This window comes from Biomphalaria glabrata, chromosome 1 (genome assembly GCF_947242115.1).
Source record: "Biomphalaria glabrata chromosome 1, xgBioGlab47.1, whole genome shotgun sequence".
NCBI classification, from domain to species: domain Eukaryota; kingdom Metazoa; phylum Mollusca; class Gastropoda; family Planorbidae; genus Biomphalaria; species Biomphalaria glabrata.
This window is the reverse complement of record NC_074711.1, coordinates 71,160,176-71,448,533: the sequence shown is the minus strand read 5'-3', so window position 1 is coordinate 71,448,533 and position 288,358 is coordinate 71,160,176. Positions and strand designations below refer to the sequence as shown.

Here is a 288,358-nt window from a genome sequence, read left to right as displayed (position 1 = left end):
TATGTTAATTAGGAAGATATTTGTTTGTTGATGTAGGCCCTGACCTAAGGCGTAAAGACGAAGGTCGAATTTTTATGCACCTAATATTTTAAGAGATTTTACACAATGAACTTCGTAAACTGTATTGTAGCCTATGTGTACGAGTATAAAAGCCTGCATCTAGGTTAACCCTTTAGACACGTGTGTTAGTTTAACCTCTAAACACTAGAATTGTAATTCCCCTTTGTATGCACTCTTATAAAAAGCTCAGCACTTTAAGGGTTAAATATTTATTCCATGACGTAATAAAATCATAATCTAAAAAGTGAAATCTTAATTTTAAGAAATATCATATGATGGATTGATTAAAGGTATTGCTACTTCCTAACTTTGTTTGAATGAGTCATGTTATATATATATATATATACCTATTCTTCCGACTTCTAGTCGAAATCTAAAACATTTGGATTTAAGAAGTCAAGTTATCGTGCAAATGTTGAATTACAATTCAAAACTGGTACTTCTAGAAGGTAGACAACTCCACATCAACACTTTCAGTTTCAAACAGCCAGGCGGGGCAACTCGATCACGTCAAGACATTTATCAATAATCATGTGACAAGCAGGAGCTTGTTTTAATCTAATCTAATCTTTTGTTTAACTGCAAGACTACTTCTATCAATTCAAGCTGTTTAAAAAAATCAATAATAAATGGAAACAGTTTTTAGTATTATCTTTTTATTTATGAAATCGCACATTTGTGTATAATCTAGACATCATTACATATAATCATGGCATAATTATTTCAATTATCTACTTCGATATGTATATATATTTATTGTATTTCATTTTTTATTTTTAAATAATCTTTTCTATTTAATTTTGCAAATGTAACAATGTCCTCCCTTTAAGACAAGATTTAGCTAAGGCCCTAAGCTATTTGAGACATATAGTCCCTTATATAATATACATACTCCCGTATCTCCTACTGGCTACGCCAATGTAATCAACATCAGGTAATATTCTATCGCTTTCTTCTAAATGCCTCATCTGCCTCTTCTAAATGACTGAAAATCACTGGAACCTCTCTCAACTCCCGAGCCCCCACCCCTAAAAAAAGTGGGCGCCCTAAGCTATAGCTTGCGCTGTCTAGAGATAAATCCAGCAATGATACCATTGGTTCAAAATGATTTGAAAGTTGAAAATGAGTGTTTTAATAAATCTATCACTTTCAATTATCATCATAATCTGTCCCTTGACTTCCGTCCTAGAGGTGCTGTGACAGCTCGCGTCACCAAATCCCTTCACTTTTCCCGGTCAGCAGCTGTTCCTAGCAGGATACCAAGAGATAGGCCGGTCCATTGTTTTACATTGTTCAGTCAGCTTCCCGGTCAGCAGCTGTTCCTAGCAGGATACCAAGAGATAGGCCAGTCCATTGTTTTACATTGTTCAGTCAGCATTTCTTTGGACGACTCTTTCTTCGTGCTCCCTCCCAGGGGCGGACTGGGTATCAAAATCGGCCCGGGCATTACCATATAAACCGGCCCACAAATGGCATGTCATATATTTTCTGGGGGGGGGGGGGGGGATTTTTACCCCACTCGCAATATATATTGCGAGTGGGGTAAAAATCCCCCCCCCCCCATATATTGCGAGTGGGGTAAAAATCCCCCCCCCACACACACACAGAAAATATATGACATGCCATTTGTGGGCCGGTTTATATATATATTAGTGTGTGTATATGTAATTAATCTTCATTACATTCTGATCTTTCATTCTTTCAAACGTTTTTTCTACCCTAGAATAATTTATTCCTATAATTAGTGGAAAGACAGTACACACCACGAAAGGGCAGCTAGAAAGTCCGGGGAGCGCTGTGAGCTCCCCTCTGTGGGGTTCGGGGCGAAGCCCCGGAACCAAGCATTATTTCTGTTATTTTAAGCTTTAAAAATGCATATTCTGAGGTATCTACAGTGCAATTAGCATGCTACTCTTCCGCTAAAAAAATTCATAAACCAAATCTGCTATTCAATGGAGTCCAGCGACTGATAGAAAATGGTAAAATGCTTTAGTTTTTGTATTGGAGGGGGAAGGGAAACCACAAAGCCCGTTTTGGCTACGCTCATGAAATTTGGAAACTGTAGTTTGCTTACGTTGGCTGCTGGGGCAGTAAGTAAAGTTTCCCTTTCAGACAATGAGGTCTGAGGCAAGTGATGGTTTGAAGACCCTCCCCTCCCAGCTACGCGCATGTGTTATATTATAGGTGTAAGCCTAATTCTCTACAAAATATATAAAGTTTGATAACGCATCAAAAACTGGATGTATGCATTCGTAGGATTACATAATGTATTCTATTTATACATGTATTTAGTCTGAAAACTATAAACAATACAATAGCAGCCTAAGGAGTTTGAAGCTTTTTGGTATTACTGGTACTTATAGATTACAGACGTTTCTTCAAAAAATAAGATTGTTACGTCTTACGCATTTCATGTGTCAATCTAGTCATGCATGTTGATCTGTGACTTAAAATATGCTAAATCATTGGTTTTCCTGGCTGACTCAGGCAACCTATTCCATAAGATAAGAGAAAGCAAAACGGTTAGAGAGGTACTTAATGTGAAAAGCTCTTGCTTCCTCCTAGTACATTCTCAAAAACGCGATTTGTATATGAATATACCATGACCCATTATTTAAAATATAAATCTCCTTTCATTAAATATCCGATGTGACGGCGCTATATAAATTATTGTAATTATTGTAATAATTTTCATCATTAATGACTTCATACTAAGCATAAGTTTGCCATTTATTATAATAGTATAAAAATTGATTTAGATCTACATTTATTAAATACTTTTTTTAAGCCTTAAGTGTAGTATTTTTAGAAACTTTTTCTTTTCAAATCGCAGAAAGTAGAGCTTTATATCCATATTGAGCTGTGAATAAGTTGGGTGGTTTGCAATTTCGCGGCTGTGTGTATGTATTAAAGTTAATTTCTATTACGTATTGTTAAAGAGCTAATTGTCGCGCCTATCTTTTTATTTCTGCGTTATATCAATGTTTTCTAACTTAACCTCTCTCATCCCTCTGTTTGGTTAAATTTCATTGGAACCTTTAAAAGACGGGGGAGGGAAGGAGCAAAATAAATGGTAGTGCCATCAAAGGCCCATGCCGACCAGCAAAATGATAAGGCCAAACACAACTTCGAAGACATCAATGCAGTCCATGCCGCTCGTGCATAGCAGAAAGTACGGTCTAACGTTTTGCAAATGATAATACGTACAGTGTATAGTGTTGTTTTCTTTTCTTTTTCTATTCTTGTTGAATTTCAAACAAAATTAATTGTAATAAGAATAAAAAAAAAAACATAAGAAAACGTGTTCGGGCCTTTATGTCTTGCTGCTGTCTATTTTTTTTAAAGTTGTCTTCATTTTATTTTTTTTTCTTTGGTCGCGACCAGACCGGCCCATTTGGTACCGGCCCACCGGGCATTTGCCCGTTTGCCCATATAGCCAGTCCGCCCCTTCTCCCTCCACTGTACCTTGAAGGATGACTTTTGACAATTTTCAATACTGAAGCGTAAAGGGAACTATTGAAACTAGCGGGTACATTTGTCTAGTATAATTTCCTGTGATAATTGATAAGCAACATATTATAAAGTGTAATATTATCCAAAAAATCTAAAAGATCATCAGGCAGAAGTAGGAATATGTAATGAAATAAAGGATCATTACAAGAAAGATATTTTATATGTTCCCCCGTAGAATGATAATAATAATAATATGGTTGTCAAAGGTTTTATTGTCATCCATTTGTTCTCCTTTAATCCAGGAGATCGCGTTCGGTCACAATACTAAGTAAGAAAAAGAAAAGAATAATGTTGCACACAGTTTTGCTTCTATTTCATTTAGTATCGCTATCTTTCTTCTAAAATAATTTAATGTGGCGATTAAGCATCACACTATTATGATAAAAAATGATAGAAATTTCAGAGCATGAGTTTTTAAGATATAATTACTTACTCCTAAGTTATTACTTATTTTCCTATAAATAACAGACAAATATAATAAGATAATGTCTTCCGAAGATTAGGGATGTGTGCAAAAGTTCACGTGATCACGCAAACCAGGTTGCGATTAGCATATTTGCAACATTTCCTGCAGACAAAACCATAGTTCTTCAGGTGTCTATGCAAGTTTTCTTTTCTTCTTCTGCGTCTGTCTTCGAAAAAGACTTTTCTTTTAGGCCAGCTGTCATCACCTCTACGGGATATGTGTCGAGCCAGCTCAGATGTCGAATTGAAGATAGTGCTTCTACACTGTTCACATTGGCCTCTAGCAGAAAGTGATTATTTGCAAGATAGTCTATCTAGCGTATGCCTATTATGATGGGCATACATCTTTGATGGAAGCGTTCTAGGGGATTTAGATGCATTCTATAGAGAACCCAGGTATCAGTGTCTCAGTGACCCCCGGGCTTGCTGCAATCCCTCATCGTGGCGCCCGGGTGCAAACGGTCGTGAGAGGGGACCACTAGGCCAAATGGGCGGCGAAACAAGTTTCCCCCGGGAGTGCCTAAGAGGGTGCGAAAGCATCCTCATTGCACTGTGCGGGGATGATAAAAAAGAGCTCCCGCAGCGACCAGTCAACGTCAAGGCGCCGTCCCTCAAGGTGCCGTTACATAAATGGCGTGTCCCTCACGGTTTGCCTGGTATATTATATGAATACAACGGGGGGTCCCAGTGGTGCAGCCTTTGGCCGCGTCTCTAGTGCGAGAGTCCGGAGTGTCCGTGTCCATTGGAAGTGAACGTAAAACCCAACTCTAAGTTTAACCCCGAGTCTCACCCCCCCCCTCCGTCGGACAGGGTGGCGGGAAGGAGGAACTCGCCGCCCACTTCAGGCTGATGGAAGGGAGCTTTTGTTCGCTTTTGCTGGCCTTAGAGTTCGAAGTGCGACGCACAGCTCTTCTAGACAATTTCAAATGGTCTCAGTGACCTACAGAAAAGTGGTGTACCGTGTTCCGCCTTTTAGGTTGCGAACAAGAATTGAGTGCGTTGAAGTTTGGATTTGTTTTGTTATTTATTTTTGGGTTTAGATTTTATAGCGTAGCGACATAAACGTCACATTACAAAACAGGAGGCTGGGGTTAGGTATGAAAAACATACCTACATAGATTTTTATATAGGCTTGTGGTATGAAATGAAAGAAACTTGATAGCGACTTGATAGGCATCAAGTTTGGCCATTCAGAAGTTTTGGACTTCATTTTCTAGTGTGGTAACGACGACAGTAGACGGATTCCTTTCTTTAGTGAATTAAATATTCAGCAGTATCAACACTCTTGACTACATTATTTCCTTATTTATTTCCTGTTCTTCTTGTTATGTGGATTTTATTTGCTTACTCCGATTTGACGTGTTCAACTCTCTAGACAAGACAACGAAGAGCTCCAACAAACCATACTCTCATTAACGTCATTGTGGCCTTAGCCATACAGTCGTCTATTTCTCTAGACAGTGATGCAACGAACAAACATAACTAACATAACAAACATAACAAACATAATCAACACACAAAATATGAAGATTTATGTTTCTATTTGACAGACGTTTACAGTTGAAAGGGATGGAAAGTCCAAATCTGTGTTGCGTCGGTAGTGCAGTTTTTAAGCATTGGACCTTTCGTGCCAACATCCAGACACAGATTGGATTTGATGTGCAATAATCTCTGGTCCTTTGAAATGCATGGAAAAAAAGAGTAATATTTTACAATTAATTTGTTTCAACATAAAGACCTTGACATTTAATGGCATTACAACAGTGTTTCTAAAACATTTATTAATGGCTCCCCTAGATAATAATAATAATAATTTTATTTATAAAGTGCTGTTAACAAACAAAATGTAGGCTCAAGGCGCTGTAATAACATTACAAACAAAAACACGAGAGCTAAAATAACAAACTAATCTAAACAGGTTTTAAACAGGTAGGTCTTAATGTTCTTCTTAAAAGTGGTGTAGCATGGTGTCTGTCTGAGATCAATGGGGAGTGAGTTTCATACTTTTGGTCCGTGCACTGAAAAAGTCCGCAGACCGTAGCTTTTGAGGGAGAAACATGGCACCGCTAAAAGCGTTGAGTCCATTAAGCGCAGGGCTCTCTGGGGGACACATGGAGTAATCAGTTCGCTAAGGTATAAGGGCATCTCATTGTTTTATATACACTGATGACAAAGTGTGGCGACCTTGTAATCGATAACAAGAGATTACGTGCCCCGAACCAAGCTTTTACCTGTAGTCTGAGCTTTAGAAAGTCATTCACCTCGCGTCAATATTCACTAATTTCTCCTAGTAAGAAAAGCGCAGGTCAAATCAAACTAGAATACCAATGAATATAACATTAAAATTGTGATGCAGTTGAGCAGAAGCGATTGTAATGGCCTTGTGCTCAGCAAGACGTCTTGTAGCGGGCCAGATTTATTTTGATTGTGCTTTTGTTTTGCTTTTTTTTTTTTCACTAAAAAAAAGTGAAATATCTAAAAGGTAAAGATGAAACGAAGCCATTTAATAATTTTATATTTTAAATATTACTAGATTATTACTCTAATATGGATATAGTCTTACAGCCTTGATGCAAATAAAACAGAATTGTTGTCCTTGATAAAAAAAAACAGCTTCGCGCCTTGCATTTCTATCACTTCACACACACCGCAACCCACAGTTTGAGAAACACTGTAATACAAAACTATTCTACTAACACTACCTTTTATAAAAAAAAAATGTTATTACACATATTAGAAAAAGTTATTTAAAAAAACATTAAAATAAATTTGTTGAATTATATTTTAAATGAAATGTCAAAATTTGAGTAATAAAATTGAACCAAATTTAGTTTGAGATACATTCCACTCCGGTGACCCAACAAAATAGCGCGGACAAAAAAATAGCACAATAAAATAGCGTAGTCGACAAAATAGCGCCGACAAAATAGCGCGAAAGTAAAGCCATACAAAATACACAGTCGCAACCCAACTTTAGTGGTCCCACCTTCATAAGTAACTTACTACATATAGTTAATAATAGGTACTAAAAGATAAGATAAGATAATTTTATTGGTCCAAACTAATGGAAATTCAGTTTAACTACAATGAAAGGAATGACGAAAATACTTCGAGGGAATAAGTTTCAATAAATGTAAAAGTTGAAATCTTATATCATAAACATTTTTAGCAGATTTTCTGATTTTATAAGTTCCTTTAACAAGACGAACAAAAGACGATGACTGGTTAGATTGAATTAAACAGCAGGGTGTATTACTTGGCTAGATTAAAAAAAAGTTTATATTGACTTAAGGAAATGGAGAAGCTCAATAATAAAATACGAAGCTTATCAAAAATGTTTATCTGTAATTACAATCCCGGCGAATGGCGGCGAATATAAAGAACAATCCCGAAAGGTATTTAGCAAACTCTAATTAACTGTACTTATTCTAGTTAGGCGAAAATGGTGTCCCTTTCATCCATACCATCAACAGTTCAAAGAACAGGAAATTAAAGTTGTTGTAACAGATATAGGTAGCATTGAAAACTTCACACCGGATGTTACAACATAGTTTTGGTTCATAGCATTCTACTCTTCTGTCTTCGCAATTATTGCAATGTCTGCTTTTAAAAATTTTTTTTACCCCCTGAAAACAGGTTGTATTTGAGGGCCCATATAAATCGGTAAAATAGCGGGTATTTAAACAGACTCGCTGAAGGAATCCAGGCAACATTTATTAGCCTGCTGTTGTAAAAGTTACTTTCAAACTTTTAATTCTTTCATTTCAACTTTAAAGCCTCGTTTTCATTTTCATTCAAAGTTGAATGCTGGGAGATAAACTAGGAGCTCATTTTCTTTTAGTCACCTTTGTATAATCCCATTTGTCACGTGTTCCTATGATGCAGTCTTCCAGTTTAATATCCGGGTTTTCGGACGGATCGTGGCAGACGACACATTGAAGCGATGTTTGCAGAAGATTATCATTGGTTAGAGAGAAGCCCTGGAAATGGAGAAGAAACCAAAAGATACATTTAGCAATAAGTCAACTTATGGGAAAAAAAAATTCTATTAGATCCTGGCTTTAGGATCTATCAAATTTCTAGCAGAAAATAAAGTCGGTTTCAATGTAGGTGTAAACAAAATCTAGATTACGACAAAAATAGTTTTTTTTAAACGCTTTATTTTAATGACGCTTACCTCCAAAGGTTTGTTCTTTAAAAATTCGTCAAAAGATCTACTTTAAGTAATGCATTCTTTATAATGCAGTTAATATTATTAGTAGAGAACATTTGATACTCTCTTCGAGGCATTCTCAAAATGGCTACCATGACCATATATTATATGGGGTTCATTTATTTAAAAAAAAGGTTGTTGAAAAACTCTAAAAATATCGTGAATTAATTTGCTACAGTAAGGAAAAGCTGTTTATTTATTATTATTTATTTTGCTCATGAGAGTTTTGACAAATAAATGAGTCAACAAAGTAAAAGATTTCATGTACGATGTCCTCCACCATGCATTTATACGCGAATTTCTTTTTGTCTTTCGAGACTATCCAACAATTATTCATACGCACAAAATACAAATGATTGTTTATCTCTTACTACTAGAAATTAAGTCTAACCCCTAACCAATGTAGTTCTAATCCTAACCAATGTAGTTCTAATCCAAACCAATGTAGTTCTAATCCTAACCAATGTAGTTCTAATCCTAACCAATGTAGTTCTAATCCTAGTTCTAATCCTAACCAATGTAGTTCTAATCCTAACCAATGTAGTTCTAATCCTAACCAATGTAGTTCTAATCCTAACCAATGTAATACTAACCCTAACCAATGTAGTTCCAACCCTAACCAATGTAGTTCTAACCCTAACCAATGTAGTTCTAATCCTAACCAATGTAGTTCTAACACTAACCAATGTAGTTCTGACCCTAACCAATGTAGTTCTAACCGAAACTAAATAGTTTGTACCATACCCTACAAAAGCAGGCCTACCTGTTTATCTATGGTACGATCACAGGGAGTAAAGTGAAGGTCAGCTTCGTACTGAAACAGGTGACCGTCGTTGTCTAGGCACTTGTTATGAATCTTGTTTCTAACCTGGCACAGACGTGTACAACTTTACAATTAGCAGCTGAAACGCACATCTCTCTTTTCTGATCCTGTACTATTAATGTACATGATATCAACAGCGTTGATTATTTTAAAAAAATGTTGTAATTAACAACTATTTAGTCACAGTGTGCATTTGAAGAGGGTCAAGTAAGATGGCCTTAGAAATTATGGAGTCATTAGCTGTACGTGAACGGAGCAGCATGTTCAACATTTTTTTTTGCCAAAAGCTTCTATGCAATATTGTGAATGGGGTTGCTCAGAATTTTGTTTTTTGAGTCACGTGGTGGTGTTTAATTTCTGTCTATAGCAGGGATTTGATAAACGTGTTAGGTCAATATTTAGAGATTTTTATCAATTCATTTGCGGTAACCAATAATTTATTAACTGCAGGAACATCAAGTAAACTTTTTATAGCTTAAACCTTAGATGAAGCATAAACGTAGAATTGATAATAGTTTTTATTAGAACTTTTATTGAGATCTAGGCCTAAATTTAAAGTAGGACTATGTAGATAAGTGCATTAGAATAACCAACTCCAGAAAAAAATAATCCACATCCCTGCCTAAAAAGTAATAGACTGTATGTCCGACCGACTTAAACAGCCTGGTCAGATAGACGTACACATGTAGGCCTAGTGTTCTGTAGTGTGTAGTCGATGATCACAAGACAAACAGCGTTTTTTCCTTGCGCGTAATGCAATAGTGCTTGTTGTATGTTGAGTGGTCAGACAAGAAAATAACACATTGGTCTAGTTAGTCAAGAATGTACGTAGATCTACCTTTACAGTAAAATAGTTACACTGGTCTAATGTTTCTAAAAACTCAAGAAATTTCGTTTTTATTTCTTTGATTAGGATCTAGAAATATAGGCCTATCTCTTTTATGAGATTTTGCACTTTCCGGTACTGTAAAATTTTCCGTAACATAAGTCTTTAATAAGTCAATATAATTTTTTTAAAAGTTCTCTTCTCTTCTAAAGGTTTTAATTCAAGACAAAAATACAAACACACATATTTATTTAGACATCTTTTTTTTTTCGAATTTTATAATGCGTTTGTAAAGAAACATCTTCCTTAACTGACTTTTTTTTGGAGAAAAATTTCTACAATGTTAGATGCTTAGCTAGGTCTAGATTCTAGGTAAAGCACCCCCCCCCCCTTTCCAAAAAAAAAAGTTATGAAACGTTGTTAAAGTTTAATTAATTTTACTTAGTTTAGTTCCACTATCTTTTGAAATAGATGATAAACTGTTAGCTTAACTACTTTATTTTAGTTGAAACTTAGTTTTAGTTTTTTAAATGAATTGAGTTCCCATCACTACATTCGTATTATGTTTGATAATGACATTCTCTACTCTTTGAATGGGATTTTCAAGAGCTCTTTTTTCTTGATTTTTATAATTATACAAAGTTTATATTTTTTTTACTGGCTTCGGTCTTTCGATACCCTGGCCTTTATATCGAGAATTTTTTTATTTGAATAAAACACTACAAAGAGGTGACGTGCTACTGCGAGGTAGTGTACTGTACGTGTATGCATTTACAATTTGTCATACGTTCATCGAATTGGTAGAGCTACAAAAGGTTATCAAAGTGATTCATCAAACTCTGAAATTAAAACTTACATAGACATTATAGGCCATATCATTGAAGAATTTAGCACAGAGTGAGAGCCATTGTATGAATTGATATTATGCCGTTATTCAATGGTAGTGTGTAATAGAATCTAATCTCTTAGTTCACTAAACCGGTGAGATTATCTCCCATTGCAATCTTATCACGAATGAAACATGGAGATGTTGGTATTTCTCTACTGTTGCATCAATCAATCATGAATGAAACATGGAGATGTTGGTATTTCTCTACTGTTGCATCAATCAATCATGAATGAAACATGGATATGTTGGTATTTCTCTACTGTTGCATCAATCAATCATGAATGAAACATGGAGATGTTGGTATTTCTCTACTGTTGCACCAATCAATCATGAATGAAACATGGAGATGTTGGTATTTCTCTACTGTTGCATCAATCAATCATGAATGAAACATGGAGATGTTGGTATTTCTCTACTGTTGCACCAATCAATCATGAATGAAACATGGAGGTGTTGGTATTTCTCTACTGTTACATCAATCAATCATGAATGAAACATAGAGATGTTGGTATTTCTCTACTGTTGCATCAATCAATCATGAATGAAACATGGAGATGTTGGTATTTCTCTACTGTTGCATCAATCAATCATGAATGAAACATGGAGATGTTGGTATTTCTCTACTGTTGCATCAATCAATCATGAATGAAACATGGAGATATTGGTATTTCTCTGCTGTTGCATCAATCAATCAGGAATGAAACATGGAGATGTTGGTATTTCTCTACTGTTGCATCAATAAATCATGAATGAAACATGGAGATGTTGGTATTTCTCTACTGTTGCATCAATCAATCATGAATGAAACATGGAGATGTTGGTATTTCTCTATTGTTGCATCAATCAATCACGAATGAAACATGGAGATGTTGGTATTTCTCTACTGTTGCATCAATCAATCATGAATGAAAAATGGAGATGTTGGTATTTCTCTACTGTTGCATCAATCAATCACGAATGAAACATGGAGATGTTGGTATTTCTCTACTGTTGTATCAATCAATCATGAATGAAACATGGAGATGTTGGTATTTCTCTACTGTTGCATCAATCAATCATGAATGAAACATGGAGATGTTGGTATTTCTCTACTGTTGCATCAATCAATCACGAATGAAACATGGAGATGTTGGTATTTCTCTACTGTTGCATCAATCAATCACGAATGAAACATGGAGATGTTGGTATTTCTCTACTGTTGCATCAATCAATCATGAATGAAAAATGGAGATGTTGGTATTTCTCTACTGTTGCATCAATCAATCACGAATGAAACATGGAGATGTTGGTATTTCTCTACTGTTGCATCAATCAATCATGAATGAAACATGGAGATGTTGGTATTTCTCTACTGTTGCATCAATCAAGCATGAATGAAACATGGAGATGTTGGTATTTCTCTACTGTTACATCAATCAATCATGAATGAAACATAGAGATGTTGGTATTTCTCTACTGTTGCATCAATCAATCATGAATGAAACATGGAGATGTTGGTATTTCTCTACTGTTGCATCAATCAATCATGAATGAAACATGGAGATGTTGGTATTTCTCTACTGTTGCATCAATCAATCATGAATGAAACATGGAGATATTGGTATTTCTCTACTGTTGCATCAATCAATCAGGAATGAAACATGGAGATGTTGGTATTTCTCTACTGTTGCATCAATAAATCATGAATGAAACATGGAGATGTTGGTATTTCTCTACTGTTGCATCAATCAATCATGAATGAAACATGGAGATGTTGGTATTTCTCTATTGTTGCATCAATCAATCACGAATGAAACATGGAGATGTTGGTATTTCTCTACTGTTGCATCAATCAATCATGAATGAAAAATGGAGATGTTGGTATTTCTCTACTGTTGCATCAATTAATCACGAATGAAACATGGAGATGTTGGTATTTCTCTACTGTTGCATCAATCAATCATGAATGAAACATGGAGATGTTGGTATTTCTCTACTGTTGCATCAATCAATCATGAATGAAACATGGAGATGTTGGTATTTCTCTACTGTTGCATCAATCAATCACGAATGAAACATGGAGATGTTGGTATTTCTCTACTGTTGCATCAATCAATCATGAATGAAAAATGGAGATGTTGGTATTTCTCTACTGTTGCATCAATCAATCATGAATGAAACATGGAGATGTTGGTATTTCTCTACTGTTGCATCAATCAATCACGAATGAAACATGGAGATGTTGGTATTTCTCTACTGTTGCATCAATCAATCATGAATGAAAAATGGAGATGTTGGTATTTCTCTACTGTTGCATCAATCAATCACGAATGAAACATGGAGATGTTGGTATTTCTCTACTGTTGTATCAATCAATCATGAATGAAACATGGAGATGTTGGTATTTCTCTACTGTTGCATCAATCAATCATGAATGAAACATGGAGATGTTGGTATTTCTCTACTGTTGCATCAATCAATCACGAATGAAACACGGATATGTTGGTATTTCTCTACTGTTGCATCAATCAATCACGAATGAAACATGGAGATGTTGGTATTTCTCTACTGTTGCATCAATCAATCATGAATGAAAAATGGAGATGTTGGTATTTCTCTACTGTTGCATCAATCAATCACGAATGAAACATGGAGATGTTGGTATTTCTCTACTGTTGCATCAATCAATCATGAATGAAACATGGGGATGTTGGTATTTCTCTACTGTTGCATCAATCAAGCATGAATGAAACATGGAGATGTTGGTATTTCTCTACTGTTGCACCAATCAATCATGAATGAAACATGGAGATGTTGGTATTTCTCTACTGTTACATCAATCAATCATGAATGAAACATAGAGATGTTGGTATTTCTCTACTGTTGCATCAATCAATCATGAATGAAACATGGAGATGTTGGTATTTCTCTACTGTTGCATCAATCAATCATGAATGAAACATGGAGATGTTGGTATTTCTCTACTGTTGCATCAATCAATCATGAATGAAACATGGAGATATTGGTATTTCTCTACTGTTGCATCAATCAATCAGGAATGAAACATGGAGATGTTGGTATTTCTCTACTGTTGCATCAATAAATCATGAATGAAACATGGAGATGTTGGTATTTCTCTACTGTTGCATCAATCAATCATGAATGAAACATGGAGATGTTGGTATTTCTCTATTGTTGCATCAATCAATCACGAATGAAGCATGGAGATGTTGGTATTTCTCTACTGTTGCATCAATCAATCATGAATGAAAAATGGAGATGTTGGTATTTCTCTACTGTTGCATCAATCAATCACGAATGAAACATGGAGATGTTGGTATTTCTCTACTGTTGCATCAATCAATCATGAATGAAACATGGAGATGTTGGTATTTCTCTACTGTTGCATCAATCAATCATGAATGAAACATGGAGATGTTGGTATTTCTCTACTGTTGCATCAATCAATCACGAATGAAACATGGAGATGTTGGTATTTCTCTACTGTTGCATCAATCAATCACGAATGAAACATGGAGATGTTGGTATTTCTCTACTGTTGCATCAATCAATCATGAATGAAAAATGGAGATGTTGGTATTTCTCTACTGTTGCATCAATCAATCACGAATGAAACATGGAGATGTTGGTATTTCTCTACTGTTGCATCAATCAATCATGAATGAAACATGGAGATGTTGGTATTTCTCTACTGTTGCACCAATCAATCATGAATGAAACATGGAGATGTTGGTATTTCTCTAATTTTGCATCAATCAATCATGAATGAAACATGGATATGTTGGTATTTCTTCACTGTTGCATCAATCAATCATGAATCATCAATCCCATTGGTTGAGAACTTGGGTAGGTTAACCATATTTTTACATTCCCGTCAGGCTGACAAATTCTTCTCCCAGAGTATTACGACATAAAAAAACAGGATGCTCATACTAAGAAATCAATGCACGGGATGTGTTTAAACTGTGAGCTCGCCGTTTAAAAGGTAAACATTTCAGTCTACGGGAACAACACTGTAAACACTTTAGTCTGTATACACTTTAGTCTGTAACAACTACAGTCTCTAAGCACTATATTCTGTAAACACCTAGGTCTGTAAACACTTTAGTCTGTAACAACTACAGTCTCTAAGCACTATATTCTGTAAACACCTAGGTCTGTAAACACTTTATCCTGCAAATGTTTAATTCTGTAAACACTTTATCCTGCAAATGTTTAATTCTGTAAACACTTTATCCTGCAAATGTTTAATTCTGTAAACACTTTAGTCTGTATACACTTTAGTCTGTAAACACTTTAGTCTGTATACACTTTAGTCTGTAAACACTTTAGTCTGTATACACTTTAGTCTGTATACACTTTAGTCTGTATACACTATATTCTGTAAACACTTAGGTCTGTAAACACTTTATCCTGCAAATGTTTAATTCTGTAAACACTTTAGTCTGTATACACTTTAGTCTGTAAACACTTTAGTCTGTATACACTTTAGTCTGTAAACACTTTAGTCTGTATACACTTTAGTCTGTATACACTTTAGTCTGTATACACTATATTCTGTAAACACTTAGGTCTGTAAACACTTTATCCTGCAAATGTTTAATTCTGTAAACACTTTAGTCTGTATACACTTTAGTCTGTAAACACTTTAGTCTGTATACACTTTAGTCTGTATACACTTTAGTCTGTAAACACTTTAGTCTGTATACACTTTAGTCTGTATACACTTTAGTCTGTAAACACTTTAGTCTGTATACACTTTAGTCTGTATACACTTTAGTCTGTAAACACTTTAGTGTGTAAACACTTTAGTCTGTAAACACTTTAGTCTGTATACACTTTAGCCTGTATACACTTTAGTCTGTAAACACTTTAGTCTGTATACACTTTAGTCTGTATACACTTTAGTCTGTAAACACTTTAGTCTGTAAACACTTTAGTCTGTATACACTTTAGTCTGTAAACACTTTAGTCTGTATACACTTTAGTCTGTAAACACTTTAGTCTGTAAACACTTTAGTCTGTAAACACTTTAGTCTGTAAACACTTTAGTCTGTAAACACTTTAGTCTGTAAACACTTTAGTCTGTAAACACTTTAGTCAGTAAACACTTTAGTCTGTAAACACTTTAGGGAATGATGAATGACCTCATAGAGCAAAACATTTGAGTCTACGTGTGACACTTAAAGGTATACAAACCTTCATGGGCGTAGCCAGGGGGGGGTTCTTGGGGTTCAAACCCCCTCCCGAAATGAAATCCCCCCGGGGGGGGGGGGAGTCGGAATTTAGTAACTGATTTTTTGCTTTGATTTTGTTTATTTTAGGTGAGATTTTAATACTAAACCATCACTTGCCCTAGCACAACAAAGGGGTTTTGAGTTTAAAACCCCCTACCAGGGGGGTTCGAGTTTAAAAACCCCTACCAGGGGGGTTCGAGTTTAAAAAACCCCTACCAAGTCGGTTCGAGTTTAAAACGCCTACCAGAGCGGTTCGAGTTTAAAAACCCCTACTAGGGGTTTTGAGTTTTAAACCCCCTACCAGGGGTTTTGAGTTTTAAACCCCCTACCTGGGGTTTTTGCAGTTAATTCCCCCTCTTCTATAAAACAAAACAAAAAAAATGCAAACGAAAATCCCCTAATTCCAAGAGCACAGTTAAGGAAGATTTTGATTTTAAAACCCCGTCTAAAATTTATGATAAACCCCCTCTTTAATATAAAAAAAAAGCTAATTACGCACTCAAAATGTTATGAGCGTAGCTAAATGGGTTTTGACTCAGTTTTGAGTTTAAACCCCACTTCATTGGGGTTTGAAGGTAAAAAATACATCTTTTTAATAATAATAAAAAAGCAAATTATACACTAACAATGTTATGAGTGTAGTCTATGGGGTTTTGAGTTTAAACTCCCTTCCAGTGGAGTTTGAAGCTAAAAAGTACCTCTTCAATATAAATAAAAGAAAATTACTCACTCTAAAATCTATGAGCGTAGTCAAAGGGGTTTTGAGTTTAAACCCCCCGCCATCTTCAGTGTAAGAAAAAAAGCAAATTACGCACTCAAAATGCTATGAGCGTTGCCGAAAGGGGTTTTGAGTTTAAACCCCCATTCAGAGGGGATTGGTGCTAAAAATACATCTTCCATATAAAAAAAAAAAGCAAATTACACACTAAAATTTTTTGAGCGTAGCCAAGCCAATCGGGGGTTTTGAGTTTCTTCTATAGATGGCTTTTTTTTTAAAGTTTAAAACCCCTCCAGATGGTTTTGAGTCTAAGATCCCCCTACAGAGCATTTTGAGGTGGAAAACCCCCAACAGAAGATTTTGACGATCAAACTTCTCTTTTCGATATAAAATCTAAAGCAAACTACAGTCACTTAATTCCAAGAGCGTATTCAAGAGAGGTTACAAATTTTTACCAGTGGCAGGGCTCCATTAATAAACTGCAGTGAATAGTCATCTACCGAAATCGAAAAACACTAAATGTAGCTCAACAAAGATGGCTAAGACAGATTTCAGGAGTTAGTTTTAGAGATTGGATCTAAATCAAGGAAATCCTATGCCGAACTGGGAGTCGACCCCTTAGTAAGATTGTGAGAGAACGACGCATGAGGTTTTCGGGACATGTTCTCCGACAAAATGAATTACGCATAGGAAGAGTTGCAACGATATCCTAGTACAACTTGACGCCACTCATTCATGGAGGTCCTCATGGTAGGTGGGAAGAGGCTTCAGACATTACCAGTGACAGATTTTTATGGAAACTGCTTGACGTCAAATGCTCCGAACGGCGTGGGAGGGTCTAAGTCAGTAAGAATAGCACATTAGGTTTTTGAAATAAAACTTTTTAATAGCATTAAAATGCACTGTAGATACCTCAGAATATGCATTTTATTGGTTTTCAATATCAGAAATAGTGCTTGGCGGTGGGGCTTCGCCCCGCGCTGGGGGAGCTCCTAGCGCTCCCCCAGACCCCTTTGCTAGTAATGTCGGGGAATCTACAATTTTTTCATTAACTCATGGAAGAACCTATTCTAGGGCACAATAAACGTCTTCCGAAAGAATGAAGGGTCAGAATGTAATAAAGATTATGTACACACACACACACACACATAAATACATATATTTTTTTTTCCCGGGGGGGGGGTCGAGGGGGGAGAAAAAAATTCACCCCCCCCCCAAAACCCCCCCCCCCCCATGCAAACCTTCATTATGCAACATTCCAGACCGTGAGCTGCTTAATGGGAACAACACTTTAAACAAGGGGAACAACCGCTTCAGGCTTTGGTCTACATCAAGATTACGATATACAAACTAATCAATCAAAATTCTTAGGGGTAGTACACTTCTATTATATTTGTTTAAAATTCAAGAGATTACTAACCTGACCCCATACTTTAACATTTTCGTCAAAAATGGCAAGCTCTGGCCAAACGTGATCTATATACCATTTGAAATCATGGCATCCCAACCTGGCCTTGAGATCTAGCCGTGCACTGATGTCTCCTACATTTAAATCCTATAGAGAAAACAATTTATATTACATGAGACATTACTCTGCTTAAATTTAATAAACAAATTACAATGAATTGGTTGAATTAAATTTTTTAAATGTGGTAATGTGATTCTAGGGTAATTGTGTTGAGTAGACAGACTTTTGGAAAGAAAAGGATCATCCAATAGAAACGTCCACTCGAAGATGTTCAGGGGTAGACTCAACTCAAAAAAGAATGTACATACGACTTAAAAAGATGTTTATGACACTCAAAAGGATGTACATTTGACTCAAAAAAGGATGCACGTAAGACTCTACAGGATGTACATAAGACTCAAAAGAATGTACATAAGACTTAAAAGAATGTACTGTTAGACACCTTATTTATATAGGTTAGTTATTTTAGTTATTTAGCGACGCACCATAGTAGACGCATATTGAACGGGACTAGTGACGTTTGGGATATGTTGGGTTAGAGACCGGAAAATCGGTTAGCGTTAGAACACTCCAGGGTAACGACGTGTTTAGTGACAGAGACTTCTACTGTGGCCTTTTATCATAATAAATATATATTAACTTGTTCATCATCGTTGACTACATCTCTTCACCTGTTACAATCGATGTGCCAGTTCTTGTTTGTGTTGTTGGTCAACTACACGTAATACACCCGAACAATTACACCCAAACGATTGCAGAGTAATTGGTTGACTTCAAGACAGCCTGAACTAGCAACATCACAGTGGCGACCCCGAACCTCGAAGCCGGACCCTGATGAAGACGAACATCGAACCGGACCTCGAAGCAGAACGTTTACTCAGGTGAGGGTCGTGCACTCGAAGTTATAAGATTTCATCGGAGTACGGCTGAACACAGCAGCATCACAGAGTGACTTTGTTCTAGATCTACATACAGTCATCGCCTGTTTGATCGCACGTTCGACGAGCCGTTAACTCAGGGTGACCTTCGTCAGGACAGTAATCATCGCAACGTCTGGTCTGCTTAACCAGTATATTATCAAAGCCTGATCTTCATATGCTGAATCGACCTACAACCAGAGAAACCGTTCGTTCATAACGGGTGAGAGATCGTTAGTGAACCTGTTGGACATATTTTTTCTTCGTCATAGGAGCCACATTGAGTATCAAGTTTTACCTCGTCAGTTTCGAGAAGGACAGTTTGCCCGCTGTCAGAAGTATTGTGAGTACTACAAGTTTGGTAGCTAATTAAATCGAAATCGCTCTGTCGTCTTACCCTTGGAGAGATTCTTGTGGAGCAGTTTGCTCATTGAACCGGTTGCTTGCCACGTTTATAACGGTCACTGTGTTTAACCTTTGGAAGGTTAGTGAAGTAATCTTTATCATTACTGAACATTGATATATCTAGTATTCGTCGGTCTAGACCATACCTAGACTTGTTAGCAGTGAAGTTGTGGAAACAGCTACATCCACTTAATTTCGTTGAAAACCGTTAATCGTCTAACGGAACGTCGTCGGAGGTGACCTTGGTTTCACCTAGTCTACATTGGACAGTTTGGTCTATTGAAGCAGAGTACAACAGCAAACTTCGTCGTACTACCAGAGTAGCAGCAGAAGCAGTGAACTATTTTAGAGAACCGTTATTCGTCAGCCCAGATCAAGCCATCGTCAAGAAAGCCGTTATTCGTCAGCCCAGATCAAGTCATCGTCAAGAAATTCGTTATTCGTCAGTCGTCCAGATCAAGTTGCCGTCAAGAGAATGTTATTTGTCAGTAATCATCTACACAAGTCAAGTCATCGCTAGAAGAACCGTTAACCTATTCGTCAGTAACTGTGTATACAAAGTCGTCGGAACTACACATACGGTCATCAACAGTCGTCAAAGAAACTGGAACATTTTGCTGTGGCATATCAGGACATCTGTGGCATTACGTGGGATACTGGTAGCACCGGAGAACAGAGTCAGAACTGGAAGAGAGGCAGTGGAATTTGTTGTGATCTAGCATATTCGGGAGTCCGAACAAAGGGATCTTTCTTATCAAAAGCTAAGTGCCATTTTTCTTATTAGTATATGTTTAGATTGCCCTTAGAAATAGATTTTGTCTAAATTTGGTACGTTAGCCTGAGTAAAATCAGGTGGTGCGCCTTAAAACCCGTCGGGGTAGAAGACGTAATTTAGATGAAAAGCTATATTATACGTTTAGGATTGTAATTTGTTTTGTTTGTGTAAACGTCATATCCGTTGTTGCCTGGTTACTTCGTGACGTTATCATTGTGTGCCATATTGTCACATCCCAACCCATAGCGATAGTCTCATTTTAATTATTTCATTTGTTTATATTATTTTAAATTATTTATTTTTATTAATTTAATTAGATCTGTATTTTTTTTTCACTTAATGATAGAAAGTGCGGGTAGGATTCTTTTACTGTGAATCAGACTAAAATAATTTTAGTTTGAGCGGTTAAAATCAATTATGATTTTGCCATGAGAATAATGCCGAAACTGGCTATGTAGTCAAACACTATCGTCTGGCTAAATTTAGATCTGCAAATTGTTGTACATCTCTTTGGTACAATTTAATTATCTAGACTCTACTTTGAAATATTATTAAGTTGAAGATGAATGAAGGTAGTACATTCTAGATATATGTATCTTGTTGAAGATATATTTGACATTGTATACACATATTTGTTTCGTATGGTTAAATAGAACCATAATCTACTCTAGATCTAGACTCTAGACAGTCTTTGAATTTACTCTAAACACTTCACTGTGACTTCAGTCATACCAGATTTTGAAATTGATCATAGTTATTCATACTAGATCTAAAAGTCATAGTGCTCTTGATAACTATAGATCTAAATGGTAATATTATACATACTATAATATACTAGATTTAAATTTGTGTGTAATACTGGACCTAATATACAGATTTGAATATAACCATAATAACTCAGACTAGATTTATACATTTACTAAATCTATAGATAGAGACATATCATTTAAAATTTGTATAAAAGTGTGGAAAAACTTAAATATAAAATAAGTTTAAAGTATAGCCATAACTAATATAGGCTAAGTAAAAATATATATAAAATATAAAACACAATGGCTACATCATCATATGTGGACCTTAAGGAGGTTAAGGAAACAGCTATGCAGGATGGAAAGGCCATGGAGTTAAAAGGAAAGGACTTAGCAGCTTATGTACAGCAAGTTGTGAAGGAGGAAACAGAACGTCAAAGACAAGAGATAGAAAGACAAGAAGAACGTCAAAGACAAGAGATAGAAAGACAAGAAGAACGTCAAAGACAAGAGATAGAGAGACAAGATAGGATCAGAAAGGAAGAATATGAGAAGCAAAAAGAGGACCGAGAACATGAAGCTAAAATGGAGAAGATGAGATTGGATGCAGCACAAGCCAGAGCCCAAACTGAACAAGGAAATAACACTAATAACTCAAATAATTATACCACTCAAAGAGACAACCCTAATTCACAAACATGGCTAAAGAGAAAAATACAAAGTTTTGATGAACAGAAGGATGACATTGGTGATTTTCTGAAAAGATATGAGGCAAAAATGTCTACATTTAATATGCCTGAAGAAGAATGGTCTGAAATACTGATAGACTTCGTTCATGGTCAAGCTCTAACAATATGCCAAAATCATGACCATCATATTGATGATAGCTATCAAGTTTTAAAAAGAGAATTATTGAATGCATATGGTCATAATGCTACAACTTTTAGAAAGAAATATTTTGACAATATACCATCATTAGGAATAGAACCCCAAACCACCATTAATATGGAAAAGGATTTCTTCAATAAGTGGGTAAAATTAGAAAAAGTGACAAACTCTTATGAAGGATTAAAAAATTTTATTCTAGTGGACAACTTTGTAAATAAATGTGATCCTCAATTACAATCTTTTATTAGAGAAAGAAATCCAAAAACTATAGATGAAATAACAGAAATAATGAGAATATATAAAAATGCCTATCCAAATAAACCATTTTCTGATAGGGATAAGAGCAAAGTAGATTTAATAGGATACACCAAAGAAAATGTTGATAGAAGTAGAAATAGAAACAGATCAAATAGTGGAAATAGAAAATATAGTGAAATAACCTGTTTTAAATGTCAAGGAAAAGGTCATATAGCAGCTAACTGTAGAAGAGGGAATAGTAGGTCTGGAAGTAGAAATAGATACAATGAACAAAATAACAGTAGATATAGGAGTAGAGATAGGAATGACAGGGGAAATTATAGAAATAGGAGTTACAGTAGGGAATACAAAAATAAAGGTACAGATAGGGTATATTTCATGGAAGGAAATAGGAACAATTTTGCAGTGTACCCAGGGTTTGTAGATAGAATTCCGGTGGAATTAATCAGGGATTCAGGTTGTAACACTTTGGCAGTAAAAACTAAATTTGTCAAACCTCATTGGTATAAAGGGTTTACTAAGAAAGTAGAATTAGCAGATGGCACTGTAAGGGAATTTAAAGCTATAAGGGTGTACATTGAAACTCCATTTTTCACTGGTTATTGTGATGGCATTGCAATACCAGAAATGAGATATGATATGTTAGTAGGAAACATAAAAGGAGTTAAAGAATGTTCAAGAAAAGAATTAGAAGACTGGCAAAACAAATACAAAACCATAAGACAAAATCATGAAAACATAGAAACACAAAATATAACAAGTATGATTATAACAAGATCAATGGATAAAAAAGATGAGAAACAGGAAAATACAATAAATGTAATAAGTAATGATAAAGAAGAAGAAACCAGTAATGTAATACAAATAGAAAATACAGATGTTAAGGAAAGAGAGATAGAAAAGGAAACACAAAATAGTCTTGAAACACAAATATCTCAAAGTGAAAAAGAAACAACACCCACATTTGCATTAGAACAAATGAATGATAATATTATTGGGAAAATTTATTCAAGAATATCAGATAAAAACAATAATAATCCAATGGAGAAATTTTGTATAGAGAATAAAATATTGTTTAGACAAACAAGTAATGATAATAAGAAAATAAAACAACTTGTCTTACCACAGAAATATTGGAAAGATGTTTTAATCATGACACATGATAATAATTTAGCAGCACATAGGGGAGTAAAGAAATGTTATAGGAATTTGTCAAAACAAGTATTTTGGCCCAAAATGAAAGCAACAATCAACAAATACATAAACTCATGTGACATATGTCAAAAGAGATCTAACAAAAGTCTAATGAATAAAGCACCTATTCAAGAAATGGATGAACCTACAGCACCATTTCAGAAAGTATCTATTGATTTAATAGGTCCTTTAATTCAAACTGAAAATAATAACAAATACATTCTAACAGTAATAGACATGTTTAGTAGATACCCAGAGGCAATCCCATTATCAAATACAAGTGCAGAAAATATCATTAATGCCATAACTCAAAAAGTAATTACAAGACATGGTATACCTAAAATTATATTGAGTGATCAGGGATCTCAGTTTAAGTCAGAACAATTTAAGAAATGGACTAAACAATACAATATACAACACATATACTCTTCGGTTTACCACCCAGAGAGTGGTTCATTAAAAAGATCACTAACAAAAATAATTCAGAATAATCAGAACAAGTGGGATCATTACATTAACTATGTACTATTTGCTCATAGAAACAACATCCATGAAGCAACACAATTTTCACCATATGAAATAATACATGGAAGAAAACCCAGAGATGAATTAGATGTTTTTAAAGAAAATCTAATAGACAATGAGAATAAATTAAATAATGACAGTGAAACAACAATCACAACAGAATTGAAAGAAATATGGACTCAAGCATATAACAACAATAAGAAGTACAAACAAAGTGCTCATGAGAATCTAAATAAGAAAAGACAATTGAAAACACTAGAAGTAGGAAACAATGTATTAATATTGATAAATGACCTGAAAAATAAAATTGGTAAACAATGGAAAGGTCCATTTAAGGTGATAAAACAAATTAATGATGTGAATTATCAAATTGAAATAAATGGGAAAATTAAAACATATCACATAAATAATTTGAAACTGTATCATGATAGAGAAGATGAGTTAATACAAAACATTCAGGAGGAAATAGAAAATAAATTTTCAGAAAGAGAAGAATGCTTGATGATAATAACAAATGAAAATCACAATGAAAATGATATTAAGGAAATACCTGTAATAGAAACAAAAGAGAATCAAACTTGGCAAAAGATTAATCTTAATAATCTAACTAAGGAAAAGTCAAAAGACATAACTAAAATAATACAGGAATACAAAGAAATTTTTTCCAGCATACCAGGAAAAACAAATATTATTAAACATGACATTAAAGTAACAGACACAAAACCTATCAAGCTTAAGCCATATAGAATACCGTTACATTTACAAGACAAAGTAAAGAAAGAAATAGACAATTTACTAGAATCAGGTATAATTGAGCCATCAACATCTCCTTATGCTTCACCAATTGTGATAGCCAAAAAGAAGAATGGAGATATAAGGTTATGTATTGATTATAGGAAACTTAACAACATCACAGAATTTGACCCATATCCAATGCCAAATATAGAGGATATTTTACATAAATTAAATGGAGCAAAATTTTTTACTAAATTGGATTTAACTAAAGGTTATTGGCAAATACCTTTAACAGAAAATGCAAAACCTTACACAGCATTTGTAACACCATATGGTATTTTTCAATGGAATTATATGAGTTTTGGATTAGTAAATGCACCTGCCACATTTAATAGAATGATGAACATGATAATTGGAAACAAAGAAAATGTTATTTGCTATTTGGATGACATATGTATTTTTAATAATAGTTGGGAGGAACATTTGGTAGATGTAAAAGAAGTATTCAAAATAATAAAAGAAAGTGGACTTACAATTCAAGCAGAAAAAGTAGAAATAGGATTGGAGGAAATAATTTTCTTAGGACATAAAATAAATAACAACATGATTAGCCCTATTGAAGATAACATAAAGAAAGTACTTAATATTGAAATACCTACAACAAAAAGACAAATTAAAAGCATATTGGGAATAGTAAATTATTACAGAAAGTTTATAAAAAACTTAGCAGAAATAGTGAATCCACTAAATGACTTACTTAAAAAAGGAAAACCTCAAAAAGTAGTTTGTAATGAGGAATGTGTGAAAGCTATTGACAGAATTAAAGATGTTTTTAGTCATGAACTAATATTAAGACTACCTGATAAAGACAAAATATTTTATGTCACAACTGATGCATCTGGTAATGCTATTGGTGGTTGTTTAATGCAGAACTATGATAACTTACATCCTATATTATATGTAAGCAGAAAATTGTCAGAGGCAGAAAAAAAATATAGTGTCATTGAAAGAGAAGCCTTAGCTGTAATATGGGTAATTACTAAGCTAGAGAGCTATTTAATAGGAAGGAAATTCATATTATTAACTGATCATAAACCTATTCAGTATATACAGCAAAAGAGCATGAAAAACAGTCGTGTTTATAGATGGTTCTTAGCACTACAGGAATATAAATTTGAAGTGAAAGCTATTAGTGGATCTGTGAATATTGTAGCTGATCTATTGTCTAGAATGACATTGAAGTGAAACAATTTTGTAAATAAACTATGATTATATTGAGTATGTAATATATATTAATATATTGACACCATTTATATGTTATGGAAAAGGGAGATAAGTAAATTTGATGTTAAGCATTTAAAAGTAAGTATGGATATTTTTTTTTATGTGAATCATTTCATATATCATTGACGAAAGTTAGTTCTATGGAAAAGGGTGAGTATAAAAGAAAAATGGACAAAAGCGTATAAAAGGGTGGTAAGAAAAAAAATTTATTGAATGTGTAAATAAAATTTATAATTGTTTTTTTGAAATATTGTATTTTATCAGATTACTGCCAGTGAAGAACATTTGTGACGTGTGACGTGCCCATATGATGCCACATTTTCCTCCATGATGAACTGTGTACTAATGAAGATGATTTTGGAATGTTATGAACTGTTATGAACATTGACGTGAATATGAGGAACTGTCAAGATGAAGATGTCAAGATGAAGATGTCAAGATTTTATGTTTGTGGTCTTCCCCTTAAATTGAAAATGCCCTTGTAAGACTTGACAGTAGTGGAAAAATATTGACATATTTTTTTTTCAAGGGGGGGAGGAATCTGTTAGACACCTTATTTATATAGGTTAGTTATTTTAGTTATTTAGCGACGCACCATAGTAGACGCATATTGAACGGGACTAGTGACGTTTGGGATATGTTGGGTTAGAGACCGGAAAATCGGTTAGCGTTAGAACACTCCAGGGTAACGACGTGTTTAGTGACAGAGACTTCTACTGTGGCCTTTTATCATAATAAATATATATTAACTTGTTCATCATCGTTGACTACATCTCTTCACCTGTTACAATCGATGTGCCAGTTCTTGTTTGTGTTGTTGGTCAACTACACGTAATACACCCGAACAATTACACCCAAACGATTGCAGAGTAATTGGTTGACTTCAAGACAGCCTGAACTAGCAACATCACAGTACATAAGACTTAAAAGGATGTACATAAATATTTTACTTGAAGGTTTAGACATTTAAAAAAAACTGAGACTCATCAAATTTAAATTATTGTCAATATCTCCTGCATGCTGAACGTGGGGTCCTGGTCAGTATTCATAACAAGGAATTATCCCAAATCCAAAAACCATTTGGGCTGCTGCTTTGATCTTTGCCACAGTTCCTCATTCGAGATCTTGTCTGGCCAGCGGATTATAAGAATCTTCATCAGGCAGGTATTGATGACTATCCTTCAGAGATGGTGGAGATGGATAGGTCAAACCCTTCGCAAGCCTGCATCCAACAAAACAAGGCAAGCCCCAACCTGGAACCCCCAAGGAAAGAGGAAGAGGGGACGGCCCAGTAATACATGGCGCCGCGATTTGGAAGCAGATGCCAAGCAGATGGGCAAGACATGGGGACAGTTGGAGAGACTCGCCCAGAACCGAGATGCCTGGAGGAAGCTGGTTGATGACCTAGAAGGGACAACTGGTAGAGATGGGAGATAAGATGAAAAACCATTTCCAGCTTTAAACTAAAACCTAACTGATATAGGCCTATTACTTCACGGTTTTGTATGGCATAGAACCTAATTGTGAAGTAAAATAATATTATTTAATATTATTGATTTGCATACCAACTGTGTTAACCAAGTATAAAATTAATTATTTTATGATATGACTGGCCTCGACATTTACTAAGATCTATACTACATTCCTTTGTAATTTTAGTTTATCATCTGGAAGTTCTGGTGAAATATACTTTCCAATAACATTGAGCTGATCGATGGGAGACCGGTCTGGAGTGGACTCAATAGATAAACTTAGTAGCCTGCAGTTCTTAAATCATCCATGACAGAGTCGCTTACTTTATTTGGTTACATTCATCACATATTGTTCATATTGTTTTAAAAACACAATAGATGACACTGACCCTTCTTCCCAAATTTGTGTACATGACACTGACCCTTCTTCCCAAATTTGTGTACATGACACTGCCCCTTCTTCCCATATTGGTGCCTATGGCTTGCTAGAAAAGGATCACATTATACAACAAATCTTAGCGACTCAAGGAAGCTGCCATCGTGAGAAGTACCAAATGTTTCCTTTCCTTCTATAAAAGGAAACCACACTCTGCCAGAAGTTTAATGACTACCACAAGAACATGTTCCCAGTACTATCACCAGTAACCAGCTGGTAGTAAATTTATGAGAGATAATTTGTAAGATATCTTACGTTAGCTGTTCTATAATCCCCAGAGTTCTTATGAGTTTGAATCAAGTAGGTTTTACACCAATCACCAAAACCACCGAATAATATTTTTGTAGAAGAATTTGAAAATTTGACATTTCTACAGTCTTTTACGGTGAATAGAGAGACCTGATTGCAAGAAAACATTGGCTCGTCCCAACTGAAGAAAAACGTTTGACGCCTAAACTCAAGACCCACAGATCTACTTGCAGGATGGAAGGGGGGGGGGGGGAACCCGCTGCATTTCCAATAATAACTCCAACAAGAAATTTTTTTATAGTCTACAAAACTTTTTACAATTATTTAAGGAACCTACAACACCCCCTCATCCAGTGGCTAAGCGAGCGCGAAAAGCTTGTTTAGGGGAGGGGACGCAACCAGTAAAATTTGGAGAAACACTGATCAAAACGTTTAGAGGCTAACCTTCATATCAGGGAAGATGCTATACACATATCTGGAGTAGTTCCCCATCCAAACACTGATGGCTCTCTTGTAATTAAAATGTTCCACTTGTTTACGCCCACCAGGAAAGCTGTACGGTTGACTCCTGGGCACGTGACCTATTCTGGAACAAGGTACATGCATAAGGCGACCTCCGCACTGCCAGACCTGAGTGAGAAATGTAGTACAGATACTTCTTTTTTTTAAAAAAAAGATATTTTAAATCAACAAATAAATCGATCTGTGCAGAACTACGTCAACTGACTAATCTCTGTTGCTACACGCAATAACACAAGCAGCTATGTTATTACACATCATCACTCATAACAAGCATAATATTGCACACCATAACACATAAACTGTCATAAATATCAATACTCACCCGCCAACCCATTTCTAAGTTTTCCCCTCCCCATACAGTCATAGACTCATCATAACCCCCCAGATGTAGAAAGTACTGCTTGTCTATTGCGAAGGCGGCTCCAACCATAGTTGCACCTCTGAGAAAGACAAACAAGTTAAATTATAAAATGTAAATTTAGAAATGACAAAATGAAACAATATTAAAGTCTCTCAAATTATTAAATTAAAGTAGATGTACATTAACTTCACTAACATACAGATAATGTTTAGAACTGACGAGCAGCACTGAACTAAGTATGGATAGGGTGTTTGTGTTAAACTGTACGTTATAACCCTGGAAAGTTAAGAAATGAATTATGGGTGAAACATTAATTACACTTCCAAAACTTTAAGGAAACACACACACAAAAAATCTGATGTTTCTGCTCTCAGCCGAGTTAATTTTCTGCATTTTAAAAAATTCCAGTCAATTAAGGAATTATCTATCCCTCGCTACCCAAAAAGAGAGCGTATAATAAACGAGAAACGGACCAGCTCACTTCCTAATTTGAAGAACAACGATGCCTCTTACAAGCTATCCCGACATGAATTTACAATTGAAACACTGAAATTGTGTCCCATTTTCATAGCGCTCATAACATTGTTTCACTTCGTACTATTAGCTAACACTCTCTTCATGGCTGGGTAGAAAGACAAAGTTGGCATCGCAAGACCGCAGCATTGGTGTCAACGTGGAATTGTGTCACGTATTTTGGAGATATTTTTGTTGTGTAATTTAACATTGAAGATCTCCTTTGAAGAATGTCACACAAGTGGCAGCGCGCTGTCTATTCCAAAAGGTCACCAGGTCACAATTTTACTACCGGAAGTTGTAATGAAAATTTTAGACGGACAAGATTTGGAACTAAAGCGAATGTCGTGGGTTCGATTCCGATACTGGCAAATTATAACAATTCCTTAATGACAAATGAACTATGAACTTTCAGTTTACTATGTTGTTTAAAAATATAGCAAGAATAGATTAAAATAAATATTATTTTATTATACTGTTTTTTTTTACTGTTTACGTTTAATTTTTTTTTAAATCTATGGAATTGGTGTTAAATAACTACTTATATCAAGCAGACCTATATACACCGTTTACCATAAAAGAAAGATTGACAAGTTGCCGATAGAAAGTTTGTCTCGTTGGTTGCTTTACAAGCATGCCATACACTTAGATTTGACGAGATTGTCACTAGATCAATACTTTGACTGAGAAGTTGCTAACATACTCACTCTCGTGGATTCCTGGGATCAGGTCCGATTTGGTCTTCTCTGAACAAGGTTTCAAAGAAGACCATCCTCCAGTCCCAGCCGTATCTGGTCAAGTAGTTGTGGTTGTACTTGTACTCCAGGCTGTCCCTCTGGACGTAATCTAAGGTTGACATAGCAACGACAGTTTTGTTCTTGGCTATCTCTGTTAGCAGCGGCTCAAGCCTGAAACCGGATGTGGCGCAGTGAATTGTAAATTCTAATCCACAAGTTACTCTCAGCGCATCACGTGATATACTCCCAACAAACCAATTGCCGCATTCGGTGGGTACACAAATGAACAAGCAGCTCCCTATATTTTTTTTGCCTTTTTCTTATACATATATATTTTCCCACATAGGTAACTCACATTGCCGATTCTCTTTTGTTGCTTTTGTTTTTCATTTTTTATGCTAAACAAAAAATAAAATACAAAATAAAGTAGCCTACCCATTTCAGACCTAGCGGTCTATGGTCTATTGGTCATATGTTTGTGTGGCCCACGGTTAACGAAGGCGTCAGAGGCCATCACAACTTTTCCTAACTAATGTGAGGTATCCTTAAGAGTTGTTTGGGCTCAGGGGCCCCACGAAAAATCCTGGAATTGAAAATCCCAGTCTTCGCCGAGACTTTCGGAATTTTGAGAGGCATAAACCGTTTGGCTACCTATCGAGATGGCTCGAGATCAAATCGCGATACGAGTTACGTTGTCAATACTAGGTACCTTAAAGCAGAACGGAAAACTTCTCCCAGATACACCCCTCTCCCCACGCGTGCACAAATAAGTTTGGGCCAGAGCAGATTGAACACTGACCTTAACATCATCTGTCCCATAGATTGTTAGGTCTGAAAGGGGAACTTTATTTTTTTGTTTTGTTACAGTGAGCATGCTTATAGCATGAAAGATGCGCTATCCTTCACCTTTCTGTTGTTGGGGGACCAAGTCCACCGTCCTTCTCCATTTCTCCCTGTCTTGAATAGAACCTCTTTCACTGGCAGGCCCGACCATTGTTTTATGTTGTTCTCCCATCGCTTTCTCTCTCTGCCTCTTCTTCTTTTTCCTGGTACTGTTCCCTGAAGAAAGGTCTTTGCAAGCCCCGAAGACCTTGTAATATGACCATAGAGTTTTAATTAGCGTTTATAATTACTATTTTTAAAATAGTTAGCAGGTCATCATCGGATCCAATCGCTGCAGCAACCCTGTCTCTAGTCTCCTCGTTTTTGACGCGGTCTTTACGTTTGATGCCTTATGCGTATAGCCTGACAGATGCGCTAGACAAAAGCAATAATAAAAATATTTCTACATCATATCTTAAATATATCTTAAATATATGTGCATGTGTCATTTACCAGTCGATGTTGACTTCCATGTGACTATCAAAGAAGATCAAAACATCGCCTTTAGCTTCATGGCAACCTCGCATGCGGGCTTGAATCAGACCGGACCGAACTGGAATTCGGACAAGTCGAACAAGGCCTTGTGGGAAATGTTCATCAATGTATTCCTCCAAAGAATTTTTCAACTGTTCTAGGGACAAAATGTAACAGATTTTAAGTGTTCTAGAAACAAAATGTAACATAGATTTTATAATAGTTTTAGAAACAAAATGTAACATTGATTTTAAGTGTTCTAGAAACAAAATGTAACATTGATTTTATAATAGTTTTAGAAACAAAATGTAACTTTGATTTTAAGTGTTCTAGAAACAAAATGTAACATAGATTTTAAGTTTTTTATAGACAAATTGTAACTTTGACTTTAAGTGTTCTAGGAACAAAATGTAACTTTGACTTAAAGTGTTCTTGAAACACATTTGATGCAGCTAAGTAAAAATAAATTGTTGGATACAAAACGTGATATTAAGTAAAAATGTTTGATTTAAAAATGTTCAAGGGACTAGTATGATGAAGATGACAATGGTAATTCTAGCTATTAACTAGAGATTGGTGATATATGTAAGGAAAGTTCATTTGCATAATTCCAGGTGGAGGCTACCTTGTAAACTCGTATGTTATGAGTGCAAATATCTTATCTTCTTATCTTATAAAATACAGACGTTACTTCAAAAAAGATGATTACGTCCTACGCGTGTTCCTATGTCAATCTTAGTCATGCATGTTAACCAATGACTTAAATTCTGCCAAGTTACTGGTTTTCCTGGCTAGCTCAGACAACCCATTCCATGCCTAATAGCACTAGGAAAGAAGGAGTATTTGTACAAATTTGTCCTAGTATATGGAACGAGAAATGTGCCTTTCTCTTTGTTTCTTTCTGAGTATTTTATTAAATTCTGTTTTTGCATTTGAAGATTATGGTTCAGTGTTTTGTGGATTATTGATACTTTATATTTAGCTTCTATCCTGAAGGCTTTCAAATTTTAGTGATTTTACCAAAGGTGTTACTCTAGTCAGATATGAATATTCGTTTGTTATGAATCTCACTGCTTTATTTTGTGTCTGTTCCAGTTTCTTAATGTTTTCTTGAATTGAGGGGTCCCAAGCCGAGGATGCATATTCTATTAATTGCCTAACCAAGGTTAAATTTCATCAAATATCAATAGTATTCGATAGTAAGCTTTGTGGGGCTTCCAGTAAATCTCTTCCTACAGACCTTCCAGTAAATCTCTTCCTACAGACCTTCCAGTAAATCTCTTCCTACAGACCTTCCAGTAAATCTCTTCCTACAGACCTTCCAGTAAATCTCTTCCTACAGACCTTCCAGTAAATCTCTTCCTACAGACCTTCCAGTCAGAATGTACAGCTATAATACGACAAGATTTATACTTTCGCTTATCAGGATTCTTTGTCGGGGGAAAGGGTGGATGGGGTGTGGTATAAAAAAAATGTTTTATTGTTTTTAAATCTTTAGTTATCAGGAGAAAACAATCGCTCTATAAGCGAAAGGAGCTATTGTCTGTTTAGAAAAGTATTTTAAAACGTTTTTATTGTTTAATGTTGTCTTGTTTCTCCAACTTCCCATTCATTAAGTTGAAATTCTGCACAATTATTCATTGTAGATTGACAACACAGGAATCGAACAGAAAGTAAGCAATCAGTAAATCAATTAATCGTAAATAATTAATTCTGTTTTAAATAGAAAAGGTACTATGTGCAGATAAACCATGCAAGAGGTATGGCAGCGATTACCTTCACTTCGATTCACTTTAATTTAATTTATTTTTTAAAAAGAATTATCTATATTTTGCATGTCTATAAATAAAGCCAACACTATTCAAATTAAAACATCGCACGTGAATTCATCAACCTCCGTCTCATGATTATCCCTCGCTCGTAGGTATTCACACGTCACTTCCGTTTTTATTGTCCACTTCTTATCTCACAGACCTATATAATACATAAATATAGGTCTGTGTCTTATCCCTTAACGTTAAGAACACAGACCTATAATATATAAGTCCGTAGGTAAGAATGCTAATAATCTTACTTCAAATTTCAAATATAAAGATTAAAATGTAAAATATTAAATTTACAATATAGGTATAAAAATTGAAATATAAAGATTAGGCTTGAGATAAAAAGATATATAAATAACAGAGCCTCTTCACAATGGACATTTCTGCTACCTGGGCAGACCTAAATTAAATATACTGTTGAAGAGTTATGAAAAGGAAAAAATATTTTGTATTGTAAAAATAGAACGCCATACCTAAAGTGCTTGCGTCGTCAATCAAAATAATTTCTTTGACCAGGTGCCTGGGGCTTCTGTTAATGACACTGTAGATGGTTCTCAGCAGAAGTGAAGGCCACTCGTCGTAAAACGGTATAATGATGGAAGCAGTAGGTAGATGGCTTGTATCATACTTCAACTGGTCACACCTGCGTTATTTGAAACAAGCCGAAATCACTATAAATGTCCTTATATTCTTATCTTATAAAATACAGACGTTACTTCAAAAAAGATGATTACGTTCTACGCGTCATGCATCTAGTCATGCATGATAATCAATGACTTAAATTCTGCCAAGTCATTGGTTTTCCTGGCTGACTTAGGCAACCCATTCCATGCTCTAAGAGCACTAGTGAAGAAAGAGAATATTTAGCCTATGGAACGAGGAATATGCCTTTATCTTTGTGTCTTTCTGATGGTCATATTCGATACCATTTCTGCGTATTGGAACAATGAACAGTTTAAGATTGTTGTGGTGATATGAAAGGCTCGTATACAAGGTTTCCCTTGTCTTTCATAGACTTACTAGTGAAGGCTTTGTGCTAAATTTATTATTATTATTATTATTATTATTCTCAACCTAGCTTTTAAAAATTGAATTGACTTATCTCCCCTCAAAACCTCCCCCCCCCCCTTCCTTTGTTGAATAGAAGCCACGGCATTCGCATTATCAGTGGGACGCTCTAACAATTTATCCAACCAAAAATTCTACCGTGCGAGACATTGCAGCTTGAAATAAATGATATTTTTTTGGTTTTGTTTTCGACGCGTGACTTGGCATTTTGACATGTTTTTGTGATTTTGAGCATGTGACTTGAGATTTTGACTATGTTTTCCTAAGAAATAGAAAATCCACTGCGTCTTCATAATGTCGTGAGGGAAGAGGCTTCAATGTCCTGAAAGCAACGAGTCAGGGCCGGATGTGGTTTGAAGGTCGTAGTTTGGGGTTCAATGTTTCAGGAGATGCCAGATTAACTAAAATAAACATATTTTCATCTTTAATTTGCTGTATACATAATAATTAAAAAAAAAAAGTCTTACTTGTTGAGCCTTGAGTCTGGCACTAGTCTGTTCAAAGGTGTCACATCACTTGCCACTATGTTCACATTAAACTCCGACATGGCCTCTTGGGCCCGAGCCTCTTCCTCTGGTGTCAGTACCACCGGCTTGCCCATCTCTCCCCTGTCACTCAGGTTATTCTTCCCGTAGTTATCGATAAGAGGATTGCCTGTGTGCATCCCTGCCTTGTAATCTTCTAGACTAATCGACACTCTCCTGATCCCAGAATCCCTTTCGTTAGGTATTGGCATTTTCCTCGCATCCAGAAGAGATACTGTCTTTAAGTTTTCATTCAATAAATTACTATGCCCATTTATTAGACCAGCGTCTGGCCGATGTTTAAGGTCTGGAAGGTTGTCCGAATGTTGCTTATTCCCATTTTGGATGTCTCTGCTTTGAGCTATTAAAACGTTGTTTGTGAAATTGAAATGAGGTGCATTTTGAATGGTAGCAATCACTTCCAAACTTTGACGGTTTCCTTCATACATGGGCAAATGATATTGATTTTCAGAATCAGGGCGTAGTGTCTTGTCTAGAGAGAAGGGATTTTCAAGCGATCTGTTTTGTAACTGGCGTAGAAACTCTTGATCTGTACCTGACATTAGTTTCCTACGAGTGGATTTGTGATGTAGAACAAAAGCAAAGAGCAAATTGAAAACCACTATAAATGAGGCAATAGTTACTATAGACATTACTAAGGGTGTTTTGCTGGTCCTCCTGAACAGACGACACATAGCCATCCTGTTTGTTCAATGCGTCAGAAAAGTGTTCGGGTGAACTTTTACTTGGTCACAATCTGTCGAACATTAAAAAGATTACCACTATATAAAAGTAGAGGATAAGCAATCTATGTTGGCATTCATAGTCGACTTTAATAGATACGTACGTTATTGACTATATTCTAAATAAGCCATAAATCTGCCTCGTTATCAAATCAGTCTAAATTCTAGCCGGATATTACCCGCCGCCTGCGGGCCTTGGTTTGGGTAGTTCTAATTTAGTGAATTGAATTTAGATCTCTGTCAAACTTGGAGAATGTTCCTTTTAATTTTTTGTTCTTTCGCCATGAAAATAAAAGTAGATTGTGAAAATGGGTTTACCCGTTAAGCCGACATATTCATAACTAGACACTGTAAACGGGTTTACCCGATTCGTTGAAAAATTTCGTTCTTTAATGGGGATAAATTTAAGTTGTTTTTCTTTATTTTTAGGCCCCTCGGTTGTGGGGGGGGGGCATTGTACATACACTAGTCTCCGCTGAGATCTTAGGAACATTTATGCCAAGTTTTATTAAGATTGATCAAATGGTCTTGATTTCAATGCGGGACATACATACATACAGAATATGCATCCTCTGTTTGGGACCCCTCAACTCAAGAAAACATTAAGAAACTGGAACAGACACAAAATAGAGCAGTGAGATTCATAACAAACAAATATTTTCATTTGACTAGAGTAACACCTTTAGTAAAATCACTAAATTTAGACTGCCTTCAGGATAGAAGACTTAAAAGTAAAGTAGCAATTATACACAAAACACTGAGCCATAATCTTCAAATACAAAAACAAAATTTAATAAAATATTCAGAAAGACACAAAGATAAAGGCACATTCCTCGTTCCAAATGCTAGGACAAATTTTACAAATACTCCTTCTTCCCTAGCGCTATTAGAGCATGGAATGGGTTGCCTAAGCTAGTCAGGAAAACCAGTGAATTGGCAAAATTTAGGCCATTGGTTAATATGCATGACTAAATGCATGACGCGTAAAACGTAATCATCTTCTTTTTTGAAGTAACATCTGTATTATATAAGATAAGAAGATATGATACATACATACATACATCCATACATCCATACATCCATACATCCATACATACATACGCCTTCCTTTATGCTTTTTAGTATAGATAATAATAAGTTCAACAGTTCTCAATCCCAGTATTTCTGTTTGATTGACATACGTGAGACCCCACAAAAAATGTGTTTTATAAAGAAGTAAACAAGAAATAGTCTGTTCAATTTTGTCTTTTTGATTTAACCCAAAAGCGTATTTAAAATAAACGGCTTAGATCTACAATGTTTAAAAATTGTTTCGACTTAAAATTAAAAAAAAATGTTAACCTTGACAGACGTCAGATTTAAGCGCGTGATATTGTCACAGATGCCATCCCACTGCCTAAGTGTTTCTTAATGAGGTCGACATATCATAGAGTTATTCTTTAGATCTTTAGACTAGCAGTCCTTTTTTCTTTTTGATTCTGTATTTTGTTGTTGTTTAGTTAAGAAACATACATACATAAGAGAATACATTTTTGTTTGCTTTAATTAGTGTACGTCTTAAAAAACAAACTAAAGGGGGATATGCTCAATATATAAATACACTGAAATTAATATAACTTAATGGGCTACGCATATGACACCAATTGTGTACATAGACAAATTCTTGATACGTTGATGGCTTTATTGTAATTAGCTGTGGTTTCAACAGTTTTGCTTCCTAAGCTCCAATGACCCAATAACAAGCAATTGGCATCAAAATCATTACAGTTTGGCTCACTAAGCATCAATGACCGAATACCCAACAATCGGCATCAAACTTGAGGACCATCTTAGAATAAGGACAAATCTTTTCCCAAAAGATCTTATATTCTTTCATAGGATAGTCATTAGCCAGTACTATACATTAACCGCAGCAAATGTTAGCAATGAAGTGAATATACTTGACACTGCCATTGTTCTAGTTCATTTACCACCTCAATCAAACTAAATAATGGACATTTATTTCATTCCTTCTTAATAACCTAAACAAAAATGTCAGCAATAATGTCTTCAACGGTACGTCTGTACGTCTGTCGTCTGATACGGAGAGTGCACTAAGTTTTGTCAAATTCGTTTTCAATAATAGCTTGAATAATGTGTATGTTCTATGGCTAAGATAGATCTGAATTTTCAGCACTGGTGTGAGGGTCAATAGATCAGAATCTTCAACACAAGTGAAGGGTCGATAGATTTAAATCTTCAGCACTAGTTATGGGTCGATAGATTTGAATATTCAGCACTAGTGAAGGGTCGATATATTTAAATCTTCAGCACTAGTGTGAAGTTTGATAGATTTGATGACTCAATTTGAAAGAATTTCTTAACTTCTAATGATCAGGTTTGTTTCTAAACTAGCAGTGCTGCAGCTCAAATCTTGAAGAATACAACAACGGAAACCTGATTGCCAATTCCTGCTGCAGGTCAAAGAATAGAGCAGATCCTGTTGTTTCAACCTGACCTATTCTTATAGCATAATGGCATAGTGTAACAGATACAAGTCTAGTGTTCAATGCAATGCCGTTACCTTTGTGTTGTGTTTTGTTTTCTAACACCTGTTGCTATCACATGAGGCCAGTACTATATTAACCACAGCCAAATAGAGATAGCAAGAACAGCATCCAAAAATACATACAGACTGTGTCATTTTTATATCGAGCACTTATTACACAAGTGTTATGGAGTGTGTGTGTGTTTCCATGGTGACGGTGGGCAGAGGTTAGCGATTGGTTGTGAATGATGCAAGATAGGCGGCTTTGTCGTCCGCGGCCTTGGCTAAACAGACCACTCTAGATCGTGAGACTATAACGAAATCTTATTGTAATGAGTTAGATTCGTTCAGAATGCCATTTTATATTATTGACAAAGTCTACTACATTGATTTCATTTTAACTCTAGTTGAATTTGTTTATGTTGTAATAAAAGTTATATTATTATTGTTTACAAAGAAGTTATTCAAGTTATTTAAAGTTTTATAAGTTGAGATATAATGTCTACAGCGGTTTGGTAGTTTACCGGCAGTTTAGTGCTACAAAGTTAACGACCGTTTACAACACACCCACCAGGTGCTAGCTACACTGAAACGGCTCTGAACAAATTAGCGGCTTTCACGTTTGACTGGCTTGCATTAGTACGTTTTAACTCCAACATTGAGACAAACACCAGTATCAGTAAGGCGTTGTGTTTGATAGGGTCACATTGCTGTTGCCGTTACCCCAGTTATGCCTAGTATGTAGTCTGTTACAATGGACAGAAGATCACGTCTGATATTTAGTCTTGTCAATCTTCTCCCCATGTAACAATGGTGAAGTCTTTGCAATACTTTTTCTTTCCATGTGTCCAAATGTGAGTCACGCGAGTCAGGTCTACCAAACAAACATCCGAATTAGTTATTTTCAGATTTAATTGGATTGGGTCTTAAAGAGTATTCCCTAAAGAAAGAAGCTCAATTATTGCTAGAGGTTTAATTGCAGTTTAATGTTTTGTTGTTAATTTTTTAATTAAGGAATAGTAATTTAAATTTAGACTTGCGAGGAGACCACGGCATTCTTACCACTAGCTTGTTAGACAAGTTGGTGAAATTACCATGAATTCTGTTTAACATTGTTTTAGCTAATCCATCATTGTCAATTCACTAATTAAAATCAAAAGTGAAATCTGTACAACAATTTTCTTTTTTTTTATTATTTTTTGTTTATTTTTTTGTTGCAAAGTTTTTAGCCCACGCTATTTCTCCCTCACGCATTCGCGGATCGAGTTGAAACTTTACACAATTATTTTTGTATTTAACAAAACATGAATCAATAAAAAAAAAACCCAGTTAGTTATTTAATTGTTGGTAATTAACTATTTTGTTTGGTATCGAAAAATAAAATGAAATACTACTTATTGAGAGATGTGGCTGTATATGTAAAGTTATTGCCCTTATTATGTTTTGTACACGTATTTTCTCTCATTTCCCATTCTCGGATCAAGTTAAATTAATTCAGGATTATTCATAGTCAATGATAAATAATGAATCAATAAAAAATAACCAATTAATTAATCAATTAGTGGTATTTATTAATATGGTTTTATATTTTTGAAAATGGGAAGTATTCCTGCAGTATTGAGATAAATGGCAGTCATTTTTTGGTTCTTCCTTAAATAAGTTTTATTTTTAATTAAACAAATATTTTTCCTGCTTTGTTTTCAAAAAAATTATACGCAATGTGTGCTGTATTGCAACAGTCTTCGCTCGTCTATCATTTGATCATTCAATGCTATTTAAACAACTTTCAGTAATTTTAATTATTATTTACTTATATTTAATGCGTAAATTTAAATAATAAGATATCACGTGATCTGACCAATGATCTTTGTATTGTATAGTGCTATACCCGCATTTATTGCTAGTGACCTAAACAGAGATTAAACCTTTGAGTTACGGCACTATTTAGTGTAATAGCTAAGAATAGCTATATGTCTATTGTTGTGACTTAATTGCTATTTTTTCTTAAATTTCTCTCCTCTCTCTTTCTCTCTCTCTCTCACTCTGTGTGTGTGTGTGTGTCACAGAGTTTTAAGAACCATTGGGCATTAAGATCAATATTTGAATTAGAAAATTCATACATTCATTCAACAGTTTGTCTAAAGACCACGGTTATCTCCCTTGATAATAATTTGATCGTGTATAAAGGCTTTTGATATGTCTTTAAGTTCGTATCGTCACGAATGTCCTTTCACTAGCTGTCTCTATACGAACAAAGTTTCTTGAACGGTGTTTGTGAAAAGCTGCATATGTCTACCAGTGGGAAACACCGTTTACCTGTCCCTGTTGGTCTGTCAACTAAATATATTTGGTCTTGTTCTGTTTGTATTCAAATAGATACTAAAAACTGATCAGATGAATAGTGGACTACCGGCCTACTACCCATTCAGTAGACGACTTTGAAAGATATTCTTGAAAATATTTGATAAATTTGCTAGCAGCATACATGCTTTGAATTTTTTTTAAAGTCAAATGACAGCATAATACTTTGAAGCTATTTTCATATTAATAATAAAAGTAAAGTAGTACTATTCATATTAATAGCAACTTTTTAAAAACTTTTTAAAATATTCAATAAAATTAAGCTTACATGCATCGACACATGCAATATACGGCATGGGTGTTTTATATCAAAGAAATTTATAATTTATTAGTTAGGAACCATTTTATAAATATGCAAACAACCAATAACGTAAGTCAGTAAGTCAATTCGATCTATTATAATTATTAGATCAATCTATTATCTGTGACTCATATAATAGAAATAATAAGGCTTGTCTTTGAGTCCGATGATTAATGAGGAACGCATATTTCCAGTGGCTACGCGACCCCAGCTGTGACCTACATATTTTGCCACATCCAATATAGATTTTCTTTTCGCCGTCTACGTCTGTCCTTGGCAGGTATAAATAATATATGAGCGTTAAAGCTCGAAATCTTTCTTAAAGACTATTGTTGTGGCTCTTCCGCCGTGTCAGATACAAACAATGAAATAAACAGGAGGTAACCTTCAAAGACGGGCGAAATGCCAGAACAATCAAGATAGGTAGTCGACATTAGTGTTAAAATAGGAAACACTTTTAATCCTCAAGAAGGGACCCGTCTAATGTCCTCTGTTACTAGATAAGATAGAACTGGATATAACTTCTTATTTTCACTGCCCTAATGAAAGCGTCTTGTTTATAGAGTAACTTAGCAAACGTTACGTCATCGTCGCTAAGTAAAACTTTCCCCCATTCCCGAAACAAATAACTAAATTCTAATCATGTCATAACAATATCTAGTGAGTTAGTAACTTAAATAGCTAACTTAAATAGCATGCTGGACTTTTGTCAAGAGATTAACTAAACCTAAAGTAAGTAAAATTCATTAGACCATTACATACTTTGCTACTCCTCCCATCCCGGCTACACCTTCCCCTCTATCTCCCTCTCCATTCACGTTTAACGTTCTTTCATGTTGGATTTTATTCCTCCCCCCCCCCTTCACTCTCTCTCTCTCTCCCTCTGTTTTTGTATTCATGTCTCAACTTTTTAAATTCCTCTATGGGGCTCCGGAGGGTCTAAGTAAGTCTATAGGGCTCCGGAGGGTCTAAATCTAAGTAAGTCTATAGGGCGCCGGAGGGTCTAAATCTAAGTAAGTCTATAGGGCGCCGGAGGGTCTAAGTCGAAGTAAGTCGAGACTCACAGCGCTTGTTCTACCGACCGACGGATCTCGAGTTCTTGTACAGGTGAAGATTTGGATTCTGAACTTAGGGACGTTTAGAACGCTCTCACTCTTCTAATGGGTCTAGGGCATATGTTGAGAGAGTAAGGTCGTTGTGCTGGTCAAATTATCCCCTCGTAAACCTTAGGCCATAGAAGCAGATGACCTTGACATCATCTGCCCCCATTGTTGATAAGATCAGAAAGAATTGCTTTACCTTTTTTTTTATTTATCTAATTCATTATCAACAAAAACTTTGTGATACGGTTAGACTACCAGACATACAAACATCATTCTATGGCAATTCATTTCAACAAAACTGAAAACCAGTTAAGACTATTTACCTAACGAGACTCCATAATCCCTCGAGCCATCCTCGTGTTCCGTCACACCTGAGGCTTAATTAGACATTGATCCGAGCTTTCCCTGAAATGTCATCATGCACAACTGAACTCGAAACAACAACTGGCCTGTATTTAGTCACGACCTGGACTAGGTCTAGTAGCAAGTGTTGGCGGCCACAACTCGACTTGCTTATCTTCGAACACCTCTTAATGTTTTTATCAATACGCAACATTTTTACATTAGATTTTGGTGTCTAGCTACCAATGGCTGAGTAATGACTGCGTCCTTTTCTGATACGTTAGCGTAGATAGAGAGTAAATAGCGCCATGAAAGAGACGGCGTAATGTGGGCGCCATGAAAGAGACGGCGTAAAAGATCGCGTGAGAATGGGAAGCGTGAAGTTCTGTCATTATCCATATACACACTAATGCACGTCTTCTAGTGGCTTGTTGCTGAGGCCTGTTGCTGAGGCTTATTGCTGAGGCCTGTTGTATGAGCCTGTTATAGCGATCCTAATTGTTTGCATTCCTAGCGTCACAATGCAAACTAATGGAAATAGCAAGCAATATTACATACATGTATTCAAACATAGGTACACAATCATATTTTTTACAAAGCTTTTATAAACTCTCTCCGTCTGTCTGGTAAAAGGATTGTACACGTCATTTCTCCCACACCCAGTTTCGGATCGTTGAAATTTTACAAAATTATTTCTTTTATCTGACAAGACAAGAATCAATATAAAAAAATTACCAATTAGTTTTTACTACAAGTAATTAGTTATTTAATTTGGTATGTCGAACAAGGGAAAGAAATTATACTCGACTGAAGTGGTGGAATAAGCTGAATTAGTCCCCTTTTATATGTCGCTCTAAATTGATACATACAATATATAACTATACAATCTTCTCTAGTTATAAGTACCTCACTGACAAAGGAGGCCTGAGACATGAGTTGGAATTCAGGTCGCCCCCCCCCCCGTTATTTTTTTAGTAAATGCTTTTAAGAACCAATTACGGTATAAATCCACCCAGATATCTCTTTCTTTCTCACCCCCCCCCTCCTTCTCATTTCCCCAACTGTTCCATATAAGTGATAAAAGCTAAACACATGAAATAGCGTGAAACAAAAACGATTGGTAAAAATATTATTAATCGCACAGATTAATTGTTGATCTATAAAAATTTAATTACATGACTGATCCAAGCTAATTAATACACTAAAGCTTAATATAAGCTTTGTTTTTAAGTATTTTTAAAAAATGTTTTCTTGTTTTCCACTAGAAACTTGTGGAATTGTTTGTTTTTTTTCAACCAGAAACTGATGAATTGGAGTGAATTCCAATATTTCGTAGCCCACTTTTAAGGGTATGTGAGCAGACGCAATATGAAGCTCTACAAAATTAGCACCAACAGTTGGGAAAATGAGGCACTGGATAGATCCACTAGGGGTTGGATAGATCTACGAGGCACTGGATAGATCCACTAAGCACTGGATAGATCCACCAGGGGTTGGATAGATCTACGAGGCACTGAATAGATCTACGAGGCACTGGATAGATCTACGAGGTACTGGATAGATCTACGAGGCACTGGATAGATCTACGAGGCACTGGATAGATCTACGAGGCACTGGATAGATCTACGAGGCACTGGATAGATCTACGAGGCACTGGATAGATCTACGAGGTACTGGATAGATCTACGAGGCAGTGGATAGATCTACGAGGCACTGGATAGATCTACGAGGCACTGGATAAAGGAAGGGCCCTGTATTGCAGACGGCGTGCAAACCAAAAGTAGAAAGAAGGGTGAAAGTGTTGCAGCGTCAGGTGATTACAGATGCCCAAATTGTGACCGCAGACAAATAACAGCAGGTTGATGTTAGTTTATGTTAAAGAAGGTAACATACTTACATATAGAAGTATATACATTGTTCTAGTTGACACAGGTAGAAGTTTTAAACTATTATTGTATAACAAGCGAACATATTTACCTTAAAAGTGTAAACATTTAATCATCTCTATAGACTTAATGATGATATAATGTCATTCACCAGATGGTGCGCTTTTTAAGTGAACAGCTTGTTGCAATTAATGATACATTTTTATAAGCACTCCAGTCATTAGCATTTAGATCGTTTTGGTATTAAAATATTGTTGGGGAGAGAAAGATGAGGGTGGGGGGGGGGAGAGCAAGAGAAGGAAAGAGAAAAATGATGGTAGAGAAATCTGAGGGGGAGAGCAAGAGAACGAAACAGAAAAATGATGGTAGAGAAATCTGAGGGGGAGAGCAAGAGAACGAAAGAGAAAAATGATGGTAGAGAAATCTGAGGGGGAGAGCAAGAGAACGAAAGAGAAAAATGATGGTAGAGAAATCTGAGGGGGAGAGCAAGAGAACGAAAGAGAAAAATGATGGTATAGAAATCTGAGGGGGAGAGCAAGAGAACGAAAGAGAAAAATGATGGTAGAGAAATCTGAGGGGGAGAGCAAGAGAACGAAAGAGAAAAATGATGGTAGAGAAATCTGAGGGGGAGAGCAAGAGAACGAAAGAGAAAAATGATGGTAGAGAAATCTGAGGGGGAGAGCAAGAGAACGAAAGAGAAAAATGATGGTAGAGAAATCTGATGGGGAGAGCAAGAGAACGAAAGAGAAAAATGATGGTAGAGAAATCTGAGGGGGAGAGCAAGAGAACGAAAGAGAAAAATGATGGTAAAGAAATCTGAGGGGGAGAGCAAGAGATGGAAAGAGAAAAATGATGGTAGAGAAATCTGAGGGGGAGAGCATGATGTGAAAATGAAACTAAACAAAGAGAATGGGGTATAAAAATGATAAAAACCAACGATAAGTGGAAAAAAGGATGATTGAAGTGAAACAAAAAAAAGGATGATTGAAGTGAAACAAAAAAAAGGATGATTGAAGTGAAACAAAAAAGGATGATTGAAGTGAAACAACAAAAGGATGATTGAAGTGAAACAAAAAAAGACGATTGAAGTGAAACAAAAAAGGATGATTGAAGTGAAACAAAAAAGGATGATTGAAGCGAAACAAAAAAAAAGATGATTGAAGTGAAACAAAAAAAGACGATTGAAGTGAAACAAAAAAGGATGATTGAAGTGAAACAAAAAAGGATGATTGAAGTGAAACAACAAAAGGATGATTGAAGTGAAACAAAAAAAGACGATTGAAGTGAAACAAAAAAAGGATGATTGAAGTGAAACAAAAAAAGGATGATTGAAGTGAAACAAAAAAAGGATGATTGAAGTGAAACAAAAAAAGGATGATTGAAGTGAAACAAAAAAAAAGGATGATTGAAGTGAAACAAAAAAGACGATTGAAGTGAAACAAAAAAGGATGATTGAAGTGAAACAAAAAAAAGGATGATTGAAGTGAAACAAAAAAGATGATTGAAGTGAAACAAAGAAAGGATGATTGAAATGAAACAAAAAAGGATGATTGAAGTGAAACAAAAAAGATGATTGAAGTGAAACAAAAAAGGATGATTGAAGTGAAACAAAAAAGGACGATTGAAGTAAAACAAAAAAAGACGATTGAAGTGAAACAAAAAAAGACGATTGAAGTGAAACAAAAAAGGATGATTGAAGTGAAACAAAAAATGATGATTGAAGTGAAACAAAGAAAGGATGATTGAAGTGAAACAAAGAAAGGATGATTGAAGTGAAAATTAAAAAAAGGATGATTGAAGTGAAACAAAAAAGACGATTGAAGTGAAACAAAAAGGATGATTGGAGTGAAACAAAAAAGATGATTGAAGTGAAACAAAAAAGGATGATTGAAGTGAAACAAAAAAGGATGATTGAAGTGAAACAAAAAAAGACGATTGAAGTGAAACAAAAAAAAGTCGATTGAAGTGAAACAAAAAAAGACGATTGAAGTGAAACAAAAAAGGATGATTGGAGTGAAACAAAAAAGGATGATTGAAGTGAAACAAAAAAGGATGATTGAAGTGAAACAAAAAAGGCGATTGGAGTGAAACAAAAAAGGATGATTGAAGTGAAACAAAAAAGGATGATTGAAGTGAAACAAAAAAGGCGATTGGAGTGAAACAAAAAAGGATGATTGAAGTGAAACAAAAAAGGATGATTGAAGTGAAACAAAAAAGGATGATTGAAGTGAAACAAAAAAGATGATTGAAGTGAAACAAAAAAGGATGATTGAAGTGAAACAAAAAAAGACGATTGAAGTGAAACAAAAAAAAAGTCGATTGAAGTGAAACAAAAAAAGACGATTGAAGTGAAACAAAAAAGACGATTGAAGTGAAGAAAAAAAAGGATGATTGGAGTGAAACAAAAAAGGATGATTGAAGTGAAACAAAAAAAGGATGATTGAAGTGAAACAAAAAAGGCGATTGGAGTGAAACAAAAAAGGATGATTGAAGTGAAACAAAAAAGGATGATTGAAGTGAAACAAAAAAGGATGATTGAAGTGAAACAAAAAGATGATTGAAGTGAAACAAAAATATGATTGAATTGAAACAAAAAAGGATGATTGAAGTGAAACAAAAAAAGACGATTGAAGTGAAAAAAAAAGTCGATTGAAGTGAAACAAAAAAGTCGATTGAAGTGAAACAAAAAAGACGATTGAAGTGAAACAAAAAGGATGATTGAAGTGAAACAAAAAAAGATGATTGAAGTGAAAAAAAAAGTCGATTGAAGTGAAACAAAAAAGTCGATTGAAGTGAAACAAAAAAGACGATTGAAGTGAAACAAAAAGGATGATTGAAGTGAAACAAAAAAAGATGATTGAAGTGAAACAAAAAAGGATGATTGAAGTGAAACAAAAAAGGATGATTGAAGTGAAACAAAAAAGGCGATTGGAGTGAAACAAAAAAGGATGATTGAAGTGAAACAAAAAAAGATGATTGAAGTGAAACAAAAAAGGATGATTGAAGTGAAACAAAAAAGGATGATTGAAGTGAAACAAAAAAGGCGATTGGAGTGAAAGAAAAAAGGATGATTGAAGTGAACCAAAAAAGATGATTGAAGTGAAACAAAAAAGGATGATTGAAGTGAAACAAAAAAGGCGATTGCAGTGAAACAAAAAAGGATGATTGAAGTGAAACAAAAAAGGATGATTGAAGTGAAACAAAAAAGGATGATTGAAGTGAAACAAAAAAGATGATTGAAGTGAAACAAAAAAGGATGATTGAAGTGAAACAAAAAAAGACGATTGAAGTGAAACAAAAAAAAAATGTCGATTGAAGTGAAACAAAAAAAGACGATTGAAGTGAAACAAAAAAAAGTCGATTGAAGTGAAACAAAAAAGACGATTGAAGTGAAACAAAAAAGGATGATTGGAGTGAAACAAAAAAGGATGATTGGAGTGAAACAAAAAAAGGATGATTGAAGTGAAACAAAAAAGGCGATTGGAGTGAAACAAAAAAGGATGATTGAAGTGAAACAAAAAAAGATGATTGAAGTGAAACAAAAAAGGATGATTGAAGTGAAACAAAAAGATGATTGAAGTGAAACAAAAAAGATGATTGAAGTGAAACAAAAAAGGATGATTGAAGTGAAACAAAAAAAGACGATTGAAGTGAAAAAAAAAAGTCGATTGAAGTGAAACAAAAAAAGACGATTAAAGTGAAACAAAAAAGGATGATTGGAGTGAAAGAAAAAAGGATGATTGAAGTGAAACAAAAAAAGGATGATTGAAGTGAAACAAAAAAGACGATTGGAGTGAAACAAAAAAGGATGATTGAAGTGAAACAAAAAAGGATGATTGAATTGAAACAAAAAAGGATGATTGAAGTGAAACAAAAAAGATGATTGAAGTGAAACAAAAAAGGATGATTGAAGTGAAACAAAAAAGACGATTGAAGTGAAACAAAAAAGGATGATTGAAGTGAAACAAAAAAGTTGATTGAATTGAAACAAAAAAGACGATTGAAGTGAAACAAAAAAGATGATTGAAGTGAAACAAAAAAGATGATTGAAGTGAAACAAAAAAAAGATGATGGAAGTGAAACAAAGGATAAGAGGAAAAGAGAATGTTTTTGTGTTTCAAAACGTTCACATGACCCACTTACTCTTCTTTATTCTTTTCTGTAGATATTGTTACGTAACTCGGCTTACACAGCCATTTGGGTTACCAGACGTCCGGAAAAATAAGGATATGTCCTCCTTTCTGGTGTCTTGTCCTTCGTCCGGCGGACGTTGGCCTAGAGCAGCGGTTCTCAACCTTTTAAGCTCGGCGACCCCTTTTTACAATCCCCCCACTCTGCCGCGACCCCCCCCACACACACACACATACAGCAATAGAAGAGTAGACAATACCAATCCATATTTTCGATGGTCTTAGGCGACCCCTGGCAAATGGTCAATCGACCCCCAAGGGGGTCGCGACCCACAGGTTGAGAACCCCTGGCCTAGAGTGTGAAAATGCCCGGCGTTTACTCGGTTGGTTAATGCAATGTCAAATTATCCACCAATGGAATTCTATCTAGCTTCTGGTTTAAAGACTCATACTCTGAAATGATGTATTGTCTTGCTTAATAAACCTAAAAGAATGGCATATTATATGTGAATTATGTACAATAATGTAACTTGAAATCTGGTTGGCACCCCAGTGTTTAGTTCAAAGATCGAGTAAATCCATTTAATTGCAAGAGAGAAATTAGAAAACATTTTTTGCTGGGCTTAACGACAATCATATTGTGTTTCTACATGTCACTTTCAAGTTGAATCTGTGTAAATATGTAAATAAAAGTTAGATTCAGTTTTGTTTTAAAAGAAACTTTCTCTGTTTAGTTCAAGCTCTACCATTACACTTTAATACAGCTACCTCGCTGTAGTCGTACTATCTGCTTGGAGCTACAAAGCAAAGACCGAGTACCAAAAGTATGAATATTGGTTTAAGTCAAGAGCAAGACAAAATTAGGCAGGTGTTGGTTTGCTAGTATTTTCAGACTGATAAGATACTTCATATTACTTCTGTGCTGTTTAGTTCATTTAGTGTAACATAGTTACCATACTGTGTGTGTGTGTATTAAGTGTGCTGAAATTGGAAATTTAGCTCTTTATATGGCTAGAGAATTGTTTATACGAGAACAGTGTAAGTATTTATAAGGAAACGCTTAAATCCTTAATGTGTCTATAGTGCAGCACTGCAGTATAGACTTCAAACAATGATACACTGTTTCTAGATCTAGAACGAGGGCCTCACGTCTATCCCACCTATGTAGGTCTCGTGGAACACAAGTGTTTGAAACACAGACTTTGGCAAATCTGTCAAGAGTAACATTTTAGAGTGAAAGCTTAACATTTTATGAAACAAAAAGTAGTGAAAAACTTTGGTCAATATACTATATTAAAATCTACATATGTCCTTCTCTGAGACAATAAATGCACCCAGAGTTGTCTCTTAAGAATACAGTGATCATAAAAGGCGCATTTTTTTCATGGTCTTGTGACGAACCGTTTTAGCTCACTCAAGATATCACTCAGGTCTAAGCATTTAATTAATTTATTTACTCACTATTAATCATCAATTTTATTAATTTAGCCAATCAAGCGCTAAAAACACAGCCACCACCCCTCCAATCCAACCCCACCCCTTTGGCATCGATGTCACATTTTACTATCCCCACTTTGACACGTGTCACACTAGACTCTTGACAAGAGTACACTCCCTCCATCTATCGTGGCAAACATCCGTTGACCCCCCCCCCTTCCGGGAGCGGCTGGTCACTTCAAAGTACCCATTCAACTTAACGCCTCGGGCAACGCTGTTCGTCTAGCACTAGCCATTATCAAGGTATAATCCCCCTTGATTTTGGCCGAGCTCCGATAATCTCCCCTTCATAATCCACCTGGCCACCTGGGCTGATTTCCTGGACTTTCAACTCGCGCCTTCGCGCAATGTCTATCTCCCGGAAACTCTCGTCACGGTCAAGCGTGGACCCCCATTGTCAAAGACGTCAGATAGTCTAGACCACCTTTGCACCTATCTCCCGCCACTCACCCCCCCCCTTTCTATCCACGTGTATATGGACAAACTTCATCGTCCGATCTCATTCACGCTGGAGAGCCCACAGGGAGCACATCTAACTCTTGCTTGAGCTCTAGACTATTTTCATTCCCTTATTTCACTTTGGATTGGTGGTATGTAACTTAGTAAAGTGCTTGAGAACCATTTTACTTAGTAATGTATATATATATATATTTGTGCATTTATTACTACATTATTTGTGTATATATTTGTGCATTCTTATCATGGATAATGTAAGTAGATTACTGTATACTTATATTTTATATCATGACTTTTGTGGCTAAATGTTCAAACCATCTGGACTAGAATTTATTAACAATTCTTACCAGATGTATTTAGCTCTTTAACTATTATTAATTTAACTCTGATATATTAGCGCTCAGCACGAGCCTTTATTATATTATCATTGATTAACTCCTTGGCAGGGAGTTATCAAAGCATTTCTGTAAACATGTCTTATTACTGAGTATGTATTTACTTATGCTCTATGTTTACTTATGTGAGAGCATGGGCGAGTATCAGACGTTGATCTCCCCTTCCCCTTTCATCTCATTTATCTAAGCGATATAGGTACTTGCTACTCACCGTGATTGGTGAACGACACTTGTATTACTTATCATATATCACTTATTACTGTTTGTTATTTCCCTTTATGGGAGTCCCCATTATTATTGTTATCTCCCTTGATGGGACACTATATTCGTTTGTTAGGTCCCCTTGATAATTATGAAACTAGCTTATAGTTTCTATACATCATTCTGAAGATGTCCTTCACGGAAAGGCATCTACCTCCCAGAGTTATCGTTATGGCTAAACCGACGCATACATCATATCGTTGCAGCTTTTATCTATAGGCTACATCCGCCTGAAATCTTAGCAACCTAAAGCTGATAGCAGATTTGCTGGCACCAGATCTGTAGACGTCAGACCTACTTATCCTTCAAGAGTCCAAGTAACAACGCTAGCCACAGACTCGTCACTGGCTTGACTGATTGGTAGACGCAGCTTAGCTCTGCAACCATACAAGTTGGACTGCACACGGAGCCTGGATCCACTACGCCAGCCCACCAGCAGACAGCATCAGTACCAGCCACACCCGTCTCACCAGTGCGGCACAGGACCAAAAGCTAAGCAACCAGCCTGATGACACTCAGACCACTTGGTTCTAATATCTGATGATGATAGTCTCCTAATGTAAATACGCTAGATCCCATTCTAGCATCTGTACAGCATTTCACCTTTCATTATCTTATGTTGTATAATAAACTGTACATAAGTTTACATCTAAATATAGTATTTGTTGCCTGCATTATAACGCTGTGCTTATAGTTTATATGTGCAAGTAAGGATTCTCAAACTATAAAATCCCCTAGACACCCAAAACGGCCAATACTTTAATCCGACTTGTCACAGGTCTCTCGCTTGACCTTGCTGGTGTGATAGAAATGAAAACTATGCTTTGACCTTGCTGGTGTGATAGAAATGAATGCTATGCAATTCGTTTGACACCAACTCAGAGATGTCTGAGAAAGTGTATCGTAGTTGGTAGTCCCTAAACCTCGAGGGGCAATCAGGAAGCAAAGTTTCGTGTATTTTTTCCCCTCGAAGTTATCTTCTTGAAGACCCACTCCTGCAAGGCAGCTGACGTTTAAAACCACTATACCCCTCTCCCCCATGAAAAGTGTTACTTGAATATCGAGCTCCACCTTCTGGAAATTTCCGTTGATATATGAGCTAGGTATCACTCCTTCACCAGCCAGAGGAAGCAATGTCAAGCAGATCAGCTGCTGGACTTAGTTGTCAGAGACTATTTGAGATGGAGCATTTTACAGACAACGGATGCTCATTGTCATTAACATTCTTGACTATAAAAACGTTTGAGACCCTTATAACAGGCAGTGGAACGCGGTAGTTCAGCTGTTACTCTAGCTGGAGTCCTGGAAGTTTAGATTGGTATTGACATTGCCGCCTAGACCGCATCGTATATGACTGATAGAATGTCGTGTTAACACTGACTATTCGATAAATGTTAAAACTATTTACATATCTTTTTGTAGGATTATCATCAAACCTTTCATGTAGACAAGATCCAAACTATCAAGTGGACAATGAATAAGATATTCAAACATTCAACCTACGTCATTTTATTGTTTGTCTTGGTGATGTCCTTGGCGCTGAATATTTGTTTGATGCTCTTAGTCCATTCAAATCCTGACCAGCAAATACATGAGAAGCTTCAAGGTATTATCAAAAGATCCCCGGAGAGCGGTGGCCAGAACGTTGATCGACTAACCAATGTGGAGTACAAATCAGATTTTGGTGACTTGAAGAGCACTGCTAAATCCAACGCTAGTGAGCTGCCAGAGTTTCAGTTTCTGTGGGAGATATACCGTGACGAGCCGGAGGAAGACTATCACAGCTATGAAAACGAACATTTTCAAGAGTTGAATGAATATTCAGAAGAGCAAGACGAATACTCAAGGGAGCTAGATAAACACTCGTATGAGCTTAATGCTGATTTGCAAGAGCTTAACGAGGACGAAGATGATATCAACAAATTTGAGAATGAAGGCAGCTTTGAAAAAGACGCCAAAAGTGAAAACCTTTCTAATGGCAACGATGGCGAGAATGGTGATGATGCTGGCTATAGAAATGAAGATGGTGATGATGCTGGCTATAGAAATGAAGATGGTGATGATGCTGGCTATAGAAATGAAGATGGTGATGATGCTGGCTATAGAAATGAAGATGGTGATGATTCTGGCTATATAAATGAAGATGGTGATGATGCTGGCTATAGAAATGAATTTGGTGATGATTCTGGCTATAGAAATGAAGATGGTGGAAATGAGGAGGACAATTTTGTGGATGAAAACGAAACCTACGACCAGGACACTGACATTATTGATTCTAATTCACAAGAGTCTTACGACTATGTAGAGGAGATAGACAAGAGTGAGGATGGTAATAGCTTCGAAGAAGAGGCCGAAATTGTAAATGACTATGATAATTCTGACGAGATAGTTGATAGTAAGGTGGAAACAAATAAAGATAGTAGAAAGTGGACACAGGAAGACGGCTTTGTTTTCGGCATTGATGGCAAGCGAAAAGAAAATGTTGGCTTAGTTAAAACCACTGAAGCTGATCTCGACAATGTCAATGAGGAAAAAGTCAACAATAAAGAAAGTGACGATGAAGAAATGAAAAGAGAATCAATGACCAATCTCTTACTAAAATTTGGAACTTTTCAGCCTATGCCGACTTTTAAGCATAGACTGAATGTAACTCTGGAGCAATACAAATCTGGGATGTCCACTGGTAATCCACTGATTGACAACTACGGCGAGAACAACCTGAGTGACAGAGGAGAGATGGGAAATGCAGTGGTTCTCACCTCCGAGGAAGAGACACAGGCCGAGCAGATGATTGAGATGAATTTGAACACTGTGGCAAGTGACGTGGCAGCATTGAACAGACTGGTGCCAGACTCAAGGTTACAGAAGTAAGTCTTAAAACTGTTGTGTTTGTGCTGTTCAAATGGCTCTTTTAAAACAGAACAGTATATGTTTGAATTGTTGAAAGTTACTAAGAAATCGCTATATATGCATTGGGTTTTAAATAAAGAGCAACAAAATTCATTAATTGAATGTGTTCTTGTTGATATTTCAGCTGTGATAAGCTTGTGTATAACTTGCAGAGCCTACCAACAGCTTCTATAATAATTCCATTCCATAATGAGTGGCCGTCTCTCCTACTGAGGACGGTGTATAGCGTGGTGAACAGATCGCCCAGGCCACTGATACAGGAAATCATTCTAGTGGACGATGCCAGTACGTTAGGTAGGTACAGATTTAATAACATACAATTTCATTTATTTATTGATAAATGAAAGCGTTGAAGAATAGTCCATATATAATACTATGGGCTAATGAATTTTTGAGAGACCTCAGAGGGTTAGGGTAAACAACGTATAGTTAACACAGGGGCGCCCCTCATGATTTTCAATCCGATAGTCCTTTTTGCTCCTTCACAAAATTCGCTGATGATGCGGCTCTTCTAGCCCTGCTCTTAGAAAGCTCATACGTAAATTATTATTTCAGAGAAATAGAACACATTGAAATATACCATAAAGATAATTTTTAATATTAAAAGTAAAAAAGAAATGATAATCAATTTTGCTTGGGAAAAGAAGGTACATGATATTGTTTCTGTAGCTGGAGAGACCATTGAAATGCAAACTTTTCATTACCTATCTATCACTATCTTAGACAATAAATTAAATTTTAATGCAAAAAAGGGCAGCAAAAATTACGATCACTTAGAAAAATGTCCTCATTTAATGTTATCGAAAAGGCCTTGGCGATGTTTTATCAAGCTCACATCTGCAATATTTTAAGTGTTAATATCACTGCCTGGTATGGCAATCTGAACATTAAATATAAAACTAAACTTCATAGAATCCTAAATGCTGCTGGTAAAGTTATTGGCAAAAAAAAACAACAAAAAAAAAAAACAATAGGGCAACTGTTAGAAAGCTAAATTAGAAAGCTAAAAAGATTCTAGAACTTAAAAAAAATCAGCCTTTGGGTCAGGATTCTGTAATTATACCATCACAAAAGAGATACAAGACACCCATGACAAGACAAACTGACACAAAAACTTTTTTGTCCTCCCGGCAATCAAATCATTGGATATAATTCAACTATCTAATATAAACTTTTCACATGTAAATTATGAGTGAGTATGGTATGAATGGGTATTTTGTTTTTCTATAGTTATCATGTTTTGTTTGGTGTAATGCACAAATTGTAAGACAAATTTTCTTATGGATAATAAAGATTATTATTACAGCGTCAGTGAAGTACAATGCTACACTACAGCACAGATTCTATCATGTGTTACAGCATAAACAAACGAGAGATATCTTTACCACTGAACACGTCGAAACTCATACAGATAGAATAATTTCAATCATTTCCAAAAGTCTCAACATCCCTTTGTCAGGAGAGGGAAGAATAGTGCAGAGTTTGACTTGGCATACAGACCTACATATTTGTCACATTTGACGCATGTGTTTAAGTGACGCATGTGTTTAAATGTACACAATATCTATAACATGAATAGTTCAAATTTTTAATCATGTCAAGTCTTTCTTATCATAACAATAGCTAAAGGCAAATATGTAGTGTTATGAACATAAAGATAAGAGAGCCGAGAACCATGTCTGTATAGTATAGCTTTAATACACTGAATGACTACACAACACACATTTCGTGAACACATTCTCACGGACGAGTTAGAAGCACATGTAAACATAAGAACGACGTTTTCATAACATTCACCCCCGGTTCAAATAATGCTAATTAGTATTATAAACAATGAAAGAATTAAATAAGTGCAGACTAATAATAGAGATTCAAGTAAACAAACAATGTAGAATAGCATGACATAATGTAACATGTTGATATAAGTAAGTGTAGAGTAATAATAGAGATTCAAGTAAACAAACAATGTAGAATAGCATGGCATAATGTAACATATTGATATAACATGGTAAATCAAATAGCTTATTTACACATACATACAATCTTAGAGTAAGGAGTCGCCTGTTTTCAGCGTACGATTGGCAAAATCATCGAAGACGAACGACTCAGTGACACTTTTGCTTATGTGGACAATGTGACCATCTGTGGTATGGACTCTGAATCACACGACCGAAACCTACAGCGATTTCTTGATAGTGCTCAAAAGTATGGAATCACTCTTAATGAAACAAAAAGTGAAATTAGCACTGCTAAAGTGAGACTGTTAGGATACGAGATTTCCAGAGGACAACTTAAGCCGGATCCTGGGAGATTTCGCGCTCTAAGGGAATTACCCGTGCCAGTGAACATGCGTGAACAGAAACGAGCAGTGGGTCTTCTGGCTTACTACTCACAGTGGATACCTAACTTCTCAACAAAAATAAGCCTGTTAACAAGAAATCAACAATTTCCTGTCTCCGAAGAAGTCAAAAGAACATTTGAAAGTTTGAAAAATGAGCTTAAAAAAGCCGCCGTATATACTATTGATCCAAATCGCCCTTTAACCGTTGAGACGGATGCTTCTGATATAGCCATTGCAGCTACCCTCAACCAAGATGGCCGGTCCGTTGCTTTCTTCTCTCGCTCATTAACAAAAAGTGAAAGAAAACATTCTTCCGTTGAGAAAGAAGCATATGCCATTGGTGAGTCGCTGAGAAAATGGAAACATTTCTTAGTTGGTAAAGCGTTCACACTGACAGGGGAACTTAGCTAGCAAGTGTTATTTTTGCGGCAGGGTTAAGCATCCCCGCTCTCAATGCCCTGCAAGGGAAGTGACATGCAATCAGTGCTTCAAAAAGGGTCACTTCCATTGCAGAGCATCATTTAGTACTAGTTCCCATGTCCAATTCCTTAGAATGTAGAGCCAAGGTGATGGCTTTCCATAAAATCCCGTTAAGTTTCTCTATTTGTCCGTTTCCTCTTGGGCTGTAAGGGGTCGTTCTACTGGTTGCAATTCTTCTCTCGTGGAGGAAATGCTGCACCTCTGTAGACATAAACGAAGTTCCCCTGTCAGTGTGGACGTACGTTGGAAATCCAAATAGGGCGAATAGTTCATTGAGACATTTAACAACCGTAGAGGAAGACATATCGGGACATGCAAATGCAAATGGGAATCTAGAGAATTCATCTATAATGGTAAGTAGATATCTATTTCTTGAAACAGTAGGGAGAGGTCCCTTGAAATCCATACTAATTCTCTCAAAAGGTTGAGTTGCTTTAATCAGTTCTCCGGTCGGCTGTCGAAAAAAAAAGGGGCTTTAGTTCTGCACAAGCTTGACATTGTTCTATTACAGTTCTGACGTCATCACAGGAAAATGGAAGATTTTTAGTCCTTACGTAGTGCAATAGTCTAGTAACGCCCGGATGGCAAAGACTAGTGTGCAGCAATTTAAGGTCATTGCGAGTGATGGCAGATAGATAGTTTCTGGTAAATTTATCAGCTATAGTGTTCTGCTTGCCAGGGCGATAGATGACGTCATAGTGGAAACACAAGAGTTCAAGTTTCCACCTTTGGATTTTTTCATTTTTATTTTTTCCTTTGTTTGACCTGTTATACATGAAAGGACAGATCGCTGATCCGAAACAGTTCTGAGAACCGCATGCTAACTGTTAACATAAGATATTCATGGGCTTATGGAGTTGTCTGCTTAAAAAAACTTATATGTCGAACAACTAAAACAAGGTTAGAAAGACTGTGTGGAAACACAAACTCAAAATTGGCCCCCCAAAAGGTCCGCTCAGGCAGGTATAAGGCAGGCTTCAATATTTTTAGAAAGAATATCAGAAACTATGAACTACAAACTATCAACAACTACAAAAAAATACTGAAAGAAGAGACGGGCTCGTGTCTAAAATGTTAGCGATACAGTTGTATTGTTCGACTACAGACTTCATACCACCGTCAACGGAGGTTTATAAATGTAATTATTATTTCATTGTTAATATTCATATGTATTAAAAAACTAATGGTTATGAAGATATAGTTAAATCCAAGGTGTCACTTATAAGGATCGCGTCAGGAATGAAGAGATTAGAAACAGGATTAATACAGCAAGTGGACCCCACGATGACCTGCTAACCACTGTCAAAAAAACGTAAACTCAAACTCTATGGCCACATCACAAGGTCCTCAGGGCTCGCAGAGATCTTCCTTTAGGGAACAGTACCAGGAAGAAGATGAAGAGGAAGTCAGAGAAAGCGATGGAATACAACATCAAAAAATGGATACGCCTGTCAGTGAATGCGATTCTATCTAATTCAAAGGACAGAGAGGAATTGAGAAAGACGGTTGACAGATCTTGTGTGGTGCCCCAACGGGGCAACAGATAAAGGGATAGGAGAAGGTGAGAGTGAAGTTAAATGTAAACTTGGCCTAACTGGTGTTATTGAATGATTATCTAATTGAGCTAATTGTTTTGTAAAGGGCCAATGTTTCATTTTAAGTCTCAAAAAAAAAAACTTTCCCCTTTAGTGAATTGTTCCAGATGCATAGGATTATAATTCACTTGTATACTATGAAACACGGCTTATTAATTATTTTAAATTATATTCCACTTATCACCATACAAAATAGATTTATTTCTTTTTTTTAAAAAGTAAACAATTGTATTTAAATGTAGGTAGTTAGTATTACAGAGATTACTTAATTTAGTCATACAATTTTTTTAAAAATTCACAAAAAAAAATAAAAAACGTTTGCATAAATGTGTTAGGAACATAATTAATTGTGGTCTCCGACTACCCCCAGTGTTTGTTACTATTAATCGTGAATAGTTGTAAAAATGGTAATTTTTTTATGAAAAAAACTCCTTGCGTAGTTGATATATTAAAAACTAAATTTTTCTCTTTCCGAAAAGAAAAAAAGTAGCCGTTGCATTAGAACTTTAATAGGTCTCAGATATCCGGATTTTCAATATCTTTACTAGTTTACGAAATCTAAACGGGGCAGACGGACAGACAGACAGACTTCACAAAACTAATAGCGGCTATTCCTTTTTCTGGGGCCGTTAAATAATCTCTCCAACAATAGCACAGTGGATAGTTTTATTTTAATTACAATGTTGATTAACTAATTACTAAGCTATTCTTTTTTTTTTTTTTCAAATTCCAATAATACTTTTCATTAATTGTACAATTTGTGCAGGTCAGTTACAGAAGCCTTTAGAAGACTACATTGAAGCCAACTTTCCCCAAGGATTGGTGCGACTCATACGTCACACTGAACGCCTTGGCTTGATTAAAGCGCGCATGAGCGGGTGCCGGGTATCCAAAGGAGATGTTCTGATCTTCTTTGACAGTCACATGGAAGTCAACATTGATTGGTGAGTTCTGTGAGTAGCGAGATCTTCTTCATTTCGACCTAGTTGAAGTTTAGTTATTATCGTCTCTATAGCCCAGTTGAAAACATTGCTATACAGTTATTTTTCCCTGTTCATTTCATTTCTCTCATACATGGGTGGATAAAACTGCTATAGTAACGTAAGGCAGGGCCGGATCTAAGTAGGTGAAGGCCTGGGGCAAGATTTTTGTGGAGGCCCCTACATTTTTCGAAGTTTAATAAAGATCCACTTATGAATGAAAATGCTTCTATCTAAAAGCAGGCTATATAATAGAATAAATAAATTGGTAAATTTAATGTCACTTTCCCTTTAAAAAAATATTTAAATGCATATTTTAGTTTTAAAACGGGTATATTTTTGAGTTTGTAGAGGGTAAGGTCCTTGGTCGACGCACTGTCGTAAGCTGTATTTACTTATGCTATAAGCATGAAAGTAGCGCTATATAAAAGCCATCATTTATTTTTATTTTATTCTAAGCATGCTACAAGTGTCTACTCATTAATATTTTATTCTAAGCATGCTACAAGTGTCTACTCATTAATATTTTATTCTAAGCATGCTACAAGTGTCTACTCATTAATATTTTATTCTAAGCATGCTACAAGTGTCTACTCATTAATATTTTATTCTAAGCATGCTACAAGTGTCTACTCATTAATATTTTATTCTAAGCATGCTACAAGTGTCTACTCATTAATATTTTATTCTAAGCATGCTACAAGTGTCTACTCATTAATATTTTATTCTAAGCATGCTACAAGTGTCTACTCATTAATATTTTATTCTAAGCATGCTACAAGTGTCTACTCATTAATATTGTATTCTAAGCATGCTACAAGTGTGTACTCATTAATATTTTATTCTAAGCATGCTACAAGTGTCTACTCATTAATATTGTATTCTAAGCATGCTACAAGTGTCTACTCATTAATATTTTATTCTAAGCATGCTACAAGTGTCTACTCATTAATATTGTATTCTAAGCATGCTACAAGTGTCTACTCATTAATATTTTATTCTAAGCATGCTACAAGTGTCTACTCATTAATATTGTATTCTAAGCATGCTACAAGTGTCTACTCATTAATATTTTATTCTAAGCATGCTACAAGTGTCTACTCATTAATATTTTATTCTAAGCATGCTACAAGTGTCTACTCATTAATATTTTATTCTAAGCATGCTACAAGTGTCTACTCATTAATATTGTATTCTAAGCATGCTACAAGTGTCTACTCATTAATATTTTATTCTAAGCATGCTACAAGTGTCTACTCATTAATATTACGACATCTTTGCAAGCCGTAAAAAATGCGAAAACAAAATTAGAAAAAAAACAATTTGAAAGTTTCTGACCCGTCAAAATTCGGATATATCTTTTATCTCTTTTGTGGAGCCCCCTTTCTTGTGGAGGCCTCTCCTGTCCTCCAATAAATCCGTCACTGACCACAAGGGTCCAAAGAAAAGTAAATAAATCTATCTGCTAGGTTACCTATAATTTATTAGTATGAGGCGTGACTATAGCCACGGGAAATACTGCATTCCTCATAAATCTTCGGACACGAAGAAAAAGCAATATTATTATTATTATTATTATTATTATTATTATTATTATTATTATTATTATTATTATATAATTTTCTAAGACCGATCAACCGATCAACGGTTTTACTTACCACTGTTGAAAAGTCCTGCTTTCCTTTGTCAATGAACGTGTATAAATATTTACTTTGAAATGTTAATACTGAGACTACATGTCAACAACACAGTAATAAAAACTGACTGAGTCGTTTAGCAGCAGTTGGCGATTGCTTAAAGCGCTCGTCTGCATTTCAAGGGGCGGGTAAAAAAAATTGATAAGTGACGTCTAGATTCTTGCATATTCAAAAAAATGTCCACTATTTCATTTTTTTAGGCTTTTGTCGAAAGCGTGTGAGTATATTTTATGTGCGCAAGTGTCCAAGTTATTCTTCATGTGAACGCTTAAACTTCAAAGGGCTCTTTCATCTCTGGCCACACTGTTATGTTTCATTGGCTACCTTCTTATATTTTTTTGTCCTAACTACATTGTTATGATTCATTGGGCTCATTGTTATGTTTCACTGGCTACCTGGTTATGTTGCACTAGCTACATTGTTATGATTCATTGGACACATCATGGGCGTAGCCAGAATTTTTTTCGTAGGGGGGGTTGGGGGGGTTATATATAAATATTTAAATATATATTGTTATGACTTTGTCATGCGCACCGCCATCCAAGATAGTGCAGAAAGAAGGTGCACACTATCTGTGACCAAACAAGTCGGATGTTGACATTAGGACTAACGATTTCCGCCCAAGTAGAGAGCCAATATGGAGATGCTGTGCTCAAGGCAGATGTCCTTTGTGTTTGTCATGTCTCCGTGTAAATAAACGTCAATGTCCTCGTTGAGTTGCCTCACTTAAGTTATTACATTGGTCTCAGAAGTGGGATTATAGGCGACTCAACGAGAGGAGGTAGGATTCTAGCACAATGGCATCTTTGAAACAACTAGACCAACTCTTAGTTAAAGAGCTAAGGCAGGAACTTCGTTACAGACGCCTGAAGCTTGGTGGTAGCAAGGAGGCGCTTACAGCTCGTCTCCGGCAAGCCCTAATTGATGAAGACGAAGATCCGGAGACCTACCTATTTGAAATTGAACCGGAGATTTATGAGCTTATTGGCAAGATAAATGAAGGTATTGATGCAATGTGTGAACAAATGAACAGTATGGGGAACAAGGTAGATAAAATGGTGTCTCAGCTGAAAGAAGGAGTTGACTCGTTGGTAAAAGAGCAGTTGCCTGTAGACTCGTTGGTTAAGAAGTTGCGTGGTCAAGACTGTGGTTGCACAAACAGTGGTGACGGAGACGCTGGGGATTTGAGCGCCGTCTGTGTTGTGGGCAAGTCTTGTGGTTGTGACTTTCAAGACGAGAAACGTGATGGCGATTGCTGTGATAATCTCAACGAGATGTACCGAGTCGAACGGAAAGAGACAAATGAAGAAACTGAAGACTGTTACGTGCCTGAAGCGTTTGTTCCTGTTGTACCTGTTACCAGTACCTTAACTGAAGTCTGTTATGTGCCTGAAGTGTTTGTTCCTGTTGTACCTGTTACCAGTACCTCAATGAGCCTTGACAGATCAAGACAACGCTGAGTCTGCGTTCAAGCCTGTTGCTATGGACCTTAAAGACCTCTGCCTATCTTCCGGTGCCTACGAAGGAAATTCGAAGCTCGACAACTGCATCCAGAAGTTTACCATGAATTGAACGTGCGGCGCATCACACATAGAATTTAGATGCCAAGAAAACCACCAACAGGGCATATGTACTTCTACCATCATCATCGACATTGGCATAGACGAATGTCAATCGGACTACTTTAAATCTGAGCCGTCAAGAGGAAGACATTTTCCACTTGAAACTGAAGAGACCTGGATTCTGGACGTGAAACTGTTGTCTGAGGATGACTGCGGTGAATTGGACTTTGTTTGCAACGTGGCTGCATGTGAACCTGCAGCTCCCTTGAGAGGCGTCTGTCGGGAAGATCTGCTGAGACAGCGTGTCCGATCAACGGCTGTGCTGAAGAAAACAGTGCTCGACCCTATCTCTTTGTGTGTCAAACGGCCACGTCATCGTCGCAACAACAGCCTGGTCAACTGGAGAAAGAGAAAGCGGCACTGGAGGAAAACAATGCGGATGGTTTCGTGGGGAACACGCTCCCTGCCGCCTTTGGCTCCCACTGATCGACCTCCACCTGAACTGTCAAACCTCAGCTGCACTGTTTCTTTTCGGGACGAAAAGTGCTAAGACGGGGGCAATGTTATGACTTTGCCATGGGCACCGCCATCCAAGATAGTGCAGAAAGAAGGTGCGCACTATCTGTGACCAAACAAGTCGGATGTTGACATTAGGACTAACGATTTCCGCCCAAGTAGAGAGCCAATATGGAGATGCTGTGCTCAAGGCAGATGCCCTTTGTGTTTGTCATGTCTCCGTGTAAATAAACGTCAATGTTCTCGTTGATTTGCCTCAAGTTATTACAATATATATATATTATGTGTGTGTGTGTGTATGTAATTAATCTTTATTTCATGCCGACCCTTCATTCTTTCGGAAGACGTTTATTGTATCATAGACTGGAGTTAGTGGAAAGAGTGTAGACACCCCCCGCCCATTGCCAGCTAGGGGGTCTGGGGGAGCGCCATTTCCGGTATTAAAAAAAAATGCATATTCTGAGGTATCTACAGTGCATTATCCTGCTAATAAAAATTTTAGTTCAAAAACCAAATCCACTATTCACTGCACTTTATTATTGGAGCTCAGCGACTGGTACAAATTTGTAATCCATCTTGGCTTCGCTCATGGAATTTGGTGACTATAGTTTAATTTAGATTTTATATCAAAAAGGTAAATTTTATCGTCAAAACCATCTGTTGTGGGGTTTAAAACTAAAAATTCTCAGGAGATTTTTGTTTTTTTAATAAAAAATTTTAGTTCAAAAATCAAATCCACTATTCACTGCACTTTATTATTGGAGCCCAGCGATTGGTCTGGTACAAATTTGTAACCCATCTTAGCTACGTTCATGGAATTTGGTGAATGTAGTTTACTTTAGATTTTATATCAAAAAAATTAGTTTTATCGTCAAAACCATCTGTTGTGGGGTTTTAAACTAAAAATTCTCTGGAGATTTTTGTTTTCTTTAAATTCAAAACCCCCTTAGCTATGCTCATAGAATTTGATGACTGTAATTTGCTTAAGAATAATATTGAAGAGGGTTTTTTAACCTTAAAGCTATCTGTGGGGGGGGGGGGTAAACTCAAAACTATCTGGAGGAGAGTTTAAAGCCCTCGGGAGAGGAGTTAAATTCTTGGCTACGCTCATAGAATTTTGTGTGTGTAGTTTGCTTTAATTTTATATTGAAGAGGTGGTTTTTAGCTTCAAACCCCGCTGAAGGGGGTTTTAAGCTTAAAACCCTCGGGGGGGGGGGGGTAACTTAGAGCCTTCTGGAGTTTTTTTTAAAAACAAAACCTCTTTTGGTTACGCTCATAGTATCTGGTGACTGTTGTATGCTTTAGTCTTATATTGAAGAGAAGGTTCGGAGGGGGTTTTAAATTCAAAATCCCAATTGGCTACACTCATGGAATTTTGTGACTGTCATTTGTATTTTTGTTTTATAGAAGAGGGGGTTTTAACCTCATAACCCCCTGGAGGAGGATTTTATACTCAAAACACCTTAGGCTGCGCTGAGACAAATGATGGTTTAACATTAAAATCTCACCTAAAAAAAAAACAAAATCAATGCAAAAATCAGTCATAAAATCCCACCCACCGAATTTCATTTCGGGAGAAGGGTGGGTTGAACCCCCAACACCCTCCCCTTGGCTACACCCATGGCACACATTGTTATCTTTCATTGTTATCTTTCACTAGCTACCTGCTTATGTTGTACTAGCTGCATTGTTTTGATTTTGGACACATTGTTATGATTTACTGGCCATTGTTTTTGTATTTTTTTACGCCAAATAATGGCCTACATAAACGCGCTTCAAGTATCAGACATTTGAACTGCTTAGCAAATTTTGAGGTCTTTTTTTTTTGTCCCCTCTATTGAGGTCGTTCCTGTATGTCAAATTTTAAAACAGCTCAAGGCGGTACAAAACACGTCCATTGTAAGAAACATGTGAATAAAGAATAGCCAGGATTCGTCACAAATCGAAGACTTAAGCAAAACGTTGGGAACTTTTAGTCAATAGGCATGTCTGTTAAAGCTCAGTTTTCTCTGGTCTAACAAAAAAGTTGACACATAATAATTTGGGCCCTCCGGTAGCGGGAACAGAGCCGCCGCGTGTGTTTTGGCCGCCTGCGTGCGAAAACAAAAAAAATGACACCCTTTACCTTTCTTTCTGTAAATAGAACCATCAATGTATATTTCGGAGTCTCTTATTTTGAATATAGATGCAGTGTGTAAACAGTTGAACACTTAACGCTAATGATTTAATTAGTCTAATTATAAGTTTTCACAGTATAAATGTCTTTTTAAAAAAATCTCATTCTCAACATAAGCTCTAACAAAAAATCAACAACAATAACAAACAAAAAAAGAACAATTCTAAGTAAAACAGAGAGCTTTAAACACTTCTAACAGTTTAACACCTTGAACAGTTTAATTTTGAATATGATTGTTCGCTGCTAGTTATTAACACTGGTGTAGTTAGAAAAATTCGCAGTACAATTACTAAATTTGACAAAGCGGAGAATAAATTATTTGTACAAATATATTCCAGTACTTCAATGGGGCTCAGTTCATGTTTCAAATAAATGTGTAATGCTCTTAAGTCTTAATAAAGTCTCTATTCGTTCATTCATTGGATGGCCTTTCAGTGGGACAAGCAAACTCTGTACAATTCGAACAAGTTTCTGCAAATCTTCGTTGCTCATATTTTGAACGCTGCATAGTTTGTATACAATTTCAAAAGTGTCCTTAGGCTATGTTTTAACATCTCAAATCTTTCATCGAATGCATTTATTGTTATAAATAAGGGAAAAAAAGATTTTAAAATTGCTTTTATGGTCATTAAAAGCGATTGTCTTTGATCGGAAGATAGAGGATAAGTGCAGTGACCACGCAAACCCCCCAGCTGAGGCATGCATTCATACCCTCATCTGATGCAGCCAACGCCGTTCTTTTCCTGGGGTCTATTTAAGTTTTAGTATGGTCTTCTGCACCTGTCTTGGGCAACAACTTTCTTTTGGTATCACATGACCTTAGTAAGAGCTCTTCAGGTGTTTCTTTAGAAGTCCAAATACTTTCCTCCGTGTTAGTGAGAGCAAAAGGGTATCTGAGCTGATATGCATAGCGCTTCCTGGAGCACCTCTGTCAAGACTTCTTTGTGTAGACTCGCCCAAAAAAAGATCCCCTCTGCTTGTGGCCATTCCTCATACGCGATATGTGTCCAGCCCAGCACAGCTGAAGAGTAGTAAGTAGTGCTTCTACCTCCTATACCAGCCGCTGGTAGAAACATGGTTATTTGTAATGTAGCGCTGAAGGCATATGTCCATTATGAGGGCGAGGGTACCTTTAATGGCGTGGGAGGAGCCTTAGATGCCTCCTATAGAACATTCAAGCTACATACTTACATAAGTGTCGTTATAATCTCTGGGAATTACGCCAAACGTTCATTTGGAGGCGACCAAAACAACTTTTGATCTTAGCCAGACGGTTGTCTACGGCGTCTGGAGATTCTAGAAAAGATCGCTTCGTTATGCCTACAGCCCAACGAGACACAATGAACTGAGAAATACACATCCGGTTTCAGTCACAACTTGGAGAAGATCTTGGACTGTATGGTGGATCTTAAAATAACGGCTACAAGTGAAACCAGACAAGCTGCACATGTGTAATCAATGCCTGCATCTCATGTGTTACTGATTTGTTTTTTTCATTGTCATCAATTATTCATCTGTTCTTGAACCAGTTTTCCTGCTGTTGCAGTCTGTCCAACCTAACAGCGTGGCCACTCAACAACACGTCAATTAATTGTAAAATAAAAATATACATAAATAAAATAAATTAAAACGTGTTCGGGCATCTGTGTCTCGCTGCTGTCACATTTTTTAAAATCTGCATGGAAAAAAAAATTATTTGGTCACGACCAGACCGACCCATTTGGTGCTGGCCCACCGGGCATGTGCCGGCCCACCGGGCATGTGCCGGTTTGACCTAATAGCCCACTCAAATATCTACACATCTATACATACATTACGCATAACACTTCTACAAATACTATATTTGTTATAGTGCTAAAAAAAAAACACTGAGACTCTGTTATGTTGTAGATTTACATTGTATGCTGTGTTAGAATCGAAGTTTCACAGCTCAATGTAGCTAACAAATTTTTAAAAAAGGCGGAATCTGTTGCAACGAATATTGACCTGCATAAAGTATGTAATTATACAAAATCTTCGTCTACAGTAGCATGAAATACTCCACTTAGGAGATGTAAGGATTTAAATGAACATATCATTCTATTTTTTTAAATATTGGTAATTCTATTGATTTTACTTCATTATAGACAATATAACGACAATGCAAATATAACTGTTTTTTTTTTGTCCGTGAAAAAAAATTTAACCAGCACTGTGATTAGGCCTTCATCGGTTAAAATACTAGGGGAAGTCTCTTGTAGAATTAAAATTAGCATAATGCAGAGGTTCTCAACCTGTGTTTCGCGACCCCTGGGGGGTTGAATAACGATTTGCTGGGGGTCGACTAAGACCATAAAAATATGGACTTTTGTCTATTCCATAGGATATTATTTTTCTGTTTAGTTATTGAGAGACAACAGAATGATTTCCTTCTAATGTTATTGCATTATAATTATTTTTGAAAGTTTGTAAGTTAATGAATAACACTATGTCATGTGGAAACATATATATTGTTTTCTTCGTAATGCTATTGAAAAACTACTTGGTTAAAAATTAATAATACGCCATCTTTTTATAGTCCCTGTTATTGGAAGTAATATTTCCATTATTACACAATCCATGAAAATGTATCTGCACAAAAAAAATGTTTAGAAACTAGAATATAATGTCGATTTTTACGGTATCATTTTACTTAAAGTAGCAATTGCAAAACCCTAGCGCGTCATTTGTATCGAATCTACGAAGCCGAATAAATGGAACGTCATTTTGATAACAAACATCCGATGTTTGCTGACAAGCATGCAAAGTATTTTAGGGTAAGTTTTCTCTTTCGTAAACCTCATGAGAAGACTACAACGAGGTGTTTAAAGAGAATGTTGGTTCAATTTTTGAAAAATATAAGATTTAAAAAAAAAAAATTACTTGTGTCTGCACAGGTGGTGCTCCAAGTTTGCTATTAGATTGAAGTTTGGTACGGAATAAGTCGCCAAAAGTTATTGGAATTTGTCTGAAAAGATCCGACCCTCATCACTGAAACTTTAGATTGGGGACTAATTGGACGAAATAAATATTGACATCTTGCCAACCTTATCAATTTATATGAGCAAAATGACATTGAACATGACAAAACAAATACGATTATAATTTCTGTGAAAAAAAACACATGTACGCATGCGTGCAGAAACAATTTCATCTTACTTTCTACATTGCCAGAACTCCACAATCAAAGTTGAAGATGTTCCGGAGACATGACAGAAAATGTTAATTGAACCCATTCCTAGCGATGCATTGATAAAAGATTGTTTTCAAGGACAGACACATCCGAATAAAGTGTTTGAAGTGTTATACCCATTGGTCTGTGCTTTGCCTTCTTCTTCCATTTCCAATAATATATTTTTGTGAAACATCGTTTCCCAACTGTTAAATATCAATTCTAAATACAGAAGTAATTACTTCAAAGTATTACTCTTGCAAAGACAGTCCTGAGAATTTCTAATCTTGTGTAGAAGTTTTGACGCATTGACGAAATATATAAGACAAAATATTATTACATTTACATTAAACTTAAAACTTTTGCAATAAATAACAAGTACTTACATTAAAACTAGAACTATATAACATTTGCAAAAGTACAGTTATTTATGCTTATGAACGAAAATAATTTTACTGTTGGGGGTCGCCACATCGTGGAGAATTGTAAAATGGGGTCGCCGAGCATTAAGGTTGCGAACCGCTGGCATAAGGTCATTTCGAAGACAGATCTAGAACCATAATAAGTAATTAGGTGTTTGTGACAAATTAAACTACATCTTGTCATCAGACAAGCTGCACATGTGTAACCAATGCCTGCATCTCATGTGTTTCTAATTTGTTGTTTTAATTGTCATCAATTATTCATCTAATCTTGAACCAGTTTTGCTGATGTTGCAATCTGTCCAACCTAACAGTGTGGCCACTCACAACACATTAATGGTCACATTTTTTTTTATTAAAGACCTAATCAAAAACCAACTTGACCATGCTGAGGAACTCATTTTGGGCGGTAGTACAGAACACGGCTTGACTTTCCGTATCTTAATTCGTTAGTTTCTTCATTAACAATAAGCATTCATCGCCAGCTTGTCCATCGCGACGAGAAGCAATTCATTAGTAAAGTTATTGACAGTTTCGGCAGCCCAATTCAAAGTTTGCAGTTTTTGTTTGGTGACGGTAAGGAGGCACAGATCACACGGATAAATTTAACAACGTGTACAGTCAATAGTTTGTTTATATGTTTAATTTGGTTTATTTCATGAATCAAGTATTTATAGTGCACTTAATATTGTATTGATATGGGGGGGGGGCAAGGGGGACCAGTTCATTCTCCGTAATAAGAAAATTGAAGCCTCGACTTTGAGCCATAGGTGACAACTAGCACCCCACAGCAGAAAATCCTGCGAGCGCTCATGTCATTATGGAGTATCTCCAGAGAATTTCGTACACATCCTTCAATGCTAAATATTTAATCAAGAGATCCAAACAAGATACTGAACCAAAAAGTCTTTTGGGAGGCACAATGTAAGAAGAGGTGCCTGATCTGGAAAACATTGGGCGAATCTAGGTCTGGAAAGCATTGGGCGAATCTAGGTCTGGTTTTATCTGAACTCTCCAACATGGACATGAAGTTGCAAAACGAAAACCATATTCTCCAAATAGAAAAACAAAACTTAATGAAATACTCAGAAAGACACAAAGATAAAGGCTCAAATGCTCCTTCTTCCCTAGAGCTATTAGAGCATGGAATGAGTTGCCTGAGCCAGCCACAGGAAAACTAGTGACTTGGCAGAGTTTGTCATTGATTAACACGCATGACTAAATTTGGCTAGAGACAAGCGTACAACGTAATCATCTCCTTTTCGGAAGTAACGTCTGTATTTTTGTGGTTATTTGGTAGCTTGTAGCCCTTAGCATCTGATATTCTTTGTGGTTATTTGGTAGCTTGCAGCCCTTAGCATCTGATATTCTTTGTGGTTATTGGTAGCTTGCAGCCCTTAGCATCTGATATTCTTTGTGGTTATTTGGTAGCTTGCAGCCCTTAGCATCTGATATTCTTTGTGGTTATTTGGTAGCTTGTAGCCCTTAGCATCTGATATTCTTTGTGGTTATTTGGTAGCTTGCAGCCCTTAGCATCTGATATTCTTTGTGGTTATTTGGTAGCTTGTAGCCCTTAGCATCTGATATTCTTTGTGGTTATTTAGTAGCTTGCAGCCCTTAGCATCTGATATTCTTTGTGGTTATTGGTAGCTTGTAGCCCTTAGCATCTGATATTCTTTGTGGTTATTTGGTAGCTTGCAGCCCTTAGCATCTGATATTCTTTGTGGTTATTTGGTAGCTTGCAGCCCTTAGCATCTGATATTCTTTGTGGTTATTGGTAGCTTGCAGCCCTTAGCATCTGATATTCTTTGTGGTTATTTGGTAGCTTGCAGCCCTTAGCATCTGATATTCTTTGTGGTTATTGGTAGCTTGCAGCCCTTAGCATCTGATATTCTTTGTGGTTATTTGGTAGCTTGCAGCCCTTAGCATCTGATATTCTTTGTGGTTATTTGGTAGCTTGCAGCCCTTAGCATCTGATATTCTTTGTGGTGTAGCTTGCAGCCCTTAGCATCTGATATTCTTTGTGGTTATTGGTAGCTTGCAGCCCTTAGCATCTGATATTCTTTGTGGTTATTTGGTAGCTTGCAGCCCTTAGCATCTGATATTCTTTGTGGTTATTTGGTAGCTTGCAGCCCTTAGCATCTGATATTCTTTGTGGTGTAGCTTGCAGCCCTTAGCATCTGATATTCTTTGTGGTTATTTGGTAGCTTGCAGCCCTTAGCATCTGATATTCTTTGTGGTGTAGCTTGCAGCCCTTAGCATCTGATATTCTTTGTGGTTATTTGGTAGCGTGCAGCCCTTAGCATCTGATATTCTTTGTGGTTATTTGGTAGCTTGCAGCCCTTAGCATCTGATATTCTTTGTGGTTAATTGGTAGCTTGCAGCCCTTAGCATCTGATATTCTTTGTGGTTATTTGGTAGCTTGCAGCCCTTAGCATCTGATATTTTTTGTGGTTATTTGGTAGCTTGTAGCCCTTAGCATCTGATATTCTTTGTGGTTATTTGGTAGCTTGCAGCCCTTAGCATCTGATATTCTTTGTGGTTATTTGGTAGCTTGCAGCCCTTAGCATCTGATATTTTTTGTGGTTATTTGGTAGCTTGTAGCCCTTAGCATCTGATATTCTTTGTGGTTATTTGGTAGCTTGTAGCCCTTAGCATCTGATATTTTTTGGAATCTACTCAAATGTTCTTCATTTACTTTAAATACTATGATGTCGCTCCTGCAGGCTGCCGCCATTGCTGTCGGAGATCGCCAGAGATAACACAGTGGTTGCTATGGCAACACTGGACTACATCCAAGCGGACGACCTCTCGTACAAGTTTTACAAGAACTATTTGATACGCTACGGCTGGAACTGGAGACTGGGTTTTTACGAGCTCTATTTCAGAGAGGACCAGATCGGACCTGACCCTAGGAAACCAAGACCGTAAGTAAGATAATAAGTCTCCCCAGAAAAGATTTATTGGCTCCCAGTTTGCCCAGTATATAACAGATAACAGTATATAACAGGTAACAGTATATAACAGGTAACAGTATATAACAGGTAACAGTATATAACAGGTAACAGTATATAACAGGTAACATTATATAACAGGTAACAGTATATAACAGGTAAGTGTGTTTAGTGGGAGTCAGTGAGTCTAGCGCACAAGTGTGCCCCAGTCTGTCCAATGTCCACATATTATGTTGTTTCCAGTATGTCCACTGCACCCAGAGGTTTGCTCACTTTGTCCAGTCTGCGGAATGTGCCTTTGGTTTCCATTCTCTGGCAGTAGGTTTTCTTGATACTCGGTAGTTGGTTTGTAGCTCCAAACAGTTAATACATCTAAATCGGTGTATCAGAGTCTTAATGTAGAGCTTACAATACCCTTTACAAGACTTCTTTTTAACAAGCTTGGATATAATGTTTTGTTTTACAAAGCTTATGTCAAGTCAGTCTGTCTGTCTGGTAAAAATTTTGACCACGTCTTTCTCCCATACCCATTCTCGGATCAAGTTAATACTTTCCAAAATGACTTATTGCACCTAAAAAATTGGATGAATAAAAAATTAAACCATATAAATAAATTAATTATGCATGTAGAAACTAAAGCGAAATGAGTTCCACAAGAAGTAACTCACTAAAACGACATGTCTATCTGAAACAGGTTTCTTTAACTTTCACAGCCGTCTTTATGAACTTGAACTACGAGAGACCACTTGGAGGTTTCATCATAATCTAGTCATCCTACACAACCAAACCATCCGCCCATCTATACTTATGGTCACTTCTTTACATATCCATCTATCCCAGTGGCGCTACAGCTCATGGAGGTCCCTGGCCTGCTATAGCACATCTCTACAATCGGATCTATCCTGGGCTTTATGTCTCCATGCCGGCCTTTGAGTCTCTACGTCAACAAGCCACCGTACTCGTGGTCTGCCTTAGGGGCGCTTGCCTTTGTGACGCTTGCCTTTGTGACGCTTGCCTTTGTGACGCTTGCCTTTGTGACGCTTGCCTTTGTGACGCTTGCCTTTGTGACGCTTGCCTTTTAGGTTTTGCCGGTGAACAATCTGTGCTCCTCTGTTCTCTGACATTTTTTCCAGGTGACCTGCCCAACGCAATCTGTTTCTTTTGATAACCGTCTTCATAAAGTTGGTATAGTTTTGGTTGGTGCGAATCCTTCATCCGATTCCTCATGCATGGCACCATAAATTTGTCTCACACATAGTCCATAACAATGTCCAAGTTTCGAATTAAAACTAGTGTACCCAGTTCAAGTCTGCTCTGTCCGCTACTGAAACATACAATGCACAATAATAAACAAAAACCGATTTGGAGGAGTATTTGTTGCTTTTTTAACAATCTCGTTGAGTCCAAGTAATTGAACCTTCAATTTTGTTGTTTGGTGTGTATGCTTTTTCTTCTTTCTTTTCATATAAGTTGTTGTTTTTTTTGTCAAAAGATCTTAGGGCAGACATCGGAAATAAGAAAATCCCCTCGACAATCAGTGTGCACATATTTGGTGTTTGAGAACAAGTTGGTTAACAAAATAACGTTATCAATAAAACAATAACATTTCAAGTCGAGAGAAGAAAGTGTTTGTCCAAGAACATGTCAGAGTTATACATTTACTTCATCCCAGACGATATTAATAAATCGTTATCTTTTAAAAAAAATTGTTGTAAAATAATAATCATGAATTATTTGCAGGGGGCCCACAATGGTCGGAGCCGCCTTCGCCATTGACAAGAACTACTTTTTCCACCTTGGAGGTTATGACGAATCCATGTCTGTGTGGGGCGGAGAGAACCTGGAGATGGGCTGGAGAGTAGGTATCTTGGGCTGGAGAGTATGTTTCTTGTGTTGGAGAGTAGGTATTTGGTTGAAGAGTACGTATCTTGGGCTGGAGAGTATGTATCTTGTGTTGGAGAGTATGTATCTTGGGCTGGAGAGTATGTATCTTGTGTTGGAGAGTAGGTATTTGGGTTGAAAAGTATGTATCTTGGGCTGGAGAGAATGTATCTTGTGTTGGAGAGTATTATCTTGGGCTGGAGAGTATGTATATTGTGTTGGAGAGTAGGTATTTGGGTTGAAGAGTATGTATCTTGGGCTGGAGAGTAGGTATCTTGATTGTAAACTTGCTATGTGTAAACTTTTCACATGAACACATTCGATGACAATTTTTGACACATTAACACTACGTGATTTCAAACATATAATTAGCTCACCGACAATCTGATTCACTTCCTACTATGACACATTCACTTCAGACAGCACGGCGGTCGGCGGTGGTCGAGAATACATTGTAAATAAAATGCATGTCACTTTTTTAATAATATTTGTAACTTGGTTATATTTATTTTACATTGACTATACTAGGTAACAGGTGTTGCGTTAAAAAAATGCATTAGCTCTGTATTAAGCATTTGTCGGAAAGTTTATCTCGAAATCTGAACCCCACACTAAAAAGTATAAGGCGTGACAGATTCTTAGAACAATCAATTTGATTCGTTTTGAACATATTTTGGACAAATAATGAACTTAATCTATTGCCAATGAACTTAACGAAATGTTCAAAATGTTTCCCAGGTTTGGCAGTGCGGAGGTCGCCTTATGCATGTACCTTGTTCCAGAATAGGTCACGTGCCCAGGAGTCAACCGTACAGCTTTCCTGGTGGGCGTGAACAAGTGGAACATTTTAATTACAAGAGAGCCATCAGTGTTTGGATGGGGAACTACTCCAGATATGTGTATAGCATCTTCCCTGATATGAAGGTTAGCCTATAAACGTTTAGCTTTATAGATATATGGAACGCCATGGCTCGTGTCTGACATCAACACTTAAGTCAATATATAAGGGAGCGAAGCAAGACGTTTTGGCGGCAGCTTTTTAGGGTCTCCAACTAAAAAAAAAAAAACGTATAAAATATCATCCCGCACACCTGGCCTCTAAATGTCTGGGGGACACATGTCCATAGCGTGGTGTCAGGTAAGAATCTGACCTTTCATACTTTGTTATGTTGTACTTATTTCATACTTTGTTATGTTGTACTTATTTCATACTTTGTTATGTTGTACTTATTTCATACTTTGTTATGTTGTACTTATTTCATACTTTGTTATGTTGTACTTATTTCATACTTTGTTATGTTGTACTTATTTCATACTTTGTTATGTTGTACTTATTTCATACTTTGTTATGTTGTACTTATTTCATACTTTGTTATGTTGTACTTATTTCATACTTTGTTATGTTGTACTTATTTCATACTTTGTTATGTTGTACTTATTTCATACTTTGTTATGTTGTACTTATTTCATACTTTGTTATGTTGTACTTATTTCATACTTTGTCATGTTGTACTTATTTCATACTTTGTTATGTTGTACTTATTTCATACTTTGTTATGTTGTACTTATTTCATACTTTGTTATGTTGTACTTATTTCATACTTTGTCATGTTGTACTTATTTCATACTTTGTCATGTTGTACTTATTTCATACTTTGTCATGTTGTACTTATTTCATACTTTGTTATGTTGTACTTATTTCGGATGTTCCTTCACAATTGACGATTATTACTTCCTAGCTGAAACCTCCTCGCAAGATGGCGGGGGATTGCGGCTTCGGTTTGAACCCGGGACCATCGAGGTGACTTGTTCAGAGCACATACCACACTACCGGGCATGGTTTGCAATATGCGTTCATGAAATAGTCAAAATTATTAAACCCTTTTTTTTCGGTTTGGTGTTGGTGTTATAATAAAAAAATGTTGTGTTTTATAAATCATCACCCGAATCTCTAACGCATAAACAGCTTCGTCAAAACAGCTCACACCAAAACGTCGTCTTCACAGAGTCGGGTTTTTGTTAGTTATGTACAATGTCATGAAAGATTGAATGACTTCGTGCATATCAGTCAATAATTACAAAAGATAACAAACCGTCAAGAAAGTCTCAGTTCTTGTAACTGACCAATGACCTAATAACGGCCCTACTTTCTTAAATGTGTAAATCTTCAAAGATGACTTTTGAGGAGGCCAGCTGTTTTTACGTTGTTATTTTTTAAATGCAGTTTTGCATGTACTGTATGAAAAACGATCTTTGACACACTTTGTTTAAGGATGTTTTTACCAAGCTTAAATCAACTCACTCTGTCTGTCTGTCTGGTAAAACATTGTACAGGTTCTTTCTCCCCCTATCCCTTTCCAACTGGTCCAGACAAGTGATAGGAGCATAGTGCATTGAGAAAGATAAAAGCATGACATTACGCTAAAAAAACATTTGGTAAAAATATTTCTAATCGCACAGATTTATTAATGTTAGTCTAGATGTATTACAAATTAAATGACATGACCGATCCATACTAATTAATACAACCACACTTATAAGATTTTTAATTATTTTTTCTAAGTATTTTTTTACATTTTGCTTGTTAAAAGTAAGTGGTGTAATGTGACGAGTTGAATTGTGAAGTGGTGTAATGTAAAGAGTTGAATTGTGAAGTGGTGTAATGTAAAGAGTTGAATTGTGAAGTGGTGTAATGTAAACAGTTGAATTGTGAAGTGGTGTAGTGTAAAGAGTTGAATTGCTAAGTGGTGTAATGTAAAGAGTTGAATTGTGAAGTGGTGTAATGTAAAGAGTTGAATTGTGAAGTGGTGTAATGTAAAGAGTTGAATTGTGAAGTGGTGTAATGTAAAGAGTTAAATTGTGAAGTGGTGTAGTGTAAAGAGTTGAATTGTGAAGTGGTGTAATGTAAAGAGTTGAATTGTGAAGTGGTGTAATGTGACGAGTTGAATTGTGAAGTGGTGTAATGTAAAGAGTTGAATTGTGAAGTGGTGTAATGTAATGAGTTGAAATGTGAAGTGGTGTAGTGTAAAGAGTTGAATTGTGAAGTGGTGTAATGTAAAGAGTTGAATTGTGAAGTGGTGTAATGTAAAGAGTTGAATTGTGAAGTGGTGTAATGTAAAGAGTTGAATTGCTAAGTGGTGTAATGTAAAGAGTTGAATTGTGAAGTGGTGTAATGTAAAGAGTTGAATTGTGAAGTGGTGTAATGTAAAGAGTTGAATTGTGAAGTGGTGTAATGTAAAGAGTTGAATTGTGAAGTGGTGTAATGTGACGAGTTGAATTGTGAAGTGGTGTAGTGTAAAGAGTTGAATTGTGAAATGGTGTAATGTAAAGAGTTGAATTGTGAAGTGGTGTAATGTGAAGAGTTGAATTGTTAAGTGGTGTAATGTAAAGAGTTGAATTGTGAAGTGGTGTAATGTGAAGAGTTGAATTGTTAAGTGGTGTAATGTAAAGAGTTGAATTGTGAAGTGGTGTAGTGTAAAGAGTTGAATTGTGAAGTGGTGTAATGTGAAGAGTTGAATTGTGAAGTGGTGTAATGTAAAGAGTTGAATTGTGAAGTGATGTAATGTAAAGAGTTGAATTGTGAAGAGGATTAGATACAGGAAGTGAATTAGAGAATTTACTTCCAACACACTTCACCTCTAACTTCCTGCAACTGCTTATTAGCAAACCCGTGGAATAATGGGCCCTAACCTGAACTCAGATTTAAAGTTTAAAAGAAAGCAGAAATAAAGGTAAATTTTTATTCATGACAATGCTACATTAACTGTCAATACACATAGATACACAATCTATACTTGATCGGTTCAGTGGCAATGGAAATAGCAATGTTGGACCCTAAGTAAAGACCATGATGTCAAGTGAAAAGAGAAAGTATAAGTGCATATCACTAAACAAAGGAATCATTAAATGTAGTCTATAAAACAATTTAATTTTGACCATGGCCGTATTGAGATTCTTGAATGCATATCTTTTGTTATTGTCTTGACTTCCTAAGACTCTAGACATTGGAGATATAGCTGATAGACTGGAACTCAAATCAAGGCTCAAGTGTAAAGAATTTGGCTGGTATTTAGAAAATATCTGGCCAGAATTGGCAAAATATGACGAGAAGGTGACAACATGGGGCCAGGTAGGACATCTTGAGTGTGTATATATTGTTTTAAAAGATTATATATATATGTGATAATGTTTAGAAAAAAACACAACAGCGGATGTACTGTTTAGCATTGGCTAAGAGTTGATAACTTGATACTAACAAATTACCAACTCGTTAAAAAATTAACTAAATACAACATATTAATGTTTTCTTCGTAAACTAGTATATGAGTATTATTATTATTTCTATCACTTAGGTAAAAAATAAAGGCACTGGTCTATGTATGGACAATAACAATGATCTGTACCAAGACCAGGTTCCACTATACTTAAACACCTGTAATGGTACCTTGGACTATCAGGTTAGTCAGAAGGACAGGTATTTTACGATACCTGTATATTTTGTTAATCGGATACATTTTTGTTATTTTACTTTATTATGGTCATTTTTAACATTATTTTTAAAATGTATTTTTAATTAACAGCTATCTATAAATATCATTTTGAAGAGAGCTTGTAAATAAAAGCTGTCTTGTATCATAAAATATGTAGGTTCAGCTCACCCGGGTAAGCTATTCTGCCTGTATGTGGCACATGGGTGGAAAAGATCACTAGCGGAAGTGATTAGCCCATGGGCGTAGCCATAATTTTTTTCGGGGGGTGGGGGGATTTTTCTCCCCAACCCCGCCAATATATATATATATATATATATATATATATAATTTTGTAATAACTTAAGTGAGGCAACTCAACGAGGACAAAGACGTTTATTTACATAGAGACATGACAAACACAAATGGCATCTGCCTTGAGTACATCATCTCCATATTGGCTCTCTACTTGGGCGGAAATCGTTAGTCTCTTATGTCAACATCCGACTTGTCTGGTCACTGATAGTGCGCACCTTCTTTCTGCACTATCTTGGATGACGGTGCGCATGGCAAAGTCATAACATTATATATATATATATATATATATATGTGTGTGTGTGTGTGTGTGTGTGTACATAATTAATCTTTATTACATTCTATTATTACTAACCCTTCATTCTTTCGGAAAATGTTTATTGTATCCTAGAATAGGCTCTTCCTGGGGCACTATTTCCGGTATGCATATTCTGAGGTATCTACAGTGCATTATCCTTCTTTTAAAAAGTTTTATTTCAAAAACCTAATCTGCTATTCTTACTTACTAAGATCCTCCCGCGCTTCCACAAAAATCTGTCACTGGCAATGTCTGAAGCCTCTTCCTACGTGCTCTGAGGAACTCCATGAAATTGTGGCGCCAAGTTGTACTAGGATGTCGCTGTTTGCGCTTTCCGGCTTTCCTCGTAATGACATCCTTGTCATCGCAACTTTTATGCGTAATTCCTTTTTTGGAGAACATATCCCGCAAACCTCATGTGACGCTCTGTCACAACCTTACTAAGGGGTCGACTCCCAGTTCGGCATAGGATTTCCTTGATTGAGACCCGTTCTCTATAACTGTCTCCTAAAATCTTTCTTAGCCGTTTTTGTTGAGCCACATTTTTTCAAGTTCGGCAGATGACTATTCACAACACATTATTAATGAAGCCCAGCCACTGATAGAAATGTGTAACCTCTCGTCTACGCTCTTGGAATTAGGTGACTGTAGATTTAGATTTTATATCAAAAAGGAAAGTTTTATCTTCAAAATCATCTGTTGGGGGATTTTAAACTAAAAATATCTGGATTTTTTTTTAACAAATTCAAAACCCCCTTAGCTACGCTCATAGAATTATGTGACTGTAGTTTGCTTTAGAATAATATTGAAGAGAGAGGTTTCCAACCTTAAAATTCTCTGTAGGGGGATTTTAAACTCAAAACAACCTGGAGGGGTTTTAAACTTTTAAGAAAGCTCTCTGGAGGAGGTGAACTCTTACTCAAAACTCCCCTTGGCTTGGCTATGCTCATAGAATTTTTAGTGTGAAATTTCTTTTTTTTATATTGAAGAGGTATTTTTTTGCATTAAACGCCACTGAAAGGGGAAGGGGTGTTTAAACTCAAAACCCCTTTGGCTACGGTCGCAGCATTTTTAGTGCGCATTTATTTATTTTTTTTTGTATTAAAGAGGTATTTTTTAGAAACAAACTCGCTGAAGGGGGATTTAAACTCAAAACCCCTTTGGCTACGCTCAAAGAATTTTGTGTGCGTCATTTGCTTTTTTTATATTGAAGAGTTACATTTGAGCTGCAAACCCTGCTGGAGGGGGGGGGGGGCTTTAAACACAAAAAACCTTCTTGGCAACATTCATAGAATCTCCTGAGTGATGAATTTATAGTCTTATATTGAAGAGGGGGTTTTATCGTTAATTTCGGAGGGGGGTTTAAATTCTAATTCCACAGCTTTGCTCTTGTAATATGGGGATTGTCGTTTGCATTATTATTTTTTTGTTTTGTATTATAGGAGAGGGAGATTTAACTGCAAAACCCCATGGTAGTGGGCTTTAAACTCTAAACCCCTTTGGCTGCGCTGGGGCAAGTGATGGTTTAGTATTAAAATCTTACATTAAGAAACAAAATCAAAGCAAGAAATCAGTCACTAAATTCCAATCCCCCCACCCCCTCAAGGGGGGATTTCATTTTGGGGATTGGTGAGGGGGTTTGAACCCCCAACCCCCCCCCCCCTGGCTACGCCCATGGATTAGGCTAAATGAATAGCAAAACAAGACTCCTATGGAAGTGTCTAAGGGAATGCGAGAGCTTTTCCATTGCGCAGTGCGGAGTTGAAAGAGAGCTTCCACGTCCCTGTCGATAATCCATGCCTCGTTCCTCCTCAAGAGTCGTTACACTTATGGCGATTCCTGCACGGTTAGCTTGGTAAAACAAAGGAAGATAATCCTCCCATTTCAAACTAGTTTCCTTTTTTCAGGCTGGTATATCGATTATTATTCATTAATATTGTGTCATGACACTTGCTGCTCTTTGAAAACTTTTCCAATGACGATGTCAGAATTAAGATAGTTTGAAATAGAGTCATACAACAGAGGTCATTCACAATATATATCTCTGTACTTTCATGTACTTTCTGGTAATTTCGTTTGCTTTGTTCAGGCTTTTGCTCTGACTCAAGACAATCTTCTTCAAACTAGTCTAAGTTGTGTCGTCTGCCAAGAAGCCAAAGTGGGCAGCAGAGTCAAGATGGAGGACTGCATTATTGGATCACGCGATCAGTGGATTTACACCAGTGTAAGTTATGGTTCTTTGACATGTTCGTTTTTCCGTTGGCTTCCTGCGTCTGCAAAAGACATTGCTTTACTCTATATCAGTGGTTTCCAAACTTTTTTTGTGTCGTAGACCCCTTGCTATGTTTTCTGGTTTCGGTAGACCCCCTGCTTAACGTATTGCAAATTCAACTCCATTTTTAAACAGGGAGTCGAAGAATGAAAAAGTAATTAAAGTTATAGAGATATATATTTTTTATTGACAAAATCCAAATTTAAACTAATTAAAATAACAATAGGCTACAAATAAATTAAATCACCAAACACGCTGGAATTGTTGTTGTTTTTTTTTGCTGGTTCATGATCCGTTGCTATGGGTATTATGTTTCATTTAGAAATGTCTTGTTCTATGAAGTAGTCCTTGAAACATTAAATATTACTTAATTAATTCATTTCCCTTAAGTATCATTTTTTTTTCTTGCTGCTGCCAGTGCACCGTCGATACAAATCAACGTTTTTACGCAGGCGAAGAACTTTCTTCAATCTCTTCTATCGAAAACTGGTGGACGCGTTCCACCTGCTGTTTTTATCACGTGCTAACACCGTTGATCCAAGGGACTGCACTCTTTATTCTTGTTCAAGAAACATTTCACATTTATAGCCTTGAAAGACAGTTGGCAAATATATTCTGTCCTAAATATAATAATCACTAAATATGTGCAAATGAAAACAAATCGTCATGACTAGAGTGCTTAGAATATTTAATTCCATTTATCGTGCACAGAATTACAAGCCCATGATAAAGTGCACAACGTTTAATGGACCTCATTCACCAATCGTAAACAAACAATATTTAACCATGTGGTCCTCTATCTCTTCTATACAAATTACACAATACACAATGGCTATCACGTGACTTTTTGTTCGTTGTTTTATCAATATTATCACGTGGTTAAATGTTGTTTGTTTACGGTTGGTGAATGAGGTTCATTTGCATATTGAAATTGATTACAATAAAATCTTATCCTCACAACTGCACTACAGTGGAAGCACTAGTTGTTAGATGGCTACTTAGTAGAAGTTAATTCATTTCAAGGTGTAAAAAAATGGCTCAAAATTGGCTACTCAAAATTCTTAGGGGTGCACGTACATGGTTGGCCATCAATTTCTGATAAGCCTAGGCTAGTCTACTTAAAAATTAACTTATCTTTACATCTGTATATCAGTGACCAGTGGAAACACAACTTGTTCAGTTGCTACTTAAATTTTAATCAATTTGATGGGGCGAAAAAGAATGGTTAGAATTTGACAACTCAGAATCCCTGCGGGCGCCCATGGTAGCTGACAACCTTAAGGCACTTTGCTGCACACCCTGTCAGAGCCCACGACGCTGCTGATCCCAAATTGTATATGTCGTTTGCAAAGAATTACATAAGAAGCTTTTAATATTAGAAACTCATATCACTGTTGTTTCCTTACACTGTATTGTTGCTTAAAACGAAATTCGTTTCATAATACCAGATGTATGTTTGTGTACAAAAAATAGTTTAAAAAACGACTTCAACAGCTGGTAAAATCAATGTTTTTTATCTTAAGTGTTTTCCACATTCTCTATATGATGTTCAAGAGAGATTTTGTGGCTCTGAACGTTCAAACGTTATTAGGCCTACAACCTTAGTATTTTTATCTGGGTGCCATCGTCTCAAATGATTCTCCAGCGTAATAAGTTTCAAATCGTCCTAAAAAGTCACTAAGGCAACCAATTGTTTGACAAGGATGGATGAACCCCAATTTAAAATAATCAAAACGTTTTACAATCTTCGTTTCTGTTTGTTAAACATTTTAGTTTTATGTAGATAAAGTTAGGCTATTTAAATAAGTATTAAATTAAATACAATTTTTCATTTGAATAGCAGAATAAATATTGAAAGGGTTAACTAAGGTACAAATCATATATTGGTGTAGGAAATAATTACATTAATGGGATGTGAACATAAAAGTCACGACCTGCTTAAATAAAATCCATTATCGTAGACATCTCAATTTATTTATTTTTCACTTTCGTAGACCACTTGGAAGTCTTCGTAGACCACTTGGGGTCTGTAAAAGATTTGGCTTCTATAATAGCATCTTCGGGAGCCGCTTATCAGTTAAACCCTGAAGTGCTTCGCAGTACGGCACATTGCTCTCATGTTGAATCTTTACAACTCTCCAGCTTTAAATTTTTTATTAATTCAATAGATTTTAGTTGATATTGAGTTTAATTGATATCTTTAGTACAGCAAATGCCCAGACCTAGAGATTTTTTTAATGCTTGACATTCTTTTTTTTTTGTTAAGAAGGGCACGTATTATAAAACTTAATTACGAAAATCACTGAGGGTGCATTCGTTCTACCGTTGTGTGCGCCGATAGACAAACCAGCTTACCTATAGGCATGAATATCATCAGTGCATAAATAAAGATAACGTGTCCTTGACCCTCTTTAAAGTTTCTAAGAAGCCGTCTGAGCTTCTTAAATTGTTTAATGTTTGAGCACCCTTAGTCCAATTTAGTTTTATACCAGATGAGCATCGTCATATACGACTAGAGACATAAACTTAAAATCGAGCATAGACAACACATGCTTCACTGCTTTCAACAAGAGCATAGACAAGACATGCTTCACTGCTTTCAACAAGAGCATAGACAAGACATGCTTCACTGCTTTCAACAAGAGCATAGACAAGACATGCTTCACTGCTTTCAACAAGAGCATAGACAAGACATGCTTCACTGCTTTTAACAAGAGCATAGACAAGACATACTTCACTGCTTTCAACAAGAGCATAGACAAGACTTACTTCACTGCTTTCAACAAGAGCATAGACAAGACATGCTTCACTGCTTTCAACAAGAGCATAGACAAGACATACTTCACTGTTTTAACAAGAGCATAGACAAGACATACTTCACTGCTTTCAACAAGAGCATAGACAAGACATGCTTCACTGCTTTCAACAAGAACATAGTCAAGACATGCTTCACTGCTTTTAACAAGAGCATAGACAAGACATACTTCACTGCTTTCAACAAGAACATAGACAAGACATACTTCACTGCTTTCAACAAGAGCATAGACAAGACATACTTCACTGCTTTCAACAAGAACATAGTCAAGACATGCTTCACTGCTTTTAACAAGAACATAGGCAAGACATACTTCACTGCTTTCAACAAGAGCATAGACAAGACATGCTTCACTGCTTTCAACAAGAGCATATACAAGACTTACTTCACTGCTTTCAACAAGAACATAAACAAGACATGCTTCACTGCTTTCAATAAGAACATAAACAAGACATACTTCACTGCTTTCAACAAGAACATAAACAAGACATGCTTCACTGCTTTCAACAAGAACATAAACAAGACATGCTTCACTGCTTTTAACAAGAGCATAGACAAGACATACTTCACTGCTTTCAACAAGAACATAAACAAGACATACTTCACTGCTTTCAACAAGAACATAAACAAGACATGCTTCACTGCTTTCAACAAGAACATAGACAAGACATACTTCACTGCTTTCAACAAGAACATAAACAAGACATACTTCACTGCTTTCAACAAGAACATAAACAAGACATACTTCACTGCTTTCAACAAGAACATAAACAAGACATGCTTCACTGCTTTCAACAAGAACATAGGCAAGACATACTTCACTGCTTTCAACAAGAACATAAACAAGACATACTTCACTGCTTTCAACAAGAACATAAACAAGACATGCTTCACTGCTTTCAACAAGAACATAGGCAAGACATACTTCACTGCTTTCAACAAGAACATAAACAAGACATACTTCACTGCTTTCAACAAGAACATAAACAAGACATGCTTCACTGTTTCAACAAGAGCATAGACAAGACATACTTCACTGCTTTCAACAAGAGCATAGACAAGACATGCTTCACTGTTTCAACAAGAGCATAGACAAGACATACTTCACTGCTTTCAACAAGAGCATAGACAAGACATGCTTCACTGTTTCAACAAGAGCATAGACAAGACATACTTCACTGCTTTCAACAAGAGCATAGACAAGACATGCTTCACTGTTTCAACAAGAGCATAGACAAGACATACTTCACTGCTTTCAACAAGAGCATAGACAAGACATACTTCACTGCTTTCAACAAGAACATAAACAAGACATACTTCACTGCTTTCAACAAGAACATAAACAAGACATACTTCACTGCTTTCAACAAGAACATAAACAAGACATACTTCACTGCTTTCAACAAGAACATAGGCAAGACATACTTCACTGCTTTCAACAAGAGCATAGACAAGACATACTTCACTGCTTTCAACAAGAACATAAACAAGACATACTTCACTGCTTTCAACAAGAACATAGACAAGACATGCTTCACTGCTTTCAACAAGAACATAAACAAGACATACTTCACTGCTTTCAACAAGAACATAGACAAGACATGCTTCACTGCTTTCAACAAGAACATAAACAAGACATGCTTCACTGCTTTCAACAAGAACATAAACAAGACATGCTTCACTGCTTTCAACAAGAACATAGGCAAGACATACTTCACTGCTTTCAACAAGAACATAGACAAGACATGCTTCACTGCTTTCAACAAGAACATAGACAAGACATACTTCACTGCTTTCAAGAAGAACATAAACAAGACATACTTCACTGCTTTCAACAAGAACATAGGCAAGACATACTTCACTGCTTTCAACAAGAACATAGGCAAGACATACTTCACTGCTTTCAACAAGAACATAAACAAGACATGCTTCACTGTTTCAACAAGAGCATAGACAAGACATACTTCACTGCTTTCAACAAGAGCATAGACAAGACATACTTCACTGCTTTCAACAAGAACATAAACAAGACATACTTCACTGCTTTCAACAAGAACACAAACAAGACATGCTTCACTGCTTTCAACAAGAACATAGGCAAGACATACTTCACTGCTTTCAACAAGAACATAAACAAGACATACTTCACTGCTTTCAACAAGAACATAAACAAGACATACTTCACTGCTTTCAACAAGAACATAAACAAGACATACTTCACTGCTTTCAACAAGAACATAGGCAAGACATACTTCACTGCTTTCAACAAGAGCATAGACAAGACATACTTCACTGCTTTCAACAAGAGCATAGGCAAGACATACTTCACTGCTTTCAACAAGAGCATAGACAAGACATACTTCACTGCTTTCAACAAGAGCATAGACAAGACATACTTCACTGCTTTCAACAAGAGCATAGACAAGACATACTTCACTGCTTTCAACAAGAACATAAACAAGACATACTTCACTGCTTTCAACAAGAACATAGACAAGACATACTTCACTGCTTTCAACAAGAACATAAACAAGACATACTTCACTGCTTTCAACAAGAACATAAACAAGACATGCTTCACTGCTTTCAACAAGAACATAGACAAGACATGCTTCACTGCTTTCAACAAGAACATAAACAAGACATACTTCACTGCTTTCAACAAGAACATAAACAAGACATGCTTCACTGCTTTCAACAAGAACATAGGCAAGACATACTTCACTGCTTTCAACAAGAACATAGACAAGACATACTTCACTGCTTTCAACAAGAACATAAACAAGACATACTTCACTGCTTTCAACAAGAACATAGGCAAGACATACTTCACTGCTTTCAACAAGAACATAGGCAAGACATACTTCACTGCTTTCAACAAGAACATAAACAAGACATGCTTCACTGTTTCAACAAGAGCATAGACAAGACATACTTCACTGCTTTCAACAAGTGCATAGACAAGACATGCTTCACTGTTTCAACAAGAGCATAGACAAGACATGCTTCACTGCTTTCAACAAGAGCATAGACAAGACATGCTTCACTGTTTCAACAAGAGCATAGACAAGACATGCTTCACTGCTTTCAACAAGAGCATAGACAAGACATGCTTCACTGTTTCAACAAGAGCATAGACAAGACATACTTCACTGCTTTCAACAAGAGCATAGACAAGACATGCTTCACTGTTTCAACAAGAGCATAGACAAGACATGCTTCACTGCTTTCAACAAGAGCATAGACAAGACATGCTTCACTGCTTTCAACAAGAGCATAGACAAGACATACTTCACTGCTTTCAACAAGAGCATAGACAAGACATGCTTCACTGTTTCAACAAGAGCATAGACAAGACATACTTCACTGCTTTCAACAAGAGCATAGACAAGACATACTTCACTGCTTTCAACAAGAGCATAGACAAGACATACTTCACTGCTTTCAACAAGAACATAAACAAGACATACTTCACTGTTTCAACAAGAGCATAGACAAGACATACTTCACTGCTTTCAACAAGAGCATAGACAAGACATACTTCACTGCTTTCAACAAGAGCATAGACAAGACATACTTCACTGCTTTCAACAAGAACATAAACAAGACATACTTCACTGCTTTCAACAAGAACATAAACAAGACATACTTCACTGTTTCAACAAGAGCATAGACAAGACATACTTCACTGCTTTCAACAAGAGCATAGACAAGACATACTTCACTGCTTTCAACAAGAACATAAACAAGACATACTTCACTGTTTCAACAAGAGCATAGACAAGACATACTTCACTGCTTTCAACAAGAGCATAGACAAGACATACTTCACTGCTTTCAACAAGAGCATAGACAAGACATACTTCACTGTTTCAACAAGAGCATAGACAAGACATACTTCACTGCTTTCAACAAGAGCATAGACAAGACATACTTCACTGCTTTCAACAAGAACATAAACAAGACATACTTCACTGTTTCAACAAGAGCATAGACAAGACATACTTCACTGCTTTCAACAAGAGCATAGACAAGACATACTTCACTGCTTTCAACAAGAACATAAACAAGACATGCTTCACTGCTTTCAACAAGAACATAGGCAAGACATACTTCACTGCTTTCAACAAGAACATAAACAAGACATACTTCACTGCTTTCAACAAGAACATAAACAAGACATGCTTCACTGTTTCAACAAGAGCATAGACAAGACATACTTCACTGCTTTCAACAAGAGCATAGACAAGACATGCTTCACTGCTTTCAACAAGAGCATAGACAAGACATGCTTCACTGTTTCAACAAGAGCATAGACAAGACATACTTCACTGCTTTCAACAAGAGCATAGACAAGACATGCTTCACTGTTTCAACAAGAGCATAGACAAGACATACTTCACTGCTTTCAACAAGAGCATAGACAAGACATGCTTCACTGCTTTCAACAAGAGCATAGACAAGACATACTTCACTGCTTTCAACAAGAACATAGTCAAGACATGCTTCACTGCTTTTAACAAGAACATAGGCAAGACATGCTTCACTGCTTTCAATAAGAACATAGGCAAGACATACTTCACTGCTTTCAACAAGAACATAGGCAAGACATACTTCACTGCTTTCAACAAGAGCATAGACAAGACATGCTTCACTGCTTTCAACAAAAGCATAGACAAGACATACTTCACTGCTTTCAACAAGAGCATAGACAAGACATACTTCACTGCTTTCAACAAGAGCATAGACAAGACATGCTTCACTGCTTTCAACAAGAACATAGGCAAGACATGCTTCACTGCTTTCAACAAGAACATAGGCAAGACATACTTCACTGCTTTCAACAAGAACATAGTCAAGACATGCTTCACTGCTTTTAACAAGAACATAGGCAAGACATGCTTCACTGCTTTCAACAAGAGCATAGACAAGACATGCTTCACTGCTTTCAACAAGAGCATATACAAGACTTACTTCACTGCTTTCAACAAGAACATAAACAAGACATGCTTCACTGCTTTCAATAAGAACATAAACAAGACATACTTCACTGCTTTCAACAAGAACATAAACAAGACATGCTTCACTGCTTTCAACAAGAACATAAACAAGACATGCTTCACTGCTTTTAACAAGAGCATAGACAAGACATACTTCACTGCTTTCAACAAGAACATAAACAAGACATACTTCACTGCTTTCAACAAGAACATAAACAAGACATGCTTCACTGCTTTCAACAAGAACATAGACAAGACATACTTCACTGCTTTCAACAAGAACATAAACAAGACATACTTCACTGCTTTCAACAAGAACATAAACAAGACATACTTCACTGCTTTCAACAAGAACATAAACAAGACATGCTTCACTGCTTTCAACAAGAACATAGGTAAGACATACTTCACTGCTTTCAACAAGAACATAAACAAGACATACTTCACTGCTTTCAACAAGAACATAAACAAGACATGCTTCACTGCTTTCAACAAGAACATAGGCAAGACATACTTCACTGCTTTCAACAAGAACATAAACAAGACATACTTCACTGCTTTCAACAAGAACATAAACAAGACATGCTTCACTGTTTCAACAAGAGCATAGACAAGACATACTTCACTGCTTTCAACAAGAGCATAGACAAGACATGCTTCACTGTTTCAACAAGAGCATAGACAAGACATACTTCACTGCTTTCAACAAGAGCATAGACAAGACATGCTTCACTGTTTCAACAAGAGCATAGACAAGACATACTTCACTGCTTTCAACAAGAGCATAGACAAGACATGCTTCACTGTTTCAACAAGAGCATAGACAAGACATACTTCACTGCTTTCAACAAGAGCATAGACAAGACATACTTCACTGCTTTCAACAAGAACATAAACAAGACATACTTCACTGCTTTCAACAAGAACATAAACAAGACATACTTCACTGCTTTCAACAAGAACATAAACAAGACATACTTCACTGCTTTCAACAAGAACATAGGCAAGACATACTTCACTGCTTTCAACAAGAGCATAGACAAGACATACTTCACTGCTTTCAACAAGAACATAAACAAGACATACTTCACTGCTTTCAACAAGAACATAGACAAGACATGCTTCACTGCTTTCAACAAGAACATAAACAAGACATACTTCACTGCTTTCAACAAGAACATAGACAAGACATGCTTCACTGCTTTCAACAAGAACATAAACAAGACATGCTTCACTGCTTTCAACAAGAACATAAACAAGACATGCTTCACTGCTTTCAACAAGAACATAGGCAAGACATACTTCACTGCTTTCAACAAGAACATAGACAAGACATGCTTCACTGCTTTCAACAAGAACATAGACAAGACATACTTCACTGCTTTCAAGAAGAACATAAACAAGACATACTTCACTGCTTTCAACAAGAACATAGGCAAGACATACTTCACTGCTTTCAACAAGAACATAGGCAAGACATACTTCACTGCTTTCAACAAGAACATAAACAAGACATGCTTCACTGTTTCAACAAGAGCATAGACAAGACATACTTCACTGCTTTCAACAAGAGCATAGACAAGACATACTTCACTGCTTTCAACAAGAACATAAACAAGACATACTTCACTGCTTTCAACAAGAACACAAACAAGACATGCTTCACTGCTTTCAACAAGAACATAGGCAAGACATACTTCACTGCTTTCAACAAGAACATAAACAAGACATACTTCACTGCTTTCAACAAGAACATAAACAAGACATACTTCACTGCTTTCAACAAGAACATAAACAAGACATACTTCACTGCTTTCAACAAGAACATAGGCAAGACATACTTCACTGCTTTCAACAAGAGCATAGACAAGACATACTTCACTGCTTTCAACAAGAGCATAGGCAAGACATACTTCACTGCTTTCAACAAGAGCATAGACAAGACATACTTCACTGCTTTCAACAAGAGCATAGACAAGACATACTTCACTGCTTTCAACAAGAGCATAGACAAGACATACTTCACTGCTTTCAACAAGAACATAAACAAGACATACTTCACTGCTTTCAACAAGAACATAGACAAGACATACTTCACTGCTTTCAACAAGAACATAAACAAGACATACTTCACTGCTTTCAACAAGAACATAAACAAGACATGCTTCACTGCTTTCAACAAGAACATAGACAAGACATGCTTCACTGCTTTCAACAAGAACATAAACAAGACATACTTCACTGCTTTCAACAAGAACATAAACAAGACATGCTTCACTGCTTTCAACAAGAACATAGGCAAGACATACTTCACTGCTTTCAACAAGAACATAGACAAGACATACTTCACTGCTTTCAACAAGAACATAAACAAGACATACTTCACTGCTTTCAACAAGAACATAGGCAAGACATACTTCACTGCTTTCAACAAGAACATAGGCAAGACATACTTCACTGCTTTCAACAAGAACATAAACAAGACATGCTTCACTGTTTCAACAAGAGCATAGACAAGACATACTTCACTGCTTTCAACAAGTGCATAGACAAGACATGCTTCACTGTTTCAACAAGAGCATAGACAAGACATGCTTCACTGCTTTCAACAAGAGCATAGACAAGACATGCTTCACTGTTTCAACAAGAGCATAGACAAGACATGCTTCACTGCTTTCAACAAGAGCATAGACAAGACATGCTTCACTGTTTCAACAAGAGCATAGACAAGACATACTTCACTGCTTTCAACAAGAGCATAGACAAGACATGCTTCACTGTTTCAACAAGAGCATAGACAAGACATGCTTCACTGCTTTCAACAAGAGCATAGACAAGACATGCTTCACTGCTTTCAACAAGAGCATAGACAAGACATACTTCACTGCTTTCAACAAGAGCATAGACAAGACATGCTTCACTGTTTCAACAAGAGCATAGACAAGACATACTTCACTGCTTTCAACAAGAGCATAGACAAGACATACTTCACTGCTTTCAACAAGAGCATAGACAAGACATACTTCACTGCTTTCAACAAGAACATAAACAAGACATACTTCACTGTTTCAACAAGAGCATAGACAAGACATACTTCACTGCTTTCAACAAGAGCATAGACAAGACATACTTCACTGCTTTCAACAAGAGCATAGACAAGACATACTTCACTGCTTTCAACAAGAACATAAACAAGACATACTTCACTGCTTTCAACAAGAACATAAACAAGACATACTTCACTGTTTCAACAAGAGCATAGACAAGACATACTTCACTGCTTTCAACAAGAGCATAGACAAGACATACTTCACTGCTTTCAACAAGAACATAAACAAGACATACTTCACTGTTTCAACAAGAGCATAGACAAGACATACTTCACTGCTTTCAACAAGAGCATAGACAAGACATACTTCACTGCTTTCAACAAGAGCATAGACAAGACATACTTCACTGTTTCAACAAGAGCATAGACAAGACATACTTCACTGCTTTCAACAAGAGCATAGACAAGACATACTTCACTGCTTTCAACAAGAACATAAACAAGACATACTTCACTGTTTCAACAAGAGCATAGACAAGACATACTTCACTGCTTTCAACAAGAGCATAGACAAGACATACTTCACTGCTTTCAACAAGAACATAAACAAGACATGCTTCACTGCTTTCAACAAGAACATAGGCAAGACATACTTCACTGCTTTCAACAAGAACATAAACAAGACATACTTCACTGCTTTCAACAAGAACATAAACAAGACATGCTTCACTGTTTCAACAAGAGCATAGACAAGACATACTTCACTGCTTTCAACAAGAGCATAGACAAGACATGCTTCACTGCTTTCAACAAGAGCATAGACAAGACATGCTTCACTGTTTCAACAAGAGCATAGACAAGACATACTTCACTGCTTTCAACAAGAGCATAGACAAGACATGCTTCACTGTTTCAACAAGAGCATAGACAAGACATACTTCACTGCTTTCAACAAGAGCATAGACAAGACATGCTTCACTGTTTCAACAAGAGCATAGACAAGACATACTTCACTGCTTTCAACAAGAGCATAGACAAGACATACTTCACTGCTTTCAACAAGAACATAAACAAGACATACTTCACTGCTTTCAACAAGAACATAAACAAGACATACTTCACTGCTTTCAACAAGAACATAAACAAGACATACTTCACTGCTTTCAACAAGAACATAGGCAAGACATACTTCACTGCTTTCAACAAGAGCATAGACAAGACATACTTCACTGCTTTCAACAAGAACATAGACAAGACATGCTTCACTGCTTTCAACAAGAACATAAACAAGACATGCTTCACTGCTTTCAACAAGAACATAAACAAGACATGCTTCACTGCTTTCAACAAGAACATAGGCAAGACATACTTCACTGCTTTCAACAAGAACAAAGACAAGACATGCTTCACTGCTTTCAACAAGAACATAGACAAGACATACTTCACTGCTTTCAAGAAGAACATAAACAAGACATACTTCACTGCTTTCAACAAGAACATAGGCAAGACATACTTCACTGCTTTCAACAAGAACATAAACAAGACATACTTCACTGCTTTCAACAAGAACATAAACAAGACATACTTCACTGCTTTCAACAAGAACATAGGCAAGACATACTTCACTGCTTTCAACAAGAACATAAACAAGACATACTTCACTGCTTTCAACAAGAACATAGGCAAGACATACTTCACTGCTTTCAACAAGAACATAAACAAGACATGCTTCACTGTTTCAACAAGAACATAAACAAGACATACTTCACTGCTTTCAACAAGAACATAGGCAAGACATACTTTTCTGCTTTCAACAAGAACATAAACAAGACATGCTTCACTGTTTCAACAAGAGCATAGACAAGACATACTTCACTGCTTTCAACAAGAGCATAGACAAGACATACTTCACTGCTTTCAACAAGAACATAAACAAGACATACTTCACTGCTTTCAACAAGAACACAAACAAGACATGCTTCACTGCTTTCAACAAGAACATAGGCAAGACATACTTCACTGCTTTCAACAAGAACATAAACAAGACATACTTCACTGCTTTCAACAAGAACATAGGCAAGACATACTTCACTGCTTTCAACAAGAACATAGGCAAGACATACTTCACTGCTTTCAACAAGAACATAAACAAGACATGCTTCACTGCTTTCAACAAGAACATAGGCAAGACATACTTCACTGCTTTCAACAAGAACATAAACAAGACATGCTTCACTGTTTTCAACAAGAGCATAGACAAGACATGCTTCACTGTTTCAACAAGAGCATAGACAAGACATGCTTCACTGCTTTCAACAAGAGCATAGACAAGACATGCTTCACTGTTTCAACAAGAGCATAGACAAGACATGCTTCACTGCTTTCAACAAGAGCATAGACAAGACATACTTCACTGCTTTCAACAAGAGCATAGACAAGACATGCTTCACTGTTTCAACAAGAGCATAGACAAGACATACTTCACTGCTTTCAACAAGAGCATAGACAAGACATACTTCACTGTTTCAACAAGAGCATAGACAAGACATACTTCACTGCTTTCAACAAGAGCATAGACAAGACATACTTCACTGCTTTCAACAAGAGCATAGACAAGACATACTTCACTGTTTCAACAAGAGCATAGACAAGACATACTTCACTGCTTTCAACAAGAGCATAGACAAGACATACTTCACTGCTTTCAACAAGAGCATAGACAAGACATACTTCACTGCTTTCAACAAGAGCATAGACAAGACATACTTCACTGCTTTCAACAAGAACATAAACAAGACATACTTCACTGCTTTCAACAAGAACATAAACAAGACATACTTCACTGCTTTCAACAAGAACATAGGCAAGACATACTTCACTGCTTTCAACAAGAGCATAGACAAGACATACTTCACTGCTTTCAACAAGAGCATAGGCAAGACATACTTCACTGCTTTCAACAAGAGCATAGACAAGACATACTTCACTGCTTTCAACAAGAGCATAGACAAGACATACTTCACTGCTTTCAACAAGAGCATAGACAAGACATACTTCACTGCTTTCAACAAGAGCATAGACAAGACATACTTCACTGCTTTCAACAAGAACATAAACAAGACATACTTCACTGCTTTCAACAAGAACATATACAAGACATACTTCACTGCTTTCAACAAGAACATAAACAAGACATACTTCACTGCTTTCAACAAGAACATAAACAAGACATGCTTCACTGCTTTCAACAAGAACATAGACAAGACATGCTTCACTGCTTTCAACAAGAACATAAACAAGACATACTTCACTGCTTTTAACAAGAGCATAGACAAGACATGCTTCACTGCTTTCAACAAGAACATAAACAAGACATGCTTCACTGCTTTCAACAAGAACATAGGCAAGACATACTTCACTGCTTTCAACAAGAACATAGACAAGACATACTTCACTGCTTTCAACAAGAACATAAACAAGACATACTTCACTGCTTTCAACAAGAACATAGGCAAGACATACTTCACTGCTTTCAACAAGAACATAGGCAAGACATACTTCACTGCTTTCAACAAGAACATAAACAAGACATGCTTCACTGTTTCAACAAGAGCATAGACAAGACATACTTCACTGCTTTCAACAAGAGCATAGACAAGACATGCTTCACTGTTTCAACAAGAGCATAGACAAGACATGCTTCACTGCTTTCAACAAGAGCATAGACAAGACATGCTTCACTGTTTCAACAAGAGCATAGACAAGACATGCTTCACTGCTTTCAACAAGAGCATAGACAAGACATGCTTCACTGTTTCAACAAGAGCATAGACAAGACATACTTCACTGCTTTCAACAAGAGCATAGACAAGACATGCTTCACTGTTTCAACAAGAGCATAGACAAGACATGCTTCACTGCTTTCAACAAGAGCATAGACAAGACATGCTTCACTGTTTCAACAAGAGCATAGACAAGACATACTTCACTGCTTTCAACAAGAGCATAGACAAGACATGCTTCACTGTTTCAACAAGAGCATAGACAAGACATACTTCACTGCTTTCAACAAGAGCATAGACAAGACATACTTCACTGCTTTCAACAAGAGCATAGACAAGACATACTTCACTGCTTTCAACAAGAACATAAACAAGACATACTTCACTGTTTCAACAAGAGCATAGACAAGACATACTTCACTGCTTTCAACAAGAACATAAACAAGACATACTTCACTGCTTTCAACAAGAACATAGGCAAGACATACTTCACTGCTTTCAACAAGAGCATAGACAAGACATACTTCACTGCTTTCAACAAGAACATAAACAAGACATACTTCACTGCTTTCAACAAGAACATAGACAAGACATGCTTCACTGCTTTCAACAAGAACATAAACAAGACATACTTCACTGCTTTCAACAAGAACATAGACAAGACATGCTTCACTGCTTTCAACAAGAACATAAATAAGACATGCTTCACTGCTTTCAACAAGAACATAAACAAGACATGCTTCACTGCTTTCAACAAGAACATAGGCAAGACATGCTTCACTGCTTTCAACAAGAACATAAACAAGACATGCTTCACTGCTTTCAACAAGAACATAAACAAGACATGCTTCACTGCTTTCAACAAGAACATAGGCAAGACATGCTTCACTGTTTTCAACAAGAACATAAACAAGACATGCTTCACTGCTTTCAACAAGAGCATAGACAAGACATGCTTCACTGCTTTCAACAAGAACATAAACAAGACATGCTTCACTGCTTTCAACAAGAACATAGACAAGACATACTTCACTGCTTTCAACAAGAACATAAACAAGACATACTTCACTGATTTCAACAAGAACATAGACAAGACATACTTCACTGCTTTCAACAAGAACATAAACAAGACATGCTTCACTGCTTTCAACAAGAACATAGACAAGCCTTACTTCACTGCTTTCAACAAGAGCATAGACAAGACATACTTCACTGCTTTCAACAAGAACATAGGCAAGACATACTTCACTGCTTTCAACAAGAGCATCTTCTAGTTGACAGACGTTTTTTTTTAATTTTCAAACAAAAATGTAATTGTGCAAATCTATTTCGGAATGCTAATAAGTGACTATAACTCTGTGAAGTCATTAACATAATCCCTCCCCCCACTTGTTGAAAAAAAAAACTTGTATTGGGTACTTCTTGGCTCTGTTTTATGTCTGTCAAGTTTTGATAAACTCCTTAATCTAATTGTTTGTTTTAAAAAAACAACTACAACTATTTCCAGTGCTTTTTCTTCTTTTTTTTTTTTTAAAAAAAATGTGCCGGTACTCAGTGATGGATTGCCTAACTTTTAACTACAAAAAATTAATAATAAACAAGAAAAGTAATATTTTTTCCCGTTATTGAAAAAAGTGCCGGTACACCGGTCACAAAAAAAAGCACTGATTATTTCTATCTGCGTTATTCACAAGCTGTTCCAGAATTATGACTCGTTATGGGATAAAAAAAAATATACGATGTGGCAGGTCTTCCAGTGGCAGGTCTTCCAGTGGCAGGTCCTCCACTGTAACTGTTAACTTATTCACTTGCTTTGTGTATTCAACAATAGTTTGAATCATTATTTTTATAGCATGTATTATTGCTATATTCCTAAATAATCTTTTTTATGTGTTCAGGAACATCAGCTTGTCCATGAGCGCAGTCAACTGTGTATTGACGTCATGGCGAATGAGCCAGTTATGAGAACGTGTCGACCAGGAGCGGCCACACAGCTGTGGACCTTTCATCCTTATCACTTGTAGCATTGAGCTCATTGAATTTGCTTTGAAAGAGAGTAAGAGGAGGGGAGAGGAAGGAAAGAGAGAGAGAAAGAAATCAGAGAGAGAGAAAAGACAAAAGTGAGAATGTAAATATATATATATATATATATATTGTTATAAACCTGGTGGTGGCACAGATGGGGGTAGTGGTGTGTGTGTAGTCAGCCGACGCAAATCGCCCCAGGCCAGCGCTAGACGAGCGGTCAACCGTGACGAGTTATGACGGTCAGCCGAGTCGAGTGTCAACAGGACGGTTCGGGAAGGATCGCCGTCGTGAACAGAGCTCAGGGGCGTCACGAGAGTTGTAGTCATCTGACCACCTAGAAACGTCGAGCGGCGTTCTGTCCGGTTCGAGAAGGCCAGTAGGGACCCTATATAAGAGCGGAAGTGTCGCAGTCAAGACGGTTGAGAAAAGGGGCTCAATACAGCAAGGTTCAGAAAGGAGGTTCACGACAGGGGTTCAGAACACGGTCGACTACAGCACAGTTCAGCGGTGTGGTTCTGTACGGAGCATTACGACGGTTCAGTGCGGACTACTATCAAGTACAGTTGAGACGAACGGAGTCTTGATCTAGGTCTGTGATCGAGTCCGACACAACGAGCCTAGTGTGTGAAGTCAGTCCTGAACTGTTGAACCCAGTGCAAGCCTGGCACGAGACGGAGAAGCCAGTGCTAGAGTTGGTACGTCGGTACGGCTATAAACGGAAAGATATTTGTTATCGGAGAGCTATTTGTACTGTTCTACGTGCTGCCAATTGTACAGTATTGGCTGTTATTTATGGACATTAAACCTTTACGTTATTTTGGAGCCCTGAGTTGTCAAGTTCTTTAAGTTGGTGGTGTATGGTGCAGTTTGCAGAGAGCGTGGATAGTGAGATTCGTAACAATATATATATAGAGAGACAATGTTGGGAAGTGAATGATAGAGAGAGTGATAGAAAAAAATACAAATATGAAGAAAGAGGAAACTGTTGAAGCTGTATAGCAGCAAAAATGGAAGGAGAGAAAGAAAGAAGAGAAAGAAAGATTCCAACACAATTCCCCACAGGTCTACATGTTCGTTTTCGGAATTATTCCCTTTGTTATTATTGTATATCTTTATATTTATAGTAAATAAGCTAGTCTTTTCTTGCTAGTTACAGTAGAGAAGTTGTAATTGAGGAAAGGGGTTTGGGCGCTCAAAGTAATATAAAAAGGGGAGAAAATTTGTTAACAAATTTAATGACATTGAATTCACTTTAAAAAAAAGTTATCTCCCTTGTACAGCTTAAGTATAAATGAAGTAAACGTAATTGAAATTTATTATATTTTTGTTTTGAATCACTAAAAACTAAGTTCAGCTAGACTACAATCTGTCAGAATGTGTTCTCCAAGACTAGTCAAAAGTCACTCTGTACATGTATGGCTGCAACTGTGTCACTTGTTCTTAATGGAATACTTTGACAAAAGAAATGCTAGTGATCTTTCAACAGATCTAGATATTGTAGTGGACTTTAGCAACACGACCTGCAAAGAAACATTAGACTTCTCTAGTTCTTGATGAACTTCGGCAAGTTCTGTGTCTGTGTGTGTTCACATTACACGTTTCACATCTACTTATCATGTCTTTATATGTTAGCCCTCACACATTAAGTCATTTGTAGTATTAGTATATTAAATAGATTATGTTCCATATGACATACATCTGACTGAACGTAGTGTATCCTATAAACTCTATGTTATTTACCCTATCAAATAAACTCTATGTTATTTACCCTATTAAATAAACTGTACACTATTTACCCTATCAAATAAACTGTATACTATTTACCCTATCAAATAAACTGTACACTATTTACCCTATTAAATAAACTGTACACTATTTACCCTATCAAATAAACTGTACACTATTTACCCTATCAAATAAACTGTACACTATTTACCCTATCAAATAAACTGTATACTATTTACCCTATCAAATAAACTCTATATTATTTACCCTATCAAATAAACTCTATATTATTTCCCATATCAAATAGAATCTATATTATTTCCCATATCAAATAGAATCTATACTATTTACCAAATGGAGCATGAGTGTCGCATGAATTGAACTTCTTGGGGCCACATCTGTTACCCCGTCCTCCGATAAGCTCGCCACAAAAAAGATAGCTTTTGGTATACGGTCGTCCCCAGTGTGGGATATCCTACATGCACTGAGGTCAATTTGTAAGTAGGGCTTCTATTATGGCCCACCGACATCTAGGTATTACCAAGGTAATCTTGCCAGCGTATGCCCATTATGGAGCGAAGACACCTTTGATCGAAGCGTCCGAGGAGCCTTGGATGCTTTCTATAGAGCCCCCAGGTCTCAGAGCTATGCCAAGGTGTGGTGAGAGCTATGCCAAGGTGTGGTGAGAGCTATGCCAAGGTATGGTGAGAGCTATGCCAAGGTGTGGTGAGAGCTATGCCAAGGTGTGGTGAGAGCTATGCCAAGGTATGGTGAGAGCTATGCCAAGGTGTGGTGAGAGCTATGCCAAGGTGTGGTGAGAGCTATGCCAAGGTGTGGTGAGAGCCACTGCTTTAGGAACAGTGATATTTTTGTTGTTGGCTAATGAAGAGTTCTATTCCGTCAGTCTCTCAAGGGGAGACGACTAAAAGCGCTGTTGGCCTTAGCGAGACGGTTGTCCATTTCTCTAGACAGTGACGTATCGTTGAACACTGCTCTGTCCAGGTACGTGAAGTGGTCGACTAAATTAAGGCGGTACTGTGTACTAATTATTATATGAAATAAACTGTATACTACTTATTTTATCAATGACTATATAGCCTACTAGATCAAAACAACTATGTAGTTTTTAGTATTATAAAGATTTCAATGAGAAGCTGGTGAGAGCAAAGTCGAGATAAATTGTTTGTAAATGAGCACATTCTACATTCGGTTATAAAGCCGTGTTTAGACTTGATAAGACCCTAAGCTATTTAAAATATGGGGACCCTCGTATTCAACATATGGCAATTTATTCTTTACCTTTTTCTCTTATGCAATATTTGGGTTATACAGGTAAATCCTGGACTTCCCGGAAAATTCATATCACTTTCTGTCCGCGTGCTCCAACTATTGAAATATTTATTTAAATCTTTCTCTCAATTTATCTGATCCTTAAATTCGGTGTCAGATTATGATATAATTTTCTTTTAAAATATTTCCAATCCTGTAAGCTTCAATTGATTTTAGCTTATCCAGGTTCCCAGCTTCAAGTGATCACTGTTACATGGACATGCGTGTTGCAGTGTCATTTTCGTTTGAAATGAATATAGTAAAGTAAATATAGTACAAGTAAATATAGTAAAGTAAATATAGTAAAGTAAATATAGTAAAGTAAATATAGTAAAGTAAATATAGTAAAGTAAATATAGTAAAGTAAATATAGTAAAGTAAATATAGTACAAGTATAGCACAAAATGTGAGATTTAAATGAAAACAAAAATTATGTAATGGTAAAAAAAACTAACACTATAAAAAAAAAAAAGAAATAGAAATTTTTCTTTAATAAAATAGAAGCTTACAAAAACAGATTCGTTTGAAAAAACAAAATCATGCATCAATTGTTGTTCAATTTCTTAATGTGGGAAAAAAAACATTTTTACGACAATAGAAACCAATGTAGCATTGAGAGAAGAAACAGTCAGTCAACATTATGTTTGTAGTCGTAAGTAGAGAATAGATAATAGATAGTCTCTGATTTTGTGCTGTAAAAATAATGTAGAATCTTAGTAATATTGATATTAGCTTTAAATTCTTTGTAAAAGAAAGAAAACTTGTAATACAGTTATATACGCACATAGTTCGGTCCACTCTGTTCTATATATACTAGTACATGATCTGGGCATGTTTGACATTGTTCATCTCATTAATCTCTTGGATAAAGCTTTCACTCTTGTTAGGGTAAACACAAGTTGAACTTAGATTGAGCTGTTTGATAAACTGTCATGACGCTGAGTCAATCTTCAAACAAAACAGATATCTTTGTTTTCTGCAAGTTTATGTCTTTTTTAGAAGGATCTGCAGTTCACTCCACTCAGTTCTCACCCCTTCCCTTTTCTAAAACTCCGGCTTCTCTCCCTTTTCCAACCTTGCTCAGTTTTTCGCTCGACTCTCCAGGATATAAAGTAAGCTACAAACACAAATCAAGACACGTAGGTAGTAAACAAAAAATTAGAATAGCTAATAGAATGTAATGAGTTCACAGATCAGTTGAAAGTCGTTGCTATTTCATGAACCATAATGCATACGAAGAGAGAAGGTTTATAAAATAAATCTATTAATTAGAACATTGTACAACATGGCCTAGAATCTGATTTCAAGTAACTTTTCAAACTCTCCTGATTGTACATGTTGTTTCATCAAACCATCAACTCACTTAAATCATTAAGCAAAACTAAATTCATTGTCAGACGTTTTTCTCTTGTTAACGTGCTAGATCTTCTGGTCATTAAATATCGAATTAAATTTTTTTAAAAATTATAACTCAATATTGATAGAAACTTTTAAAAAATTCTAAATCACTTTTTTTTTATTTAAAAGAATGCGATTTGTGAGAAATTATTTTGTTCTCATTAAGTATTACTTTGTAAACATGGAATAAAAAATGTAGCGCTTTAACATCACAACCGTTTTTTTTTTTTTTAGTTGGTTTCTAAAGTAATCAATTATCAAGAAACCAATATCAACTGAATGAGGGTGTTCTGTATAAATGAAGCTTTGTACTGACCATTGTCCAGCAAAATAATCACTGTCCATCTCAGTGACTAATGACCGAACAATGTATATCTTCATTCTCCAAATAAATGACCACTGGTCAGTTCAGCACTCGTGGGTTTCACCTTTGTCCATGATGTAATGCCAGCGACAGATCTTCCGACCATTGCCCACCATCACCTCCTCCCAGTGTTCGATGACGCTCTCCTCGGTGGCCCCAAGCCCCATGATGACGTGCCCGATCAGCGGGTCCCCCCGGAGTCTATCGCGGTCGTGAACGCTGAATGTAACCCTGGTGTGGCTCAAGGCTTTGGACCGGATGTTGATCTGAAATGGATGACAAAAAAAAACACTTCAATATTTGTTTATTCGCAAACGAAAAACAAATCAACATTTTTGTATTATAATATACACATATCAATTGCAAATTTTAATCAAAACTCATATGTTTAACAATTTAAAATTCTAATGTTTTCTAAACAAAGGCAATAATGAATTAAAAACATTTAGTGAAACAAATAAAAGTTTTGTGCTGACATACAAGACATGAATGCTACAAAATCTCAAATTAGAATGAAACCATGGATGAGTCTGTAACGAGTGCATCTCTAGGTTTCTAGTCCTGGTATATGTCAAGTTGCAATGTTTTAATAGGAGTCTGATGCCCCACAGTAAATTACATTAATTATATATTGTATTTTCAAGCTCAGCAAAAGTGATACTTTGCACGCTGTCATTAAGACACAGATCTACCTGAGATTCAAATGTTTCGTTGAAGGCAGGTGCTGTCGTATTTTTCTTAACACAGGTCTGGAACTGAGTGATAAGCTGACCAAACTGCCACACGGCCACTCGGACATAAGGATCTGTGGAAGACATTGGTCAACATACATTCTCATATTAGAGTTTATACAAAGATCTGTGGAAAGCATTAGTCAACATACATTCTCGTATTAGAGTTTACATGGAAGCCATTAGTCAACATACATTCTCGTATTAGAGTTTACATGGAAGCCATTAGTCAACATACATTCTCGTATTAGAGTTTACATGGAAGCCATTAGTCAACATACATTCTCGTATTAGAGTTTACATGGAAGCCATTAGTCAACATACATTCTCGTATTAGAGTTTACATGGAAGCCATTAGTCAACATACATTCTCGTATTAGAGTTTACATGGAAGCCATTAGTCAACATACATTCTCGTATTAGAGTTTACATGGAAGCCATTAGTCAACATACATTCTCGTATTAGAGTTTACATGGAAGCCATTAGTCAACATACATTCTCGTATTAAAGTTTACATGGAAGCCATTAGTCAACATACATTCTCGTATTAGAGTTTACATGGAAGCCATTAGTCAACATACATTCTCGTATTAAAGTTTACATGGAAGCCATTAGTCAACATACATTCTCGTATTAAAGTTTACATGGAAGGCATTAAAAAGTTGTTCGAAACATTAATTCCTCCTTTATGACGCTGCTGACTCTTTGTACCAACGATTACTTTGCTCTTAATGACACCCGCACACACAAACAATGGCCTGCGATACAATTATTTGATATGCATAAAATACAAGAAAATGGTTCCTTCCATTCATACAACTATCAGCTTAGATCTAAAGGAAGAAAATAGGAAGAAACTTTAGCAACTATAACCTTACAAGCTGAATTTACGGTTATAATTATTTGTTAATAAAAGTGACTTAAGATTTATTTCATCATGTTTATTTAAAGTTCTATAGTTCAAATAGAAGACGCCTGCGTAGGTTTAGTTGTACTAGCTGGTTGGAGCTCCAAGGTAACGCCTCAGCTACTTCCTAGAACTAAAGAGTCTCACTTTCAAAACTGTTATGTCCCAAGTATTACGTCACAAAAGCTTACAAATATGTCTGTTATTATGTCTCTCCAGCTCCATGACCTTACATTTGACTGGAGCTCGCCACTTTCTTCTCAAAGAAATAATCTGTAGTATGCTTCTTCGTTTACTCCTGAAGCCATAGACTAGATGGGATCAGTTTTTGGGTTATTTTGACAAGACTATTCAATTACTTAGACGAATGCAATTTTTTTTTTAAAAGTTAGTCTGATATAGTAACTAAATATAACGAACTGATTGGTTAAATCTATACAGTTTAACTACTTACGTTTTAAAAATCAAGTCTGTGTGTATGTGTTGTGTGTGTGTGTGTTCAAGTGAGCTCTCCTGGCAGCTTTGCAGAAATATGTTTTCCTAAGCGCATTTCTTAGAAAACTATACGGCTTTATATATGGCTTTATAAGTCTGGCAGCAGACGATGACGGAGCCGGTCTGCTAGCTGTGCATTTGTCCGGAAGTAGTTGTATCTTCTGTCAAAATGTCCTTGTCTCGGGGAAGAAAAATTGTTCTTTAAAGAGAAGGAAAAAAAAGGGAGGGGGGGGGGAGTCCATGTGTAGACAGTGTAGGCTTGAATAAGAGCACACACAAAATGGTTTCGCTCCAATCAATGTTTACATATTGAACAAATTTATTATTTTTTATAAACGTTATTTTTAAATATTTCATTTATGTTGCTGGTTAGTTGTATTTTTTCGTTTTGTAAAAAAAAGTATAAACTTCAGAGTAGGTCCAGGTGAATACAAAAGGATTGAAGTTTGGTTCGAAGAGGACAGTTGGCCAAAATTATTCATTAAAGCAGGAAATCTTATTTTGTGGGTCGGTGGGCTCAACGTGGGTGTCACAGAATGTCGTCTGGTCATGACATATGTCACTTTGGCCTAGGGCCTCTCCAACTAGTCTCTGTTCAGTAGTAGAAACACTCTTTCAAAAGCAGTCATTAACAAATGTACAAAGACACGTGCCTGTCGTGTTGTGTTTTGCTTTAGAGTTTATTTAGCAGACCAAGTCCTGTTGCTGTCACTGGCGGATCCAGGGGGGGGGGGGGGCGGTAGGGGCGATCGACCCCCCCCCCAAAGGGGGGGGCGGACGAACTTTAGTATATGATTCACACAATTTGTATACGAATTTATTACTTATGTTAAAAATATATACTAATTATTTATATTTCAACCTATTTTTAGATCATTTCGCCCCCCCCCTCTAGTATGTTGGCCGATTTGGTGGGGTCGGGGGGGGGGCGATGGTATCAATCCCCCCCCCTACACTTTCGAGTGGGGGGCGGTCCAATTTATTGGTAGAAATCACAGCCTGCTAACAAAATCAATTAAATATCTATATCCTTGTAACTTGTTATTGATATTTTAATCGATCTTTATATTATGTCGTTCCCTGTTTGCCGATTGGTGGGGGGGGGGGGGACGAATACCTCTTCTGCCCTTCCCACCTAAACCCTTTGAGTGGGAGGGGGGCGGTCCGTTTTTATGGAGAAATCATAGTTTGTGAACAAAATTAGTTGAATTAATATATACATTTTATATTATGTCGCTCCCTTTCTGGTATTTTGGCCGATTCGGTGGGGTGAGACGGGGGGGCTATTGCATGTACTGCCCTCCCCACTCTAGCCCTCTGAGTGCTGGGGGGGGCGGTCCTATTTTTGTGGAGAATCATAGTTTGTGAATAAAATTAGTTGAATATCTATATAATATAAACTACGTATTGATATGTGACCCATTGTAAATATGTCGTACCACACTCTAATCTCAAATTGTATCATTAGTAAATTTAAATGAAAAAGGGTTGTACCAGGTGGGAGGGGCGATACATGCAATCGCATTTCCCCCATCGGACAAATCAATACTTTTTCTTTTTGTATTATAGTTAAGAAATTACAGAATTAAAAAAAACTGTCACTAATATAATTTATATATACTATAAATTAAATTCTTATATCGAGTCGCCCCATACCTATTCTTTAAAGCCAAATGCAATCTTTAGCAGAAATTAGTAAAGGAGCGAGGATTAATCGTTTTCACTCTACCGCCATTCCCATTTCCAGACAGAGTTTTTGTAATTTCACATGAATTTATCATAAGTATTTTAAGAAAGACTTTGCATTGGAAAAGTTAGAATTCAAACGAAATTTTTCAGTATAAGAGTCATGATTGAGATGAGTTCTAAACTCAAATAACGTTTTCATAGTCGCCTTTTCCCAACCTTTACTCAATCTGATATTTTTCTAGCTAAATAAATTTGGGACTATAACTCACAATTTATACTAGAGTTTTATGAATACTATTTATCGAATAAGTTTTTTTTTCGGCGGCGATCCTCAAAGCAAAAATCTAAATACGTGGGGTATCCTATCTTTTCAAGGAACAAATCGGTTTTATTTGCAATGTATTATGGGCCTATAAATTCAAATTAGAATATTTTTCAATTACAACATTATTCGAAAGGTCGTTTTTTAATAGTATGAATAATGAGCTTCAGGTCAGGAGAATGCGTTTCTGCAGTGAAGAATGAAAGAAAACGCTTTTGGCGTCGGGGCTTCGCCCCGAACTCCATTTATGAGTAATGAGTTGTAGATGTCAGGATAATGCGTTTCTGCAGAGAAAAATGCAAGAAAACGCTTTTGGCGTCGGGGCTTCGCCCGAACTCCATTTATGGGTAATGAGTTGTAGATGTCAGGAAAATGCGTTTCTGCAGTGAAGAATGCAAGAAAACGCTTTTGGCGTCGGGGCTTCGCCCCGAACTTCATTTATGGGTAATGAGTTGTAGATGTCAGGAGAATGCCTTTCTGCAATGAAGAATGCAAGAAAACGCTTTTGGCGTCGAGGCTTCTCCCCGAACTCCATTGATGAATAATGAGCTGTACTTGTCAGGAGAATGCGTTTCTGCAGTCCAAAAAGCAAGAAAACGCTTTTGGCGTCGGGGCTTCTCCCCGAACTCCATTGATGAATAATGAGCTGTACTTGTCAGGAGAATGCGTTTCTGCAGTCCAAAAAGCAAGAAAACGCTTATGGCGTCGGGGCTTCGCCCCGAACTACATTGTGAAGAATGAGCTGTACTTGTCAGGATTATGCGTATCTGCAGTCAAAAAAGCAAGAAAATGCTTATGGCGTCGGGGCTTCGCCCCGAACTCCATTGATGAATAATGAGCTGTACTTGTCAGGAGAATGCGTTTCTGCAGTGAAAAAAGCAAGAAAACGCTTTTGGCGTCGGGGCTTCGCCCCGAACTACATTGTGAAGAATGAGCTGTACTTGTCAGGAGAATGCGTATCTGCAGTCAAAAAAGCAAGAAAACGCTTATGGCGTCGGGGCTTCGCCCCGAACTTCACCAGAGAACCTTATAGCGCTGCCCAAGTTGTTTTGTTTTTCGCCGAAGGTTGAGAAATGCTGCTTTTTTTATTATCATATTTATATATATACATATATGTGTGTGCGTGTGTGTGTGTGCGTGCGTGTGTGTGTGTGTGCGCGCGCGCGCTGTATGCACGTTTATGCGTAAGGTTCGGGTTTACTGGGCGTTAGGGTTAGGGTTTGGAAAAAATTCGCCCCCCCCACTCCAAAGTTCTGGATCCGCTAGTGGTTGCTGTGGGTAGTTCTATGCGTATTTAGAGAGCTTTGAAAACAAAACAGCTTCGAACACAGCACAGGAAACAAACATCGAATAGAAATTTCAATAACTTTTATAACATTAATTCAACATAAATAAGTATGTTAAAATAGTTCTATCGCAGTAAAGTAGGTAGTTACGCTTTTTTAATAAACAGAACATGTGTCTAGGCAAGATGCTGATGTATTACTTTAACAGGCAGGTTCTTGCAAAGCTTGCTATTCGGCCTTTTATTTTATTTCATTACAATTATTATTATTATTATGTTAGAAAAGAATTAGAATTCATTCTCTGGCACTGCCAGGGTCGAGTTTCGCTAAAGAGAAACAAACTTCATCGTAGTCCCTTTAACAGTTTACACTGCGCAATTTTCTGCTGATGTGGCAGGTCTGCAGCAGTACAGTCCTCTGACAGGCAACAAGAATGTTTTTGGGAATATTGAGGGCTTTGAAGGTATCTTTGAGGTCAGTTGTTATTATCCCCTTAGTTGATATAACAATGGGGTATATTGTTACTTTGAAAAACTTCCATAAACGCTAAATCTCTAAGCCTAGGTTATATTTTCGTTGTTTTTCCATTTCAGTTTTTCTTAAATTATGAGTCAGTGGTACTGCGATGTCAATGTTATTATTATTATTATGATTATTATTATTATTATTAGATGAATTTTAGATTCACTCTTTTTTCTTTCATACCTATAGGTCCATGAGACAAATAATTCTAAGTTGACCTGTTACTGTTGTCAGCAGCTACAAATGCCGACAAGCGTAAAGTGGTTAAATAACAAATAACTAACAAACAATTCCTAGACCAGATTAGCCAAGGCCAATCGTTAGAGTGAGCCTGACAACTGATTTGCCACGTCACAGGTTTGACGTCACTATATACATTTTGGCAACTAGCTATTTGTCTAAACGGCCCACAGGCTGCGACGTCGCAGATCAGTTGTCAGGCCTACTCTAACGATTGGCCTCAGATGAGCCGGTACTTCGGAGCGCTACTCGGCTACTTTAACAGATTCTATATTTATAATATGAATACTATTGCAATAACAATCCCAATCCTAACGGAATCAATGTTCTAGATCGTCCTATCCTTATAATGTTCAAATGGTACAGTAAACTTTTCTCTTGCTGCATTGGTAAGTCCACAGTATCAGCACTCTGATGTAAAGAAGCTACACAGAACCACTAGCACTAAGGCAACGATGTGTGTAGCTGTAGCCAATACTGGTCTACAGGGCCAGCCTTAGGCCACTGCAACCTATGCGGCCGCAGTGGATCCGCACTTTCATAGGCCCCGAGCTAATTCTAGGTGTAAATTATTAAATTAAACCATTATAACTCATATATAATAACAGGATTTCCGCGTTCTCCTGATTTTTCAGGGCCTACTGGAAATTGCAAAATGTAGGAAAAATATGTAAATCTCCTGAAATTATTAAAATCTCTTGAAAACTCATAAAAATCCTCTGGAAAAATAGACAAAATTGTCATTTTGGGGTGCCAATCTTACGCACGATTAAAAAAAAAAAGCATTTTCAGTTTTCATTTAATAAAAATTTATTGCAAAGACTAATATTTTTTTCTAACGCAAAATCTTACTTTTGACATGTTTATCCCTAGTCCTGTTTTGCATAGGGCCCCGCAATTGTTAGGGCCGGCCCTTCCTATATATTGATTGGTGTCTTTCGAATAATCTTGTTCGTTGTGTCATCTTGACCTACACTTCCCTCGTCAAGGTAAAGCAACTCCTATCATCTGTGTCAAGGGAAGGCAACTCCTATCATCTGTGTCAAGGGAAGGCAACTCCTATCATCTGTGTCATGAGAAGGCAACTCCTATCATCTGTGATTTTCTTAAAAAGATGCGAGTTCCCTTCCGTTCCACCCCACCCTCACCACGAGGCAAATGCAAATTTGATTTCATTAGCTCTCGTCAATACCTCGAGTGAGTGAACACGCCAAGGTGAGTAGAACTGTTCTGACACGCATGCATAGGTAATATGGCTAGTTAGTATCAAGACTGTTTGGACAGTTCAGACCAGAACAAAAATAAAGGTGTTTGAAGCAGTGTTTTTAAGCAAGAGGGACGCCAGACCCTAAAAGAAAGGGGGCGAAAAAGAAAAGACACAAATCTGGGTTGTTGTTTTTTAATACATGTATTTGAATTTGGATCAAGTAAAAAAAAAAGAAATTGCCAATGCTACAAAAAGAATATTTACATAAAAAGACGATCGAAGTGTTTCATTTAGACATTTATTTTCAGAAATAAAACGGGTGTCATTCCTCCAGGTGTTGTCAACCTTTGCTGGACCAAAACAAAACAAAAACAAGCGTTTTACTTTACTCTGAAATTAATCTTCCACATCACGCCAACTAAAGACGCACAAACGTTATAGTGGCTTCAAATGTTAAGTACATTGCAGTATCTGTTAATGCTCCTTGGCTCTCGATTTCATTGGACCTGCGCTGTTTTATAGAACGAATAGCGCATTGCGTAGACTCCAAAGGAAGTGCATTTCTGTCATTCAGAAATCCAGAAAATTGCTTTGTACTGCAAATTTCTTGGCTAAAAGAAGGGGGGGGGGGATATGGGTGAAGTTATTTTTTTATTTTTTATTATTAAAAAAAAAGTGGGGGGAAGGGCTTTCAAGAAATAAAAAAAGAGAGAAACACTGCAATAAACAAGCAGGAGTAATGTTTTCCTGCCTGGTTGGTATGGATATTAATTCTGTGAACTAGACGTACTCTCTAAAGCCATGACAGACTGTGTGGTATACATTAGAAAAAAGACACTGTTGAAAGGAAGATTATTAAACAATCAAAGGCTTTGACAAAGAGACCTACAATGTGTACGTGACATGTATTTCTTACTTTGATACTGTACAACAGCATACATATTTCTACATTATTTCTCCGCAAAAGTACTCGCGCCCACCCACCCCACAAAAAGAGAGAGAGACGAGTCGTTATGGAGATTGCTAGCCTCTTATCCACCAATCGCTCTTTGGTTAGGTTATGACAGTAATATTAAGGATTTTTGAAACCTGAGTTAATAGGTTTTAAACAATAAAATAAAGAAATTAAATATGTAAGAAAATGTGTACACAATAATAATTTATTGCAATAGTAATGTAAATTACGTTTGGTTTTTATACTTTGAATAAATAAACTTTGTGTAATATCCAATGAAATGTTCGTTAATATTGACCAAAAAAAAAGGTTCCTGGAGATTTTTATACAAGGTGGAACAACCATAAATAGCAGCTTACATGTAATTTCCTGTGTACAAAGTTATGTGTAACATACTTAGTACTGCAGAATCAATATATATATATATATATATATATATATATATATATATATATATATATATCATGGGGGTAGCCAGGGGGCTTTGGGGTTCACCCCCCCCCCGAAATAAAATCCCCGCCGGGGGGGGGGGGGAGACGGATTTAAGTGACTAATTTTTTGTTTTGAGTTTGTTTATTTTAGACGAGATTTTAATACTAAACCATCACTTGCCCCAGCGCAGCCAAGGGGGTTTTGAGGTTAAAAACCCTACCAGGGGGTTCGCAGTTATATTCCCCTCTTCTATAAAATAAAACAAACAAAAAATAAAGCAAACGACAATACCCAAATTCCAAGAGCATAGCTGAGGATGATTTTTATTTTAAAACCCCCTCCGAAATTTACTATAAAACCTCCTCTCAATAAAAAAAAAAGTAAATTACACATTAAAAAATCTTTGAGCGTAACCAAAAGGGTTTTTAATTTAAACCCCCCACCAGTGGGATTTGAAGATAAAAAAAAATATCTCATCAATATAAAAAAAGCAAATTACACACTCAAAAACCTTTGAGAGTAACCAAAGGGGTTTTAAGTTTAAACCCCTCTTCAGCGAGGTTTGAAGCGACAAAATACCTCTTATATTAAAAAAAAAGCAAATTACAAACTCAAAATGCTATGAGCGTAGCCAAAAAGGGTTTTGAGATTAAACCACCCTTCATCGGGTTTAATGCTAAAAAATATCTCTTCGATATATAAACAAAAGTAAATTAAACACTAAAATATTTTGAACTTACCCAAGCCAAAGGTGAGTTTTGAGTTTAAACCCCCTTCTCCAGATGGCTTTTTTTTTAGTTTAACACGACTCCAGATTTACTTTAAAATCCCCCAACAGAGAGTTTTTAAGTTGAAAACCCCCCTCTTCAGTATTATTCTAAAGCAAACTACAGCCAATAAATTCTATGAGCGTAGCTAAATTGGTTTTTGAAGTTGTTAAAAAAAAAACTCTTGAGATTTTTTAGTTTAAAACCCCACAACAGATGATTTTGACGATAAAGCTTCCCTTTTCGAAATAAAACTAAAGCAAACTACAGTCACCTAATTCCAAGAGAGTAGCCAAGAGAGGTTACAAGTGATCTAAGTCTTATGTGAATCTGCTCATCGTTGGATTAATTGTTTTATTGAATTGAGTTTGAGGATATTCAACTCAACAAAATACAAATATCGTACAGTGTGCTTCCTTCATGGTGTGAACAACAACAACTCACAAAACAAATCGAGCCAATATTAACAAACATATTCAAGTTTAAGAGACACGTGACATGGAGATACAAACTTACTGTTAAACAAACACACAAATAATGTAACAGATACCTACGGGGGACTACAAACAAATAATGTAACAGATACCTACGGGGGACTACAAACAACTAACGTAACAGATGCCTACGGGGGACTACAAACAAATAATGTAACAGATGCCTACGGGGGACTACAAACAAATAATGTAACAGATACCTACGGGGGACTACAAACAAATAATGTAACAGATACCTACGGGGGACTACAAACAAATAATGTAACAGATACCTACGGGGGACTACAAACAAATAATGTAACAGATACCTACGGGGGACTACAAATTACTTATCGAAAGTCTACTTATGGTAACTAGGAGGGAAAGCCAAGGTCATTCAACTAAAACAGACCAACAAAAACAGATTCAACATTAAAACAAACAACAATATAGTCACTCGGTACTAACCAGGTGCTCCTGTTAAGTGCTGGCTGGGTAAACCTCTGGCCTGTGCCACGCCAACTAAAAGTCTAGTCATTCTGGAGTCCAGCAATAGTTCCACTTGCAGGTGACCCAGATCCTGGCAGAAGTGAAGAATATCAAGAACAGGCGATTAACGAGTCAGTCCGAAAAAGTCTTAATGATTTATGTCCCCTGAAAACTGAAACAACTATTCTGATTTACAATTATAGCATTATATTTATTTTTGTTATTATTATTATTTTAATATTATTATTATTCGATATACAATGTGTTCCTACTGTTGTAGCCCTGCCTCGCACACCACCATTCAAGTGAGTGCGTTAGGTGCGCTTTAAGTTGTGCACTGTTAGGAACTGAGCTAGCAATGAATGTTGACATTAGAGAGAGAGAACGAAGTTCATTAAAATATGTCTATGTTTAATACTTTGACCATGCTTTGACAGCTTAGACCAGTGATGCCCAAAATACTCCCGCGGGCCACATTCGGACCGCGTCGTGGCTCCATCCGGCCCACCAAAACGTTGGCAAAAAGTGTTGAAAAAACTCCTCTCGTAAAAAAAAAGTTTGAGTAAAAAAATACTATCTTTCTACGATAGGGTAAATGGATTGGTACCGAAAATACTATTTTGGTTTATAAAGATGGACTGGCTCTTTTAAAGGACATAAACAGCTTTGTGAAATCCAACACATCAATAAATAAGGCGGCATTTTGGGTTTCAGACGCGATTGCTAGATTTCACCTAGAAAGGAGGATTGATGAGAATATTTACGAAAACAAAATTCCGACGGCAAATGCATAAAAAAGTGTTTTCTAGTAATGATCTTATCTTATCTTATATAATACAGACGTTACTTCAAAAAAGAAGATGATTACGTCCTACGCGTCATGCATTTAGTCATGCAAGAACTGTGTTCTGAAAAAAAGAATCCTGTTGATGTTGTCAACATTTCTCTTGACAATACAAGGCGAAAGAAAGATATAGGTAGATATCTCAATTCAAATAGTACAGACAATCCAGTTTTCAAAAGAGCTTCATGTCGCGTGTGCATACATCAGTATACCTTAAAAATGGGCATCCAGCGGCTCTCCTGCCTTCTGCTAGATCACCGTACATAATGTCTAGTGGGAGTCAATCTTGTGGCATTCTGTGAAATGACCAATCCAGCCAAAGCAGAGGTGGAAGTTATACACCTTTTTTCCCCTGCAAAAAATATGCTGACCATGTTTTACTACCATATGCAAGAGTCCTCTACTGTGCTCATCTCACAGGTCCACTAGACTATTGCTTTAGTATTGGTAGTCAGCAAGTTATTGTCCCACACTCTTTTCTGGAGCCGTGACATGGAGCCCATTGCCTTGACTATCCTGTTTGTGATGTTTTTATCAGTAGCACATCGTTGGAGATGACGGAGCCAAGATAACCAAAATGGTCAACAATTTCCAGTGGTTGGCCATTAATGGTCACGTGAGGTGCAGTGCTTCTTTTCTGAACTGGTATTTCTTTGACTAATATTTAAGTCAAACTGCTGGCATTGAAAAGTTTTCCAGAGGATGGAGAAATACACCTTCGTTAATGTCGTTTAAAACAATACAGTAGGCAGGAAAAAAATCTGCTAAACAGAAAAGATGCGAGCACACATCCCTGCTAGACACCACTGCTCAACAGAAAAGATGCGAGCACACATCCCTGCTTGACACCACTGCTAAACAGAAAAGATGCGAGCACACATCCCTGCTTGACACCACTGCTAAACAGAAAAGATGCGAGCACACATCCCTGCTTGACACCACTGCTGACCTCAAAGGGTGTTGATTGAGCTCCATTTATTGTACATTTTGTTTCCTCATGAAAACACTCAATGAAATTTTGTTGAATAGATGTATGTAGAAAGAAGATAAAACTCACTACAAAAACATTCCGTCTCAAGTCTCTCAAATAAAAAATATTTTTCAAATAAATTTTGTAACTATTACCCACGTGACTTCTCTTCACATCCATTATGACAAACCAGCCCGTGGTTTCATCAGCCTACACCACTAGAACCAAACGCTCCCTATCCTCGTCGTTACCTTGGAAACACACACACATACACTCCATAACAATTAATGCAATGAAAAGACCTATTTACGAGTCTCTCATCGTGCCTCAAACTAAACCAGTTTGGGAGAGCATTCTATTTTTCTTATCAACAAAAACGGTGTATAAGGACCTGTCTTTTTCTCGGAATTTCTCCTGCTGTAGTCATAGAAAATATCATGTCTATAGTGGATCTACCACTCCTGGATACACAATCGGATTTTCGGTAGACTCTGGGTAGACCATCAATTGCAGCCTCTAGAAATATTGTTGCCAACTATGCTGAGGAAAGAGATACTTTCAATAACTGTTGCAATCCTTCTGATCTCCCTTTTCTGATATATTATGACTATATTTGTGTTAAGAAAAAGATAAAGCATTTAGCATTGTACCATGTAGATGTCGTTAGCATCTCTCACAATACTCGTTATTTCGTTATACAGAAATATATATATATATATATGTATGTATGTGTGTGTGTGTGAGAGAGAGAGAGAGAGAGAGAGAGACCAGGTGTAGAATATTTTACATACGATATACGCCTGAAAAAAAAATAATGTTTTAAAACTTATTTTTATTCTTTTTTAGGTGTTTTTTTTTTTTTTAATCCTGTCTGGGATACTTCTGATCTTTTTCTTAGGTATTGATTAGTACAGCAGATTTACGATTTCGTCGTATTAGTCTTCAATGATTGGTTCTCCATCTTCGTCTACTCTCTCCCTGACACGATCTACTACAAACTCTGGTCCACATGTGGTTCAAGGATGTTTTTGATGGTCAAGAATTTAAGGAGAGGGTGAAGAACAAATGGACGCAGGGCTAGTAAGAATTGAACACGTTTGTAAAACATTTACTTAGGGTCGATGGAAACTTCTTTTTTATTTACTAACTACTTTGTATAAAATGTTTGTTTTGTAAAATGTTTTACATGTTTCGGATGTTCCTTCAGAGTTGAAGATAATTTACTTCCTTGTCCGATTCTCCCGCAGGACGACGGAGGATGGCAGCGGGCAGGGTTTTAACCCGGGACTATCGAGAAGTCCGAACGACAGTCCAGCACGCATTCCGCAACACCAAGCAGCCTAGAGATTCTCACAGTGCTAGACTAAAAATATGAGTCCGTCTTTTGGGTGGGAAATTTTCCTTTCAGTAATTCATGTCAAATAATTTCACTAGAGACTTTTAAACACGTGATAAATCTATCAAGGGCCACCTTTTTGGTGTATCCGGTGTAGAGAATACAGAAGTATTGAGAAGTGTTGATTAAGTATTATAATTAATATAAGAGAAACTGGGCTATGAACGTATATTGTGTGTGCTATCGTACAAATTGTTTGCTGTAAAGCAGACCTCATTCACCAATGGTAAACTAACAACGTTTAGTCACGTTCTTCTCAATCTCTTCTATACAAATTACAATCTAATTTTAATCAACAGTTAGCGCGTGTCAGGTATTTTCATTGTGTTATCAATATTATCACGTGACTGTTCGTTTTGGTGAATGAGGTTCATTATGTGTTGTCTTTTGTAATGCACAACTGTAAAACAAATGTCCTCACGTTTAATAAAGATTATTATTATTACCAGTATCACTACTTGGCATTTGTCTTCAGCACTTTAGAATCCAATGTTTAAGCTCTTTCGTTGGTAGCCCAAAGCCAAGGTTAGTTACGCTTTTCTTTACTCTCCATTATATCGCCACCATATTCTACATATCATTTTGTCTTCTTTTTTCTCTCTTTCTTAATTCAATAGCTTAAAGAATATAAATGGGATCTTGAAAATCAAAGTGTAAACAAAAGAGCAGATTACTGGGATTAACTTTTTGTGTGAAAAATCCCCTATAGCAGACGACTATAGCTTAAGCAACTATTAAAACTATTCGTTATAACGTTTCGATTATATAGTTTAAGTACTATTCTATAACATTATACCCTTTACATATGTCTGTCTGTTTCTACTAACTTACGAGATGTACTAAATAGTGTGGAGTATGTATTTGGTGATCATTTTCGTTGTTCAATGCAACCTAACAAAACGACGACCTTAAAGGGACTAATTCAGCTCATACAATAGCTTCAGTCAATTACAATTTCTTTCCCTTGTTCAAGATACCAAACAAAATAACTTATTACCAATAGTTTTTTAACTAATTGGTTAATTTTTTTATAGTAATTCTTGTGTTGTCAGGTAAAAGAATTAATTGTGCAAAATTTCACATTGATTCGTTATTGGGTGTGGGGGAGATAACGTGTACAAACTTTTTACTAGACAGACAGACAGACAAAAAGAGTTGATAGAAGCTTTGATTTTCAAGATCCCATTTATATTCTTTAAGCTATTGACAAGGCTCGTTGTTAATCCAACAGAATAAAAATTGCTTAAACGCCATCTAAAAATATTCCACTGGCCTGAGTGCATACAAATGACAAAAATGAGATGGCAATTATAAAGAAATATATTTTTTTAATGCTATAATAAATTTTGATCTAACTGATAAGAGTAATTGTCAGGTAGTGACCAGAACATTAACTCTTAATTGTTTTTTTCTTCCCAGATACCCCGGCTTGGAGAATGTGGATGTGAGATAAGGTGGCGTCACTGCTGGTAAACAAACACAAACAGGCGACATTGGCAACGTGAGATCTTGAACAAGTGGTGACATGAACACGTGCCTTGGGTGACTCTTTGTGACACACGAGCCTTCACTGATATTTTGTGGCGCGCTAAACATTTTTGTAAATCCTCAAGTATTATTCCATACTCTCATTTCTTAACGTGTTTTCGTTTTCAGTATTATGGCCTTTAAAAAACAACAACTGCATTTGTATGACTCGTCTATCGTTCTCATTGCAGCACAGAGCGCTCTGGTCCAATGCCTTTGTGGACCTGTTGGGTGTGTGGACCTGTTGGGTGTGTGGACCTTTTTTGTGTGTGGACCTGTTGAGTGTGTGGACCTGTTGGGTGTGTGGACCTGTTGGGTGTGTGGACCTGTTGGGTGTGTGGACCTGTTGGGTGTAGGGATCTGTTGGGTGTGTGGACCTGTTGAGTGTGTGGACATGTTGGGTGTGGGGATCTGTTGGGTGTGTGGACCTGTTGGGTGTGTGGACCCTGTTGGGTGTGGGGATCTGTTGGGTGTGTGGACATGTTGGGTGTGGGGATCTGTTGGGTGTGTGGACCTGTTGGTTGTGTGGACCTGTTGAGTGTGTGGACATGTTGGGTGTGGGGATCTGTTGGGTGTGGGGATCTGTTGGGTGTGTGGACCTGTTGGGTGTGTGGACCCTGTTGGGTGTGTGAACCCTGTTGGGTGTGTGGACCCTGTTGGGTGTGGGGACCCTGTTGGGTGTGGGGACCCTGTTGGGTGTGGGGATCTGTTGGGTGTGTGGACCTGTTGGTGTGTGGACCCTGTTGGGTGTGTGAACCGTGTTGGGTGTGGGGACCCTGTTGGGTGTGGGGACCCTGTTGGGTGTGTGGACCCTGTTGGGTGTGTGGACCCTGTTGGGTGTGGGGATCTGGGGAAGGATTCCTTGCTCAGCAAACACATCTTGGCTCAAGTCGGGATTTGTACGTAACGGTTTATCCCACTCAGCCACACGTAATGTCTTTCATTTCATTAACTAGACATTATCATTGACAAAAATAGAAAGAACTATTTGATCCTTTTCTTTTCGATAGTTTCTAAGTAACTGGTCAATAATCACTTTGGGTTAGTACGACTTTTTCACTTTGTTAAATCCAAAGAACCGTAACTCTAGACATTCACATACACTCACTAGAACACATAGTCAACACTCGACACACACCCACGTCTTATGCCACACTAAATAGACGAAGATTGTTTTCCTGGTGTCACACATTCATTAGTAAGAGTACTGAAGTGAACTTGCCGAGAAAGCCTTCAAGTCAACGCCTTCCTCCTTTTGTCCAATATCAAAGATGAACCACGATCTGTTGGTTTCAAATAGGTGGATGTTTTCAATAGTAGTTTTCAAAGATAGAAAACATTACTTGTTGAATTAGTGTTTTAAGTCTCTGTACTTTTCATGATAGCCTCTCTACATGTCAAAGATCTAATACTGAGTGTCTTGGTCAATACAGTTTGCGTATATCCATATACAAACGGCACAGCCCTAGATGATTCACTAATTCACTCATCATTAATTCTTTTATAAGGGGGCGATTAACAAAAATATGAACATTGGTACCTGTTATTACTTATCATGTACCTCGAAGTAATAAGCGTCTTTCACGTTGCAAACGACCAGTGATCAGTTTTTCCATTTCGATGTTTTCTTCCTTAATTCCTTCTAAGTTTAAATAAAGGCTAAATATGACTTTTTTAAAAAACTTTAATTGATACTTGCTCTCTTAAGTTTAAACAAAACAATCTATTCAGTAGAGTCACTAGGGAGGTGAGGTCCGCACCGGGTAACACCCACCCTAGTGACGCCTCTGAATCTATTGCCTACTTGGGTAGTCGAGAACAACAAGATAATTTTTTTTTTCTTTTTATATTCAGAATAAGAAATGTTTGTATGAATATGTGTATACATAAAGTTCTTCTTTCAGACCTTGCCATCTATAGGACGGATGATGTACAGGTTATTTGTAGCCGATGGTTGACTGAGGGAGTCATGTAGCTAGCACAACGATCATTCGTTCGGGGCGTCGTAAAAATACCGAAATAAAAAATCACAGACTTGGAGTTTCGAGCTCGGGACCCCTCGGGTCGGTAGCCAAGCGCTGTACAACTCATCTACCTCGCCCCCTGTTATTGTATAAGAAAATGGAAGGTTACAAGAGCTAGGTCTACATTTGTTTTGCTTGTTTGTGGTACATACTATTACATCCGAGCCCAACCTCACTAAGGGCGGCGGGTTATGGCGGTGGGCAGAGTTCGAACCCAAACCATCGAGACGACAGTCAAGTGCGCATATCACGTGACCAGGCAGCTATCCATAAAATTAGGAACGTACAGCTTTTTTCATTAATTTTTGTTTCGGGGTGGGGTCGATAATTAATAACTGGAATTCAGTATCGAAAACTATGTGCGGAGAAGGCTCCAGCCAAAATAAAAACCATATTACCTGTTAACTATTTCAATATAGCGTAGAACTATGATCAACGAGTTGATATAAAAGGTAATATTCCAAACTACATGACGCGTCTGTTTTTGCACGCGCTTGCCCTAGTGTGTGCATGTATGTGTGGGTGATATAATGTCCCAGGTCAAATGATCAGATTTATCTTGCCTCTGGTTGCATTCTGTCTGGACATCACGTGATCACCTGACTTCCTGTTTGTTCGCTCAACAGTTGAGCGTTTGTCCGCCTAAATTTGATTTGTTGTACTTGCGCAGACGGTAAATGCTGTGTTGAACAATGAGCAGACTTATTCAACTGACAGCGGTTCGATAACACCAACATGACTCAGATTGGCTTAGTAAAGCTAAGCGATGAGCTATCAGGTAATTCATTAGATTAACAGTATTAGTGTAAAACGTGTGAACCTAGAATGTCTTTTTTTACATACATTTTTTTAACCACAATTAGTAGACTAGTCAAAGTTCTTCACTCAAAAATATTTAAGTTTTAAAAAGTTAAAGTTCCCCTTTCAGACCTTGCAATCTATAGGGCAGATGATGTAAAGGTCATCTGTTTCTGTGGCCCACGGTTAACGAGGATGTCATGTAGCCAGCACAACGACCAACCGCCTTTACTTTTCCACGACTAATGTCAGGTATCCATTAGAGCTGGGTGAACTCGGAGGCGCCCAAAGATCCCGAAATTAAAAATCCCAGGATTTGAACCCGTTCAGAAGCCAAACGTTTTGCCGCTCAGCCTCAGCGTCTCCATTGAAGATAGTACTGTGTGTACACTTACTAACCAAAACAGGTATCGAGCTTTGCATCATGCTGTAACGTGAAACTATTCCATTTTTTAAAACTCCGTTTCCAGTTCTCCTAAATTCTATTTATTTGTAAAGAATGCGTTGGTCTCTGAGTCTGAGCAAGATCACATCTTGCAGAGGTCAATTGTTTGATTACAGGATTACACAAATTGAGTGATGCTTCAAAAGATGCAATATTATGATGTGACCATTTTCAAATAATAGTCTTGAAAGACGTATAGCCCTGTACCCAGGGCCGGATCTAAGGGAGCGCTGGCTGGCTGCTGCCCCATGGACTCCACAAAATGGGTGTTTTCAGAATAGAGATTTAAAAAGATCCGAATTTCAAAGTGTCAGAAACTTATATGTTTCACAAACTTTTACATTTTACGGTTGGCAACACGGTGTCGTGGTTCAGAAATGACCGCTTGGAGCGTGCTCGTAATATTTGAAGGCTGTTCCGAATTTACGGCAACCCAGGGCCTTACCCTCCATAAAAACCAAAATATTTTTTTTTACTAAAATATGCATTTGAAATGTTTTTTAAGAAGGAAAATTAGAAAATTGACGAGTAGGCCTACAATATTTTTTTTAATCCTAAAATATAGCATGCTTTTGATAATAAGTATTATTATTTATACGTGTATTTTTATTAAGCTTTCAAAAAAGTGTTGGGGCTTCCACCAAAATTGTGCCCAAGGCCCTCCACTTACTCCTGTACTCAGAAATAATTAAAGCGTGGAGAATGCTTGAAGTTTGCCCATATTTTAAAACACATTTCTGGAGCAAAATATTTGTTTTAAAGTTTCTTTAAACTAGCCCATTGACCAGCCAGCCAGCTAATATCATGTACACAGACAAGTAGAGTAGTCTACATCCTGAGTGAAACAAAGAAGGATTTGATCTTGGCACTGTCAGGCTGTCAGCTTAGTACTTGAGCTCACAGCCAATACAACACTGCCCTTACTTCTCAGTCAGTTTTCATCGTTATCGAACATCAATCGAGACACGATGCACTCTCTGAAGACGAGTTTTGTATTTCAAGACAATTTATCGCAGTGGCCCTTTAACTGATGAGTAAATAAACAATGTTCCATTTATTTCAACACTAGGGTAGGGAACTCGTGGGATTCAAGGAAGGGTGACAAGAAACAGATCTAGCCAATTGCGTCCCCTTGACATCATTTCAGTTCCTTCTAAAACGTATTATATGTTGCTGTTTTGTATCAAATGTCATAGACAAATGATAGATATCCCGGCGAGTGTGTAGTCTATGATGTGGTACAGAGGTGTCTACGCAATAAGGAAGTCTCAAATTCAAAACCATGAGCATTATAAATAATGTATTGTTTCGTGATTTGATCTAAACACACACACGCAACACGCAAAGCTAAGCCTTCCCATTTTTAAACGTTCCCGTTGTGTTGTAGAGGTCAGTGTGTTCACTAGTTGAATAACCAAGACAGAACACACACACACAAACTTTAGTTCTTAAAAAAGGGGGGGGGTGATGAGGGATGTGGGAAAAGACTGAGGGTCAGGCAGTGACCAGTACGACCATAGATTCTTTGGTTATAGAAACTAAGTCTTATAAACCCTTCACCTTTACTAGCCCTTAGTCTGTTGGACCGTTAGGGCACCACACATGATCTGTGATCCGTCTTCTCCATTCCTCTCTGTTTTTCCCCTTGGCTAGAATTTCTTTTAATGAAAGGCATTTCCATTCTTTAATACTGTCTTCCCATCGCTCTATCTGCCTCCTCTTCTTTTTTTTTCCTTAAACGTTCCCTGCAGGAAGGTCTAAGCGCCTCATGATATGGCCATAGAGTTTGTGCTTTCTGGCTCTTGACAGCAGGCCATCGTATTAAAGGTGTTCAATACGCCTGTTTGTAACTTCGTATTGTTAAAGAACTATAATACAAAGTACTGAGTAAAAAAAATATGGAAGACGAAGTGGAGATCAGGTCGACCAAATAGATTCTAACCTTTTCTTTTAATCGTAGGATTCAAGTATAAAAATGTGAGTTATAGTCCCAAAGTTATTTATGCAATAGAAAAAATTCTGATTGAGTAAAGGTTGGTTTCAGAACTCATCTCAATTATTACTTAAAAATTTGTTATGAATTCTAAATTTGTCAAAGCATTTTCTTTCAATAATAATTAACTAAAATACAAAAGAAAAACTGTTGGTCTGCCCGGTAGGGAGAAGGTGATTACATCTATCGCCCCTGCCACCTGATAAAACTACCTTTCATTTTATATCTGCTAATGATTTAATTTGATTTCAATTGAGATTTCAGTGTGGTGTGACATAAGATACAAATGGGTTCAGATATCAATAAGTAGCTTCTTAGATAATAAAGATTCTCAACTAATTGTGTTCATGCACTATGATTTCTGCTTAAAAATTGGACCGCCCCCCCACTCAAAAGTCTAGAGTGGGGTGGGCGGTAGCTGTAATCGCCCCCCCCGCCCCCCGCTACAGAAGCGGCCAAAATATCAGAAGAGGAACGACATAATATAAAGATTAATTCTAATATATATATATATATATATATATATATATATATATATCAATAAGTAGCTTTTATCAAATAGATATATAACTAATTATGTTAACAGTCTGTGATTTCTGCAAAAAATTTGGACCGCCCCCCCCCACTCGAAAGTTAAGGGTCGGGGGGGGGGGGCGTAATTATGATATAGCCCTCCCCACCCCTCCCCACCCACCAATTCGGCCAACATACCAGAAGGAGAACTTCATAGTATTGAGATTAGATAAAATATCAATAAGTAGCTTTTATCATATAGAAATGTTACTAATTATGTTAAAAAACTGTGATTTCTGAAAAAAAATGGATCGCCCCCCCCCCACTCGAAAGTTAAGGGTGGGGGGGGTGCGGAATCGATGCAATTGTCCCACCACACCCCACCAAATCGTCCAACAACATACTAGAGGTAAGTGGGGGCGATATAATCCAAAAATAGGTTAAAATATAAATAATTTGTCTATATTATTGACATTATAGAATTCGTAAATAAATTGTGTAATTTCTCTACTAAAATTCGTCCGCCCCTACCGACCCCCCCCCCCCCCACTGAATCCGCTAGTGATACTAGTTTAAAACATGAAATAGAAGTAGCAGCCGAAAGGAGAGAAGGAAGATAGAAATCTACCCCGGGGTTAAAGTTTTAAATACAACAGGAAACTACATTTAGTTTCTATTCATAGACATAGATAAATATAGACTGGCCGAAGGAAGTAACTTTATGTAATTTGAAAACATGTACATCTATTGTATTCGGATTTCCGAATTATGAAAAATTGCATGATCTTCATTCTTCTTAGAGATTAAACAAAACTACACTGCCTCCTTATTTACAATATATATAGGTGTGTGGCTGAAATAGATACGAATACTTAACTTTTATACTGCTCATAAATGCTGTATAATAAAGTACACAAAATTGCAAGTTCCAAATTTTCATTTCATGAAACTCTTTTATCGGCCAGTCTATATTTATTTATGTCTATGTTTATATTATATCAACTCTATGCCAGTTTTCATATCAATGCTTAGGTAAAAAAAAAAAGCCAAATATATTATATTAAAGTTTTCTTCCGTATAGAAATGACAAAATTGTTTTGGAAATGATGAAAACATTGATAGAAAAGAATTTGTAAAGACACGAGGTAGGCTGGAAGAGAGATCAGTTTAAATTCAAATACATTGTGTGTATACTCAACAAAATATCCCTGGAGTCAAACCAACAAATAAAACATGACGTCTTCCGGAGTCAATCAATAGAAACATATTTTTAGCTTAACTTAATTAGACTAGTTCTGGGGCAGAAGCATAGCCACACTTTATACTGCATGGGTTTCTTTCTCACTCATTATTTCTCTCTCTCTCTCTCTCTCTCTCTCTCTCTCTCTCTCTCTCTCTCTCTCTCTCCAAATTTGTAGTTCTAAAATTAATTTCTCGATTTAACAATGACTTTTAAAAATTTTTTTTTTTTTCAATATTTCCATGACGTGTATTCCTGGTTTCTCTGTTTCTATCCCCATGCTTCTATTATTTTATGTTTTATGTCTGTCTTTTTTTTTCCATCTCTATGTTTCTATTTATGTTTACCGTGGTCTCTATTACATTGAAAGTACCAATACTTTTCCTACTACTGGTATTGGTAGACCTTCGTGGACCTTCATTGACCTTCGTGGACCTTTATAGACGAGGCAACATGAAAAGAGTTTCCTGTGTGAATGAGAGACCATCCATCCCAAGATACGTTCAACTCCAAGTAGGGGAATGTGAGGACTTCCTTAAGAGTTTCTTATCAGCCGTAACCATTGTATGATATCGCATTCTGCTTTAATCATAGGACTCTTGTGTTTTCTTTCCAATGATGTTGTCATTACCTTCTTTTCTTTTCCGAGGTGATTTCAAGGTCAACGTTTACCTACAGCACGCGGTAAGCACGTGAGGTCCTGTTCCGGTCTATAAAGTCTATATTCTCTTCACAACTGAGATTTGGAAGCTACTATACAGGTGGAGGTCACTTACAAAGTCCGCGGGATACACATTTGAGAACATTAGAAAATCCGCTGCCGAGGACACACGTAGATGACGAAAGGAAAATCTAAATCGACCACCGGCGGACAATGGTTATGTCTGCGTCGGATGTGGCAAAATATGCAGGTCACAGATGGGACTGCGTAATCAAGGAAAATACTGCATTCTTCATTAATCTTTGGACTGTAAGGCAAGCCTTATTCTACAGGCTATATAAGGATAGATAACTTTTTACTATCAGTTGTATGGCATTGTCTCTATTCAATTGTAAGAAAATGTTGTTAGTCTGACACTAGACCTCCACAGCGCCCGGGACGCAATGAATCATGGGAAAAGAAGCACGTGTTTAAAAAGAAAAGTATTTTGTGTATCAACCAGACTGATCTCCTCCAGGCGAACATTGTATTGATCAGCGCTCAAGAATATAAACGTTCTTAATCAAAAATAATTATGAAGACAAAAATATTAATTGAGCATATTTCTTTGCCCGTTGTTTTGTGTTGCAATTTTTTTAAAGAAGATTTCGAACAGGACTGTTATTTAATTTTAGATGAGATTTTACATCAAAGGATCTTTTTTTTTTTCATCTATAAACGGAATCTGGTTGAGCAGTAGTATAAACCAAGGTTTAGATTAAGTTTAAACTCCAAATAATGGACTTATCTTAAACTACTTAACATGTTTATATGGGACATCATTTGAGTTTTGTTTCCATTATTTTATTAGCGGCCCCCGAAAGGGGAAAAGACGCTATTAGTTTTGTGCGAAATGTCTGTCCGTCTGTCCGTCCGTCCCGTTTAGATCTCGTCAACTAGAAAAGATAGGGAAAATCCGACATCACAATATTTTAGTCCATTCAAAGCTCTGATGCAACGGACAGACATTTCACACAAAACTAATAGCGTCTTTTCCCCTTTCGGGGGCCGCTAAAAATTGGTTTCCTAATGATGCATTTTGAGTCACTATTTTGAGAGATTGACGATTGAATTGATAGGACAATCTTGATTCACTATTTTTAGAGGGCAATGATTAAGTAGCTAGATCATTTATTTCTTGATGTCAAAAGACTGATCATGACAATTCAGAATAGCACAGGAGATTACACTAATCCATCTCTAAAGTCGGAACATTTATATCTCTAAAATATTGTCAACGAAGCAGTGATTTAGTTTTCCTTTGTTTCAAAACAAACAACTTCTACAAACACGTCGCGTTGATAGCTATCTCAAATGTTATCCTCACGCGCAGATTTTAATGGCATCGCATTTAAAGTGCTAGTTATCTTAATGGTGCGCTAGATAGGAGGACGGCCTTTCAATAGCCATTGGATACTCAAACAAAAAGAAATTAATTAGTATTTGAGAAAGTCATTAAAAGAATCACCAGGAGCGGATAACTCTTATTTTGAAATTCATTTCGTCAAATGGGAAAAGAAAAAAAAAATTAGTATTAAATTTGTTTGATTTTGAAATACATTAAAAAAAAAAAAAAGGAAATGTCTCCACTCTCAGGGGAAATAGCTAAGGGTTAATATAATGGTCAGTCATTAAGGGTCAATGTAATGGTCAGTCATTCTCATGGGCAGTGGAGGGAAAGCCCAAAGTTACAATTTATGAGCGTTGGACTGTCCTCATGTTGTTGTTTTTTTAAAGAGTTTAATTATAAATAGGGTTACAAATACTGGACCTACTCCATAGATAATTGCTTGGTCATCTGTGTGTTTGTGTCTGAAGGTGTAAAAAGTGATTTGGAGTCATTTTTAACGGCCCCAAAAGGGGCAAAGCCGCTGTTTGTTTGGTGTGGCCTGTCTATCCGTCCCTCCGTCCGTCCGTTCTATTTAGATCTAACAAACAAGAAAATATTTTGAAATCCGATTTTATGACATTTTTCAGCATTCAAAGTTGTGGTGCTGATTGTTTATCTGCTGAAAGCGAAACTTTTTGTTTTAAATCCAATATGGAAGGCGTTTTTATTTTCTCTCAAACAAACACACCATTTTTATAACTATTTACCATTAACACTAAATAACAGGGAGACTATATAATGAAGGGAGCCACTGTTCTATACATTTTTAAAACATTTATGCAGAAGATTTTGTTCTTTTAAAAAAATAATTTCATAACAAAAATAAAATATTTAAAATACTATTTACAAAAAAACAAAGCTTATATTAAGCGTATTTGTATTAATTAGCAGTTTGAATCAGTCATTTAATTAAATTTATAATAGATCTAGACTGATAATGATAAGTTTGTGAGATAAGAAATATTTTAACCAATAGTTTTTGTTTAGCGCAATTTCATGATTTTAGCTTTCTCAGTACGCTATGATTCTATCATTTGTCTAGACCGGGAAGGGGAAAGAGAAAGTAATGGATATCTGGGTGAATTTGCCATGATCGCTTTTGAAAAGAATTCAGTTTTAAAAGAAAGTTAAGCTGTCTTTCCGCCTAAACACAAAGTCACGTGTCATGCTGCAGACGATCCGAGGAAACCTTCTCAAATCCCGTCAACCTTTTATTTAGATTGAGTAAGATTCAGGGAGTGGGTGAAAGAAGGCGCAGTTGAAGGGTGGGGGAGGAGGCACCGTCTCGTTTAGTTTAAGTCAACAGTCTTGAATTGGCAAAAGGTTATCTTGACCTATTAGTGAGCACTCGAGAAGCAAGCTCTAACAGACGCCTGGCTCAATCCAACCCACTTGGAGCCACTACAGCACCAGTTAGTGGCGTGAGGTGTTGCTGAGATGAAGAGTTGATGTCCACATCTGACTATTCCCATGTCACTTTTGATGTCATTCTAAATGTGATGATCTCGACTTGATGTCAATAAGGTCAAAGACAAAGAAAATAGAATTTGGGAGGGGAGATAATTAAATGTAAATAGAGAAAGTGTGTCGTCGTCGAGTTATTTCCCTTAGTTTATAGTGCTTAGTCTATATACATCACCGAAAAATGGAAGCTTTCATTGTTGGACTGTGTACAAGATTGTCATGGTACAATCCAGTTCCGTTTTGTTTACTACACGCAAAATAACAACACAAAAAAAACATAAGACACATTAATGATATATTAAGAATAGGCCTACATTGGAAATACGTTATAGTTACATCGGAAATATATTGGAGGTACTTTACAGTTACATCGAAAACTGTTTTTATTTACATTACTGCTCCACTTAAATATTTTAAACACATTTGTTTCCCTCGCAAAGCCAGTTCTTACTGAGAGTTGTACTTCAATCCAAGTAAATAACACTTGGAACGCCCTGATTCTTTATAATAGAAATGTATTTATAGTTGTGATGTAAATAGACCATGGAGTGTTGGAGGAAAATAAAACTCCAGCCAACTATCTCGAGTCTAAACCTACAGCGTGTTTTTTTAAAGACAAATATCGATCTCTGGGGAGTTCACCAAATTCTTCATTAACAAGCAACATTTTATGTTAGAGCTCTGAAGGGCAAAGCCCGAGGTAGTCTGAGCTAGTCACAGAACACACACAAAAACATGAGTACTGTTGGACAAACACAAGCATGCACACACATTCTAATATTAAATAGTTTATAGTGTGTTAGGGAGAAGTTGTTACACCCAGAAAAATATTCAATGAAGATCAAATAATCATGATCATACAACATCAAATATTATCGATCATACAAGATCAAAGATTATTGATCATACAACATGAAATATTATTGATCGTATACAAGATCCGAGACTATTGATCATACAACACGACATGTTATTCATCATACAAGGTCAAAGATTAATTATCTTAAAAGATCATAGATTAATCATCATACTACATCAAAGATTATTGATCATACAAGATGAAAGATTAATGTTCATCAAAATCAAAGTAGCAAATAAAAAAAAAACAGTATATAATAGAATGTATTTATGAATGAGTAAATGACACTTTATTTTCTATTTCTAGTGTGGTAGAGTAAAGTCTCTCTGTCAGACCTTGAGATTTATATATAGGGCGGATAATGTTAAGACCATCAGTTTCTTCAGCTAACGGTTAACGAGCAGGGTGTCATGTGGCCAGCACAACGACCAACTGAATTACTTTCCCAAACGAAAGTCAGGTACCCATAGCGTTGGGTTGACGCAGGGGTGCCCTAAATATCCTGGAATTCAACATCCCAGTCTTCACCGAGATTCGAACCTAGGAACCCACGTTTTTGAAGCCAAGCGCTGAACTACTCATCCACAGCGTCCCAATGTCTAGTGTTGACTGTACAACTATTGCTAGATCTAGTAGGTCGACAACCAAAAGTCTAACGCGATGTCAAGATGGGGATGAGAACTCAATAGTAAAATATTTTTGTTACAAACTAGTCGCTCGAAGTTAAACTAACAATAAAAAGTTTGTTCTGAGAGTGTCGTTTTGGTTTCAGGCAAAAAGAAACGGCTTAATTAATACCAATGTTCACAGCATCAACACAATCTTTTTTTTTTCAAGCTTTCCAGCATGTTGTATGCTTTAAAAATGTAGGCATTTCAAAGATCTGTCTTTCTACTGACTGTCTGTTAAATTAGAGGATACTCTCCAGCTTTCCTGTCTATCCATTGAAGGCCTACATGAGCTGAAAACCTTGGTTTCTCGTATCTTTACAGCCTAATTCCTAACAACGCAAATTGAGGCTTGTATGATACAAACTTTTTAACTTCAACGAGCAGATGATTTACTTTGTATTTGTTTAATGTCGGCAAATTCTTTTCATAAATTAAAAACACACCCTTTGTTAACTAAGTAGGTCAGTACTATCATACCATCTCTTGCCTCAAGACTGCCTGTCTGGTACAAAGTTTGTACACGTTATTTCTTCCACTTCCCATTCTCGGATCAAGTTGAAACTTTGCATAACTTTTTCATTGTCGAAGATATTACATTATCCAAAAAAAAATACAATTAGTTCACTAATTAGTGTTAATTAATTAATACTTTTTAGCATTGATACATAGAAAAGGGAGATAAATCTTGTAATAATGAGTAGTATAACAGTAATTGAGTGTTTTGTTTTCCTATAAGCTTCCTTTGTTGTTTTTTAATATTTTTAAAAATATTTTGCATGCTTTGCAAGTTTTCTCGGCCTTCTGAAACAATATTACACATCTTTAACCACAGGCTACACCAATGCTCCGGGTTCATATATATAGAGAGACTATATATAACTTTATATTAGCTAATATTGTTTAAAATTGTTTCATTTCGTAAATGTCACGTTGATAGGACTGGATCTACCGTATTCTTAGATTGAAACTTGAATGCTTAACTCCTACACCTACTAGTGACTTAAGAGACTCAAGTGTAATTTATAGTTTCACTTCATTAAGCCGAACACAAGAACAAAACTATTTCTTATCTTAAGACTGTTTTCTTTTTAATAGAAATAGTGTCTCTTCCAATCACTTTGTCTCCAGATCATTGTAGGAAACTAGAGAATTAGAACTTTAAAAGTACGTGTCACTTATAACTTGACACTCATGACGTTGTGCTATAGGCAAACATCAATAAGTCACGTCTGCTGAGGTGCGAAATGGTATCATACAAAGTATATTACAAAATTTAATGTTCAGAGTTGATTAGATAAAATCAACAACAAATTGGTTAATGTCTCTTAGATACTCATATATGGTGGTGTTACGTCTTCATATTGGATGAGACTCTTTAGACATGAAAACGACAAATCACAGTTTTATAAATACTTTAATCGTTATTAATACTGAAAACACTTTTTTGTTTATATTCCTCCATTTTGGTTCCTCTTCTCCTTTCAACACGCATTCGCACCATTTCACATTTACACTAAGATGCGCAAGTAACAGGTGGGAAAATAGCTAGATTATTTGGTGTATCCGGTATCAGGAAAAGTTGATAAGATGTCTTTTAAAAGTCATATGATAAATGTTTTTTTTTAGCACTTTTCACTTTTTAGTACTGCACAATCACATTTCGTAAGTACTTCCGTTTGTAGATCACATTGGTTTTGATGTAGTTGGCAGAATTGAACTTCAAGGTCCTTGACATTGTTTAGTTTATCGTAAATATCCACAATACTACAGTACATCACTAAGAACTGTTTATGTTTTAGAGTTGTATGTCTCTAGATTGAAATTACAATCTATAAGACATTATTGAACAGTTCTTTATGCCTTCAGTCAGGTTTGATGTCAATGTGTCACTATTTCTGTCAGTCTCTACTACCATTCTATAGTTGATGTTTCACTGGTAGACACAGCATTAAGTCTAAATGAGATGTTGAGAACAGACTCAACTGCTTATGTCACTCTAATAATACCCCAAGCTTGTTATTTGAAAAACACGGGTCGATAAAATCGTTGAAAACCACTTGAACCACTAATGAACGCAACGCTACTTGGAAATCGCTCACTATAAAGAATTCTACTTCGGCTAATTGAACACTGGGAACGCTTGGGGAACAAGGAATGCACTGCACTTAGTCAAGGAACTTTGCGCCGAATGGTGTGCTCTGGTAAGGGAAACGATTCAGTGAAGCAACTGTTACGTAGGCAATAGTGCGAAGAAGCTGGTCCATATTTTGGACTAAAATCTTTTTTTAGTCGAAGTTTAGATATCATCGAACAGATTCTAGTTAAGCTTTATGTGCAGAGGTGCAGAGGGGGTGGTTCTAATGTAAAACAGATAATCTAGTAATGCCAAGGTGCCTTAATCCATGCAATACTGCTATGAAGCTACTAATGTCTGATGTGTGGTACACTTAATGCATTCAGGGATGTGATCTGTGTTAGACCATATTACCACGGACCTTTTTATTTTTTTAAGTCACACAAACGTTGTCACAATACTGCTGTGCACCGGTCAGAAGAATGTAACGTCCTTTCTAGCATAAGAGAGTCTGAAGAAACAGGCGAAGACGTTTTGAAATGATTTATTTTAAAAATTTTGAGTCGAGGTTGGTGCAGACGCCTCTCACGAAGGCGATATACATTATCAAAGTTTAAAATATTTAAAATTGTTAAACATTAGCAATAATGTCAATTTACTTAGTTAATCTTCAAACATAGATTAATAACTACAATGAACATAAAAATCTTTTTTACCTTCAAAAAGAAATTTAACGGCCCGCCGAACCCCCTCCTCTTTTGTGAGGACATCTTGCCCTCCAACGAGAGCGTACCCCACAGTTTGAGAAACGCTGATCTTCTTTATCATTTCCCTCTGAGTCCAGATATCCCAGTGTACTCTCACTGTGACCTATGACATCTCCCTGGACAACCAACGCCAAGAGCTACGACTAATTACTTTCACCACTCTCCCCCACCACTCGCCCCAAGGGGACACCCTTTCGAAGCTACCGGTGCTCACCTGCATTTCTCTACCCATTTAATTTAGCCAGACGTCCTACAGTAGAACAAATTAAGCTAGCAGGCTAAACATAGAACAGATTAAGCTAACAAGCTAAACATCGGTCGAGTCTTTATCTTTGAAATTGTTAAATCTACTGATTGTTCCCACCATTTAGTAGGTCAGAAAACATTCCCCCAATTCTCAGGAAGACAAATTGTCATGACATAAAAAATAGACAAAAAAAAAGACCCGCATCAAGTTGACCTGATTACTTCCCTGCCTTCAATAGAGACGATGTCTAGGTCTCTCTTTAAACAAGATTTTTTAAGAGGAAAAAAACTTTTTTTTAAGAATATCTGGTGAACTATGTAAACAGATTATTTTTTTTTTACCCTTTTCTTTATTCAATGAAACCTCTAAAATATTTGTTGTTTTGATAGCTTATTAAACTGAAGAATGAGCGAGTCATAAGCTCGATGTAGAAAGGGACAAGTAGAGCTATATCTTTGATGGCAAACGGGTTACGATGTGATTATATGGCTAGCACAAACGTCCCCAACATTCCCTGTTTTTTTTTTCGGCAGAGGTTTGAAATTTAAATGAAGTCTTCATTTAGGAGTTCTCTCCACGAAAACTCAAATCAGCACCTCCAAATGTGAAGACTAGGATTTACCTCTAACCACCAAATCCCAGATGAGGATAATGTGTCCAGTACTTGTGTGGTCAACAAACATCTCTGGTTATTTTGTTTTTATTTATGTTTCTTCTAACAAGTCCAAAAGTTGCTTTTTTTTATCAAGTCAAAAGAAAACAATTTCAATCTGCTAAAACCACATCCAAAGGCTCAGGTTCAATTCATAAATTCTTGGAGTTTACCATCTCAGCAGTAACCTTGTCTGGCCCCGGAGCCTTTCGGTTCTTACACTTGGCAATCGCTCTGTCCAGCTCAGCACGACAGAAGGGCGAGTTGCACGTTGCTTGGCTTTCAGGCTCATCTGGCTCCCTCTCGAGCCTTTACGTTCTTTATTGAGGGCTTGGGACATGGCTGTCTTCTTTTCGGGCTTGCTAATTTTAGCGAAGAGTCTATTAAACAAGTCGGCCATTTTGGTAGCCGTTGAGGCCGACCCTTCGGGTGTAGATAGATGGGAAGCAGTTCACGCTGAGTCTTTAACCTCAAGGTTTCGAAGAAGACGCAAGGCTTTCGAGGAGTCCCGAAGATCCATCCCTGCACAGGTAGCGTTCTAATGGTCCGACCGGACGCATCGGGCCAGTTCACTCGTGGCTTTACAGAGCCTGTTGTATTCCCGGGAGTACCTTCCTTTCAGCGAGCCTCCAGGCCCGTTTGCGTCTCAGGACCAGCTTGTTCAAATCCTGAGACCTAACGCGTTTCTGCCTACTTCCGGGATAAATCCGTGGGACAAACCTCTTAGCCTCACCCAACATTGCTGACAGACTTTTGTTAAAGCGATTTTTTCTTTCTTAATAATAACAAAACAATGAAAGATTTTTTAAAAAAATGGAACATTTTGTACCCCGTCTTAATCCGCCTCCACTTCAAAAAAATTGCTCGTTAGCGAATGCATAAAGCTATATAGAATTCCAATGATAGGCTTATAGACTCAATGCGCTCTAGTCTAAATGCTACTCGGCACACTCTGGCTTCCATGTTACTTTAGCTCATTTATACTTTTTTTTTAACTTATAGTGCTGTACTAAACATTCACCATTTAGAAGCCCTCGTCGACTGCCTAGTTTACCTATGCCTAAGGCACTCGTCTTAAAAGGTACAAGCAAAGAGACACTGAGTATACAAAAATAGACACTAAGTAAACGTGCCCTCGTACAGTGTATCCAGAGAATGCCGACTATGTCTTTCAAAGCTGCTACTTTATCAGGAGGCTTGTATAAAGGTAGTAGGCCAAGAGTACTCCTCTAGAAGACAAGGTTTCTGAAGATGAAACAACTATCCAGTTCATCGCAGATATTGGAACTTATTCTCAGACCCCTCCAACTTGATAAGGACGAAGAAGAAAGTAAAAGACAGTACAAAATGATAAGGACGAAGAAGAAAGTAAAAGACAGTACAAAATGATAAGGACGAAGAAGAAAGTAAAAGACAGTACAAAATGATAAGGACGAAGAAGAAAGTAAAAGACAGTACAAAATGATAGAGCTTTTTAAAAAACAAAAAAACATTAAACAAAATTTTTTGCAAATATTTTTTTTTAAATAGATTAGAAGCCAAACTTTTTTTCAAGTATTGACTTCAGCTCTCTTCCTCGCCTTCTTGTCAAGCGCCTCAGAGCTTCAATCTCACGCCAAGGATATGAGCAACTACTGTGTGGCTTGTTCAGCCTTAATTACGTCAGGGGATTTCAACCTTTTCCAGGCTAAACACTTAATACATGAGATTATTTCCTAGCGCCACGCTTGAGAGAATGTCTTCTATCCCTGAAGACGAGCCTGTATTGAGAAGCTTATGTTATTAACGAGGCAGAAAGGGTTCAGATTTAGGCATCGATCCAGCGATTTTGTTGTGGATAAATTCAGCATTTGGAGGGATTGTCGCCATTGCACATTAATATTTTATTGCGAGCCTGACGTGAAAATGACGTCTTAAAATGAACTAGGTCTTAAAGAAGAAGAATTCAGTGGCTTAAGAAAATATTTAGAGATAATAATGCAAAACAGCAATGAGTTACAGATGTGCATATAAAGATTCTCTTTCTATCTCTTTCCCTTTTTTTTTCTTTTTCTCCTCTCACCCGTTCGCTCTCTCTCTCTCTCTTTCTCTCTCTCTTTCTCTCCCCATTTCTATCTTTTTTTTTTCTCTATTTTTTTTACATTCGTCTAATTCTTTTCTTTTTTTTCCCCCATCACTTTATTATTTTGAATCCTACTTTACATATATTTTTTTACTTTTTTTTCTGTCCTTAACTCTTGTGGGTCTGTTATTTCCTGGGCCAAAGGTTAAAAGGTTAAATTTGTTGTCGAATTATCTCTACGAATAGCCAAACAGTACGAGCGGATTAAGTAAGCCTTACCTTTTTTATAACTTAAGTATAACATTTACTAGTAATAATTTCTGAACAATGGATAAGTAGAGTTTATTATTTTGTACACTTTACATTACAGGTTGTATTTGGTGCACAAAACTACACATTCTCTTAACCTAATAAGGACTTCAGCAGCCGATAACCTCTATAATCTTAATATGCACCTGACTAAGCTTCAAATTCTGCTAAACATTTGAACTTCCTGATATCGGATAGTCTTATTCAGGTATTCTATGAGTTTTTTTTTACCTGTTCAGAACTCCAGCGACAAAGCAGACGACCATCAAGACTTTAAGAAGATTATTGACCAAGGAAACAGCCCGCCACAACATTGGATTCGTTCCATTCTTTTTTTTAGGTTTAAATATAGAAGATAGAAAACAACGTTCAGTTGAGTCTAAGGCTGGACTTCATGTGGACACTGTGTGAGACATAGGTTACAACTTCTCTATTGATAAGGCTGGACTTCATGTGGACATTGTGTGAGACATAGGTTACAACTTCTCCATTGACATCTAGTAGTTTTAGTCTAGTAGTTTTAGTCTAGTAGTTTTAGTCTAGTAGTTTTAGTCTAGTAGTTTTAGTCTAGTAGTTTTAGTCTAGTAGTTTTAGTCTAGTAGTTTTAGTCTAGTAGTTTTAGTCTAGTAGTTTTAGTCTAGTAGTTTTAGTCTAGTAGTTTTAGTGAGACTTTTAAGGAAACGTTCTATTTAAATGGGGGGGGGGGGTGCATAAATGGGAGTTGCGATATTTTTTGATAATAATGATCTGTATCAAGGGAATATATAAATAGATACTGTCTATGTGAAACAGTTTGTAAGTTATATACACACACATATATATATATATAATCATTGCAATTCTATTAAACTTTTAATTGTCAAACTATTCTATTGCACAGAAACTTGAACGCTAATTAGCAACGTGTGGTTGATGTTAAGCGTTCATAAAATGTATGGAAGTCACTCTATGTTCCTTGCATCATTTTATTACTACAGTAGACATTAGTGAGGTGTAGCATTTCTGTACCTGGCATTAACCATTCAAGTTTGGGACACATGAGCTAAAAGTGCTCACTCTTGAAAGTAAAATACGAAATCTATTTATTTCCTTACTGTCAATAATATTATAAATGTGGTCACGTGATGTTGGCGTTTCTTTAAAGAGAAATAAGAAGTCGGCTTCAAATTGATTGTTAGTACTAAGTTGTTTTTTTCTAATTTGTGTCAAACATTATAATTTTAATTTGAAAACACTTCATCACTTAATGGTCAAGAAGGTATTTGTAAATATTCAAAATTTCTTGAGTCCTAAAATCGATTTGTCTTGCATTTATTTTGGTAACATCAGTTTTTAAACTGTTTCTGTTATACACTAAACAAGCCTACTCTTTTTCTACGCTGTACCTCTAAGTGTGTGTGCGGCCTTACCTTACAGTGCCATAGTCATTGGTTGTTATCGTTAAGTTTACTATTGGTTCTCCCCTCGCAGTGTACACCTTACACCGTTAAACTAAAAGTTAAATAGCGTCTTTGCTTGAAATATTTGTGGTAGTATCTTTAGTCTATAGGTTTGACCCCCCCCCCCCTTCTTTAACATGCTTTCGTTTTTTTCTCATCACTAATAAAACTAGCGGTGAATATCTTTCTCTCTCTCTCTCTTTCTCTCTCTTTTTTTTATCTTTCTTTTCTCTCTCGCTCTTTTCTCTCCAACTCTCTCTTTTTTTATCTTTCTTTTTTCTTTCTCTCTCTCTCTTATTTCTCTTTCTCATTGTATCTCCCACTTTCTTTCGTAATCTTTCTTTTTTCTTTTCCTCGCTCTTCTCTCTCTCTCTCTCTCTCCCTCTTAGACTCTCTTACCCTTTCCAGCTTTGTGAACCCTACACAGTAGCCTTCAGTCTAGTCTTACACAAGAACAGTCTTCACTTCATAAAGTTTCTTTAACCAAATACAATGCAACAAATTTTTATAAATATATAGACATAGATATCTAGAGGTCTAAATATAGAATCATTGTCAGGGACTTTGACGAACTACTGGCTGTATTGGTGTCACGCTCTTCAAGATTTTATCAAATCATTTCCACGGACCCAAATCACAGCTATTATCAAGTCCAAGCCAACACGAACTGATAATTTGATTCTCTGCCAGCTGTCGCTAGAGAACATTGTGGCTTGATTTCATTGATTTCTTTATTAGCCCAAAATCTAATAAGTTAACAGCCTAATAAAGTGACACCCTCCCCCCCCCCCGCACACACCCCCCACCCTGATCCCAGTGTGTGTATCTCCTAACATATGTGTCATGAGCCAGCTCTTTACCAGAAGACAATGTGACACGTCTATCTGTGATGATCACTGCTCGAGAAGCTATCGTCTGTCTTGGGTGAGTAATGGGGCGTGGGGGAGTGGCTATTGGTGGCAGGTGAGGAGGGGGAGGCTTATGTTTCATTGCACGTGATATCATCTACATGTAAGAGAAAAGTGTTAGCGTTTAAAAGTGTTGTTGCTGTCCGAAGGGGACCTGTGTTAGTCACGTGGTCTGACTGCGTGGGTAGGTACAGTTGGTAGCATACACAAGTGTGACGTACACACAAAAATTTATATAATACACACACACAAACACATGATAGATAGATAAATAGATAGACAGACAGACATATAGATATAGATAGATATATATATATATATATATATATATATAGATAGATAGATAGATAGATAGATAGATAGATAGATAGATAGATAGATAGATAGATAGATAGATAGATAGATAGATAGATAGATAGATAGGTGAGTGAATCAAAAAGAAACAAGTTTAATTGTTAATGACAAGTGTATTACAGTATTACTTCATTATTTAGTAATGTTTAGTGGGAAGCATGGTCGAGAGGCTAAGTGCTATGAAGGGGCCTCGAGGTTCGACACCCGTCACGGGCAGAGTTGTGTTTAGTTAGCGCCTAGATATACCCTCCCCCCCCCCCCAACTGGTCCACAACCGAGATTGGACCAAAGCGCTCTGAGCATGCTCTAAGCATGAAAGTAGCGCTATATAAAAGCCATAATTTATTTATTTATGTTTCTCATCTTAGTTGAAGCTATTTAGTCTTCACCGTCTATTCCTTTCTCTCGAGCTTATATTCCACTCCTTGCCTCTGTCTGTCTGGTACACATTATCTCTCCCACTTACCATTCTAGGGTGAAGTTGACACCACGTAATTAGTCATTGTCAATGAATCAATAAAAAAATAACTAATTTAATAATTTTTTATTGTTAGTTAATTATTTTTTTATAGAGAAAAGGCAAATAAATCTTTAAAAAATTGAGTCGCGTATGGACTTAACTCTATGGAGTTCTAGCGTAAAGACTTCTAGTTTATGGACTTCTTGAATATGGACTTCTTGCGTATAGAGTTCTAGAGTATTGACTTCTAGTGTATGGACTTACTAAGTAAACTTACCTTTTTATAAGGCTTGAAATGAAGATCATTCCACATACGGTTCTCCATCAGTAGGTCGTAGTTTGAAAGTGGCACATTGACCTCTCCAAGATACTCTGGCAACTTGAGGTGATGTGCTTTGTGGAAGGCTAGTATCCTCAGCCTTAGATTCTTCATCTCTTCCAGGTTCAGGTCAGTGAAAAAGAATTCCTTATCCAGAACTGGGTTGCACGTCTGCCTGGCCGGCTCACACGTCTGTTTCTGCAGCTTGCCAGGCATCAGGCAGATCTTGAAGAATGGGTTGAGCACGAGATCCGGTTTTTCGGGGAATTTGAGACCTTCTGCTCTGATGATGATAACCTTTAACCTCTTGGTGGCGGGAAAGTACTGAAATGAAAACTTGACATCGCCTCGTTCAGTTTCGGTTTTCACTGCTCGTGAAATTTGAGCCACTGGGTCGGACACCACGTCAGAGATAAAGTTTAAGTCATTTGTCTTGGGCTTTTCGAGAGAGTGAGACCGCTCCACTTTGATGATCTGTCTCTCGGTGACGACAACTTCCGGAGAGGAGTGTCTTTTGTCCTGGAATGGATCGATTGGAGCCAGCTGTTTCCGGTTCCTCCCGTGATGGGGGCTACCTCCGCAAGAGTCACTACCTTCCGGTCCGGCCTGATGATGGCAAAGCAACCTTATGACATCCTTTGTGACTAGCGAAGAGCGTCGCCGGTAATAACGCTTGGACCTGCGAAAAGATTCTTTCATTGGCAGATACTCGTTTTTATCAGTTAAGCCAGAGTAGGTTCCCCTGTAGTCCGCTGTTAAATGGTTTACGTTCGAGAAAGACGAAGAGGGAATCCGCTCCTCGGAAGCATAGAAGTCTTGAAATGATCTGTGCATTCTTCGGGGTCTGGATCGGTATTCCGAAGTGGGGATTGTCAGTGATCCTTTCCTATGGCAACTCATGGAATCCTTGCTGTTTGACCCGCTTCTATTTAGCCCGCAGTTGCCGCTTGAGTTTCGCTTCACCGACGACGACGAAGAATGGCTGGTAAAATTAGGTGCATGGTCAACAGGTAGGTGTGGCAGGTTGGACATAGACCGCACTCCAAAATCTCGTAGGAAACCGTGCGAGTCCCTGCGGGGAGATACGGGTGCCGAGCGTATGCGCACCAAGCTTATTTCTGGAGCGGCGAGCGCTGAAAATGAAGATCTCGGGGAAACTCCGGGGCTGGTGGAGGCCGACCAGGACGTCACGCTGGGCTCTCCGCTGGAGTGACTTACCAGATCATCGTTAGAACCAACACTGGGCTGCCGTGAAGAGTCATTAGATCCAGGAATGATAAATTGCGGAATAGTCCGAGGTGTGACGACATTCGTTACGAACTGCTGCTGCTGTTGTTGTTGCTGAGCAGCGCATCGGTCACTTGACCCATTCTTTCGGGCATTTCCGTCCCGGTTTTGGTCACTCCCGAAGCCGGGCAGACGACATTTGGTAACAAGCCAGTCTCTTAACTCTTTCATTGTGTCCGAACCTTTCTTCTCTTCGGCCATCATTCAGTGTGTAAAAGATTTACAACTCAGCCAAGCCAATTCTTGTTATAAGTATTCGTCTGACGAACGGCCTAGCTCCATAAGTAGTCAGAATAAGTTCTTTTACGATAATCATTTATCTTGTAGTGATTGTACCTTGAAAAAAAAGTCAAAAGTAATATAAAATTATTTGTTAAGTAAATTTATCTAATCTAATTTTTATCTTCAACTATTTTAGTAAACTCTACATTCTGCGTTCCCTAGTGACTTCTGTACGGAGAGTTTTGTGCAGGAAAGCGCTCCCAAGGAGGTCAATACAAGCGCTACAAAGACACTCTCAAGAGCTCCTACAAGGAATGCGATATCGACATTCACGGCTGGGAAGCACTAGCTCTCGATCGCTCCTCATGGCGTGAAACTGTGAGTCTCGGAGTCTCAAGATTTGAAGCAAGAAGAAAAGCCAGGGTGAAAGAGCGCCAAACCAACAAAAAGCTGAGAGAAGAAGCAGGCCTATCTGCAACTGACCAAATCTACCCATGCCACGTATGCGGCCGGCTTTTTAAAACGAACATTGGACTTTACAGCCATCTTCGAGTCCATAGGAAATGACAAATGTGCTCATCTTCGACCACGAAGGAGGAGCTATATCTATGTATAAGACTGTTAAACGGATTCGCATGAAATTTCATACACATGTTCCTTTACCTCGAAGGTGCGCGCTAAAACACGGTTTTGATATATTTGCAGTCTGAATGAAGCTCTTCGCGAAAAAAACGCACGCTTTCTATTAAACTATTGTATTTTAAATTCATTATTTCCACAAAAGCCGCATTCTATATACAAAGCATACGTAGAAATAGCACAATGTTTAAACAATAAATATTTGCCATAATAATCAAAGTCTGGGAAGAAACCAACGGCCAGTGTCTAGTATGAATTACATAATTATAATGAAAAGTGAAGGCAATAATAAACTGTTCATTGAGGCTCAATGGTCCATGTGAGTGGTACTCAACCTATTGTTGGCCTGGGAAGAAATCATTGAAAGACATACGCAAGAAATCGTCGAGGTTTAGTGAAAGTAAGATTGTTTTTGGTTTCCACCATGCAAAGTGGGAAGGAATTTAGAAGGGGCCGGATATGACACACGGTAGTTTATGTTTCACTGGTCTATTAACAAAGATGATATAATGATCATCTGTTGTTTTAGACAACCGTTAACATGGGGATAACGTGTCTGGCACAACGACCGTGAAAATGAATGTAAAAAAAGCTTTTTGTTTCCTATTAGTTTCTATATTTAGCACAAGCTTAGAAACAACCAGCCAATATTTGTTTACAGTCGGTATCTGATTTAGTCTAGTTTAAATTCTTGAGGTTACTGCTAGCTCATGTTGTCCCATAGTGTGAATAGTATTTTATTCATGTGTCTCCATTTCAAAATTTTATCAAAATGTATGAAGTCCTGGGTATTATCAGACTATATATTATTTAACAATAGTATAAAATTCACCAATTATGCATACAGTTAGATCTAGATCTAGATTTAAGAATTAAAAGTAGGCCTACATAAATAAAAAAAAAGTAAAACCGAAAGCAATACGGACATAGAAGAAATGGAAGATTACTATGATCGGCTTAATTAACACGATAGAAATGTAATTTAAAATAAACTGCATGATAGTAATTTTTTTAGAATAAGTAAAACTTTTCTGACCTAATAACTAATGGAGAAATATTTTACATTTAATATTTGTATCAACTAATGGAGATATAGAATACATTAACTATTTATTGAAGAGATATAGGATAGATTTAATATTGACATCAACTAATGGAGATATATATGCATCGAAACGAAGAAGTCGTTAATTAGTACACTGTACAAAAAAAGTTTTTATTACTTTATATTTTTCCAAGCTAGCAACTAATTTTTATTTTTAAAATACTTTAGTTTGTTCTAGTTTTTAAATAACATATAACTTTATGTTTCGAACCTGTACTAAGAATGCGTCTCACTTTGTAAACAGATGAATACATCTAGATGACAGCCGCTCCTGTGACAGGAGAGACTTCCATGGCACAGAGTAACTAACGATGGTATTTTATCCAGCAGACGACAGACTGAGACCGCTACTTTTTATATAAAGCTGTGGAAGCCCTTCCTGACACCACTGGCTAGTAGCCTGAGCAGCACGTGCGGGAGACAGTCACCTGACCTTTTGCTCACAACCGAATCAGCGGGGGTCTCGGGTGAGTGGGGCAATCACTGGGGAGAGGGAGCGGCTTTTATCATGCATGTGTGTGCGTGTGTTTTGTGATTCGGGGGGGGGGAGCTGCTTTAAGGAGATCAATACATTTGTAGGCGGCCTGACCAACTCGACCACTTTCATTCCTTTTTTTTAATCAGTCTGACAGGTGAGCACTCGCGCACAAACACACTCATACACATGTATACAAACACAAGTACAGAAGATTTATCTAAGAAGTAGTGGTATGAAAAAAAGAAATGGATTAACTAAAAAGAAATTCGGCACTAAAATTCAGGGCCGGATTTAAGGGTGGACAGGCGGGGCTACACTGACATCTTGCTCTTTCTGAGGTAAATATACCACCTTGAAGTTTCTATAAAGCGTTTTGCACTTGTGTATTTTAACATCAGTATTCCGAATGTTTTGTTGTATTTAAAAGAATGTTCTGGTATCTTTAGACGAGTGTTCTGGTATCTTTAGACGAGTGTTCTGTGGTATCTAAACGAGTGTTCTATTGTCTTTAGACGAGTGTTCTGTTGTCTTTAGACCAGTGTTCTGTTGTCTTTAGATGAGTGTTCTGTTGGGGTTAGGGTTATAAAGCGTTTTGCACTTGTGTATTTTAACATCAGTATTCCGAATGTTTTGTTGTATTTAAAAGAATGTTCTGGTATCTTTAGACGAGTGTTCCGGTCTCTTTAGACGAGTGTTCTGGTATCTTTAGACGAGTGTTCTGTGGTATCTAAACGAGTGTTCTATTGTCTTTAGACGAGTGTTCTGTTGTCTTTAGACCAGTGTTCTGTTGTCTTTAGATGAGTGTTCTGTTGTCTTTAGATGAGTGTTCTGTTGTCTTTAGACGAGTTTTCTGTTGTCTTTAGACCAGTGTTCTGTTGTCTTTAGATGAGTGTTCTGTTGTCTTTAGACGAGTGTTCTGTTGTCTTTAGACGAGTGTTCTGTGGTATCTAAACGAGTGTTCTGTGGTATCTAAACGAGTGTTCTGTTGTATTTAGACGAGTGTTCTGTGGTATCTAAACGAGTGTTCTATTGTCTTTAGACGAGTGTTCTGTTGTATTTAGATGAGTGTTCTGTTGTCTTTAGACCAGTGTTCTGTTGTCTTTAGACGAGTGTTCTGTTGTCTTTAGATGAGTGTTCTGTTGTCTTTAGACGAGTGTTCTGTTGTCTTTGGACGAGTGTTCTGTTGTCTTTAGACGAGTGTTCTGTTGTCTTTAGACGAGTGTTCTGGTGTCTTTAGACGAGTGTTCTGGTGTCTTTAGACGAGTGTTCTGTTGTCTTTAGACGAGTGTTATGGTGTCTTTAGACGAGTGTTCTGTTGTCTTTAGACGAGTGTTCTGTGGTATCTAAACGAGTGTTCTATTGTCTTTAGACGAGTGTTCTGTGGTATTTAGATGAGTGTTCTGTTGTCTTTAGACCAGTGTTCTGTTGTATTTAGATGAGTGTTCTGTTGTATTTAGATGAGTGTTCTGTTGTATTTAGATGAGTGTTCTGTTGTCTTTAGACGAGTGTTCTGTGGTATCTAAACAAGTGTTCTATTGTCTTTAGACGAGTGTTCTGTTGTCTTTAGACGAGTGTTCTGTTGTCTTTAGATGAGTGTTCTGTTGTATTTAGATGAGTGTTCTGTTGTCTTTAGACGAGTGTTCTGTGGTATCTAAACGAGTGTTCTGTTGTATTTAGACGAGTGTTCTGTTGTCTTTAGACGAGTGTTCTGTTGTCTTTAGATTAGTGTTCTGTTGTCTTTAGACGAGTGTTCTGTGGTATCTAAACGAGTGTTCTGTTGTATTAGACGAGTGTTCTGTTGTCTTTAGATGAGTGTTCTGTTGTCTTTAGACGAGTGTTCTGTGGTATCTAAACGAGTGTTCTGTTGTATTTAGACGAGTGTTCTGTTGTCTTTAGACGAGTGTTCTGTTGTCTTTAGATTAGTGTTCTGTTGTCTTTAGACGAGTGTTCTGTTGTCTTTAGATGAATGTTCTGTTGTATTTAAACGAGTGTTCTGTTGTCTTTAGACGAGTGTTCTGTTGTCTTTAGACGAGTGTTCTGTTGTCTTTAGATGAGTGTTCTGTTGTATTTAGACGAGTGTTCTGTTGTCTTTAGACGAGTGTTCTGTTGTCTTTAGACGAGTGTTCTGTTGTCTTTAGACGAGTGTTCTGTTGTCTTTAGATGAGTGTTCTGTTGTATTTAAACGAGTGTTCTGTTGTATTTAAACGAGTGTTCTGTTGTCTTTAGATGAGTGTTCTGTTGTCTTAATTTGACTATTTCGCTGTTGGATTTAGACTTTGTATGAAATCTGTGATGCAAATGTCAATGAGGCTGACAATGGAAGCGTTTATAGACACGTGACCAGCAAACTAGCGTTCACATTTAGGGTAAGATCATCTCTTGCTCATATTCAGTCAAGTGCTAAAAATCTCCCGTTAAGGAAAGTTACTTGTTCACGCGTTGGCAGTAAATCTAGAGTGACATTTCTTGACGACCTTCAACAATGTCCGAAGTGGGTCGTTGAAGGCATGCAATCTAAATGGATGTCACTTCCAAAAAAAGAAAAGGAAATTAAAGATGAATATTTTCTCCAACGTAACTCGAACACGTGTCAGAACTGATCAAAATGTTGTCTTTATCTGACCAACCCTTTTTTTTTAATCTCGGTTTTAGTTTTCTTCCCCAAACTATCCTTGGTAGTGTCACGCCATCTGTGCCTTTGATGGTCTCTGTGCTCAAAGAGTTGACACCAAATGTCCGTCCACTTAGCCTGGCAACTTTTCTTTCCTTTTCTTCCCTTTCATCCGCCTTGTACTAGAAGAGACCTGTACAACGTTTTAAAATACCTTAATAGAGTAAAAGTATTCCCATTACTCATTAAAAGAATTAATTTCAGTAATACATTTCATAATTTACTTCTGGGTCTGTTGTTGCAGTTAATCAGTGTGCAAGGTTTATCTCTTAGATGATACTTACTTATTAACTTACTTTTTCATGTGAGTCCCCAGGAGAGCACAGGGCCGCAACCACACCTTCCCTAGGTACTGACTTTTGAGCAGCATTCTTCATCTGCTCGGATGGCATTCCAGTATACACAGCTTCGCTGACCCCATTCCAAGTTTGTTTGGGCCTGAACACTTTCTTCTTTCCTTGTGGAGTCCAATCAAGTCCTTACATTGATATATTGGTTTTCTTAGGGTTAGTCCTATCCAGCTACAATTTCACGTTTTAATATCTTGGGCTGTGGTTCTTTCCCACAAGTTGACAGTGGATACTTGCTTGGTTCTCTCCCACAAGTTGACAGTGGATACTTGCTTGGTTCTCTCCCACAAGTTGACAGTGGATACTTGCTTGGTTCTCTCCCACAAGTTGACAGTGGATACTTGGTTGGTTCTCTCCCACAAGTTGACAGTGGTTACTTGCTTGGTTCTCTCCCACAAGTTGACAGTGGATACTTGCTTGGTTCTCTCCCACAAGTTGACAGTGGATACTTGCTTGGTTCTCTCCCACAAGTTGACAGTGGATACTTGCTTGGTTCTCTCCCACAAGTTGACAGTGGATACTTGCTTGGTTCTCTCCCACAAGTTGACAGTGGTTACTTGCTTGGTTCTCTTCCACAAGTTGACAGTGGATACTTGCTTGGTTCTCTCCCACAAGTTGACAGTGGATACTTGCTTGGTTCTCTCCCACAAGTTGACAGTGGATACTTGGTTGGTTCTCTCCCACAAGTTGACAGTGGTTACTTGCTTGGTTCTCTTCCACAAGTTGACAGTGGATACTTGCTTGGTTCTCTCCCTCAAGTTGACAGTGGATACTTGCTTGGTTCTCTCCCACAAGTTGACAGTGGATACTTGGTTGGTTCTCTCCCACAAGTTGACAGTGGTTACTTGCTTGGTTCTCTCCCACAAGTTGACAGTGGATACTTGCTTGGTTCTCTCCCACAAGTTGACAGTGGATACTTGCTTGGTTCTCTCCCACAAGTTGACAGTGGATACTTGCTTGGTTCTCTCCCACAAGTTGACAGTGGATACTTGCTTGGTTCTCTCCCACAAGTTGACAGTGGATACTTGCTTGGTTCTCTCCCACAAGTTGACAGTGGATACTTGCTTGGTTCTCTCCCACAAGTTGACAGTGGATACTTGCTTGGTTCTCTCCCACAAGTTGACAGTGGATACTTGCTTGGTTCTCTCCCACAAGTTGACAGTGGGTATCTGTTCGGACCACGTAATTTCCAACATCAGGTGTAAGCAACTGTTAGCGAAGCTCTGGAGTTGTTGTTTTTGTATATGTTTTTGTAACTGTCCATGTCTCAAAACCTTACAGAAGGATCGCCTGAACCTTAGTGTTAACGATTCGGATCTTGGAACGCCAGATTACTTGAAGAGTGATAAAGGTAAATAATTAGGTAAACCTAGATTTGTTAGTGCGTTTTCTTATACCATCATCAGTTCTTTGCTGCCTCTACTTCCCAGATGAAATGGTCCGTGTCGAGGCTCTCCGTGTATTACTGGAGAGCTCTTTGTTAGTGATCCTCAAAGAACGTAGTCGCTTTTCTTTTTGATGAATAGATAGCCCAATCTTCTTGGCTACTTCCGAGAGTCTGGTCAGTTTGGCCTGAAAGCTTTGTTATAGTATGGAGACGAGGCTGATGTTGTCAATGAGATTTAAGTCTTACAGATGTTGTGTTAAGTATATGGTTTAGAGAACAACAAAAAGCATTTCATTTTGACAACATGATTCCTAGAGAAATATGTGGCATAATAAAAACTACATTACAAAGCCAGACCAAAAAAGCGAGTGCACAGAAAGATGAGTGTGCTTTTGTTTGTGTGTGTGTGTGTGCACGCTTGTGCGTGTTTGCGTGTGCGTGTGTGCGCGTGCGTGTGCGCGCTTTATATTACAGTAAGTGTCGTATTAGAAATTATGGTTGACATTGGCCTTTAGAAATTTAGAAATAAAAAAAAAATTTAAAAAAACAAAAAAAAAACATGGCAACGAAAACAAACTAGCGTGGAACACACCGGAAAGAAACTCTTCAAGGTGTGGGGTTATTTTTAGTTCTCAGAAATTGATCTGTGGGAAAAAAATTTCTAATAATTTTTATGTCCAGTTTTATTTTTCTTCCTCTTCCACAAATGGGAAGTTATTTTTAAAAAAATTGAAAAAAAAATGAATCGGAAGGAATTGAATAAAGGAAAAAATAGGACGTCAAGGAGCAATTGTGCTTGCACTACTATAACTATCCAATGACTAAATGGTCAACAGCCATGCCATAGGGAGACTGCAATTGAATTTATTTGAGTATACCCTGAGATATTCTATCAAATGCTAGTTGACAAGGTTTACGACAGAACGTTTTGTGAGAGAGACAGTTTTCAAGTCTAAAGTGGAGGAGATTCTCCGAATAAAACAAAAACATCGAAATGAAGTAATGGATGGCTGCCTGAGGTCCCCATGGTCCCGGGTTCGAACCTACCCGTTGCCATCCACAGTCTTCTTGCTAGGGGTTTGAGCTAGGAAGTAATTATTTTCAAACCTGAAGGAACATCCAAAACATGTCAAAAAAAAAAAAAAAAGAGTGATCAGAATTGAAGTCGATAACTCTTGATATAATTACAAACCACCTAAAAGCATTAGAGACCGGCAAGTTAGCTTTCTTTCTGACGTCATTCCCTTCGTTTGCTTCATTGCGTTCACGAAAGCATTTGCGCCATAATGCACTATTGAAGCAAAAGAAATATACATCAAAGTGTGAAACTCTGGTGTGAAACTTAAACATTAAATTACAAACTCATGAAACAAATCACATTCACTGCTTTCACCATCAATCACAAAGTAAAAAATCTCTCAATTTGCCCACAGAATATACAGCGAGTCTCACAGTGTTCACAATAACTTCACAAGGACGTAAGATGCTTTTAGACAAAAAATGTTCACAGAGGAATTTGTTTTCCCTATGTGTCGTATTGTAAGACTTATGACCCATTAGAATGTTTAGAAGCAAATTATGTCTTTCAAGTTTGGATATCATTGTACGAGTCAATGTTATCTGAACAGAAGGTGACGTATCAAAATATACAAGTACAGTGCACGATGAGTCAGTCAGTCAGTTTGTCAGTCAGAGATAAAAAAAAAAAAGCAAAAGATCTACGTTGACGAGGAAATGTCAAATTTGATACTTTTTTTTAAAATGTTGAAATTCTAATCAATACTCTGTGTGTACACAGGTGTGTCTGCTAGTCTGTTGACGATGTCTCCTATTTCTGTGTACAATATTTGATTGCACAATAGCTTCAAAAGATCATAGAGCCAGCTTAGTGTTAACAATTTGTCTATGAAAGAATCTATACGCCCCCATCCCCGCTTAACCAACAGAACTAGAGGCTGTAACCTGACATCTAAAATGTCTAAAGAGAAACAAAAGCTTTTCTGGTGAATTTTTAATTTCACGTTTTCACTGTTTATGTTTATTTCGATAGTTTCCAAAGAGATCATGTATTTAAAAAAATATTTATAAAATGTTTGTTTATTTTGTGTACTACTTTTTAATTATTTATTGGTTTAATTTCAGAAAGGAATTCGTATTTTAAAAATCTAATCAGGTTTTGTTTAACATACTGTACAATTGACGTTTTGGCTAAACTTCTGTAAAACACATCAGGATTTGGCTAAACTTCTGTAAAACACATCAGGATTTGGCTAAACTTCTGTAAAACCCATCAAGTTTTGGCTATGTTTTGTTTTGGCTAACATTTCGTTAATATTGGTGGTCGGCAATAAAGTGATGGGCTGTTGAACTGAAGAGTTTGAACCCAAATCCAGTTGAAGGCTTGACATAAATTCAAAACACTCTAAGTCCACCGATCTCTCCTCTGCTCTTAATACTTTCCAAGATCATCAAGCCTTTTTTTTTCTCTCATCAATAATCTATCATCATGTCAAAGCTTACATGTGTACAGTAAAGTAGTTTGGGAGAATACAAAGAAGTTAGGGACAACAAAGCGCTCAATACGCACGACATGATCTAACTATTGACAAAACTGGCAAATGATTTTTTTATTTTCTCTAACAAATAAATATTTTCTTTCTTTTTAATATTTTCATATTGATATTCAATGATAGTGAAGAAAAATATTTTCTTAAGCTCATTCCTTTAGACCGGATCCGGATGTAACCAAAGCAGCAGATCATTGTAAATAGAGAGTTGCTGGACCTTACTGTCCACGTCTCCCGCAGAACCCTAATCCCCATTTAGACCTTTGATGTGTTCAGGGTGGATGTGTTCAGGGGTGGCTGTGTTCAGGGGTGGCTGTGTTCAGTGTGGCTGTGTGAAGAAGAGAGACAGACATCACGAGGCATTTCCTCTTTTGGTCAATCACTTGCAAGGGGATGTAAGCGCGTCACAACTCTCTAAATGAGTTCAAAATCAATTATGACATGGAGGGGGAAGGGGCAATGTTCATGCTTTAGTAAGATCTAGATCTTGGTCAAACTGCTACTTTTGAAAAAGGATATTGTACTTCTGCTGATTCCGGTGTTGTTGTTTTATTTTAGTATGTGTATTTTATTATTTTGGAATAATGACTTACAGCTTTTATTGACATTTTTAAAAGTTGTTGAAGTGCTCGGTTGTAATATGGCTAACATCAGATCAATTTTAAAAAATACAATCAATAGATATAGCACATAAATATTGGTAATTGACTCATTTTTGTATGAAAATAAAAATTAATCTTATAGTATTGAAAGATATGAGGCGCGGTGGCTGAGCGGTAATTCGCTTGGCTTTCGAACCGGAGACCGGGGTTCGAATCCTAGTGAAGACTGGGATTTTTAATTTCGGGATCTTCTGGCGCCTCTGAGTCCACCCAGCTCTAATGGGTACCTGACATTAGTTTGGGAAAAGTAAAAGCGGTTGGTCGTTGTGCTGGCCACATGGCATCCTAGTTAACCGTAGACCACAGAAACAGATGATCTTTACATCATCTGCCCTATAGACCACAAGGTCTGAAAGGGGAACTTTATTTTTTTTATTGAAAGATATAGCGGTAAATATGGAATTCTTCTCCTTAGATAAGCCCTTTTTAATTATTTTTTTTTATATTTGGCTTGTTTCATAATGACTTTTAAATGAAATAAAGGAGGGTAAAAAATGGATTCTTAAGTTGTAGTGTTTTTCAGAAGAGTGTGGTCGTGTCCATTGGCTATTAGGACAGCTGACTTGTCAGTTCCATGTTGTTTATGGGGATCAATACCAGAGATGTTGTTGGAATGCCAGGACACACTGAGCGATAAGAAAGACATTCAGAACAGTGAGGTCGATCACTGCTAATTGACTGTCACGTGTCCACTGTGGAGAGCTGATAACGCTGTTTAGTACACAACACCTCTAAAGCTAATAAAATACTGCCAGACTATGGTTATGGAACCGAACCGCTTACTGGTTGGCTGTACGACACGTTTATGCTTGTAGCACGCTCAGAAAGCTTTGGTCCAATGTCCAATTTCTTTTGTGACCAGTGTGGAGGATGGAGTAAGGTTTTCAGCTGCCTTAAGGCGCTCTGCAAACACAACTCTGCTCGAGATTCGAACTCGATCCCCTTAAGTAAGCCACACACCCCACAGACGAATGCTCGAACATGTTATAAGTAAAAGTGAAAGGGAAAGGTAAAGAAAAGTCAAATTGAAAGATCCCCTTTCAGATCTTTGCGATCTTCTCAAACATTGTAAGTAAGCTATACTCAAAGTTAATAGTGCGTATTGATGTAAATATAAACCTAAATAGAATACAGAAAATAAACCCAGATCAATTGTGGGTTTTCATCTATGGAAGGTAACTATCAGTATCAATAGCTAGCTTTTTTATGTCTCTGGTTTTGTTAATGTTCTTGATAAAATGATCAATGTCACGGACGCTTAATTTGAACTTTAACCTAACCGACTAAAAAAAAATGAGATACAAACAAAAGAGCTTAAAAATGTGATTCTGCATCGCGAACAAAAAGGGCACAAAAATGATGAAATACATTTACAATAATGCATTGCCTATCAACAAAATAATGCATTGCCTATCAACAAAATAATGCATTGCCTATCAACAAAATAATGCATTGCCTATCAACAAAATAATGCATTGCCTATCAACAAAATAATGCATTGCCTATCAACAAAATAATGCATTGCCTATCAACAAAATAATGCATTGCCTATCAACAAAATAATGCATTGCCTATCAACAAAATAATGCATTGCCTATCAACAAAATAATGCATTGCCTATCAACAAAATAATGCATTGCCTATCAACAAAATAATGCATTGCCTATCAACAAAATAATGCATTGCCTGTCAACAAAATAATGCATTGCCTATCAACAAAATAATGCATTGCCTATCAACAAAATAATGCATTGCCTATCAACAAAATAATGCATTGCCTATCAACAAAATAATGCATTGCCTATCAACAAAATAATGCATTGCCTATCAACAAAATAATGCATTGCCTATCAACAAAATAATGCATTGCCTATCAACAAAATAATGCATTGCCTATGAACACCTCCTGAACACCAGATACACCAAAGCTTGCTGATTATAATTTTACGTTGTAAGTTGAAATCTCTCAAAGATAATATTGAACGTATTGATAAGCTGTATAGTTTAGTAGGTATGGAATTATTTTTAGCACATTTTAGCACAGCAGAATCAAAGTTCCAAGCTCTTTCGCTAGTAGCTCAAAATAAAAAGACTTTAGAGGAAGAATTAAGAGGCTTGTTCTAGACCAGTGTTTCCCAAACATTTTCCTTATCGGAACACTTCGCATATTCTGAGTATTTAGCGGAACACTTTGCTTATGTTTTAAATAAGATTAATTCACGTGGTCACCTACTTGTTAAATATTCCAGTAGTTCGTGGAACACCTATTCCGACCTCGCGGATCACTAGGGTTTCCCGGAACACAGTTTGGCAGACACTGTTCTAAAACAATGACACAACCCTAACATAAATTAACTTCTATTCTTGAGATAATTGGTAACAGTGATCTTGCTATTTAGCGTCCTTGACATTGCTTATTTAATGTATTCATTCAAAAATGTCTCCCACTTTTCCTTTTCTTATACTTTTAATTTAGGTTTCCTTATACCGCTCCCACATTCGTCCATATCGTTTTCTCTTCTTTGTCTAACTTATTGCCCTTTGTTGGCTTAAGAATGTACGCAGAATCTAAACAGTCATGGTGTAAACAAAAAACGAAGATGACTCTGTTAAGAACATCTCCTGACAATGTGCAATGACTTGATGGGAGACGTGTACCTCCCTATGTCTACACTGACATTTAATTGTAGAAACACTTTTTTTTTTACATCTTTTTTCTTTTGATAGTGTCACTCAAAGTCTTAAGAATTCACTTTGAACCAAACTGTCCCTGAGACTGGCCTGAGTGCCTAGAAGATCAGGGGCTACTAAGTCAAATGTCCGAAGATTTATTTGAACATCAGACCTCATTTGGTCAATACTACGAAACTGGCCATTATCCGTAACTACATTGGCTAGTGTTGGACTGAGACCAATAGTTTCGATTTGCTACAAATTTGTCTTGGCTTTCCCAGTCTCGTTAGAATAGTCCGGGAGGTAGACAGAATTTATTTTGGTCATCTAGTTCAATGAGTTTGTCTAGTCCCTTAGCACGCTAGAAGCAAAATGATAAATTTATTGCCTATTGGGGTTCGGGGATTGACGAGAGAATAGACGCAGTCACACAGGCTATCGGCACTCGGTCCAAGCTTCTTAATGCTATTCTGTATTTGAAATAAGTAATAGGTTACTTTAACTAAACACGCATATACTTTATTTTTACAAAGCTTATATCAACTCACTCTGTCCGTCTGGTATAATTTTTGTACATGTTATTTCTCCCACACCCATTCTGGGGTCAAGTTGAAACCTTACACAATTATTTGTTGTACCTTACAAAATATAAATCAATTAAAAAAAAAATAACCAATAAGCTAATTAATTATTGGAAATTAATTATTCTGTTTGGTGTCGAACAAGGGATATAAATCCTACAAGTTAAGATACGTGTCTGTATATGTAAAGTTATTCTAAGCTTTGTGCACGTTGTTTTTCATAATTCCCATTCCTAGACACAAATTTGTTCTGTATAGTAGTATGTATGTTAAGTCCCATGGCTGAGGACAATTCATGAATCAATAAAAAAATTAGTTAGTCAATTTGTGCTAATGAATTAATATTTTTTGTAGAAAAAGGAGCTAATTCATGGAAAATTGAGATATATGTGTGTTTTGCAGTTTGTCCACTTAAATAAGCTTTGAAACTCTTTAAAAAGATTTTTTTTTTATTTTGCTTGTTACAGTTGTACTTATCTCCTCTTAGCCGAGAGTTATCTACCTTGGATGATCAGATAAAAATAGAATGTTATGTTGTATAGAGCTACTCTTTCTTTCCTCCTCCAGCACAAGATTTATGTCTCCTTGATGCCACATCAGCGTGATTGGTTCCTATCGGCAGACTGCAATGTTTGGTTTCAATGAGAATCAAGGGTTTAAACACAGCGATAAGGTGAAAACACGTGATTGTGTTGTGTCAATGTCTACTTTCTTATGTAGCAGTACGATTACACTGTTACAACAATGTGTGTACTGTCTTATATAGATATTCCTTCTCAATAGTTATTACTTCAAACTTTCCCTGCTCTTGCCACGCATCCATCTGACTGTCTGTCTATTTCCTCACTAGTATCCATCACGTAGGTAGACTTTTGTTTGAACGACTTGCGAAGATAAGAGTTTTAGAAAACAAACTTGTAACCAATTAACCAAAACTTAAGCCTCCAATTAAAAACGAATTTAAAATAGATACGAAAAACGAAACATTTCACAGGGAAATATTTCCCAGTCTCTCACATTTCTAAACAAAAAGAAAATGTGCTTATAGAAAAAGTTGTCTCTAATTCAGTCTATAAATTGTGATATTGGAGTAGGCAAGGTTTGTGCCAAACGTGGCAGGATAATAATTGGCTAATTGTAGATTTACATTCTGAATCATGGCAGAAATTAGCCTTGAAACATGTTTTATTGTTAATATTTTCGAAACGACTAATACTTAAAATCTAAATGCCATTTATTAACATTTCCTTCCAATCATTCAAGACAACTTCAATATTGTTATGGCATGATTAGACGTTTAGTTATTTGTTTCGTAAAGAGGGAAAGTTTTGACGTAGAGACAATGACGCGACTAGTAAAAACTAGACTAGGTTTTGAGGAAAAATAGCGAAATATCAACCGATGCAAGAAGACTACTTTTGACAGCTTTAGAGAGATGGAGCTTTTTATGAATGTAGAGATTTAGCTTGACAACATTCACTTCGTTATTATTAAACTTCTTGTTCGACATTCTGTATCAGCGTCGATTAACTTATAGTGTTGGGCTTTCGCCTGTGTTGTTGGATTTCGTTATTAGAGTGTCACCTCCGTTTGGTTTCTCTGCATTACACACAGCGCGGAAGCGTCTAACACTGTAGTGAAGAAAATAATTTTATTTAATTCTCTACATGGGTGAATATATGTGTGTGTGTGATTTGAAAACCTAATTGTCACCAGCCTTCATAAACTCTTGCTGCTAACCCGGATGTTGACGGCGTCAATATTGAACAGAATCACGAGCTCGGCCATCCGGTCATGTTAACGTCTGCCAATAATGCATTGACACACAACAGATAAAAAGGATAAGAAAATCATTTCATTTGGCCCCAAGCCCAAAAGTAATTAGAGGATATTCGTTTCAAGGTCGACGTAGACAATATTTATGAAAATCCTTCATGTCAACATAAAGATACAATCTTACTGACATTAGGGACAGTTTCAAGAAATGTAGACAAATCCTGTTCATTTGAAACTTGATAGATTTTTCAATAACCCAAAAATGTTATAGAAACTATTGCGTCCAAAAGAAATGTTTCGTTTTTCTAGAACTGTGGAACAGAGAAATGTGTTTCAATGTAACTTTATTTTGTTTACTGGGGACGACCGCATGCCAAAGGCGAAGTTCTTTGGCGAGATTAATGGAGGACAGCTTAAAAGATTTTGCCCCCCCCCCCCCGGGAGCGCTTGAAAGATCAAATTAGGCGCCATCACTGCATAGAGAAAAGAAGCTGGACACACATATGAGACACCTAAAGAAGAGCTCTCGCGGAAAAAACCCAAAGAGACCCCCAGTAAACGTTTTTCCCCAATTCAGTGTTTTCTTTCTTGTAGTAGACCATTCTCCATAGCAAACAAATTATACATGCTTACACCTGAAGTCTCAAACAAGGGAATCCTTTGCCGAACTGGGAGTTGACCAGTTAGCAAGGTTTTGACAGAGCGTCGCATGAGGTTTGCGGGACATGTTCTCCGACAGAATGAATTACGTATTCCAAGCGTTGCGGAGGCCAATACGAGGAAAGCCCAAACAGAGACTTGAGTCATAGACAAGCCAGGTATTGAACTTTGTGGTCAGGGGATATTTCAGACGCAAGCTATTTATGTGTTTTACATTTCGTTGAGTCTATCCCTACTGACAAGCGCCGCTATAAAAACCTTGAAACTATATTAAATTTTATAAGTACCATAGCATTTGTTTCACTAAGCTTTAATTTTGGTTTAGTTAGTTGAGTGAGTCCATGCACAGGAAACGAGGCTTGAACCATGCATGGAAAATTCTTAAAAAACAGGATAGTCCATCACAAGTGCGGACATGTGTACCATTCAATTACTCAAGATGTTCTTAACACCTATAGCGAACACTATGAAAAAGGATGAAAGCATCTTCAGACTGGCGGATTAAATCACTGCCCAGAACGTGTTGAAAGGATCCCCAGTTTAGGTTGTTTAGGTTTGTTTCTGGTGTCGTTTCAAAACGTTAGAAGTTTCTTTTGACTGAAAAATAAACCGAGATAATTTAAAACCCGTTCATTGAAGCTACAGACAGTTTCGTTCAGTTTAGAACTACTGTCCTCCCCCCCCCCCCCCCCCCGCCCATGTTGATATTTTGTGCTACACTACATGAGATAATAAAATATAAGCATTAGGACTTGTACATTATTAATACGTCTGAGTGAACTGTTCAGGACCCAACAAGTTTTCTTATTCAATTGATTTCTCTCTATTTGTAACCATTTTCTTTCTTTCACTTCATTTAAAAACAACTTTTTTTCTTTCTAGATGTAAAAAAAAACAACCTTGATTTAGATGTACAGCGATTGTTTTCTTTCTTTTGCAATATTTGTAACAATGTTCATAAGTTTGTTTGGGATTGGATTCACTTCTTCGAAAGTTGAGTGATTTGTGTTGGTTTATTGAACGGAAATAGAAAGGTCTGGTATTCAGTCAAATGAAAGGAAATTATTAAACACAATAAGATCCCATAGGAATTTCAAACCTCAAACAAAGATGTGGAAATAACCACATTGTTTGCTTATAGTGAACAAAAACTCAATTGAAAGTTTCCCCAGACAGGCTAAAAAAAGTCATGCCCTAGTAACATGTGACGCCAAAATTACAATATGAAAATGCAACAAAAGAATTTTTTTTAATTAGCTGTCCAATTACCATCATAAAAAGGGCGATGAACAGCTGTTTCGATATTGGAGTCCATTTTTCTGACACTATGCAGCTCTTATAAAGTTATTATCTTTAAATTATTAAATAGTTTCTTGAAAAACTAGTAAATTAAGAAAAAATATCTATAATTGCTGTGTGGACAGATTTTAAGTAGTGTAAGTTTAAAAGGAGGCGGTTTTAAATGATCTCGCTTTTTTTCTCTCTATCAGTAAAAAGAAATTCCAGAAAAAAAATATTTGCAAACTTCCGGAACAGTATAATCTACTGCAAGGCAGCTATTTTTACAGAGTGGGCCCCCTAGGACCCTCTAGGGAAATGAAGATCATTACAATTACATCCCATAGAAATTTAATTCTCAGACACAAAGATGGGAAAATATCAGCATTGTATACATACATTGAATAAAACCTTATTAAAAGCTGTCAGGGGACACAAATGTCAAAAAACATTTCATTGGAAGCAGATATTACACGTGAACTCCAGTGTGATTCTAGACATTCGTCTTTCTTACCAGAGTAGCGTCCCATTTCTCTCAAGAGACATACCATCGTTCTGTGCACATCCTTTGCATGAACCAAAGAACGTGCTCTGGTTATAGTGACCTCAAGTGGAACAGGCTTCATAAGATCTGCATGAACCAAAGAACGTGCTCTGGTCATAGTGACCTCAAGTGGAACAGGCTTCATAAGATCTGCATGAACCAAAGAACGTGCTCTGGTCATAGTGACCTCAAGTGGAACAGACTTCATAAGATCTGCATGAACCAAAGAACGTGATCTGTTCATAGTGACCTCAAGTGGAACAGACTTCATAAGATCTGCACCCGAATTTATAACTCTCCTAGATTGAGGTGAGAAATGAAAGAGAGAGAGAGAGAGAGAGAGAGAGTTCAACTGGAAACATTATCGGACAAGTTTTTGAAATGTTAACGCTGGAGACAAACATTTTTTTCTACTCCTTGCAAGCCGAGACGTTACAATTCTCTGTCTGCTGTCTGGTTTCAATGTCACTCTAGTGTCTACTTTCTATCTACAGTTACAAACATTTCTAGAACCTAATAAATAAAACACAGGAAAGATCCATCGATTGAAACAGGAAGTCTTTGTATTGTGTAAGTTGAATAATTGATAGGATATTAAGACACAGACACACAGTTACACATTCACACATTCACATTGTTTGGTCTAACAATTGACTTATGAAAGGAATCTCCTACTGAAATCCACTCAGCCACCCACAGTTCCCCGTAAATAGCCACTCCCTCAACCTGGTAGGCCATGTTACGTCAACTAGGAATCACGGTATGCAGTGAAGCACATCCCCTTTGAGAGGAGATAACCGTCTGGCTAACGCAGACCGTGCCTTTAGTCGTTTCAAGCGAGATTGCGATGGAATGGCTCATTAATGTTGACCAAGCCGTGGTTCTCTCAACCCTTCTGTAATGAATCTTAGAGCTGGATGCTGGACAGAAAGCAGCTAAGGCTTCTCGAATGTTTTCACCAAGGTGCCTGCACTCCATCATGGACCTACGACGGCTAGACCACATTACAAACAGCGATGTGAATGGCGCTATAGAGGCACTGCTTATTAATCGACAACTACGCTGGGCAGGGCACCTTTCTTGTCTGACGGACGACCATATGCTAAGGGAATCTTTACTACTTTTTTTAAGAGTATAACAGAAGTGCCTCCAGGAAACACTTAAAATACCAGCTCCAGTGTTAGCTTGCTTTAACTGGCACGAAATGGCTTTCGAACTAGAGCTGGAGATCTCTTACAAAGGCAGCGTTGGCCAGGGAAAGTGAAAAATATGACGTCTGTGTGTAGTCACTAAATGAACTCTATGTCCTATGTGTTGTGTCTGTTCTTTTTTTCAATTCTTATTGCTTTCCATTGATAAAAGAGTCTTTGTTATCGCAGTTTTATTCTATGTTGGACGTGGCAAAATATGTAATTCCACATTTATCTTTGAATTCTAGGACATACTCTGACTGAAATCCTCCTGCGCCGTTCTAGGTAGAGCCTTATTATAATACATTTAATTTTGAAAGGAAAATACATGAAAATAGTCCAACTGTTTCATATTGTTCAGCATTTGTTGAATTCGGGTATTCATGTTGTGCCTTGTGTGTCATAATGTAGGTATTTTGAAATAACAATGTTAAAATATAAGATTTGGATATATAATCCAGTTCTCTGAACGGAAACAAAATATTGACTTTAAAATACTTTGTTAATAAACGAATTAATTGTTTAGTTGGTTTCTTTATTCGTAATTTGATTTCTAGTACATGTATTATTTTCTATGAGTTGAAACAAAAAACAAAGTTGTCTGATAACAAAAGAATGCAAATCTGTTCTTGCCTTATAAAGACTGGCAGTGTATTCTACAACTGCTTTTCTTTTTGAGAAAAGTCTTCTAAGACAATGTCAAAGTCAGACATCGACTTAACACAACTCCTGCCTGTTCTGTCCTATACATTTCATTTCAATTCCAACCTTATTTGACTTGACGTAAATTAAATTGGGACTCAACGAGAAGTCTACAACTAGACTCCGGCCATGTTGGACTTGAGCAGACGTTTGCTGGCATCAGAAATGCAAACTAGAGTAAAGTGCACGTGCCACTGTCTGCAGACGATACCACTCAGCACAAAAATAAAAAACGTTGACAATGATTGTTAAATTGTACTGAAAGCCTTTTAGGATAAGAAAGGTCAAGAGTTACTCAACCTTGGGAAGTGCTTTTTCCCAAATTTCTTTTTTTTTTTCCAGACCAAACTTCCGAAAGTTTATATTTATTTCAAATTCGAACGTTTCAAGCGTTTGGTCGTTAGGAAATCTAATTGTTGATATGCAAGTAACTAATGTCTATCTTTTAAATTAGATTCTGGGCGATTGCTTCTAGACATAGTATTACATTGTAGCTTTTATAATCATTTTGATTTTTGACCATTGGATGACTAAACGATGCTGGGGCGCAATAAGGGATGCATATAGTAACACATCTATAGTGGGGGGGGGGGGTTAATGGCCATGTCTCCATATAAGGCTCCATCATTTTAAGATTTTCTTATATTTTTAAATATTTATTTAACAAAAACTAAAATTCTTGGAATAAAAACATGTTGAAGGTCTTTAGGTTATCGGTAATAGTGTAATATTTAGGATTTTATTTATAAATATAGACAATAGCCTACACAAAGTGATTTAGTTTGCGAACTTGAACTGTGAATTATAAGTTATTTTTCGCATAATAGTGATTTGTATTCTTTATGAATTTACTAATCAACTAATTTGATGAAAGATCTCTAACCCCAAAGCCGATCAACTAATTCAATAAAAAAAAAAGCTCTGACCACTGACCAGTTCAACTAAATCAATGAAAGAGATCTGACCCCAGTCCAGTTAAAAAAAATCAATGAAAGAGATCTGACCCCAGCCAAGTTCAACTAAATCAATAAAAGATCTCTGACCACAGCCCTGTTCAACTAAATCAATGAAAGAGATCTGACCACAGCCCTGTTCAACTAAATCAATGAAAGAGATCTGACCCCAGTTCAGTTTAACTAAACCAATGAAATAGATCTGACCCCAATCCTTACAACAGATTTAAAGGAAAGAAGACTATTGAAGGTCACGCTTACGTGACATATATTTCAAGCTTTACGTCTCATGGGAACAGCGCCTATGCCCCAGCGCGTGACAGAACTGAGTTCGTATCATTTAGTTGAACAAGTCAATCTTTGGCCAGCAGCTATAAAACTGAAATACATACACGTAGAGGAAGTAAATCTGGGGTATTTGTAAGTGTAGATCTTGGTTTAAAACACAAACTCATTATTTTGGCATTTTGGGGAGAGGGGGGAATTTCTTTCGATTCTCCAATGATAATGGCGCGACATGAATAGTCATGTGTTCTGAATATTTTAGAGAATATAGACTAACATGGATTAAAGTCTGCAACAGGAAACACATATTTCTAGTGCCTTTGTAGCTGTACTGTTTCATTATTTCTGGTACATGCCTAATTGTAGTTGAGCTTTAGATGGATTTAGTGGGTAGGTAATTATATGAACCACATTGTTGAATTGGTTTTAATTCACTTTATAAAAAAGTTGTTTAGTGTCACTTTCGAGTCAATGTAGTTACGTCCCCTGGTTATTATATCGAGATGCGAGAACAGGAAACCTTTGATTGAGTGATCTAGCTGTAGACCATTTCTTTCCAGTATTATACTATCCGGTTACAATATCTAAAGTTACACAACAAATTTAATTATCTTTTTTTGGGGGGTATACTGATTTTCATTGCTTCTAGAGTCACATGAATGGCAGACAAGCAGTTTTTGTATCGACAGACCAATGTGTTTAGTTCAGATCTTGCAGGAGGAGACAAACATGGATATCGCACAGAGTAAGGTTACATTCTATGATCTCTCTCTCTCTTTCTCTATCACTCTACTTCTTCCAATTCGTCTGTACAACCATTTCTCTTTCTCTCTCTTTGTTTCCACCACTTTCTCTCTCTCTATTATTTTCTCTCTTTCTGTCTTTCTCCCTGTTTTTTCTCACTTCCTCTTTATCTCTCTCACTCTTTGGTTCACTCCTCTCTCTTTCTCTCTCTCTTTTATTTCTTTTTTTTTCTCTTCCTCTACTTTTCTCTTGCTTTCTCTTTCTCTATCTCTCTCCCTTGACCAAGACAGAACCCAGAAAAGTACGAGCGTGTAGTGCGAGGCCCAGCTCGTGTTCCCTGATCAAATCTGAATGTCACATTGTTCTGTTCAACGACTTTAGGTTCAACTGAAACATTCTGTTCAACGACTTTAGGTTCAACTGAAACATTCTGTTCAACGACTTTAGGTTCAACTGAAACATTCTCATGCTCTTAAGTTTTACAATTGGTTTACATCACGAGGACGTCTTAGGATTATTCAAAGCAGATGGAGAACTCAACCAAATAATACTTTTTTTTTCCTTACTGTGTGATTTCTTTGTCATAGGCACAAGTAAAAAATAATAATCTGACTTAGAATTTAATTAGAACAGTAATCGAAAACAAAAGAAATAAATAGATAATTACTAGATAATGGGCCATTATATACTGTAGTGTCTCAAAAATTTTGCGATATGCGCCTGGCTAGTTATAATATTTAACACATGTAAAAACCCGGACAACAAGAAATTAATTACTAAATTCGTTGAAATGTAATAGAATTATATTAACACAAAGATTAGAGCGCAGCTGTTTTGTTGTTTTTTTTGTAAAAGAGTTCTTACGTTCAATCGTGACAAAAAAGTTTAGTTATTTCTATGTCATCAGTCTGCACCGAATGAGGGAAAATATGTAGGTCGCAGGTGGGACTGCTTAGCCACGTGAAATACTCCACATTTCATTAATCTTCGGACTCAAGAAAAGCCTTGTTATAAGTAAATGACTAAATGTACGTTAATTTAACTTAAAGATGTTTACACTGTTAGAATCTTTACAGTATACAAGCTAGAAGGTCTGTGTACGTGTAATCCCGGGTATAATGGTGACCTATCACAAGAATTTAAAAGGATCAGTGTGACCCGAAAAAAAGTATATGTAGCCTGATCTGAATGTACATTTATAAAATGGGATTTCTTTATATGTAGCCTGTCTAATTTATAAAATTACTAGTGTCTTTACACTCAATTCACTAACGAAGTCTTGCACATTGTGTTATGACAAAGCTTAAAGCTTCCACTTCTTGAGTCCTTGACGTCTGGTACAAAGTATTGAACGATTATCTTTCAATGGCTCCTGTGGGCCCTAATAATTCAAGGGCCCTACGCCAGTGGGTATTACTTATTTTACATAGCGTAATATAAACAGACTCCTCTGCTCTTCTTTGGGCATGTCACTATTCCAATTAAGAAGTGGGATTTGGAGATTTGTACAATAAACTAAATAATGTCAAATACGCGAGATTTAAACCTCTTGTTGCAACAACAAAACAAAAAAGCTGGCTATTTATACCTTTTCTACCATGTATGAAAATGTATTTAATTCTCGTATCTGGAATATTTATAAAATAAGTTCTGCAATTCAGAGGACGTTCCCCTTTCAGACCTTGCAGTCTACGGGGCAGTTGGTGTAAAGGTCATCTGTTTCTGCAGCCCAAGGTTTACGGTGATGTCATGTGGCCAGCTTAACGACCGATCGTCCCTACTTTTCCCAAAGTAATGTCAGGTACCCATTAGAGCTAAGTGGACTCAGAAGCGCCCTTAAAGATCCAGAAATTTAAAAAATCCGAGGATTCGAACCCGGGAGTCCCGGTTCCTGAAGCTAAGCGCCCCAGAGACATCTTATATTTATTTCTTTAAATTGACACAAGAGCAATCAACATCTCCGATTATGTATTTTTTAATTATTTTTTTTTTTGACAAATCTAAGTTTTAGAAATTAAAAAAAAATTCTCCAATAATTGCGAGTGTGTCCGAAAGCTAAAATGAGCGATAACATTCAGACCACGTTTTCTAATGCAATCTCAGAAATTGTGTGTTTCTGTTTATCTAATAAACGTTTGTCAGTGTGATCGGACAACTGTCAACATGCCAATACATTAAAAAGCATGTCGCCATTCCTCATTATCAAAACTAAGCCCTTATGTCAGAGCGTAGGGTTTGGATTCGATTTCATGTTTTAATGGAAGTTTAAGTTGTAGAGAAAATTCAATAAATTCAATTCAAGATGAAAATGCATTCCCTCCATGTCTGGCCCGTACTCCAGATGGATGAGCCAAAGACGTTGTCTTAAGAACAGGGCAATCACCTCAAGCCTGGGATACGTCCTGTCTTGTGCTAAGAAAGTAAAGTGTCCTGGTCATTCATACAAGCTTTGTATGAGAGGAAGTGTGATTAAAAGCAAGAGAGAGTGAGATAGTGAGAGAAAGAGGGGGAGAGAGAGAAAGTGAAAGGAGAAAAAAGAGACAAAGAAAAAAAAAGAAAAAAGGAGAAAAAAAGATATGAAAAAAAAAGTACAGAATGAGAGAGGAGAGAAGAAGAAGAAAGAGGTGATTCAGGGACAAAGAATTAAATCTAGAATCAGATAAAACCAAAGAAATAACTTTAATTCTATGAAATTTAAAAATGTTTCTAAAGCTATTGGTAACAATTTTTAGTTCAAAGTGCTGAACATACCCGAGAATATTCTGTATTTACACTCATCATAATAACCTGGCTCATAGACACAAGCAATTCTTCACATTGGCAGCAAAACTTAATGCAACACTTATCAACCGTAGAACCTGAGTCTTACACCCAACGTAAAGTAAGCCTACTATACAGTGATATGAGTGATTCCAGGACCGGACCAAGACTTAATAAGGCCCTAATCTTTTTGAGATATGGTGACCCTTGTAATCAAAACAAAGCATTTTTTCCTTAGCTCTGATTGAAACTATCTCTGGACCCATTTTAGGGGCCCCAAGCTGGCCCCAAGCTATTGGGGGCCCTACACTAACGCTTATGTTGCCTATAGGTAAATCCAGCAATGAGTGATTCAAAGACAAAGAAAGACCTACACATGAGGATAAAAAGCGATGTCGTCTGCTCCAAAAACAATAAAGAAAAAATAAAACGCTGAGAAAAACAGTAAATAAAAAACAAAAACTGGAAACAAAAACTGGAAACAAAAAACAGTTCTGATTTTTCAATTTTGATACAGAGCTCCATTCCAATGATCAAGATGTATGTTACATCGATTGTCTCCCCTCATCTAGAAGACAGTTCGTCTACGTATGTCGACATGCGATTCAATACATGTACTTAGTACTTAAGATTCGCTTTGGAGGCTCGTTGGCTGAGTGGTAAAGCGCTTGGCTTTCGAACCGAGGGTGGTGGGTTCGAATCCTGGTGAAGACTGGAATTTTTAATTTTGGGATCCTTGGGCGCCTAGGTTTCCACCCAACTCTAATGGGTACCTGGCTTTAGTTGGGGAAAAGTAAAGACAATTGGTCGTTGTGCTGGCCACATGACACCCTCGTAAACCGCAGGCCACAGAAACAGATGACCTTTACATCATCTGCCCTATAGACCACAAGGTCTGAAAGGGAATTTTTTTTTACTTTTAAGCTTCGTTTTATAGACGTCTAAATATTTCAATATATATATACAATATAATATCCATCTTGAATCCAGCCTGATTCATAATTCACAACTAATCTAGAAGTTGTTATAGTGTTGTTTTAGTGCCATGCACTATATGACTTTGTTCTAATACATAGATACACATATCTACAAAGAAAGAGAGAAAAGGAGAGACAGAAAACTGTTCAGTTTGAACATACAAATTGATCAAATCGATCAAAACACAAACAAAAAGATGAAACTTCACTTAAGTGTTTGGTTGAACGCTGGGAATGTCCTTCGAGCGATAGGCGTTGGTTTTTACAGTAATTATGATGCATGCTGGGACAATATGTTCGCGACACATTCGTTGTAAGTACATCGTGACATAACAAATAAACAAAAAGCTCCGTGTCTTACTAGACACATTTCAAGACTTGATTCTACGTCACTGACATCCCAGATTCATTTGGTTATCAACAAGAACTAGGGAAAAATGGTCACGGTTTTAAAAACTGAATTTTCAGAAAAAAAAAAAAGCGATAATGGTGTATTATAATTATGTTTGTTGTAATAATGCAAATGTTCCTATAAACAAATTAAGCTACAGTATGAATAAATGTACGTCCGTGGAATATTCGCGAATGGAGAAATTGTAAAACATTCGAGACGAATTCATAAAGAGTTTTGGTCTAACCGGTGTAGAGAATACTTTGAGTATTGGTCAACGATATGTCTTCAATACAGCATTGAAGTCTGAACTTAGTTTTAGAACTGTGGGTGGACAAAAGGTTTGTGCCCGCTAGGCAAGGAGCAGGGAGGGGATAGCCTGCTGACAGAGTATCGGTATTAATTGCTCCGGAAAGTCGGTGTTGTCCCGTGCCAGAGATATTGTAATGAATGGTCCGGCTGTTGGACAAATTGCTCGCTGAATTGATTGAGCATTGGCATGCACACTGAGTGCGTTCACATTCGTAAGTTCTAGTCATTAAACCTGACTATTTAAATATCAAACTAAGTTACACCTGACTTCAGATAACAAACTAAGTTACACTTGACTTCAGATAACAAACTAAGTTACACTTGACTTCAGATAACAAACTAAGTTACACTTGACTTCAGATAACAAACTAAGTTACACTTGACTTCAGATAACAAACTAAGTTACACCTGACTTCAGATAACAAACTAAGTTACACCTGACTTCAGATAACAAACTAAGTTACACCTGACTTCAGATAACAAACTAAGTTACACCTGACTTCAGATAACAAACTAAGTTACACCTGACTTCAGATAACAAACTAAGTTACACCTGACTTCAGATAACAAACTAAGTTACACCTGACTTCAGATAACAAACTAAGTTACACTTGACTTCAGATAACAAACTAAGTTACACTTGACTTCAGATAACAAACTAAGTTACACTTGACTTCAGATAACAAACTAAGTTACACCTGACTTCAGATAACAAACTAAGTTACACCTGACTTCAGATAACAAACTAAGTTACACCTGACTTCAGATAACAAACTAAGTTACACCTGACTTCAGATAACAAACTAAGTTACACCTGACTTCAGATAACAAACTAAGTTACACCTGACTTCAGATAACAAACTAAGTTACACCTGACTTCAGATAACAAACTAAGTTACACCTGACTTCAGATAACAAACTAAGTTACACTTGACTTCAGATAACAAACTAAGTTACACCTGACTTCAGATAACAAACTAAGTTACACCTGACTTCAAATAACAAACTAAGTTACACATGACTTCAGATAACAAACTAAGTTACACCTGAGTTCAGATAACAAACTAAGTTACACCTGACTTCAGATAACAAACTAAATCTAGTTATAGTCTACATGACCTTTGAAACAACCAACATGGCTATACCTGACATTTTAGGCAATAAAATCAGTTATGCCTGACATTTAAAGGTCTTTGACTTTGTAATACCTGACCAATTGATAATTGATACAATGAATTACATTAATAAAATAATACACATTTCAGATCGAGAAAATTCTGTTGAAAGAAAATTTTACTTTTTTCTCTATAAAAGAAACATAAAAATAAATCTGTCTCTACAAATCTAAATATTTTTTTTAATAAAAAGAAAACTCCGCATCGCAATGTAAAAAGTTGACATCAATTATAATTTCTTCTTTATGTGGATGCATGAACAAAAACATTGAGAAATAGCAGAGAATGACTACACAAAAAGACACTTCAGCATGTGTTACGTCTGGCAAGAACATAGTGGAACATCGGGATGGAAGGTGTGTGTGTGTCTTATGCTAGTTGATTGTGTGTGTCTTGATGTTTTTAAATCTAAATCTGTACTCAAGTCGTTCGTGCGATAAAAATTTAACATCACGTGCCTGAACAGCTTTTGGCCTCGAATGGCAAGTTTTCCCTGGTCATGATGGAGAATTTTTAACTGCATGCCTTATTGGCTATCGAGTCATGTACAAGTCTCAGAATTGGCTTTTTTTTTTCTACAGCTCAAGTGTCCATAGTTTTTACTGTCCATATTTTACGCTGCAATCAATAGTTGCACACCTTCGTGTTCCATTCCAGTATTTTGTTCTCCGACTGTATCTCGTAACTGCAGTGTTGTGAATAAGATTGTGTTGCGAACCTTGTGGCTGAGTTAACCCTTAACATTTTTCCCTTGTGTACATACCCAGTGGTTAAAGTAGGTCAGTGTTAGTGTGTGTGGATGAGGGGGTAGAGACGAAGAGGTCAAGAGAGAAACATGCGAGTTATGTCGAAAGGAGACTCTGTGATGGTTGACTAAATGAATACATGAGCAAAGAACAAGAAGCGTCGTCATCGTTACTTACTCGTAGTGGTTATATCTTCTGAAAGGGGCGCGGTTGGAGTGTCCCGGGTTCGAATCCTGGTGAAGACTGGAATCTTTGGGGCGCCTTTGAGTTCAACTAGCTCTAATGGGTACCTGACAGTTGGGGAAAAGTAAAGACGATTGGTCGTTGTGCTAGCCACGTGATACCCTCATTAACCATGGGCCACAGAAACAGATGACCTTTAGGTCCATAGCTATAGTTTATTTCTATTACGAAAATACAACACTGCAGTAACAAAGTTGTAGTAAGCTAAGACAGTTGAAGTAAATAAACACAGTCGACGTAAGCTAACACAGTTGCAATTAAAGTTGTATGATTATTTCTTGTGATGAACGTTGTCTTATTCTATCATTGGCCTCCTTCAGTCGTAGAACGACTATGGTTCATCTCGCACACTTCCTCTTGGAGCCCTATTTTGGAGAGACACTCCCGTCCACAAATATCGCAGGTTAAGGTGGCTTTTGTTTCGGTGGTAGAGAAGCTGGCCATTTTTTGTATTGTCCGTTTTCTTGGTCACTGTCTCTCTCCATCCGGTGCGGTCTAGAGCTATGTCTTCCCAATGGTCAGTATTGATGTTCACTATTTTGAGGTCCCTTTTTATTACATCTATGTAACGGAGGTGGGGGCGACCAGTTTTTCTTGAGCCAGTCACGAGTTGTCCGTAGAGGATGACTTTCGGGATGCTTTTGACCTCCATCCGGCGAACATGTCCAAGCCAGCGCAAGCGGCGTTGTCTGAGGGCTGTAAAGATGCTGGGAATACCTGCTCGAGCAAGGATCTCAGTATAGCACACTTTTTCTTTCCAGGTGATTTTCAAGATCCTACGGAGACATCGCAAATGGAATGAGTTCAGTTTTCTCTCTTGCTTTGCGTAGGCGGTCCACGATTCACTACCATAAAGTAGTGTACTCATAACGCATGCCTTGCAGACTTCCATTTTGGTCACTGTAGTGAGCTTCTGGTTTTCCCAAACTCTTGACCTGAGTCTAGCGAAGGTCAAGGCAGCCTTCCCTATGCGATTTTTTATCTCCTCTTCTAGAGACAGGTCATCTTGAATTGTGGATCCCAGATAGCAGAATTCGTTTAGGGCGTCCAGCTTGTTATCGTCTATGAGGATCGAGGGTGGTGCTGTAGCAGATGGTCCCATAACATTTGTCTTATTCTAGTACATCACAAAAGCTGAGAGCTATACTTGCAGACTTTTAGTCATTGATTTTCAAACTAAACTTTAATCAGAGTAATCTTCTCTTTGTATGTTATATTAAGATCCCGTTTACTTTTTTTGTCAGTAAAATACGGTAAGAGAGATAAAGAAGGGAAGGCGATATAAAGAAGTTGCGCTATAATGAAACCTAAAGAAAAAAGTAAGAAAATTAAAAGGAAGTTAGGGAGAGAAGTCAGCAGACGAGATAAACAACGTCAATGACGCCAAATATAAAGATCATTGTTGCCTTTGTGATGACCTTGTGCTACAATCTAAAGTGTTTAGAAAATATTACTACCTGATTTATTAAAATACTTCTTGTATCCATACTTCTTGTATCCATACTTCTTGTATCCATACTTCTTGTATCCATACTTCAGGATTCTGTACACAGGAGACACTAAAAAGTCAGATATTTATAGAGTTGCCTCCCCACGTAAGGAAATCTTCATAACATTTCACTTTAAGCTTTAATATAAAAACAAACTCCAACGAGAAATGAAAAAATGTAAACGAAACAATGTATCTTGTTGAAATTCAATTTTGTTTTTTTTTTTTAAAGTGCTTCAACAAATTTATACCTTAGATTTTGTAGTGACTATAAATGGGTCACTTTAGTATTCCACGCTTCCCCTAATAAATGCTTTATGTACTTATATTGGGAATCTGTCTTGAAGTCAATGTGACCCCAGAGACAAGAACTACAAAAACATTCGATATGACTTGGTCACGTGATACTTGGGTTTTTATTTTCCCTCCGTTCCGAAACGAAGTTAGTTCTTTAAAACATTCTGAGAGTCTCTCATTGAAGTAGACAGGCGTACTTCAGCACACGTCTCGCAACTCGTTCAAAATCTAATTTTCTAGTTATAAATATTGAATGGATATTAAGAAGATCTTCACACCCTGAGGTGATGTCGTCGTTCAGTAAAGGGAAGTTACTCGTCTTTTTGTCTTAGCAATTATGTCCTCTTGTTTTGTGTGTTGAACTTGAGATCAAGAGAGATAACCATGAGGTTAGTTGAATCCTTTTCTAGACACACCTTCTGGTACGAATGTTTATTATTTTATGCAATATCATTGAATATGGATTTAAGGACTGTTCATATGTAAACCAAAAAAGAAAGGATGTTTCAAGATCTGTCAGCTAGAGATAGTGAGATTTATAGACATTGACCTTTTTGTCAATTCGCAATATACTCTACATACCACAGGAATTCACTAGGAAATGGTTCAGGTCTATTGGTAGTAAAATCCAATCAACGTATTGATAATGAGAGACATATTTGCAAATGGTTGAAGACTACCACAGTGGCGTAGCAAGAATTTGGGGGCCTGGGGCTTGACCTCCTTAAGTGCCCCTGCATGTTGACATTCAACACTTTCAGATGAGATAACAGAGTAATATTTAATGTACAAACAAATGTCGAACATTCATTTGGGGCCGCCCTCTATTGGGGGAACAGGGGGGATTTTCTAATTTGGAGTTTCTTCTTCCCCCACCCTAGCTACGCCACTGGCATACCAGTCGATCTACGTAAGATAATTTTCTACCTCGGCATCCTTTCATTTACTTCTTTACATTTAGTTCACCTTCACCTTGAGCTTTCTGGCGTGCTTCATGTCAATATAAACACAATAGAACTAGATGTAGAAAACTGTTTAAAGTGTTTAAACCCAGAACGAATGGAGGGATATTGTGAACATTCTCTGAAATGACATCTCGAGAGTTAACCATTCGAGAATTCTTTAGGAGTCAATTTCTTTTTAATCACAAGACGCATAAAACCAGTCCGGTTATCCCAAAGTACATTTAAAGCTTTAACATCCATTGATTTACCGGGAGGACTGTCAGAATCCTAGACTATAAAAAGTCAATATCTTGGCTTTATCTAATAATAAGATGTCAAAGCATTAAATTATGGTGTCAGCTCAGCAGGTTCATGTATGGCTCTCTATCACCTATCTAGTGAGTCCAGTCCTAATATAATCTTCAGGGTGTTATTGCACTGATGTATTGTACTCTGGGAATGCATGAAAGCTCAATGTCCCACCTTCAACAGACTGGAGATCTTAAAGCCAGGACACTGATGTATTGTACTCTGGGAATGCATGAAAGCTCAATGTCCCACCTTCAACAGACAGGAGATCTTAAAGCCAGGACACTGATGAATTCATCAATATTTTTTTTAAGTTTCAAGGATATGATATTTATTCCAAAAGTTGTGTACCATCAGAGAATCTAGCAACTCTCCATCTTGACGGCAGACAGGTTAATACCATATTTTCTAAGTACTATGAAGAAACCGGATTCAAGTGTGAAATTATTATAAGTATTATGCGTATTATTTTATTAAGTTATGACGCTTTATTCAGCACAATTATGTTAGGAAAATATTGAGTTGTATAATTCCTTCTATCAGCTTACACTTTCTTGATAGTTAGAAACTTAAGGCTGGAAGTTGGTCGGAAACTAAAGTAAAAAATGGAATCATTAAGTTCAAGCTAAAATTTGGCACACATAGTGTGGCTGGTTGGTTCATTCGCTAATAACGCGAATGTCGTGGGTTCGATCCACATGCTGGCCAATTTTTTTTCTCTTTATTTTTCAACTTGAATGTCTAGTTTACTAGTTTACTATGTTATTGAAACAAAAGCAGGAATTATTGTTAAAAAAAATTGTATAATGCTTGTTTCAATTTATATGTACCTACTTTTAGTAATTGTTGGAATTTCTTTTATGTTCCAAAGTACCACATTGTTCTTAGGGTTGATGTGTTGAAGTATTCTTCTATTTCTCCCACACACAATCTCGGATTAAGTCGAAATAGTGCACAATTCTATTTTGTACCTGACAACACACGAATAAATGTAAAAAAAAAAAAACACAACCGATTACTTAAAAAATTATTGGTAATTAATTATTTTGTTTGGTATCTCCGAAGAAGGGAAAGAAATAGTATTTGACAGATTTGGTGGTATAAGCTGGATTAGTCCCCTTTATAGCTCGCCGCTTTAAGTTTGAAGCTAACAATAGATACAATTCTTTTTTCCTAAGCACTTCGCTAGCACAGTGGTAGAATGTCGGATTGGCCTGGCTTGACCCAGATACCTTCTCCACCATCTCGTTCCCAACTGGTCGAGACAAGTGATAGGATCATAGCGTAGTGAGACAAGTGATAGGATCATAGAGTAGTGAGACAAGTGATAGGATCATAGCGTAGTGAGACAAGTGATAGGATCATAGAGTAGTGAGAAAGTGATAGGATCATAGAGTAGTGAGACAAGTGATAGGATCATAGAGTAGTGAGACAAGTGATAGGATCATAGAGTAGTGAGACAAGTGATAGGATCATAGAGTAGTGAGACAAGTGATAGGATCATAGAGTAGTGAGACAAGTGATAGGATCATAGAGTAGTGAGACAAGTGATAGGATCATATAGTAGTGAGACATGTGATAGGATCATAGAGTAGTAAGAAAGTGATAGGATCATAGAGTAGTGAGACAAGTGATAGGATCATAGCGTAGTGAGACAAGTGATAGGATCATAGAGTAGTGAGACAAGTGATAGGATCATAGCGTAGTGAGACAAGTGATAGGATCATAGAGTAGTGAGACAAGTGATAGGACCATAGAGTAGTGAGACAAGTGATAGGATCATAGAGTAGTGAGACAAGTGATAGGACCATAGAGTAGTGAGACAAGTGATAGGATCATAGAGTAGTGAGACAAGTGATAGGATCATAGAGTAGTGAGACAAGTGATAGGATCATAGAGTAGTGAGACAAGTGATAGGATCATATAGTAGTGAGACATGTGATAGGATCATAGAGTAGTAAGAAAGTGATAGGATCATAGCGTAGTGAGACAAGTGATAGGATCATAGAGTAGTGAGACAAGTGATAGGATCATAGCGTAGTGAGACAAGTGATAGGATCATAGAGTAGTGAGAAAGTGATAGGATCATAGAGTAGTGAGACAAGTGATAGGATCATAGAGTAGTGAGACAAGTGATAGGATCATAGAGTAGTGAGACAAGTGATAGGATCATAGAGTAGTGAGACAAGTGATAGGATCATATAGTAGTGAGACATGTGATAGGATCATAGAGTAGTAAGAAAGTGATAGGATCATAGAGTAGTGAGACAAGTGATAGGATCATAGAGTAGTGAGACAAGTGATAGGACCATAGAGTAGTGAGACAAGTGATAGGATCATAGAGTAGTGAGACAAGTGATAGGATCATAGAGTAGTGAGACAAGTGATAGGATCATAGAGTAGTGAGACAAGTGATAGGATCATATAGTAGTGAGACATGTGATAGGATCATAGAGTAGTAAGAAAGTGATAGTATCATAGAGTAGTGAGACAAGTGATCGGATCATAGAGTAGTGAGACAAGTGATAGGATCATAGAGTAGTGAGACAAGTGATAGGATCATAGCGTAGTGAGACAAGTGATAGGATCATAGAGTAGTGAGACAAGTGATAGGATCATAGAGTAGTGAGACAAGTGATAGGATCATAGAGTAGTGAGACAAGTGATAGGATCATATAGTAGTGAGACATGTGATAGGATCATAGAGTAGTGAGACAAGTGATAGGATCATAGAGTAGTGAGACAAGTGATAGGATCATAGAGTAGTGAGACAAGTGATAGGATCATAGAGTAGTGAGACAAGTGATAGGATCATATAGTAGTGAGACATGTGATAGGATCATAGAGTAGTAAGAAAGTGATAGGATCATAGAGTAGTGAGACAAGTGATAGGATCATAGAGTAGTGAGACAAGTGATAGGATCATAGAGTAGTGAGACAAGTGATAGGATCATAGAGTAGTGAGACAAGTGATAGGATCATAGAGTAGTGAGACAAGTGATAGGATCATATAGTAGTGAGACATGTGATAGGATCATAGAGTAGTAAGAAAGTGATAGGATCATAGAGTAGTGAGACAAGTGATCGGATCATAGAGTAGTGAGACAAGTGATAGGATCATAGAGTAGTGAGACAAGTGATAGGATCATAGAGTAGTGAGACAAGTGATAGGATCATAGCGTAGTGAGACAAGTGATAGGATCATAGAGTAGTGAGACAAGTGATAGGATCATAGAGTAGTGAGACAAGTGATAGGATCATAGAGTAGTGAGACAAGTGATAGGACCATAGAGTAGTGAGACAAGTGATAGGATCATAGAGTAGTGAGACAAGTGATAGGATCATAGAGTAGTGAGACAAGTGATAGGATCATAGAGTAGTGAGACAAGTGATAGGATCATATAGTAGTGAGACATGTGATAGGATCATAGAGTAGTAAGAAAGTGATAGGATCATAGAGTAGTGAGACAAGTGATAGGATCATAGAGTAGTGAGACAAGTGATAGGATCATAGAGTAGCGAGACAAGTGATAGGATCATAGAGTAGTGAGACAAGTGATAGGATCATAGAGTAGTGAGACAAGTGATAGGATCATAAAGTAGTAAGAAAGTGATAGGATCATAGAGTAGTGAGACAAGTGATAGGATCATAGAGTAGTGAGACAAGTGATAGGACCATAGAGTAGTGAGACAAGTGATAGGATCATAGAGTAGAGAGTCAAGTGATAGGATCATAGAGTAGTGAGACAAGTGATAGGATCATAGAGTAGTGAGACAAGTGATAGGATCATAGAGTAGTGAGACAAGTGATAGGATCATAGAGTAGTGAGACTAGTGATAGGATCATAGAGTAGTGAGACAAGTGATAGGATCATAGCGTAGTGAGACATGTGATAGGATCATAGAGTAGTAAGAAAGTGATAGGATCATAGAGTAGTGAGACAAGTGATAGGATCATAGAGTAGTGAGACAAGTGATAGGATCATAGAGTAGCGAGACAAGTGATAGGATCATAGAGTAGTGAGACAAGTGATAGGATCATAGAGTAGCGAGACAAGTGATAGGATCATAGAGTAGTGAGACAAGTGATAGGATCATAGAGTAGTGAGACAAGTGATAGGATCATATAGTAGTGAGACAAGTGATAGGATCATAAAGTAGTGAGAAAGCTAAAAGCATGAAATAGCGCTAAACAAAAGACAACTGGTAAATATATTTGTAATCGCCCATATTTATTGTTGTTGGTCTAGATCTACTACAAATTTAATTACATGACTGATCCAAACTAATTTATACAGTACGCTAAGTATAAGTTTTGTTTTAAAAAAGCATTTTGTTTATATTGTTCTTGTTATATTGTATTCTGGGGTTGGCTTCAATCTCAGCAAATAAAATGAAAACAGACGAAGACTGAGGAAATGTTTATGACACCAGCTATGCACCAAGACCTTACAATGAAGATAGCATACAAGGCAATGAAGGCGAAGATTTCACTCTATAGAATTCATTGAACCGCAAACAGATGTGACATCAGGTCTTCGTGTCATTGTCATCGCTGGCCAGGGCATCGGCAAATCTGATAAGAAAGTAACGTGCCAGAATGGCTGAGTCACACGAAAGAGATTTTTTTGCCGGAGGTGATAAGAGTGGTGTTAGAATGGGGGGAGGGGGGAGTTGATGTTCAGAAGTCTGGATTCTGCTCGTGAATGTTTTATGTGTTTTATTTTCTATAACTTTTATTTTACTACAAACATTATTGTATATCATCTTTTATATCAAATGGGGAAACTATGAAATAATAAATCTATTTGGGATTTGGACGATATGAACAACACATAATAATGTCTTCTTTGTTTGATTTTATTCTTTTAAGATCTGGCTTACGTTCTTTAACCAGTTAAATTAAGAGGAATAGAAAAAAAAAGAGAAAGCGATATTGAAAAAGGGGGAAGGCGATATGGTAACGTAAAGAAAAGCTTCAGCAAATAAAAATAGATAGATGGGAGAGATTTCACAGTGAAAAGATAAACAATGTCAAGGACACTAAATTGAAAGGTCATTGTTGCCAACAGTAACATTAAAAATTACGTAGTACTTCAAGCAAAAAACAACGTGAAATCGGATTATGCTGTGCTAAAAGTATTATTTATCTTTTATAATGCATAATCAACATCTTATGATCTGTCCATTAAAAACACGTGAATGTCTAGATATTCATAGATATTCGTGATATGGAATCCCCATAGTGATGAAACTATCATAAAAATCAAACAAAGTATTAGGGTTTATTAGAAGAAATTTCTATAAATAAGAACATAAAACTTAAAATTTAACCTTGATTAGGCCAATTATAGAAAATGCATCCTCTGTTTGGGACCCCTCAGCTCAAGAAAACATTAAGAAACTGGAACAGACACAAAATAGAGCAGTGAGATTCATAACAAACGAATATTCACATTTGGCTAGAGTAACACCTTTAGTAAAATCACTAAATTTAGAAAGCCTTCAGGAGAGAAGACTCAAAAGTAAAGTAGCAATTATACATAAAACACTGAACCATAATCTTCAAATACAAAAACAAAATCTAATAAAATACTCTGAAAGACACAAAGATAACGACACATTCCTCGTTCCATATGCTAGGACAAATTTGTACAAATGCTCCTTCTTCTCTAGTGCTATTAGAGCGTGGAATGGGTTGCCTGAGCTAGCCAGGAACACCAGTGACTTAGCAGAATTTAGGTCATTGATTAATATGCATGACTAAATGCATGACACGTAGGACGTAATCATCTTCTTTTTTGAAGTAACGTCTGTATGATATAAGATAAGATGCCAAATCTCCAATAGATCCAATCCAAAGTAAAGAAATCGACAAATAACTAAATAGAGAATTAACCGATGACAGAATTCAAAATTAACTGAAGAGAATATGATAACAGCAGGACGACTGCAGGTTTGTGTGATGTGCACTTCGAACTGTCGTCCAGATGTTTTCATGTTCAAAACCGGCCCACAGTCATCCCGCCTCCTTTTGGCGGAATTTCGATAAATGACGATCTACGACGTTATAATCTTTAACTCTGAAGGAACATTCAAAACTTTGAAATGACATTCATTTTAACTCAACACTTAATCATAACGTATAGTCATAACATATAACCATAGATATTTTCAAAACATAGAACATGTAAACCAAACATTTCACACATTTGTATAAGCGATGGAATGTAATTCCATTCATAAAGTGAAGACAAAAGTGGCGCTATTAACTTTTGTTTCAACAGTTTGCTCAAAGTTTGATTAAAGTACAGTATTACTGAAAAGTATTTTGTCTACCCCAACCCAAACATCAGAGTACATCAGAGATTCATGTAGCACAGCTTGAGGAACGCTGCTCTACAATGAACAGACATATCGCTCTAAACTTATTTCTGGAGCTGAAGCATCTGGCCCCAATCACGACAGACTATTGAATTAGAGAGTTCCAGAAAGGGTGACGTACAATATGTAAATTATTGCCGAGTAAGCCGTCTGGAAGAGAAGTGGATCTTGTAAAGTTTAGATGATAGACTTGGGAGCTAGAGTGCTGGACATGGGTTGGAAAGGTTTGTTAAGCACGGGTTGGAAAGGTTGGTCAATATTTGTACATGCAGTAGTGATGAGAGAATCATAGCTGTCAGAGGCGTTGTCCTCACGAGATTCTTTGCAAGTGGGCAGCAGACAAATACAGAGAAATAAAAATACGCCACTTAATCATCAGGAAAATATATACGGGCAGGGATGCTTATGTTGTTGTTTTCGATACGATACATGATTCTGAAAAAAACACATTTGTAGAAGTTAATGTCATTGAACTCTAAATGAGATGTAACATTCCTTCTTGATCTTCTACCATTTCGTTGAACATTTCAAAAAAAAACTTAATTTTAAAAACACAAGTCTACAAATATACTGTCGATTTTGTCAGGGCGAGTACTCAATTTCTTCACAATTGCCATGGCAGGCATCCTTTGGAAGTTTCTGACTCCAAGAGTCAAATTCAAATTTAAATATCTCTGGCACAACAGAATAAAAAGTTTGAGGCTTTCTTTCCGGTTGGGAAGTTTAATACTTACAACGTGGCCACCCAGGCTGTCACATAATACCAGAGGAGAAGGGAAGAGGAAGCCTGAGAAAAAAAATTGCAAGCCAAAAATATTTTGAAACTTAGTCAATAAAATGTCGACATGAACTAACAATTCAGAGAAACACTTCTAAGAGCAGGTGAAATTGTATTTCTTTAGTTTCACCGCATCAACACATGTTGCTAGTGCCAGGTTGGACATCTATGTCACCAGTGTTCAGAAATATAAACTGCCTTTTTTCTCTAAAAATCCTTTCCAAAGAACAACTCTTCATAAAATTGTATTTTTTTTTTTTAATAATTATAAAAACTAAGTCTTATAAAAGTCGACAAGACTGTGTAGGACCTGGCAACAAGGATAGAGATACATACCAACTATATGAAAAAAAAAATACCCAACACGCCCCTCGGCTATGTTGAACTAATTACCAAGATGGACTATTGACCGTAAAAGGTTTTGGCATACGCCCCATCAAGATCTCAAAATATAACAAAATAAAAACTTTGAGCTCTAAAATGTGATTCTGCGTCTAAAACAATGTGTACCAAATAGAATGCTTTGTATCTGTCGACAAGAACTAACATACTTATAAGAGCTAGTGAATTGTATTTCTTTAGTTTCGCCGCATCAACACATGTTGTTGGTGCCAGGTTGGACATCACCAGTGAACAGAAATAGATTACTTATTCTTATTGTTTAACATGGTTTAAATACTGGTTTAAATTCATATTGATTCCACTAGCAGTGTTGAAAGGCGCACGTGTTTGAAGTGCCACTTCGTCTAATTTCAAAGCATTAACAAGATGTCTCTACTTGCTTCTACTTGCCTCTATTAGCCTCGCTTGACAGAGAAAGGAACAGTCACTCGTCCTTGAAATTTCTTCAATAGGCTAATTTCACATATTTATAAGCCTACATTCATTTATGCAACTATGTCAGTAACTTCGGATACTAGTCATAAGCTACTTAAGTTCAGAGCCAATAAAAATACACACATCTAGTGTAAAATACATGATAGAGAAATTACTGCTAATTACATATTGCCGTCATTTTTTTTTTTGGGGGGGGGGGGGGGTCAAGGGAAGACAAGCGAGTAAAAAAACTTGAGCATTGGTTATTAATCTAAATAATTTTCTAAGAGACTTATTCTTTGATTTTTAAAATGGTCTTGTATTGGGTTTCACTTTTAACAGCAAGAATGAAAGAAATGTTCATTGAAATAATTCTTTATAACGTTAATATCAAGACTTTCGTTAAGTTTCTTGGCTGTTCAGTCGTCAAGTCTAAAAGGGGGGATAACGCTTGTTCCGCACGTAAGAATGAACTTTAATTAAGTCTTATGTATCTAGGCAAGGGACCAATTTTAATTAGGTCAAAGGTATATTGACAGGTGACTCATTTAAATTAAGTCATAGATCTGTTGATTAAAAGGTGAGGTGACCAAAATAGGACTAGTTCAGAGCTCCGAGGACAAGTGATTCACTGGAATTAGTTCAGAGCTATGACCACAGAAGGACACGTGATTTACTGGAATTAGTTCAGAGCTATGGCCACAGAAGAACACGTGATTCACAGGAATTAGTTCAGAGCTATGAACACAGAAGGACACGTGATTCACAGGAATTAGTTCAGAGCTATGACCACAGAAGGACACGTGATTCACAGGAATTAGTTCAGAGCTATGACCACAGAAGGACACGTGATTCACAGGAATTAGTTCAGAGCTATGACCACAGAAGGACAAGTGATTCACTGGAATTAATTCCGAGTTGTGACCACACAATGATAGGCGGATAGGTCAAAATTGTGTAGACACCCGAACAGGCGTTTCAATTAAACAAGTTCAAATGTGTATAAACATGATGACTGTATAATGATAATAATAATTCAACCATGACTCGAGTCTTTACCGAAGATAATTCGCAACCTTATGACCAAACACCAAAAGTCAATCTACTCCTAGACTCGCACCCCACACAATTAACTGGTGCTGTTAGTTGCAGAACAAAAGGAGCCAAGAGGATCATATGGACGAGAGAAATGAATAGTAACATTATTAAATCATTCTTCCGTATAAATAAACGTGATGATAAACCTCTCCCAGATTAAGACAAAAAATCATTGAGGAATTCAACAAAATCTATCCCAACAGATACCTTCAAGGCCCCTAAGAAGATTCTATTTACCTATCAGAGGGCGGTATTGCTGCACACCTGCTACGTCATCATAACATTTTTCAGTGGACGCTGTTAAAGGGAGACTACAATGAATTTTGTTTCTCTAACGAAGCTCGACCTGGCAGTGCCAGAGAATGAATATTAGTTCGTTTTTCACACTGGGAGGCGAGGTGGCTGAGCAGTAAAGCGCTTGACTTCCGAACCGGGGATCCGGGGTTCGAATCCTGGTGAAGACTGGGATTTTTAATTTCAGGTTCTTTGGGCGTCTCTGAGTCCACCAAGCTCTAATGGGTACTTGACATTAGTTGGGGAGAAGTAAAGGCGGTTGGTCGTCGTGGTGGCCACGTGACACCCTTGTTAACCAGGGGCCACAAAATCAGATGCCCTTTACATCATCTGCCCTATAGACCACAAGGTCTGAAAGGGGAACTTTACTTTTTTTTTTACTTTTTATCACACAATCAATCTGCGTCTGTCCTCGGCAATAGATTTCCTTTTGGTCTCAAATGTGTATCCCGCGGCCTTTATGAGAAAACTCCAACTGTAATTGCTTTAAAAATGTAAGAATCAAAATGTATGCAGCAGACCACTGTGAATATCGTTAACAAAAAAATCTCAAATAGCACAGATGTTTTATTTCAAAATGATCAAAGTGTCGGTTTTTAGCAGACGACAACAAGCAAATGTAGTAGAAATTACAAGTACAAATATAAACAAATACTTTTTAAAAAATTATATAAGAGAAAGAACTGCATATTTTCAGCCATGTAACTCAATACTGTAAGATTTATTTTCCTTTTCTATATCAAAATATAGTTAATTAATTTAGGTTAATTTTTTAATTGATTCGTATTTTGTTAGGAACAATGAACAATTGTGTATAGTTTTAACTATCCGAGAATAAGAAATCTGAGAAATAATCTGTACAAAATGTGTACCAGACAGTGTGAGTCTATACGCCGGGACGAACACTTTGAAAAAGTTCTCAATACACCTTCCATTATAAATGAAGCGGTCATAGAGAAGCTACAGCAATTACCAATAAATGAGAAAATGGATTACCCCCACCCCCGCTAAAGGGAAACGATTTTGCTGACTCCATTCACGCAGATGTGTACAAAATAGGTGGTGACCGAAAGACTTCATGAAATGTTCTTAAGCCACAAGAGGGGGCACAAAACCCCAGTGCAAAGCCATCAGCCCCCTGGATGATAAAAGTGGACGAACTATATATATATGTAACAATTACTTGTCAATCCCCAGGTTTTCTTTCTCTGTGACAACTACTAATAATGTGTAATGTGAATTTGTTTCCTTTTTTATGTTTTTTGCTTTTTTTTTTTTTATAAATAACTCTTCAGAAAAAAAAAGATATACTTTATTTAGAGAGAGACCATAGACATAAAATATCTCTGAGAGAGACCATCTTAAGATAAAGAATAAAGGAGAGGGAGAATCTTCTGCTACACAACACATGCAACTAGACAATCTATCTCATAGGCTTACACGACTGGATTGAATACCAAGGCTTTTTAATCTATAGTTTTAAAGCTATACCTTATGCTATCTGGGTGGAGGAATATCATAGGGGCTGCTATTATTATAAGGAGGCTTAAAAAAGAGACTCATTGTTAGTATTCTAGAGGGAAAAGTCTATCCCTATATTAACCTATAAAGTTGCAAATAGTTGCTTTTCATCTGGAGTCTGGACTATACTTGTGTAAACAATATGGGTCTATTAGATATAGGTCTCTACTATTGGTCCAAGAATCCTTACTGTAGAAGGCCACGCTTTATGAAACACTACTACCGGGGGCACTACTATATGGCCTCCCTCTGTCTTTCTGTATAAGTTATTTAGGGAATTTTCATATATGTCTTCTGTATGTTATGTATTGGGACTTTCTATATAGATTCTTTCTTTATGGGATATTTCTATATAGTATTATCAGTTTACCCATATTCTTTTTTTTCCTACGATCTATTACTTGTCTACTATTCACTTCAAGACACCTATCTATAACTTGTCTACTATTCACTTCAAGACACCTATCTATTACTTGTCTACTATTCACTTCAAGACACCTATCTATAACTTGTCTACTATTCACTTCAAGACACCTATCTATAACTTGTCTACTATTCACTTCAAGACACCTATCTATAACTTGTCTACTATTCACTTCAAGACACCTATCTATAACTTGTCTACTATTCACTTCAAGACACCTATCTATAACTTGTCTACTATTCACTTCAAGACACCTATCTATTACTTGTCTACTATTCACTTCAAGACACCTATCTATAACTTGTCTACTATTCACTTCAAGACACCTATCTATTACTTGTCTACTATTCACTTCAAGACACCTATCTATTACTTGTCTACTATTCACTTCAAGACACCTATCTATTACTTGTCTACTATTCACTTCAAGACACCTATCTATTACTTGTCTACTATTCACTTCAAGACACCTATCTATTACTTGTCTACTATTCACTTCAAGACACCTATCTATTACTTGTCTACTATTCACTTCAAGACACCTATCTATTACTTGTCTACTATTCACTTCAAGACACCTATCTATTACTTGTCTACTATTCACTTGAAGACACCTATCTATTACTTGTCTACTATTCACTTCAAGACACCTCATCTATAACTTGCAAACAATCGTGTTTTAACCTATCATGCCTACTTGCCTATTTCTTGCTTTCCATCAATTTCTTGTCTACTTTCTTTTTCTTTCCTTTTATCTATTTTCTGTTTTTAGCATCTTTATCGATACATGCAGTTTCTTAAACCTTATTTCAACTATTTGACTAATACTTAGGAGCATTTTTTTTTAACTCCCAAAGTGACACTGTCTCAAGTGCATCACATCCCAGTATTTATGTCAACAGAACATAACGCTCGACCAAACAGTTGGATAGTAACGTAACGTACCCCCTGAGACCTCTCAGCTTGTCCTGCTCTAAAATTCTCAGAGCGCCCCCTGGGGAATGTTCTTAACGAAACCCTCGTTAAACTTTGATGACATTTTTTTTAAAGCTTATAATAGCAGACGAGATTTGTTGAAGTACATCATCTTGGGGTCACCAAAATGGATACCAGAACATGAGCCCGGAAAACGATGTCTGAAACCTGTATAAACAATAATAATCATAGTCTGAAGTGATATTGGGTGAAGTAGTGACACAATACTTTCTCAGTTATGATTCTGTATTTTTATTACTTTTTTTTTAATCTCTCGTTCCGGTTCGTACTGAGTATAAATAGATATTCGAAAATAACTCTCAGTGCACTAAGACTTGAGGTGCTCTCGCTGTCCCACAAAACCTTATAACGAGATTTCGATGAGAGTTGATTGGATCACTTCCTGAAGTGTTGATGGATGATCATAAAGTAAGAAAGATCTAGTAGCAGCGAAGACAAAAATAGTATTTAAAAAATTGTGAATAGGTTAAAATAAAAAAAAGCTGCTATCTAGATCTATGTGGAATTTTGAATCTAATGGTTTATTTCTTGTAAATCAGATGAAATACGCTTTAAAATAAAGTGGCTCATCAGTCTATACACAGTCATTTTATCGATACAAACGTTGCTTTTGTTCCAGCCTGCCTTTAGTCAAAGTGATAATTGGCTTGTGCAGGCCTGTACAAAATCTTTACTCATAACTCTTTTCCGAAACCTCTCAGACCAGCCTGAACGCCTGCTGGCTGAACTGACATAGAAGAGATCACCTGGCAGAACGCGGCTCCTACGATCGAGACAGTAAGATCGAAAAAGACGAAAAAGAGAGATGTAGTGGTCATATAAGGGAAAATAAAAAAAAATGTAAACAAAAAAAATGAAAGGAGTAAAATTGTGAGACGTCATAAGTAAGATTGTGAGACGCCATAAGTAAGATTGTGAGACGTCATAAGTAAGATTGTGAGACGTCATAAGTAAGATTGTGAGACGTCATAAGTAAGGTACACAACATCTTGGACGCTGTATGTGGCCAACTGATACAAAATGTGTTGTACTACAAGCAGAAGATATTTGAAACTTGAACTTAAGCCACACTAATTATAGGCACTTTTAATTAAAGCTTATCAATACCTCCGTATTTTGCTCACAGGATACACAGGAGACTCCTTTATAAAAATCCTCAATAAAACAATGGAAAGAAGTTTAGCGCCTCTAGACCTCACACGTGGCCATAGACGCCCCTGGACTTACCTGTAACAGCTTGAAAGCGCTGGAAAAGTCATGTATGACATAAGTTTGTCAAACTAGAGGCAAGGACATGAACTCGTGTCAAACAAATCTCAGTTGTCTCCCTTTGATGGCTCTGCGCTCAGACCAGTACGTATAGCCAATCCAGAAACGTCACATGATGGTTTATAATTAGCCTCGAGTCGCGTGCACAGACTGCGACAATAAACAGTAACACGTAATGGCTTGTAGCTATGCAAGAATATTAAACATTGTCAGCGTCAGATCAAGGCACTTTGTCAGACCCGCGCTCTGCTGAACAGTGGTGGCCAACATTTTTTGACCTTTAGTGCCGCCACGCGTGTCAAGTGCCACCACAACATACACACACAGATGCACACACACACACACACAATATGAGCCCAACGGAAATAAGCTTCTGCCTCTTTATTGTGAATGCTGTTAGGTGCTTCCGCTCTTTGTCATGGATAAGTCAGATAACGAACTAACACCTGCAACACTACAAAGGTACTGGACGCTGAGGAACTAGGTCAATGAAGTTTAATAATAGTTAAGGAACCGTCGAATGTCGTCAAGCTAAATCTCTACTTCCATAAAACCTCCCTCATTCTAAAGGCGTAAAAATAGTCAGCTTACTTAATGCTGCCATTCCTAAAACTCTAGCCTTGTTTTTAATATTCAGGTCAGTTTCTAAGCGAAACTTTCCCTAGCAATGAAACTTGTCGAGCCCAATTCCTAATCGTGCCATAGCACTACAAGAGAAGAAGTTTCTAGAGAGCGGATAGAACTGCTTGTTGTTTACGACCCGCGGGTTGTAATTTTGGCATTACTAAATAATCATTTTTATTAAAAAAAGGTAACGTCTTCGGTTTCGAAGATTAAGGATGAGTACAGTGTTTTAAACATCTTCTAGAAGGGCTTTTCTTTGGACCTCACATGTGTATCCCGCGGCCTTGGTAAGAACTCTCCAACAGTCTCTTTCAGTGGCCATCTGCAGCCAGCTACTTTCCTCTATGCTAGTGAGAGCAAAATGGCGCCTGAGTTGATCTTTCTAGCGTTGGCACCTCTGTTACGCTGTCCACCTTTAAGCTCGCCAAAACAAAAAGATCGCCTTTGGTATGCTGTTACTTTTTATGCGGGATAAGCGTCCGACCCAGCGCAACTGTCGAATGGTAAGTAATGCTTCTGTACTGTCCACACCGGCTTCCAGCAGAACATGGTTATGTGACCTGTCAGCTCATTTCGCTATAGAGAATGGTGTGAAGCAGGATTATGTGCTTTCTCCAACACTCTTTGCATATATAAACTGAGTTGAAGGCATTTACATCAAGTTCCGCAGGGTTTTAACATACGCCGCTTGCTCTCCCGTACTAAAATTAAATTGCTACTGAGCTGCTCTTTGCGGTGATTGCGTCCTTCTTGCACACACCGAGCAGAAGCTTCAACTTGTGAGTTTGCTGAGGCTGCTTCTTCGTTTGGTCTGTCCATCAACCTAAAAAAAACGTAGGTCATGCTTCAGAAGTCACCAAACGGAATTAACCCAGCTCCAGTAATCAATGTCCTTAATGTTGTCGACCACTTCACATACCTGGGCAACACAGTGTCTAACGATACGTCACTGTCTAGGGAAATAGATATCCGTCTTCCATATGCCAACAGCGCTTTGGGTCGTCTCCGATGAAGAGTATTATGCGGATAAATTGTCTTAACCTAACAACAAAAATCAATCACTGTGTAAGAACAAGAAGGTAAGAACTTTCATTTAGGAAGATTCACTGGAAACTGCGTCCATCAGGCCTTGAAATAAAAACTTTGCTAGAAGTAGGTTAACTTTTACCCTAATCTAAAATTCTAAATAAATCATTCAACTGTGCGACCGTTTTTTCTTTAAAGCGGGAGATTCTCATTTAAAATTCTTTGCTATCTCTACGAAGATACGTTTATATGTTCTACTATTTAGAAAACTTTCATTTTAATATTTCTCCGTTTCCTAGTAAGCCTAGATGATAAAATCTTCTCTTTGTAGAATCGAATTAAAAATCAAATTTGCAAGCGAAGAGCAGATTACTGTGAATGGATAACCTTTACTAGGAAAATCTGATATTTAAAAGTGCTAAATGGCGTGGTTCGTTTCGGAAAAAGTTTATTTTTGAAATTTCATGTTTAGTTCAGTCCTAGCTAAAGTAGACCAGTCGGACCAGAACTGATTAGATTCCTGTGTATTTGGAATTTATTGTAGTGTACAATTAGGGAACCACTTCAAGAAGTAAGAAATAGCTTACAGGATAACTGAAACTTATTGATAGTAACCTATTTATAGAAATACCTTACAGGATAACTGAAACTTATTGATAATAGCCTATTTATAGAGATACCTTACAGGATAACTGAAACTTATTGATAGTAGCCTATTTATAGAAATACCTTACAGGAGAACTGAAACTTATTGATAGTAGCCTATTTATAGAGATACCTTACAGGATAACTGAAATTTAATGATAGTAGCCTATTTATAGAAATAACTTACAGGATAACTGAAACTTATTGATAGTAGCCTATTTATAGAGATACCTTGCAGGATAACTGAAACTTAATGATTGTAGCCTATTGTATCTCGAGAATTTGTTTTCTGTAGAAACAAATTTCTGTTCTGCTTTACAACAAGTCTATTGATATGTCTAAGGAAGATCGATTTCACTTTAATGAAACAAAAGATTTTTATTTCCAAAAATGTGAGTAATTAAAGATAATGTAGGCTTGTAAAACATATATATTTACATTTACTATAATAGGCATGCTTCAGGCAAAGTCAACGTTGACGAATTGTGACATTTTAAATATTTTATTTCCAAATGATATCATCGAAGGATTAAATCACTTCGACAATTTACAGAAAGAAAAAAATAAAATCTATGTATTCTCTCTCTCTTTATCTTGCTGAAACGTTTTCTATTCAAAGTCCAGCCCTGAGCTTGTTGTTTGAATTGTTATAATTTTAACCTATGTCCCCTCTGGCAAACTGCTTTGAAATCATTGCAGCTTCCTGCCACCCACCATTGTGACTCCCCTAAGAATGAATTCCAAACAAAATTTCTTTTGGGTTCAGCAGCTGAGCTCAGAGTGAGGCTAAACTAAAATCCATAAACATGGTTTGGTTTCGAAATTATCCTTAGTTTTACCTCTTGTGACATCCTACAAGTGCTTAGTTCTGCTTCCAGGGGAATAAAAGATTTTTGTTAGATTCATTACAAAAAAATACTGTTAATGTATTCTATTTTAGTGGTCCCAATAGAGAAAAGCCGCTATTGATTTTGTGCAGTCTGTCTGTTTGTCTGTCACGTTTAGATCTAAAAAAAAAAAAAAAAACTAGAAGTGCGAAAGAAAATCAACTTTCCCTATCGATTGTGCCGTGTTATAAATTGTTTAAAAGTCAATTATTGGCTTCTGAAAAGCGAAAGTTTAAAAAAAATAATTACATATGACAACTGTTAGTGATACTATTGGGTAGTATATGTTACATTTAGACATTGATTTCTTGATTCGACATGTATATTGTATATACATTCTTATAAGCATTTCTGAAATGAAGTAGGTAGTTCGGTGTCTGGAAATATCTGTATACAATCTACATGCTCTCAGTCTAAATAGTGTACAATTCAAGAATAATTTGTCAGTGTCAGGCCCCTACACTTCTAAATAGTGTACAATTCAAGATTAAGTTGTCAGTGTCAGGCCCCCTACACTACACACATTGGCTTTATTCGGGTAGCCCTCTATCTAGACACGAACTCGGTTATGGCAACAAAAATAATGAAATTTGATTTTTTTTTCATTTGAGTTATTAAATAGATGCATGGAACAAGAGAAAACAAGAGACGAGGAGATTAAATGAGATAGAGAGAGAGAAGAATAGTAAACGAGAACTATTACAAGAAACAAGAGAGAGAGAGAGTAAACAAAAGAATGAATGCAGAGAGAAGGAATATTGAGTGAGACATAGAAGGAGCATGAAGGAGAGTATGAGAGAGAGAGAGAGAGAGAGAGAGAGAGAGCAAGAATTCTGTGAATTTGAATTTGTTGAAATTCTATCAAAAGTTCATATTAATCCGCAACTTTTATGCAACATGTTTATGTGTTTGTATGCTTACAGTACCTTGATTTTGTATGCAGGCGGAGCGATTTATTCCGCCAAAATCTCGCCAGAAGGCGTCCAAAAGCGCTACTGGCCCTAGACAGACGGTTATCAACTTCCCTTAAAAGTGATGCGTCATTACTACCCGGATATGTGAAACGGTCTACCACTTTAAGGGGCTGTCCGTTTACGGTGATCTTTGGGGCTGAGTAGGTTTTATTGGGTAACTTCTGGAACATAACTTCTGTTTCTCGAGGTTTATAGATAAATTGAATATTGAACACATTGCCGTCTGAACGAAACCTTCGTGCAATCGCTGTCTCATTTGATCCAGCATTACGCCAAAGAAGATAGCGAATAGAATAGGAGCAAGTACACAGTCCTGCTTCACGCCATTTTCTATTGGGAAGTGATCAGACAGGTTATCATTGGCTTTCAGATAAGACCTCGTCCACTAAAGAGTGGGTTACTCGGTAGAGCAACACTCGAGATAAGATATCTTTCCTGCTACTGACAGAAGTGTAATGCCTCGATAGTTGGAGCAGTTAGACTTGTCGCCCTTTTTGTATATTGATATGATTACGGAGTCTCGAAGTTCAGGTGGGACCACGCACTTCTCCCAGCATAGAGCGAACAAGTCTGTTAGTCTCTCGGTTAGGGCGACACCACCCATTTTAAATATTTCAGCCGGAAAATCCGCTGCCGAGGACAGACGCAGACGGCGAAAAGAAAATCTAAATCGACCACCTGCGTAAGGCAAAATATGTAGGTCACAGCTGGGGCTGCGCATCCACGGGAGATACTGCATTCCTCACTAATCTTCGGACTCGAAGACAAGCCTTTTGTACTGTACATCATTGACATCTGTTTTAAACACAATGTTTTTGAAGTAGAAACTGAGGAAATGTTTAGTATGTGTTACTTGCTAGTTGATACATTTGTATTTAATTTAGTTCTCAAAAGAAAAAAAAACTTAAACATTACAAAATTCATAGAAAAAGAACTTGTATTTCTTTATAAGTCAACCGAGATGAAGGTGCAATGTCCCAAACAGGTCATCACAGTAGCGGAAATATACATGTACATCATTTGACGTAATCGCAATGCTGTCAGCCTGGGTTTTTATTGAAGGGAGGATTTGATTCCCTCAAGGTGTACACTCAAACGGAACAATAAGGTTTATCCTCATGTTGAATAAACAAGACGTGTTAGTCTAGGTGACATATAATAGTAGCATCCTACGCTACCGAGGTTACTGAGACAAGAAGGTGAAGAAAATAGGGCGAAATTTAAATAGGCCTAGGGCCTGAGGATTCGAACCACGAAACCCGAACCGGCCACATCGCTTAGTTGTATTTGTATATCTTGAATGAAGACCTTCCAGATCTACACTGACCTGTTGGTAGCTAACTTAATAATGATAAGGCTTTCAAATAGTCTTTACTGTGATGTCTTGATGAGAAGATTAAGATATGTCTTATATAGACATTTTGACACGGCTGATGCTGGTGTAGGACTTTTGATTAATCAATGTCGGATTAGGAGTAGTGTCGGTCTTATCTAGGTCACTTTGGAATATGGTTTTAGTAAATAAAAAAAACATAATGGGACTATTTGTCTTTCACTATCACCGAACCGGCAACATCCAGATCTACAAGAAAAATATTTCAAGTCTGTATTGTTGTCTGGTCTCTGGTGTTAATGTAAGATTATTCGATTTACGCATTCAATGTATAACCGTTAATGTATGGAAGGAAATATTTCATAGGCGTTAATGTCAGGACATGTATCGTGACACGGTCTGCTGAAGTTCAGTCTCAAACTTCTCTCTTTAATAGAGAGTGCAGACGACAAACAGCGGCATTGTCTCCCTTTACCCTCAGCAAACGCAGTCTCTGGATCTAAATGCAGCACAAGGGACCTGTTTAGTCCTCAAAGCCACATAAAAGCGTGCAGAGTTCCTTGATCTAGACACTTCAAAAAGAAGAGAGATGGAGCGATAAAGTCAGTGACACTATAGACAAGAAACTGTCACGTTTGTTAAGAGGAAAAAAAATAGATTTAATAAAATATAAAAACATTTCCAAAGAAGAAAATTTCTTTGAGCGGCTGCAAGATTCTCAAAGGTTAAAAGTGTTGTTTGTTACATAATAAAGGATAGCCTTTAAAAAAATCCGGCACATGTGGATTCAACTAACGTCCCACATAGCGAGTTAACAGGAAAGTTGAAAAGACATCGAACATTTGTTTATTTTCTTCGATCTGACCGTTAAATGTATCCAGCCGTGAGTCCGCGGGCGGTGAAGGGTTAAATCTCTGGTCGGGGGGATAACTTTGTGTTTAATCTGAACGAAGTCACGAGTCTACTAAGTGGAAGTCTGTAGGTGTTGTAGTGTGTGGTATGGCTGCATTAGGAATACTTCTTTTGTAGTGCACTACATTTGCCACTTATACACTACTGAAATGTTTTCTTTGACCCTAGTTATAGATGGTTACTTTATAAAGAACAAATTGTGGTATAGAGCTGTGTATACACATACTGATAGTAAAGAGCTTCATAATGACCTGTTGGTAACTAAATTAATAGTGATAAGGCTTTCAAATAGTCTTAACAATAATGTCTTGATGATAAGATGATGGTATGTTTTATATAGACATTGTTATAGGGTTGATGCTGGTGTATGACATACGACTAATCAATGTCGGCCTCACAGTTGTGTTGGTCTTATATAGGTCACTTTGGAATGTGGATTTTAGTAAAAAAAAACAACAATATAATGGGACTATTTGACTTGATAAAGACATGACAATATTTTAAGCCTTTTGATTCTAGTGAACTTATTTAAGGCCTCCAAAGAAGCCTAATTAAAAAATGGGACTATTGGTATAAAATATTGTAACTATTGTAATAAATATTGATTCATACATTACCGTATGGGAGGCCTATTGTCCTTTCCACCACCAACACCCAAAAAAAAAAAAAAACACACACACAGACAAGAAAAACAAAACAAATGCCATTCAAAGATGGCTGCCTAGTCGTGCTGTATGCGCGCTGGACTGTCAATCGGATTTCTCGATGGTCCCGGGTTCAAACCCTGCCCGCTGCCATACCCCGTCGTCCTGCGGGAGTTTTGGACTAGGAAGTAAATTATCTTCAACTCTGTAGGAACATTTGAAACAGGTAAAACATTTTTACAAAGCCCTTGATACCATAAGCATGTAAATAAATGAACAATATTAATGAATAAATCTGAGTATTTGTAATAATGAGATATATCTTTATTAATGTCGAATAGCTTTTTTTTTTTACTATAACAGACCATCTGTCTACAAAGTTGTGCTCTGTAAGGTTTAAATTTTTAAAAAATTGTGTTGAATCCCCAGTAGACTTTTCGCCTATAACCTGGGAGAGGTTTTATCATCACAATTACTTATACGAAAGAACGATTTGATATTATTATTATGTTAGAAACGAACGAGTCAACATCAACATTCTCTGGCGCTGCCAGGGTCGAGTTTCGTTAAAGGGAAACAAAATTCAGCCTAGTCCCTTTAACAGTTTCCATTGGGGAACTTTCTGGTGATGTGGCAGGTCTGCAGCAGTACCGCTCTCTGACAGGCAACGAGAATGTTCCTAGGAATACATAGGGCCTTGAAGATATCTGCGAGGTCACTTGTTATTATCCCCTCTGTTGTCTAAACAATGGGGTATATTGTTATTTTAGATAACTTCCATAAACGCTGTTTTTGCAACTCAGTTTTTCTTAAATTATGAGATAGTGGTACGGCGATGTCAATAATGGTAGCGGCTTTTTCTTTCTATCAATGAGCAGCAAATCAGGGCGATTAAAATCTACCGTTTTGTCGGTCAAAAAAGGCCTGTCCCAGTACAGTAGATGATCCGTAGACTCGAGAACCTCTTGTGGTGAGTATTTGTAATAACAAGGACTGTCCTTACCGATCAAATTATGTGTCAAAGCCAAGTGCTGGTATATTAACTTTGCAACTTGGCTATGGCGACCTAGGTAGGCAAATTCTGGTAGAGCTGAGCGCCCAGCTCACTACGGTCCAAAAAACTGCTATATGCTGACGATATTGTCCTCTGGTCAACCGGGAAGAAAGTCGACCAAATTCAGGCGGCACTTCAAGCAGACCTCCATACCATCTCCTCGTATTGCGACAAATGGCAGATTCAGATAAACGTTGCCAAAACGACCTGGTCCCTGTTCAGCCTAGGAATCGACATCCTTAAGGCTCCATTCGAGCTTCAACTCGGTGGGCTGCGACTCCAGCGTGAAAATACGCCAAAATATCTAGGGGTGACCCTGGATAGAAAACTGTCAATGCTCCAGCACGTCCAGGAAGTTGAACGAAAAGCCTCGGAGAAGTTAGCGTTACTAAGAAAGCTGGCCAGCACAAAGTGGGGTGCCAAAGCTGACATGCTACGCACATTGTATCTAGGGGCAGTCAGATCACAAATTGAATACAGCTATACAGTTCAAGTATACGCTAGTAAAACTGCCCTCGAATCACTCGACCGGGTACAAGCACAGGCTCTACGGTTCATTTGTGGCACCTTTAGGACAAGCCCAACAAACGCTGCTGAAATCTTTACTAACGTGGCACCCTTACATCTTAGGAGGGAGAGGGCAGTACTTACGGCCTACGAGCGCTATAAAAGGGGCGACTCTAGGCTACCCACCTCAATCTTAGTGCGACAGTGGAGAGAGAGGAACCGCATTAAAATGCGATCGTTCCTACATATAGCGGCCAATTTGACAAACTCAGCTGGACTCTCCACTGATAGAATCCCTATTAGGAGAATCAGTACGTGCCCTCCGTGGAGGAGATTTCCGGCCCCACAAATAAACCTGTCCCTGTTAGGGCAAGAGGGAGCCACCAAGAGGCGATTAACACCTGCCATTCTCCAAAATTTGGCATCCATAACCATAAAATCCTACCCATCAGATGCCATATTCTGCTATACCGATGGGTCGGTAATGAGGGACCCCGATAGATCGGGGTATGGGGCCCTTATTGTCTACCCCGACCGGACTGAACCAGATAGGCTCTCTGGTCCAAGCGGCTATGCTGCATGCTCCATGGATGCCGAACTTACAGGGATAACTAGGGCGTTCGAGGCCATTAGGGCCCGAATGCTCCAACGCGAGACTAGAGCCACTACGGTGGTGGTGTTGGTCACTGACTCTCGCTCCAGTCTCCTAGTTATGGGTGGCGGCGGGGGAGGGTCGCCCGTAATAGAAGAGGCAATCGGCGCCGCAGATAACATCCGCCGAGCTATTGGAGCTGTCGTTTTTATGCAGTGGGCGCCTTCACATTGCGGCGTGAGGGGCAATGAAACGGCAGACGCCCTCGCAAGGGAGGGTGCAATGGCAGCCACACACCTCGAAGCACCAAGCACGTACTTACAAGCAACGGCACAAATCCGAGCACTCATTCATGAGAAGTGGTTAAAGTCCTGGGAGGAATCCGACAGAGCACGTGGTGTCGGGCAGCGCATGCGTCACCCAGATCGCGACGATCCATGGTGGCGACTGAGGAGGTCAGAGCAGTCAATAGTTGCGCAGTGCAGGACGGAACACTGTCCTATTGGGGCATACTTTGCCCGGTTCCGCACTAACTTTGACTCCCGATGCCGTCACTGTGGAGAGAGCGTCGAAACAGTGTCGCATGTCTTGTACGAGTGTCCCCAGCTTCGTGAGCTAAGGGGGGACTTGCCTGTGCGGTCACTCGACTTGTATGGTAGCTATGAGGTACTACGCCGGACGGCTAAGTTTCTTGCCAGAGCACTACGGGAGGACTAGTCCTTCCTGCTCTGATTTTTCAATAGGAGTTCATCTCAGGTAGAGCTGAGCATCCTGCCATTATGTGTTCAATTAACTCACCCACATTTCCACATTTTCGGCATTTGTCAACAATATTAAGTTTTAGGATATGCTTCTCGTAATTTTTTTGTCCTAATATTTTGTATTGCTGTAACAGCCTTCTGTTTCAGGGTAGAGATGACCTGCTTTGAGCCATGCTAAGGAAGGAGCCGTGTCAATGTTGTCCCCATGTAATAAAGCCGGGAATTTTCCGTGGAGTGACATTCACATTCAGACATTATGACATTAACATCAACATTGTGTAGATTCAGGAGTCGTATTTGCATAGAAAGGAAACTGGTTCATTGCTGGAGACGTGAAGTTTTGATCGTATTTTTGAAACTTGCGTCCTACACAATTTGAAGATGTTCTGCAATCCACGGCCTCAATCCCTCCTGGGCAGGTATAACCTTATTATTTTATTATTATTATTATTATTATTGTTGTTATTTAATTTTAAACAAAAACTAGGTCTTTCCTTTTTTTTTTTACATTAGCAGTTAACTTGCTAATATTTTTATTCTGGCGAAAATATGAGTCAACAAGAAGGAAAAGGCTAAAAGTGTCTGTTTGTTTCACTATAGGTAACCTGATACAAGTTACACAACTCTATTTCTTCGATGTGATAGTATGAATATTTTCTCAGGAGCTCGTCAGAATTTGATCTAAAATGTAGGCCAGTGATGTTCTTTTCATTTGAGCCGAAAATCAATGGGTGTGTCGGACCTAAGTCTTAAAGAATCCAGTAATGGTTGCCATGTCCACAACTTTCTTTCTGTCTAAGAAAATATGTCAAGTTCTCAGCTTAATTTATTATTCTCAGTGGAATTACTTTTCTTAAGACTAGTGTTATGGTATTTTAAAGTAAATCTTTCTTCTAAACCCATGAATGTTGCATTAATAGTTAAAGTTTAGAGTAGAAATGTTGTTATAAATCTTTTTATGTTTCCAATCTCAGGTTTGCAGATGATGTAGACACCATTTGAGAAAATGCAGATCAGATAAAAGATCTTACTTCAAAACTGGATTGTGCAGCTAGAACAGTTGGCATTGAAATCAAAGCTTTAAAGAGAAACATACTGGTTTTGTGGTAGAGATAGTACGAGATGTTGCAATGAAAAAGCAGAAATTGGTAAAAGATGAGATATACAATAAAAAAAATCCAACTCTACAAGGAAGGAAAAAAATAGCTGAATAAACGAGAAATGCACCGGCTTTAAACAAAATTTGAAGAAAAACGATGCCTTTTACAAGCTGTCTCGACATGACAAACAAATAATGTTTCGTCTCAGGACCGGACACAACAGAATGAGACAACACATGCTCCGGAAGCTAAAAATTTGGAACCAGTGACCTTGTGGAGCATGACCAGAGAATGCCCACCTCTTCCTTCCAAGCTGCATACTCTATCGAGACTCCTGACAAAGACACTGGCCCCCAAAACTCCCAATATAAAACAAAAGCTATATGGAGATGTGCCAGATCTGGAAACCACTGCGCAGTTCATCGCAGATATAGACTACTCGACTGAACTCTCCAACACATTAATTAGACGAAGAAGAAGAAAATGTCTCATTTTACTTTTGTCTCTTTTTTTCTTTCTTCCGTCTTTTCCTTTCTACTTAAGGTAACAGCGTTTAATCAGGCAACTTTAGTCCAAAGATAACATGTCTTCTAATCAGGCAACTTTAGTCCAAAGATAACATGTCTTCTATTCAGGCAACGTTAGTCCAAAGATAACATGTCTTAGATTAATATTATGTAAATCTCCTAATGGCTATTATTATCACACACACACAAATAATTTGAAAGACATTTATTTGTCAATGTGTTGCATTTAAATTTCTTTTTAAAATCAATATTCACCAAAAAAAAATATGTAGCGAAAGATCATTTTAACCCTATTCTCTACAGCCGTGTTTCTCAAACTGTGTTCAGCAGAGCACTGAGGTCTCACTCGGGGAGAGGTGGAGGAACGACATGATCATTGTCATTTAAGGGTTCTATTAACTTCATAAGTCTTTTGCCAGTTGTATTTACACCTTAATTCAGCCGATGCTTACACAGTCTACTCAGACAATGAAGTAAAACAGATCGTGTCAGATTTCCAAATATTTTTACAGATATTTTTTCAGCTTGCAAATTCTTCATCGGATCCACACAAAAAAAGGCGGAAACGAAAACCTGAACACGTATCTCGAAAACGGTTCTAACGATTTTCCTAGACAGTTGATGTATATCTTTGGGAAAATAGTGACTAGCTAACTGTGCTTACTGGGGAAAATTCTAGTTTGACGGTTTTAATTCACCAAATATTATCTTCTAAAATTAAAGTTGGTCTAGACTCTAGATAAGTTTTATCTTGAACAGATATGGTGAGTGTTCCTGTCTAAATTCAACAAATACATCGACGTTCAGTTATGTGTCCTCTACCGTGTTGTCAGTAGGGATCTATAGGCTTATCGTTAGAATTTCAGTTACTGGGTAGATTTATACATTCGCTTAACCAGGAATTAATTTTTTCGGATGAGGATGTAATAGAGACAAGATGAGATTTTTTTTTTTAATTTATCATGACTTAGTTATTAAGATAAAATTAATTGTCCTTACAATGGTAGGCCATGTGCTTAAAGTAGGACTCGTCTTCTTTTTTTTTTCCTTCCTGTTACTTGTAGTGTACATGTTCTTCTTTCTGTCACATAAAGTGAGGGCAAATATATTCACTAAAAGCTTTTTATATCGACAGTTAATGGGTCGATAATTCTGTTCTATTTTACCTCCAGTTTTACGCTTCCCTCCCTTGTGACGAGCGACGAATTCGCGTGGGGCTTTGTGACTCGTTCAGTTTTGTCTTCTGTCAGTCTGTGTCTGTCTATGGGTCTGTCCCTGTGTCTGTTTCCATCTCTGGGTGTCTCGCTATCTGCTTCTGTCTGTGATTGTCTATCTTTGTGTGTGTGTGTGTGTGATGTATTTGTAATTGAATGTTCTAGTGTAGATCTATGTGGGTGAAATGAGAAAGAGAGAATGTTATCTAGTGATATGATATCAAAGAAGATTAAAAACGTGGGCCTAAAAAAATCTTGTTCAATGTTTTCATTTTTTCCCCTTTCAGTCAAGTTTTAATCCAATAATATGACTATAATGTGAATTTTGGATTTTTAAGACGTCCCTAAGTCTACCCAACGTTTAATAGTATTTAAAATTAGTTGAGGAACGTAAAGGAGGTTGGTCATTGTGCTGACTATGTGGCCAGCACAATGACCAACCTCCTTTATTATACGTCAGCCATAGAAACAGATGATCTTTACATCCTCTGCCTCCATAGATTGCAAAATCTGAAAGGCATATTTTACCTATATATATAGATAGAGAGATAGATAGATAGATAGATAGATAGATAGATAGATAGATAGATAGATAGATAGATAGATACATACATACATACATACATACATACATACATACATACCATACATACATACATACATACATACATACATACATACATACATACATACATACATACATACATACATACATACATACATACATACATATAAACATACATACATAGGCCTACATACATACATACATGTATTATAAGTCATCTACGTTTCAGTCACCTAGATATAATTCAAGTCATCTACTAAACCATTAACCAAACCACATACTTAATCAGTAGCCAAACCAATTACCTAGTTATTAACTACTTACCTAATCTGTCTGCTCATTAATTAGTAAAATTGTATTGAATACTAAATAAATAATTGATCAAACCATCAAAGGTGGACAATTTTGCTTCATGTATCGTTATTCACTGCTTATATTGTTGCTAGAATGATCTATAATTGAGAGTTGATCTTAATTCAATCAAAGCATACATCATCTACAACAGTATCAAAGTAATAGTCATTTATTTACTTTGAGTTTACTCATTCAGCATACACACGCCCATATTGGTTAATATTAATAACTATTATGTTATTGTTTAGTAAGTGTCAGAGCCACACACAAATATAATGTCCACTAGCAGTACTAGGATATAAAATTAGTTAGGAGTGCAAATCACTTCAATGCTTAGTGGTGGACAAGAAAACTTGGTAAACAAAGAGAATATAGAAGGTGACGTCTTTAGTTAGGTAACATTGTTGGTTTTTTAAGGATCAATGACAATGCTACAATGGTCAACTTATTCTCGTGCGAATGAAATGTATATATTTCAACACCGTATTTAGAAGTACAACGTCAGTCGATGGAATCTTGAGGGTTCTGCAGTAAACTTGTCAACGCCCTCTTACAATCTGCGCTGCATTTTTTCTTTTAGTATTACCCCTCAGCTGCAAACATCAGCTTCCCAGCCCTTGATATGGAAATAACTGGCTGTCAGCATGGCCTCGCTCCACCATTAAAGATAAAAGGTTAGGGTGTCGGAAGACAAGCATTAGTGGGATACTTCAAGAGTAGTTCAGTTTAGTGCAGAGCCGAGAGTGTCTTATACCTAAAGGCGAATTATTATGTTGGTATTATAAGGCTTTTCAAATTTTGTTTTTAAAATGGTCTCTGTGTATGTAAAATCAGTATAAATATTCAATTAAATAATCAAAATGTCTAGATTTTAGACGTTCTAAAAGAGATCTAAAACTGACAGAAGGACAGACTGATAACACAAAACGGGGAAGCTAAAACATAGGGAACTATTCATTCAACATACTTGAAAAATTTCTTAACAAATTTTGCATGGTCAAAGAATTCAAATTTTACTAGAATGCCAAACACAAATGCCAGCTAAATTAACATGGCCTCTATCTCTGACAGCCAGTTATAGCTAACATTGCCTCTATCTTTCACAGCCAGTTATAGCTAACATTGCCTCTATCTCTCAAAGCCAGTTACAGCTAAAGTTGCTTCTATCTCTCACAGCCAATTACAGCTAAAGTTGCCTCTATCTCTCACAGCCAATAACAGCTATCATTGCCTCTATCACTCACAGCCAGTTACATCTAACATGTCCTCTCTCTCACAGCCAGTTACAGCTAACAATGGCCTCTATCTCTCACAGCCCGTTATAACTAACAATGGCCTCTATCTCTCACAGCCAGTTACAGCTAACATGTCCTCTCTCTCACAGCCAGTTACAGCTAACAATGGCTTCTATCTCTCAAAGCCAGTTACAGCTAACAATGGCCTCTATCTCTCACAGCCAGTTACAGCTAACAATTGCCTCTATCTCTCACAGCCAGTTAGAGCTAAAATTGCCTCTATCCCTCACAGCCAGTTACAGCTAACATTGCCTCTATCTCTCACAGCCAGTTACAGCTAACAATTGCCTCTATCTCTCACAGCCAGTTAGAGCTAAAATTGCCTCTATCCCTCACAGCCAGTTACAGCTAACATTGCCTCTATCTCTCACAGCCAGTTACAGCTAACAATTGCCTCTATCTCTCACAGCCAATTACAGCTAACATTGCCTCTATCACTCACAGCCAATTACAGCTAACATTGCCTCTATCTCTCACAGCCAATTACAGCTAACATTGCCTCTATCTCTCACAGCCAATTACAGCTAACATTGCCTCTATCACTCACAGCCAATTACAGCTAACATTGCCTCTATCTCTCACAGCCAATTACAGCTAACATTGCCTCTATCTCTCACAGCCAATTACAGCTAACATTGCCTCTATCTCTCACAGCCAATTACAGCTAACATTGCCTCTATCTCTCACAGCCAATTACAGCTAACATTGCCTCTATCTCTCACAGCCAATTACAGCTAACATTGCCTCTATCACTCACAGCCAATTACAGCTATCATTGCCTCTATCACTCACAGCCAATTACAGCTATCATTGTCTCTATCACTCACAGCCAATTACAGCTAACATTGCCTCTATCTCTCACAGCCAATTACAGCTAACATTGCCTCTATCACTCACAGCCAGTTACAGCTAACATGTCCTCTCTCTCACAGCCAGTTACAGCAAACAATTGCCTCTATCTCTCACAGCCAGTTACAGCTAACAATTGCTTCTATCTCTCCTGATATCAAATCGACACTTGTGTGACAAACGAGTGTTGGTATCAATCAATATTCCAAGGCCTAGGGAGTTACGTGACTTTTGGTTAACTTTATGTTCTGTAATTTTTTTTTAATTTGCGTGCCACTTTTATTTCGTAACTCTAGTTACAACTAACATTTGTTACATAATCATGTTAAACAAACATGTGCCTTGCTCCGTTCTTAATTGCTATGCTCTGATGTAAAGCTATTGCTACTAGTTGCTACAGTCGGAGTGCAGTATGGTGTGAATGTAGATTAGTGCGAACGCGTGATTTACTTGAAAAGGATAGGAACGTTTGTATATTTCTTTCAACTATGATTCAGGTCATTCTAGATACAAGCCACGTGATCCACAAGATAAGTGGATGATTAGAAGTTCATGCCCTAACAGCTGTTTGGCTCTAATGTATCATATAAGATAAGATAATGTGAAGCTATGCTTTTTATCGGATGTAAATATTCGCCTTGCTCTGATGTAAAGCTATGCTTCCTAAATATATATTATCTTCTGAGCTACCGTATTTGCAGGCTTTATTTTGTTAATTAACTGCCTGTAGTAATAAATGTAGTAATAAACTCCGCCCTACAGCCGGTCCTAAACCCGGGTGAGAAAGTAGGAGGGTTTGGTGTGGAGCTAACAACCCTCACCCTGTAAAACCACAATAGCTACAGAAACGGCAAACTTGTCACATAAAGAAAGTAATAAATGTTCTCTGTTTATTATTTTAAATATAATTTTCATCTTGTCTTGAAAACATTATACTTTTTCGCTAAACTAGATCTAGACTAGACCTAAATTAGATTTAGACTAGATCTTAACTAGATCTAGACTAGACCAAAATTAGATTTAGACTAGACCTTAACTAAATCTAGACTAGACCTAAACTAGGTAAAGACAAGAAATTGGATTCTCTTTTGTTTTAAATAGCACTATTAATGGAAATGATGATCTGAATGGGACATACAATGGGCTGTAATCCTAGACATTCTCTTACATACAATTGGCTGTAATCCTAGACATTCTCTTACATACAATTGGCTGTAATCCTAGACATTCTCTTACATACAATTGGCTGTAATCCAAGACATTCTCTTACATACAATTGGCTGTAATCCAAGACATTCTCTTACATACAATTGGCTGTAATCCTAGACATTCTCTTACATACAATTGGCTGTAATCCCAGACATTCTCTTACATACAATTGGCTGTAATCCAAGACATTCTCTTACATACAATTGGCTGTAATCCTAGACATTCTCTTACATACAATTGGCTGTAATCCTAGACATTCTCTTACATACAATTGGCTGTAATCCTAGACATTCTCTTACATACAATTGGCTGTAATCCTAGACATTCTCTTACATACAATTGGCTGTAATCCTAGACATTCTCTTACATACAGTTGGCTGTAATCCAAGACATTCTCTTACATACAATTGGCTGTAATCCAAAACATTCTCTTACATACAATTGGCTGTAATCCTAGACATTCTCTTACATACAATTGGCTGTAATCCTAGACATTCTCTTGCATTCAATTGGCTGTAATCCTAGACATTCTCTTACATACATTTGGCTGTAATCCAAGACATTCTCTTACATACAATTGGCTGTAATCCAAAACATTCTCTTACATACAATTGGCTGTAATCCTAGACATTCTCTTACATACAATTGGCTGTAATCCTAGACATTCTCTTGCATTCAATTGGCTGTAATCCTAGACATTCTCTTGCATACAATTGGCTGTAATCCAAGACATTCTCTTGCATACAATTGGCTGTAATCCAAGACATTCTCTTACATACAATTGGCTGTAATCCAAGACATTCTCTTACATACAATTGGCTGTAATCCTAGACATTCTCTTACATACAATTGGCTGTAATCCAAGACATTCTCTTACATACAATTGGCTGTAATCCAAGACATTCTCTTACATACAATTGGCTGTAATCCTAGACATTCTCTTACATACAATTGGCTGTAATCCCAGACATTCTCTTACATACAATTGGCTGTAATCCAAGACATTCTCTTACATACAATTGGCTGTAATCCTAGACATTCTCTTACATACAATTGGCTGTAATCCTAGACATTCTCTTACATACAATTGGCTGTAATCCTAGACATTCTCTTACATACATTTGGCTGTAATCCAAGACATTCTCTTACATACAATTGGCTGTAATCCTAGACATTCTCTTACATACATTTGGCTGTAATCCAAGACATTCTCTTACATACAATTGGCTGTAATCCAAAACATTCTCTTACATACAATTGGCTGTAATCCTAGACATTCTCTTACATACAATTGGCTGTAATCCTAGACATTCTCTTGCATTCAATTGGCTGTAATCCTAGACATTCTCTTACATACATTTGGCTGTAATCCAAGACATTCTCTTACATACAATTGGCTGTAATCCAAAACATTCTCTTACATACAATTGGCTGTAATCCTAGACATTCTCTTACATACAATTGGCTGTAATCCTAGACATTCTCTTGCATTCAATTGGCTGTAATCCTAGACATTCTCTTGCATACAATTGGCTGTAATCCAAGACATTCTCTTGCATACAATTGGCTGTAATCCAAGACATTCTCTTACATACAATTGGCTGTAATCCAAGACATTCTCTTACATACAATTGGCTGTAATCCAAGACATTCTCTTACATACAATTGGCTGTAATCCAAGACATTATCTTACATACAATTGGCTGTAATCCAAGACATTCTCTTACATACAATTGGCTGTAATCCTAGACATTCTCTTACATAGAGTGCGTTCCAATCGATGACATGTTTAGATTAATGCCTCAACAATTTCCCATCTTAGGAATCTGTGTGCATCGTGATTTGTCCAGTGGTCAATACTTATTCTTGTGGACAAGAGCATTAGCACCAGAGCCAATCACATTGATTCAGGGGAAGTAACTGTATCGTAATAACCATTTTATTTGGAAGATCTAATAATGGACATTCTTGTTTTTGTTTTTTTATTTTAATGTCGGGGGGAAAAAAACGTAAGAATTAATTACAAGAATTTGTTATTCTTAGCACAGCGTATAATGTTGAGATGATGGGAAATGAAAATAGCAAGATATTTTATAGCATCTTTTAATGAGGGTTTTTTTTTTTTTTGGGGGGGGGGCTCCTTTGCCCCTTACTCTATTGGAATCAATCTATTATGTATTCACCTTGAACTTCTATAACAGAAGGTTGCTTTGTGTCACATTATTCAATGTCAACGGCAGGCGGATAAGTGGTAAAACGCTTGGCCTCCGAACCGAGAGGTCCCGGTTTCGAATCCTGGTGAAGACTCGGATTTTTTATTTCGTGATCTTTAGGGAGCCCCTGAGTCCAGCCAGCTCTAATGGGCGCCCCTGAGTCCAGCCAGCTCTAATGGGTAGCTGACATTAGCTGGGGAAAAGTAAAAGCAAGTGGTCGTTGTGCTGGCCACATGACTCCCTCGTTAACCGTGGGCCACAGAAACAGTTAGCCTTAGCATCATCTGCTCCATAGATCGCAAGGTCTAAAAAGGGTACTTACTTAAAAAACGCCAGGCGAATAAATATCTGAAGTTCATAATGCAGGAAAACGTCGCGAGGTTTCCCTCTGAGGTAGCAAACATAATCTGTTCTTTTTTTTTGTTACATCGTCATGCTAAACAAAACACTTTTTCTTCCTCTATTCGAACATTTAATCTATGGTGGAAATACTATTTTGGTGTGTCCATTGTAAAATAATACATTGTTTAAAGTCATATGATAATTTGTGTCCGGCCCTGCAGCACTCTTCCGTTTGATTAGCATTCTTTGTTTCTATGTCGACTGTCTTTCTGCATTCCGTGACTAGAATCTCTTTCAATGATTGGTCCTTCCATTCTTTGATCACTTTCTCTGTTGTCTACCTCCACTTTTTATCCCTGTTACTGTTCCCTGCAGGAAGGTTTTTGCGAACACATAGGATCTCGTGATTAGGCTATACAATTTAAGTTTGCGTTTCGCGATTGTGGTCAGAAGGCCATCGTGGGACCCATTTGCCATCGTGATCCTGTTTCAAAGTTCCTAATTTGTTATGCGGTCTTTGTAGATGATACATACCTTGGGGTCCTTTCATAGCATCTCGATTCCATGGCTAGGATCTTCCTCTCCAATACAAAAATGTGGCCATGACCAAGGAGAGCATCAGTCTGACTTTAATACTGAAGGCTCTGCGTTTGTCTTTCTAGATTGTATGAGCTTCGCAAAGGCTTCAGTGGACTGTGCAAGTCTAGGCAGTGGAGCAGGTTTTGTTCCTTCATCTGAGACGATAGCTCTGAGGTATTTACACCTTCATCTGAGACGATAGCTCTGAGGTATTTACACCTTCATCTGAGACGATAGCTCTGAGGTATTTACACCTTCATCTGAGACGATAGCTCTGAGGTATTTACACCTTCATCTGAGACGATAGCTCTGAGGTATTTACACCTTCATCTGAGACGATAGCTCTGAGGTATTTACACCTTCATCTGAGACGATAGCTCTGAGGTATTTACACCTTCATCTGAGACGATAGCTCTGAGGTATTTACACCTTCATCTGAGACGATAGCTCTGAGGTATTTACACCTTCATCTGAGACGATAGCTCTGAGGTATTTAAAAATTCCGACACTAGTTAGTTGTTCGCCTCCAAACTGATGTCTATTTCAAAGCCTTTTTCGGTGTTGGTCGATTTCATGATGTCATGATGTGTGATTTTTTGTTTGGCAGCGATTTTCATGCCATATGCTGCGGATATCTTGTCTATGCCCATCACAATCTTTGTCGTCTGCAAGTTAGTAATTCTTTCAGTAATGCTTACAGTACCTTAATAGGTTAGACTTGTTCAATGTATACTAGACTTGTTAGTTTCAAACTTTTCATCGGAAATATTTAGTAGTGCATAAGAAAATCCACTGTGAAAAGAGAATCTAAATTGACCAGAGGCGGACAACGACTATGTGTGCGCTGTTGTGGAAAAATATGTAGGTCGCAGCTGGGACCACGTGAAATATTGAGGAGTAAGCTTAAGTATTATAATGCATAGAGTTTGGGTGTATTTACTCATTTTTGTACTGATAAAGGTTTTAATAAAAAAATAGATTAGTCAAAGAGGTTGACACTTTATATTGACAATGTTTGACATTTATTGTAACAATGATCTTTGAAACCCCTAACCCTTACCCCAAAAATTCTTTTTTAAATGTTGTTCCTCTTTTAACTATAAACTCTTTTTTTTTTTTCATTATTCCTGTGAAACACTATTTAAACATACTCCATCTATGTAGGTCATACATGGACCAGAAAATCTATTTTAGTAAGATAATGATAGATTATGATATCATTGAACTTCAATAGACAACGGACATAGATTTAGTCCAGATGTACTTCAAAATGATGCAGTATAACATTGTTTTTTTTTATTACTAAATTATTAAAATCTAAATCCAAACTTTAAAATACACTCACACAGCCATTACACAGCCTTCTATTTGTTATCCATGTTAGCGATTAGCTCACGAAGGCGACCTCTTCCTACCTCTATGTTTCTATATTGCTGATAACTTTGTTACACCTGACGCTCCGCACGATTGCAGCGGCTTGAGCTTTACAAACATCCTTCTTTTCTGTTTGTAATCAGTGGTTCTCATTTAATTTGGCATGGCAACACTACGTGCTACATTTATTATTTAGAAACATCTCATCTAATAATGTGAAAAATCATCTAACGTCAGGACATATCATGCTAATAGTAAATAAAATTTGAAATGTCATCTAATGACAGGACACATCATATTAAAGGTCATTAAGACACGTTGTAATAAATGAAATCTAGGACACATCGTATCATCAGAAAGCATTGGTATCGCATACCTGCTGCAGGAAACAGGCTGTTGATATAATGTAATAACTTAAGTGAGGCAACTCAACGAGGCACATCTATGTTTATTTACACGACATCACAGGTACACAAACAACATCTTTCTTAGGCACAGTCTTTTCACTTCGGCTCTCAACTTAGGCGGAAATCGTTTGTCTCCTAATGTCAACATCCTTTTCTAGTCTGGTTACTAGAATTGCGCATCTCTGCACTAGCCTGGATGGCGGTGCGCATGGCAGAGTCATAACAATATATTAGGACTTGACTGTTTGATTGATTATTGATTGATTGATTATTGATTCTTATTTGAGATTTGTTGTGATGACAACATTAATAACGATAACATAATGGTTGGATAATGGAAATTATAAAAAAAAAAAAAAAAAAACAAGGACACTTAATTTATGATAGGGCACATAGACGAATACGTAACAGTTCCCATGGGGCAATGACACGCGGGCAACCAATGCATGTAGTAGACACCATCTTTGTGTTGCTAGACTTCATAAGTAGGACGCAGTAGAACACACTTTACCTATACTCTATTTAGGAGAAAGCTGACCTTAGAGCAGGGTGCAGTATAATGTGATGATAACTAAAGCACACAATATCATCTAGTGATAACTCTGTACGCAGTATCATCTAGTGATAACTCTGTACGCAGTATCATCTAGTGATAACTCTGTACACACTTTTGTGTAAAGTTCTCTGAGCTGCTAACTCAACACTCTTGTGTAAAAATCTCTGAGCTGCTAACTCAACACTCTTGTGTAAAAATCTCTGAGCTGCTAACTCAACACTCTTGTGTAAAAATCTCTGAGCTGCTAACTCAACACTCTTTTAATGTTAAGATTTTTATCTGCCAACTCAACACCCTAGTTACAAGCTAGACCCAGACGCAGGCAGACTCTGGATCACTATTGGTTAACTTTTGAAATACTTTTACGAACGTTCGAGAATTATGAAAAAAAATAATTTTCCGACAACTTTCTGATAGCGATACATCCACACTTCTATAGCTGGCTTTTTGTTTTCTTACAATAAGCTATTGAATGTATCACATGACGTTCTGTCTACTACTAGCAAAGTCTGTTCTCAGATGACACTCTGGATTTCTCTTCTGAGATCACATGGCCGTTTGGATCTCAGCTATCAAATAACAAAATGAAATCTGGTTATCAATAAAAAAAAAAAAACTACCTCGGGAAATTAATTTCCAGTGGCAGAATTATTCTTTTAAAAAATCCATTTTACAAAATTGTTTTTGAAGCATTCTAACTTAAAAACAACAAATTGATAATAGATTGAGTTGGGAGAAAAGTCTGCTTAGAATAAGAGCGTGAGAACCCCAAAGGAGGACCTAGAAAAAAAAAGGGGGGGGGAGGTATTCATAAAGTAATTAACTACATTAATCTTTTTTTTTTTACTTTTTGCTCATTGACGGGTTGTTATTTTTTTTCATTAATATTATTAGATTTAACAAACCATAAAGATCGTCGATAATAGGGCATTAATACTGGCAGATCTCATGTTTCTGTCTCAAAACCTTTTTTCATTTAAGGCTGTGTAACGTTTATAACAGCTCACATTTGTCAGTAGGATAATGTCAGCACGTCACTAGCCTGTAGAGAAGGCGCATGTACCTGTTATAACCAACATAGCCGTGTAGCGGTTATGACACAAAACATTTTAGTTTTTCCAAAACGTGCTACTGTGCTTTTCTATTTTTCATTGTATGCTAGCTACATTTTATCCACTGGCTACGCCACTTTATTTTCTTCCTACACATCACCACCTATTTCCCTCATGGCGAACCAGTGGGCGTGTCTTATCATTCAATATGTGTACAGGAAAATTGAATAACACACAAGTTCGAGATCTATTTTCGACATATTGCCAGAGTAATTCTACGGACCTGAGCAGGTTCACAGTTTGCACAACCACTGATGTATCTGTTTAATTGAACAGTATTAAGGTTTATTGATTATATAGAGATGATTTGGTTGTTCAGAAAAGTTTACAAGTAGACAGTTCACAACAAGAAAAACATGCACATTTTAAAAAGACAACATCTCCTTTACACAACTTGTAGAGCGATTGTTTTTCTCTTAATAACTCATGAATGTAAGATTAAAAAAACAATGGAACATGTGTTACCCCGCCCCCTCCTCCCTTTCCTTGAGAAAAAATCCTGGTTGAGCGAATGTATGGATCTACTACACTTTACAATAGTACATTGATATACCTTTAGATCTAGACTAAGAAGACAATGCACAAAAGTTTACTGAACATTAAATTAATTAACTCTGAATCAATAATGCCTTACATTCGGAAATTCACGAATGCGATAGTCCTTTCAAGAACGCGATAGTCATTTCAAAACCGATGTTGGATACACTAGCGGATCCAGAACTTTGGAGGGGGGGGGGCGATTTTTTTCCAAACCCTAACCCTAACGCCCAGTAAACCCTAACCCTATGCATAAACGTGTGTACAGAACACACACACACATACACACACACACATATATATATATATATATATATATATATATATATATATATATATATATATATATATATATATATATACACACACACACACATATATATATATATATATATATATATACTAGACATATGTTACCCGCGACCCGCGGGTCTTTATTTGCGCATTACTGTCGATATAGTCACTGAGAGTGTTTTGTAAACAATTAAACGAAATAATAATGTAATAAGTAAAGAGAATGTGTCAATGTAAAAATAGTGTGAATGAAGCTATCAAATCAAAATAGCTAATAGGCTTAATTAAATCCATTTTTTTTTTCAAATTAAAACATTTGCTTGTAGGCCTACATATATTTGATTAAAATTTGAGATGAATAGACTAAATTTTGTTCATGTGTATAAAGTATAAAGTAGATCTTGAGGTAGACGTAGATCTAAATCTACACTAATCTAGAGTTCTGTGCTGCGCATGCGTGAACTTTTTTTCATGAATGATTATAGGCCTATCTCAACACGGCTACGCAGCTTTAGCGAACAGCGAACGAATGTATTAAAAATGCTTTAGAAAACAAATTTGAATGTTAATTTGATTAAAATATCAAATGAATGGACAATAATTAGTATGTTTATGTGTTAAAGCATAAAACTATCTTTGCGAAAAGAAGTTTTATCATCTTAGAGTTCAGTAAGAGTTTTAGACCTAGGCCTAGGAATAGACTCAGACCTCAGAAGAGAGATGTGTTAATGTGTAACCATTTGGTAATGTCAATGTCTAATGAAAGAATGTTCGCCAGGAAATCTGTAGATATCAGGAACTAATTTATGTAAAAAATGCTTTTGAATAATCTAGTGGATTGGATTTATATGTATGTTAAACTTAGCTAATGATCCTTTCACGTTATTTCTCTTTCGCTACGAAAATAAAATTAGGTTTGCGAAAATGGGTTTACCCGAAGTCGATACATTTTTATCTATTAAAAACGAAAAGAGCGATAGCTTTGTTAAATGAATGGGATTATAAAGTGAACAATTAAACGAAATTATATTTAGTACGCGATTCATGAATGAATATAGATCTAGGCCTATCTCAACTCGGCTTCGCAGCTTTCGTGGGTGAATGTAGCTTTAGAAAACCAAATTTGAATGTTTATTTGATTAAAATATGAAATGAATGGACTTTAATTAATATGTTTATGTGTTAAAGTATAAAACTATCTGTGCGAAGAGATGTTTTATCATCTTAGAGTTGAATTAGAGTTTTAGATCTAGGGATGGGATTATAAAGTAAACAATTAAACGAATTAATATTTAGTACGCGATTCATTACGGAATTGTCTAATGAAAGAATGTTCGTCAGGAAATCTGTAATCACAGATATAAGGAACTAATTAATGTAAAAAATGCTTTTGAAACACAAAATTGAAGGTTAATTTTATTATATAATGAAATCAATGGATCTTCTTTTGTCTTTTCATGTGTCAAAGTAAAAAACTATCTGCGCAAAGTGTATTTCTTAAAATTAGATCTAGGTCTAAATCCTTTCTATCTTTTCTCATGTCAACATTGTAGACATGGCCTAGATCCATAAAATACTATAGCTGTAATAGAGTCGGACCACTTTATTTTTTTTGAGGGTCTTAAGTTTGTTTTAGGGCTACAATACATACACTACGGTCTAAGTTGGTACCCAAGGAACATTCCTGCCTAGTTTTATCAAGATTGGTCAAGCGGTTTTGATGTCTATAAGTAACATACATCCATACATACATACACCACACATTCTACTTTATAATATAGATATACTAGACATATGTTACCCGCGACCCGCGGGTCTTTATTTGCGCATTACTTTCGATATAGTCACTGAGAGTGTTTTGTAAACAATTAAACGAAATAATAATGTAATAAGTAAAGCGAATGTGTCAATGTAAAAATGGTGTGAATGAAGCTATCAAATCAAAATAGATTGAATCCATTTTTTTTTTCAAATTAAAACATTTGCTTGTAGGCCTACATATATTTGATTAAAATTTGAGATGAATAGACTAAATTTTGTATGTTCATGTGTATAAAGTATAAAGTAGATCTTGAGGTAGACATAGATCTAAATCTACACTAATCTAGAGTTAAAAATTGGCTTTTATAGAGATCATTCTGTGCTCCGCATGCGTGAACTTTTTTTCATGAATGAATATAGGCCTATCTCAACACGGCTACGCAGCTTTAGCGAACAGCGAACGAATGTATTAAAAATGCTTTAGAAAAACAAATTTGAATGTTAATTTGATTAAAATATGAAATGAATTGACAATAATTAGTATGTTTATGTGTAAAAGCATAAAACTATCTTTGCGAAAAGAAGTTTTATCATCTTAGAGTTCAATAAGAGTTTTAGACCTAGGCCTAGACTCAGAAGTGAGATGTGTTAATGTGTAACCATTTGGTAATGTGTAATGAAAGAATGTTCGCCAGGAAATCTGTAGTCACAGATATCAGGAACTAATTTATGTAAAAAATGCTTTTGAATAATCTAGTGGATTGGATTTAGATGTATGTTAAACGTAGCTAATGATCCTTTCACGTTATTTCTCTTTCGCTACGAAAATAAAATTAGGTTTGCGAAAATGGGTTTACCCGAAGTCGATATATTCTTATCTATTAAAAACGAAAAGAGTGATAGCTTTGTTCAATGAATGGGATTATAAAGTGAACAATTAAACGAAATTATATTTAGTACGCGATTCATGAATGAATATAGATCTAGGCCTATCACAACTCGGCTTCGCAGCTTTCGTAGGTGAATGTAGCTTTAGAAAACCAAATTTGAATGTTTATTTGATCAAAATATGAAATGAATGGACTTTAATTAATATGTTTATGTGTTAAAGTATAAAACTATCTGTGCGAAGAGAAGTTTTATCATCTTAGAGTTGAATTAGAGTTTTAGATCTAGGGATGGTATTATAAAGTAAACAATTAAACGAATTAATATTTAGTACGCGATTCATTACGGAATTGTCTAATGAAAGAATGTTCGTCAGGAAATCTGTAATCACAGATATAAGGAACTAATTAATGTAAAAAATGATTTTGAAACACAAAATTGAAGGTTAATTTTATTATATAATGAAATCAATGGATCTTCTTTTGTCTTTTCATGTGTCAAAGTAAAAAACTAACTGCGCAAAGTGTATTTCTTAAAATTAGATCTAGGTCTAAATCCTTTCTATCTTTTCTCATGTCAACATTCTAGACATGGCCTAGATCCATAAAATACTATAGCTGTAATAGAGTCGGACAACTTTATTTTTTTTTAGGGTCTTAAGTTTGTTTTAGGGCTACAATACATACACTACGGTCTAAGTTGGTACCCAAGGAACATTCCTGCCTAGTTTTATCAAGATTGGTCAAGCGGTTTTGATGTCTATAAGTAACATACATACATACATACATACATACCCCTCACATTCTACTTTATAATATAGATATACTAGACATATGTTTACCCGCGACCCGCGGGTCTTTATTTGCGTATTACTGTCGATATAGTCACTGAGAGTGTTTTGTAAACAATTAAACGAAATAATAATGTAATAAGTAAAGAGAATGTGTCAATGTAAAAATAGTGTGAATGAAGCTATAAAATCAAAATAGCTAATAGGCTTAAATCCATTTTTTAAAATTAAAACATTTGCTTTTGAATAATCTAGTGGATTGGATTTAGATGTATGTTAAACGTAGCTAATGATCCTTTCACGTTATTTCTCTTTCGCTACGAAAATAAAATTAGTTTTGCGAAAATGGTTTACCCGAAGTCGATACATTCTTATCTATTAAAAACGAAAAGAGCGATAGCTTTGTTAAATAAATGGGATTATAAAGTGAACAATTAAACGAAATAATTTTTAGTACGCGATTCATGAATGAATATAGATCTAGGCCTATCTCAACTCGGCTTCGCAGCTTTCGTAAGCGAATGTAGCTTTAGAAAACCAAATTTGAATGTTTATTTGATCAAAATATGAAATGAATGGACTTTAATTAATATATTTATGTCTTAAAGTATAAAACTATCTGTGCGAAGAGAAGTTTTATCATCTTAGAGTTGGATTAGAGTTTTAGATCTAGGGATGGGATTATAAAGTAAACAATTAAACGAAATAATTTTTAGTACGCGATTCATGAATGAATATAGATCTAGGCCTATCTCAACTCGGCTTCGCAGCTTTCGTAAACGTATGTAGCTTTAGAAAACCAAATTTGAATGTTTATTTGATCAAAATATGAAATGAATGGACTTTAATTAATATGTTTATGTGTTAAAGTATAAAACTATCTGTGCGAAGAGAAGTTTTATCATCTTAGAGTTGAATTAGAGTTTTAGATCTAGGGATGGGATTATAAAGTAAACAATTAAACGAATTAATTTTTAGTACGCGATTCATTACGGTATTGTCTAATGAAAGAATGTTCGTCAGGAAATCTGTAGTCACAGATATCAGGAACTAATTTATGTAAAAAATGCTTTTGAAACACAAAATTGAAGGTTAATTTTATTATATAATGAAATCAATGGATCTTCTTTTGTATTTTTATGTGTCAAAGTAAAAAACTATCTGCGCAAAGTGTATTTCTTAAAATTAGATCTAGGTCTAAATCCTTTCTATCTTTTCTTATGTCAACATTGTAGACATGGCCTAGATCCATAAAATACTATAGCTGTAATAGAGTCGGACCACTTTATTTTTTTTGAGGGTCTTAAGTTTGTTTTAGGGCTACAATACATACACTACGGTCTAAGTTAGTACTCAAGGAACATTCCTGCCTAGTTTTATCAAGATTGGTCAAGCGGTTTTGATGTCTATAAGTCACATACATACATACATACATACATACATACATACATACATACATACATACATACATACATACATACATACATACATACATACATACGCCTCACATTCTACTTTATAATATAAGATATGCAGCTAATGTTTACGTTTGATTTCGCAGGTCCGAACTTGTCAAACTGGAGAATGGTCAACAGTTAAAGTGTCCGAGACTCTGCTGTTGAATCTGATTGAATAGTTTCAATCTCAATGTTGCACTCAAACCAATCTTTTTTTTCCACGAAAAATATTACGTGTGTAGAACAATATGACTTCCCAGACATCTAAATCACTTAGAAATATCCCAACGGAACGGATTTCAGAAAGAAAGCTTTGAATGGGAGATTCGTTAAATGGAGGCCAATCCATAATTAGAAAGCTGTTTGGTATACCTAGTGTACAGAATACGGCACTCTTGAGAATGTCCAAGAGAGACTATCTAATGTCAATAACCTTAATTAGATAGACAATGTTGCCAAATAAATATATTTTTTTTAATTTAACCTACATACGGAAGCGCGTAGAAAATGCGATTCTGTACTGTACTGATACAAAGTGCACACAAATCATAGAACTTTTCAAAAGCAAACTTTATCAACCCTTTATTTCTTCTGTCCATCGGAGACGGAGAGCTCTCTCAAAGGCCGCGGGACAAAACAATTGAGACTCAAAGAAAAGCTTTTATTGAAGACTTCAAAACTAAAATAGACCGCCAGCGGACATCTGCTTGGTCTGCATGAAATGCGGGTTTGCGTAGTCATGTGAAACACTGCACTCATCCTTGACCTTCGGAATCGAAGGCATTGCCATTATTACACCAGAAACACCAAAAAGCTATCTATTTATAGTTTTTTTCCACCTTTGATGAAAATCCCTAATACATTTTAAAAATAATGTAAAATACTTTTACTAGAAATCAATTCAAAATTAAATTTTTACATTTAAGAGCAGATTACTATGTGAATAACTTTTAGTAGGAAAATCTCTGGTCTTAAAATAGAATTAAAAAATACTATTTCTCAGAAAGAAATGTATCGACATTGTAAGGTATTGAGGTTTAGAAACTGTTTATACTTTAGTTGGTGACGTCACGGGGTTTTGAACACCAAGCAAACAAGATGGTGGTCAATAACAAGAAGCTAAGGATGAATGAAACAGTTAATTTGCCTTATCAAAACGTACTGTAGGCCATACGTGGAGTATAAGGCCTCACTGTAGACTACTAGATGGGCTTCATGCACGTTCAATGCAACTATTTTAATTGTAATCTCCATTGTGGTTTTAGTGGTTGATTGCCAGGCCGGTATTATTCGTGAAGTGAAACTAAAGACTTGCCTTGAGTTCAAAGAAGACAAACTGTAATGGAGCGTAGAATTTAAGAAATACTTTGGCCTTTGTCCAAATTGATTCCTTCACTTTTTTTTTGTACGTTAGATTTAAACTGTACTGCATTGGGCATGGTACTGCGCATCGATTTAAAAAATGCAAGTTGGTTTTTAAGGTACTTGTGGTGCAGAATAGATTTATGGAAACCACTTTATGTTGAAATGCTGAAGTTACTGAAACAAGACTGTCTCAACTTGTGCTGGGAGATGTAGTTGTTGGTAAGGCTTGTGTAACGCATAGGACTTTGTAAAGGTTCAAGAGAGATTATGTCTTTTATTTATTGTTTATTTCTGTCATAAAAAGGTCACTTGTGTTTTTGTCCAGTTTAAATACCTAGATAAAGTTTTACTGTTATGTTTTGGTGACTAACTTGACATGATATGTAGGTGTGTTTATCTCCTTTCATGACTGTTGTTTGTTTCAATCTACACCTCTATCAATGTCCAGTATCACTATGTCTAGTTTATAAAGAAAAGCTTTTTTTTTTTGGAAGTTTGTTTTATTACCACCTTAGCTCGCAGTCAGATATTGTTATCCATGGACTGGATTTCATAGATTTAAGAGCTCAGTTGCTATATCCAAGTATCCAATAGAAGATGTGGTTTTTTATATTTGTATGTCGTGTCCTATCTTTTGAAGTTTATTTTGTCGTTTCTTCAATAATTTTAGGACCTCTGATAATATTTTACAACAAATAATCATCCAGCCACGCCATTCATTCTTCATTGGAAAAGTTGTTTGAACCTACATTCACATACAACTGTACCTCTACACTTTGTTTATTATTATTTTTAGATATCTTTCTGAGACCAGTCCATCAACATGTAATTTCTTTATATTTGTTGTATAATGTTGTGGTGGTGATATTCAATGTTGTAAATGTAACTCACACTCAGACCTTGCGGTTCGCTAACACTCACCACACATAGATCTATACATTTAGAAAATAACTTGATAAAGCTTGTTAAACTTAAAATATACCTTTACTTCATAAAGAAGAGACTCCGTCCACTGTCAACAGCTCCTTATTAAAAACGTCTTACCTCAGCTAGAAGAGTGCGTCTCCAACTGCCGTTACTATCCCAGAACTACTTCCGTCCAAAATAATGTGCAATTAAAAGTCGCGTCACTAAAAGGAAATTCCCGATGAGACGAATCCCGTACTAAACCTACAACATTAAATAGAGATGTTTATTTTTGTACTATTAATATCTTCTAGGTGATTTTAATGAAGAGAATTTTTTATTTCAAGGAATTTATATCTTATTGTGTGAATGTCACCATTCTCCATTTAGTGAGAATATGTTAAATATATTTGTATCTCTCAATGAAGTCAAGATTTTCTCTTTGTTGTTGGCTAATTTTTTAAAGTGGCTCCTCACAGATTTAATGGCAGCTCCTCACAGATTTAATGGTAGCTCCTCACATATTTAAGCGTGGCTCCTCACAGATTTAATGGCAGCTCCTCACAGATTTAATGACAGCGCTTCACAGACGTAAGCGTGGCTCCTTACAGATTTAATGACAGCGCTTCAAAGACGTAAGCGTGGCTCCTTACAGATTTAAAATGACAGCGCTTCACAGACGTAAGCGTGGCTCCTTACAGATTTAATGACATCGCTTCACAGACGTAAGCGTGGCTCCTCACATATTTAATGGTAGCTCCTCACATATTTAAGCGTGGCTCCTCACAGATTTAAGCAAGGTTCCTCGCAGATTTAATGACAGCGCTTCACAGACGTAAGCGTGGCTCCTTACAGATTTAATGACAGCGCTTCAAAGACGTAAGCGTGGCTCCTTACAGATTTAAAATGACAGCGCTTCACAGACGTAAGCGTGGCTCCTTACAGATTTAATGACAGCGCTTCACAGACGTAAGCGTGGCTCCTCACATATTTAATGGTAGCTCCTCACATATTTAAGCGTGGCTCCTCACAGATTTAAGCATGGCTCCTCACAGATTTAAGCATGGCTCCTCACAGATTTAAGCGTGGCTCCTCATTTTCAATAGTGGATTGAACAATTTATATTTGATATTTTTGTGTGCATAGATGCGTGTATATGTGTGAAGTTGTGTGTGTGTGTGTGTGTGTGTGTGTGTGTGAGAGAGAGAGAGAGAGAGAGAGAGAAAGTCTTTGTGTTGCTACGACAAGGCCTTAATTGAATTGGAAGTAATAAAAAGACTTACCATAAAGCTCAATCGCTATAGCTTCATTTTCTCTGATAGATTTTCTTTTCTTTCTCTCTCTCTCTCTCTATTTTAAGCCTCTTTCCTTCTCTTTCCCATACAGTACTCTCCATTCCTAAATATAAATTCATGTACTTTGTTTGTTTCCTCTCATTTGCAATACCATTGAACGTTTGTAGAGTAGCAATGAGTAGAGAAATAACGTACGAAACCAAGAACAAAGAGGAATAATTGAATAGATTCATTCGAATACTCAACCAACATTTCTCCCCCCTCCCCTATTTTCTTCCACCCTGCCCTCTCCTCTCCATCAATAAAGATCACAAAAAGACCATAAGACTTAATCTGATCAAATATTTTTGTGTGATTCCATCTTATCCTGGGGCTTGTCTGTACTCTGCTGTCAGGACAAGCCATTACAGTGTTAATGTAACAATGACAGATAAATATTTTTATATACAAGCTAATGGATTCCTCTTCTCCAGATTTGTTTTTAAGGTTTTTTAAGGTTTAAATATTAGCAACTTTAAAAGGAAACCTTTTTGAACAGAATAGATCTTTTTTTTTTTTGTTTTTGCTTCCAAAGGCTGGTGAAATGAAATACAGTTTTGTCTGCTGGACTCTCGGTGAACTAGGAAGAGAGTTTACATTGTGTTGACTAAAGACAATACGAAGGCACATTGATATCAATATTAAGTGTCACAAAGAAAACGTGAATAAATATATTCATCTGTAGTTGGTTATTCATTTTAAGTGTCTTGTTTTAAATTACTTTTCTCGGAGAAGGTTCCTGTGCTGGCTTTGGGCGCCAAGCAAACACAGCTCAACTCGAGTCGGGATTCGAACTAGAGCTCCTTAATAGGCAGCCAAGTGGTTTATGCTACTCAACCACAGTCTTTGGCAGGTTTAAGTGCAGACCTAAACAGGTGTATCATTGAATGAGGATTGGGTTGGTTAAGAAAAGTTCTATAGCAGGAATCAACTTTCGTCTACAGTTCTATGTCTACCCCGAGCCTATGGTACAACATACATTCTTCAACCAGGACATGCTGACACAAAGACTAAAGAGCTTGGTAACATTTTTACCCAAAAAGGTGCAAGGTACGTTTTAAAAAATCACACTGTGCTCTAGTTATTTGCTTTCAGTTGGTTCATTGCAAGGGAGACTCTACAACGACGGGAATTGTATTCGGGCCTGGACAGTAAGACATCCTTTGACCAAGATTATCCAAGAGTCCCTTAAATGTAGTCTTATCTCAGTTTCCCGTAAATGTAATCTTATCCAGTATACCCTAAATGTAATCTTATCCAGTATACCCTAAATGTAATCTTATCCTGTGTACCCTTAATGTAATCTCACATAAAGATGTGTGCAGATGACAAGTTGGTAAGACATTGTGACTAGATTGTCTAAACCTGTGAGAGAATCTTCTGGTCGATACAGTGTTTGCTTCACCCTAACCTCCCCCACCCCCATCCCTCGACGTAATTCAAAGATCAAAATGAAGTCAAGTGACGTATACATTAAGTTAAACCATCTTGAATCAATTAGTAATGCAGTACATCTAATGATTGAATTTATTTAGTTAATATTGCGACATTAACAAAGGTTTAAAACTTCTTCATTGCAAGGTTGGTTATCTGAGTATTCTTCTAGATCCAGTATTAAAATAGTACACATTAAAGAATATTTATTCAGAAGACAGTTTCTAGCACTGACTGTTTATACTAACTAATACAACGTTGTTAATTTTCTCCGTTTCTTTTGGTAATCAATTTTGAGTTGGTTTGAAAGCTATGTAAGTTTGGTTGTTCCTGTAAGTGGATATCTTCCCCTTTAATAAATAGTAATCAGTGATAATTTGTTGCATGATACAGATAGATCTTGCACAGTTATAATATTGATACGGATCTTTACATAAACAGACTGGAGATCCATAGCCGGGGGTCAAGTTAGAACAAAAAACTTGTGTAGATGTATATATGGTTCTATACATTACTATCAAATTACGCCAAATATGATCGTTATTGTAAGTTTTATCAAAAGACAAAGGACATTTTTATTTATTTTTTAAAATATTGTACTAATTCTATAGCCGTATGCTCCATCAGACGTCGAATGCAACTCTACATACTATATAGACGCCTACATAAATCTGGTAATAACTTGAAGTGTAAGTGTACACACACATGCCATAGTGTTTATACCATCTCAAGGAAATAGTAGGTGTCTCAGTTCTTGTTTCTTTGTTTAGTATCGCGTGGTGTGTTTTGTTTTCACCATAGTATTTCAGTTTTTCTTTTCTTTGTAGGTTTTGCTTTAGTTTTTTTTTTTTTTTTTTGCTTATCATTCTAATCATTTCCAATCCAATATAAAATAATTATCCCCCTTTACTTTATTGTTTATTTATGTTTTTTACATGACATCCAGGATTGCTTAAATAAATAGTAAACAGTAACCGCGGACCAAATCCAGCCCGCAGCGCGATGCTCTCCGTTCCCTCAACATTCTGGCTACATGCATTGAAGCTAGTCTCAGATTCATTGAACTAGAATTAGTTTTGTTTTTAGCCCGTCGTCACTTGGATGTCAGAAATGGATTGGACCTCCAGGTATTAAAAGCTTCTATGAGATTAGAGTGCCTGATCTTGTGTTTTGCGCTATGGAGTCGCCTCGATGGTCCCAGACTCGAATACTGGCCATCGCCTACTTTGTGCTTTGATATTCAATTCTGAAGGGACATCCGAAAGATGTAACAACAAACAAAAAATAATAATACAACTTCTTCCGAATAGCTGGATTTTCACCTTATTTTACAGTGTTTCAGTTCACTGACCAGTTGTTTAGACTAAAGAGTCTAGACAATCAAGCATCTGGTTTAGATAAATTCCGACTAATAAATTTCATTTATAAAATTGAGAAGGTTCGGTCACGAGACGAGGTTAATATAGATCAGTGCGGTTAGATTTTTTTTAGTTACTCGATTGTTTGGCTTTCCATTTGACAATCTGTAGAGGTGGACTAAAGTTTATCGGGGCTTTGTTTTTCTTTGTTACAAAGCTTATCTCAGCTCACTGACTGTCTGATACAATATTTTGTACACGTTATTTCTCTCACACACGTTCTCGAATCAATTTGTACCTAACAAAAATTCTTAAAAATTAACCAATTACTTAATTACTTATTGGTACTTAATTATTTTGTCTGGTATTGAAAAAAGGAAATAAATACTACTCATTGAGATGTGTGGGTGTATATGCGAGTTATTCCCCAATATACTTTTGTATACGTTTTTTGTCTCCCATTTTCCATTCTCGGATCAAGATGAAATTGTGCAGAATTAGTCACATAGCCGATGACAAAATGTGAAACAATAAAAAATGAAGCAAATATTTCATTAATTAGTGGTAAGTATTTGTCTTTATTCTTAAAAAGGGAGCTATTCCTGAAGTATTGACATTTGACAGATATTTTTGCGGTTCTTTCCCCTATTTTTTTGTGTGTGCTGTCTCTAAGATTTGTAGTCATTATGTTTTTTTTTTGTTGTTTTTTTTTTTAGTTGCCACCGCTTGAAAAGGTTGTCATGTTGCCTGTAAAATGTGTAGTCGACTTTATCCTGCTAAAAGATGTGCATGCTATATAGTGCTGTCATAGATGTTTGTAAGATCTCTAATGACATCCCAATCCCAACAACATTCTAAACTTAGAACCTTTCCTGCACCCCTCGTTCTGATCCTAGCCTAGTCAAACTACAGAGGCTTCATTTCTTGTCACCATGTGTAACTAAGTTTCAATAATGGTCTTTCTAAGTATTACAAACAAATTGGCTATCTTAAAGCTACAAACAAATTGGCTATCTTAAAGCTACAAACAAATTGTATCTTAAAGCTACAAACAAAATGGCTATCTTAAAGCTACAAACAAATTGGCTATCTTAAAGCTACAAACAAATTGGCTATCTTAAAGCTACAAACAAATTGTATCTTAAAGCTACAAACAAAATGGCTATCTTAAAGCTACAAACAAATTGGCTATCTTAAAGCTACAAACAAATTGTATCTGTTCAAATGTTACGTTACCGAGAAAGTAATCTCAATTAATTAACTGAGAAATCTCAGTTGGACACTGAGGACGTCAATTTGTTCCAAAAACTATTTTAATTTTTTTTTTTTTTTTACAAACTTAAAGTATTGTCAATTAATATCTGTATTGATTTTTGTACGCATTTTTTAGAGCTAACGCGATGTTGACACAGGAAGCTATGTTCACTATACGACGACGGATCAAATTTTATTTTTAACTTTAATGTTATCAAATGTCATAGTTTTCATGAAATCTACGAGAGGAGGGGTGGGGGGTTAATGTCACTTTTTGGTTTTCCTAATGACAAAAAGTAGCAAAAAAATAAAACTATCAGAAAAAAAACATAATTAAACTCTAATGAAATTACTCTTATAATTAGAGTTTCTAGGGGTATGGGAGACTACACATCTTGATAATTAGCAAATGGAAGAAGAATGGGGTGACCCTAGTGGAAATAGTTGTAATAATACAATTAATACATTTGGTCTTAAAATATATCCTCATTGATAAAAATACACCAGTTACTACAAATATTACTACTAACTATCCTCTCCACTGAATTGGGGTGGTGTTTGTTGACATGATACAAATTTACCAGTTTCTACAAATATCCCATGGGCTTAGTCAGGTTCAACCCCCCCCCCCCGAAAGGAAATCCCCCCCCCCGCAGGGGGGATCGGAATTTAGTGACCGATTTTTTTTTTATTTTTTTTTTAGGTGAGGTTTTAAAACTAAACCATCACTTGCCCCAGCGCAGCCAAGGGGGTTTTGAGTTTAAAACCCTCTACCAGGGGGTTTGCAGTCAAATCCCCCTCTTCTATCAAACAAAACCAAAAAAAAAAAAGAATGCAAACGGCCATCCCCAAATTCCAAGAGCATAGCTAAGGAAGATTTTGATTTTAAAACCCCTCCGAAATTTACGATAAAACCCCCTCTTTCATATAAGACTACCCATACATCAGTCATCAGATTCTATGAGCGAAGCCAAGAGGGATTTTGTGTTTAAAACCCCCTACAGCGGGGTTTGAGCTAAAATCCATCTCTTCAATATAAAAAAGCAAATTACACACTCAAAATTCTATGAGCGTAGCCAAAGGGGTTTTGATTTTAAACCCCCCTTCAGCGGTGTTTGAAGCGAAAAAATACCTTTTCAATTACACACTCAAAAATCTATGAGCTTAGCCAAATGGGTTTTGGGTTTAAACCCCCTTTCAGCGGGTTTGAAGCTAAAAAATACCTGTTCAATATAAAAAAAAAGCAAATTACACCCTCAAAATTCTATGAGCATAGCCAAGCAAAGGGGGGGGGGGGGTTCGAGTTTAAATCCCCCCATACAGAGAGTTTTGAGGTTGAAACCAGATTCTATGAATGTTGTTAAGGGGGTTTTGAATTTGTTAAAAAAAACTCCAGAATTTATTTAGTTTAAAACCCCTCAACAAATGTTTTTTACGATAAAACATCCCTTTTCGATATAAATTCTAAAGCAAACTACAGTCACTAATTCCAAGACCGTAGCCAAGAGAGGTTACACATTTCTACCAGTGGCTGGGCTCCATTAATAAAGTGCAGTTAATAGAATAGTCATCTGCCGAAATCGAAAAAGACTAAATGTGGCTCAACAAAGATGGCTAAAACAGATTTTAGGAGTCCGTTATAGAGATCGGGTCTCAATCAAGGAAATCCATTGCCGAATTAGTAAGGTTGTGTCGCATGAGCTCCGACAAAATGAATACGCATACCAAGAGTTGCGATGACATGGAGGCCATTACGAGGAAAACGCAAACAGGGACATCCTAGTGAGTTCTAGTACAACTTGGCGCCACATTTTCATGTAGGTCCTCAGAGCAGGTGGGAAGAGGCTTCAAACATTGCCAGGGACAAATTTTGTAGAAGCAGCTTGCCACCCAATGCGCCGAACGACGCGGGATGATCTAAGTCAGTAAGAATAGCACATAAGGTTTTTGAAATAAAACTTTAATAGCTGGATAAATCACTGTAGATACCTCAGAATATGCATTTTGTTGGCTTTCAATACCGGATATAGTGCTTGGCGGCGGCGCTCCCCCAGACCCCTTTGATGGCATTGGCGGGGAGTCTACAATTTTTCCACTAACTCCAGGAAGAACCTATTCTAGGGTACAATAAACACGTCTTCCGAAAGAATGAAGAATCAGAATGTAATAAAGATTAATTATGTACACACACACACACATGTATGTTTTTGCGGGGAGGGGAGAAAAAAATCCCCCCTCCCCCCGAAAGAAAATCCTGGCTACGCCCATGAACTATCCTCTCCACTAAGACGGTGTTTGTTTACAAGATAATAGATTTTAACCTACCAGATCTACTTTGTACAGACAAACAACTTTAGAAAAACACAATGATATATTTACTATTATTATGACTTGTCGGTAAAATCTTAGAAAAATGAAAATAAAAGAAGTTCATTTGAAAAGCAAGTCCTGGAGAGAAAAGTGACAAAGAAATGATAATGCTTTTCTTCGAGTCCGAAGATTAATGAGGAGTTCAGTATTTTACGTTGTCCGGTTGTGGTCAATTGAGGTTCTCTTTTCGCCGTCTACGCTTCTCATCGGCAGGGGATTTTTCTTTTGGTCTCAAATGTGTACCCAGCGGCCTTTTTTTTTTAAAGAAACCTCCCGCTGTTTCGTTCGGACGCCGCCTGCAACCGGATGCTCTCTTCGATGTCAGTTAAAGTGAAATAAAACAACAATATCGCCTTGACACGTGACTGTAGAGTTCGTTGTTCAAAACTTCAATCACTGAAAACTTGACAACTTCACAACAATACAACGAGAACGATCGGTCTATAAACAAATGCAACTTAGGCTTTCTCGAAGTTACACTGTATGTATTACATTGGTCCTAGATGTATTGATATATGTTTGTTTTACATTGTCCTGAACATATCTACATCTTTTACATTTCCCTACATATAGGCCTGTTTGTATGTTTTAGATTTGCCTAGATATATTTTTTAGATTCGCCCTAGATAATTGCATGTTATAGATTTGCCCTAGATATATTCATGTTATAGATTCACCCTAGAAGGAATTGATATATTTGTCCAGAACAAAACGTGACCACTTCCCATCGATGAAGACAATAATAATAATATAATAATGAGGTATAATAAATAATAAGGTATAATAGAGAAGTATATTAAAAAGCTATAATAATGAGCTTCTTATTCTACAAGTCCATTTTTCTCCATTAGTGTTAAAAGTTCCTCTGAGAGGAATGATTTTGTTTAGAGTAAAAAAAAATGAAAACAAGAAAAAAACATTGAAAATACTCTTTTTAAAAAGCGAATACCTCCTTCATGGAGGCCTCTAGATCGCAAGGTCTGAAAGGGAAACTTAACTACTTTACGTGAATGAGCAACAGGTCAAATTTTAACTCCACGCACTCATACATACATACACATACACACACACACAAACGCTCGGAAGCATGATCCAATTCTAAGAAAACAGAAAGTTTGTACTCACCCTGTGGAGACGTCAAACTGCGACCTCCGACTTGGTCGCAGGAGGTCATCAGGACACACTTTGTCCCACTTGTCTCTCACCACATGATGCGCCCGCCGCTAGTCGTGTCCGTGGACCGCCTGGCAGGAGACACATGTGACGCGGGAACGTGCATTATTTCGTGCGCGCGCGTGAGGGTACAGAAAGTGTGGGACAATATATATTTACGGGTAGCAAGCCTTGGGTTCAGATCTCATCTCATTTGTTCAATATATTCTTAAATGTTTGTACAAAATTTGACAAAACAGTCTTTCTTTGATTAATTATGACTAAGTGACGTCAACATTATTTTGTTGATCTCGGCATTGTAACACTGCGGCATAGTTCGCGAGAATTTTCTAAGTTGCACCACTAGATGCTTAACGACATTGATTCCTTGAGTTGCCATGCGTGACATTTTACGACAATCATTTCACAGGTAATACTGAAAGATATTTTACGACAATCATTTCACAGGTAATACTGAAAGATATTTTACGACAATCATTTCACAGGTAATACTGAAAGATATTTTACGACAATCATTTCACAGGTAATACTGAAAGATATTTTACGACAATCATTTCACAGGTAATACTGAAAGATATTTTACGACAATCATTTCACAGGTAATACTGAAAGATATTTTACGACAATTGTTTCACAGGTAATACTGAAAGATATTTTACGAAACGCAGACAAGAGAGGACAAAAAAAAATGAGAAGGGCCATGTGACACATTAACTCACACCCACCCGTACGACTTCAGGGCAAGCCGTAAACGTAAAGCTAATTAGAACCAAACAGCACGGATGAACGAGCTCATTTTTAAAAGAATGTTTTGATTGAAAGCCATACGTGACCGATCTGTGGTCATCTCTATTGCCTGTGCCCAGTTCACATTATAAGAAATTGTATAGAAATGAAAAAAAAAAGTTAATTGTTATTAATACAAAAAAAAAGCAAAGAAAGTTTTGAAATGAATGAATTGGTTTTTTTCTTTCTATTTCCATAGGCTCATTCAGGTCTTTCAATGTATGGTTACTTATTGGGTGGGCTTATAGGGTTGACTAAATATGTCATATCAATACCATATCAGATTTTATATTGTTGGTATCATTAACATCCGTTTGACTTATAGTCCTTCTAGATTTTTAAAAAAGTGTTTTTTTCTTTTTGAATTCTGGGTTTATCTAGTTCTTCTTTTTCTGGTGTTTATTTCTAGGACTGAATAGTTTGTTCAACACCTTCGGCTTTGATTGTCACGTCATCTTCACTGGGCTCTGTAGTCTCAAAACAGTCTTCGGGGCATTTATCGGATGGAGGCGAGGCAGCTGTCTCGGCGCCTGGCAAAATCATACTTTTCACATCCTGGTCGCGGTCGCCGGCCTCAAAGGTCTGCTGATGAAGCATCTCGCTGGTCACGGGGGCAGAAAGCTGCTTTTGCATGACATCGCTGCTCGCAGGGTATTCGTTGTCTCCAGAGTGTGTCGAGTGGCAGCTAAACTTCACATCCGATTGGTTGGCCTTGATCAGGCGCGTGTCTGACGTGCACGAGATTTTCTTCACGCGCCTGTTTCCGGTCATCCCCTTTCTGTGCTGCTCTTCGATGCGCTCCCAGCAAGAATCCTCCATGAGTGAGAACTCCTCCACAAAGACCTCGTTGACTTCCTCCTCCTCCTCCTCCTCCACCTCTGTGGCAGTTAGCAAAGATTTTTCATTGTCCACGGTGACAATCCTCTGCATATGTTTCTTGGCTGAAGTGATGTATGCCAACGGACTGTGGAATTGAGAAATTTCGAGGTCAGGGAGTTGAATCGAGCTGTTCTTCTCATTAAGTTTGGATTCTGAGCTTGACTCCCTGACTCTCTGATTGGCCCAGGGTATTTCTCCCATGTTTGAAATCTTAGCACCGATTTTCAGCACCTTTGTGGGCAAGCCCCAGATAAAGACACATCCGTCTTTAGACGTGGAGATAACGAACTTCAGATTGTGAGAGAAGCAGAGACCGCTTACACTTTTGGCGTGGCCGTGAACGTCTGCTAGAAGCATTCCGTTGGCGAGACTAAAGACGCTGATAGTTCTGTCTGAGCAGGCGGACAGGATCAAGTTCGTCATGGTGTCGATCTGTATTTTCTCCAGCCGAGCATTTTCATTGCTGCAGACGTTGAGACGTTTGATCTCTTTACAACTCCTGGCGTCCAGCATGCTGACCTCACCATTGATGCGGCCCACGCCAATCAGACACTCGTTGGCGCACACGATCATATCGATGACGGAGCAGGCCGTGTGGCGGCAACGAAAAGGTTTAAATTTGGGAACTTCTTCCAGACGACTTCGACTCATTATAAGGGATCTGAAAATATAGAACAGCATTTCATCATTCAGTACCCGTGAATTGTTTGTTTTTATCTTAACATGTAAAATGCTGACATTTCTTCAAAAAAGAAGATGATTACGTCCTACGCGTGTTCCTAGGTCAATCAAATCATGCATGTAAACCAATGAATTAAATTCTGTCAAAGTCATTGGTTTTCCTGGCTGGCTCAGGCATGTTCTAATAGCACAAGGGAAGACGGCGCATTTGTACAAATCTATCCTAGCATATGGAACGAGGAATGTACCTTTATCTTTGTGTCTTTCTGAGTATTTTATTAGGTTTTGTTTTTGTATTTGAATATTATGGTTCAGTGTTATATAAATAATTGCTACATTACTTTTTAGTCTTCTATCCTGAAGGCTTTCTAAATTTAGTGATTTTACTAAAGGTGTTACTCTAGTCAAATGAGAATATTCATTTTGTTATGAATCTCACTGCTCTATTTTCTGCTTTCACAAACTTTATAAACCATTTCAAATAAAAACGTAAATTATGCTGTCTTGAATATTTATTGTTAGCTTAATGTAAGTCTCTTCACAATTTCCATTGAAATCAGTAACACAGTCTGAATGTTTCAAAAATAGTAAACAGAGCGCGTCGTGAAAAGTAAAAACAAAACTATACTACAGATAATGGAAAAAAAAAAAAAAGAAAATTTATAATAACAGTAAATACTCTACTGTAGGAAATGACAGAAAACAAGAACAACAAATCATTGAGAAACTCTTATACTGAAATCTCCTGTCCTGATCTGAGAAACTCTTATACTGACCTGTACAGGCCAGAGCTGAGAAACTCCTAAACTGAAATGTCCAGCCCTGAGCAGAGAAACTCTTATATTAACCAATACAGTCCTGAGCTGAGAAACTCCTAAACTGAAATGTCCTGTCCTGAGCTGAAGAACTCTTATACTGACTGGTCAAGTCCTAAGAAACTCTTATAATGATCTGCCGTCCTAAAAAAAACACTCTCATACTGACCTTCCAGTTCTAAGAAACTCTTATAAATAAACTATGGCTTTTATATAGTGCTACTTTCATGCTAATAGCATGCTCAGAGCGCTTTGGTCCAATCTCATTTGTGAACCAGTGGGGGGAGGTGGTATCTAGGAGAAGGTTTTTCCCGTGCTGTCTTCAGGCGCTCAGTAAACACAACTCTGTTCGAGTCGGGTGTCTTCAGGCGCTCAGTAAACACAGCTCTGTTCGAGTCGGGTGTCTTCAGGCGCTAAGTAAACACAACTCTGCCCGAGTCGGGTGTCTCGAACCCCCTTAATAGGTAGCCAAGCCAAGCCAAGCCTCTCGACCACGCTTCCCAGTGACCTTCCAGTTCTAAGAAACTCTTATACTGACCTTCCAGTCCTAGGAAACTCTTATACTGACCTTCCAGTTCTAAGAAACTCTTATACTGACCTTCCAGTTCTAAGAAACTCTTATACTGACCTTCCAGTTCTAAGAAACTCTTATACTGACCTTCCAGTTCTAATAAACTCTTATACTGACCTTTCAGTTCTAAGAATTCTTATACTGACCTTTCAGTCCTAAGAAACTCTTATACTGACCTTCCAGTTCTAAGAAACTCTTATACTGACCTTCCAGTTCTAAGAAACTCTTATACTGACCTTCCAGTTCTAAGAAACTTTTATACTGACCTTCCAGTTCTAAGAAACTCTTATACTGACCTTCCAGTTCTAAGAAATTCTGATACTGACCTTCCAGTCCTAAGAAACTCTTATACTGACCTTCCAGTCCTAAGAAACTCTTATACTGACCTTCCAGTCCTAAGAAACTCTTATACTGATATTCCAGTCCTAAGAAACTCTTATACTGACCTTCCAGTTCTAAGAAATTCTTATACTGACCTTCCAGTCCTAAGAAACTCTTATACTGACCTTCCAGTCCTAAGAAACTCTTATACTGACCTTCAAGTCCTAAGAAACTCTTATACTGACCTTCCAGTCCTAAGAAACTCTTAAACTGACCTTCCAGTTCTAAGAAATTCTTATACTGACCTTCCAGTCCTAAGAAACTCTTATACTGACCTTCCAGTTCTAAGAAACTCTTATACTGACCTATCCAGTCCTGAGCTGAACAACGTCATGGTATCGTTAGCGCAGCACATGCCAAGGGAGTTAATCGAGCTAGAGTGAACGTTTAAAGAACTCAGCAGAATGAAGTTGTTGTTCATGTCGAAAATGTGAATCATCCGGTCTCGTCCACCACTGATTAGTAACTACACAATGTAGAGTTCATATAGGGTCATTTCAATTAGGTCACACATTATGTATACACATAGCAAATGTTATATAATATATATATAATAGAGAGAGAAATTGCGTCCAACACGTATTTATGTAAAGTAGTTGTTCATGTTAATTACAGACTCCAACGAATTGTATTTACTCTTCTGCTTTATCAAGAAGAAAGAGTAGGCCTCCTATTTATAAGAATTCGTTCTAGATCATAGAATAAGAAATGTGCTTTTATCCTTGTGTCTGTGTAATTAATTAAGCTGCTATTGTATTTGTAACCTATAGTTCAGTGTTTTATGTATATATGCTATTTTACATTTTAGTCTTCGGTTCTGTCGTGTTTCTAAATTTGGTGATTTTACTTCTCATACTCAAAGGTGTTACTTTACTTATATGTGGGTATTCATTTGTGATGAACATCAAGGCTTGTGGCCTGTGACACTGCAATGCAGAATGATGGATAATTTGATTAGATAAAAGATAGATGAAGAAAGATCAAGGCTGATGGGCCTTGTGGTCTTATCATATGTCAGTGTAATGCAGACTGAGAGATAATTTAATGAAACATCAAGGCTTGTGGTCTGTGACAGTGTAATGCAGACTGAGAGATAATTTAATGAAACATCAAGGCTTGTGGCCTGTGACAGTGTAATGCAGACTGAGAGATAATTTAATGAAACATCAAGGCTTGTGGCCTGTGACAGTGTAATGCAGACTGAGAGATAATTTAATGAAACATCAAGGCTTGTGGCCTGTGACAGTGTAATGCAGACTGAGAGATAATTTAATGAAACATCAAGGCTTGTGGCCTGTGACAGTGTAATGCAGACTGAGAGATAATTTAATGAAACATCAAGGCTTGTGGCCTGTGACAGTGTAATGCAGACTGAGAGATAATTTAATGAAACATCAAGGCTTGTTGCCTGTGACAGTGTAATGCAGACTGAGAGATAATTTGATTAGATACAAGATAGATGAAGAAAGTGCTATTAAAATGCAGTACTAGCCTTTAAGTTTAAACGAGAGCCACAGTAAATGTGTAAGGTGGACACGCCCCTGTTGTGACGGTGTACAGTCTTGATATTTTCTAAAGTTGAAGTCTGGTATACAGAGATCAAGCCTGTAGAATCACCAGTTACAATATAGTCACGGTCAGGACTGATCTAGATAGAACAATACAGATAGTCACTCATTTAGATATAACAAAAGAATCCCTAATTAATCATAATATTTACAAAATTACATTAAATATTAAAAAATTATTCATGATAGGATTGGAAATTTCTATATAATGATTTAGTAAATTTATGATCTAGACAAATATTAGGCCTACATTTATATGTTTCAAATGATAATCGTCTATCCCATTAAATAAAAATAAAAGATTGTTGAAGAAGTCAAGAATTATTTTTTTTAAAGTTTAAATAATTGAAATCATCTATGACATTTGTAAAATTAACTCTTTAATAGCACATTTGATTTCTTCGTTAAAAAATGAATGATAAATAATTAAGATCTATGACTTAATGGGTTGAGAGAAATATTTTAGGCATGTGAAAAACTAATCATTTCATTTCAAGAATAAGGTCAAGTTAATTTAATCAAAACTTTTCCAGATCAATATTGGGTCATTTTGAGTTTGTGTGTCGCATTTGGTCATTTTCAGGTCGATTTTAAGTCGCCATTGGGCCGAAACCTTTCTCTCAACTCTCAATTCTGATCAAGTTTATTTTTACTTTGGATTATTATTTAATTACCGAAATACCTTGACCGTTGTGATAAGCTTCTCGTTTGTCGGGAGCTTCATGCTCTCCTGGGGGACAGGGGTCACTTCATTCACACTGGGGTCAGTGCGGTCAAACTCCGTATAGATGGTCTTGCTGCTCTTGCAACAAATGCCGTTGGACATGGCGATCTCCCAGATGCGGACAGTGGCGTCGTGCGAGACGGTAACGATAGTTTCTTTATTCTTACTAGCTGTGGAGCTGCGCATGAGATCGAGTCCAGAGATTGCTTTACTGTGATTGACTGAGTAATACCTGTGTAATGAGGAATCGGGTAGATCATTTAGTTCGATTATTTCGTACTAGTCGACCGCCTTAGGCCACTGCTACCTATGCGACCGCAGTGGGCCCCGCACTTGCATAGGACCCGCGCTAATTGTAGGTGTATATTTATTTATTGAATTAAACCATTTATAACTTATAACAGATTTTCCGCGGCCTTCTGTCGATTTACCAGGAGCTCCTAGAAATCTCCTGAAATTGCAAAATATACGAAAAAGTCCTGGAAATATCCGAAATTATTAAAATCTTTGGAAAAATCAAACAAATCTCCTGAAATATATATATACAAAAATTGTCATTTTGGGGTGTCATTCAATATGGAAAACGCCAATCCTACGCGCGATAAAAAAAAAACGGCCTTATGCAATACCCGTAATTGTGGAATCTAGTGAAAGAAGCTTCTCGCGCCTCAAACTAATGTAGAATTACTTGAGGTCAACAATTCTCAAAGATAGATGGTAATTCTTGCTATTGAGCGTGATCTATGTAGGAAACAGAATTCTTATTATATGCAGTATGACTTCGCTACACGCAAGGCTCGTGTAGTAATTCTGTGCGTAATAAAGAATGAAAATGCAAAGACGAATTTATTTTCTAATACAAACTCTTAATTTTCACTTATTATCCGTATCCCTACCCAAACTGGGCCCCGCAAAGTCCGTTTCTCATTGGACCCCACAAGTTAAGTCCGGATCTGCTATTTAGTGACGGGTGAATATAGGGTAGTTAACTTGTTCTCTTTCCATGACTTCTTGGTCATAGTTCAATTATTTCGTACTAGTCGACCGGCGGCGTAGCATACGCCGCTATTTTGCAGGGCCGGCCTTAGGCCACTGCAACCTATGCGACAGCAGCGGGCTCCGCACCTTATTTTTCATATTTTATCTTGAACTTATCCCGGAGTTCACGTTTTTAGGTGTTTAAAATAGAGACATTAAGTTAGCCAAGCCTTGTAAGCCTATAACATTCATTCATGTGCTAAAGTAATTCTTTGGCCAAGACGGACTGGCCATGAATTTCAAGCAAGCGTTTCATGACATGATGAGATGGATGTTATGAGCAGAACGCAGCTATGCAGTAGGCCTATGATGTAATGAGTTTTTGATATGAACATTTTGAACTGTTTTTGTTAAGAAATCATCAGACCAAGTGGCAATCATTTTGAGGAGCATGACCAAAGATTTGGACCTAGATGTGGACAACCTTATCTTCCCCATCTCGGCCAGCTTATGCATCGCTTATAAATTCGTCACATTAACTGTAATCTGCCTCTAATCATTAGCGCTCTGCGCTGCTGTAGTTGTGTTTACCCAAACACCTAACAAACGAAGGCGTGGATTGGCTCGATTTGACTTACTTCTGCTTTATATTATTTAGGTCACTGATGTCCCAAATGCACAAACTGCCGTTGGTCAAGGCGGCGGTCAGTAGATTGTGCTCGTAATCAAGGGCTAAGTAAATGTTGGCCTTGTGCTGATCCACTATAGCCTCCAGCGTACTCGTTTGACTTTTGATGACCTGCTCCGCGAAACAGATGTCAAGGGGAAGCGCTACAGTGACCTTGAACTAGAACAATCACCAAACAAAATAGTGTAAGCTTCGTCATTTTTCAATATTTTACATATATAACTAAAAATTAAGTTTTACAAAGTACATACAAACATACAAACAATTATGAAATTTTCGAAAACGAATGTTCAAAAAACCCATCACACTAACAATGGTATCTAAATGTCAAATCTCTATGTGCATATATTTTCTATTTATATGAATTGAATGCCTAAACTTTTATATGAGAACTGAGCTAGTTATAGAATTGTAAATGCCTATTGATAGTTAATGCATCTGAGTTTTTCACATCTGCTTAACATTAGAAAATGATACAATTTTACACAGATAGCCGATGAGAAGAGAACAAACAGACGCTAGTATGTTTACTCTATAGTGGATATACCATAGTCTATGATAGGCCTACTTTAGTATCTGCAACATTTTTGGATATTATAATGCGTCTCACTAAACTTAATGACAAAGCTTGAATCTCGGAACTTAATGAATGCATCTTTTTGCACATTTTAACCAAAACTTGTGTTTCATTGTCAAAACCTGTCCTTTAAGCTCTTTTTTTTTTCTTCATTGGAAACTGTTTTATTCTGCATTATATCATGTCATGTAGGTTTTGTTTTCTTTCACCTTAATAATATCTATATATGTCAGTGTCTTGGAAACGAAAAGCTTAATAACAAAAGTTAACACATGAAATTAAATGGCCAGCTTCGTACTGTTGGTACGTAGAGCGTGGTTCGGAAACTAACCAAGTCAATTTAGCCATCTTACGAAGGCATTTCTGCGATGTTGGTGTTTCAATGTTCATTGAATTTGATTATGTGGTATTGGTGGCAAGGTAAAATGGGTATCAGAATTTTTAAAAAGTCCCCGCTTCATCAGGTGCCTTACGTTACGCCGCTGAAATGTTGTTGTTTTTTTAAGAAATATGGCTTATTTCCCATGTGACTGACCTCAAGTGACAAGGCATCGAAGAAATAGACATGTCCACATATGGAGCCGACCATCAACTGAGTGTCGTGGACCTGGATGCTGGACAGCTGTGTGTTCTGTAGGCGTTTGTAAACTTTGACCTCCCTGGTTGTTGACAACTAAAATGAACGAAAATTCAATGATTCAAAAATAAGTTATAAAAATAGTTAGGCCACTCTAGCATCTCCACATTGTTTCTTGCAAAGTACATTTTCCAAAGAAACGAACGAATCGTTCTTTTTAATTCAACTAGGCTAGGTCTACACCTAGAAAGCTAAGGATGAGTTTTAATGTTGACTGAGGGTACTCAAATGTTTTTCAGTTGACGACTTCCATGAAATCCCAATGTGAATAAGTTAGTGCAATGCAATCACATCTCTAGCATTAATTAAACTTAAGCTGGTTTTTTTTTCTGTGATACCCTGTGTGTGGGACGTTGCTATGATTCCATGGCTGAAAAAAGAAAGCTATAAAGATTTTAAACATAAACAAGGTTACAAAAGACAGTTTGTGTGGTCAAACTCAAACAAACAAACTCAAAATCGGCCCCCGAAGTGGTCCACCCAGAAAGAATGAAATTATATCAAAGACAAATGAGAGATAAGAATGGAGAAAGAAGGTTAACAGATCTTGTGTAGTGCCCCAACGGTACCGCAGATCAAATGATAGGTGAAAGTGAATGTAAAGTTGTGAACCTGGCCTAACTAGTTCACCTTTCAGACCTTGTGGTCTATAGGCCAGATGATGTAAAGTTCATGTTTTTGTGGCCCTACGGTTAACGAGGGTGTCATGTAGCCAGCACAACGACCAACCGCCTTTACTTTTCCAGAACTAATGTCAGGTACCCATTAGAGCTGAGTGGACTCAGTCTTCACCAGGATTCGAACCCGGGACCACCGGTTCGGAAGCCAAGCGCTTTACCGCTCAGCCACCGCGCCTCCACTGGACTATCTGATGTCTTATAATTGATCTGTTTTGATAAGGCTCAACCTCTTATTAGAATTCTCATAAGTGACAATGGTATTGTTATAACAAAACAGTAAGGAAAATGAACTTTACTAGATTACTATTTGTTTTAAATTAAGTGTAACGTATAATGCATACTAATTAGCTTTTTCTCTTTAAAAAACTGCTTGCATAACTGATTTTAAAAATTAGATTTTTCGCTTTCAGAAAAAAAAAGTAGCCGTTGCATCAGAACTTTGAATGGTCTAAAATATTGTGATGTCGGATTTTCAATATCTTTTCTAGTTTACGAGATCTAAACGGGACGGACGGACAGACAGACAGACATTTCGCACAAAACTAATAGCGTCTTTTCCCCTTTCGGGGGCCGCTAAAAACACCATTTTGGTCACGTTGTTACTCTTTTACTAACAAGACACTAAACATAGGAACTCTTTTTGTTTCATTGGCCATTAAATATCATTTTATATTATTACCCAAGTCTACTACTTTAATTTCTCTTCATCTCAAGAAGCCAACGACCTACAACAACAACGAACGTCAACAATTACCTTACATACTAAGTCAACTAGTATATCTATTCAACTAGAAACAGTCAATTACCTTACACACTAAGTCAACTAGTATATCTATTCAACTAGAAACAGTCAATTACCTTACACACTAAGTCAACTAGTATATCTATTCAACTAGAAACAGTCAATTACCTTACACACTAAGTCAACTAGTATATCTATTCAACTAGAAACAGTCAATTACCTTAAACACAAAGCCAACTAGTATATCTATTCAACTAGAAACAGTCAATTACCTTACACACTAAGCCAACTAGTATATCTATTCAACTAGAAACAGTCAATTACCTTACATACTAAGTCAACTAGTATATCTATTCAACTAGAAACAGTCAATTACCTTAAACACAAAGCCAACTAGTATATCTATTCAACTAGAAACAGTCAATTACCTTACACACGATGCCACATTTAGTTACGCTGTAGATGAAATCTTCTGAAAGCTGCGACCCGCATACGATATCCACAAAAGTGAAGTTCTTGATATCGCCAAGGATGGCCGGTCTTCCATACAGGGTGCTCAAAGAAGGGCGCAGAGGGCAGTATTTGTTGGGCTCTTTCTTCATTGGCACGGGGTACCAAAACTTGATATGGTGTGTCCCACACGTTGTAAAAAAGTTGTCCTTCGTAGAAAAGGCCATGGAGAAAATGTCCTCTGTAAATAACGCTGACTGTTTGACTGTTTTTATTTATTACTTTTGAAATACATTTCAATGGCTTATGAGAATTTAAAAAAAAAATTGAAAAGAGAAAGAGAAATACGATAACATTGAAGAAATGTTTAAACGTTGAAATGTATGAACGCATTCATTTTCGTCAGTGACGCAGAATATTTAGGTCACAATCATAATATAATGCATTTTTTATGAAATCAGAGGCGATTGACTTACTTAAATTTATTAAACTTTATTAGGCCAAAATAAAAAAAAGCGCTAAATAAAATTGTTGCATTTAACATTAGAAAATGATACAACTTTACGCAAACATCCGATGAAAAAAGAACAGACAGGCGCTAGTCTGTTTACTCTAAAGTGGATATACCAGAGAATAGATCTAGATCATTATAGGCCTACCAACATTTTTGTATATTATAATGCGTCTCTATAAACTGAAGGACAAAGGGAAATAACAACACTTATTTTCGTTTAGATTTTAATGCATGATTACCACCCTTTAGTATATAAATAAGAAATTGATGAAATAACAAAGCAACTTACCGGCGAACCGATTGCAAGCCAGTTTATTTTTATTGGGCCATCCCCAGACATTGATGAAGCCGTCGTGCCGAGTGCCCACTGAGACCACCAAGTGCATGTCCTTGGAAAAGGATGCACTGACGATGCCATACTCATGGCCCAGGAACTTTGTCAGCTCAACCTCTTGCTGGATGGACCACACTCTCAGCGGAGGCATGTATCCGAGCTCGCCGATCAGAAGCAAGTTGCCGTCTGGGGAGAACTTCACGCATGAGATAGTTTGATGTGCCTGGTGGATGTAGCCCCTCTGTCTTGAAATAACAAAATCACGGATTAGCTGGGGGGTTTTTTACCTATACTTTTTTATGTTTTATTTTATGAGCTAGCTGATACCCGTGCTACGCTACGCAACGGTTGAAATATTATGAGCTAGCTGATACCCGTGATACGCTACGCCACGGTTGAAGTAGCATGTAAATATGTTTATTCTGCGCGGAACACTCTTAAACCCCTCAATAAAACGGCCTGCTTTCCCACCCCCAGCACAGCTAGGACTCATATTCTATGTTCTATGTTCTTTTTTGTCTCTTTTATCCTTTAAACGAAGGACCCACAACATACAGATGTAAATATACATTTGATAATCACACAGCCACACTGATATAAGGATAATCCCTCATATTACTCTGAAAATTATCTACTCTTAGATGAGAATTTTATTAAAGAGCTAAATCTGTGAAAAAATAAACATAAACTAAAAAAAAAGAAACTATATGAAAGAAAGTTACGCACCAAAAAAAAGAGTGTTTATAAGCGCTTAGTTTAGTACTTAATACATTATTATGTTGGCTTTCAAAGACATATTTGTTAGAAATAAAAAGTCATTTTTAGTGACTTTACCCGATGCGATTTCGATCTTGAAAATGATTTTGTTTTCCTGGGCTTAAGGTAAGTAAGAACATGTACAATTTTCATATTTTATCGTCCTTCACTAGCGGGAGAATTCGTGATTATCAGTATTGTAGATTGAGTATTAATAATTATTTAGGGTATTTATAAATATATTAAATATTTATTTAGGGTATTTATAAATATATGGAATAAGATAAGCATATTTTGTCTGGTGTCGACACGTTTATTATTTCTATAAGAAATGTGTTTAAGTGCCCTCTTCCCTAGTGCCGATGGAGCAATGAACGGGTTGCCTGAATCAGCCAGGGAAATCAATGACTTATTTGAGTTTTAGTCTCTAGCATACACGACTGGGCTTTCCCATAGATACCCGAAGGACTTCATTATATTTCTGAAAGGAACTTCCATAATCTATAACATAAAAAAGTCATTCTTTATTTAACTATCTCATAATTCTATCTTATTAGATATGAATATGTCGGCTAAACCCATTTAAATACTCTACTTTTATTTTCATGGCAAAATAAAAATAAGTGAAGAAAACATTTCTCAATATTTGACATAGGCCGCTTTAGTTACATCTAAATCAAATCCATTAGATCAGAACTACCAGAGATGCCTACATGCCAAAATGGAAATGTGTATTCCCAGACCTGGAAATGCGTATTTTGAGTGGCAAATGCGTATTTTTCCTAAATATCAAGAAATATACCCAGGAAAGACTAAAATTAAATCATTCAAGCACATAACATACATGAAAGGCAGCTATCCTAAAGTTAACACAGCATAAAATTATATAAGACATTTTGTACATAAGTCAAAATATTTACACTTTTAGTCTTTGTCTTAGACTTTTCTAGACTATGTTAGAATGATAACGTTCTTGTCACTTGGCGATGATCTTATGATCATAATTAATATCTCTTGTGTACTTCACATTCCATAATAGCGCAACAGAACATTTAGATGGATCAGTAACATCTAGTTTTATAAAAGTAATTTTGTTTATAGGCAATTTCTTTACAAAGTATCCAGCCACTGGAAATATTTTATATCACTCAGATATTCTTCTTCCAGACCTTTTTTGCTGTTAGCAAATGAAAGCTTTTTAAATATGTGTTTTTCAGACAGATAATCCTAATAAGTCATTGAATTTCTTTCTAATTCTTTGAACTTAGGCCTTCATAAGTAATGGAACCTAGCTAGTCGCTAGTGACTATAACAGTAGCTACCACAGAAGATACATTCTGCAAATTATGAAACATCAGTTTTATACCCTTTATCATGCTAAAAGAGAGATTAAGGGCAACCAATGTTTCTTCTATGAAAACCTCTGCCCTTCGCACTATCATCTAAAAAAAAATCAAATCCAAATTCAAATCCAAATCTAGAATAGATCTAGATCTGTATGGAGCTTCATTAACAGTTGATTGTTTTTTAATGTGCATATTTTAGATTCCATAATTGATAAGAATTTATTTTTTTTTTAGTAGATTTAATGTTAGATCTAGATCTAGTTAAAGATATCTAGAGCCTTGAGTTTTTGAGGTACCTCTTCTACTAGAGTGGAATCTAAACCTACAGCCTACAATGATTGCTACATCTAGCCAGTATTCTAAATCTAAGTATGCTGGTCATATCTAGAGCTAGACTGTAGACTAGAATTAGATTTAGATCTAGAATCTAGATTTTATCTAAATCTAGAAAAATCTAGATCTATATTTAGATTACACAATTAGATCTGTATAGATCTAGATCTCAATTCTAAATCTATATTAACGTACATTCTAGTAAAGGTGCCTGACATATCTCTGGTTCTAGATCTAGTCTAGATGAAATAGAAGTAATCAATCAATTTAGATCAGTAAGATCTAGACCTAGTAAATATTTAAATCTTAAATATTCAAATCTTCGCGCGTCAGCGCGCGCGAAAAAAAAAAGCAATGCTAGATCTATCTTGTGGTAGATCTAATAGAAATAGTCCATTTCCAGGCATTGATGCACTGATCTATATATATCTATATTTAGCAAGAACTACTTTTTTTGTGTGTGTTTTTCTTAATTACATTTTTTTCTGGGGAAATGCGTATTTTCAGATGATAAACCGTACTCGCGTATTTTCGAGTCTATTTGCCTACAAAACACGCAAGATGCGTACTTGTAGGCAACTCTGGAACTACCCAAACAGAGGCCCGCAGGCCGCGGGTCATATCCGGCTAGTTATAATTAACACTGTTGTTTAATATTAACACAAGCAATCAGATGAACTCATGGATCTGCAATTATAATGTTCGTTGTTACACCATCCTAAAAGAAACTTGTTTAACAAGGTGGGGGGTAGTTGGGAACTGCAGAATTCTTCTTGTTGTAATATCTCATCGCCTTTAGCCATCGAGTTCTACCCATAGTTTAATTACCACTCGCTGTGCTTCATTAAGGTGAAGGGGGAATAACCCAGAAAGTAGAATTACAGAGAAGACATTTTGGTTACACTACAAAATGGTTCTAAGGACGTATACTTTTGTTTTTAAGATTTATAGAATTCTTTTGTTTTGTTTCCATGACCTACTTGCTATTGACGATATCCAATAGAACGGTGACTCCAGATGCCGGGTAGGCCAACGTTCCGGAGGATGGGTTGACCGCTAGACAGCTGCCAGAAAAGCAACCCATTCCCAGCGCCAACCTGAGCTTCAGTTTGGAAGGAGGGCTGGGCTGAGATCGCTCCGTTTTGACCTTCGCTTCCTTGCTCCATGGTGAGCCGCTTAGGTTATCACGTGCTCCACTTAATACCTAACAACAACAAAAGTAATCCATGCATTTATAGTGGCTATCATTGCAATGAGAATGGGAGTGAATTGAATGCAATGACAAGACATCAAGAATGTAACCGTCTTCCTTTTCCTCTTATCTGTTAACGAGAAACACATGGTACTTTAAGAACTAACACAGTGGATTGGGTTACTTGGGTCCTAGGAAAGCGACATAAAAAGGGTCACATTATTTTTTACAAAGTTTTGAGGACCGTCTTATGAATACATGACAGGGAATATTTCTCGGGACGTTTTAAACCTTCGTTAACACGTGGTCACAGATACCAGCGTTTCTCAAACTGTGTGGCGCACCCCTTTTGTGAAAACGAGATAATAATTAATGCTTTAAAAACTATTAAATTAAATGGGCTCGTTTCACCTTTCTTTGTTGTCACGAGAAGATTTCCAAGATTTAAACGTTCTTTTCAAGAAGACAACCGCACACCGACAGAAACATCTTGATGTCAAAGAGCGCGTGTAAATTCATGCAACTTATTTGCGCTAACTTGATGATTATAAATACAACTACTTCAAATCATAGAATTTAGAGTCAGGACTTTCAAAGTGTGACAATGTATTATGTAAACATTAACCCTCGACTTTGTAGGGGAAACATGTGTTTATATTTCAAGCATATACGTTAACGCCCAAGCTATTCCGTCAATCAGAAATTGAAAAAAAAGAATACTGGCTAAAGTCGATACAGTGCTGTGTTAACTAATGCATTGCTTACAGAGTTTTTTTTTTAAATGTTTATCAATGCTTTACTTAATGTGTGGATTTTTTTAAAGTGTTAGCTAATGCATTACTTATAGAGGGATGTGTGTGTGTGTGCGTGTTTATTAATTCTTTACCTACAGAGGGGATGTTTGTGTCTTATCTCATGCATTAATTACAGAGGGATGTTTGTGTGAGTTCACCAATACTTTGCTTACAGAGGGATGTTTGTGTGAGTTCACCAATACTTTGCTTACAGAGGGATGTTTGTGTGAGTTCACCAATACTTTACTTACAGAGGAATGTTTGTGTGAGTTCACCAATACTTTGCTTACAGAGGGATGTTTGTGTGAGTTCACCAATACTTTACTTACAGAGGAATGTTTGTGTGAGTTCACCAATACTTTGCTTACAGAGGGATGTTTGTGTGAGTTCACCAATACTTTACTTACAGAGGGATGTTTGTGTGAGTTCACCAATACTTTACTTACAGAGGGATGTTTGTGTGAGTTCACCAATACTTTACTTACAGAGGAAATGCTTGGTGAAAGGGGACTTTCAACAGATAAAGTCCCAGCGTTTTCTTCCATTGTCTGTGTTTGCTGAGATTCTTCGGGGGTCTTCTAAATGGTACGTTCAGACGATGCCGCTCCATAAGTCTTAATGAATTGTTTTTTGGTCTTGGTGTTTGAACGCCATGGTTTCGACTAGTTCTACCTTTTTTCTTAAAAGATCATTTTCTGTTCCTTGCTGTTGTTTGCTCTGTGATTTCGTCCAGGCAAGGTGGGCATCAAGCAATGTGAGACAGACGATGGAACGAGCTCAAGATGCGCCTCCCATCACCCGCTTTGTCTTTCCTGATGTTCAATTTTTAAATCATCAGAGCTTTTTTTACTGGGGACAAAGATAGTCATGTAATTAGTTGTTTTTTTCAAGAACATTTCTTAGCGAAACACTTATACTAAAGAAATCTTTTTCATTGTATTCCTCTTTAAAAACAAATTTTAAAATATATTAAAAAGCCTATATAACAATCGTTATTTATTAAAATATAGGTCTGGATAATAGTATGGTTTATTTTTTAAATAGCAATCCTTCAAGTTTAGTTTAGAAAAGGTCAATGTTAAAATAGCCAAATCGTCATCCTGGTAGACGCCAAAAACAGTCCTTTCAAACCTTAAAAAAAACCTCTAACGCTTCTATATCCAGAGGCGGAACAAGGCGTAGGTATTGTGGGCGATAGCCCACGGCCTTGTGGTTCAATGGGACTCGCTCCTCGACATTTCTTCATTACTTAAAAAGGGTGCAGCTGGTATTACATAAGCACCTGAACCCACTACCTTGACTATATTCAAAATAATAGACCACATCACAGATGCCAAAAACGGTTACAGATGAGGTGATTCGTAGAATAAAAGAGGTCAAATTTTTGTTTTTGCTCTTCAGCAGATATTTAGACTATTAGAGACTTGGATAGGTGATTCGTTAATTTGTTTGGCTATCATTACCATAGCTAGATCTAGAATCTAGAAGATCTAAAATTCTGAATGTATAGGATGATAGGCCTGGTATGCCTAACCGTTTTATAGTCTAGTATCAGAGTTATGAAATTGTTTTGGATCTATGTGCATAGTAGATAAATGAGCATTGTGTGCTTGGATTGGGGTTACTGCAAAAAAAAGTTGTTTAGGACTTATTAATAAAGCCGAGATCTAGAGCTAGATCTTTACTACTACATCTTTATATATAATTCTCTTCTTCCCTAAACGGGTCAAACAAGAAGTAAAGGAAAGATCACTCTCTTATTTCTGCGGATAGTCATCACCATGAAAAAAAAACAAGGGGGGGGGGGAGAACACGTTTTCACAGCTCGTTACGGATGGCTGCGCGTTGGACTGTCAAATCCTGCCGCCCGCTCCCATCCCATGCGGGAGGTTTGGACTAGGAAGTAAAATATCGTTAACTCTGAAGGAACATCCGAAACATGTTAAACATTTTACAAACACTAAATAGCAGGGCCGGACTTAAGCATTGTGGGGCCCTATTCGAAACGGATTTCGCGGGGCCAAGTTTGGGTAGAGAAGCGGACAATAAGTGAAATTTAAGAGTTTGTATTAGAAAATATGCATTTTATTCATTCTTTACTACGTACAGAATTACTTTACGAGCCTTGCGTGTAGCAAAGTCATACAGTATATCATAAGAATTCTGTTTCCCACATAGATCCCGCTCAATAGCAAGAATTAACAAAAGTTTCAATCTATCTTTGAGAATTGTTGACCTCAAGTAATTCTTCATTAGTTTGAGGCGCGAGAAGCTTCTTTCACCTGATTACACAATTACGGCTAATGCATAATGCCGTTTTTATTAATAGCGCGTAGGATTGACGTTTTCCATATTGAATGACACCCCAAAATGACAATTTTTTTCTATGTATTTCCGTATATTTTAAGGACTTTTTCGTATATTTTGCAATTTCGGGAGATTTCCAGGAGCTCCTTGTAAATCGACAGGAGTGCGCTTGAAATCTGTTTTAAGTTATAAAATGGTTTAATTTAATAATTTATACACCTTGAATTAGCGCGGGTTCCATGAAAGTGCGAATCCTTCGGTCACATAGGTTGCAGTGGCCTAAGACTGGCCCTGCAAAATAGCGGCGTATGCTACGCCGCCGGTCGACTAGTATATGATATTTTTATCAAGATTCTACCTAATTATGATAATTAGAATAATATAAATACCAGTAGGCCTATTTATAAAACGAACAAAAAAAAAAGAGATCTAAATCTAGATCTGGATCTACTAAGTCTAATGAGTTAATTAGGCCTAGTGAACAATAATTATTTTATAATATTAATAAATTAATGAATAATTAGATCTATATTTATAAGGATAATAATTTTATTATCATGATCATGATGAGTAATTATGTCTTGTAATATAATACTAGACCCTAATATTAGACTAGTTTAGGACAACTATTCTAGATCTTAAATATGTATGACTAACACTAATGCAGAGTTTAGGTTTAACTCAGAGCAAGCTACTTTATTAACCTATACTATCTTGTACTAAATACCCACATAGAGCTCAATTTATGTTGATGTTCATCGCGATAGTGACGTGAGTTATCCGGTGAAGAGCTTGTTAGATCCGGTGATATTTAGTGTTGCGGAAGTGTGCTATTTTTAACATCCAAGGCGTGCAAAATAAATGAAAACTTTGATTATTATGCCTATGTTCATCACTCAGTGGCGTTGAAATGGTGCTGCCCTGTGCAAAACTAAATGTAGGCCACACTGTTACGAATCGAAAGGGCCCCGTTATTATCTTATCTTATATAATACAGACGTCACTTATTGTCCGGGCAGCCTAGCCATTCCCTCTCATAGCCTTGTGTGCTCCGGACATCGCTAGGGGAGCTAACACCTTTCTCACATTCCCTCTGGGAATAGTGGGGAGGGGGGATTTATTTTCATTCAAATTTTTTCTAGGGTACAAAAGATTTACCTCCGAAAAAAAGAAATGAATGGACTAGCTGTAATCAGTCGTACTGAGAGCTGAGGGTGCCAGGCGTAAGGCGCTCCCACCCTTTCTCTAATATTACTCAAACTTTAACAAGTGGCACCCCCTAGTCGAAAAAAAAATAAAATTCGCGCCCTTTGGTCAGCTCGGGGTATGTGAGATTTTCTATATTGCAATAAAAAAGAAATATAAAGACATACAATTATAAGACATAGCCTACAATTATAAAACAATTTTCATCTATTTCTTTGCATACATATTTACAGTGTGTTTGTATTCCAAATGTACGTCGTGGCTAGTCCGGTTTTTTATTTTTTTAATTTTTTTAATTTTTGAATATAATTTTTCAATATTTTATAGTAGTGGAGAGACAACATATTCCCCTCCAGGTAACAATAGCGTCTGGCGCCATGCCCAAGATTACCCCCAGTTGGGTCTGAAGCGGAGCACCGGCACCAAGCGTTGGTGAGTGTGAAATGTATTCTTCTGGCGTTTACAATGCATTTTAATCTCACAATAGGAAGAGCGCGTGCCGAAAAAAAAAATTAAAGTTAAAGTGGCAAATATTTAACTATTTTCTTGAGATCAAAGTTGACAAATGAATTCTACTGGGATTCTAGAACGCACTATTCATCCTAATAAACAAATGAAAATACCTAAATCTAATTAAGTGGGAGGCAGCACCATGGCAGATTGTAGATGCCCCGGAGCAAGTTGTGTTGTGGAGGCCAATACATTTTTTCAAAAGCTTTAATAAAGACCCACGTGTGTCTGTAATGGACGTGATCGCCATAAGAACATTTTCTTGTTAAAACGTCTTGCAGTGGATTTTTTTTGTGCTACACTATAGTGGTCAATTTAACAATGTAGGCCTACGACAGTCTGGAAAAATTCGACCGTTCTAACTGTGAGCTGGCGATCCTAGATTTAATTTTTATCTATTTTTATCTGTATTTTAAGTTTAACTATCTAGGCTAGTGCTGAGTGCGTGCATGGTTCCCGCCAGCTCTTTTACTTTAGAAGTTAGTTTGTACGAGTCATGACCTGGCTCTATAAATAGAACAGGTGCGGTCAATTCTTTCTTTTTTCCGGTGTTGACCGTTGGTCAGTGCAACCATGTAGAAGAAATAAGTATTTAATTGTTGCGCTTGTATTCAGCTGGGACCGCCTGTAAGTTGTGAAATTGTTTTATTTTTACTTGATTAGGATTGATTGTTGATAGATTGCTGTTAGGTTGTTGTTAGATTGTTTAGATGTAAACGGATTAGTGCCGTGCATCTCAGGCTAATTACTTAGTTAGCCATTGTCTATGATGGAACCGGAAGGTCCATTAAGCTGGATAGCGTCACCCCTTCCCCCCCCCCTAGCTATCCCTAATAATCCCCTTAGTTTTTCTATACTATGTCTATTTGTAATTATTTTATTATCTTATGTTTCTTATGTATTTTTATTAATATTTTATTGTTAGGATAGCCGCTCTATTAAGTTGGCAATTTGTCCTACTTTTTAAATGTAGAAGATGGCTGCGCCCTAATCATCGCTGTCATGGCGGCTTTTGTAGAGCCAAATCTAGCTTATTTATAGTAGTCTAGCCTGACCTGTGTTGGTTGTGGCTTAGAAACTCATGTATTGCTTTTATTAGCTACATGTAGGTAATTGAAATTACCTTATGCTTGTATTGGGAGTATGCGCTAGACTAGGTCTAGACCAGTCTAATTCAAGTAGTTCATTATTATTTTATTTTTCTTATCTGAATATTGTTTGTATTTGTAATTGCAGGCTATAATTCCTGCTGTCATTAAGTCTGCTGTTGTTAGTCTACTGCCTGTAGGCTGTTGTTAGTCTACTGCCATTAGACTGCCATTAGTCTGCCATCGCCTCCCCGTACCTTTTTTTGTTATATTTTATTAATTCTAAGCTTAGGTCTAGGGTAGTAATAGTTAGATAGTTGGTTTGGTTAGTCTGTTAGTGTTTGTAGATTTAGAGGGTTTTAGTTAGATGCTGAGTTCAGTTGTAGTGTTAGTGTAGCTCTATATGTTATATTTTATTATTGATTTATTTGTGTATGTAAATAAAGTTTCTTTTTGTTTTATTTATCCTAAAGTAAAAGTTTCGTTATTGCTTTCTTTTAGTTAGCTAGATTAGTTTAGTTTAGTTTAATTGTGCTGTCTGGTTGCTTAGGCGACTCTAGCCCCTTGGTCGCAGACCGAGGTGCACAGATTGGGCCCACCCAGTAGAGCTACCACCTGCCTACTGTTACAAATGAATTTAATGTTGAGCAGCAGAAGAGAATAGGCCACCACACTCGCGCCTGCCTGACCTGCTCACATTTTTTGGTGTCAGAAGTGGGATCTGTGCTTAAGTAATCAGACACACATTGTTTTCTTAGGGATCAGTTTGTTGTTAGGTTTTTTTTGAGGTTTTTGTTAAGTTGATTTAGGTTTTGGTTAGGCTTCGTTAGCGCATTGTTAGGATTGCATAGGTTGATATTAGTTTTAGGTTTTGATAGCAGTAGGAATCAGTGTTGGAGAATTTTTTTTTGTTGTTAGTTGTTAGGATATGGATCATATGGATAGTCTAGTTTGTTGTTTTGAGTTTTGTTTTATGTTGTGGTTTCCTTATAGTCGGTAAAGTTTTTTATTGTCGTTGAAGTGCTAGGTCTAGAAGTTGGTAGGATGTAGTTCTAGGAAGTTGTAGTGCATTGTGAGGTAGTTAGTATTTGTTGTTATGGGTTAGTGTTAGGGTTGCTAGGTTAGGTTAGGTTGGCAGAATGGCAGCAGCGGCAGGAAGGATGCAGCGGTCCCAGGCTGAAGTTGAGGTGCCTCGGAAGAATGATCCGAGAGAAGTCTGCAGCTACCCCCATGCCTTCGGAGAGATGTCAGCCCAATGTTAACGGATGGCTAGATGGCAGTTGAAGTCTGGACTGATGGGTCATCGCCAAACTTTGTTATTGAATGTGTGAAGCGATACTACCAAAACTTGGACAGCTCCAGCACGGGTTTTTTTGCAAGTAGCCATGTACTGGACTGACAGAGGTGCCCCACTTCCACCTCTGTGTTATAAACAACTGGGCCAGTTTGTCCAATTAGGACGACTGTCCGCCCAGTTGCAACGTATGGTTTAATGGCCCTCACATCTTGAGGTCGCCACTGAAGAAAGCCTTCCACGTCATCTTTCTGTAAACCACATGGATTTCACTCCTCACTTACTGGGTGTCCTGTGTTAGCCGCTGGTCATCTCTACTGGACAGCGGTGGTGGACCGGCCAGAGATGTAGAAGTCGTCAATAGCAGAGCAAACCTGTCGTGTCTTTTTCCCTTTTATTAAATGTTTTTTATATGTTCTTATCACACTGTTCATTGTGTGGCTCCTTTTATACTTTGACTTGTTTTAATGTATTTATGCATATTATTTTTAATTTGTATTTATGCTTTTATGTATTTCAAATAATGATTAATTTTTTTGAGTATGTTCCATGGGTGTTTGCATGTGTTGCAACCCAATAAGTTTTTTGTAAGTCTTTATTGGGCTCTCAAAAGCCAATATTGTGCTTGAATGTTGTAGTTGCTGTAGTAATATGCTGTATGTACGATTTTTCTAGTCGTGTAATTTTCGATGTTGCCGTCAAGGTACTCGTTAATGTTGTTTTGCCTTGGAGGCCATGACATAGATAAATGGCACATTGCAGCACTCGGTAGTTGCCTTTGTAAGGCATATAATGGTTTTTGTTATTGCCTTTGGAAGGCCATGTAATGTCTTTTTGTGAGTAGTTTCGACTTTTTTTTGCTTTGTGAGGTAGGAAGTTTTTTTACTTTTTGAAGTACTTAAGGTACTCATTAATGTCATGTTAGGTTGAATTGTCTGACAGTGGTCCCTTTTATTTTTTTTATTTTCTACGTCTCATCACCACTGTTGGATGCCCTGTGTTTTTGTTATAGCACTGTAACTTCAGGTTGTGTTATGACACTTTGAGTGTACCATTTTTTTAATGTTTTGGTCTTTGTGACCATTGTGAGCCTTCAGTGGCTGGCCATAAGTCTGTGTGACTATGGGTCTGTTGAAGCCTTGGTGGCTTTGTATAAGTCTGTGTGACTTTGTTTTAGCCTGTGTGGCTAAGGAACTGAGTTAAGCCTCATAGAGTTCCTGTTAGTCTGTGTGACTAAGTTTATCATGTTTGGCTAGGGCGTCATTTGCTCTAACCATGTAGTTTTCGTTAATTACTTTTTTTTGTCGTTCCATTTTTTTGTCATGCACTATATTTTGTATTACCTGTATTTTTATTGTTTTCTGTTGAAAGCTTTGCCACTTGTGAAGCCATTTAGTACTGAGAGCTATGGTTATAGTTCTCCGTTCTCTTGTATGAATTCATTTTTATTTTATTTCTGCTGTATATATTTTGACTTTTTATCTCTGTATTTTGTGTATTTTTATTTTGCGGGGACGCAAAAGTTTTGAGCGGGGGTGAATGTGAGCTGGCGATCCTAGATTTAATTTTTATCTGTATTTTAAGTTTAACTATCTAGGCTAGTGCTGAGTGCGTGCATGGTTCCCGCCAGCTCTTTTACTTTAGAAGTTAGTTTGTACGAGTCATGACCTGGCTCTATAAATAGAACAGGTGCGGTCAATTCTTTCTTTTTTCCGGTGTTGACCGTTGGTCAGTGCAACCATGTAGAAGAAATAAGTATTTAATTGTTGCGCTTGTATTCAGCTGGGACCGCCTGTAAGTTGTGAAATTGTTTTATTTTTACTTGATTAGGATTGATTGTTGATAGATTGCTGTTAGGTTGTTGTTAGATTGTTTAGATGTAAACGGATTAGTGCCGTGCATCTCAGGCTAATTACTTAGTTAGCCATTGTCTATGATGGAACGTCCCGAGACATGACGTTAAACTGCGCTCCTCTTTCCTTAGCACTTTTGGAGCTCAAAAGTGCCCTACTTCTTTTCTATCATTGTGTCTGCCTCCTCTTTTCCTAAGTCTGCCTTCATTGATCATCACACTGTCTCCTTAACTTTAAATTCTCACTACGTCCTAGACCAGTCCGTTTGCCGTGGACTGCGACGGGTAAGGGGGGATAAAGAGATCCTGGTGTTTGAGTGGTGGCTATCTGAGGATAAACCACAACAACACAATACTTTGGCTCCAAGTTCCCCTAGACCTGAGACCCAGATGGCCCGCTCTGGGTCAACCGGCTGGTCATGCCGAGCTACCAGCATAGGTCGTCGACCTATGCTGGAGGGCGGTGGCTGGAGGGTCAATCAGGGAGCTGCTGTATTGGACACATGTCCGATGTAGCAGCTGACTGAGTATAGCACCTGTGTAGCCCTGGCGGGCTCATTCTGGACATCCGAATGGCCCGTCCCCTTGTTGGACTCGATGGCGGGTGGGGAGCACAGGTGCCGAATTAACCAAAATATATATGGACCAAAAAACACACACAAAACTACTTGCCCCAGACCTATGTCTGGGCAAGAAACGACGAATTGAGGATAAAAAAGAGGAGGTCGCAAAAAGCTGTGCCACCTGGCCATCATTTCTGGTGGTTAGATGCACAGAGGAGGGAAAAAGCCTGACCAAGTTGAGCCCTTTTATTATCTATAAGGGACTCAAGTCAGTAGTGGGAGAGCCCAAGAGTGTGTCTAAGCTACACAAAACAATGGAACTCCTTGTAGAAGTAGACAGCAAGACACACTCTGATGGGCTTTTAAGATGCAGAAGACTCTGTGATCTCCAAGTGGAAGTCATGCCACACAGGAGTCTGAACACCAGCAGAGGTGTAATCAGCTCTAGGGACCTACTGGAATGTTCCGAGAAGGAAATAGTGGAGGGCATTGAAGGAATCACCCATGCCCGGCGCATTACCAGGCGCAGGGAGGGTGAGGAGGTCAAAACCGCCACTATTATCCTCACATTCGGAACTAGGACACCGCCAGAGTATGTGAAGGCAGGATACCTACGAGTTCCAGTGAGGCCCTACATACCTAACCCCATGAGGTGCTTCAAGTGCCAGGGTTATGGACACGGCGCGGCAGTCTGTAAGAGGAACACTGTGTGTGCCAGATGTGCTGGAGAGGGTCATGAGGACAAGGGCTGCACAGCCCAGTTCAAATGCCCAAACTGTCAAGCTGGCCACTCAGCCTACTCCAAGGACTGCCCTGTGTGGAAACAGGAGGTTGCCGTGCAGGAGTACAAGGCAAGAAACGGATGTACCTTTAGCCAGGCGAAATCGGCTGTACTGGCCCTACCCAAGGGCCAATTCGGCTTGACAAAGACCTACGCCCAGGCTGTTGCTAAGAAAGGAAGATCCATAGCCACACAGACGGACACATTGACCCCACCACCCCCTCCTCCTCCCCCAACTCAGAAGAAAACACCGCCAAAGAACACACCTCTGAAGAAACAAGAAAGCCCTGTTGTCATGCTAAAGAACAGGTTCTCTGTGCTCGCTGATGAGAGCATGGAGACTGAGCAGCATGTCAAAACCAATACTCCGGGAGAACCCGGAGACATCATGTCTGACACAGGTTCTCCTCAGAGAACCCAGCCAGACACCCCAACCTCTACTGAGTTAGAGGTTGACCAACTCCCTAAGGGGAGAAATCAAAGCGGAGAGGATGCCCGAGGTGAGAGAGGAGGAAATAACCTCCGCTCTAACCAGAGGGATCTCCCCTCTCCAGAGAGAAAGACTTCCCCCAAAAGGGGGTTGTCCTCCTCTCCATCCAAACCCAAGAATAAAAATACCAAGGTCACTGGAATAAAGGGAAACCCCCCCCGGGGGCCTCCCAAGGCCAAATAGCTCCAAGTAGGTCATCTAGAATAAGCCATGGATTCCAGAATTGTACAGTGGAATTGTAGAGGCCTCAAGGCCAATTACGAGGAAATGCAGCTACTGATGGACTCTGAGACTCCTGTAGCTGTCTGCTTACAGGAAACATTTCTAAAAGATTGCATCAGCTTCCGAAGCTACCGTGCTTACACCAAGAATGTTGAGGATGCAGAGAGAGCATCAGGTGGAGTCTGTATCCTTGTGAAGGATAGCATCCCCCATGAGAGGGTAGAACTACAGACCACACTACAGGCCGTAGCAGCTAGGATAACCCTTCACAAGGTTATCACTTGCTGCAGCCTGTATCTACCACCAGGCGCTCCATTAAACCGAACAGACATGGAGGACCTATTGAAACAACTCCCCCGGCCTTATTTAATCCTTGGGGATTTCAATGCCCATAACACCATGTGGGGATCCAACAACACCGACACAAGAGGTCGTATGCTGGAGGATATCTTCCTCCAACATGATTTATGCATACTTAATGATGCATCACCGACCTACTTGCACCCAGGAACTGGATCATTCACATGCATTGACCTCACCGTATGCGTCCCCGGACTTCTGGACGATTTTAAATGGTCAGTTAGCAATGATCTACGGGGAAGTGATCACTTCCCAATCATCATTACTAACAATCTCCCTTCATTGGGACGACCTCAGCGGTGGAAACTGAATAAGGCCGATTGGGAACAATTCCAAAAAAGATGCTCTGAGGATATCACAGAAAATATCCTCCATGAACAGAACCCAGCTGATACCTTTGCTAGCAAGCTACTAAGTATAGCCAGGAAAGTTGTACCCCTAACCTCTGCAAATCCAAAACGGCCTAGCAAACCATGGTTTGATACAGCTTGCAAAAGTGCTATTGGTGATAGGAAAAAACGACTGGCTGCATTTATAAAGAATCCTTCCCAGGAAAACCTAAAGCTATTCAGGATAGCTAGAGCAAAGGCTAGACAAACCATACGGTCAGCCAAAAGGAATTCCTGGAGAAATTTTGTCGGCAGTCTGGATGCCAAAACTTCTGCTAGAGCGGTTTGGAAGGCAGTAAGGCGAATCAAAGGGAAAGAATCAAATGCAATAGGGCATTTGAAAAATCAAGGACGAACTGTCACGTCCCCCAGAGAAATAGCTGACTGCCTTGCATCCTCAATAGCAGAAAAATCATCCACTGCACACTACACGCCAGAGTTCCAAAAAGTCAAAACCAGGGAGGAAAGACACCCCATTGATTTCAGGTCAGAGAACAATGAAGACTACAACAAACCGTTCTCGCTTGAGGAACTGAGGGAATCGCTGGACAAGTCACATGACACAGCGCCTGGAGAAGACGAAATCCATTACCAGTTCCTCAAGCACCTTCCCGAACCCTCATTGGCAGTCCTGCTAGGGGTCTATAACTGTGTGTGGCAAACAGGCGCTTTCCCAAACAGCTGGAGGAAAGCCACAGTTATACCGATACCTAAACCGGGAAGAGACGGCTCTGACCCAGCTAACTATCGACCAATAGCACTAACAAGCTGCATCTGCAAAACCATGGAAAGAATGATTAACAGTAGGCTGGTCTGGTACCTGGAAAGGAATAAAGTGATCTCAAACTACCAGTGCGGATTCCGGCAGGGGCGGACAACAACTGACCACCTGGTAAGGCTGGAAGCTTATATTAGAAATGCATTACTCAGAAGAGAACATCTAGTAGCTGTATTCTTCGATATAGAAAAGGCCTATGACACAACCTGGAAACATGGCATTCTACGTGACCTGGCGCTTATGGGGCTTAAGGGACACCTCCCCCGTTTTGTGGAGGAATTCCTGAAAGATCGAAAATTTCAGGTACGAGTGGGCAACTCCGCTTCTGACACTCATGACCAGGAAATGGGTGTACCCCAGGGCAGCATTCTGTCAGTCACCCTGTTCAACATTAAAATAAATAGCATCATAAATGCGCTGTCCCCTGGCATAGAGTGCTCTTTGTATGTTGATGACTTTGTCATTCTTACTTATGGGAAAAACATGAACACCTTAGAAAGGAAATTACAGTTATGTTTAAACAAAATTCAGGGTTGGGCAAACTATAATGGTTTCAAATTCTCAGACTCCAAAACAGTTAGTATGCATTTTTGTAATCTAAGGGGACTCCACCCAGACCCTGAACTATTTATACACAAAAAGAAGATCCCTGTCGTGAAAACTACAAAATTTTTAGGCCTCACCTTAGATTCCAAATTTAATTTTCTCCCCCACATTAAGGAACTTAAGAAGAAATGCCAAAAGTCATTAAACATACTAAGAGTACTCAGCCATACGGACTGGGGAGCTGACAGAGATACCTTGCTGCTGCTCTATCGGAGTCTAATTCGATCCAAGCTAGACTACGGATCCATAATATATGGAGCAGCAAGGAAGTCGTACCTAAAAATACTGGAACCAATACAAAATGCTGCCCTGCGTCTCTGTCTCGGCGCGTTTCGTACATCACCTATCCCAAGTCTCCATGTGGAGGCTGGAGAACTCCCCATGGATATAAGAATGAAAAAGCTTGCAATGCAGTATATAGTCAAGCTAAAATCCAACCCCACGAACCCTGCTTTTGACTCCATATTTAACCCCACAGAGGTAGAATTACACAATCGAAGGCCTAACGTCATACAGCCGCTGGGCCTTCGAATGAGAGAACCCATCCAAAATTTAACCCCACCCATTGACCAAATCTCTAAAATAGAAACCCCTCAGAATCCTCCTTGGCTAATGAATAAACCCAAATTAAATTTATCCCTCCTTAATTTCAAAAAAGAAAATACAGACCCAAGCATACTACAAGTCCACTTTAGGGAACTGCAGGAGAGCTACGGAGACTGTGGCACCATCTACACAGACGGATCCAAAATGGAGGGAAAGGTCGCGTGTGCCTGCTCCTTTCGGAACAAAACAATCTCCCGTAGACTCCCCGATGGCTGCTCCATCTTTACGGCCGAATTGCACGCAATATTGCTTGCACTTATGGCCGTAAAAGCATCAGAAAGGAGGAAATTTATAATCTGCTCCGACTCCAAATCTGCATTGCAAGCTTTGGGGCGGATGAAGACTGACATCCCATTGGTACATAAGAGCCTGAAGCTGTTGGACCTAATAACAGCCGACCGTAGGGATGTCACCTTCATCTGGGTCCCCTCCCATGTTGGCATTGAGGGAAACGAAGCCGCAGACAGAGAAGCAAAGAGAGCCCTAAATCATGCGGTGTCAGGAACCCAAATCCCCTACTCGGACCTGAGACAAAGTATTGCCTCTGCCACCTATCGAGAGTGGCAGAACCGATGGGAGGCTGAGACTCACAGTAAACTCAGGCAGATTGTGGCGGATGTCAGGTGGCGGCCCACATCTAAGGGTCTGACAAGGCGTGGTAGCACAACCATGTCCAGACTTAGGATTGGCCACACCTACATCACGCACTCTTTTGTACTGAAGAGAGAGGAGCCCCCACTTTGCGAGTACTGTGACTCTCGCCTCACCGTGGAACATATCCTCGTTGATTGCCCCAGATACCAGGATGTCAGGGCGAAACATTTTAGAGCCACTAATCTAAAAACACTATTTAATAATGTCGACCCTGGGAAGGTACTGGGCTTTATTCGGGAAGTGGGGCTATCTACGAAGATGTGATTTCTGAATTTGTGAACATACACTATTTACATTAGATTTTTACCAAATATTTAAATTTTTACTACCTTTACTATTTTAACTGTGAATAGACCTTAATTTTAATTATATTACTGTATAGAATCTGGCCCTTGCTGTTTAGAGAGAGAGTAGTCCTTGGGGGACTGCAGGCACGACATGGCCTAAATTGTGCCGATGTGCCTCAAATCAACAATCAATCAATCAATCTATGATGGAACCGGAAGGTCCATTAAGCTGGATAGCGTCACCCCTTCCCCCCCCCCCCCTAGCTATCCCTAATAATCCCCTTAGTTTTTCTATACTATGTCTATTTGTAATTATTTTATTATCTTATGTTTCTTATGTATTTTTATTAATATTTTATTGTTAGGATAGCCGCTCTATTAAGTTGGCAATTTGTCCTACTTTTTAAATGTAGAAGATGGCTGCGCCCTAAGCATCGCTGTCATGGCGGCTTTTGTAGAGCCAAATCTAGCTTATTTATAGTAGTCTAGCCTGACCTGTGTTGGTTGTGGCTTAGAAACTCATGTATTGCTTTTATTAGCTACATGTAGGTAATTGAAATTACCTTATGCTTGTATTGGGAGTATGCGCTAGACTAGGTCTAGACCAGTCTAATTCAAGTAGTTCATTATTATTTTATTTTTCTTATCTGAATATTGTTTGTATTTGTAATTGCAGGCTATAATTCCTGCTGTCATTAAGTCTGCTGTTGTTAGTCTACTGCCTGTAGGCTGTTGTTAGTCTACTGCCATTAGACTGCCATTAGTCTGCCATTAGTCTGCCATCGCCTCCCCGTACCTTTTTTTGTTATATTTTATTAATTCTAAGCTTAGGTCTAGGGTAGTAATAGTTAGATAGTTGGTTTGGTTAGTCTGTTAGTGTTTGTAGATTTAGAGGGTTTTAGTTAGATGCTGAGTTCAGTTGTAGTGTTAGTGTAGCTCTATATGTTATATTTTATTATTGATTTATTTGTGTATGTAAATAAAGTTTCTTTTTGTTTTATTTATCCTAAAGTAAAAGTTTCGTTATTGCTTTCTTTTAGTTAGCTAGATTAGTTTAGTTTAGTTTAATTGTGCTGTCTGGTTGCTTAGGCGACTCTAGCCCCTTGGTCGCAGACCGAGGTGCACAGATTGGGCCCACCCAGTAGAGCTACCACCTGCCTACTGTTATTAATGAATTTAATGTTGAGCAGCAGAAGAGAATAGGCCACCACACTCGCGCCTGCCTGACCTGCTCACATAACAAAAGCCGAAACGTTTTAAAATGTTTTTTTCAAAACGTTTTAAGTAGATAGTGTTGCATATGCCTCTCGCAAAAGTACGTTTTAAAATCCCAGGAAGATGAAACGACTACTTAAAATATGATAATGCGGATGACTGATGGTCTAGTCACCTAGTGCCTACACCCCTTATTAGGTCATGAATTCTTTCAAATTAGCCAATGACTTAGTGGAGTTATTTCTATTTTTTTTAATCTAAAAAAGTGCATGACTAGGTTCACACCTTCACTTATCCCTGAGCCTTAGTGATGTTGGGACCATTGGGGCATCACACGCAAGACCTGTTGACAGTTTTTCTCCATTCCTCTCGTTAACTCATGAGTAGGCTATATCAGTAAATCAGTTAATCTTATCTTATATAATACAGACGTTACTTCAAAAAAAGAAGATGATTACGCCCTACGCGTCATGCATCTAGTCATGCATGTTAATCAATTACTTAAATTCTGACAAGTCATTGGTTTTCCTGGCTGGCTCAGGCAACCCATTCGATCCATGCTGACGTAGACCTAATAGCACTAGGGAAGAAGGAGCAGACTCTGTATCTATTTTCGTCTAGATCTAAATCTTTTTTTTTCTTTGAATGAATGTCTGTATGAGAATTGTGTAGATCTAATATTATAATAGTAATACCAACACCGACTTAGTGTCATGTATATAGGCCTACTATATAGATCTAGATCTATTATAGTCAGTGCTTTTTTTTTTTTTAAATAGGTGCCGGTTCTCAGTGAAGGATTACCTAACTTTTAACTAGGCCTACTAATGAATCTATATATATATAACTCTCTTCATGGCTCAAGAGTTTGGACACCAAGTAAAGGAAAGATCACTATTTTATTTCTGCAAGTGGGACGGACTAGAGTTATCCCACGTAATTTTGGAGGCGAACAAAAAAAAAAGGGGGGGGGGACAAGTAGAATTCACCCGTCACTAAATAGCAGGGCTGGACTTAACCATTTTGACCAAGAGGTCAAGAAAAGAGAACAAATAATCTACTCTGTATTCACCCGTCACTAAATAGCAGGGCCGTGGGCCCAATGCGAAACGGATTTCGCGGGGCCCAGTTTGGGTAGGGATACGGATAATAAGTGAAAATTAAGAGTTTGTATTAGAAAATATATTCGTCTTTGCATTTTATTCATTCTTTACTACGCACAGAATTACTTCACGAGCCTTTGGTGTAGCGAAGTCATACTGTATATCATAAGAATTCTGTTTCATACATAGCTAGATCACGCTAAATAGCAAGAATTAACAAATGTTTCAATCTATCTACGAGAATTGTTGACCTCAAGTAATTCTTCATGTTTGAGGCGCAAGAAGCTTCTTTCACTAGATTCCACAATTACGGGTATTGCATACAGCCGTTATTTTTATCGCGCGTAGGATTGGCGTTTTCCTGATTGAATGGCACCCCCAAAATGATAATTTTTGTCTATATATTTCAGGAGATGTGTATGAGTTTTCTAAAGATTTTAATAATTTCCGGATATTTCCAGGACTTTTTCGTATATTTTGCAATTTCAGGAGATTTCCAGGAGCTCCTGGTAAATCGACAGGAGGCCGCGGTAAATCTGTTATAAGTTATAAAATGGTTTAATGTAATAATTTATACACATACAATTAGCGCGGGTCCTATGAAAGTGCGGGGCCCACTGCGGTCGCATAGGTTGCAGTAGCCTAAGGCCCTACGCCGCCGGTCGATTAGTTAATAATAAACGTTAAATAACAAGAAAAGTAATAACTTTTTCCCCACATTGAAAAAGGTGCCGGTACGCCGTACCGGTGCGTACTGTAACAAAAAGCACTGGATCAAGTCATCTAGATAGGGCCTATCTAAATAATATCAATATATATCTAGATATAGTTAGATCTAGGTCAGGCAATTCCTCTCCCTGTTAATTTTTATGTTTGCCTCAGCTTCTAGGAATCTAGTTAGATCTAGATTTAGCTATGTAGGTCAGTGGGATATACGCTTAAAAATCTGGCAATTAGAGATGGCTACGTTATCACAAATATTTCGCTCTTTAAAAATCCGTAGATTTAGATCAGCTGTTTATCAGGCTCGTTGGATGTCTGCAATGTCAACCCTTTTGATCGAGGAACCTAAATATGCATGGCTTAAAGAGCTTGGACTATCAAGCAAAAATAAAGGAGTTTATTATGGAAGATGGGAAGGCTCTGGAGAGGTTAGAGATTTGATAACCTCCAGGCAGGGGTCTACCGTCTAGTCTAGAATTAGTTGAATATATATATATATATCTATACTCATGAATATTAATATTATTATATTATAATATAGTCTTTATAGTCTAGATTTCTAGGACTACGACTAGCACTAGGGGCCTCTGTAGTGACAGTGTCTGTAGACAGTGTAGATCTATATACAATAGTATAGAAGTAGGCTTTAAAAATTTAACCCCTCCTCTACTCTGACTCTAGGCCCTAGGCTAGATTATAGATCTATAAAAAATAAAATCTCTACTAATCTAGTCTTTATAATTATACTATTATTTATAGAATGAAATTGAATAGTAGAATCTATGTACTATAACTATCTAGATATATCGTAGATCTAGAAATCTAGACTCTAACCTTTTAGTTATCTAAATTATTAGTTAAAGGCCAATAATGGCAATAATGAACTAAAAATAACATTTAAAAGTAGATCTAAATGAAAGTGAAAATGTGGAGGGGCAGATGCACTTGTCTAATTTTGGCTTTTATACTCAGTTTATGAGGTATTTTATCATTAGAATACATTTCAATAAGGAAAAGAAAGGCTGATACTGTGTTAAGCATTTGTATTTCATAAAAAAATTCTAGCCAGTTGTGTGTGTTTCAGCTTTAAAAAAAATCATTTTTAAATTTAACATGAAGCAAAATGTTTTTAAGACGCTACTAGCTTTACAATATCCCCAATCCCCTTTATTTAATTTTTTTCCTTTAACTCTTGCTATTTTGATTGGGAATTCCTGCTAAATTGAAGCTAACAAAAAAAAAAAATAATATTTTCTGGAAAGGGGGTAAAGGAAGAGTAATTCAAGTCAGTCTGTAATATCATGTCTTCCTACTTTTTTTGTCTAATTGCTGCATTTTTTATATTATTTTTTTTTTTACAGTTAAAGAGATTGTTATCTTAATCTTATTAAAAATAAATCTGTGTTTATTTTTAACAGGAAACCACCTCAATTTGTCCTGCACTGAACAGACCAATAGCGCATGTGACCACCGTAGGTTTATTAAGTGTGATGATTCATAGATATGTTCTTAGTATTCTATATTATTATTTGCAATGTATTGATCCAATTTATGCCTGTTTCCAGGGAAGTACATCAGATTATAATGCCGCCATCAAAGCAACTCAAGACGCCTGGGAACAATGGGTAGAGGTGAGTTCTGACACAAAATATTTGAATAAATGTCTCTTACTTGACATTCAACTCTTCAAAAAAGAAAGTGTGCATATCCTGTATTTATAATGGTATTGGCGGCAATCTGACTGGCATGTGCTTATGTGCTTGCTGATCTTAGTCGCCACAATAGCCAGTAAAAGTAGACAAGTTCACGGACTGGACTTGGGGGTAGAGATAATGCCTAGCTATTGATAAAATAATTTGAATGAGTTTTGTGCTATGGATTTAGAAATGTGTATATAAAGACTTGCTGTATGTTGCAATGAAATGCTGAACCATGCATACTGCTAGTTTATGTTGCTGTGTGTTAACATTGATTAAAGATTTAAACTGTGTGAGCTCAGTGGTTTTTCTGACAGGTTCCGACACCAAGATGTTCAAGCTCAAATGACACTTGCTCTTTTGAAATATTTAAAATGCCTTTTTTAATTGTCACTAGAAATTCTTTTTTTTTTTTTTTAAATGAATTTTTTTTTTTTAATCTGTATTTTTCTATTAACTTTAGCACAACATTCTAGCATTAAGTTTTAATAAAAGAAACTTTCCATTGAACTAACAATTCTATTCTTACAGATTCCAGCACCCTTAAGAGGAGATATTGTCAGACAAATAGGAGATGCATTACGAGAGAAGAAACATCTTTTAGGAAAATTGGTTAGAAAATTAAAAACCTTTCTATACTTTTCTTTATTTAAATAATAAAATTTAAGTTCAAAGTATATTAGACATGTAAAATATATAGCAACACATTTACTAAAACAAAGAAGAAATTTTTGGTATTTTTTTTAGAAGCATATTTATTGTTTTTAGAGATCTGTGTGTCTGGGGGGTTGAGTCTTTGTATAATTAAGATACATTTATACTTAGTTATTGTTTTTTTTTAAGGTGCAAGGGGTTGGTTTATTGAGTTACATAGGTGGTTTGTATCAGAGATTGGGCCTTTTTTTTTTTAAGCTTTTGTTAAATGTAAAAAGAGTCGTTGATCCCAAACTATATTGGCACGTGTTGTTCCTGTGGGTAGGCCCGCTGCATAGAGAGGGGAAACTGCTATGTGTGCATTGTTCCGACCATTGTAACTCCTAGGCATTCATTTCAATGAGATGATTCAGTTAATTGAAGCAGGTCATACAATTGTGGATTTGTATCAGAGATAGAGTTTATGTTTGTATTACAGAACAATTTTTTTTAAATTGGTCATGCTTTTTTTTTCTTTTTAAGACACGTTAACTAAATCTATATAAGTTGTCTTGATTAGACATAAGAGTTTTTGGTTTAGATTATTTACTTGTCTTCCAATAAGGTTGTCTTTTTCTCCACATAGATTTCATTAGAAGTTGGTAAAATATTACCTGAAGGGGAAGGAGAAGTACAAGAATATATTGATATTTGTGATTATGCTGTTGGTTTGTCTCGAATGTTCTCTGGACATATATTCCCTTCTGAACGTAAGTTTACTGACTACTAATGAATTGTGGAGTAATCATTAACTGAACTTTTGTGTAATCATGCTTGTATTTGTAATCATATTTGTATTATCGTAGTCTGTGGATTGTGACCAGTCTGTACTGTGTTATCGTATGTGTCAGTTGTGTTTTATTGGAATTAAACCTTGTTTTTAAAGTTAAGAGTTGATTAACTATATTACAAATAGTGTACATTAATAGTCCACTAGGAATAACAATGTTTCACTAGTACATTAATCTTCATTATACTAGAATTCTTTGACATTTTTTTATGCTTTGGACTTCACATGCATATTACATTCTCTTTGAAAATTCCTGAGTTAAGCCAGCAACTATTACAACATGACTTAATGAGCTGCCCCCCAGTTATGATATGATTTTATAGTTTCCCTTGCTGATTGAAATTGCATGCTTAGGTTTCCTGTTTTGAAGCTGAATAACATTCTCAACAAAGATTGGATCCAGAGATCTTAATATTGACACCCTAATTAAGTCCACCTTATATATATATATGTATGTGCTTTTATTTTGCAGGTCCAGGCCATATGTTGCTGGAGCAATGGAATCCTTTAGGAATAGTGGGAGTGATTAGTGCATTTAACTTTCCTTGTGCTGTGTATGGATGGAATTCGGCTATAGCAATGGCATGTGGAAATGTAATGTTATGGTTAGTACTAATGAATGGAGAACTTTTTCTGGAATATGAAATTAATAAAGCATACATTATAATTAAATGGGGAGGGCTGTACCTCAAGAGTTAATATATTTAATCTATTTAAAAGATATATGGATTCAATGTTAAGTACTTTTCTCCTAATTGTACTGTATGTAAAATGATTGACAAAATAGTTAATGCATTTATCATTATTAATTTTTGCATTTTGTAGAAAATGTTAATTATATTCATTGTATTTCTTATGCTCAATTTAGGAAGGGTGCCCCAACTACACCACTTGTCAGTGTTGCTGTGACTAGGTTGGTAAAATATTGCTGCATAGTACCTCTTGTTGTTTGAATTTATATATACTTTTTTTTGTCTTTTGTTACTAATTTTAATACAGTAATTTTCCTGTATTTGTTTTTTTTTTTTTTTTTTACAGAGTCATCAGTTCTGTGCTGGAAAAAAATAAAATACCAGGAGCTGTGTGTTCTTTAGTTAGTGGAGGTGCTGACATAGGGTAGGTATTTAGTTCATACAGCAGAGCTTTTAATAAATTCTACTAGAAATGCAAATGTTAATGACTTTCTCTACAACGACACACTGTCTCATGAAATATTACTAAAAACATTTTCTAGACTGAATTCCCCATTCACAGTTACAATTGGTATATACAGTTAGTAAACTAAATAATTTCCCCATTTCAGATCTTTGTCCTATGCAAATTAAATTTTTATTTATATAAATTTCAGCTTTACTATATATTTTGTGACTGTTTTGATGTGAATTTTTTATTCAAAATCTCATTTCTATCTGTAATCTAAAATTTTTTATTCAACTTTTAGAGAATTAATGGCTAGAGATGAAAGAGTGAAACTTCTTTCTTTTACTGGAAGCACAAATGTAAGGGCATCACTTAGATTCATTTGAATTTTAAAAGTAGTAGACCATTCAAAATTTGACCTATAATAATATGATCTAAGATTGTATTTAAACATTGAAGCATTTTTTAAATAATGTTCATGAACTTAATATTTTTCATATTTTTTTTCCTTCATCTATCAACAGATAGGGCATAAAGTATCTTTAATGGTTCAAGATCGTTTTGGTAATTTGTATAGTTTTAGTTATAAAGCTTTGCTCATAGCATAGATTTAAAAGCTGCTTTTTTAATGAAATCCAACTTGGTTTGGTTTTTAAAATCTGGTTTAAAGTCAGCCTTGTTATTTAGTTTGTTCTCCTTAATTTTAACATTTATGACTAATAAATCTTGATAATATAATTGTTCAAAAATTGTGAAATTATTACATACTTCTAAAAGCAAATCATTCTGACAAAGTTTTTTTGTGCAGGAAAATTTCTGCTTGAGCTTGGAGGAAACAATGCTATTGTAGGTATGTCATTATTTTTGTAAATAATGATGTGTGAAGAAATGTTGTATTATGGGGTTGTTTTTTTTGTTGTTGTTTTTTTGCAAGATGCATTACTCTTATTTTTATTAGCTTAATACATAATTTATTTTTTTTAATTGTTCCTAAAATTTGACATCAATTATTTTGTTCTTGTTGTGTAGTGAATGAAGATGCTGATATTGACATGGTTGTGAGGTCTGCATTATTCGCATGTGCCGGAACTGCAGGTCAGAGGTGTACATCAACAAGACGACTAGTGAGTTTTGTCTATGCATATATTTGTTAGGAAAGCTCAGACTTAAAATCAAAGGAAATGAAACTGCTGACAACATTAAGATGGTTCAACTCTCACTCAAAATGCTTACTAAAAGTATCAGTATATAATGTTTTCCTTCAGTCAGGTCATGCTCTGTGAAAAGTATAACCATTTTAAATACAAACTGTCTGAAGAGATGTTAGATCTGGAAACATCAGCACACTATTTGAGATATTGAAACACTCTGATATTGAAAATTAGAGTAAGAAGTTACTCATTTTTATTGACTTTGTTAGCACTTATGTTTTTTGTTTTTTTTGGCAGATCTTGCATGACAAAGTTCATGATGCTGTAGTGGAAAGACTAGTTAAGGCTTATGCTCAGCTGAGAATTGGAGATCCTATAGAAGGTAAACAATACATTTGTTTTTGTTACATTTTTTTTGAGATCCATAGGGCATGTTTCTAAAGGGACTTTATGCATACTGTAGTGCACAGGTTTTGAATTATTAATCTATGAAAATTAATTTGTACTGTGTGGGTGCTGATATAATTTATTAAGATAATTACTACAAGTAAATAAATATTTTCAGATGGAACCTTATATGGCCCACTTCATAACCAACAAGCTGTTACAAAATATAAAGAAGCCTTACAAGAGGCTGAGGCCCAAGGAGGAAAAATAGTTTATGGTGGAAAGGTAAAACATTTGTAAAAAAATTTCTTGCAGCTAGGATGGATCCAGAATTTTGGAGGGTAGAGTATTTTTTAATTTGGGAATAGAAGTGTATAATTATAATTTTTTTTATATCTGTGTACATAACATTTATGTACATTACATTTATTCTTGCTGCAACCTGTTGTTGTTTTTTTTTGCTGCATTAGGATTTACAAGAATGCTCTATAATACTTCACACACACACCCACCCTTAAGAGTAAATATCTTCATTTTGTTCCTCCCATTAAACAGTTGGATATAGATATCTTTTTCCAGAGTCTTTTTGTTACCTGTCAGTTAAAGTCAATACCTGAGTTTTGACATGATATAAAAAAGTTGATATATTTTGACTTTTATAATAAATTATCACAGTTTATTGGAATACTTTTTCCATCTTGCTATTGATTAGGATCTATTAAAATGGCATCTCCAATCAAGATTTTGAGTTTGCTTTCAGTCTGGCAAGTCTGTCTCACGTCTCTTACTGTACTTACATGAAATCTTATACTGCCAAGTCTTCAGTTGGCTCTAACGATGCCTACATTTTTTTACTTCTTGTAGACCTCCACCTGCTGAAATTTAGATTTAGAGTCAGGGGTGTTGGTGTTTAAAACTAGGTTACATTTAAAATAAATGATAGTTCAAAACAATATTTTATGTAATTTGAGTGTGTTTGGTCAACTTTTGTATACAAAGTACAATTCAATGGTTTCCAACTGTTTTTAGTTGTCTTAGCTCTTCTGTTAGCTTTATTTCAACACTATTGTATCAAATTCTTACAAATCAACATTGCATTATTGTGAATTTTTTTTAAAAAAAAAAAGGTATTTGGCCCAAAACTGTGTCCCTGCAACTGCTGTTTGCTTTGTTTTTTTAATGGTTCTTGTGTCTGATGTTTCTATTATGTCATCTTTCTCCAGGTGCTTGATAGACCAGGAAACTATGTTGAACCAACTATTGTTGTTGGTCTAGCTCATGATGCTGGGATTGTTATGAAAGAAACTTTTGTTCCCATTGTTTATGTCTTGAAATGTAAGGTAATTGATGCTCTTTTTTTTAAATGACTTTGAAAACTGATGCTGTTTAAATCTCTGATGTTTAGCTAAAAACATTGTGTGTATAGTTTAAATGAGCTTCATTTAACATTTAAATATAGTTTTTAAGAAAAAAAAAACATATTTAATTTAACAGTTGTAAGTCAAAGATTATTTATGACTAGCTAGTAACATTGTGTGTATATTTTAAATGAGTTTCATTTAAAATTTAAAAAAACATTTGAAAATTTGACAGATGTAGGTCAAAAAGTATTTATGACTAATTTACATGCATTCAAATTGACAATTAAACATTGTATTTTAAATGAACAGAATGTAGATGAAGCAATCCGTTGGAATAATGAAGCCAAGCAAGGACTCTCCAGTAGTTTGTTTACCAAAGACTTAAGTCTTATACAGAAATGGATAGGGTAGGTTATTTAGTGTTGTTAGTTGTTGTTATTTTGTGTGTCTATTTCTTTATTTACTTTGCTGATATAATTTTGTTTCTTTCAGTCCCAAGGGATCAGATTGCGGTGTAGTTAATATCAACATTCCAACCAGTGGAGCTGAGATAGGTGGAGCTTTTGGTAAGTTGCTTGTAAACTATTTCAGTTATGGCATAACTAGTCGACCGGCGGCGTAGCATACGCCGCTATTTTGCAGGGCCGGCCTTAAGTGACCGCAGTGGGCCCCGCAATTTCATAGGATCCGCGCTGATTCTAGGTGTATAAATTATTAAATTAAACCATTGTATAACTTATAACAGATTTCTCGCTGCCTCCTGTCAATTTACCAGGAGCTCCTGAAAATCTCCTGAAATAGCACAATATACGAAAAAGTCTTGGAAATATCTGAAAATTATTACAATCTTTAGAAAACACATACGAATCTCTTGAAATATATAGGCAAAAATTGTCATTTTGGAATCTGGTGAAAGAAGCTTCTTGCACCTCAATCTAATGAAGAATTACTTTAGTTCAACAATTCTCGTAGATAGATTGAAACATTTGTTAATTCTTGCTATTGAACTTGATCTATGTAGGAAATAGAATTTTTATGACACACTGTATGACTTCACTACACGCAAGGCTTATAAAGTTCGTGGGCTAACTCTGTCCACAGAAATAAAAGAGTGATCTTTCCTTTACTTCTTCTTCTTGTCCAAACTCTTGAGCGAAGAAGAGAATTATATATATAGATATCAGAACAAAAGCATAAGACAGAATTGGTTAATTCTATTCTCTCAAAAGTCAACCCACTTTTACACAACAATACTAGTTCATCCTCTTAGAACTTCTCAACCTTCTTAGTAGCCTCTCATCCCATCTGTCCTATTTCACAATGAGATTGCATTGATGGGCTCAGACAGTGTGACACTTGATTGCTTTAAATGTGTGTAATTATTATTTCTAATAAATAACAAGTAGCTATGTTTCACAAATTAATACTATTTTTTTTTTACTAAAAAATTTTTAGCTTTGTGCATTTTCCTGATTGTAGTCCAAAGTTTTAAAAAATGAGCTTATCTTATAGTAGAACTCATGTAAGCAAACATGTTTGACACTGTCAAAGCATTTAATTTTTAATGTTTGATTAATTAAATTGTTGTTTTCATAAATTATTAGGTGGTGAGAAACACACAGGTGGCGGCAGAGAATCTGGAAGTGATTCATGGAAACAGTATATGAGGCGTTCCACATGGTAGGCTATTTATACTGATTCAATATTCTTTGTGACTTATAAATAATTATTACAAAAAGTCAAGTAGGAAATCAGCGCCAAAGGCGCCATTATCCCATTGATCGTTGGAAAGGATTTTATATAATGAACAGGCTTAAACCGGGAGCTCTTAACCCCCGTCGTGTCTGAGGGTTCTCAGCAATGCAGCCATTGGCGGATCTGGGGACTGTACCACGTACACAGTGTGTCACACCTCGGTCCTGCTCCCACTTGCTATAAGTGGCTGAAGGAGGCGCTAACCATGGGGAATTTACCTCATGTTCCTATACTGTAAGCGCAACTATTCCGTGCAGGGACTGCCATCACTTCAGCTAACAGGACAATGATGTTGGCAGCCTTCGTGGAACGGTGTAGCACATTTTTTTGAACCTGGGTCAAAGGGCTATCTGTACTATCCCCACCCCGAGATTAAAAAAAAAAGCTCACCCATGGTAACCCGGACCTTGTTCACTTCCCATTCGTAACTTATCTAGTTCCACTACTAGACGAGTTTCACAGAGGCGCCATGTTAAGGGAATGGGGGCTGAATCCTCTGTATGTAGTAACCAGAAATGTTAGGGTAAGGTATGTAGCAACCAGAAACACCTTGTTAATCCTTCTTCATGCAAACATAAAATGCCTGAGCTATACTGAATCTGCCAAACTCTAAAAATAAATAGGTGAATATTCCCAGTACAACAACATTACATAAACTAAAATCTTGCACTTCTATAAAATAAGAAAATTGGTTATAAATTAAGTCAGTATCTTTGTTTGTTTGTTTTTTTCAGTACAATCAATTTTAGCAAAGAGCTTCCATTGGCCCAAGGCATTAAATTTGAGTAAAGATCTCCAAGAATAGTACAAGACAAGTAAATAGTTAAACGAAATTAAGTTATTGCCTTTTTCAAGCTGCTTTTTGTTCTTCTAGTCGATGTAAGAATTCAGTTTACAACAAAATTGCAATATCTACATTCATTTTTTTTTTACTTTATAAATTTGTAATGCATTATGGAGAGATGATATTTCATGTCTGTTGTTTAAACTGGTTACTAGTGTGGCACTTTGTTAATGCAATCTGCATTTTTTTCTGTTAATGTATGTCTAAATCTGTATAGGCATGATTATTCATAAGCATTTAAATACATTCTTTTGTTTTAAATATCACTTTATAGTGTGTTTATTCAAAAAAGTTAATCCAGTATTGTTATTAGTGGCTCAATTCAAACTGACATTGATAAAAAAAAGTTTGTTGTTTTTTTTTTGTGTATATCATGGCAGTCATCTCTAAGTAGACATTAAACTAGATGTTTGTTTTTTTTTTCATCTACTGTCAATTTATTATAATTAATGCTGTTTTTAATAAATATATATATACATATATCAAACTTAATGTGATGTTTTAATTGTAACATCTTGTAATTTGTAAGAAATATTGTATTTCATCTTCCTATTCCTTTGGGTTTATCCATTATATTCTTATATTTAACTTCTTATGAAAACAAAAAACTATTGTGATTTAAAAAAAAAAGAAAATTGATTACAAAATGAATGCTTGGTTGACCCTACACAGTTTTTATCATTGTTGTAGCAAATTTTTAAGAATACTTCAAAATGAGTCAAAGGGGCAATATACCCTAAATGGTGTTAAAGGATCACAATAATTAATATTTTTTACTTAAAGGAAAGGCAGCTTGTTAAAAAAAATGGCACTTTGTTAGAAATAACTATATGTGATGTAGAAGTCAGTTACTTAAATGTAATAATTGTGAACTATTTCTGCAGATTGTAAACTCTCACCCAGACCTTACCAAAACCTACAAGTATTCTAATCCAGTTTCATTCTATGAATTGTTGGCATTTTATTTTTTTTTTCTGATTTTGTACTTTATTTATCCTCCAAGCCAATTTATTCTACAATGACTCACCATCAGTCAATTAATTTACTTCACTACAGCAGTGAATTGAAAATAGTTTTTGGTGCAAATCATTGGCATACATTTTGAATATTTGCATGCAGTAAATCACAGCTAAGCTTCAATAATAGTTTCATTTTTAAATCTGCATGCAACAAATTCCATCTAGCCTCAACTCTTTCTCTCCTAATTGATGATACTAACGTTGATTTGCACCATGAAATTAAATTAATTTTTGGTTTTAGAAACTTTTTTTTATGTTATATATAAAGAGCATGCATTCTTCTATAATTATATACCTAATGCAACATTTCCTGATTAAATACAAACAAGTTATTGAAGTTAAATCATAACAGAGTAGTGAAACACAAATGAGCAAAATTAATAGTTCCATCGGAACGTGAAAATAACTATGGAGAGAATGAGTTAAGCAATGGTTTCTTTTATACATCAATTTAAATTAAATTCATTTCTTGAAATGTCTGTCCATTAAAAAAAAAAAATGCAAACTGTTTAATGATTTGGTGGGTTGTGAACAAAAATCTGGGAAGCAGCTTGCTTTCACCTCTTTGATGACCCTGTTAGGATTGGTTTTCACAAACCTTGAAATGCTTAGTGTTCCCATCATGAAAGTTATATACTCAAGAAAATATTAGAATTTAAAAAATCTTTGTCAGATGTGTGGCTGAGGCTTAAACCACTGCTTACCTATCAAAGGGGCACAAAAACCTCCCATATAACCCCCCCCCCTCCCTTTCACTGGTCTAAAAAAGAAATTGGACCACAGCGTTCTGAACAGCTCAAAAGTTGAGCTATATAAAAGTTATAGTTTTTTACTATTGCATTTAAAGGAAAATGTTTTGTTATATTTTATGTATGCATGGTTACTTGTATCTCTAAAATATTTTAGAAGCTTGATAATTGTGACTGTGAAGGTTAATGTGCTGGTGATTGTTTCATTTAAGGTTGACTGTAAATTTTGTTGTTCTAGTTCCACTGGTAGTACGTGAAGTGAAAATTGATTATTTTTTTTGATAGACATTATAAAACTGTCAGGTGCCTTACATTGTAAAGTATTTTTGCTATATTTTGTTTTAAGGAATCCAATAAAGTTTGATGGGTTGATTGATTTGTTAGCTGAGAAATTTATTTTTTTCTTAGGGTTAAAATTATGTTTTACTTTTTGTGCAATCATCTTCCTAAAGTCCTATCATTATAATATTTTTGAAAAGAAAATGAAAGAAAAGATTCATCTTAATGTGCAATCCAAAGTTTGAAAACCTTACCTCTAGGTCAATACAGATATTGTTACATTTCACTAATGAAAATTGCATATACTGTTAGTGAGCCCTTTTAAGCTTTTATGAATTATGAGTATAACATTTTTCCTTGAAATAAAAAAAAAATTAGTAAGAAAGCTTCTGTTTTCACACCAAACTCAAAGATGGTCCCCAGTGAGTCTGCTGTTTGACAGGTAGGTTTTGACATTTTCCTCACCAATATCAGAAGCTATGAACTACAAACTACCTCCACAATTATACATCATTCCAAACAAAATGTTTATTAAAAACATGCCTGTGATTGTTCACACAATGCGCCTGTCTGACAACTCATACGCAGGCTTGATTTTCCATATATATAGACAGATGAGAAAATGATGGGAACATTGAAGCCTTTGCGAGTTTGTACTATTTTTCAATAACACGAACCACAGCCAATTAAATTTTGTTTTTTATTTTACATCAAACTGATGGTAACACGTGTAATTCTCGTGGAAACATTTATAAGAGAACACAGGCTAACCAAAATCTCCAGTGATTGTGACACTAGGCAATGGATTCAAAGAGCCCTGAACCAGAAAATAATCATCTAGTTGATGGGAAGACCTTCAGATAGGGTTCTAGCATAGTGTCAATTTCAAAAGCCTTTGGTATGACACTTATTTGAATGCATTTAGTGGAGGTCCAGTGTACAACTAATAAATCTTGTTTTAAAATTGAGTATAAATATGCAGACATTTTTATTAATTATTTTTAACTAAATTTTAAAAGTTAACATGCAAGCAGAGTTGGATCAGAAGATTTTAGGCCCAAATTGGTGACGGCCTTTTTTTTTTAAAAAAAAAAATTCGCATTAAAAAAATGATTTAATAAAACAAGAAGCAGACAAACTGAAACTAAGATTTTTTTTTCCTTAATTGGTTTAAATTCAATGTTGGTCTTTCAGCACAGTGAATACAACGTGTTCCTAGATCAACATCATGTGAAATAGATGAACCCTCTTGCTTCTTTGCATTTATACACTAGGAAATAGGCCTACGTAAGCACCCACACTATCTTATTCGATTTTTCCAAGGCTTTTGATAAAGTTCGCCACCATAGTTTGCTTAAAAACTAAAATATTTTGGCATTGATGCAAATTGATGGTCCATTGCATCAGTGGATTATTTGCAGACGATTGCATAATATATAGAACAATAAAAACAACACAAGATACAGAAATTTTACAAAGAGAATTAGATGAATTACAAAAATGGGAATCAAATTGGAGCTTGTCTTTCCACCCAGAAAAATGTCAGTCTTTAAGAGTAGCTCAGTAGGTAACTGTAGAATATTCGTACTACACAAATAACAAACTAGTGTTTAAGAGAGAAGACATATTAGGAACTCCATTTATTACGTAAACACAAGCGATGTTGCACTGACGCGCTAGTGTGCAAATGTACATATAATACTATTATGTTATATCTCTCTTCTTTAATTCAGAAAATATAGGCCTATTTATCAGAATAACCAACAAACTAGCCAACTAAAAAGTCAATTCACAAATCAAGTCTCTTGGGTTTGTTAACTATTCTGCCTGAGCGTGCTATATAAGGTTCATGTGGTCTAGAGGTGTCAGAAGAAGCAGTGTGTAGTGGCGGCTCAACATCTAGTGTAGTTTGTAATCTTGGACTCTCTAGATCTAGTGGTTCTAGTTGTTCTGAGATGTCATCTGTAAAGTCATAGGCCTAATTATTGTCAAATCTGTTTGCTTTCTCAGAAGATTTTCTGATGTGTTTTCTGTTTCTTCTGTAGACCTTATTTCCACTTTTATATGATCGAGGCTTTAATTCTTCGAAACTACTGTTCCTGGTTTCCACTTAGAATGAAGTTGCATTCTGACTGCCGTTCCGTCTTATAGTGGATTGTGACTCTTAACTCCTTTCCTCTTGTCATAATAATGTTTCTGAGACTATTTCACGGAGTCAAAGTGTTTCTTCACCATCTTGAGATCTGGTGTCTTAGGTGTGAGTATTTCCTCGCTCGAAGGTAACAAACTTCTGGGTCGGCGTCCCATAAGTAATTGAGCTGGCGACAAATTAATATTACTCAGTGGAGTAGTTCTGTAGTCTAATAGAGACAGAAATTTGTCTTCGCTTTTCTTCCACAGTTTCTTCACTATCTTTATAGCTCATTAAGCCTCACCATTTGAACTCTGAAAATGAGGACTCGACATTTCATGCTCTATTCCGTATGATTAACAGAAGTTCAGGAATTCCCTTGAAGCGAACCGTGGCCCGCTATCTGACCTTAACCTTCTAGGTATTCCATGGCATGCAAATATACTCTTCATTGCTTCGATTATATCTAATGTAATTTCCTGAGACAGTTCTTAGACATCAATAAACTTTTGAGAAGTAGTCAACTAGAAGCACATACTTTTTCTCCTCAAAGTTAAACAGATCACACCCAACCATACTGTATGGAAGGTCTGGTGTGTCTTGGTAGGCATTAGTGGTTCTGACACTTTTTGATTCTGATGTTCAGCACACCTGCTACAATCCTTAACTGTCACTTATATGTCTGCATTCATGCCTGGCCAATACATGACTTCTCTGGCTCTCTGCTAAGTGAGATTTGTGAATCAGATTTAGCATGTATTTACGTAAGCTTGGTGGCATGACTATTCTCAGACCTTTGTAATAATACCATCCGAAGTTGATAACTGGTCGTGTTCTGTTGTCACAGATTAATAATAAATTACTGTAGACGTTACTAATTAATAATGATAATAACGAGACTGTCTTTATGAAGGTAGACATATATAACTAACTTTTTATTTCCGTCCGATCCTTTGCTTTCGCATAAAACATAAACAACAAATAATAACGTAATATCATATAATATTAGTACATCCTTCCTTTTGAAGCTATTATCACATCCTTCCTTTTAAAGTTCTTAAGACTTATATTTACAAGGAATTTTGACAACTCAACCACTTCTGGTTGTCTTGACCGGCACAACAAATTCTCTAGATTTTGGTTTATAATTGTCTGTTTCGTTTGTTCTAACAGTTTGCTGTTCATTGTCTTCGTCGGTATCATAATATCCAGAGATGTCTTCTTCGTAGCTCTTGTTTAAAAACCGTTGATTTCGTCTGTATGTTTTTCCATCATTTGTCTTTATGATGTAAGATCTGGGTGATGGATGTTTCTTAATGACGACTGCTTTCTGCCATGTTTGTCCTAGACGAACTCTCACCTTCTCCCCGACAGAGTAGTCTTTAGGTAACCTTGCTTTTGCATCATATTTTACTTTGCTTTTCATCTGTCGTTCGTTGAGTAATGTCTCTGCATTTTCAGCTACCGATGGTTTCAATAGGTTGGGATCAGTTGGAGTGATGTCCCTGAGTCTTCTACTCATCAGCAGTTGTGATGGCGAATAAAGCAGTCCGCTTATCGGAGTATTTCTATACTCGAGCATAGCGAGATATGGATCTTTCCCACTTTTGTATGCTTTGTTGAATATCTGCTTTACGATACCAACATACACCTCACTTTGTCCATTTGATTGAGGGTACCTGGGGCTTGATGTTGTTATCTTGAAACCCCATTCAGAAGCAAACTCTGTATATTGATAGCTATTGAATGGCATATTGTCGCTCACTATTTCTTCTGGTATGCCATGTCTAGCAAAAATACCTTTCATTGCCCTGATAACACATTCTGCTGTTTTGTTCTCCAGTCGTTTTATTTCAGGATATTTGGAGAAATAGTCCACAACTAGCAAATAGTCATTGTTTCGCCATTCAAACAAATCTGTCGCAACCTTTTTCCATGGTCTGTCTGGTACAGCATGAGGTAGCAATGTTTCATTCACATTATTTCTTTTGAACGTTGCACATGTTGCGCATTTCATTATTGTCGAAAAAATATCTTTAGACAATCCTGGCCAAAACACACTCTGTTTTGCCTTCGATCTGGTTTTCTCAAGACCAAAATGACCTATGTGCAACTTGTCGAGAATTTCATTTCTCATACTTGAAGGAATTATAATTCTGTTCTCATAAAACAATATTCCATTCTCTTCATGAATACTGTCTTTAAATGACCAATACACTTTCACTGTTTCATGAACTTGAGTTTTTATCTTTGGCCAACCTTCTCTGACATAATTAATTACAAGTTTTAATTTAGCATCAGATTCAGTTTTCCTTCTAATCTCAATAATCTTCTGATCACTTCCCGGAAACTGTGCTGTTGCGCTATGAATTCTCATTACCATGTCATCATTTGAATTTGATTGTTCTTGACCATTGATGTACGCACGCGATAACGTATCAGCTATTTGCATTTTTGAACCTGGAATGTAAGTTACTGCTAATTGATATCTCAACAGTCTTAACATCATCAACTTAAGTCTTGGTGAAATCTTGTGTAAAGGCTTCGTCACAATAGTTTGCAAAGGTTTGTGATCTGATTGTACAGTCACAGTTCTTCCAAAAATATAATGGTGAAAATGTTCAGCTGCAAACACTATAGCTAACATTTCCTTTTCTATTTGTGCATATCTGCTATCTGTTTTTTCAATGATCTTGACGTATATGCAACTGGTTTGTCTTCTTGCATTAAACATGCTCCCAACCCTTTAGAAGAAGCGTCACACTGAATAGTAACTGGGTTAAACATTGCAGAACTGGAGCTTCACTAAGTGTTTTCTTTATTAGTTGGAAAGCATTTTCTTGCTCTGCATTCCACTGCCACAATACATCTTTCTTTAGCAATTCACACAACGGATTGGTAATTGTTGACATGTTTGGAATGAAACTTGACAGAAAGTTCAACATCCCTAGCAGTCTTTGAATTCCTGTTCGATCTGTTGGTGTTGGCATCTCCATTATTGCTTTGATTTTAGCTGGATCTAGACGAATACCATCTGCTCCAATTTGTCTTCCGAGATAATTAACACCAGAAAGTTTATATTGTATCTTGTTCTTGTTGAACTTTACATTGTTCTTTCTAGCTCTTTCTAGAACATTTTCAAAAATTTGATCATGTTCTTTTTCATCTTTTGCTGCAATCATCTGACATGATATGTACTCCTGGGATGTCTCCAAATACTTGATAAGCACGTTTCTGTCATACTTCACTAGCTGAAGATATACCAAAAGGCATTCTCAAGAATCTGTATCTTCCAAACGGAGTATTGAATGTACATAAATAAGAGCTTGGTTCATCCAACTCCACTTGCCAATATGCATCCTTTTGATCAAGTATACTAAACACTTTTGCTGCTCCCAGTGAACTATTGATTTGATCAAATGTTGGTATAGTGAAATGTTCTCTCATTATATATTTGTTCAGTTCTCGGGGATCTAAACACAACCTCAAAGAATTATCTTTCTTCTTTGCTATAACCCAGTTATTAACCCATTCCGTTGGTTCATCAACTTCTGTGATCACTCCATCTTGTTGCATTTGTGTGAGTTTTCTTTTCCATTCTTCATAGAGTGATGGTGCAACTCTGCGCGCACATTGAATAACTGGTTTTGCATCTGACGTCAGTTTAATGTGATACTTCATTTTGTATGTACCGAGTCCTTCGAATACTTGCTTATATTTTTTCATCACCACTTGTGGAACTTCATTTTGTTGCTTGACATCGTGTACTTCGACATTTCTCTTTGCCTCAATTAGTTTTAAAGCAATAGATGTCTTCAGACCTAGTATAGGATTTATACTTTTCTTGATCACTTTGGTTTCTTATAGTTATAATGTTTTTTGTTTGGTGTAATGCACAAATTGTAAGACAAATTTCCTTACGGATAATAAAGATTATTATTATTATTATTATTATTATTATTATTATCACGTACATATCATCTTTAACTTCTACATCGCCGACTTTAAATGTGACCGATGCAACTCCCTTCAGTTCTAATGCTTAATCCCCCAATGCTCGTAGGGTAGTATTTGAATGATTTAACTGAGTATCAGTTTCTAAAGTGTTCCACGTTTGTGCTCCTGTGTCAATCTTCATTTTGACTATTTTTCCCATAATATTAACATCAACCATCCAAACTTTGACATTGTTGTCAGTACCTATTGCCTCAAACCACAACACATTTACTTGGCTTGCCTGACTTTCATCTTCCAGTGAATCAACAGCCTTGAAGTCTTTCAAACGATATTTTGCAGCAAAAGGATTTCTCTTTTTACATTTTCTGTCCGAATGCTGGGCAATGGTATTTTCCATTAGATCCACCACAAGATCTGCAATCTCTAATGATACTTTTTACATGATTCTTTGCCATTTTTTCCTGTGAGGTTTTGACTGGCTTTCTATTTTCTGTCTTCTTTAATTTATTAGCAGTATCCACATGTAGTCCCTTCATATCTATCATTTGGTTCTGGGTATGCTCGTCAGCACGAATTATGCTTGCTGTTTTCTCTAAAGTTAAGTCTACATCTCTCAGAAGTCTCTCTCTCACTCGATCCGACTGTATGCCACATACCAATCGATCTCTGATGAGTTCATCTCGAAGGTTGTCAAACTTGCATTCTTTTGCCAAATTCTTTAAATCAGTACAATACTGTTCAAACGTTTCTCCGTCTTTCTGCTTTCTTGAGAAGAATTCAAATCTGTCATACACAGTGTTGGACTTAGGCAAAAAATAATTCTCAAACCTTTCAATTACTTTGTCCACCCAGAAAAATGTCAGTCTTTAAGATTAACAAAAAAACTAAAACAAATAAACTCCACTTATCTTATTAGTGGTAAAAAACAACAACTTAAAAACGCAAAATACCTAGGTGTTATAATAAATGAAAAACTGTCATGGGATCCCCATATTGATGAAATTTCTATAAATCAAATTAGGCCTACAACATAAAACTAAAATGTTATTTATATAACCTTGGTTAGGCAAATAATAGAATATGCATCCTCTGTTTGGGACCCCTCAAGAAAACTGAACAGACACAAAATAGAGCAGTGAGATTCATAACAAACGAATATTCACATTTGACTAGAGTAACACCTTTAGTAAAATCAATAAATTTAGAAAGCCTTCAGGAGAGAAGGCTCAAAAGTAAAGTAGCAATTATTCATAAAGCTATGAACCATAATCTTCAAATAGGCCTACAAAACAAAAAAAAATATATATTTAAAAAAAAAATGTAAATCGAAAACTCCTTTAAAAAAACAACAAATTTTCATTCCGGAATTGGACATAAGTAAGACCTCCATTATTATTAGCCTATTATCCGCCATATACCAATAGCACTCTCACATTTAAATAGTTTGGCAGAGCAGTTGAAAGAGCCTACAGCGCACCCAGAGCCCATTGCTAAAAAGGGTGCGAACGTAGGCATAAATGTTTTGGTCTGGCGGGGCGTCACAGGTGAAGGTTTCAGAAACACTGAATGAAACTGTTTCTTACTGTCTGCGTGTCTCTGGTGCATTGAGCTGTTTTTTTTTTTTTTATGAATATATATATTACGGCAAAGTGCGAGCTGCAGGCATTCTATGGCACTTTTTTTTCTATGGCGAAATCTGTGTCAATATTTCAGACCAAAATGAATTGCACTGAATTCTTGTTTCTGATCACTAAACTTGTGTTGTCCACGATCATCACAAGAAAACGTGTTCTTGAGTTTATCTCTATCTATAGAAGTGGTTCCTTCTTGGTAGTCCTAGTTGCCTTAGTTACATAATAGACTTATTTTCTTTCGTTTTTCATACAACACAATAGGAAACATCTTTTGTATCAATTTTTTACCTAGAACGCAATTAAACACACATCACACTTTAGAGAACAAGACTAAATTATTTAGATTACTAGCGAATAGAAATAGTTTTCCTAGAAATTAATATTATTAATAAAATACTTTAAATCATCCTTTAACACTTTGCCTAAAGCAGTTGCAGTCATTCCATACAACGCATAGGCATTCTATAAAGGCCTAATGCCTAGGCAAAGTAGGAAATGGAGAAATCATTTCTCGCTTTGCCTGGGCTATTTGGACATTCTTTTAAAGAATGCCTAGGCGTTAGATTTCGCACTTTGCCGGTAACATATACTATATACCATGGGCGTAGCCAGGGGGGGGAGTCGGAATTTAATGACTGATTTTTTGCTTTGATTTTGTATATTTTAGGTGAGTTTTTAATACTAAAACATCACTTGCCCCAGCACAACCAAAGGGGTTTTGAGTTTAAAACCCCCTAACAGGGGGTTCTGAGTTTAAAACTCCCTACCAGGGGGGTTCGAGTTTGAGAACCGCTACCAGGGGGTTCGAGTTTATAACCCCTACCAGAGGGGTTCGAGTTTAAAAACCCCTACCAGGGGTTTTGAGTTTAAAACCCCCTACCAGTGGTTTTGAGTTTTAAACCCTCTACCTGGGGTTTTTGCAGTTAACTCCCCCTCTTCTATAAAACAAAACAAAAAAATGCAAACGAAAATCCCCTAATTCCAAGAGCACAGTTAAGGAGGATTTTGATTTTAAAAGTATTTAAAACCCCCTCTAAAATTTACGATAAAATATAAATATATCAATATAAAAAAAAGCTAATTACACACTCAAAATGTTATGAGCGTAGCTAAATGGGTTTTGACTCAGATTTGAGTTTAAACCCCACTTCAGCGGGGTTTGAATGTAAAAAAATACCTCTTTAATAATAAAACAAAGCAAATTATGCATTCAAAATGTTATGAGTGTAGTCAAAGGGGTTTTGAGTTTAAACTCCCCTCCAGTGGAGTTTGAAGCTAAAAAGTACCTCTTCAATATAAATAAAAGCAAATTACTCACTCTAAAATCTACGAGCGTAGCCAAAGGGTTTTGAGTTTAAACCCCCCGCCAGGGGGGTTTGAGGATAAAAAATACATCTTCAGTGTAAGAAAAAAAGCAAATTACGGACTCAAAATGCTATGAGCGTTGCCAAAAGGGGTTTTGAGTTTAAACCCCCATTCAGAGGGGTTTGATGTTAAAAATACCTCTTCAGTATAAAAAAAAAAGGAAATTACACACTAAAATTATTTGAGCGTAGCCAATTTTGAGTTTAAACCCCTCTTCTACAGATGGCTTTTTTTTAAGTTTAAAACCCTTCCAGATGGTTTTGAGTTTAAGATCCCCCTACAGGGCATTTTGAGGTGGAAAACCCCCAACAGATGATTTTGACGATAAAACTTCTATTTTCGATATAAAATCTAAAGCAAACTACAGTCACTTAATTCCAAGAGCATTTAAGAGAGGTTACACATTTTTACCAGTGGCAGGCTCCATTAATAAACTGCAGTGAATAGTCATCTGCCGAAATTGAAAAACACAAAATGTGCTCAACAAAGATGGCTAAGACAGATTTTGGGAGTCAGTTATAGAGATCGGGTCTAAATCAAGGAAATCCTATGCCGAACTGGGAGTCGACCCATTAGTAAGATTGTGAGAGAGCGATGCATGAGGTTTGCTGGACATGTTCTTCGACAAAATAAATTACGCATAAGAAGAGTTGCAATGATATCCTAGTACAACTTGACGCCACTCATTCATGGAGGTCCTCATGGCAGGTGGGAAGAGGCTTCAGACATTATCAGTGACAGATTTTTATGGAAACAGCTTGACGTCAAATGCTCCGAACGGCGCAGTAAGAATAGCACATTAGGTTTTTGAAATAAAACTTTTTAATAGCAGGAAAATGCAGTGTAGATACCTCAGAATATGCATTTTGTTGGCTTTCAATACCAGAAATAGTGCTTGGCGGCGGGGCTTCGCCCAGCGCTGGGGGAGCTGCTAGCGCTCCCCCGGACCCCATTGCTAGTAATGGCGGGGAATCAACAATTTTTCCACTAACTCATGGAAGAACCTATTCTAGATCACAATAAACGTCTTCCGAAAGAATGAAGGGTCAGAATGTAATAAAAATTATGTACACACACACATAAATACATATAATTTTTTTTTTCGCGGGGGGGGGGGGGAGAGAAAAAAAATCCCCCCCCAACCCCCCCCCCCCCCGAAAAAAAATCCTGGCTACGCCCATGCTATATACTACAAATTAACAATGTGACAAATACTTTCGGATCGTGTAATGGTTTCTATTGCAAACATAATCGTGCAAGATATTGACATGAATGAATTTATTGTCAAGTTCTTAAGTTTGAATGTTGAGACATAAACTTTCAATATAGAAAAGTCATTAGTCGTTACAAAACTCAAAACTGCCCTCACGGCCCAAAACTAGAGCAGTGCTTTCAAACTTATAGGAAACAAATACCACTGTCATTGAATCGTTTATTATTTAATGTGTTTTGAAGACAAAGCTATTAAGACGTTATAAGGAAGACCATACAAAGATGCGGAGCAAATTAAATTTTAATTATTAAAGAATTTTTTTCACAAAATGGCAGGAGTAGGCCTAAGCCTCTATAGCTCCTCCTTCGTGATCGTTTCCTAGGTGACTGCAAAGTCCAATCCTCGCTTTAAAAAGCCGGCCGCATACGTGGCATGGGTAGATTTGGTCAGTTGCAGATAGGCCTGCTTCTTCTCTCAGCCTTTTGTTGGTTTGGCGCTTTTTCACCCCTGGCTTTTCTTCTTGCTTCAAATCTTGAGGATCCTAGACTCACAGCTCCACGCCACGAGGAGCGACCGAGAGCCAGCGCCTCCCTGCCGTGAATGTCGATTTCGCATTCCTTGAAATATCAAACGACTGCAAAGTCAAATGCTGGGTTGTTTGATTTCAGATTTTTCCTCACGAGAAGAATATTAACAGGCTAACTTTGTGCATTTCCAAAGTACGTGCTGTTTGTTCAAATGTGCTTTTGCTTCTTTGCCATCAGGTCTTGTGTCCGTAGAGTGTGATTACAGAGACTTATGATTCTTATCTGAAACACCTTTCGTCACGAATATCGTGCTGAGACTTTCCCCCTACTAGCTCGTGAAAGACAATCGGACAATGTCTTTTAAGGTACCGTTGTCCCCGTGCAAGAAATAACTAAGAACCTGTTGCCAAACACTAATCAATTCTTCCTCGGTGAACTCCTTGTCTCGTATCGTGCAAGACGCGATATTCTGCCTAAATGTGATATATGATTTTTTTACAAACCAAAGCTAATATCAATTCACTCTGTCTGTTTCTATAGTAAAATGTTTGTAAACGTTATTTCTCCGACACCCGGATAAGGCAGAAATTGTGCATAATTATCTCTGTTACCTGACAACACAAGAATCAATTTTAAAAATTAACCTTTAGTTAATTGACTATTTATTGGTTGTCACGGATGAATGTGTGTATGTATGTTTAATCTATTTTTACAATTTGCGCGAATGACCGGAAGTGTGTTGGTTGTTAGACAGAGTCCAGCTTGTGTGTTATGCAGTAAAGCTGATTAAAGGTTATGTGTTTGATCTAGTGGTTTAATTGTTTTATTTCGTTAACTAGAACTGAACCAGGGACACCTAGACGTATCGAGACCTAAGGTAGATTCTATCGAGTTATAATTATAAATAGAATAGGAAAGCTGTGACATTGGTAATTAACTATCTGATTTGATATCTCAAAAAAAAAGGAAAGAAATAATACTTGACCGAACTGGTGGAATTAGTCCCCTTTATAGGTTGTCGCTTTAAAGTAAGTTTTAAACAAACAGTAGATAACTATAGTATCTATTTTCATAGGGCTCTCGCAGAGTAGTCAGTAGGTCGCCATGAGGAGGAACATCTGGGCAACTGGTCACAGAGCAATATAACAAGAACAATTGACGACAATGAAAAGACAAATCAGAAACCCATGAGGAGAAGGTACTGATTACACGTGTGCAGTTTGTCTGGTTTCACTTGCAGCCATTATTTAAAGATACGCCAAACAATTTAAATATCTTCTTAATGTGACTTAAAACGCGAATGGATTCGTATTTCTCAAGTCCATTGTGTCTCACACAAAATTGAGAAATTTAGCACTGACGCTCTCGTTTGGGACTGTACATTGTGCATCTTCTTCGTTATGAGGTCACGGCTGACGAGTAACGAAATAAAGCACTTCTTAGTGATGAAAAAAAAACGGCTCCCTTCTCTTCCGCAGTTCGCTTCTGTTTGGATACACCAAATCGCTAATAAGTGTTTAAAGTTCAATGAAAAAGTGGTCAACTTATCGAGTAAGTTGCAGGAAGAAGGTTCGTTTTGTGATTCTAGAAAGTCTCCGCAAGATGAGAGTCAAGTTCACTGTGGGGATTTAAAATTTTTTATTTCGGAGGATGTTATAAAATAGTGAATATTCAGCTCGTCGGTTTGTGTAAATCGAGGCATAGGGCCTATAATGATAAAAATGCATGGGCGTCCGCAGTGAGTGCAGGATGGCTCCTGTGAAGCCCAATTCTAGACAATCTTTACATCTTCAAATAAAAAAATTATTGATAGTTTTTAGAGAAAGAAAGCACGTACGGTTTATTTGTTGAATCTTTTTGTTAAATAGTTTGTTTTTTTTTTTTTTTTTTTTGCAAATTAGCAGTAGCCTACTTTAACAATGAATACAATGAAAACTAATTTTCGATGTTTTTTTTGTTTTTTTTTGGGGGGGGGGGGGGGCGGTGGATGGGGTCATCATGAGGATGCTGTCGCATCACTGGCGGATCCAGGAGGGGGCGGTAGGGGCGATCGCCCCCCCCCCCACTCGGCCGACCCCCCCCCTCCCCGAAGGGGGGGGGGCGGACGAATTTTAGTATAGAATTCACACAATTTGTATACGAATTTATTACTTATGTTAATAATATATACTAATTATTTATATTTTAACCTATTTTTAGATTATTTCGCCCCCCCCTCTAGTGTGTTGGCCGATTTGGTGGGGTCGGGAGGGGCGATGGCATCATTTCCGCCCCCCCCCCACCATAAACTTTCGATTGGGGGGGGCGGTCCAAATTATTTGTAGAAATCACAGCTCGCTAGCAGAATATAATAAATATCTATATGATTAAAATTTGTTATTGATGTTTTAACCAACCTTTATATTATGTCGTTCCCCTGTTGGCCGATTGGGTGGGGGGGGGGGGTCGGCGAATATCTCTACTGCCCTTCCCACCTAAACCCTTTGAGTGTGTGGGGGGAGCGGTCCTACTTTTAGGGGAAATCATAGTTTGTGAACAAAATTAGATCAATTAAAATATAGTATTTATATTATGTCGCTCCCCTTCTGGTATCTTGGACGATTCAGTGGGGTAAGGGTGGGGAGTGATTGCATCTACTGACCTCCCCACTCTAGCCCTCTGAGGGGGGGGGCGGTCCTATTTTTATGGAGAAATCATGAACAAAATTAGAATATATATGTTGTTATAAACCTGGTGATGGCACAGATGGGGGTAGTGGTGTGTGTGTGTAGTCAGAGGACGCAAATCGCCCCAGGCCAGCGAAAGACGAGCGGTCAACCGTGACGAGTTATGACGGTCGGCCGAGACGAGTGTCAACATGATGGTTCGGGAAGGATCGACGTCGTGAACAGAGCTCAGGAGCGTCACGAGGGTTGTAGTCATCTGACACCCAGAATGGTCGAGCGACGTTCTGTCCGGTTCTAGAAGGCCAGTAGGGACCCTATATAAAGAGCGAAGGTATCAGAGACGAGTCAGTTACAACTTCCCGATCTACAGTTCGTTACTACGGCTCAGTACAAGTCCGAGACGAGACAGAGAGACCAGTGCAAGAGTTGATACGACGGCACGGCGATTAACAGGAGAGATATTTGTACAGTCTTGTGTTACGTGCTGCCAATTGTACAATATTGGCTGTTATTTTATTGACATTAAACTATTACGTTATTTGGAGCCCTGAGTTGTCAAGTTCTTTCTATTGGTGGTGTAAGGTGCAGTTTGCAGAGAGCCGGATAGTGAGATTCGTAACAATATAATATTAGCTACGTATTAATATGTGAACCCATTTGTATATTATGTCGCACCACACTCTAGTCTCAAATTTTATCATTAGTAAATATAAAATGAAAAAGGGTTGTACCAGGTGGGAGGGACGATACATGCAATCGCCTTCCGCCCATCGGACAAACCAATACTTTTTCTTTATGTAGTTTATGTAATTTCACATGAATTTTTAAGAAAGACTTTGCTTGGAAAATTTAGAATTCATACGAAATTTTTTAGTATAAGAGTAACGATAGAGATGAGTTCTGAACCCAAGTATTCTTTTCCTAGTCGCCTTTTCCCAACTTTTACTCAATATGATATTGTAATAACTGACAGGAGGCAACTCAACGAGACATAGATGTTTATTTACACGTAGACATGACAAACGCAAAGAGCATCTGCCTTGAGTACAGCATCTCCATATTGGCTCTCTACTTGGGCGGAAATCGTTTTCACTCTCATGTCAACATCCGACTTGTTTAGTCACAGATAGTGCGCACCTTCTTTCTGTACTATCTTGGATGGCGGTGCGCATGGCAAAGTCATAACATTGCCCCCGTCTTAGCACTTTTCGTCCCGAAAAGAAACACTGCAGCTGAGGTTTGACAGTTCATGTGGAGGTCGATCAGTGGGAGCCACAGGCGGCAGGGAGCGTGTTCCCCACGAAGCCATCCGCATTGTTTTCCTCCAGTGCCGCTTTCTCTTTCTCCAGTTGATCAGGCTGTTGTTACGATGATGACGTGGCCGTTTGACACACAAAGAGATAGGGTCGAGCACTGTTTTCTTCAGCACAGCCGTTGATAGGACACGCTGTCTCAGCAGACCTTCCCGACAGACGCCTCTCAAGGGAGCTGCAGGTTCACATGCAGCCACGTTGCAAACAAAGTTCAATGAACCGCAGTCATCCTCAGATAACAGTCTCACGTCCAGAATCCAGGTCTCTTCAGTTTCAAGTGGAAAATGTCTTCCTCTTGACAGCTCAGATTTAGAGTGATTTGATTGACATTCATCAATGCCAATGTCGATTATGATGGTAGAAGTACATATGCCTTGTTGGTGGTTTTCTTGGCATCTAAATTCTATGTGTGGTGCGCCGCACGTACAGTTCATGGTAAACTTCTGGATGCAGTTGTCAAGCTTCGAATTTCCCTCGTGAGCACCGGCAGATAGGCAGAGGTCTTTAAGGCCCATAGCAACAGGCTTGAACGCAGACCCAACGTTGTCTTGATCTGTCCAGCTCATTAAGGTACTGGTAACAGGTACAACAGTGACAAACGCTTCAGGCACGTAACAGTCTTCAGTTTCTTCATTTGTCTCTTTCCCTTCGATTTGGTACATCTCGTTGAGATCATCACAGCAATCATTGTCACGTTTCTCGTCTTGAAAGTCACAACCACAAGACTTGCCCACAACACAGACACAGACGGCGCTCAAATCCCCAGCGTCTCCGTCACCACTGTTTGTGCAACCACAGTCTTGACCACGCAACTTCTTTACCAACGAATCTACAGGCAACTGCTCCTTTACCAACGAGTCTACTCCTTCTTTCATTTGAGATACCATTTTATCTACCTTGATCCCCATACTGTTAATTTGTTCATACATTGCATCAATACCTTCATTTATCTTGCCAATAAGCTCATAAATCTCCGGTTCAATTTCAAATAGGTAGGTCTCCGGATCTTTGACTTCATCAATTAGGGCTTGCCGGAGACGAGCTGTAAGCAATTCCTTGCTACCACCAAGCTTCAGGCGTCTGTAAAGAAGTTCCTGCCTTAGCTCTTTAACTTTAGCTTATCTAGTTGTTTCAACGATGTCATTGTCATTGAATCCTACCTCTTCTCGTTGAGTCGCCTATGATCCCACTTCGACACCAATGTAATAACCTATAGGAGGCAACTCAACGAGACATAGATGTTTATTTACACGGAGACATGACAAACACAAAGAGCATCTGCCTTGAGTATAGCATCTCCATATTGGCTCTCTACTTGGGCGGAAATCGTTTTCACTCTCATATCAACATCCGACTTGTTTAGTCACAGATAGTGCGCACCTTCTTTCTGCACTATCTTGGATGGCGGTGCGCATGGCAAAGTCATAACAATATTTTTCTAGTTAAATAAATTTGGGACTATAGCTCACAATTTATGCTTGAATTCTAAAAAATGCCAAAAAAAAAATTAGAGTAGAATCTAATTGGTACACTTAATTTCTCCTCCCACTTCCAAAATTTTTGTTTAGAACTTTGAATTATAGTTCTGTAACAAAACAAAGTTACAAACATGCCTAAGCAACAAAATATGTCACTTACAAATGAGCTTCTTTTTTTAAATATTATATTTCGAATATTTTTTTTCGGCAGCTATCCTCAAACAGATATGGGGGGGGGGTATCTTCAAATCGTTTATTTGCAATGTAGTAAGGGCCTATAAATTCGTTATAGAATATTTTTCAAGTAAAACATTTTTCAAAAGGTAATTTTTTAATAGGATGAATAATGAGCTATAGATGTCAGGAGAATGCGTTTCTGCAGTGAAAAATGCAAGAAAACGCTTATGGCTTCACCTCAAACCCCACTGATGAATAATGAGCTGTAGATGTTAGGAGAATGCGTTTCTGCAGTGAAGAATGCAAGAAAACGCTTTTGGCGTCGGGGCGTCGCCCCGAACCCCACTGATAATAATGAGCTGTAAATGTCAGGAAAATGTGTTTCTTCAGTGAAAAATGCAAGAAAACGCTTTTGGCGTCGGGGCTTTGCCCCGAACCCCACTGGAGAGGCTTACAGCACTCCCCCAGACCCACAAGCTATCAAGTGAAAGGCTGTAGGCTATATGTCAAGGGAATGCGTTTCTTCAG

The 288,358-nt window shown here is 37.0% G+C and overlaps 5 protein-coding genes and 1 long non-coding RNA gene across 14 annotated transcripts; 3 read left to right on the top strand and 3 right to left on the bottom strand.

Moving 5' to 3' along the window:
• Nucleotides 1-5,560: 5,560 nt before the first annotated feature.
• Nucleotides 5,561-61,176, bottom strand: LOC106073688 (polypeptide N-acetylgalactosaminyltransferase 1-like). Of its 4 annotated transcripts, none has more exons than XM_056012359.1 (11): nt 60,970-61,176; nt 34,947-35,760; nt 33,885-34,054; nt 31,568-31,745; nt 30,203-30,403; nt 28,944-29,061; nt 28,544-28,729; nt 18,165-18,299; nt 9,015-9,119; nt 7,884-8,018; nt 5,561-5,715 (listed from the first exon to the last, which is right to left on the bottom strand). In XM_056012359.1, exons 2-11 carry the CDS (start codon nt 35,702-35,704, stop codon nt 5,593-5,595), a joined length of 2,109 nt encoding a protein of 702 aa, XP_055868334.1. In that variant the 5' UTR covers nt 35,705-35,760; nt 60,970-61,176; the 3' UTR covers nt 5,561-5,592. The 4 variants fall into 4 exon arrangements, with proteins under 4 accessions (XP_055868334.1, XP_055868339.1, XP_055868344.1 ...); XM_056012364.1 differs by lacking the exon at nt 60,970-61,176 and adding an exon at nt 55,956-56,219; XM_056012369.1 differs by lacking the exon at nt 60,970-61,176 and adding an exon at nt 44,358-44,376.
• Nucleotides 18,648-26,697, top strand: LOC129923103 (uncharacterized). The gene is made up of 2 exons (XR_008775026.1): nt 18,648-20,881; nt 26,207-26,697. It is a non-coding gene; the product is annotated as an uncharacterized LOC129923103 (long non-coding RNA).
• LOC106072698 (polypeptide N-acetylgalactosaminyltransferase 13-like) lies at nt 49,264-98,556 on the top strand. Its single transcript, XM_056012347.1, has 11 exons — nt 49,264-49,434; nt 52,428-53,872; nt 54,040-54,209; nt 59,098-59,275; nt 71,601-71,801; nt 73,569-73,686; nt 74,448-74,633; nt 77,704-77,838; nt 78,062-78,166; nt 80,878-81,012; nt 97,605-98,556. Exons 2-11 carry the CDS (start codon nt 52,479-52,481, stop codon nt 97,728-97,730), a joined length of 2,748 nt encoding a protein of 915 aa, XP_055868322.1. The 5' UTR covers nt 49,264-49,434; nt 52,428-52,478; the 3' UTR covers nt 97,731-98,556.
• Nucleotides 98,557-101,266: 2,710 nt separating this feature from the next.
• On the bottom strand, nt 101,267-226,103 carry LOC106069013 (uncharacterized). Of its 4 annotated transcripts, XR_008775007.1 has the most exons (6): nt 142,956-143,195; nt 139,450-141,114; nt 113,046-113,157; nt 103,243-103,355; nt 102,503-102,816; nt 101,267-101,905 (listed from the first exon to the last, which is right to left on the bottom strand). XR_008775007.1 is itself a non-coding variant. In XM_056012310.1 (5 exons), exons 2-5 carry the CDS (start codon nt 140,980-140,982, stop codon nt 102,595-102,597), a joined length of 1,980 nt encoding a protein of 659 aa, XP_055868285.1. In that variant the 5' UTR covers nt 140,983-141,114; nt 225,997-226,103; the 3' UTR covers nt 101,267-102,594. The 4 variants fall into 4 exon arrangements, 3 of the variants coding, with proteins under 3 accessions (XP_055868285.1, XP_055868276.1, XP_055868280.1); XM_056012310.1 differs by lacking the exon at nt 142,956-143,195 and adding an exon at nt 225,997-226,103 and having other exon boundaries at nt 101,267-102,816; XM_056012301.1 differs by having other exon boundaries at nt 101,267-102,816.
• Nucleotides 226,104-226,985: 882 nt separating this feature from the next.
• LOC106079897 (mitogen-activated protein kinase-binding protein 1-like) lies at nt 226,986-245,596 on the bottom strand. 3 transcript variants are annotated; one of them, XM_056012282.1, is made up of 11 exons: nt 245,509-245,596; nt 242,956-243,319; nt 241,465-241,688; nt 238,005-238,294; nt 237,180-237,442; nt 235,228-235,365; nt 234,066-234,274; nt 232,408-232,681; nt 231,650-231,805; nt 230,463-230,623; nt 226,986-228,370 (listed from the first exon to the last, which is right to left on the bottom strand). In XM_056012282.1, the coding sequence occupies exons 2-11, from the start codon at nt 243,013-243,015 to the stop codon at nt 227,236-227,238; spliced, it is 2,910 nt and encodes a 969-aa protein (XP_055868257.1). In that variant the 5' UTR covers nt 243,016-243,319; nt 245,509-245,596; the 3' UTR covers nt 226,986-227,235. The 3 variants fall into 3 exon arrangements, with proteins under 3 accessions (XP_055868257.1, XP_055868260.1, XP_055868267.1); XM_056012285.1 differs by lacking the exon at nt 245,509-245,596 and adding an exon at nt 245,435-245,451; XM_056012292.1 differs by lacking the exons at nt 242,956-243,319; nt 245,509-245,596 and having other exon boundaries at nt 238,005-238,290; nt 241,465-241,598.
• A 14,113-nt stretch (nt 245,597-259,709) lies between these two features.
• On the top strand, nt 259,710-271,462 carry LOC106079896 (alpha-aminoadipic semialdehyde dehydrogenase-like). The gene is made up of 19 exons (XM_056012255.1): nt 259,710-259,932; nt 260,923-260,976; nt 261,070-261,135; nt 261,733-261,813; nt 262,481-262,604; nt 263,157-263,289; nt 263,553-263,597; nt 263,723-263,800; nt 264,126-264,183; nt 264,349-264,388; nt 264,633-264,674; nt 264,854-264,948; nt 265,273-265,357; nt 265,541-265,647; nt 266,586-266,702; nt 267,033-267,130; nt 267,216-267,289; nt 268,328-268,403; nt 269,213-271,462. The coding sequence occupies exons 1-19, from the start codon at nt 259,741-259,743 to the stop codon at nt 269,265-269,267; spliced, it is 1,620 nt and encodes a 539-aa protein (XP_055868230.1). The 5' UTR covers nt 259,710-259,740; the 3' UTR covers nt 269,268-271,462.
• Nucleotides 271,463-288,358: the final 16,896 nt, after the last annotated feature.

Bases quoted from the DNA above. Each gene is read 5' to 3' on its own strand.
- LOC106079897 (XM_056012282.1), bottom strand. From the start codon at position 243,015: ATGGAAGAAAACGCTGGGACTTTATCTGTTGAAAGTCCCCTTTCACCA. The intron at 241,689-242,955 runs GTAAGTAAAGTA...TGTTGTTGTTAG, and splicing joins TTTCACCAAGCATTTCCTCT to GTATTAAGTGGAGCACGTGA. The intron at 232,682-234,065 runs GTAAGTCAAATC...CTCATTACACAG, and splicing joins CTAAATAATATAAAGCAGAA to GTATTACTCAGTCAATCACA.
- LOC106073688 (XM_056012359.1), bottom strand. From the start codon at position 35,704: ATGGCTATGTGTCGTCTGTTCAGGAGGACCAGCAAAACACCCTTAGTA. The intron at 34,055-34,946 runs GTAAGACTTTTT...CAAATAACGCAG, and splicing joins CCAGACTCAAGGCTCAACAA to GTGTGACCAGTTGAAGTATG. The intron at 18,300-28,543 runs GTTAGCCTCTAA...TTTTCTCTATAG, and splicing joins GCATCTTCCCTGATATGAAG to GATTTAAATGTAGGAGACAT.
- LOC106079896 (XM_056012255.1), top strand. From the start codon at position 259,741: ATGGCTACGTTATCACAAATATTTCGCTCTTTAAAAATCCGTAGATTT. The intron at 261,136-261,732 runs GTGAGTTCTGAC...CTATTCTTACAG, and splicing joins CCTGGGAACAATGGGTAGAG to ATTCCAGCACCCTTAAGAGG. The intron at 264,184-264,348 runs GTAAGGGCATCA...ATCTATCAACAG, and splicing joins CTTTTACTGGAAGCACAAAT to ATAGGGCATAAAGTATCTTT.
- LOC106072698 (XM_056012347.1), top strand. From the start codon at position 52,479: ATGAATAAGATATTCAAACATTCAACCTACGTCATTTTATTGTTTGTC. The intron at 54,210-59,097 runs GTAGGTACAGAT...CAATTTGTGCAG, and splicing joins GGACGATGCCAGTACGTTAG to GTCAGTTACAGAAGCCTTTA. The intron at 77,839-78,061 runs GTAGGACATCTT...TCTATCACTTAG, and splicing joins AGGTGACAACATGGGGCCAG to GTAAAAAATAAAGGCACTGG.
- LOC106069013 (XM_056012310.1), bottom strand. From the start codon at position 140,982: ATGATGGCCGAAGAGAAGAAAGGTTCGGACACAATGAAAGAGTTAAGA. The intron at 113,158-139,449 runs GTAAGTTTACTT...CACTTCTGCCAG, and splicing joins ATTTCAAGCCTTATAAAAAG to GATCTGGGTCACCTGCAAGT. The intron at 102,817-103,242 runs GTAGATCTGTGT...CATCCATTTCAG, and splicing joins ACGAAACATTTGAATCTCAG to ATCAACATCCGGTCCAAAGC.